The sequence below is a fragment of the Oryx dammah genome, unplaced genomic scaffold, assembly GCF_014754425.2.
Source record: "Oryx dammah isolate SB20612 unplaced genomic scaffold, SCBI_Odam_1.1 HiC_scaffold_28, whole genome shotgun sequence".
Classification (NCBI taxonomy): domain Eukaryota; kingdom Metazoa; phylum Chordata; class Mammalia; order Artiodactyla; family Bovidae; genus Oryx; species Oryx dammah.
In genome coordinates this window covers 62,481,391-62,769,748 of record NW_024070212.1, presented here as the reverse complement: position 1 = coordinate 62,769,748, position 288,358 = coordinate 62,481,391, and the positions used below count along the sequence as shown (strand labels likewise).

General features: G+C 36.3%; 1 non-coding gene across 1 annotated transcript; it reads left to right on the top strand.

The window, feature by feature from the left end:
• Nucleotides 1–129,506: 129,506 nt before the first annotated feature.
• LOC120857097 lies at nt 129,507–129,613 on the top strand. The gene has a single exon (XR_005719579.1). It is a non-coding gene; the product is annotated as a U6 spliceosomal RNA (small nuclear RNA).
• Nucleotides 129,614–288,358: the final 158,745 nt, after the last annotated feature.

Below are 288,358 nucleotides of genomic sequence, written 5' to 3'. Positions count from 1 at the left end.
ATTTATATTTAATTCTTACTATGTTAACAAATAATTTTTTGTGCCTATGCCATGTCTGGAATTGTGCTAAACCAAAAAAAAAAAAAAAAAGACCCATCCTTTTCCTTTGTAAAACTTAATCACAGTTCTATGGAGGCATAATTATAAATTTTGCTAGTTTCTACTATTAAAAAGTATGCAGTATCAACTAAATATATTGCTGGTTGGAATGTAAAATAATGCAACAAGTTTGCAAAAGACTTTGGCAGTTTCTTTTAATATGAAAGATACTCATTAAGACCCATCAGCTCTCATTCTGCCCAGAGAAATGGAAACCTGTGTCTACACAAAGACTTTTGCATGAATATTCCCAGCACCTTTATTAGTAGTATACAGAAATTACAAACAATATAAATGTTCCTCTGTTCATACATGAATGCATAAATTGTAGCATATGAATAAAAGGGATGCTTCTCAGCATTAGTAAGGAACAGATGGCTGATACATACATCAACACCAATACATTACAAAATATATTGAAGAAGCCAGACACAAAATATATTGAAGAAACCAAACACAGAATATGAAATTTTTTCTAATTTATTAAAGATTCTAATGTATGGTAAATTTTAATAATTCTAGCCTACCATAAGGCAAACATATTTTCAGTGGCTCTGACTGAAAAAAAAAAACAATAAAAATTTCTGGGGTGATGGAAATGTTCTATATGTTAGATTCATTAGTGATTATACAGATGTATAGATCTGTCAGAATTCATAGAATTATACCCTTAAACTGAGTAAACATCACTGAAGTTGTTATATTTCAAAAAGTCTATTTTGAAATGTGTACGGTAGTATAAAAGGGAATAATAGGGGATATAGCTTATCTTGGGAAGTCAGGAATGTCCTTTTTTTTTTTTTTTTTTAATAGTTGCCTTACAATGTTGTTAGTTTCTGCTGCACCGTGAAGCGAATTGGCCATATGTATACAAATGTGCCCCTCCTCTTGCACCTCCCTCCCATCTCCACCTTATCCCATCCATCTAGGTCACCACAGGACACTTAGTTGAGCTCCCTGTGCTACACAGCAGGTTCTCACTAGCTATCTATTTTAAACATGGTCGTGTATATGTGTCAATCCCAATCTCCCAGTTTATCCCTCTTCCTTTTCCCTGCATGTACCCTGAGAAAACCATAATTTGAAAAGACATATGCACCCCAATGTTCATTACAGCACTATTTAAAATAGCCAAGACTTGGAGTCAACCTAAATGTCCAAGACAGATGAATGGATAAAGAAGATGCAGCATGTATGATATATACAATGGAGTACTTCTCCCCCATAAAAAGGAACAAAATAAGGATATGGATGAACCTAGAGTCTGTCATAGACAGTGAAGTACGTCAGAAGGAGAAAAGCAGATATACTATATTAATGCATAAGTATGGAATCTAGAAAAATGATACAGATGAACATTTGCAGTGCAGGAATAGACATGCAGGCATAAGGAAGCAGAGAGTACTAATGAAAACTGAATCTGGTGAATTAGAGAGTCAAATAGTATTGAGGGAAGGGGAGGCAGAAAAGGGAGAGGAACAGGTCATATGCCAGTAGTAGGGAGACACTGAAGGAACTGGTAGAAAATTGCAGTTAGAACTCAATGACTGGTGGAGACAAAGAGGTGTGAAAATTTTGGAGAAGTAAGTGTATGACTGAGGATCTGTGTGCCATATTAAGAATTGTGTGGGGTCTGTAAGGAAGCTTGGCTAGAAAGAGTAGAATAAACTGTAGCCCACCAGGCTCCCCTGTCCATGGGATTCTCCAGGCAAGAATACTGGAGTCGGCAGCCGTTTTCTTCTCTAGGGTATCGTCTCAAGACAGGGACTGAAACTGTGTCTCCTGCACTGAAGGTTTTTCTTCACCAACTGAATCGCCAGGGAAGCCCAGATAAACTCAGAATCACTTCCTATTGTTGACTGACTATCTTGTGACAAGTAGGTACCTTCTGCATATTTTTTGTAAAAATCTGATTAAGTTCTTTATTATCATCAGAATTTCAGTGGTTTGAAGATTTATGCCCTATATTTGATGTAGTTTTGTTTTATTTTTAAGATGTGTAAGTATAAGCTCCTTGATATTCATCTTGGCAATGGCTTTTTGGAATTGATAATAAAATTAGAGGCTAAATAAATAAATGAGTGGGACTACCTTAAACTAAAAAGCTTCTGCCCAGCCAAGAAAACCTTCAACAACATGAAAGCAATCTATAGAATGGAAGAAAATATTTGCAAATATATATGTGATAAGGGGTCATATCCAAAATAGATAAATAACTCATACAACTTAATGAAACAAAAACTAATAACCCAATTAAAAATAGGTTGAGGATCAGAATAGACATTTTTCCAAAGAAAACTTAGACATACAAATGGTCAAAAGGTACCAGAAAATGTATTCAGCATCACTAATCATCAGGAAAATGCAAGTCAAAAATCACATGATATCACTTCATATTTGTTAGAATGACTATTTCAAAAAGAGACAAGAGATGACAAATGCTGATGAGGATTTGGAGATAAAGGAATCCTTGTACACTCTTGGTGAGATGTTCCTCGAAATATGAAAAATAAAACTACTATATGATACAGAAATCCCACTTCTGGGTGTATATTCAAAAGAACTGAAAATATGATATTTAAGAGAGTCCCTTGGACTGCAAGGAGATCCAACCAGTCCATTCTGAAGGAGATCAGCCCTGGGATTTCTTTGGAAGGAATGATGCTAAAGCTGAAACTCCAGTACTTTGGCCACCTCATGCAAAGACTCGACTCATTGGAAAAGACTCTGATGCTGGGAGGGATTGGGGGCAGGAGGAGAAGGGGATGACAGAGGATGAGATGGCTGGATGGCATCACCGACTCTATGGACGTGAGTTTGAGTGAACTCCGGGAGTTGGTGATGGACAGGGAGGCCTGGCGTGCTGCGATTCATGGGGTTGCAGAGTCAGACACAACTGAGTGACTGAACTGAACTGAAACTCTCATGTCATTGTGGCATTTTTCAGTACAGCCAAGATATGGAAATACCATATGTGTCTATGTTAGTCAATGGAAAAACAAATAGGGTGTATTGGGTGTGTATGTATATATATAATATTACTCAGCCATGAGAGAGAAGGAAATCTTACTGTTTATAACAACATAGATGAAAAGTGAGGGTGTTATCCTAAATGAAATAAGCTAGATAGGGAAAGACCTACTGTACGGTATCACCTCTATATAGAATATAAAATTCAAATTCATAGGAGTACAGAGTAAAATAATTAACAGGCTGAGGGTGGGGAAAAGAGAAAGATGTTGGTGAAAGGGTGCCCATTTTCAGCTACAAGATGAGTTACAAAATGACTAAGATTTGAGGACCTTTATATATGAGGACCAATGTAAACTTTAAATACCTTACAATTTTTTGTGAATTATACTTCAGCAATTTGAAATTTTCCTTCTACATTTTCATAGAAATTGTTGTGGAACAAAAAGCCTATGCTATATACTACAGAGTTTGTATTCTTTTTAACCTTCTGGGGGCTCTCAGTTGATATTGTTAATTTGAATATAGTTTGAAATGAGGAAAAAATAAGTAAATGAGAGGAAAAAAAAACAAATGCTCTTGTTGTGTTCACTCTATAACAAGCCTTTAGCACACAGAGTATGCTGAACACTGTATTAAGAATAGCCCCTCATCTGAATCCCAACCATTCTATAATTGAGTATTTTGGAATAAGTTATGTAGTTTCAAATTTCCCAAAACTGTAATGAGAGTACTGTCCTCACGAGTTAAATCAAAATCCAAATTTCTTACCAAAGCCAGAAATCATGCTTATGAAGTTACTGAAATATGTCAGGGTGGGATACTATGGTAGGCAGAAATTTAGTGACTCCTTGAAAGAGATCTACACTCTAATCTGTGAATCTGAATATATTACCTTACATAGTGAAAGGGATGCTGGAGATGTGATTAAGGTTAGGGACATTGATATATAGGGAATATCCTGGATTGTTTGGGGTACATACAAGATAAAAACATGATTCCCTTAACGTGGAAAAAGAGTAAATCAGTGAGATTCAAAATATGAGAGAAACTCAAGCTGGACCATGAGCCAAGGAATGTGAGTGGCCTCTATACATTAGAAATATATCTCAGTTCAGTTCAGTTCAGTTGCTCAGTCGTTTCCGACTCTTTGCGACCCCATGAACCGCAGCATGCCAGGCCTCCCTGTCCATCACCGACTCCCGGAGTTCACTCAGACTCACGTCCATCGAGTCCGTGATGCCATCCAGCCATCTCATCCTCTGTCATCCCCTTCTCCTCCAACAAAATACAGGAATCCCAATCCTACAATTGATAAGGATAGAGTAGGATAATTAAATAGTTTAGAAATCCCACTAGGAGATTAAGAGCAGAAGGGAATTTTAAGGGAGTTTGGGAGACAGTTGTGAGCTAATAACCACTCAAGGATATAATAAACTAGCAACAATCTACTCTATTTCTTTTTTAAAAATTTTTAAAATTTTATTTATTTTAATTGGAGGCTAATTACTTTACAATATTGTAGTGGTTTCTGTCATACATTGACATGAATCAGCCATGAGTTTACATGTGTTCCCCATCCAAAACCCCCTCCCACCTCCCTCCCCATCCCATCCCTCTGGGTCATCCCAGTGCACCAGCCCTGAGCACCCTGTCTCATGCATCAAACCTGGACTGGCAATCTGTTTCACATATGATAATATACATGTTTCAATGCTATTCTCTCAGATTATCCCACCCCTGTCCTCTCCCACAGAGTCCAAAAGACTGTTTATAGATCTGTGTCTCTTTTGCTGTCTCGCATATAGGGTTATCATTATCATCTTTCTAAATTCCATATATATGTGTTAGTATACTGTATTGGTGTTTTTCTTTCTGGCTTACTTCACTCTGTGTAATAGGCTCCAGTTTCATCCACCTCATTAGAACTGATTTAAATGTGTTCTTTTTAATGGCTGTGTATTCTACTTGTTGAAGGAAGACTAAGTGCATCCAAGCACCAGCACAAGCAAGACATAAACACTGATAGTCAAAGTGTTAGTTGCTCAATCATATCTGACTCTTTGCCACCCCATGGACTGTGGCCAGCCAGGCTCCTCTGTCCATGGAATTCCCCAGGCAAGAATACTGGAGTGGGTAACCGTTCCATTTTCCAAGGGATCTTCCAGACCCAGGAATCAGAGCCAGGTCTCCTGCATTCCAGACAGATTCCTTACCATCTGAGACACCAGGGAAGCCCAAAACACAGCATGGTAGATAGTGGGATTAGAATCTTACATGAAGTCAGAATTAATTGTCAATTAATTAATTGAAGAGTAGCATTTCTGCATGTAGCCAAGACAGGAATATAGGTGAAATGGGAGAAACTAGATGAAAGGTGTCCTTATATGGAAACCTGGGATAAGTTACCATATTTACCATGTTTCCACCCTTTTGGAGAAAGTAATGACAACCCACTCCAGTTTTCTTGCCTGGAGAATTCCAGGGACAGAGGAATCTGGCGAGTTACAGTCCATGGAGTCCCAAAAAGTCTGACATGACTGAATGAGTAACACACACACACCAACCTTTTAGGGGATGACGGAGATGGTTGGATGGCATCACCAACTCAATGTTGAGTTTGAGCAAACTCTGGGAGATGGTGAAGGAAAGAGGAGCCTGGTATGCTGCAGTCCAGGGGGTCACACAGAGTCTGACATGACTGAGCAGCTGAACTATGACCACCCTTTTGCTAATATGCATGTGATTTGAATAGTGTCATGACTGTCCTGGTTAAATCATAAAGGGCCAAAGGAGGAACTAATGATGTAAGTCTTGATGTCTACTCAAGAATGAGAAAGAACTTCTTCCTTTTTCCTTCTGCTTTTTCTTTGATCATAAAAATGTAGCCCTCTTTATTCTCAAGACTGCTGCATTCCTTTGTTAGCCTGCTTGTCTCTCTCACAAGTGTTCTATGCTAGTAAATTCATTATTTGCCTGATACTTTGCCTCAGACTGAATACTTGCTAAGAGAAATAAAGCACCTGAGCTTCTAAGTCCTAACACCTTAGGTTAGCAGTTTTAATCAAATGATAGTGGGTTGGATTACCCTCCTCATCAGGGATTGTGGGGTCAAGTCCCAACCTGATTTTAGGGTGAGTTTGAGTCCCACCCCAGGTGTGTGGTTTTACAACCATAAGAAATTGAGTTCTGCCCGTAACTTGAATGAGCAAGAAAACAGATTTTCCCTTAGAATCTCCAGAAAGAAACTCAGCTCCACTGACACTAATTTTATCCTTGTGAGACCCACACTAGACTTCAAGCCTGGTCTTCTCTGGTGGCCCAGACAGTGAAGAATCTGCCTGCAATATGGGAGACCTGAGGTTGATTCCTGGGTCTGTAAGATCCCCTGGAGAAGATCCCCTGGAGAAGGGAATGGCTATATAAAATTTTAAAATAATATATCTGTGGATTTTTAAATCAGTGTTTCTTAACTTTGCCAAATTGTAATACTTCCTAGATTTGATTTTCACAAAAAATAACTAATGTATGATGACTGTATTATTCTCCTCTTGTTTTTTTTCTAGTGTTTCTCCTAGTCTTTTTTACAGTAGAACTATCTATGTATATTAAAATTAATATTTTTAATCTCAATTAAACTGCATGACATTAACCCCAAAGTTTTGATAAGCTTCTCTTTCTAATCAGGAAAAGACTACAACCCGGCATTCAGAGATGTTCATATTAAGGTATCAATCTACTCTTTTTCATATTATTTCTCATTATTCCATACAGAAAACCTGGGTTTTCCATTTGTATCTGAATATATTCTGTAATTTCTTTCATCTCTATCTCTTGGAATTCTATACTAATGCTTGCTTTCCTAACATATCTCTTTTCCTATTCCTTCCTACTTTAATTTGTATCCTGAACTATGTCAATTTTAAGGAGCCTTTCAAAGCCATCCATTCCTTCAATGATTCTACAATGTATATCAAAGCTGTATTTTGTTTTTTAAGTTAAATATTCACAATCATGTTAGAAGTTACTTATGTCAGCATAATAAAGATAGCAACACTTGACAGGCAGTAAACACACACAACAATTACATTCATTTACAAACATACAAGCATAATAGTAGCAAATTAATTTTCAAATGTTTTAGAGAAAAGAAAAAAATAACAGTGAAGTTTATTCAGATAACCAATATAAATGTACAACATAAAATCTTGGAAAATAGTTTTATAAATATGAAGCCATAACATTTCTACATATTAAAATGTATTTTGAATCTACTATTTCATATCACTAAAATGAAATTGAGTAGGGAGTTGTAAAAAATCAAAATACATTTATGACATAAGCATAATTTTAATTAATGGGAAAAATTCAGTAGAGTGTTTTTTGAAAGCAGACTACCAAAATGGAGAAAAGACTACACTGAATTTCCCATGTTATGCCCCATATCGACACACACATTTGTTGATATTATGAATATTTTTTTACAAGGGCAGTCACCTTTGGTTCAGTGATGTAGTCCTAGCCCCTTGCAAAGTACCTGCCATGCAAAGAAGCCAATAAGTTTTACATTTATAAAAATAAAATCTAGAGGAAGAATAATAGACTGTATATAAGAAAATGTTTGTAGGGGATAAAGCTTACAAGTATTTAAATGAAAAGCACAGAAAAAAACACAACTCACCAAGAATAAGATTGACAATGAGCTAATTTATTTAATTTACAATGAATTCATATGAAGTAATAGGAAAATCAGGCTGCCAGAGCAACAGATAAGTTGAATAAAAAATAATTGCAAATACTCAGTAAGCATTAGAAAATATTTCCATCTCACTTTTAAGGAATGCAAATAAAAATAAGATATTTTATTTTGTTTTTTAACCAATTAAATACAGAAATATGCAAATGTTTGGTAATATTCAAGCTTATTAAAGAGTGAAGAAATATACAGATTGAAACACTATAGTTGCCAACTATTTGCAATTTTGGCAAAATCTATTAAAATTACAAATGCATATATCAACTGACATAGATCACATTGCTGGAAATTTACTCTGCTGGAATTCACACAAATTATATAAATGTATTTACCATCAAGTGATATTTATTGAACTCCTCATGAAATAGGAATATTCATGGAGCTGGTGTGAAAGACATTAATAAGGAAGATTACATCATTTGAACACAATATATGTAACCAGCCAAGGGGTTCACAGTCTAGTCAAAAGGTAATATGGTATCTGTATAAGTATGATCAGCAAATTACTATTTATAATAACAAAATAAGCATGAACCACATAAATTATCCATCTGTATAGTACCTATTATTAATTTTTACATACCCATCCAACAGAATATTAAGTAACTAGTATAAAGAATTTGGTAGATATATATTTGCTAACATAAGAAGATAGAAATCATATACACTTAAATGAAAAAAAAGTAAGATGTGGAATCATACATCTGATATTATTTCTTTTATGTATATACAAAAATTCCAAAAAAAAAAAAATGAACACAGCTATATTGGTAAGAGTAGTGCCTTTCTTGGAAAATATGGGCTAAGAGGGTAAACTTCTTTTTAAATTTGTTTTATTGAAGTATAGTTGATTTACAATGTTGTGTCAGTTTCTTCTATATAACACAGTGATTATGCTTCATATTTTATTTTTATTATACCTGCCTGTAATGTCTGGATTTTTAAACCATGTCTAAGCAAAGCCAGCTTCCCTGGCTTTAGTAAAGCTTCCCTGGTAAAGAATCCACCAGTCAATGCAGGAGACACAGGTTCAATCCCTGGGTCAGAAAGATACCCTGGAGAAGGAAATGACAACCCACTCAAGTAGTCTTGCCTGGGAAATCCCATGGACAGGGGAGCCTGGTAATCTATAGTCCATGGAGTCACAGAAGAGTTGGACATGGTTTAGCAACTAAACAACAATGACAAAACAATATCAAGAGAGACTTTTGGACAGCAGCTTTATCTCCCAATTTGATTTCGTCTTTACACACATAAAATTGTTTCTAAACATTAATATATTTTGCAAAATAATTAAAATAAAACTATAGAAAAAAATAAGCTTGCATTTTTGAGGCCACAGTTTGAAAGAGGGAGAGAAACTGTTTCTTTTTTGGTCCTAGGAATGATGCATTCTCAAATTTATTGTAAGTAGAGATTACTTCATGTTTTCAATTTCCCAAAAAGCAGGCCACAGAAGTATACTTCATTTGTTTAAGTCTGAGCTGTAATCTGAAATGAAAGTTATAATTCCATCCGTGCAATCAACAGAAGCAGGAGTTGTGAAACTGCTGACACCATACAAACTAGTCTTGTGCTGAGAACGATGCTATAATGAGTTGGGCTCATTGTGTCTTTCTCAGACATATGCTTTTTATTTATTTATATTTTCAATCATTATGTTGATGGCCTGTATAATTTGCACTATGTAAAACCTTATGATAAAATATTTTATCAGTTATTTGAAAAGAGAATCATTTTCTTCAGTTAGCTTTTAGTTTGCCAAAGGTTTTAAAAATGTGCAAATTGATTTTTACAAATAATTGAGAAAAGAAAAAAAAAATCTTTCAGCATTCTCCATCAAGGTGCTAGGTGTTCATTTCATCTTTTTCCTAATGAGATACTTTAGATAGCTCCCTTCTCTGCTCTGTAGCTCATGGAGGGTAGATGTTACCTGCATTATTCATTATTGAAACGGTGGTATATCTTGGTTAGATTCTAAACTCAAAGTAGTTCTTATGACTAACCCTATGTTTCCCATAAAAATCATGAATTATGTAATGTGCAAATCTTTTCACTATAACATCACTGTTTCTGGCAAGATAGTCAGTTATTTTTATTAAATGCTGCTCATTTACCATATGGACCCCCATTTTCAAGGTAATTATGCAACAGAGATAAGGATATATTAAATGTACCAAGTATCTTTCCAATTAAAAATATTTTAGACCACACATATAAAATCATTTCTGCATAACTCCAAACATCAAGATCAAGTGTTCTTTCCCCTAATTATGTCTAAAATGACACAAAATGCTAAAATGTTTTCTTCAGGTGGAAGTTATAAACTATTTAAAAATATACCGTTACTTCAAACTAAAAAAAAAAAAAAAGTTGCATTCTGCACTGTACAGATATATAGAGTCTACAGCACTTTTAATTGTCTATAGTCTTTATAGTGATCATTTAAGTTGTTGTTAAATATTTATAAGCTTGAAAATTTGTCATATCATTGATTAAGACAGCATTGATGCACTACAGTCATTTTAATGTGTTAATAAATTATGATTAGTTCTCCTTGAAATTTCAAACATTGCATTTCTTTCTTCATCTCAAAACTATATTCTTTAGCTGCATACATCCCCTGAACTAAGTATCTTTATTTTAAATAACCTATTTTCCGATTTGTATCTAGAATGCATTTCCTGAACTAAAACTCTTTTTCCCCTATGGATCTTGTTTGAAAGAAGGCTGTTGATCTTTCTAGCCATGTTACTTCCTGAAAATCACCTTCTCTAAATTATCTGACTTTTCTGTGTATGCTTAATTATTCAATTACTTATTATATTGGTGGCTAGTATTATCATACTATTTTTGCTAAGATAAGGGTAAAATCCTGGATCTTTTTCTTTCTTCCTCAGTTTACAGAAGTGTTAAAGAGGGAACAAACTTTATATGCACTCATTCATTTATTCTCCAATTGCTATCCATAAAGAAGGATGAATTAAGCCCCCCAAAAAGGAAAAACCTGAAGTCAGGTAAGGGTTTCTCAGATCAGTTATGAGTTAAGTTGGTAGTTAACTAGAATGGCTACTATTATGATCTGAAATTACTAATAACTTTTCTTTCCAGGAAGTGACATATTTATATTTAAGAAGGAGGAAATGGATATGTGGGCTTCCCTGGTAGATCAGACAGTAAAGAATCTGCCTACAGTGCAGGGGAACCAGGTTTGATCCCTGCATCTGAAGATCCTCTGCAGAGGAGAACGGCTACCTACTCCAGTATTCTTTCCTGGAGAATTTCATGGACAGAGAAGTCTGGTGGATTAAATCCATGGGGTCACAAAGAGTCAGACACGACTAAGCAACTAATAGTTTCACTTTCAAATGAATATATGTTGAGCACTAATAGTTTCTAATTATGTCAAATTATATATTATAATCTTATTAAATCACAGAAAAAGCCTAAATAACTTCTTCATGTCACACAATAATCAACCAAATAAATATATCTGATTCTAAAATCTATGCTGTGCAACCCTTCTGAAATACTGTTTCAAAAGCTGTAATTATCAATATGACTGTTATTTTTTTCTCCTTTCCAGTGTAAAAATTATCTTAAGAACCAGTATGTAATCTATTATTTATAGGATTCAGTGAGGTATGAGACAGGGGCTTCTGTCTCCACTTTACTGACCAGAAAGTTAAAGAGGTAAGAGTTTAAGGAACATGCTAGATTATCATATTATACAAGTGAATAGAACTTTATTTGCTATAGTATGATCCTTAAACATTAGTTATTTAACCCACAAAAGAGGTATTGCTTAGCCAAGCAAGTCCAAATTTCATTTGTTCTTGTATTTGGGAGCTGCTCTATGTAGTCCTTCAATTCTTCACCATGTCGTTTCCAGGATCATCCTGGACATCAACTCCCAAGAAACAAAAGAGAAAGGGTGGTGGATTACACAGAAATTCTTTTTTCTGAGCCAAGTCAGAGGGTACTTTTTACCATCTTGAACACATATTCCATTGGCCAGAACACAATCATATAGCTAGGAGATTGGGAATGGTGTTGTTTGATCTATTCTTGCATAACAAACTACTTCAAATCTTAATGCCTTCAAAGGATTAGTGATTCTGACAGTTGACCGGACTCAGATGGATGGTTTTCATGTAGGGTCTCTTAGGATTATATTTTGATGTTGGCTGGGTCAGTAAACATAAGAAGATAGCTTACTTTCAAGATAGTTCACTCACATAATTGACAGCTGATATTGCCTATGGACTGGTAGCTTGACTGAGGCTGTAAATAAGAATACCCACAGGTAGACTGTTCACATGATGTGGGATTCTTAGAACATGATACCTAGGTTCCTAGAGGAAGCATCCTAAGAACAAGCATTCAAGAAAGCAGGAAAATGAAGCACTGTATAATTTAGAACTATGCTGGTATTGACACAGTGTTGCCTCTGCCATATTCCATCAAGTAGAGGCCCCACCCTGTTTCAAAAGAGGAGAGAAATAAACATCACTCCTTAAGTGGGAGAGTGGCAAAATCACATTGAATGAGCATGGAAGGTGGGAGAAATTATTGCCAACATCCTTATAAAATACAATCTGCCACAGTAATCTAGCTATGTACCCAACAAAAAAACAAATTTGTTTAGAAATAGCCAGCCTTTTTCTGCTACACTGAGTTAATAAGATGTACACCCAGGACATAAAATCAAGTATCTTGAATATTCAAATTAAATACTATATAATCAGGGTGGAATAAACTTTTATGATTATTTTGTTAACTATTAATATGACCAACCCAGACACCCATGTTAAAAAGCAGAGACATTATTTTGTCAACAAAGGTCCATCTAGTCAAGGCTATGGTTTTTCTAGTTGTTATGTATGGATGTGAGAGTTGGACTATAAATAGAGCTGAGCACCGAAGAATTGATGCTTTTGAACTGTGGTGTTGGAGAAGACTCTTGAGAGTCCCTTGCACTCAGGGAGATCCAACCAGTCCATCCTAAAAGAGGTCAGTCCTGGGTGTTCATTGGAAGGACTGATGTTGAAGCTGAAACTCCAATACTCTGGCCACCTGATGTGAAGCACTGACTCATTTGAAAAGACCCTGATGCTGGGAAAGATTAAGGGCAGGGGAAGAAGGGGACTACAGAGGATGAGATGGTTGGATGGCATCACCAACTCAATGTACATGAGTTTGGGTAAACTCAGGGAGTTGTTGATGGACAGGAAGGGCCTGACATGCTGTGGTTCATGGGGTCGCAAAGAGTCAGACATGACTGAGCAACTGAACTGAACTGAACTGAATCTCTACTAAAGTTTGATGAGTAATAACTCATCAAAGTGGCTAATCACCATTTGTAATGGATTAGCTGCTACCTTCTTACTAAATACTAGAACTCTACCAACAAATGGTAAGCAGGTTAATTTAATTTGATCCCTTCCATCATAGAAGGAATTTTTATTCCTCACTAAAAAAACAAAATTACTCTGAATGTATATTTGCCTTTTCTTCCTGCAAAACTTCCCTAAGCACTAACAGTGATAGACTTACTTCATCGTACATCTTACATGAAAAATTCTGCTTCTACTCTAGGAACTAATTTTACAGAAAAAGAAATTAAGCAATTATCTCACCCCATACAATGTATGGTTCTTAATGTTTACTCCATTACCCAGATATAACTAGCCCTAGAGAATATTGAAATAAGCTTGTTGAAGACTCAGTTACTCTCCTAATTGGGAGCAAAACACTGAATCCTTATAAACCATATGCCATTATAAACATGTTTGAATGAGTAACCACAGTATGGTGATCTTTCTCTTATAGCTACACTGTATTTGTCTGATAGTCAAAGAATGAAAGTCAGTTTAGCTATAGACCATAACTCATAATGTTATATATACTGTCCTCAAAATTTTGGACTTCACTGGATTTGAGTTTGTCATAATGATGGTAATTAATTTTAGTTATTCAGTAAGTGATCTCCAATATGTCATTGGCTTAATTCTACAAAGGTTTATTTCTCATTCATGTAAAGTTTGGTAGAGTCACTCTTCTATCCTTGGAGATGGAAATGGCAAACCACTCCAGTATTCTTGCCTGGAAAATCCCATGGAGAGAGAAGAGGAGCCTGGAGGGCTACAATCCACATGACTGCAAAGAATCAGTCAAGTCTGAGCAATGGAGCACACACACACACTCTTCTATCCTGTGATTCAGGAAGACTAAATCCAACTATTTTGTAATTCTTCATTCTCAACGCACTGTTTCCAAAATCTGGCTGATGAATGAAAAGAGAGATGAAGAAAGTATGCCAACTCTAACGTGCCACAGACTAGCTATGATACAACTCCACTTACATTTCCATTGGCTAGAACTCAACCACATGGCCTTAAATCAAGTTTGAGAAATCTCTCTCTCTCTAACCGCTCGGTTGTGTCCGATTCTTGCGGTACCATGGACTATAGCCTGCCAGGTTCCTCTGTCCAAGGGATTCTCCAGGCAAGAATACTGGAGTGGGTTGTCATTTCCTTCTCCATTGAGAAATATAGGGAGTGTGTTGATATTTGTTGGCCCTAAGTTTTTCTGCCACAAAGACCACAGTGACCAACAGACAAATGATTCCACTAGAAGACACATCAATACTTCTACTGAAATTAAGTAAATTGAAACTCTCACCTTCTGGGATCCTCATGCCATTTAATCAACAGGCAAATAAAAATGATTACTGTTGAGGAGATTAAACCTCATTCAGTCAGTTCAGTCAATCGGTTGTGTCTGACTGTTTGAGACCCCATGTGCTGCAACACAGAGGCCTCCCTGTCCATCAACAACTACTGGAGCTTCCTCATATCATGTCCATTTAGTCAGTGATGCCATCCAACCATCTCATCCTTTGACATCCCCTTCTCCTCCTGCCTTCAATCTTTCCTAGCATCAGGGTCTTTATTTTCAAGAGAAAATAATATTGCTACTATACAATGGCAGTAGGAAAATCTCAGCCAGATGTCTAAGGACTTCTAAGGATAGATCCTAGTATTGCCATTCCCAAAGGAAGAACAAGAATAAAGATAGTTACAGACTACTGTAGCCTGGCAATTAAGAAAATAATGTGAGAGTTGGACTGTGAAGAAAGCTGAGCCCCGAAGAATTGATGCTTTTGAACTGTGGTGTTGGAGAAGACTCTTGAGAGTCCCTTGGACTGCAAGGAGATCCAACCAGTCCATTCTGAAGGAGATCAGCCCTGGGATTTCTTTGGAAGGAATGATGCTGAAGCTGAAACTCCAGTACTTTGGCCACCTCGTGAGAAGAGTTGACTCATTGGAAAAGACTCTGATGCTGGGAAGGATTGGGGGCAGGAGGAGAAGGGGACGACTGAGGATGAGATGGTTGGATGGCATCAGTGACTCAATGGACATGAGTCTGAGTGAACTCCGGGAGTTGGTGATGGACAGGGAGGCCTGGCGTGCTGCAATTCATGGGGTCGCAAAGAGTCGGACATGACTGAGCGACTGAACTGAACTGAACTGATATTAGCTTTTGCTACATAACAGTAAAACAACATCAACTACATAAAACCACAGAATTTCAGTAGCTAACAAAACAAATATCACATATACAGGTTTCCTGGCTTGTAAATTAGCAGAAACATTACTTTGCCAACAAAGGTGCATCTAGTCAAAGCTTTGGTTTTCCAGTAGTCATGTATGGGTGTGAGAGTTGGACTATAAAGAAAGATGAGTGCCAAAGAATTGATGCTTTTGAACTGTGGTGTTGGAGAATACTCTTGAGAGTCCCTTGGACTGCAAGGACACCCAACCAGTCCATCCTAAAAGAAACCAGCCCTGAATATTCATTGGAAGGACTGATGCTGAAGCTGAAATGCCAAAATTTTGGCCACCTGATGCAAAGAACTGACTCATTTGATAAGACCCTAATACTGGGAATTATTGAAGATGGGAGAAGAAGGGAATGACAGAGGATGAGATGGTTGGATGGCACCACTGACTCAATGGACATAAGTTTAAGTAAGCTCTGGGAGTTGGTGATGGACAGGGAAGCCTAGCATACTGCAGTCCATGGGGTCACAAAGAGTCAGACTCAACTGAATGACTGGACTGAACTGACTGAAATCAGCTAAAGTTAGGTTTAACTGGGCTAAATTCAGCTGAACAAGTCTGGATCTCATTTGGGGGGTGGTTCAGGTCTTCTCCATTACTTTTCTGAAACTAGGCTTTAGGGATAACATGATCCTTATCTGGAAGATGCCCTTCTGCAGAACACAGACAATAAATCATACTGAAGACTCATACTCACATCACGTCTGCCAAGTTACAGGTCAAAACAAATAATATGGCCAAGTCCAGTATCTAAAGAGCAAGAAATTATACTTTGACTAGTGGGACTTAAAAAGTTACATGGCAAAAGAGGTAAATGCATAGTTCTATAGCAGGATGGAAGTGAAGATTTGGAAATAATACACTTAGGTAATATTACTTGAATAATGATGCTACATTCATTAATGAAAACTTCAATCTGTTGTTGCACCAATAACAAGATTTTGGGTGAGGGTAAAAGGAATGCAGAATTGGAAGCAGAAGAGAACAGTAAAGGCTAATTTGTCCACAACATGAAAAGGGTTGATTTCATGGAAACTAGCTGCCCTCTCTTAATTAACACACTCAATCCTGTTCTGATTAAATACCTGGATTCCAGTTCCCTTAGTTATATCAGGAAGGGCTCTAGTACTCACCCAGCCATGATAAGAACTGAGCAATACCATTCATTCAACAAGTTTTGTAATTGCAATCACAAAATGTGTGCATATCCCCCTGAACCAGAGACATGTCAGTGTTTCCAATCTCATGTATGCTGAATTAAAAGGATGAGACAATACAGCCAAGACTGCAAGCCATCATATTGCTATTGCATTCTTGTCCCTCACTCTGCAACTACTTTCCTTATCAAAGCCTCTACAAATTCCCCAGAACTCAAGGTTCAGAGTCTAATCTTATTTATTTTTTTTAAATATACATTTTAAAATCTAGTGTTTGCCCCTGCTTGGTCTCTGAATACTCTGCCTAGAATTTCAAGGCAAGAAGGGCCTTGACTATCTGCTGCTGCTTTGTCTTTGTGAGGTTTTACTAATAGGCTGCATGTGTATGTGATTAACCACTGCCTTTGTTTGCTTAACAGTCCCCACCTGCAATTTTATGCAACATTGTTGATATGGTTTCAGTTCAGTTCAGTTCAGTTCAGTTCAGTCACTCAGTTGTACCCAACTCTTTGCGACCCCATGAATTACAGCATGCCAGCCTCCCTGTCCATCACCATCTCCCGGAGTTCACTCAAACTCACGTCCATCGAGTCAGTGGTGCAATCCAGCAATCTCGACCTCTGTCACCCACTTCTCCTCCCGCACCCAATCCCTCCCAGCATCAGAGTCTTTTACAGTGAGTCAACTCTTCTCATGAGGTAGCCAAAGGACTGGAGTTTCAGCTTTAGCATCACTCCTTCCAAAGAACACCCAGGACTGATCTCCTTTGGAATGGACTGGTTGGATCTCCTTGCAGTCCAAGGGACTCTCAAGAGTCTTCTCCAACACCACAGTTCAAAAACATCAATTCCTTCAGCGCTCAGCCTTCTTCAAAGTCCAACTCTCACATCCATACATGACCACGGAAAAACCATAGAAAAAACCACAGCCTTGACTAGATGGACCTTTGATGGCAAAGTAATGTCTCTGCTTTTGAATATGCTATCTAGGCTGGTCGTAACTGTCCTTCCAAGGAGTAAGCGTCTTTTAATTTCATGGCTGCAATCACCATCTGCAGTGATTTTGGAGCCCCCAAAAAAGTCTGACACTATTCCACTGTTTCCCCATCTGTTTCCCATGAAATGATGGGACCAGTTGCCATGATCTTCGTTTTCTGAATGTTGAGCTTTAAGCCAACTTTTTCACTCTCCAATTTCACTTTCATCAAGAGGCTTTTTAGTTCCTTTTCACTTTCTACCATAAGTGTGGTGTCATCTGCATATCTGAGGTGATTGATATTTCTCCCATCAATCTTGATTCCAGCTTGTGTTTCTTCCAGTCCAGCATTTCTCATGATGTACTCTGCATAGAAGTTAAATAAGCAGGGTGAGAATATACAGCTTTGATGTACTCCTTTTCCTATTTGGAACCAGTCTATTGTTCCATGTCCAGTTCTAACTGTTGCTTCCTGACCTGCATACAGATTTCTCAAGAGGCAGGTCAGCTGGTCTGGTATTCCCATCTCTTTCAGAATTTTCCACAGTTTATTGTGATTTACACAGTCAAAGGCTTTGGCATAGTCAATAGAGCAGAAGTAGATTTTTTTTTCTGGAACTCTCTTGCTTTTTTGAGGATTCAGAGGATGTTGGCAATTTGCTCTCTGGTTCCTCTGCCTTTTCTATGGTTTAGGTTCTGCTAAATAGGAAATATACTCATGAGACACTTAATAGACAGAAAAAAAGGGGTAGAAACATTTTTTTACTTCCAAAATAGGTGGGAGTCATCTGGACAGAAGAGATTTTTTAGTTTCTGATTTCCCTGAAAGTGATGCATGATTGAGGTATTATGATGTCAGCCCAATTTTCTGTAGTTTTCTGTTAGGGGAAAATTGCAACCTTCAATTTCCTTAAGACTCAGCTGTACCCCCCCTCAGAGACTACTTAGATTTTCAGTTCACCAGTTCTTCCCAAAATGTTTTAGCACATTATTTCCTATAGTACATCCCTTTTCTATCTGTGATATATTTTTCACCCTCTGGTTAACACTTGCATGATACTACAACCCTCCCTTAATACTTTACATTCAATACCAACTTTTAACTAAATGGGTGTTCCTATTTTCAAGGGTCAGAACTAAAGACTTTTCTGAATTAAAAGCATTTGCGATGCTTTAAATAATCGTCTCAATAACCCGCCTTCTATTATTTAGGGTTGGATGCCAGGCAAGTACACCCTGCTGTGCACACAGTTGTCTGTTGAGCTTAAGAGCATGACTTGGCTTGGCTCTCAACGCAGATCAATCATATCAATCAACTTAACCAAAAGAGTTACAGATTCCACCTAGAAATACACACTTGTAAAGCAAACATATAATACAAATTCAGAATGTGTTTGATTACTTAAACTATTCTGTCATCTCTGTTTGTGTCAAAATATTGTATAATGGGAATATTAAATTTATTTGTTAATAAGCTAATTATATGCAAGTACTTGTATTGTATTTCACACACTAGTAAATTAATGCTCAAAATTCTCCAAGCCAGGCTTCAGCAATAAGTGAACTGTGAACTTCCAGATGTTCAAGCTGGTCTTGGAAAAGGCAGAGGAACCAGAGATCAAATTGCCAACATCCACTGGATCATCAAAAAAGCAAGAGAGTTCCAGAAAAATATTTACTTCTGCTTTATTGACTATGCCAAAGCCTTTGACTATGTGGATCACATTAAACTGTGGAAAATTCTGAAAGAGATGGGAATACCAGACCACCTGACCTGCCTCTTGAGAAACCTATATGCAGGTCAGGAAGCAACAGTTAGAACTGGACATGGAACAACAGACTGGTTCCAAGTAGGAAAATGAGTATGTCAAAGCTGTATTTTGTCACCCTGCTTATTTAACTTCTATGCAGAGTACATCATGAGAAACGTTCGACTGGAAGAAACACAAGCTGGAATCAAGATTGATGGGAGAAATATCAATCACCTCAGATATGCAGATGACACCACCCTTATGGCAGAAAGTGAAGAGGAACTAAAAAGCCTCTTGATGAAAGTGAAAGTGGAGAGTGAAATAGTTGGGTTAAAGCTCAACATTCAGAAAATGAAGATCATGGCATCTGGTCCCATCACTTCATGGAAATAGATGGGGAAACAGTGGAAACAGTGTCAGACTTTATTTGGGGGGGCTCCAAAATCACTGCAGATGGTGATTGCAGCCATGAAATTAAAAGGCACGTACTCCTTGGAAGAAAAGTTACGACCAGCCTAGATAGCATATTCAAAAGCAGAGACATTGCTTTGCCGACTAAGCTTCGTCTAGTCAAGGCTATGATTTTTCTTGTGGTCATGTATGGATGTGAGAGTTGGACTGTGAAGAAGGCTGAGCACTGAAGAATTGATGCTTTTGAACTGTGGTGTTGGAGAAGACTCTTGAGAGTCCCTTGGACTGCAAAGAGCCTCAACCAATCCATTCCGAAGTAGATCAGCCCTGGGATTTCTTTGGAAGGAATGATGCTAAAGCTGAAACTCCAGTCCTTTGGCCACCTCATGCAGAATTGACTCACTGTAAAAGACTCTGATGCTGGGAAGGATTGGGGGCAGGAGGAGGAGGGGATGACAGAGGATAAGAAGGCTGGATGGCATCACGGACTCGATGGGTGTGAGTCTGTCTGAACTCCAGGAGTTGATGATGGACAGGGAGGCTGCAATTTTGTGCTGCGATTCATGGGGTCGCAAAGAGTCAGATACGACGAGCGAATGAACTGAACTGAACTGAATGCAGGCACATTCATAGTTATGAATTTCTCTATTCCATTTTGGGGCTCAATATAATTAGATAATACTTGCAAAATCACTTTTTACTTGAAACCAGGGAGATAGATGTCAGTTATCCATTAGAGGCAGATAGAAAAACAAAAAAACAAACAGATAAATGTACCATGCACAAAGGATAGCAGTGAGATGAGAATCAGATGCTGTTGAAAATAAAGGAATTAAATTTTGTGAGTGTACAGTTGAATCATGTAGAAGTAAGACTAATGAGGCAGTATGTCTGAAAGTCTTGAATTATAGTATGAAGAGGCTAAGAGTGTGTTTACATATAAATCTTAAAAAATATTCAGTTCAGTTCAGTTCATTTCAGTCACTCAGTGGTGTCCGACTCTTTGCAACCCCATGAATCGCAGCACGCCAGGCCTCCCTGTCCATCACCATCTCCCGGAGTTCACTCAGACTCACGTCCATCGAGTCAGTGATGCCACCCAGCCATCTCATTCTCGGGCGTCCCCTTCTCCTCCTGCCCCCAATCCCTCCCAGCATCAGAGTCTTTTCCAATGAATCAACTCTTAGACCAAATATTTACAGGTGCTTGAAAGAGAAACAATGGAAATGAGATAGAATTGAAATCCTAATTCTAATGTTTTACATTTATCTCTTATCAATCATAACTTTCTGATATATCTAAATGACTATCCATTATTCAGTTTGCTCTTTTCTTGCCCTCTAAATTTAATTCATTAAACATTTATTAAGGGCTTATGTGGAAATCACCATGTTAGTACTATAAGGAATATAAAATTGAGTTACACAATGTGTTTTAAGTTCTAAAGAACTTGCAATCTAATGTATAAGACAAGTACACCTGTTATTTTATTAAAAGCTAGATCTTCAAGTGATGAGTGGAAAAGAAAGTTCCATTGTATTACCCATGAATTTTAGTGAGGCAAAGATTCTGATTGTGCATATAGAGAAATGTACGTAGAGGATATGAAGTCTTAATTAGGTAGAATTTGGAAGGTGAAAATAAAAACATAATAAATTGTTTTACATAAAACTTTAATATCAGGCAATTTATTCCTCATAATTTTATAATAAATTGAAAGCTATTTAAAAGTGATTTAGTAAGGGAAAACATATTTCGTTCATGTAAATGTGAATACATTATTCTTTTCAAACTACTGTGGCGATCCATTAATGGACTGTGAAATCATCAAGTAGGTACTATCTACATCAAAAATATTAACAAGAAGAGCAAAGATCAGAGTGCATACCTGTATGTAGCATAAAAGCAAACATGAACTATCTCTTTCATTATTGTGTATGTGTGTGCACACATTTATGTGCCTATATAACGAGTTACTGTGTAAACTGTTCTTACTATTGGGTATGTTCAAAATGTCTGATCTATATGTATATTCTGTATATCTATATTGCAATCTGTCTGTATACTGTAATCAGTAGGTAAATCATAAATTTTGGATAATATACAATGCTCCCCGTAAGACATCTCAATAGTGAAGCTCATTATCTTTGCTTTGTAGTTTTGTGTTGCTATGTCCTGTATATGGACTATGGGATAAGATTATTATTTTGGAGCTTTGATGTTATTTCAGGGGCTGAATTTGAGCATAGGGTGAGGTGGCTGAGTGAGTCATTCCATCTCAAGAGCTATTTTTCCTTCCTATTCTTCTGTCTTTAAGTTTCTTCTGTTGTTTTTGTTAAAGTATTTGTTAATGTATTATTTATTCATGAGTAAGATGGATAAAACAGAAAACATGAGAAAGAACAGAGACTGAATACTCCTCAAACTTAGTAAGTGAGAACTGGCATTGATCTTGAAACTTACGGTCCCTAGGTTGATTTATTTTTCTCTCCTGTTGTCACAATTTACTTGATTCACTTATTATAACTTCTGTAGTCAAGAGAAAACATAAGGCTTCGTTAAGAAAACATTAATTTATTGAAGGTGTGAAAGGGAGGAAGAGGTTTCCACTTGCCAAATATGCCTGGTATCAACCTAGCAGTTTTCAAGGTCATAACAATTTTGCAGTATATGATTGTGATAACAGAAACCAAAGAATTCAAGTTCTTCTTCCAGAGAACATTCACATTTTCATCGATTTGTCCTTCTTCAGAGTGTTCCCCTATGAATTTTCTAAAGAATCGAGATAAAAACAGAGAAACCCTTGAAAGTAGAAGTGTTTGTTACTCAGTAGTGTCTGACTCTGTGACCCCATGGACTAGCCCACCAGGCTCCTCTGTCCATGGAATTCTCCAGGCAAGAATTCTGGAGTGGGTAGCCATTCCTTTCTCCAGGGGACAACCCAGGGATTGAAGCTGAGTCTCATACATTTGTAGGGAGACTCTATACCGTCTGAGCCACCAGGGAAGCCAAGAGAAACCCTTGAGAGTTCTGAAATGAAACTGAATCCTCCATCTCCTAATTCATAGGCAAAGGCCTCATTATAGGGGTGGATCTGAGGTCAGAAACATCTACAGTATAATAGGACAGACTGGGGCTCAATCACTGAGAAAATGGCTTGGCCTCCTTCCATAAGCAATGCCATTATATATTCACATGACAGTATATATTTCACTTACACTTATTTGTGCTCTAGAACAATCTCTAACTAGCTTTCTTTGTACAGATTTTTAAATGAAGAAAAACAATATAAAATCCATTTTTAAAAAGTAGAGTATCAAAATGTATAATCTGTAGGATATGCTTTTTTGTAAGGTGATAACATTGAAATAAACAACAATTTCCCATTTTTCCCTTCTCTCATCCCCTGGCAACCACCTTTCTACTTTTCAATCCTATGAGTTTAACTGTTTTAAATATTTTACATAAGTGGAATTATACAGTATTTGTCTTTTTGTGTTGGGCTTATTTCATTTAGAGTAATGTTCTCAAGTTTCATCCATACTGCAGCATGTGTCAGAATCTCCTTCCATTTTTAAGACTGAAAAGTATTCAATTTTTTATGTATGTTTTATTTTGTTTATCCATTCATCTGTCAGTGGACACTTAATGTACCATCATACTTTGGCTTTTGCTACTATGAATATGTGTGTACAAATAGTCCTTTTAGTTTCTGCTTTCATTTCTGTTGAGAATATACCCAGAAGTAGAATTGTTAGAACATATATTAATTATATTTTTAATGTTTTAGGAATTGTCATACTATTTTACATACTGGCTCTGGATAGCACACCTTCTAAAAATTGAATTATCCTCTATTTATTCATCCTTTCACCTTCCCAACTAGTTTATGATATCCATGGTTCATATAGGGGTTGGTTGTGAAACTCTATTACTATTAAAACTATATTGACATAAATAAGCATAGTACACAATGAATAAATACTGATTTGGTCACTAATCTCTCAGTAAACATTTATTGAACATTACTTATGTTTTAGAAATATTTTTAGAGGTTAAACATATTGAAGTAAGCCAGCCAGAAAATCTTTGCCTTTCTTTAGTGTGGGAGACAAATATTAAACAAATAAATATAAAATATATTATCAGCTAAATTATACTGATATTTTAATAAACCACAATAAAGGAATAGAGAGTGAGTGAAGAATTTTGATGGGATAGGCAGGCAAAATCGCTATGACTATGTGATATTTGAGTAGAGAATTAATAAAGTTGATTAGTTGGAGGGGTCACAAATCTCTAGAGATGGGATAAGAAATGGATTTCTGAGTAGCTTATTCTTTCTCAATGATGTATTTGTTTTTATGACTACTTTCTGTTAGATATGAAATTCATTCTAAACACAGTGCAAGAATTGGAATTGGATTAGCAATAAAAGCCTTTAAAATTTGGATTTTACGTTTTTCTTTCATTTTCTATTATGTTGAACATGTAGATATGCAGTAACAATTTGCTCTGAAGAATATTGTGAATTTCATGGTTTTGTATATCTATGATAATGTCAGAAATCTCATTAAATCTCCTAATTTCTTCTTTGACATGTAACTAAACAAAGTTTTACTAACTTTAGTCAGTAGGCCAGAAAACTTGGAAAATTCAGCAGTGGCCATAAGAATGGGAAAGATCAGTTTTCTTTCCAATCTCAAAGAAGGCAATGCCAAAAAATAATCAAATTACATATAATTGCACTCATTTTACATGCTAGCAAGTTTATGCTCAAAATCCTTCAAACTAGGCTTCAGCAGTACGTGAACCAAGAGCTTCCAGATGTACAAGCTGGATTTAAAAGACAGAAGAACCAGAGATCAAACTGCCATCTTCTGCTGTATCTATGCCAAAACCAATACAGAATTGTAAAGTAAAAATTAAAAATAAATAAATAAATTAAAAAAAAAAAAAAAAGAAAAAGCAGAGGGATTAAAAAAAAAAAAAAGCTATTTCTGCTTCATTGACTATGTTAAAGCCTTTGACTACGTGGATCACAACAAACTGTGGAAAATTCTTAAAGAGACGGAAATACCAGACCACCTTACCTGCCTCCTGAGAAATCTGTATGCAGGTCAAGAAGCAACAGTTAGAACCAGACATGGAACAACTGACTGGTTCAAAATTGGGAAAGGAGTAGTTCAAGGTTGTATATTGTCACCCTGCTTATTTAACTTATATGTAGAGTACATCATGTTCCTAAAATGTTCAGATGTGAATTACATATTTTATTACTAATACAGATTCCCAGTATATAATATGAAGTGATCTAAAAATAAAACATTTGCAAAAAGAAGATTAAAATTAAAGAGAAAATAATTATCTTAGTAAACTGCATTTTTTAAATATGAAAGCAAAATTCACTACACTTTTGTAGGACAATTCTGAAATGTTAAAAAAACTTCGTAGTTCTAAAACATAACCTTTAATATTGTTGGTTAAAATTGTATTAGTTTCATCAATTTATGTTCTGTGGTTTTACGTATGGCTGGTTATGATTACTTACGTGTGGGTCATAAAAACTCAGTGTGTTTTCCAAGCAGTCAAATTGCCTGTCAGCTGCTAAAGGGGCAGAATTAATGAGAAACTTACTTTATAGTCTAAAGAATAGCAGCTGGGGTCTGTTTTAACAAGTCTTGAGAAACATACACGGAGGGAAATTCTTTGTGGCTAGACTTATATCCTGCCTGTCTCTACAAAGTTCTACTCATTGAGTTGAACGGTCAGACAAAAATCAAGGACATTGTAATAGTTTTGCACATCACTGATTACTAGTAAAAGAAGACAATTTTCCGTTTATTTTCCACTATGGAAAAGTGTAATATGTTTCACCAAAGTCCTTTTCCTCCTAGTATATAGCTGGACCACATTGCTGAGCCTCCCTTGCATTTAGATGCAGCCATGTAAACTAATTCTTGCCAGTGCATTATGGAAACTAGTCAAATGTGCTACTTTCAGGCCTGAACCTTCTCTATTATGAATGTCTTTTTTTCTTCCCTAATACATCCACTGAGAGTACTCAGAGTAGTTCAGAAGACCTGGAAGAAGACTGAATAATAAGACAAAAGGAGCCTGGATCTTGTAATTATCACATAGCCCATCAGTCAATTGGGCTTCCCTGGTGGCTCAGACAGTAAAGAATCCGCCTGCAATGCAGGAGACCTGGGTTTGATTCCTGGGTTGGGAAGATGCCCAGGAGGACAACCCAGTCCAGTATTCTTGCCTAGAGAATCCCCACCGACAGATGAGCCTGGCGGTCTACCTCCATGGGGTCGCAAACAATCAGACACATTTGAGAGACTAAGCACAGCAAGCACATCCATCAGTCAATCACTATTATTACTATGTAAATTAGAAAAAAAATTGTAGCAAGTGTCAGATATTTTTAGATTTACTATTAATTATAATTAGCTTATTCAGAAAAATGTATCCACTCAAGATGTGAATTAACTTATTAGGAAAGCTACCTGATAATCTAACATAGTGGTCTCCATAGGGATGAAGAAGAATCAATTGAGGAGGTATGAAATTTTTTAAATTTTTCTAAATGTTTTTTAATTTGGAAGGAAGAACTCTTTCCTGTCATTTTACATATACCTTATAGTATGTAACTGTTAAATAGACATATTTTTTGTGATAAAAGTCAAAAAAATTTGTTAGTTAATGCGACATAATTAAAAAGATGTAGATATCTCTGATCAAAGATCCGACTCAAGTGTAAAGTTTCAAAAAATGTTTACTTTTGAAAATTTGAGTAGTGTAGCATATCAAAAATATTATGCCATTTCAAGATGCTTGAAAAATAAAAACATAAGGACATTTGATAGACTTAGTTTATCTAAATCAGCTAGTTTATATCGCTATTAATTGTTTTAATTAATTAATATTAATACAAGAAAGCATCATTGTTTATTATTCACTTCTTGAATCTAAAATGGCCTTATAACTTGCTTTGACCAATAAAAATGTAGTGGAAGTATCACTGTGTGAATTCTGATCCGAGGTCTCAGGGTGACTTGAATTTTTCTGCACTTGTCCGTTTGGTAACTGGCTGCCTGGATCACAAGTCTAGCTTTGACTCCTGAGAATGAGAGACTATAACAGAGAACAATCCTGACTCCATATTGCATCTGTATCTTTAGTTTTAACTTTTGTGGAAATGGCAACCCACTCCAGTGTTCTTGCCTGGAGAATTCCAGGGACAGGGGAGCCTTGGTGGGCTGCTGTTTCTGGGGTCGCACAGAGTCAGACACTACTGAAACGAGTTAGCAGCAGCAGCTCTATTGCCTATGCCTAGTCATGCTGACTCTGCACCTTTGTGAAGGAATGGTGCCTGAATTCTGAAATATACATAGTAGCCCTTTCTCAAGTCTTTGCCCCCTATTTGATCTTTCATTTATATAGAGATAAAGCTGCATAAGGGAAAATATTTGTCTTATTGAAGGTTTATAGAACATCGTGACCAGACCTATCTGAATAGGTGCAAGAACAAAGGAGTTTCATTTCCCCTCTGGGATCTGGCTGGCACCAAGAAGTTTGCCAACAGCCAGCCACATGCCTCCTTTTGTAACATAAAAAGTTTCTACTTCTAACCCAAGTAAGATGATTCTTCAGGACACTAGTATGCCATTGATCTGCTGACTTCCTGAATAAAGTCACTATTTCCTGCCCCAACACCTTGTTTCGATTTACTGGTCTCTCATGATGCAAGCAGTGCAAACTTAGAACTCGGTTACAAGACCATATACAGAAAATGATCCAGCTTTCCTAAAATTCTCAGCCATCCCAGTGACCCTAAGGGGCAAAATATTCTAACTAATCACAGCCCAAACTGTTGACTTGCAAAATAGTAAGCAAATAAAAAACTGTTTTTTAAGCCACTAATTTTGGGATGATTTGCTACGTTGCAAAAATTAACTGATACATTTGTTATTATAGAAGGCATGTATTACAAAGGTAAAAGATGCACTGTAGTAAGAAACTCAAAGTTGATTTTAGTTAAAATTAATATTTTAAATAACTAATTATAACAATTACACATAATGTTAATAAATAATTGAAATAAATATGCTATATCTTATAATACAATACCTTTAAAGAGTAATTTTACTAACCAAAAAGTTGATCATTGGAGTTAATGATCCCTGCTGCTGCTTCTAAGTCGCTTCAGTCGTGTCCTACTCTGTGCTACCCCATAGACAGCAGCCCATCAGGCTACCCCGTCACTGGGATTCTCCAGGCAGGAACACTGGAGTGGGTTGCCATTTCCTTCTCCAATGCATGAAAGTGAAAAGTGAGAGTGAAGTCACTCAGTCGTGTCCGACTCTTCGAGACCCCATGGACTGCAGCCTACCAGGCTTCTCCATCCATGGGATTTTTCAGGCAAAAGTACTGGAGTGGAGTGCCATCACATTCTCTGTAATGATCCCTAGGAGAGTGGTGTATACATCCCCACCTTTGCATTGCATTACTACAGTTGAAGTGAATGTCCCAACTCCATGACTTTGGGCTTGAATGTGTTACTTACATTGGACACTAGGATGTTAGCAGAACTGAAGGGAACAAATACTTATAATGCATTTCTGTGGATGGTTTATCCTTTTATACTTCTTAATTCATTATCTTTCTTATGTTTCATGAGTGGAACATACCTGTGCTTCCAGACTAAATCCTAAAATGAGAGATGTGAAGATTTATCCTAGTTTATCCACCTATCACCATCCTGAAGTAGACATTCCCAGGCTGAGACCATCCTAAGTCACTTGCAACCTATGAACATTAAAATATTGCATTTTGAGATTTTTATTCAATATTATAATGATAGTTGCTGGTAATAGTCTAATAGACATATCTATATTCAAAAATAAATATAATTGCATAAAAGCACAAAAAGATTCTATTTTTCAGAATCTTTTTTGTGTTTTTATCCATTTACATTTATTTTTAAATATAGGTATGTCTATTAGATTTTCTATTACCAGCAACTATCATTATAATACTAAAAAAATTATTACAAGATACAATATATTCTTATGTTTATGGGTTGCAAGTGATTCTTTTTGTTCATTATATATATATATATAAATCTATAACAAGTCTACTGCTACTGAACAATCTGATCTAGAAAATAATCATAAGAAATAAATTAACCCTCTAAACCACTATAATTTTTATTTATTTTTTAAAATCAGTACCTGATTATTTATCAAACAATCATATTTTTATGACACCACTCAATAAAACTGAATGCTCTCCTGGACAGACAAAAGGAAAGTGAAGTCGTTCAGTCGCATCCGACTCTGCGACCACATGGACTGTAGCCTACCAGGCTCCTCCTTCCATGGCATTTTCCGGGCAAGAACACTGGAGTGGCTTGCCATTTCCTTCTCCAGGAGACCTTCCTGACCCAGGGATTGAACCCGGGTCTCCCACATTGCAGGCAGACGCTTTACCCTCTGAGCCACCAGGGAAGTCAGGGAAAATCAAAACTATCTTAAATTCATAAAAACAAAAATGTTTCTAATATGAAGATGCAATCTTTTAGTTTGTTCTCATGCAGAAAGTAGAAATGATATTCTATTTATTTACTAATATAAAATATGGTTAAATTTTCAATCTCCTTCAATTTAATTTTCAGTTGATACTAAACTCTTTGATGGTGTGTGCTCAGTCGCTCAGTCATGTCTAACTCAAAGAAACCTGCCAGGCTACAGTCCATGGGATTTTTCCAGGCAAGAATACTGGACTGGGTTGCTATTTCCTACTCCAGGGGATCTTCTAGACCCAAAGATCACTATCCGCATCTCTAATGTCTCCTGCCTTGGCAGGCAGATTCTTTACCACTAGCACTACCTGTGAAGCCCAGGCATTGATGGTAGTAATCATATCTATATATTTCTATATGTTAAAGGACACTTAATTCATTGTTCTGCAATGAGTTCTCCACAAATCAGTGATTTTCAAATTTGTATGTTAACTGATACCATCAAGATCACCTAAGATGATGCCAGAGACTCATTGCAGGTGTACTGAATCAGGGCCTGTAGGGCTGTACCCTGCATCTGTGTATTTAACAAGATCTTCCTGTAATTTGTAAGCAACGTTTCAGAGACAATGCCCTCAATATTTCTGTGATTCACTTGATACATTTTGCCTCTTTGCCTCTTTGTCATAAATACCGTCTCTTCCTACTCTTCCAGAACACAAGTATTTTGCATATCAATCCTTCAAAATCCATCTTCCACTTTCATACCAGCTCAAGCCTTAAAAATGGATATATGAATATGGCCTCTATTGTTAAACACCAATATTCTTGTAGGGAGAATACAAACATAATTATAATTATTTGATGATTTCAGTTATTCAATATTATATAAAGTAGATGATCCTTACTTTATCATTTTTATTTGAATTTTTTATTGAGGTAACTGTGAATTGACATGCAGCTGTAAAAATAACACATAGAATACAAATTCTATGAAAACTTTACTCAGATTCCCCCAAGTGTAACATTTGAAACTATGGTGGAATATCACAACCAAGAATTGGTGTACATATAAGTCATCACTATTATTTACATTTTCTCAGTTTTATGCATCCTCATGTATGTTTCTGTGTAGTCTATGTTTCCACCATCCCCGCCCAGATACTGACCAGTTCAATCACCATGAATCTCTCATGTTGCTCTTTTGTAACAGCTTTCTCCCTCCCACCCTGTCCATCTTCCCAAGCCCTGGAGAACATCCATTTCTCAAATTTTGGAATGATGTCACTTGAAAATGTTATATAAATAGAACTAATCATATGACTGACTTATGAGATTGGCTGTTTTTACTCAGCATAAATCTCTGTTACACATATCAGTACTCATTTTTTTTTTATCGTTGAGTAGTATTCCACAGTGTTTAGGTACCACAGTTTGTTTAACGATTCATCAGTTGAAAGATGTCTGAACTGTTTTCAATTTCTGGCTATCATTTTAAAAAGCTGCTATAAACATTTGCATATAGGTTTTTGTGTGAACATAGGTTTTCATTTCTCTGGGATAAATGTTCATGAGTGCAACTTCAGGATCAATAAATGTTTACCTTTTAAGCAAACTGCCAAATTAGTTTCCAAAATGCTTGTACCATTTTCATTACCAACAGCAAATAATGAGTGATCCAGTTTCTCTACATCTTCACTGACATTTGGTTTTATCTCTGTATGATATTGTGGCCATTCTGGTGTGTATGATATTTCATTATAGTTTTAATTTGCATTTCCCTGATGAATAAACTTGTTGAATACATTTACATGTGTTTACTTAATATCTGCTTAACATTCTTCAGTGAAGAGTCTGTTCATTTCCTTTGACTATGCTTTTCCCTAACTGTTGAGAGGATGAGATGGTTGGATGGTATCACCAATTCAATGGACATGAGTTTGGGCAAGCTTCAGGAGTTGATGATAGACAGGGAAGCTTGGCGTGCTCCAGTCCATGGGGTTGCAAAGAGGTGGACACAACTGAGTGACTGAAGGCTTTCCTGATAGCTCAGTTGGTAAAGAATCTGCCTGCAATGCAGAAGTCCCTGGTTCGATTCCTGGGTTGGGAAGATCTGCTGGAGAAGGGATAGGCTACCCACTCCACTATTCTTGGACTTCCCTTGTGCTCAACTGGTAAAGAATCCACCTGCAATGGAGGAGACCTGGGTTTGGTCCCTGGGTTAGGAAGAAAACTGAACTGAGAGTCTTTACACATTCTAATATGCAATTTGCAAATATTTTCTAATTTATCATTTTTAAGAAGATGGATATAAAGTATTTTATTTTCTTCTCTATGATTATAATGGAGACAAAGTAAAAATTTTGATGTCAATTTGAAACTAAAATTATGTAATAGAGAAAAGAGAGATCGAGTAAAAATCAAGTAAATATTATTTACATAAAATTGAAAAGAGAATTAGACAAATTTGATAAGCCCCTTCATCTAGTTCTTTCACAATGTTCTATTCCATATTTAATGACAGTGAAGGATATTAAATACCCAGAGTTAGGAGAAAATAAGAGGATTTTGAATTTGATATACAAGATAATTCATGAATAATACACAGAATTTGGAGGATTTTTTTTTAATTTTCATCTTAAAGACTCCTACAAATGTCAAAAAAACCCGTAGAAAATTAGAAAATTTCATCCTAATCACTGCCTTTCTCTTTTTCTAAGACACTATTTTACCAGCAAAAACTCTTAAAATTGAAAAATGTGTTCTTAGAATGCTCCAGGATTTTTTCAAAATATTATTAAATTTATGATTAATTTTAAAATCTATGGTATCTAAGAAACAAGAAAACTTAGTAAATTTGTGGTGCTTTATAAGATGTCCCAAATACTCTTATTTATTTTTATATTAGACTTATCACTAGTTCAAAAATATTTTAATCCAACTAAGACAAGAGATGCATTTACATTTTATTCCATCATTCTGTGTTTATGTCTCAAAAAATGAAAAGAAACAAAAAAAACATATGAAGCAATTCATAAATGGGTATTACTAAAGAAAATAAGGGATTTTTTACATGATAAAAACAACATACTAATAAAGGTGAAATGAGGGAATACCATTTAGGAAGTCAGAAAACTTACTGTAATTTTGAGCAAGGGTTTAATTGAGAGAAAAAATGAAATAAAATGAAACTGATATGAATCTCAGCTCTGTTACTTTGGTCAATCTTAACTCCCTATGTATATCAACTTCTCATTTATAAAGTGGCATAACACTTTAGGTTGAATAAATAGGAGACTTTATTATTATAGGTAATAATATGGGTTATAGACAATGATAAAGAGGGATAGTCAGAGGTGTTTTTAATTAATTAGGACAACGTGAGCTAGGCCTTGAAAAATAAAATTAAGAGAAGATACAGAAAGTAACCATGGAAGTCTTATAGAAAAACTGAAGTAACATGTATCCTAAAAAACTGGGTAAGAATTTTAGAAAAGAAGGGAGTCAATGGAAGTGTTTAGACAAGGAAAACACTAAAGCCAAGTCACAGAGTAACACTGATAGCTAAGAACAGAAGACAGAGGCTCTCTAGTACTAGGCAGTGAGCTTTGGTGTGTTTGGGTAGGCATCGCATTCAGGACATGATATGCTAAAACTGATTCTGTGGCATATTGAATATGTTAAGCCCAAGGAGTTTGAGAAAATGGCAGAAGCAGGAAGGTCATTTAAACCTTCCCACTCCATACCCTTTTCCCCTGAAAAGAGTCATAAAACTCTCATGTGTGAGCTATTCTCCCTTTATCCAAAGGAAGGAAAAAAAAAATCCTTATCTCCAGAGACAGAAAGATGCCAGAAGAATCTGAAGGAACAAACAGGCTTTGTGACTTTTCCCTCATTTACTACATTTACCTCATATTCTTTGACCTCACACTATTTTTTTGACTCTATGCTCTCCATATTACATCATATTTCTCCATGGCAGTGTACTTGTCATCAAAACCAGCAATAAAATACTCCAATTTAACCATTTTATCTGAAGAATATATATAGATATATTCTAATATATTTATAACTGATAGTATATATATATATACACACGTATTCATATCTGTATAACTGAATCACTGTGCTGTAAACCTGAAACTAACACAATATTGTAAATCAACTATACTTTAATAAAAGAAAGACAGAACAAAGCAAAACAAAGTCAGCTTTACTATTTTTCAGGCCTTGATTTCCTTATGAGGGTTCCCATGTTATGAAAAATTTATATAAAATAAATTTATATGTTTTTCTCCTGCTAATTTGTCTCTATCAGCTTAGTTTTCAGATAGCCAGGACCTCTAAGAGGGTTGATGATAACTCCTCCACCTACACCCACAGTAGAAAACCCTCTGAAAGTTTTTGTATGGGTTGGCAAGAAGATAAATACATTGGTTTGGCAGTAGTGCTGAAAAAGTGGTCGAATAAATGAGCCTTTTAAGAAATCATCAGAAAAACCAAAAACGTATGCTTAAATTTCAGGTCAAGTAAAAGAACTTGACTTAACATATTTAATATACCACAGAATCAGTTTTAGCATTTCATGTCCTGAAGGCGATGTCTACCCAAGAGCATCGAAGCCCACTGCCTGGCACTAGAGGGCCTCTGTCTTCTGTCCTTAGCTATCGAGTTTCCCTTGAGTTTCCCTTTGCTAAGGGAAAGTGCTAAAGTACCCTAGTGATCTTAAATAGTCAACATCCATGAGCTCAAAAAGGTGACTGCTTACTTATCTGTACTTTTATCTCAATATTTAGCACTTGATTTAGTTAACAGAGTCCAGGTCTTAATAAATAGTAAAACTAGTCCTACAAGGTGAACTGTATTTCCAGAAAATAGAGTTTCTTGACAAAAAGAAAGAGGTTGCCATTCAGAGAAGCCTCTGCAAGGACGTCCTGTTATACTCTGAGAATTTCAATGGAAAAAGGAAAGGAAATCGTCTGAAATATGTTTATCAGCAAATGGCCTGATCAGCTATGATCCATCACAGGCAGATCACGGCTGTGTAAATCAGAACATCCCAGGAAGTGAGTTTAAATGGATTTGAGATTATTGACACTTTTATTAAAGTTCTCTCATAACTCAGGGAAGGAAAATATAATGCCCCAAATGTTGCACTTTTAAAACTTCATAGGTTATCTTATTTAAAACAGAAAACTTTCTTATTTTAGGCTTCTTTATAAACAGCTTAAGCCAGTAAGGTTTAAAAGTAGAGCTGACAAGTTTTAAAGACTCTTTCTGAGATTGTATGCCATTTTTGGAGCACTGAATGCTTCCTATCGCAGGCTTGATCAGTCCAAAGCAGCTCTCTTGGTAGCTTCCTCAGTTATGAGACAGAATGATATAATACACCATCTGAGGACAAGAAGTAGTCAGTGAGAACAGCAGCCCCAAGTACACTAAAAGTACTTAGGGTCCTCTTACTTTAACACTGAGGAAAACAGACATTTGTTTTTACAGAGTAATCAGCTTGGAAGCCTTTGTCTTTAGGCAAAGCATTTCGAAAATGATCCCTGCTTTGGGAAAAATACCCTGGTGGAGTCAGATTTCCTAATTTGCAAAACTTGGTTGACCCCAGTTCTTTGAATGACCTTAAATGTGAATCTTGAATACATCGTTTCAGTTGTACTAATTAGTTTTACATACTTAAGCACTATATGCAAATTTATGCAAATCAACATTTTTTTTTTTTTACTGTAAAGTCAAATAAATATGCATGCCCTAGATTCTTTCAAAGGAAGTTTCAAATTTGTTTATTTTAGAGGATCTTTCACTTTGGTCTTCTAATAATCCCAATAAGTGGGAAATAATTACTTTTGATATTTTAATGTAACCCTGTAACAATAAATTCTAAGTCTTCTGATTAACTTTCACAGGAGGCATGCTTCAGTCTTTGTTTCCTCAATTTTCAGATAGAATCTGATAGCTCTGTTTTCATTAACTGGCTTTGATAGTCTTCCTTGCTAGATTTCCAACAGACAGAATAAAGATATCAGAAAGTTCAACTAAGATCATGAAATGTTAAGACACTAATATTTCCTTATTATCAGGGACCGGCAGGGTTCTATTTATCTCTTTCCACAGAGTCAGTCAACCTTTATTTGTGTTATAGGCCATTAAACCAAGTCTATTTGAGCAATTAAGACAAAATGAATTCAATAAAAATGTACGATAAAGTACCTCACTAATTCTAATTTAAATATAATATTTGAAAATAGTGGTTTGTCCAAATTATGGTAAAATTTTTATTAACAAATGTGTTACACTTATACTATACATGGCACACCAAGAATAGCATGTTTATTATTTTGCTTATTTGGAATTCACAGTGGTCACCTAAATCTTGTTTGTAATTGGCAACTAGAGTTTATGCAGCCTTATCTGTAACTGGAGAGATTTATAATGTTCTGATTACAGCAGAAAAGTGTAAAGAGCATGCACACAGATACAAACAGCACAGAAAATCCTAAAGAAATTTCCTATACATTCAGTTTCAATATGAAAATATATAAACTAAAATAATGTGTAGGATAAGTTTTAATAACACAACAATCCTTATTATGAATAATCAGTACATATAGCTAAAGGCAATCTCTCTTCTGGTCTTCTTGAAAACTTACATTTTTTGTTTGCATTTGAATGAATATTTTCTAGTTATCAGGGCTTATATACTAACTGCAAAGAATTTTGATTTTTTTTTCTGTAATTAATATTTTTCATATTGTTACATCTTCACTATTTATTTAGATAATTCTATTCCAGTTATTACAGAAATTACTCACATTTCCCCAATATATGATTTAAAACATCTATATCTACTACTGTTGTTAACAGTGAGATATCATCTTTTGCTCTTTTACTTCACTTCATAAAGTTATATGACACTTGAAATAAGCAAAAGGATATGGCATGTACTTTTAATGTCATAATGCTTTATTGTTTTGCAAGTATACCCAAGGATTGTTTAATTTTCCAGGAGAATATCCCTGGGCTTGGTATTGCTATTTAACTAGAGTTATGTGTTAATTTGTAGATTTCTAATCAGTAGAAAACATAAGTTATAGTTTTAATGCCTCGTGGTTTGTTAATCAGTTTGTATGCAATTTAAGAACCTTATTTTTATATCCATATTTAAAAGCATATCCTTTCTGATGGCTATATAATTTTCAATCCTCAAAGTCTTTTGAAACTATCTTTATTACTCTACTGTTTTTTTATTAATTAATGAGTTCAATAAAATATATGACATGAGTCCATTCTCTATTTGTATGAGAGTCATGAAACTATACTTTGACAATTCAAGATTCTATTTCCTTCCAAGCTGTGAATGCCTCACTTATATACAAACAAATTCTCCTTTTAAAGAAACTGAAATATTCTAGATAAACCTAAAGTTTAAATCCTTTCTCCCCTCTTCTCTAAACCTGCCTTATGCTACCAAATTAAGTGACTTCCCAGATGTAACTACTGTTATTAGTTTGGTGTTCATCCACTGTGACATTTTCCATGCATTTACACATATCCATATGTGCTTATGTTAATTTAAATAGTAGTAAACTTGTGGTTCCCAGATGTCTCAGTGGTAAAGAATTTGCCAGCTACTACCAGAGATGCAGGAGACATGGGTTTGATCCCTGGGTTGGGAAGATCCCATGGAGGAGGAAATGACAACCTACTCCAGTATTCGTGCCTGGAAAATCCCACTGATTTTCCCACTGTTTTTTGAGAACTCTGGCAGGTTACAAATGAGCGACTGAACACAAACTTGTGACAGACTTACACAACAGACTGGTTAGACAGGTAACCTCATCATTAAATATTGAAAACAGAATATTTTGCCAAACTATTCAATGGGGTAGTTCAATGGAGAAACATAGTTTTCAAGAGTTAAATTCTAGTCATCAAGGAAGAGGAAAATAGTGTATAGAAAAAAAATTTACCCCTGAAAATATGTTTGGTTTACATGTACAACACTGTAGAAATTTTTAGCAGTTTCTCTAAGTTACATTTAATGTATTTCTTTGAAATATCATTTAACCCTCTCATTTAATTCTTAATGGGAAATCAACAACACATTTTTTTCATAGTTTCATTTTTCTTTCTTAGAATAAAATTTGAAATACTGTCTCTCTTGCCCAAGGCACAAAGCTCATCGAGCTAAGTGGTAGATGTTAAATTTTGCAGCCTCCTATTTTATATAAACAATTCTGAAAAAATTTTGTGGTTTATGGTACTTACTCTCCACTGCAGCATATTGATCTTTTTGAAATGTAAATCGGATCACATTTCTCCAATCTTTTTCTGTGGCATTTTTCATCTCTCATTACATTTAGGATCCCTAAGGAGAGAGAAGTGTTTGGCACATAGAACACACTTGGTAAATACCTGTCAAGTGAATGGATTGTTGTTTACTGAAGGGAATCAACATATGGTTAGTCTATCAATGTTGTATTGATGCATTTTTGAAATTGTGAAATATCTATTGGTTTTGAAAAGACACATATACACTTATTAATATAGACAATTGAATTCTTTCACTGAAATATTTGATATGTTTAATTAGTTTTTAGTCTATTTGCCCTATTGCTTTTTTAAAAAAGTAATAAAATAACTCACTAGAGTTGTGGATTTGTCACGATAGCAGTTGCCACTTCTTGAAACTTAAAGCAATTTAAAATAAAATTTAGGTGCAAGAAGAAGATTTGTGTCTGTTACATTACTTTGACATGTTGCTATTTGCAGGGCTTTCCCAGTGGCTCAGCTGGTAAAGAATCTGCCTACAATGCGGGAGACCTGGGTTTGAGCCCTGGGTTGGGAATATCCCCTGGAGAAGGGAACAGCTACTCACTCCAATATTCTGGCCTGGAGAATTCCATGGACTGTATAGTCCACGGGGTCACAAAAAGTTGACTTTTACTCACTCACTTATTATTGTTATGGGCTATGTCTCTTTATAGCATTTAGGGCATTTTGCTCTGAATTTGATTTTGGAATTTTTGTTTTGTTCTGTTTTTATTTGAGTTTTAGTTTTAAACCATTGAGAACATTAATGAGAACTAATATGTATCTTTATCCCAGCTGGTACCTACTTTGTGTTTTCTATTTGCCATATCTTATTGTATGTATGTGTTCAGTCACTCATCCGTGTCTGATGCTCTGCAACCCCATGGATGGTAGCTTGCCAGACTCCTCTGTCCATGGGATTCTCCTTGATACTGCAGTATCCTCCAGGGGATCTCCCAAACTCAGGGACTGAATCCATGTCTGCAGTGTCTCCTGCATTGGCAGGTGGATTATCTACTACTGAGTCACCTGGGAAACCCATATCTTATCATTACTATTGTACTTTCCTTCCTATTTTTGGATAAGGGTTGAGTGATCTCTGATTTCCCATTCTATTCATTTGAAGGGTATAATCTCTGACTATGTATCCCTAAATGCATGACATGCTTACCTATTATTGCATTTTTCAAATATTAAGTGTTAAGGAATGTCCATAGCTATCTCTTACCAAGACAAGATTTGGAATGCTTTTACTTCATTTCTTTTCCCTACTCAACCCACAAACCATGATGGCTATTACTGAGAAATTGTATTTTATATTGTTAGAATTTATTTTTGTTTGTTTACAATCAATGGTGTTCTACCTCACATTTCTAGGACTGAAATTTCTTATGTCACTTTGTCAGGCCTATTATATCCATAGCTTATGGCATAAATTCACTGAGATAAATCATAGACGTTTATGTTTTCTCTTCTCTACTGATTTTATAGAAATGTATTTCTGTGAATTTGTTTAAAGTTAACTTTGGACTTGATGAGTCCTCAGCTTTTCAAACCTAGAGAAAATAAATGACTTAAGTGACCAAAGCACTTATCTAAAACAAACAGCTAGAGATACAGGACAGAAAACTACTGAATTGCAAGCTCAATTTGCAATTTGAGCATCACAATCTCTATTTAATATAGTTCAAAACTGCATTTTTAGTCCAATTGTTAGGAAAGCTAGAATTTTTTTTTCTCCAACATATGTCCCAACTTGCCAACATGCACGTTTTTGTTTGTTTTTCTCTTTATCATTAACGGTTTTAAGTACTGAAAGAGAAATCTGTTTATTTCAAGCAGAAAGAGAATTGGGGTTTTTACAAAATTGTTGGAAGGAAGAAAAAGGTGGAGTGGCAGTACTCAGATCAGGATGAGTAGGAAGCCAGTAGTACAAGTGCCTACTCTGCATTCCTCTGGGGCTGCCCGTCCACGAGCCTACATTTGGCAGCTAAAGGAACCTACATTTGGCAGCTAAAGGAACCTACATTTGTCTGCTGTTACGGCAGTCCACTGTAGCGACTATTATGGATATGAAGTAAAAAATAAATAAAAGTACTTTCTTCTTGTTACTTGCATGTGAGGGACTCCCATTGATAGAATCTAAACCAGAACTTGGACTTCCCTGGTGGCTCAGTGGTAAAGAATCAACCTACTAATGCAGGAGATGTGGGTTCTATCCCTGGGTCAGGAAGATCCCCTGGAGAAGGAAATGGCAACCCACTCCAGTACTCTTGCCTGGGAAATCCCATGGACAGAGGAACCTAGCAGGCTACAGTCCATGATGTCTCGAAAGAATCAGATATAACTTAGCAACTAAACAGTAACAGCAAAACCAGAACTTTGGTGGCAAAGTGGTCTGAGAATTTAATGTCTCAGAATCTACAGGAGAAATGGAGAAAAGGTCAGAAATGATGTTAAGACACCAAAATAAAATTTAACTTACCTAAGTGATACATAGCTTTTTTCTTATCTATTCCAACTCGTATTTTATTTCTGGTTTTTATCCACATGGAAAGCCACTCCTGCTGTGAAGTTGAATCTCATATCCCTCATACAATGCAGACTCTATAGTCTTTAAAGTCCCTATACCCGTGTACATCTCCTCCTGTACTTAAGATTCTCTCTGTTTTACAATAGTATCTGTAGCAGCTCATCTTTTCTCTCTAGTTTGTAGCTGTCTGGAAGGGAGAGGACTTGCACAAGCCATTAACATGGACTGTACAAGATTTAAAGAGATGTTCTCAATCTTAATGCAGAATCAGCATCACATTTTAGTCACTTTCAGAACTTGTCTTTGTCTTTATTATGATATTGATTTAGTTTATAGTTCTCAATAATCCAGGGCCTGGGTGATTTGGTATGAAAACCTTTAGATTTAATAAATGATCTCAAGTGAAGACAAAAAGTATCCATTCCAACTCTCTTTGCTACTAATTTGGAATCAGCTTATGAGAACTCATTGATGAACAATCAGCTGGAAGAAAATAGCTGTGATATTCTGTTTCCAGACACAACTGAATTTTCTACTGACTAGATACATAAGTGAAATAGATCTACCAGGCTTCAGTGTCTCAAATCATGACATTTCTCTCTGCTATATATTATTGACAAACTCTGTAAATGAGAGATAAACCAGAAGATTTCCTTCAAATGAAATTGATTTAGTAGCACACATTTTTTGGAATAGTTCATGAAATAGAGTATTAAAGAAGAAGGCTATAATGATATAAGTTTTGAACTCAGAGAAATAATCATCAGTTATCAAACTCAGTAGAGTAAGAGATCTTTTTTTCCATCAAAATGTTAAAGGAAAGGAACTAATTGAAAATTAAATGAAATAATATACATAATGGCATTTTTTAAATTGTCTTACAACTCTTTGATGCTATTATTTATAACAGTTATTCATTTCTGTCCATGTGCCAGTCACAGATAGGAGCATTTTACCTTCAACTCATTTAGTTCTTATATCAAAACCTTATAAAGCAAAACTTTTGCAAGGTTACACAGGACCTTGGTGACAAAGCAATGGTATACTAACAACTCTCTTTGGAGCAGGCATGCTTATTCATTATCCCATACATAGGAGTAAAAATGCTTTATCTTATATTAACAAGGAGAGTTAATAGCCAATTAACTGAAACATGGGTTAAAATGGAAAATCATAAAAATATATTTACCATTTTTAAACATAAAAGATATAACTTCATTTTGCCCATCTCTGCATTAGTTATGAATCATTCTGTCTAAAACACAAAGATATTGTTCATCTACAATTTCAGTTTTTATTTCTTTATTTGGAGCAAGGAATTAAATAAATACAGATTCATCCAAGGGTAGAATTTCTCTTTGACTCTGTTCAATAGAATTGGGGTATGACAGAAATGTTCCATATTTGTGCTGTTTAACTTGGTAAACACAAGCTGTATGTGGCTATTGAACACAGAGCAACCAAAGGACTGAATTTTTAATTTTATTATATTATAATTAATTTGTATGTTAATATGAAGAGCATGTGTGGCTAGTGGCTACTATATTGATTTATACGTTCTGAAATAACATCCTCTACCACCAACCCGCAAAGAGTTTACATTATTTTTATTCACACCTAAATTCAATAGCATTTAGGAGAGTTACATAAATATAACCAGGCTATTTCAAAGTTTTTATGGGCAAAAATGTTAAATATTTTTGCACTTTTTTTTGCTTTTTAGTTTATTCAGTAATTAATACTTTTACCTAATTACAATAGAAAGTTCTAAATCATGAAAGGTTGTAGAACAGTGCTTCTGACTCTTGGAAACAAACAAATCAATTGGTAGAAGCCTAAGCATGCAGACACACTAGGGACAGAGCAATGGCTACAGATATTTAGAGTATTGTGAGCATCTGGAAGCATGTGTATGCTTTCCAGGAGGAGAGAACTATTCCTGACACTGGGTTAACAAACTAAGGAGGTTGATAAAACCAGTGCTACTGACCATGAGTTCTTCTGTTGATTACATATCATCAGCAAAAATCAAATAAATAAACAGATAGATGAAATAATATAAAAAAAAAACCCAGGGTAATGGAAAAGTTATTTACTAACACACACACACACACAAACAGCATGCAAATACACAAGACGAAGTGAATTTAAAAAGGTAAAACAAAGTCAAGATAATGCAAAAATAAGTTAAATTTAAAAAAAGAAATTGTTCTACTAGTTATAAATATGTCACTTGAAAAGCATGTTATATAAGGCATTTTCATTCTAAGGGAAGCCATGCTGATAAGAAAGAGAAAAATCCTACTGATTTGCTTCACAAGAAATTCCTCAAAACTGCTTGCTAGTTTGCTGTGGAAAAATAGCTGGCTCAAAATGAATCCCAAGTAGCCCTTCCCTCTATCCTAAAAGTTCCCTCTTTCAGTTACTACACCTGCAGAAACAGGTGTAGCCAGGTTATAAAAGGCAGCTTGATTGGTTATATGCCAGATCAAAGTATGGTATATATTTGAAAATAGAAAAATGTCTGGAAAATAGGAGACTTAAATGAAAGTGGCCCTGGGGGCACAACAGATGTGCTGACAATTTATGAATATTTTACTATAAATACTTCCATTTTCCTATTAAATAAGGAACTGCATAGTGCCAGACACCATGCCATGATGCCTAATGCTTCCTTAGAATAACTTGAAAAAAACTAGGATTCTTTGAAAAATAAGACTCAGAATATGTGCATTTGACTTCTGTTCATCTCAGTAAGTAACACTGATATGTCCACAGGCAGGGTTGTGCACATGCACAGCACAGATATATTTAAACAGGAAGGACTAATACATATCAAGATTGCAGGAAGGAGTATCAATAACTTCAGCTATGTAGGTGACACCACCCTTATGGCAGAAAGTGAAGAAGAACTAAAGAGACTCTTGATGAAAGTGAAAGAGGAGAGTGAAAAAGTTGGCTTAAAACTCAATATTCAGAAAACTAAGATCATGGCATCTGTTCCTATCACTTCATGGCAAACAGATGGGAAAACTGGAAACAATGACAGACTTTATTCTTTTGTGCTCCAAAATCACTGCAGATGGTGATAGTAGCCATGAAATTAAAACACTTGTTTCTTGGAAGAAAAGTTATGACCAACCTAGATGGCATATTAAAAAGCAGAGACATTACTTTGCCAAGAAGGGTCTGTCTAGTCAAAGCTATGGTTTTTCCAGTAGTCATGTATGGATGTGAGAGTCGGAGTACAAAGAAAGCTGAGAGCCGAAGAAATGATGCTTTTGAACTGTGGTGTTGGAGAAGAATCTTGAGAGTCCTTTGGACTGCAAGGAGATCCAACCAGTCCATCCTAAAGGAAATCAGTCCTGAATATTCATTGGAAGGACTGATGCTGAAGCTGAAGCTCCCATACTTTGGCCACCCGAAGTGAAGAGCGGACTCATTTAAAAAGACCCTGATGCTGGGAAAGATGGAGGGCAGGAGGAGAAGGGGACGACAGAGGATGAGATGGTTGGATGAGATGTCCATCACTGACTCGATGGACATGAGTTTAAGTAAGCTCTGGGAGTTGGTGATGAACAGGGAAGCCTGGCACGCTGCAGTCCATGGGGTCTCAAAGAGTCAGAGAGACTGAGCAACTGAACTGAACTGAACTGAACTGAACTAATAAATATCAGCTCATTCACAGTGCATGCACACCCACACGTGGTTGCAGTAGGGAGATTAGTTTTGGCATTCCATTGCCTGTGTTTTTTATTATTTTATGTACTGGTAATTGTGACAACTCTTGAGAGAGGTAGCTAACATTTGCTGGGAGCACAACACAGGGGGTTCATTTTTAAGTTCTCCAAACAGCTGCACTAATTAGGATGAACTTTACATCTAGTGCGTCCTCAGTCACTCAGTCGTGTCTGACTCTTTGTGACCCCATGGACTGTAGCCCACCAGGCTCCTCTGTCCTTGAAAATTTCCAGACCAGAATACTGGAGAGGGTTGCCATTTCCTTCTCCAGGGAATCTTCCTAACCCAGAGATCAAACCCACATCTCCTGTGGCTCCTGAATTGGCAAATGGGTTCTTTACCATTAGTGTCACCTGGGAAGCACTGAGCTTTACATCTGGAACTGCATACAAATAGGTTATAATAGAAGAGAGTCCTGAAGTGCTTCCATATCCAATAGTGGGGTTAATTTATTCTCCCCTTCTCCAATGATACAAATTAAACCTGTATATGAAATCTATATAACTCAGGAATATTATTTTATAAAAATAAGGCTGTAGGATACAGTGTTCAGATTTGTCTAACATCCGTGTCTGCTGGGCTGATTCTAAAGAGAGGAAGATCGAAAAATAGTCTTTCCAAAACACTGGTGCAATGGGCCATAATCAATTTGATGAAACTGTCATAGACTATCACATTCTCAAAAATAGCAGGCTCACCACAGCATGTTAAATGACTACAAGAGTAACTTTGGATATTACATGAGCTCTAATGAGTAGAATGTGATTCAAGCACAAGACTAACATATTGAGTAAAAAGCCTCCAAACCCACAAAATATTTTCATGAAATGCTAACTCATTTGTATTTTTCTTGAAAGAGCAATTATTGAGTTGTTGAGTAATGAGGAGCCAATTCCCCCAAATTGATATATCCAATCAATATTTCATCAAGAATAAGAGCTTTCTGTTTTGACTATTATTGGAGAAATGAGGAAATTCATAAAGGGTAATAATATTAAATAGGGAAATAATGTTAAAGCCAGGGCTAGAATTATGGCACCCCACTCTTGCCTGGAAAATCCCATGGACAGAGGAGCCTGGTGGGCTGCAGTCCATGGGATTGCTAAGAACTGGATACGACTGAGCGACTTTCCTTTCCCTTTTCCCTTTCGTGCATTGGAGAAGGAAATGGCAACCCACTCCAGTGTTCTTACCTGGAGAGCCCCAGGGACTAGGGAGCCTGGTGGGCTTCTGTCTATGGGGTTGTACAGAGTTGGACATGACTGAAGTGACTTAGCAGCAGATGTAGAATTAAAAAACAAAAACAAATCAACAAACCAAGTTTGAAACCCCATACTCACACTGCAGTGACATAATCCAACTTTAAATAGTCTACCATTGTTGATTTAAATCATCTTACAGGAGATTTTTTTTTTTCAAATTGTGATTATTGAGCCAAAAGACAGGATATGCATCAGAGAGGGGAAAAACACTATCAAGAAAATAGTTGGTGAGGCAAACATTAATATATGCTGTAGAAAAATAATTTTTTGAAAATTGTTAGCTATATTTCCTTCCTTGCCAAATCCTATGCCAATCCAGTCTCAGCACTTTGGAGGATTAATTTTAGAGATTTATGAGAAATATTAGTACGTTTAAAGGATTTACCAAAATAAATGTGTGTTCAAAGCCAATATTCCCTACACTTAGTGAAAATATTGCAACTATTTTCATTTATTGCTTTTCAATTATTGGAAAAAATTCTAATTTGTATTCATCAGGTTTATAATTTGTAGCAACAACAATGAAAAAAATACCTAAATTCACATTTTGTTCAAAGGAACTTTCCCACGATTGTCATCATTTTATTCATTTATTTTTGTTTTTTTTTCCTTTATTTTTGTCTTGTTTTGTTTGTAATAGTAGAAGTCTCACAGCTTGATAAACTACATGTCAAAATAAGTCCTGCTTACTGTTCAAGGGCTTAAGGGTTTATTTTAAAAGTATTTTCTTTTTCTTTTTGTAATGGTCACTTGTAAACGCTGACTTAGCCAACACACAGAACTATTTTGGTGTCAATTTATGATAACTGTATCACATCATTATTTAAAAATCTAACAGTGCTTCCTAGATTTGTATATATTACTATACAGTGACACCAAAGAAAAATCTGTTAATCTTTTCTTTTTAAGGACAAAACTGATTTTTCCATTAGAAATAATTTTCATTGCACTACAAATTACAAATATGCATAGTCCAGAAGGTAAATATTATTTAGGTAAACAAACAAGCTTAAAGTGGAACAAAGAAAGATACTCAAAGTCCGCACTCATGTTTACTCTTTATTTTTTTAATCATTTAACTCAATTAAGCATGGTCTATTGCTAACATTTTAAACTTTTTTCAGTACTGACTTTTATGATATAACCAATAAATATATCAAGCTATCATAACTATGTATTTGAGGGTGAGGAGTGCACATTATGTAGGAACTTTGTGCTGACAAACCTCCCATGAACAATGGATTTACTAATTCTTGTAAGTAAACAAATCCAAATAATGCAAAACAACATTTTTTTTTAAAAAGGAAGCTTGTTTGAAAAGAAACATTTCTCTTAGGTAAAATATGTTAATTAGTTATAGGAATGTCTTGAACTTGTCTTGCATAATCATTGTAGAGAAAGACCATCATCATTATCATAATAACTACCACTAAAACAGTGGAAAATATGGATATGAGTGACTTAGTGGGAAACAAATTCATTTATAGCCAAATAGAAATGAAACTAATAAAGTTTTGATGGTTGTTATTGAATTACAGGCCATTTATGAAATTGCAGAAATATGTTTCACAATCTACACAATATATTTCTTGTTCTAGCCACATATACAATGAGCCTACTTTTTCCTCTATAGCTTTTGTTTTGAAGCCCTAGGGGAAAGCGACAGAGTAGGAACCAGATGCCTCATTGATATTATAGAGAAGGCAAATTGCAGCTTGTAGCAATAGTTATGGCTGTGCTTCTGCCGTTGTCATTTTAATTCAACATATAGTAGCTTGTGTTTTTCAAGTCCCCAGAACTATGTGGGACACATTCAATTAGAATGGAAAAAGAAACTTTGTAAGTAACACACATAAATGCTGGACTGTTGTTTGGACACAAAGTTTAATTGCTGTTCGGATTTTTCTCTTCATAAAAGAGATCATTTTGGTCTCTATCCATATTGGTTCACAGTGGTTAAGTTTGAAATAACTAGAAACACTGATTCAGTTTGATTTCAAGGTGCTTTATAGACAGCCTGCCTTTCACAGTTTTGGCTAATGATAGATTGACATTTTTATATTTATGTCTACTATCATTAATTCAAACATCCGTTCCACAGATATTTATCTTGACTGTGTGAAAGGACCACACTGAGCACTGAAGTTGAGTTTTGAATGAGATGGACAAATATACCAGAGAGCTATAGATTTGTGATTTTTGGTATCCACTATTGGAAAGAAGAAGCACTCCTTAGTAATTAAACTTGTATTATTTTAAAATTCCATGTTGGGCCTCCCTGGTAGTTCAGTGGTAAAGAATCTGCCTATCAGTACAGGAGACATGAGTTCAACCTCTGCTCTGGGAAGATGCCACATCTGTGCCACAACTGTTAAGCTGTGCTCTGGAACCCAAGAGATGCAACTACTGAGCCCATGTCCCTCAGCTACTGAAGCCCAAGTGTCCTAGAGACTGTGCTCTGCAATAAGAGAAGTCACAATGAGAAGCCCAAGCACCACTACTAGAGAGAAGATCTCACTTGTCAGAACTAGAGAAAGCCCGTGCACAGCAACAAAGACCCAGCACAGCCAAAAATGGATAACTAAATACCAAAACTTTCAATTTAATGTTCATTTTAAAATATAAGCTATAGGTATGACAGTTTGAGCCAGAAGAATTTTTATTTCTAAGATAATTAAGGTCCAAATTTTATATTATTCAACCCACTGCCTTTGAGCACATTATGCAAGCAATGAATGTATTACATGTTGTGGAGAACACAATAATAAAATAATTCTTCTCAGTTTAAAAAGTTTCATTTAATCCTAGTAACAATTTGAAGATTGTAGATGTAAATATTAAGTCTAACAGCAATTTGAATTGGAACCCTAACTGTCATGTATAAAGGAACTTGTGAAAGTTTGTTTCCCTTTTTTTTTTTTTTTTTTATTGCCAGCCTCCAGTCAAGGCCTCCTTTAGACCTCACTTTCTTTCAATTAGTTCTCAATATTGAGGGAGGAGGAGAAGGGGACAACAGAGGATGAGATGGTTGGATGGCATTACCGACTCAGTGGACATGGATTTGGGTAGACTCGGCAGTTGGTGATGGACAGGGAGGCCCGGCGTGCTGCAGTTCATGGGGTCGCAAAAAGTCAGACACGACTGAGAGACTGAACTGAACTGAACTGAACTGATTGAGGCCCCACATGCTTGGTCCTGTTGGAAGGGAGGAAAGATTGCCCATTAGTCGGTGGCAATATTCAAGCACCTCTTGGCTTATTGTTTTGTGTGTTCCTCTTTAATTGAACATAAATGTTACAATCCTAATGTAAAGTCCTGGGATAAGAACTTATCCCTGTCCTATGAAGGGAAATTGAAAATAGGAAAGAAACAGATTTACCCATATCTCCCCTTTAGTTCTTCTCTGGGTTTTGATACTTCAGGAATATTCATGTTTGTGCTACTGACCCACCCAGGGATAAGAACTGGTCACCAGTCTTCCCAGTAGACATAGTAGTACCTATGTTTGCTAGAGATACAAAGGATGTCTTGTGTGTTCCTTTTGTATTTACACTGATTTTTTTCATTAAAAAATACTTTATACCATGGAGAATATAGATGATACTCTATATTCTCTTTCAAATGGATTACAACATCTGTGTAATCCATTCAATGACTTAGCCAAATAGCCACCCACCCTTCATGTTCACTCTACTTTCTGTTATGCAAACAAAATATATCTGAAAAAGGATTTCTTTCCAGATGAAATCTTTACTGCCAGTGGCATACATTAAAAAAAAAAATAACCATTCCAGTTTTTTAAAATACATGAGATTTAGATTGGTTATCAAGATTTAGAGAAATAAGAAAAGTTGCAAAACAGATATGTTACAAGTGGGAAAACATCTGCTTAGAAAAGATAAACATTGGATGGTAATATTCTGGCAATGTTAAGTAGGTCTCACTGAAATGCTTGAGAAAAAATTCAGTAAGTAGCAAAATGTTCATTTATGACCTTGAAACTTATCTATGCCTTCTATTTGTCAAGAACTAACTATACTTAGTGTTGGTGATACAGAGAGGTACAAATTTGAGTCCCTGTCTTCTGAGAGCTCACAGTCTAGTGTGGGGACATGTTATTATTATATATCTAGTGTTTTATGTTTTATATATACTAGCGTGTAAAGCAGAGAAGGCAATGGCTACCCACTCCAGTACTCTTGCCTGGAAAACCCCATGGGCGGAGGAGCCTGCTGGGCTGCAGTCCATGGGGTCCCAAAGAGTCCGACATGACTGAGCGACTTAACTTTCACTTTTCACTTTCATGCATTGGAGAAGGAAATGGCAAACCCCTCCAGGGTTCTTGCCTGGAGAATCCCAGGGAGGTGGAGCCTGGTGTGCTGCCGTCTATGGGGTCACACAGAGTCGGACACAACTGAAGAGACTAGCAGCAGCAGCAGCAGAAGTAGCAGCAGCATGTAAAGAGGTTCTGGGAGCCCTGATTTGAGTCAGCTCTGTTAGCCTGGAGTCTTTTGGTAGTAAATCATCTTCTTTTGCCCTTTCTTACATAGTATTGTTTTTCTCTCCTTTTAAGAACACTGTATCAACTTTCTATTGAGTGATTCCCTTCACCCACTACTTGTGGTATGTGGAAACCATCTGCCAAATTTAGGTGCTTGTTGTATATATTAGGCAAACATCTGGCAGGATAAAAACAGAAAAGATACATTATACAAATATTCTTTATCAGTAAATAAAGCATCTTTGGAAAGTATTCTAAGTGTTTTCTATCAGTGATTGCTTCACAAGGAGGAAACTAGACTAGAAAACAGTGATGAATGAGGGACTTAATTTTTTCCTATATAGTGTTTTGAACTTTCAAATTTTTTTCTAAAATATGTATGCATAACCTACACAAAAAGAAAGCATTTTAAATAGATATCCAAGCCACAACAAAAAAGTCACAAGATTATGAAAGTTTGGTATTTCAAGCCTCTGTAAGAATTAGATAGAAACATGGAATTTCTTATATTTGACTATTTCCTTTTCAGAAGTTTGGGTTTCATGTGGCTCAACCAAAAACTTTACTTTTATTAAAGTAAATAGTGAATAGGTCCAAGTGAATAGGCAAAGAGAGAGAATATAGGCAAGACAATGATCACTAGTTATTCTTACCTATTACTTGTAGACCACTATTATTTTATTTTGTTTTTGTTTTTTATATTTTATTGAACTCCATCTCTGTTTAACTATCTGGGTTTTCCACTTTCAGTCTGAAAGGAAATGAAGGATTGGTCATGCTAAGTAATACAACTAGTAAGTGGCAGAATCAGATTTGAACTTGAGTATTTCTGGGATTTTTTAAAGCCCATACTTGATCAATTAGGCCACCCTGTCCTGGGACCAAGAGTGGAGTGACAAATGATTGGATTTCAAACCTCATATCCTGATTCTCCCTTACTGATCCCTGACAAATCACTTAATTTGATGTGTGCCTCAGTTTCCCTAGACTTAAAATGTAAATAATATTCCTTACTCTGTCCACCTCATAATAACTATAACACTCAAATAAAAACATGTATATAGGAGAACTTTGTAAATTGTAAGGCTTATCTGAGTGAAAGTGAGTGAAGTCGCTCAGTCATGTCCAACTCTTTGCAATCCGGTGGACGGTAGCCTACCAGGCTCCTGCGTCCATGGGATTTTTCCAGGCAAGAGTACTGGAATGGGGTGTCATTTCTTTCTCCAAGGCTTATCTAAATGCATACAATTATTATGTGTTATCATCAGCACTGTGATACAGGTTGTATGAACAGCAGCAGCCTATGAACAGAAACAGTTGAAGTGAGGATAATGGAAGACTAGGAAAATAAGTTAGAATGTGAATAATGCACTTTGGATTTACAGACAACAATAAATACCAGCGAATGAATACTTAAAAGATGTGCCACTTATTCCCAAATAAACTAGCCAATAATTATTCTGAGATACTTAAATTCAGAATATTTTGTCAACTCAAAACATGCCTTTATTTTATGCAAAGCATTGAATAAAAATGAATGTTCTGAGCATAATCAAAGGTTTCACGAGTTTTGTAAAGTTAATTTGGTAGAAACAGATTCCAGAAAAGACTGTTCACAAAAATCCTTTTCGATTTTTTCCTCCTTACTCAACATTTGAAATGATGAAAGTGAGAATATAAGCACAGCCATTTTAAGATGAAACAAGACGTCTGTCAGCAAAAGAAACATCTAGTCATTATACTTCCTCCTGGGCTCTTTCAGATTCAGTGCCAAAAGGACCAGGGAGCACTAGGCCTGAAGGCATGGGGTCTGGGTGCTGGCCTGGAACAGGAATCGGCCCAGCTGCAGCCATCCCCTCAGCTTGGAAGGCCCAGGAGTTAGCTGAAATGTTTGCAGCTGCAATACTTGAGGCTATAGATTCAGCTACAAAACCCTTGGGAGAAGCTTGCCTCTGTCAAGGGCTCAAAAATAACTTTCTCGATATTAATCAACCAGGAGGATGAGGTAGCAGCAGCAGAAGATAAGGCGGCAGCAGCAAGGAACAGCTACCAGCCCTAAACTATGACTCAAACATGTATTTTTACCAACGACAACCTCTGTGACAACCTCTGTCTCCTGTACCTGACATTGCTGAAATGACATCCAGTGCTAATTAGGATTCCTTCTCTGGAAGAGAGTGGAAGTTTCTCCCAAATTTGGGTGATAACCCCATTTATCCAGTGCTCCATTGAATTTACAAAATAATTAGTAACGATGTGCTGCAGACAAACTTCCTGATTTTACTGACTCTGAGTTTGGGTGTTAGAATGATAATAGCATTCTTGAAGCATTTCTATATACCAGTCCCTAATCTAGACCTTTTGCAAGCATGATTCATTTAACCATAAAGTAGGTATATTTCTATTCCTATTTTTCACATGAAGAAACTGAATGAGACACAGGGAGATTCAGTCAATTTATCCCAAGTCATAGAGCTAATAAACTGAGGAAAAAGTTTTAAATCAGTTTTATCTGCCTATGGACCTTCATAACATTGAACAGGAGGTACTGGTCAAAACCATCCATAAGAATAAGAAATAAAAAAAGGCAAAATGGTTGTCTGAGGAGGCCTTACAAATAGTTGAGAAAGAAGAGAAGTTAAAGGCAAAGAAGAGGAAAAATATGCCCATCTGAATGCAGAGTTGAAAAGAATAGCAAGGTGAGAGAAGACAGCCTTCCTAATCGAACAATACAAACAAACAGAGGAAAACAATAGAATGGGAAAGACTAGAGATCTCATTAAGAAAATTAAAGATAACAAGGGAACATTTCATGCAAAGATGGGCACAATAAAGGACAGGAAAAGTATGGACCTTAAAAAAGAAGATACTAGATACTTGCCACATCTTCCTATGTGGCAAGACTATACAGAAACTATATAAAAGAAATCTTTTTTAAAAAATTTATTATTATTATTTTTTACTTTATTTTACTTTACAATACTGTTATGGTTTTGCCATACATCAGCATGAATCCGCCATGGGAGTACACGTGTTCCCAATCCTGAACCCCCCTCCCTAACCATGATGGTGTGATCACTCACCTAGAGACAGACATCCTGGAGTACAAAGTCAAGTGGGCCTTAGGAAGCACCACTATGAACCATCCTGGAGTGTGAAGTCAAGTGGGCCTTAGAAAGCATCACTATGAACAAAGCTAGTGGAGGTGATGGAATTCTAGCTGAGCTATTTCAAATCCTAAAAGATGATGCTGTCAAAGTCCTGCACCCAATATGCCTGCAAATTTGGAAATCTTAGCAATGGCCACAGGACTGGAAAAGGTCAGCTTACATTCCAATCCCAAAGAAGGGAAATCTCACAGAATGTTAAAACTACTGCACAGTTGTATTCATTGTACACGCAGCAAGGTTATGCTTTTAAACCCTTCAAGCTAGGCTTCAGTAGTATGTGACCCGAGAACTTCCAGATGTACAAGTTGGATCTAGAAAAGGCAGAAGAACCAGAGATCAAATTGCCAACATCTGTTGGATCACAGAGAAAGCACGAGAATTCCAGAAAAACAACTACTTCTGCTTCACTGACTATGCTAAAGCCTTTGATTGTGTGGATCACAATAAACTGTGGAAAATTCTTCAAGAGATAGGAATATCAGACCACCTTACCTGCCTCCTGAGTAACATGTATGCAGGTCAGGAAGCAACAGTTAGAACTGGACATGGAAGAACAGACTGGTTCAAAATTGGGAAAGGGGTACATCAAGGTATATTGTCACCCTGCTTATTTAGCTTATATGCATAATACATCATGCAAAATGCAGGACTGGATGAAGCACAAGCTAGAATGAAGAATGCTGGAAGAAATATCATCAATAACCTCAGATATGCAGATGACCCTTATTACAGAAAATTAAGAGAAACTAAAGAGCTTCTTTATGAAGGTCAAAGAGGAGAGTGAAAAAGCTGGCTTAAAACTCAACATTCAAAAAGCAAAGAGCATGGCATCTGGTCCAATCAGTTCATGGCAAACACATGGGGAAACAATGGAAACCGTGACAAACTTTGTATTCTTGAGCTCCAAAATCACTGCAGACAGTGGCTGCAACCATAAAATTAAAAGACTTTTGCTCCTTGGAAGAGAATCTATGAGAACTTGGACAGCATATTAAAAAGCAGAGATATCACTTTGCCAACAAAGTCCGTATAGTCAAAGTAGTCATGTATGAGTGCTAGAATTGGACTATAAATAAGGGTGAACACTGAAAAATTGATGCTTTCAAACTGTGATGTTGGAGAAGACTGTTGAGAGTCCCTTGGACTGCAAGGAGATCAAACCAGTCAATCCTAATGGAAATCACCCCTGAATATTCACTGGAAGGACTGATGCTGAACCTAAAGCTCCAATACTTTGGCCACCTGATGGGAAGAGCAGACTCACTGGAAAACACTTTGATGCTGGGAAATATAGAAGACAGGAGGAGAAGGGGACAACAGAGGACAAGATGCTGAACAGCATCACTGACTCAATGGACGTGAGCCTGAGCAAGCTCCGGGAGATGATGAAGGACAGGGAAGCATAGTGTGCAGCAGTCCATGGGGTCACAAAGATCAGACATGACTGAAGGACTGAACAACAACAACAAATAGAGCTTGCAGCCCTAACTACTATACCCTGGTGCTACTCTTTATAACTGAAAACTGGCTAGTAGTAATAAAACCACACCTGCACTATTGACAATGAAGGAGTGGCTGCTTAATGACAAAATATTGCATGGGTGTTTGTCCCTGTTTTTCAATCTATACTATCCCTTCATTATTGTTGTTGTTGTGTCGCCAAACCATGTCTGACCGTTTTCCAACCCCATAGACTGTAGCCCAGCAGACCCCTCTGTCCATGAGATTTCCCAGGCAAGAGTACTGGAGTGGGTTGCCATTACCTTCTCCAGGAGATCTTCACAACACAGGGATTGAACCCACACCTTCTGCATTGCAAGCAAATTCTTTACCACTGAGCCACCAGAGAAGCCCATATTATCTCTTATTAAAGGTTTACTAAATAGATTTGCTAAGTATTTGCTGAGGACATATGTAAAAAAAAGGCAACAAGGCATACATTTTTGAAAGAATGTATTTGATATATGTGCTACATATAGATATGTATGTATCAAGTAGTCACCTTGGAAAAACTCAGAAATCTGTTGGACATTTTTCACATATATCTTAATGTGTTAAAATGACAGTCTTTCTATTTTGAATTACATAGGATGTGGTACAATAATTTGTTCAGCATATACTGAGCTTAAATGCCTTAAAATAAGATACAGCCAAGCTGAAATTTCTCTGATTTTTAAGAAGCTTCAGGTATAATTATCTTTTGTTTCTTTTAAATGTTACCATGTCAGCCTCAAAAACAAACTAGGTTCCTTTTCTATGCTTTGGAATTATTAGGAAATAACTTTCTATTGTGTTATCACATTAACTTTCTATTGTGATAGAAAGAAATAACTTTCTATTGTGATAGAAATAACTTTCTATCAGTTGTCAATTTCAAGGGAAATAGTAACATGAAGTGAAAAATTAACTCTACGTATACATTATTATAGTCTTATATAAGTTTGTGATTTTTTTTCCCCTATATGGAGACTGAATTAAGTAAAAACAATAAACATGGAGGGCAATTTTAGGGTTATAATGAATGCTTGAAAAAATTTGAGAGTTTTGCAAAATCTGAGTCCAATAAAGCTATAGCCATCAATAATCCTCAGGAAAAGTCCTTCAGGAAAAAAAAAATGCATGCTTTTGGATTTATTTCAAAATTATAGATTTGTTTTTATTGCTGATGCCATTTTAATTGCTACTGGAGAATATTTGTAGAGAATGAATGTCAAACATATTGGCCAATCACATTGATCAAATTGCCTTCTAAATTCCTTTTGACTTATAGTCACTTACTAGAATTCTTCATTTAAATTCCAAAGGCAGCAAAGAGTAATTAGATGTGCTATTTGTTAACATTCAACTCAAAGAATCTATAATTTTCTGTTGATGAATGGAGCCCATTTAGTTAAATTCTACAGTTCATTGGTATAAAAACCACTGGAAAGAATTTTACTATATATATTTTTTTGTTGTTTCCAATTTGCCCTATTTTAAAAACCTAATATAGATAGTTGAAAATCTGTTGTAAGAACTTAGAAAACTATTTCATATGTCTGTCTTTCTAGAAGTTGTTAAAAATCCTTTAATTTTTTAAAAGATTTTTTAATACTATTTTCTGTTAATCATGAATCAATAGGCTGAAACTTTTTGCTCACTAAAAGCATATCTGATGCTAACAATCATTAGGTTACAGAGCAATGCATAATCTCATTAAGAATCCAACTTATTCTTTAAGGATCATTTGAAATACAAAACCAATACCTGCTCACACTTTCTCTGAGTGTCTCAATATATGTCACTCATGGCTTCATTATTTACATGGCAATTTTCCCATATGCCTAGATTTTTTAAGTTTTGGGGTTGGTATGTATGTTTGTACATACATACCATAAAGTATGCTTGTATATACATACTATAAGGAAATCTGAACACTGAAGAACTGATGCTTTTGAACTGTGGTGTTGGAGAAGACTCTTAAGAGTCCCTTGGACAGCTAGGAAATCCAACCAGTCCATCCTAAAGGAAATCAGTCCTGAATGTTCATTGGAAAGACTGATGATGAAGCTGAAACTCCAATACTTTGGCCACCTGATGCGAAGAACGGACTCATTTGAAAAGACCCTGATGCTGGGAAGGATTGAAGGGGAGGAGAAGGGGACAACAGAAGATGAGATGGTAGATGGCATCACCTATTCAATGGACATGAATTTGAGTAAACTCCAAGAGTTGGTGATGGAGAGGGAGGCCTGGCATGCTGCAGTCCATGGGGACTCAAAGAGTCAGACATGACTGAGCGACTGAACTGATGTATGTTTGTGAAATGAAAGATAACGTTTGAGTTCATTGTTTGTTTACTTGCTTAATATGGACATAGTATATCTTCATTTCTTGTACCAGTATACCTGCAAAATATATATTAAATGAAGTAGCCTTTTTGTTTTCCCATATCTATTGCAAAAAAGAATTTTTTTTTCCTGAAAGCTCTTTATATTTGGGCTAGATTCTTAAATAAGTTGACATATTCTGAAAAATTCTGTTGTATTTTGCCATATCTTCCTCTATCACAATCATCTCAGGTTAAAATAGTATTTCCATGTTTGATGTAACCTCTCAGTTGCTTCTAGAACACGCAGGAAAGACAACCAGGAGACGTTCTTGTCTAAGCCTGCATCAGTCATGGTGAGCATTAATGTACAGACATTGGTGATCCTGTACATCTGGCACCTGTGGAACTAAAATTTTCTACTCAACAGGACCCTGAAATTGTTATGCCTTTGTTGAATTTACAGTTCATCCCTGGAGGAATTGGCATGCACTTAAAAAAAAAGGGGTGAATTTGCCAAACATAGAATGTACCTCTTTAAAATTGTCAGAAACTCATTCAAGACAATCTTCTTAAAAGGAAAAAGTCAAATTTGAATAGAGTGTCTTAGAGAGAGAATGGATTACATGATGGAATGTTTTACATAATTTTAAGAATCCTGACTTGAGAGGCGTTTTAGATAGCTTCATAATACATGCTTTGGGTCTTTTTCCCATAGTAATACTTTTTATGTGTACAGAAAAGGGGTTTAGGGTCAGCTGGGACAATAATAACAACCAGGGAATAAATGAGGAAGAAAACTGAAGTGTGAGGAACAGCTGGAATGTGCATTTTGCTGGACTAGCTCTTTGACGCAATCATTTGGCAAAGACTACAAACTCCCCAAGAGGGAGAAAACAGTTTTAATGTATGTAGAAAATATAGCTCATCTGTCTCCAATCTAGTTATGCTGTTGGCCAAGTCTACCCATATTTGTGACATAGGATTATGTGTATCCAATGGATATGAAGAGATTCAATTATGGTTTGTCTACAAATTAACTTATTTAAAATACATTTTACATAAAGGAAGACTAACTCTATGAATGTATGTAAATTGCATTATACATCTCTTTCAAAATGACATATTTATATTATTTTAAATTTATTTCTACAAACTAAAAAAAGTTATGAAATAATATTTGACATGTAAATAAAAACAAGTCTCATGCAAAAGTTAGTGAATGCAATCTTACTAATGTTATAAAAAATAAGAGATAAAAGAAAAAAAAAGAGGGAGGGAGGAGGTAAAGAAGGAAGCCTCTCATGACAGCACTCCACACTGATTTTTAAACACTGATCTTAATTATTATATCGTTAATCATAAGCAAATTTTAAGCACTCTATGTTGCTTTCTTTTATTAACAATTACCTGGGTATTTGATATCATATTTGCTCTTAGGATTTTGTAATTCATAATGCTATATTCTCTATTTATTTTTTTCAATTACATGACTTTGCATAGAGTTATAGAGAAACCTAGGCATATACCATCTATAGGAATCAATATAGTTAATATCACTAAAGAATAAGTATCTATTTGATTCTTTTGATGAAGATAAGTACATGAATATAATCTATTATATAGCTATAATATATGCCATTCCAAATATCTAATATAAAATAATATAATACCTGGTGTATAGAATATATCTCCAGTATATATATTTTTCCCATAAAAAATTAGTTCAAATGTATCAGATTTATTAATCAGCTTTATTGACTTTACCTCATTACTACTTGAGCTCTGGGCCTCGCATCTCTTTCCATATTTTGAATAGGAAGTTAAAAAAATTACATAGAATATTTTTTGGAGTCATCAAACGAATTTGTAAATGTCAGCATAATAACAAGAAAAGATTTTACTAATGAAAGCTGCTGTCAAAACTTTTTGAGTGATTATCCTTAAGTGTGACCCATCAGCCCTTCAAGCTAATTTTCAAAGGAATGGATATTAAACCTCAGTAGACTTTGCTTTAGCGGTACTGAGTTGCTTTCCTGAATGAAAAGACTTTGTTCTTAATATGAACTCTTTGTCCAGAGTCTTAGTTTATTGAGCTCTATATTAAAGTTGCATCTTTGTTGAGGTGTGATCTTGGTATTTTTTACTTGAGTCAATGGAGATCCCACAATAAAAAGTGTAGTTCTATAAGACTGCACAATTAGAACTCTTCAACAGGTTGGTGTCAGCAACGCAAGCCCCTCTGACAGCTGCCATTCAGGAATCTATTTTCTGCAAATAGCAAATGTGGAACTTAAGAGATAATACAGACTTTATTATTTGCATTTAATTATGCTCTGGTGAGAAATAATGGTTGCAGATTCTTTCCCTTTAAAGGCCAATTTTAAACATTTTGTAGTATACAACCTCCTCAAATATCCTTCCTGACAAAGTCCAATTTTGCTGCCTCAGGGTAAAAGCTCAATTTTCCTAATAATATTTTAGACAGCTGCAGTTTCCCAACTAAATAATTAGTCTCTATATGAAATCTGAGTAATAAACAAAGTTTAAAATAAATAATGAATGAATCTTTTAAATCAGTAAACTTGATCTAGCACTCTCCTAAAATCAAATTGTGAAACGGAAATTTCTTTTGATTGGAATTATAGCATACATCTAGAAAACATGATTGACATTTTATATTTTGGCCAGTTATTGAATATAAAATTAATTTTAGGTCTCTGAGTATTTCCTAGATTTACTTTAAATATATTTAAACACTATATAAAATGTGTATCCATTTACACGTTCCAGCAAATGCACAATGTGGATGAGCAAAACACTATGTAAATATATATCCTTAAACTGCTATAGCTGCATTTTATAAGGATAAAAACTTTAAAATATCCTATTGAAAAATAATGCTTTTCAACTTTCCAAAGACTGAACAATTCCTTAGATTTAGAGGGTGAACATATTTTCTACGGCTAGCATCTATAGTCAAAATATCTTACGATTCCAATTCAAATAACAGAACAAAGGCCATTCTTTTCCTTTTTTGTGTGTGTGTGCCACTTAAAGGGAATATTTTGACTTTTCTATCTTGTAGAACTCTCTTCTGTACAATATGATATTAAAATTGTCTAAGTTTACCTACATAGATCTGATACAGTTCATCCTTTTAGGATCCTGAGTCCTTCTTTTTACAACTCTTCTGAGATTTGTGACAAAGAAGTGTGTTTATTAGCATTAGAATGGAGCTGTATGCCTCTATTACCAAGGCAGCTTCTGAGATTTGGAACTTTGAAGCCATTTTATCTGATATCAGTCCTGATTAATAGATCTCTGAGAATAACCTCCAAGGCAACTTACCCTCAGCTATGATTGGTGGCATATGATGAGTGAAAAACAGTTTGTTGAAGGCCACTCTGCAAAACCTTGTATAATACTATATAGGAAAGCTTAAGGGTAAACATAGGTCACTGTGAGTGTTTGGGTACCGAATCCATCTCTTTTCACAAGTCCTATGAATATGTAAATGGGTACAATCTATCCAGCCCTCCAGAGTTTCTATGTACCCTATGACTATCCACCATCCCAGCCTCCTGGAAGTCATTGTACAAGGTCTTCTATAACTTTTTTGTCTTTTCGCCTTCAGACTGCTCCACTCCTAAGTGGAAATAAATACCTTAATCTTTTTTCCCTCTACTTTAAAAATCTTCTTTTTCCCAATCTGTAAAATCAGGATAAGCCATTTAAAGTACTTAGCCAGTTCTGTAGGCTCATTTTTGTCCTGAAAATATCTATTGGCTTTTATCATCTCTCAGTACTGCCTTGTTCTTTCTATGACTCTTCTGGTTCTTGTTTTCTTTTAAGGTCTCACTTAACCTCTGAGCTCCAATTTACATGCCCATTACGACCCTAGTCACACATGCTCTCTTTCTTCTAAACTCCTAAAGCTGTTATTATTTGTAGTATAAATGGTTCTTATTATTTACTATCTTAAATTATTCATGAACACATCTTATCTTTTTCACAAAATTGAAACATCTCTGAGAGAAGGAAATAAGCCCGATGAATTATCCCTCCTTGTATAACACAGGAAGGGCATAGTGACTCTGTCACAGAGTCAGTGCAACTACTTTTGAAAAGTTGGCTGTTGATTGGACAGTTTTGTTAAAGTTTCCATTCTCTATCTCAGTTACAAGTTCTTGTAGGTGAGGAGCCAAGCTTGACTCTGGCAAAGGTAAAAAATGAGCTTACTTGGCATTAACTACCTCCTCCTCATTTTTACTTTACCTGTGCTCAATATCTTCATGTTTTTTCATGCCAATAAGATATGTTTTCACAGATATTTTTTAGCACTACTATGCATTTCCACTAAAACATTATTTTGACCATTTGTCTTGACTTTTTCAAAATTTTAGATTCAGAAACTTTCTTCTTCTTTTTCTTCTTCTTCTTCTTCTTTTTTTTTTTTTTTTTTTGGAGAAGTACATTAGATTTGCTAAGAATACCAGCTATAAAATCAGAAATTTTGTTAGAATTCAGCCATAGATAACAGTCTAGTCAAGGTCCGTCTAGTCAAGGTCTGTCTAGTCAAGGCTATGGTTTTTCCATAGTCATGTATGGATGTGAGCGTTGGACTATAAAGCAAGCTGAGTGCTGAAGAATTGATGCTTTTGAACTATGGTGTTAGAGAAGACTCTTGAGAGTCCCCTGGACAGCAAGGAGATCCAGCCAGTCCATCCTAAAGGAGATCAGTCCTGAATATTCATTGGAAGGACTGATGTTGAAGCTGAAACTCCAATACTTTGTCTACCTGATGTGAAGAGCTGACTCATTTGAAAAGACCCTGATTCTAGGAAAGATTGAAGGCTGGAGGAGAAGGGGACAACAGAGGATGAGATGGTTGGATGGCATCACTAACTCAATGGACATGAGTTTGAGTAAACTCTGGGAGTTGGTGATGGACAGGAGGCCTGGCGTGCTGCGATTCATGGGGTTGCCAAGAGTCGGACATGACTGAGTGACTGAATTGAACTGATAGATAACAGCACCTGTATGGTATTCGGCAAGTTATTTTACTCATTCATGATATATTTGTATAATTATCATTAAAATGTAGTTAGTGAGAATATTGACTTCATAGGCTGCTATGAATACTAACTGACAAAAGGTGAGTACAGTGTCTAGCTCCGTGTCTGACATACAGTGAGTACTCAATGAAGTTTTGTTGTTGACTATTGATAAATTTTCTAGGTACACATTCTGCAAAGATAATGGTGATAGGATGGTTTCAAGTTTCTCTGAATCTTGCACAAAGCAACTATATAATTAAAGCCATTACCCATAGACAACATTTACAACAAAACTAAGTGACAAGATATCCCACTAGGTTCTAAACTATGAGTGTGGAAAAATAACCAATAGTTTTATGACCTAGTTTTAAGTTGGTTAGGAGGAAAAAAAATAGTTACCACGAGGTGACAACTGACTATTCTGACAACAGGAGAGTCTCAATATAGCTAATATGTATTTACTAGAAATCACAACAGACCTATACAAGAAAAATCAAGATTGGAAGTTTTGCCATGCTAAGTAACAGGAGCATACAAGAGGCACAGAATAAATTATGTGAATGAGCCAGAGCAGTTTCATTTATAAACCCTCAAAAATGATGTCAGGAATTAACTATATGTTAGAGCCCATACTGAGGAGAAACTCAAGAGAAACTGAGGAGAGTGGAATCAAAAATGGATGAATATTGGGACAACAAAGATGAATGTTCTGGAATACAAATTCAATCCAAAAGTTCAAGTGAATAAAAATACAAAGAATAACATCACTATAACAATGAAAGTACCCTCAAAAGCCATTTAAAAAATAGATCAAAACTGTAACCTAGTAGTGCTGCCATAACTCTCATGAACAAATAGCTTAAACCAACACAAATACAGTCTCACAAATTTCTAAGACCAAAGTCCAAAATCAGGGTTACCAGCAGGTTCGTGAGCCCTCTGAAGGATATAGGAAAGAATTCTTCCTTGCCTCTTCCGGGTCCTCATGGTTGTTAGCAATTCTTAGTTTGTACACCTGTTACTACAATCTCTGCTTTGGTCTTCACAGTGACTTTATCCTGTGTTTCTCTGTATGTCTGTGTCTTCATATGGCATTTTCCTTTTTGTGTTTGTGTCTAAATTTGCGTCTTCTTCTATAGACTAGTCATTGGATTAAGATCTACCTCAATCCAATATATCCTTATCATACCTTGATTAGATCTGTAAAGATCTTACTCCCAATTAGGGGAATAAGCATGAGAATAAGGGTTAGAATGTCAAAATATCTTTTAAGAAGACACCATTCAAACAGGTATATAAGCCATGAACATGTGAAGATTCTATCAATCACAATTATAAAAACCAGACACAAGATGGCAATCCCTGACATATGTAGAAATTAGAAAATTATTTTGGAAGACTACATTAGAAGAAAATGGGATTCTGCCTTATGAGACATACTAGGTAAATTTTAAAAATAAAAACAATAGAAAAGGAAAAGAAAGAATTTGGTAGGCTTGAAAATAAGGGGCAAATATTAAAGATAGGTTAAAAAAAAGATCCAAAATATTGAAAAAAATGAGTCTCTGAAAAAAAAAATCAAGGGAGAAAAAGAAATTCCAAAAACTATACTCAAAGGAAACTTTCACAAAAATAAACAAACAAGACTCCTACAAACAGAAAGAACATACCATAAATCTGAGAATATTGACCCAGAATGAAAAAAACCAAGACATATTCTGGTAGTTTTATTGTTGTTTAGTTGATAAGTCATGTCAGACTCTTTTGTGACTCCATGGAATATATCCTGCCAAGTTCCTCTGTCCATGGATTTTTCCAGGCAAGAATACAAGAGAAGTTATCATTTCCTTCTCCAGGGGATTGTTCCCACCAAGGAATCAAACCTGTGTCTCCTGCATTGGCAGGTGGATTCTTTACCACTGAGCCACCAGGGAAGCCTCCGCTAAACCTCAGTTCAGTTCAGTTGCTCAGTCGTGTCTGACTCTTTGCAACCCCATGAATAGCAGCACGTCAGGCCTCCTTGTCCATGACCAACTCCCGGAGTTTACACAGACTCATGTCCACAGAGTTGGTGATGTTATCCAGCCATCTCATCCTCTGTTGTCCCCTTCTCCTCCTGCCCCCAATCCCTCCCAGCATCAGAGTCTTTTCCAATGAGTCAACTCATCACATGGCCAAAGTATTGAAGTTTCAGCTCCAACATCAGTCCTTCCAATGAACACCCAAGACTGATCTCCTTTAGGAGATGGACTGGTTGGACCTCCTTGCAGTCCAAGGGATGCTCAAGAGTCTTCTCCAACACCACACTTCAAAAGCATCAATTCTTCAGCACTCCGCTTTCTTCATAATCCAACTGCCACATCCATACATGACCACTGGAATAACCATAGCCTTGACTAGATGGACTTTTTTGGCAAAGTAATGTCTCTGCTTTTGAATATGCTATCTAGGTTGGTCATAACTTTTCTTCCAAGGAGTAAGCGTCTTTTAATTTCATGGCTGCAATCACCATCTGCAGTGATTTTGGAGCCCCAAAAAATAAAGTCTAACACTGTTTCCACTGTTTCCCCATCTATTTCCCATGAAGTGATGGGACTGGATGCCATGATCTTCGTTTTCTGAATGTTGAGCTTTAAGCCAACTTTTTCACTCTCCTCTTTCACTTTCATCAAGAGGCTTTTTAGTTCCTCTTCACTTTCTGCCATAAGGGTGATGTCATCAATATCTGAGGTTATTGATATTTTTCCCGGCAATCTTGATTCCAGCTTGTGCTTCTTCCAGCCCAGCGTTTTTTATGATGCACTCTGCATATAAGTTAAATAAGCAGGGTGACAATATACAGCCTTGACGTACTCCTTTTCCTATTTGGAACCAGTCTGTTGTTCCATGTCTAGTTCTGACTGTTACTTCTTGACCTGAATATAGGTTTCTCAAGAGGCAGGTCAGGTGGTCTGGTATTCCCATCTCTTTCAGAATTTTCCACAGTTTATTGTGATCCACATAGTCAAAGGCTTTGGCATAGTCAATAAAGCAGAAATAGATGTTTTTCTGGAACTCTCTTGCTTTTTTGATGATCCAGAGGATGTTGGCAATTTGATCTCTGGTTCCTCTGCCTTTTAGAAAACCAGTTTGAACATCTGGAAGTTCACGGTTCACATATTGCTGAAGCCTGGCTTGGAGAATTTTGAGCATTACTTTACTAGTGTGTGAGATGAGTGCAATTGTGCTAAAGTTAGTGTATCTTAAAGAGAGGAAAAAAAAAATCCCATGGTCATCAAAATTAAATTAAAACTAAAACAAACAAAAAACAAACTTATGACTGTAAACAAAGAAGAGATTAAGCAAAACTCTATTGGAAATGGAAATGTAAATATCAGCTCATGATATTCTTTCAAATATCAAAAGACAACTTGAGGCTCTACTGGCCAATGGATAGAATGATTTGAACTGTAATAAATAATAACAATTGCAGTGTACAAAGAACCATCAAATATATTTAAATTCATGAGTTCCTAAAAATTGTCAAAATGAGAGGCTGAGAAGGAAACTGGTTCTTTACCTTGAAAACTACTAATTCCTGCAAAGAATCAGGCTTTATCCCACTTTTCTTTTCTTATATCAGCTATATCCCTTGGTGTCCAGATAGTAAATGAGGGGATTAATCTGCTTATAAAAGATTTCAGTTAATAAATAAAAAAGAAATTATAGGATTAAAATATCTCCATTTTTTAATAAAAAATAAAATCATGGGTCTACATATTAACCAGTACCAGCCATAAATATTGCAAAAAGACAGACAAAAAAATCATTATATGCTTCCTTCCTGTTGAAGCAACACAATGGCATTTAGATTCTTACCAAAGATTTAGAACCTGAATTTGAACAAGTTGCTATATTCAACTGCCAATTTGCAGGAAATGATGTGGGCAGAGGACTAACGTAAGACTATGTAAAACCCAGAAGGTCAAATGGCCTGGATCCATCAACGGATAAATAGATAAATGGTTAGCTTGCTGTTGTATGCAGAAGACGGGGAGAGATAAGGAACTTTTCAACTGAATCAGATCTAAAACCCATTATTATTAATTTTTTTTTAATGAGCAAAACTAACCTTTGTGTGTCAAAAGTAAGAAATGGCGTAATAAAACTGAAAAATAATGAAAGAATTCATTAGTCTAAATGTTGGCATGGTAGTTACTTAGGGAGAGAGGAGATTAAGCAGCCTGTAATTGGAACCAGGTACTTGTAAGGGGCTTCTGGATTGATTGGCAAAGTCTTATTTCTTGATCTGAGTAGTAGATGAAAGGTAAAACAAGAGTTCATTAAGTCATATATTTAAATTTGTGTATTCTTATGTCTATTTTTGCATTTTATTTTGCAGTTTGAAAAGCAGCAAGTAAAAGGGAGGAGGTTTAATTGCCTTTTCCCAAAAATTTCTGCATAAATGATTACACATGTTTCTTAAGCATCAGGTCAGGCAGTGTAATTCATTAACAGTACTGCACCCACATTAAACAGCAAATCAGCCAGAACCAACAGTATCCTGAGACTTCTGAAATACTTTACTCTTCTCCTTTTATAAAATGACTTATTATCCAATATTCAAAATTTTCTCATTCAACTAATGGGAATTGAGTAGTGCAATTTTAGATTATCTAAAACTTTTTCATGAGGATAACCAATTAAAAAAATCTCATCAGTATCAAATGACTTTTAATCAGTACATTTTACATGAACATCTATAACTTTATAGAATAATGATATGTTTAGATTCTGTGAGAAATCCCTTTAAGCTCACATGATGCATTAAATTAACTTAAAAATGAGGAAACACAAGTCTATATGTCCATGGAGACTAATTTCTTGAAACTTTTTGTTAGTTTCCTAGAAAGCTCACTAGAATTAAGATAATTAAAAATGTTTACAATGCATCTTAAGTTGCCTAAGATGTTACTATGAGGCCTAGGAATTTGTATTTGTACACGCACATTGTGTTACTTTAAGGATTATACTCAGTGAATTCTCTCTTCATTATTTCTCAACTAATTATCTCTGCATGCATATTTTGGATATTTCAAATTGTAAGCATTTATTCTTTATTTAAGAAACTCTGAAAAAAAATTGAGAAGCAAAGTACAAGGTATAATACTAGGGGATGTTTATAGCTAAGAATGCACAATGAGATATAAAAGCAAGAGATTTCTGCTTCTTCCCTTCCTGAAACCATATTGTAAACTGGTTTCCTTGAGATATCTTGAATTTTAAAAATCTATTTTCATTTTAGTTTAGCCAGGCTTTGTATAAGATACCTCTCCTCGTTTACTAAAACCGTTTTTGCTCCTGTGTAAAAATGTAGTTTATATTATACTTGTCATACACAGTCTGTTTATTTTATTCTAGCATATTTTACATAATTGAAATATCAGAAATTGGATTTTTAGGGCTTTACTATATTTACCAACTCATTATTTTTGATTTAGATGAATACTATTGAATTCAATTTGTTTTGTAAAAGTAATCTTACTAAAATTATATTTCCATATATGACATTATATATTTAAACGTCCATTATTGATTTGATAACTATTTTCATGAGAAACACTTAAAATAAAAAAAGAAAAAGAAAAACATCTTATTGTATCACAATTATGCATAAATTTTAAAGTGGATTCCAGCTTTGAAGTAATTTGTAATGTTTCCAATTGGAAATATAATATCTAAAAAACTTTGCATGGTGGAATAATGTAATTTCTGTGTAATATAATTGTTTCAAGATGAACTACATGGCTGCTTTCAATTAAAAAATAGTATCATCAGAAAATAATTAATACTTTTTAGTTTACTTTTCAATTTCCTTTGAAAAATGCATTAAGAAATTTCAGAATCACATTAAGTGATCAAATTGACAGTGGTGACCTTGTCCTGTTTCTGAATTTTGTTTAAGATTTTCATCTCAGACTTAATGAAGTTTCTTAACATGTATGTGTATAAATATATATGTATATTAAATATGTGTATATAGCATATATGTTATATAGACTATGTATTATCTACACAGTATATGCTTCTTTATATGTATGTATATTTATATACATAACATGCATATGCATGTATAGATATGTATGTGTGTATATATATACATAATATACATAAATGTGTATATAGACATATATACATATAAAGGTATTATTTGTTCTCAGATTATATATAATAATGTTTGTTTAGTTTTTCCAATTTGACTCTTTTCATGCTATTAATCTCATTAATATGAATGAATCCATTCATTCAAAAATCTTTATTTAGTTACTGAAAAATCATAATGCTTTTTAAGGGATAAGTTGTGATCATTTTCTCATAGAACTGACATATTTATATGGAGAGAAAGATGTTGATCAAATAATCACAACAATGAATCTGAAAACAAACAAGTAGTAATATAAATACATCAAACAGTGTGTTCAGGCACATTTGTGTTTAAAATATGTTATCTTGTTTAATCCCCTAAACAGGGCAAGGAAAATATAGTTACTTTTAATTAATTATTTAAAACATATTATTATTATCTCTATTATATAGCAGAATAAACAGGGAGAAAGAAGTTAAGTAACTTGTTCATGATCATAGAGCAAATCAGGCAAAGAGCCAGGACCCACGCACAATCAGGCAAACAGAAATAATGGCCTTAGGAAAAGGAACACAGTTCTCTGAAATGTTTAGCAAAGAAATTTACTCTAGAATGTGCCATTAGGAAGAGACATCTAAGGATATGGAAAATTTTACCAGGGAAAGAAAATAATGGAGTGCATTCCAAACATACTGAGTGGCATGTATAAAAGCCTTGCAATGAGAAGAAACATGACTCTTCAGGGGACTGACCGATGCTCAGTGAGTTCACAAGTAGTGAAGGGAAGTATGTTTTGAAATGACATTGAAGATGGATATAGGGGCCAAACCAAGTAAGTTTTTGTGGGTTGTTTTAAGCATTTTGGTCTTTATCCCAAGAACATCAGAGAGCAATTGAAAACTTTTAGTGTCCCATGGAGAGGCGAGGATGGTCTGAATACAAAGAATTGACAAAAGTTCAGAGTATTTTTTGGAAAAGTTTACTGTCTAAAATGGGAGAGGGCTGGGCAGACTGGATGTGAGAAGATCACATGGTAGCGCATTCTAGCAGTCCAGATGGGAGATAATGGTAGTGGTTTATTAAGATGCTTATGCTGAAGGTGGGGAGAAAGTGGTCAACTTAGAGATATTCAAGATTTGGTGATGAATTGGAGATGAAGGTGGAGAGAGTGCTAAGTGACAAGATAGTTCATAGATTTCTGAATGAAACAACTGGCTAGATATGGTGCCATTTCCTAAGGTGGAAAATACAAAAGGATGACCAATTTGGGGTAGTGATGATGGTGAAACTAACACAGTTCTTTTTTTGATCTACTGTTTGATTTGCCTTCGAATCTCAAAAATGGAGTAGACAATGAGAGAGTTGGAAAATTAAATGATCTTGGGCAAAGCCTTAAGAAAGCCAGCTCTTTTAGCTGCTGGTAGCAAAGAAAAAAATAGAAAATAAATAGTATTGACTTCCAAAGTAATAGAAGGAAAACCAGGATAAGGTCATGGTATGGAAACCATGGGAAAGTGATGCTTCAGGAAAGAAGGAGTTGTTAGGCTAAGAAAGACGAGAGATGGTAAATATCCATTGGGTTTAGTAACCTAAATGTCGCTGGGAATTTAGGCTGAAGCTGTTCTGATGAAATGCTAAGTGAAACTCAGATAATAGTATCTTGACTTGTAAATGGGGTTGAGGCAATATTTTTATTTTAATGAGTAATGAGAACTCAATTTTGAAGTTTAGCTACAAAAATGAGAAAAAATGGTAACTGAAATGACATCTTCCTCTAGACCCTGCTAAGGCATAATGAAATATCTTTAAATATTAGAATGATTAGAGATGTCATAACTTAATGTGCTACAGTATTACAATGATATAAATCACATTAATAGGCAATTTTAATGATATTGAAATGTAAACAGCTGGAGAATGCGGAATATCTTTTTTTAACTTTTGTATTCCTGTTTTTTTTTTCCCCCAGTACAGCTACTGCCAGTAAAGTAGGCACACAGTAAATATTTTTATGAATGAATGAAGCTTATCATTCTGCTCATGGCTCAGAGTAGACAGAAGATCTTAAAAGTTCCTGCCTTCCAGCAGCTTTGAATGATTTCTAATTAGAAATTATTTTATCACTATCCTATGTTCTTCTCTGAAAGTTCTCAAATATTTCAAATATAAATTATCATCTAGAAAACCTTGTTATTCTTATTTGAAAAGATAATTTCTACATAGTTGAACTTTGCAGTATTTATGATAAATTAAATGTACAATCATTAGTGGCAAAGAAATTTTCGAGAGTTCAGGGCTATGTAACAAAATGAGTATTCATATAATCTATAACATGGTTTAAAACTTCATAAATATATATTTCCCAATAAGCTTGAACTGTCCAAGCAAAAAAATGATTCTTTTAAAAACTTATAAATATGTATAGCCACATAAAAATTTACAAATCTGTGTAATATATAAAAACTGCTTAAATAATCCACAGTATTTACTGGAGAGCTCAGAACAACAAAACAGCAGAATAACTCAGTAACACTACCATACTACTATGAGACAATATACAGGGCCAGTGCTGAACAAATCAAATATTCTAAGACTAGACTAAGAAAATAAAATAGTCCCCAAAATGTGTTAAAGGATAGTAAAGGGAATTAGTGGATCTAAAGGTTGATTGACATACAAACATAGTAGCTAACGCTTTTATGTCATCTTACAAAGATATAAAAACAAAAGACCCAAAGCAGCCCTCCATAGTATAGTTCCTTTGTATTCTCCAGTTTTTAAATGACATATTAATAACTACTTGGATGGAAAGGCATGATATTATCTTGTTCATGTTCAGTAAAATACTGAGAATGGTAATAATAAAAACAATTCCTGAGTTCTTCAAATCAAACACTGATACAGAGTGTCAGGTTTAGTGCAATGTAAGTAAAATACTTCTAAAAATTAACTGAAGTTACATTTGGAAAACTCAGCAGTGGCCATAGGACTGAAAAAGGTCAGTTTTCATTCTAGTCCCAAAGAAAGGAAATGCCAAAGAATGCTCAAACTACCGCATAATTGCACTCATCTCACATGCTAGTAAAGTCATGTTCAAAATTCTCCTAGGCAGGCTTCAGCAATACGTGAACTGTGAATTTCCTGATGTTCAAGCTGGTTTTAGAAAAGGCAAAGGAACCAGAGATCAAATTGCCAACATTTGCTGGATCATCGAAAAAGCAAGAGAGTTCCAGAAAAACATCTATTTCTGCTTTATTAACTATGCCAAAGCCTTTGACTGTGTGGATCACAATAAACTGTGGAAAATTCTAAAGAGATGCGAATACCAGACCACCTGACCTGCCTCTTGAGAAACCTGTATGCAGGTCAGGAAGCAACAGTTAGAACTGGACATGGAACAACAGACTGGTTCCATATACGAAAAGGAGTACATCAAGGCTGTATATTGTCACCCTGCTTATTTAACTTATATGCAGAGTACATCATGAGAAACGCTGGGCTGGAAGAAACACAGCTGGAATCAACGTTGCCAGGAGAAATATCAATAACTCAGATAGGCAGATGATGCCACCTTTATGCCAAAAAGTGAAGAGGAACTAAAGAGCCTCTTGATGAAAGTGAAAGAGGAGAGTGAAAAAGTTGGCTTAAAGCTCAACATTCAGAAAACGGAGATCATGGCATCTCGTCCCATCACTTCATGGGAAATAGATGGGGAAACAGTGGAAACAATGGCTGACTTTACTTTTCTGGGCTCCAAAATCACTGCAGATGGTAACTGCAGCTATGAAATTAAATGACGCTTACTCCTTGGAAGGAAAGTTATGACCAACCTAGATAGCATATTCAAAAGCAGACATTACTTTGCCAACAAATGTCCATCTAGTCAAGGCTATGGTTTTTCCAGTGGCCATGTATGGATATGAGAGTTGGACTATAAAGAAAACTGAGCTGAAGAACTGATGCGTTTGAACTGTGGTGCTGGAGAAGACTCTTGAGAGTCCCTTGAACTGAAAGGAGATTCAACCAGTCCATCTCCTAAAGGAGATCAGTCCTGGGTGTTCATTGGAAAGACTGATGTTGAAGCTGAAACTCCAATACTTTGGCCACCTGATGTGAAGAGCTGACTCATTTGAAAAGACCCTGATGCTGGGAAAGATTGAGGGCAGGAAGAGAATGGGATGACAGAAGATGAGATGGTTGGATGGCATCACCAAATCGATGGACATGAGTTTGGGTGAACTCTGGGAGTTGGTGATGGACAGGGAGGCCTGGCGTGCTGTGATTCATGAGGTCGCAAAGAGTCGGACACAACTGAGCGACTGAACTGAACTGAAGCTACATTTTTAAAAGCACCAAATATGACATTCCTAACAAATATAACTCCAGAGGAAAATGGTTATATTTTTGCTTGCAAATATTAGCCACAATTAAAACTATACTTTTGGATTATACTTAAGAATTTTGCAAACTATTTTAAGCCCATTTGTCTTGAGGTTCTTTCAATGCTACTGCTGCTAAGTCACTTCAGTCGTATCCAACTCTGTGCGACCCCACAGATGGCAGCCCACCAGGCTCTGCTGTCCCTGGGATTCTCCAGGCAAGAACACTGGAGTGGGTTGCCATTTCCTTCTCCAATGCATGAAAGTGAAAAGTAAAAGTGAAGTTGCTCAGTCACGTCTGACTCTTCGCGATCTCATGGATTGAAGCCTACCAGGCTCCTCTGTCCATGGGATTTTCCAGGCAAGAGTACTGGAGTGGGTTGCCATTGCCTTCTCCAACATCTAGTTGATAAATTAATATTAAGCTAATAGATTTCTTCCTGGTATGTTTTGGATAAAGATACTGAAACTTTAGCCATTTGAATTTGCTCAATGTGTTCTTCACTTGATTAAAGTATAAAAAACAACCTGTGTACAATTGTCTTTCTCAAGGTTTGAAAGATTCTTTTGAATAATACAAGTGGCACTTGCCTTAAGAATCATCCAAAGTTTTAGAATAGTGAAGACCTGTATAAAATTGACTAATATAAGTAAGCTATATTATATACTCAGAGGTAATAAAAGAATGATTAATTCTTACCAGTAAATGTCCTGTATAAAAATATACGATTATCCAACATCAACTCTAGGTCAGAAACTAGGCAGTAGATGTTTGGTATCATCACATTAGTCTCATCTGCTAAAAATGGTGCATTAATTACACAGGGGAAGATAAAGCCATACAGTTCATAAAATCACTTTGTGAAATCTTTGGAATAAAATGTCTCAATAAATATTTTATTAATGCATAATATCATGCTGAGTAATAACATTAAATTGATTGTTAATAAAAGTATATTTAATCACAATGTATGTTTCCTACCTTGAGATGCAGATAAAAATATAAAACCTAACAACTAAATACAGTAATGATTACTGTCTTTAGTTAGGCTTATGTATTACATAAAATTTACTTAGGTTAATTGGAATGAGTATAATAAGAAAGTATATTATCAAATAGTTTTCTATCACTATAGATTGTTTTTGATCAGGGTTTAGTTTATCTCCTATTTTATTTTATGTTGAAGAGATGGGTTTGTAGAAATGATTTGTTATAATAAAAGTAGAATTGATGTCAAAGGATGAGATAGTCATATGGTATCACTGACTCAGTGGACATGAATTTGAGCAAACTCCAGGAGATAGTGAAGGACAGGAAATCCTGGAATGCTGCTGTCCATGGAGTTGCAGAGTTGGGCATTACTTTATGACTGAACAACATAATTGTTGTCATCACAGTTAATCATTTCAGGTATATAAAAAGGTAAAAGATCATCAAAAGGGAAGAATCATGGTCTAGGGTATATCCACAGAGTCGACCATTAAAGCAAAAAAAAAATACCCAATTGTGGATGTGACTGGTGAGAGAAGCAAGATCCGATGCTGTAAAGAGCAATAATGCATAGGAACCTGGAATGTCAGGTCCATGAGTCAAGGCAAATTGGAAGTGGTCACACAAGAGATGGCAAGGGTAAACATCGACATTCTAGGAATCAGCGAACTAAAATGGACTGGAATGGGTGAATTTAACTCAGATGACCATTACATCTACTACTGCGGGCAGGAATCCCTCAGAAGAAATGGAATAGCCATCATGGTCAACAAAAGGGTCTGAAATGCAGTACTTGGATGCAATCTCAAAAATGACAGAATGATCTCTGTTCATCTCCAAGGCAAACCATTCAATATCACAGTTATCCAAGTCTATGCCCCAACCAGTAACACTGAAGAAACTGAAGTTGAATGGTTTTATGAAGACCTACAAGATCTTCTAGAACTAACACCCAAAAAAGATGTCCTTTTCATTATAGGGGACTGGAATGCAAAAGTAGGAAGCCAAGAAACACCTGGAGTAACAGGCAAATTTGGCCTTGGAATGTGGAATGAAGCAGGGCAAAGACTAATAGAGTTTTGCCAAGAAAATGCACTGGTCATGGCAAACACCCTCTTCCAACAACACAAGAGAAGACTCTACACATGGACATCACCAGATGGTCAACACTGAAATCAGATTGATTATATTCTTTGCAGCCAAAGATGGAGAAGCTCTATACCGTCAACAAAAACAAGACCAGGAGCTGACTGTGGCTCAGATCATGAACTCCTTATTGCCAAATTCAGACTTAAATTGAAGAAAGTAGGGAAAACCGCTAGACCATTCAAGTATGACCTAAATCAAATCCCTTATGATTATACAGTGGAAGTGAGAAATAGATTTAAGGGTCTAGATCTGATAGATAGAGTGCCTGATGAACTATGGAATGAGGTTCGTGACATTGTACAGGAGACAGGGATCAAGACCATCCCCATGGAAAAGAAATGCAAAAAAAGCAAAATGGCTGTCTGGGGAGGCCTTACAAATAGCTGTGAAAAGAAGAGAGGTGAAAAGCAAAGGAGAAAAGGAAAGATATAAGCATCTGAATGCAGAGTTTCAAAGAATAGCAAGAAGAGATAAGAAAGCCTTCTTCAGCGATCAATGCAAAGAAATAGAAGAAAACAACAGAATGGGAAAGACTAGAGATCTCTTCAAGAAAATTAGAGATACCAAGGGAACATTTCATGCAAAAATGGGCTCAATAAAGGAAAGAAATGGTCTTGACCTAACAGAAGCAGAAGATATTAAGAAGAGGTGGCAAGAATACATGGAAGAACTGTACAAAAAAGATCTTCACGACCAAAATAATCATGATGATGTGATCACCAATCTAGAGCCAGACATCTTGGAATGTGAAGTCAAGTGGGCCTTAGAAAGCATCACTACCAACAAAGCTAGTGGAGGTGATGGAATTCCAGTTGAGCTGTTTCAAATCCCAAAGGATGATGCTATGAAAGTGCTGCACTCAATATGCCAGCAAATTTGGAAATCTCAGCAGTGGCCACAGGACTAGAAAAGGTCAGTTTTCATTCCAATCCCAAAGAAAGGCAATACCAAAGAATGCTCAAACTACCACACAATTGCACTCATCTCACACGCTAGTAAAGTAATGCTCAAAATTCTCCAAGCCAGGCTTCAGCAATACATGAACCGTGAACTCCCTGACGTTCAAGCTAGTTTTAGAAAAGGCAGATGAACCAGAGATCAAATTGCCAACATCAGCTGGATCATGGAAAAAGCAATAGAGTTCCAGAAAAAAACATCTATTTCTGTTTTATTGACTATGCCAAAGCCTTTGACTGTGTGGATCACAATAAACTGTGGAAAATTCTGAAAGAGATGGGAATACCAGACCACCTGACCTGCCTCTTGAGAAATCCATATGCAGGTCAGGAAGCAACAGTTAGAACTAGACATGGAACAACAGACTGGTTCCATATAGGAAAAGGAGTACATCAAGGCTGTATATTGTCACCCTGCTTATTTAACTTATATGCAGAGTACATCATGAGAAACGCTGGACTGGAAGAGACACAATCTGGAATCAAGATTGACAGGAGAAATATCAATCACCTCAGATATGCAGATGACACCACCCTTATGGCAGAAAGTGAAGAGGAACTAAAAAGCCTCTTGATGAAAGTGAAAGAGGAGAGTGAAAAAGTTGGCTTAAAGCTCAACATGCAGAAAATGAAGATCATGGCATCTGGAAATAGATTGGGAAACAGTGGAAACAGTGTCAGACTTTATTTTTTTGGGCTCCAAAATCACTGCAGATGGTGACTGCAGCCATGAAATTAAAAGACACTTACTCCTTGGAAGAAAAGTTTTGACCAACCTAGATAGTATATTCAAAAGCAGAGACATTACTTTGCCGACTAAGGTCCATCTAGTCAAGGCTATGGTTTTTCTTGTGGTCATGTATGGATGTGAGAGTTGGACTGTGAAGAAGGCTGAGTGCCAAAGAATTGATGCGTTTGAAGTGTGGTGTTGGAGAAGACTCTTGAGAGTCCCTTGGACTGCAAGGAGATCCAACCAGTCCATTGTGAAGGAGATTAACCCTGGGATTTCTTTGGAAGGAATGATGCTAAAGCTGAAGCTCCAGTACTTTGGCCACCTCATGCGAAGAGTTGACTCATTGGAAAAGACTCTGATGCTGGGAGGGATTGGGGGCAGGAGGAGAAGGGGATGACCGAGGATGAGATGGCTGGATGGCATCCCTGACTCGATGGACGTGAATCTGTGTGAACTCCGGGAGATGGTGATGGACAGAAAGGCCTGGTGTGCTGCAATTCATGGGATCACAGAGAGTCGGACATGACTGAGTGACTGAACTGAACTCAGCTGAATCTCTCTTCTCTATCCCTCTTCAGGAAGGAGTAATCTTCCAGTTTCTTCTGACCTCTAAAACATTTCACATAATGAAATGAAAATGGTAGTCCAGAAAGTATCAAAGGAATAAGAGGTACAAATTCTGATTGTACTATAGTGGAAATGCACTTCTAGATTTTGTTACACTTCTTTTCACTATCTCACTTTATTTTCAGCAATTATGTTCTCACTGGCTGTATATGAAAGCCAGTCCCCTTGTGTGGTTATATGTATTCCCATTCTTGTTTTAATAAGGACATCTCATGAGGTGGTTCATCACAGAATTTTGCTGGCTAATCATCTCCTTTCTCCATTAACTGCTGTACTTCATATTTCCCTTAATAACTCATCTCACATCCTGATGTCCAGAAGGTGAACTGCTTGCCATTTAAAGGGATCTTAACTGTTTCTGGTCACTAGAAAGAAGCAATATATTAAATGGATTCTGGGTACTTGACATGAGTTAATGCAGTTTGAAAGAAGAGATTTGTTTCTATCTCACTCAAAGGATCAGTGCAAAAAGTCTTTATTCCTTCCATTTCCTACAATTGCTAAAGATATAATTTGGACTCCATTTGAAACTAAATCCTTGGATGGGGAATGATGTGAGTCTGTCCAAACCCAGCTCACACTACACTTGGTGCTTATGTTTTATGAGGCAAAGTTTATAAGATCCTGCTCCTAGGTTAAGCTCTCAAGATAGGGAAAAGCTTTCTCTATCAAAGATCTGAGACTTTATACTCTTTCTCTACTCAGTACACCACATTCTCTATATGAAAGCATTCACAAAGAGATGCAGAAATTATTTTTACACTTAAATACTCTTCAGTCAGACAAAGACTGTAGTCTTTTTTTTGCTTCATTCTTGTTCAAATTTCACATAGTTTAAATTATAAGAAATTTATCTCCTTCCTCCTATGTTTTCTAACTCTATTAGATTTCTGGGTTATGTTTTGTTCTTTGCTAGTTTTTTCTTATTTGTTTGTTTTACTTTTTTAGTGACATTGATACCTATCAATATCTCAAGAAAACATTGAGTTCCTATGAAATTATACTGCTATGCAATTGTAAATTTCATAAGAACCATAAGCTTTTTTTTTCTTGTAAAAGTCTAAATCATTTATATTGGCTACACTGATTTTTTTCTCCAGATCTTTTTATGTGATTAACACCTTTTCTTGGTTTGACCATTAATTAAATTATTTGTCCTCAATTATCTTATATGATATTGTAGTTACTGCCAGAATACTTTACATTTTTGTCTGAGTAGTATGTGGTAAAGCAGGCAAGTTATTCTAGTTCAGCATCACAGGAGTGAGCAAGTGCAGGGTCTGAGGTCCAACAGGGAAGTGAAGCAGAGTTGGGTTAATTGTAATCAGGACAAGCAAAAGAATCGCTAGCAGTTTTAGGAAATGGGTGCTTATGCCAAAACCCTGTAGGAATCTCTGAGGCAGAGCAGAAAGATTCACAGTATCTTGTGTCTCAGTTGTCAGCCCTGCAGCAATGAATTTTGCCAAGTGAGAATTCTTCTCCTTTTGTACCAGACTTACACAGTTGAAACCAAAAATTCAGAGGAATGTAACAGCTGGAGTGTGGGGCAGCATTAAATGTGAAGGAAGATTGGGCATATTATAGGAACAGCTTTAGGAATAGTGCAACTATGCCCAACTTCCTGTTACCAACATCAGGGGCTGCCTGCTGAAGTCAGCTGCTTTCATCTGCACGTAGATCGCCCTCCACCTGAGCCAGGTGTTCTTAATTACCAGCTCTGCCTGGCGGGGCATTCTGGGATTGCTTCTTGTATTCACAGAAACTATGTTAAACGTCTGAGCTTATGGCCAAAGAGAAAAGTCAAGCAAACAGACAAAATCCTGTCTCAGTGGTAAAGGTGCTTCCTTAGTACAAGAACTAGATCTCTGTCCTCCCTACTCAATAGCTTTCCCTCAGTTTCTGCAGGTTTTCTACTTCCTGGCTTGCATGAAAGTTCAGTGAGGGCAAGACCTAGGACTTCAGCAAGATGGTAGGGCTGGGTTTCAGTATCCAGTTGATTGGCTATCTGTAAAGATAATAATAATGATAATAAACCTTCCATAATGCTTATCCTGTGCTAACTTGTTTACTGTTTCTCAGTCTTCACAATAACCTTGGGTAGACTCAATTATATTACCTTTTACATAGAGGAGAAAAAATAAGGTACAGTAAGTTGAAGAATGCAAAAAGCATTTCCTGAATACATGGATGAATACATTCAGTCAATAGAAATATTTACTGAGCACCTTGAAGTAGTTCTTGCCTTTATGGAAATAATGTCTTATAAAAAGAAAAGATGGGAAAGAGTAAAGAAATAAACATCAAGTATTGGAGGTTGTTGCAAAACTCAAAGGCCACCAGGTGCCAATGCCCTAGGCAGACTGAATCATGAAATCTGTTGAGGGATGAAGAAGTGAGACTAAGAGATGGGGAAATCAGAAAGAGGGAAAAGACATTTTTATGCATGAGATAGATGAGCTCTGATTCTCTAGCATGCATGCTTGATCTCTGCCTTTATTTTATAACATTTGCTGCCTCTGGGTGGCCCCTGGGTTAATTGTGGCCAAAAGGGGTCCTGAAGTCTTTGGGCAAATCCTTTCTGGAACAGAAGCCAGCACCAAATATGCTGAAAATAATTCACATGTCTCAGTTTATTTTGTGGAGGGGATTTGTAACCATCGCTCAACATTCAGAAAACGAAGATCATGGCATCTGGTCCCATCACTTCATTGGAAATAGATGGGGAAACAGTGGAAACATTGTCAGACTTTATTTTTGGGGGCTCCAAAATCACTGCAGATGGTGAGTGCAGCCATGAAATTAAAAGACGCTTACTCCTTGGAAGAAAAGTTATGATTAACCTAGATAGCATATTCAAAAGCAGAGACGTTACTTTGCCGACTAAGGTCCATCTAGTCAAGGCTATGGTTTTTCCAGTAGTCATGTATGGATGTGAGAGTTGGAGTATGAAGAAAGCTGAGCACCAAAGAATTGATGCTTTTGAAGTGTGGTGTTGGAAAAGACTCTTAAGAGTCCCTTGGACTGCAAGGAGATCCAACCAGTCCATTCTGAAGGAGATCAACCCTGGGATTTCTTTGGAAGGAATGATGCTAAAGCTGAAGCTCCAGTACTTTGGCCACCTCATGCGAAGAGTTGACTCATTGGAAAAGACTCTGATGCTGGGAGGGATTGGGGGCAGGAGGAGAAGGGGACGACCGAGGATGAGATGGCTGGATGGCATCACGGACTCAATGGACATGAATCTGAGTGAACTCCGGGAGTTGGTGATGGACAGGGAGGCCTGACATGCTGCGAGTCATGGGGTTGTAAAGAGTCACACACGACTGAGCGACTGAATTGAACTGAACTGAACTGATCTTGTGTATACTCTGAAATTTATGTCTTTCTGGTGCTTGCCTGTCTTTTGCTTCTGATCAATTTTGTTTGTTTCCTTTCTCTCTTTTCCTGTGCTAAGAAATGGTTTATAAATTATAACTTAGTTATTTTTCTAGCTGTTAATTATTCTAGTTGCCCCAACTAGTGGTTTAAGTTGGGTTTTTATTAAAAAGCAAAAATCTTTCCACCTCTGCCTTAATGACCAGCCTCTGAGCCCTGCCAATATTTACCAATACTTTCAAAACCACTGGACTGAACAAAATATGCCATTTTCTCTAATTTTAGTTCTGACAATTACATTCTATTATAGAATAATTTCTAGAATAACTTGTAATTTATATTCCATATCTACCTAATCCATTTATATAGTTCAAGTATTTAGTGCTTTTTAACACCTGGCATATGTGAAATGAAAAGAAACCTGTCTTTTGGTAATCTGGACAAAATAAATGATAGAAATGGCTTTCCCAAAACTGCTCAAATCTTTACCTTTCTTGTCTCAGACAGAGTCAGACTTATGGGTCTGCATGGAAGGACATGAATCTAATAAGACAAAGGGAACTAAAGTCACAAAAATGGAGCCCCAATATTAATAGGTTCAGTTTTTTCCTCCTCTCCTCACAGTTCTGTGTTCTATCTACCAAAGTCCTGCTCACACTGCTAGGGCCCCTTCAGCTATCACATCACAGCTAGGGTGGAGATTTCCCCCTGTTTTTCAGTGCCTTAATTTCTTCCCTGGAGAAGGAAATGGCAACCCACTCCAATATTCTTGCCTGGAGAATCCCATGGACAGAGGAGCCTGGTGGGCTACGGTCCACGGGGTCACAAAGAGTCGGACATGACTGAGCGACTTCACTTTCACTTTCACTAATTTCTTCCCAAATTCCAGTAAATAAAGAGAATTTCACTGTTGGCTCTAAATCACAGGGCTTTGAGGGCTTCCCTGGTGGCTCAGTAAGGAATCTGCCTGCCAGTGCAAGAACTAGGGCTGCCATCCCTGGTCTGGAAAGATCCCACATGCTGTGGAGCAACTAAGCCCATGTGCCACAACTACTGAGTCTGTGCTCTAGAGCCCAGGAGCCCCAACAAGAGAAGCCACCACAATGAAAAGCCATGCACCACAACTAGAGAGTAACCCCCACTAGCCATGACTAGAGAAAAACCCACAGAGCAATGAAGACCATGCACATCAAAAAAATTAAAACAATATTTTACCTTACCCAGGAAGACACATTTACAAGGTAACAGTTATTTTACTGGCAATATAGCTATCTTTTGTTACAAGACATATTTCAATGAAATCATTCTCAAACATAAAACCTTTATTATATGATGGCAAAAGTTTGCTCCTGTTTTTGAAGGTTAAAAATCGCTGCTACTTGAGAGTTGACACTTCTCCTTTTTTCAGTTTTCTCATCTTAAAAATGAGGATCATAATGGACCTACTTTAAAAAGCTTTTTGGAGAATTAAATAAGTTTCTGTATGTAAATAACTTAGAAAAATCTTTTTTTTTTTTATATCTGCAGAGTTCATATTTTTCACCTTTATTTCAGAGCAACATAGTTTAAGCATCTGTCATAGATCTTAGGTATTGTTTTCCCCAAAGTTATATAAGAATGAAAAGATCTTTAAGAAATATCCCGAACAGTTCATAAAATTTTCTCTAAATATTTCTGTATAGCTTTTTCCTTAATTGCACATATTTTGGAGTTAGAAGAGTGCAGTGTTTCGCATCCCTTACTGGATGAGTGATCTTCTGTAGACAATAACCAAACTAAACTTCAGGTATTTTATCTATGCAATGAACATATTTATTCTTATTTCATTCAGTGGTAATAAAGAGTGCCTTTAGCATTGAGTACATGTGGTAAACTCAGAATATATGGTATGTGTGCTAAGTTGTTTCGGTTGTGCCTACTCTGCAACCCTATGGACGGTACCACACCAGGCTCCTCTGTCTGTGGGATTCTCCAGGCAAGAACCCTGGAGTGCGTTGCCACTTCCTCCTCCAGGGGATCTTCTTGACCCAGGGATTGAACCCTCATCTCTTACCTCTCCTGCATTGGCAGGCAGGTTCTTTACTACTAGCACCACCTGAGAAGCCCAGAATATATATGGTAGCTATTCAGTTCAGTTCAGTTCAGTCTAGTCGCTCAGTCGTGTCCGACTCTTTGCGACCCCATGAATCGCAGCACGCCAGGCCTCTCTGTCCATCACCATCTCCCAGAGTTCACTCAGAATCATGTCCATCGAGTCCGTGATGCCATCCAGCCATCTCATCCTTGGTCGTCCCCTTCTCCTCATGCCCCCAATCCCTCCCAGCATCAGAGTCTTTTTCAATGAGTCAACTCTTCACATGAGGTGGCCAAAGTACTGGAGCTTCAGTTTTAGCATCATTCCTTCCAAAGAAATCCCAGGACTGATCTCCTTCAGAATGGACTGGTTGGATCTCCTTGCAGTCCAAGGGACTCTCCAGAGTCTTCTCCAACACCACAGTTCAAAAGCCTCAATTGTTCAGTGCTCAGCCTTCTTCCCAGTCCAACTCTCACATCCATACATGACCACAGGAGCTATTACTATACACAAAGATTCTTCAGCCAAAATTAAACTATTCCCTAAGTAATTTGATGATTTGAGCTTAGATAGGTCTAGTTAAATGTACAGATTTCCAGGATTACAATTGAGCAGGCTGTAGGCATAAGTTTGGGCTTGAAATGATTTTTTTTTCTCGTTTAAATGATAGTTGGCAGTTTTCATGATATGTCACCAGTGCTCATCACAATCTCAATTATTTTATTAATCCCCACAGAGTCTGATCATCATAGATTCTGGATGTAAGTATTGATTGACAACAGAAAGACCAACTTATTTCAATGTGGCATTAAAAAAAATTACCTGATACTAAAGTAAATGGCAATAAGGTGTTCATGATCTGAGCCACAGTCAGTTCCCGGTCTTGTTTTGCTGACTATGTAGAGCTTCTCCATCTCTGGCTACAAAGAATATAATCAATCTGATTTCAGTATTGACCATCTGGTGATGTCCATGTGTAGAGTCTTCTCATGTCTTGTTGGAAGAGGGTGTTTGCTATGACCAGTGCAGATGACACCACCGTTATGGCAGAAAGTGAAGAGGAACTAAAAAGCCTCTTGATGAAAGTGAAAGAGGAGAGTGAAAAAGTTGGCTTAAAGCTCAACATTCAGAAAATGAAGATCATGGCATCCGGTCCCATCACTTCATTGCAGATAGATGGGGAAACAGTGGAAACAGTGTCAGACTTTATTTTTTGGGGCTCCAAAATCACTGCAGATGGTGAGTGCAGCCATGAAATTAAAAGACGCTTACTCCTTGGCAGGAAAGTTATGACGAACCTAGACAGCATATTCAAAAGCAGAGACATTACTTTGCTGACTAAGGTCCGTCTAGTCAAGGCTATGGTTTTTCTAGTGGTTATGTATGGATGTGAGAGTTGGATTGTGAAGAAGGCTGAGCGCCAAAGAATTGATGCTTTTGAACTGTGGTGTTGGAGAAGACTCTTGAGAGTTCCTTGGACTGCAAGGAGATCCAACCAGTCCATTCTGAAGGAGATCCACCCTGAGATTTCTTTGGAAGGAATGATACTGAAGCTGAAACTCCAATACTTTGGCCACCTCATGTGAAGAGTTGACTCATTGAAAAAGACCCTGATGCTGGGAGGGATTGGGGGCAGGAGGAGAAGGGGATGACCGAGGATGATATGGCTGGATGGCATCACCAACTCAATGGACATGAGTTTGAGTGAACTCCGGGAGTTGGTGATGGACAGGGAGGCCTGGTGTGCTGTGATTCATGGGGTTGCAAAGTGTCAGACACGACTTAGCGACTGAACTGAACTGAAAGTAAATGGGGGTCCCCTTTGTCTCTGTCTGTCTATATTTCTCTCTTTCTCTCTCACAGACACCCTTTGGTACTCCGTGCTTTTTTCACTGTGATTTTGTAGAAATATGGGATTGCTTTGATTCTTGTCAGCAAAATATGTTAAGTTAATATGAAGAGAGGATTCATTCAAAACAGTGAAATGTCAGTGATTTGCTTAGAATGATAGCAGATCACTGTCTATTTTTGTCTACTTTTTAATAGAGTTGGGAATTATCAGTACTACTTGGAAAAATTCTTTCTGATTATGATATGTATAATGAAAAATTATGTAAATCTTTTGACATTTTAATAAAAAATGCTAATGTTTTGTAAACATTAGGAATAATAGTGACATTTTGCTTTCAATCATATATAGAATAAGGCTAATTCCAATAAATATATGTTTCAGAGTTAATCTATATTACAATTCTAAAAGGGCTTTTTGCTTCCTTTCCTAATAGACCCAGGAAGCATAGTAAGATGACTATTTGTGGATATGCTATAGTGCATGATACATACTCATTTAAAATCTTTGCTTTGAATATTCAGAATGAAATAATAATATAAACACTAATTTTAGTGAATATTTTTTTCTCTCTGTTTCCTCTAAGAAGACTCAGTGTTTCTCCCTGAGTGTTTTCTTAACATTTTCTTTAATTAGAGGTTATAAATGAATATCCACCCTCCTAGGTAAAAAGTGCCAAGAAGAATAACAGAGTAGGCATAGAAGAGGCCTCAAAAACTTAGATTCTCAAAACCCATTTGCAAAGCTTTAGTTAAACTCATTATTCTCACAGAGAAATCAATGCAAGAGATGAATCTACCAAGACACGGATTAGCAAAAAAAATTAACATAGTGGAGAGGGTAAGGGAAGATGGAAAAGGCTTGTTATGTGTTTAATATCTTGATACCCTGTATTCTGGAGCAATTTACTTTAGAAGCAATAGAAAACTAATACATATATATTTTTAATTTAAAGTAATTCAGGCATAGAGAATCCCAGGGATGGGGGAGCCTGGTGGGCTGCCATCTATGGGGTCTCATAGGGTCAGATACAACTAAAGAGACTTAGCAGCAGCAGCAGTGGGCATAGAGAATGTCACTAATCCTGTCACTTAGTCCCAAGTATAATGTTTTTTCACGAAGAATGTGGAAAAACCACTATAACAGTAGAAAGGTAGACTCATCATATAATTTGTGGTTCTCTTGATACCTTTAGAAATGTCTGCATATGCAAACTTCTATTTCCACCAGAACCCAATGAAACAAATGTTTTTTTAAATAGCAAGCATATGTTGGAGCGAGCTTTTAGTACCATTGGTTATCATAAGATTTGTACATTAACATATTCTTTATACCTACTTCATTAGCTTTTCAAATTTTTTCTGTTTCTCTGTACTTTAAGTACAAGAATTTTCAGTCATGTGCAGGGAACAGTTGGAATAAGAAAGACATATAAACCACAGATATGTGGGGAATTTCCTCTAGTGGTTAGAGGAAATTCCTGATTGTATTAAAAAATAAATTTTCTTTTGTTTCCTCAGTGCATTTTGTAGTGAATGTTTATCATGGGTAATGAAGTTTAATTCTGTAAATATGGGTCATTCAATCAAAGTCAATCAAACTAATAAAATGATTATTTTTTCATTGTTGAATTAAACCATTGGTTTTCAGTGTTGGTGATTTTGCCCCCCAGAGAACACTGGGCAGTTCTGGAGACATTTCTGTTTATCACAACTGGCAGGGGCGAAAAGACAGTGCTACTGGTGTCTAGTGGTTAGAGGCTAGGGATGTGGCCACACACCTGAGGAATGAATGGGTTTAAAATGTCAATAGTGCCAAGATTGAGAAATTCTGATCTAGTTAAACAAATTTAATCTGAGTGAGGATGAAGGAGAAAATTAAGTTGGAACTGGGAAAAATAGCTAAAATAGGCCTAACATCACATCTGGGATATTTGGATATAATGTAAAACTGGATCAACATATTGATTTCATTTCCCAGAGCATATATTCTGCTCCTTATTAACTGCAATACAGATTTTAATTATCATATTACATTGAATTTCTTTACAATCTTTAGTTGGCATATCTGTCTCCGCATTAAGCTTTTTCCTTTTCTTGAATCCCTGTACACCAGAAAAATGAATTACCTGTTTTAGGCTTTAAAAAATATCAGGAGGATGTTTATGGCTTTTTAAAAACTAAAGTATAATTGATTTACAGTGTTTCAAGTGTACAGCAAAGTAATTCAGTTACACACATATATATATATGAATATACATATTTTTTAGATTCTTTTCACTTATAGGTTTTTACAAAATATTAAATATAGTTCCTTGTGCTATACAGTAGGTCCTTGGTGGTTGTTTTTTCTTTATGAGTCTATTTCTGTTTTGTAGATAAATTTATTTTCATCATTTAAAATTGCACATACAAGTGATAGCATATGATATTTGCCTATCTCTATGTGACTTACTTCACTCTGTATGATTATCTTAGGTATATCCATGTGGCTACAAATGACATTATTTCCTTCTTTCTTATGGCTGAATAAGAAATATTCCATTGTATGTGGAATATATATTTCTTTTTTTCATTTATCTATAGGTGGATATTTGGGTTGCTTCAATGTCTTAGTTACAATAAATAGTGCTGCTATGAACACTGAGGTACATCTATCTTTTTGAGTGAGAATTTTCATCTTTTCTGGAAATATGCCCAGGAATGGGATCGTAGGATCATATAGTAACTCTATTTTTCATTTTTAAGGAAACTCTATACTATTTTTCATAGCGGGGGCACCAGTTTACTTTCCTATCAACAGTGTGGAAGCTTCCCTTTACTCCCTATCTTCACCAGCATTTATTATTTGTAGACTTTTTGATGGTGGCCATTCACACTAGTGTGAGGTAGTATCTTATTTTAGTTTTGATTTGCATTTCCAGGTCGGTGTTTCTGAAATAGCATGACTTCTTTTGCAGAAAAATAATTCTAGAGGTATTCTCAGATTCTTCAATGCCTTAAAGCAGTGATTAAGAACATTTGCTTTCATGTCAGATAGGGTTCAAACAAAAATTGTCTTTGACACTTATCAGCTTTCTGATTTAGGGGAAGCAAACTTCTTGAATTTTAGTTTTCTTATCTGGAAAATAGAATTGATAATATCTGCTTTATAGGCTCGCATAAGTTAAGGAATATAAAATGTATTACATGTTGTTTAGAACATAAGTACCAAATAGGTGGTATAAAATTTTATCATAGTTACAAGTGTACTCCACACATGTATTTACTTCATTCTTGAATAAATATGGCCATGGCTAAGCTTGGCAGAGGCCAATGGATACTATGGGTGCTGTGTCCTTCTAGCCATATGGGTTTTGACTGCTCCTTCCTCCTTAGTCCTAAAAAGTCTAAGATCAAAGAGTAGCTCACTAACTACTCCACCGACATGGATTCCTACTTCAAGACATCACTGAATTGTACTGTTTTTTCTTTCTCAATCACTTATCTGGTATGAGTCAATAAAATTTTCTGATGTGTTTTAGAATCATATGAGCTTATTTCTGTACATAAACCTAGACTGAGAATGAGTTATCAGTAATAGTAAAGAAACAATATTTCCATTGGAATCTGAAAGACAACTAACTTCATTTTTCCAAATGTACTTTTCTAAAATCAGATATTTACCCTCTAAAATATATTTTAGAGTTAATGGATCAAATTATTTCCTTACTATTTTTCTTCATTTTAATTAGATTCTTGAATGTATCTTAGTGGACATGCATACTAAAAATCAGAAGGAAAATGTATGAGAAAGAAAAGATACTAGCTATTTTTTTAAAGTTACCCCCAAAGTTGGCAATATTTAAATTGGTATTAAATTGCATGTATTCATAAACCTAAATTGAATAATTAAACAATCACATTAAAATAAACCACATTAGATGGATTTTTAAGTGAAAATTTATTTGATCTAAAATGTTTAGATGACTCATTAAATTACAGTCATAGAAAAATCCAAATCAATAATTAATCAGTGATCCCTAGAAATTCTCATTTTAATGAGTTCATCATGTCATTTCACATAAATAGTTTTCTTACTATAAGTAAGAAAGATGAGTTTTTGAGCATCATATTTTAAACCATTCCTGAGCCCTTAATCCAGGGTATAAATACCAGCAAAAAAAAAAAAAAAGGTTTGTTTTTTTTTTAATTATACTTAAGAACCAGGGTGATATTGGAACTTTACCAACTGGTACACACAGACACCAACAAATGAGACAATAGTAATGACCAATGAGAATGGATTATGGTGTGGAACATCCAGTAGAGCACATTAGTGAATACTGGCTGCACAACATCCTTGTGTGTGGACTTAATATAGAGGCATTATTAAGTGTATTCATACTTTGCCTAGACTATTCATTCCTCCAAATTGGCAGGGATACAATAAAGGTCATTAGTTTTTGCTGATACATGTTTTGTAGAGACAGAAGAAAAAAATAGTTAAATGTCAAAGTAGTGAAGTTCATTTTATGTAAGGAATTTAGTAAAATTTCAGAGCTTAACAGATTCTTTCATATCTAATTATCATTATTCTGTTTTAATTGGAAGTTACACAAATGTCAGACATTAAATCTAAGACAAATGTCAAGTGGAATCCCACACCTGTACAGTAACATCCCCGGCATCTACATACATTTCAGCCGATCATTAGCAATTAGTAGCATTTCTCTGTCCATCTAATTGTTCTACAGATCTTTCCCAGGTGATTTTTCAGTTCTCTCAGTGCCCTAGCTTGAAGTTAAAATGTTATTGGCTTTGCATCTTGCAACCATTTCATTAAGGTTTTAGCCTGACTGAGCACATTAAAAGAGCTGCTGCAAACCTGGGCTGTGTTTACCCATGTGAGGTAAAGTGGAGTACAGGGCAACAAGCATTCATAATTCAGATCCAAGAAACTCTGTTGCCTGAAATATTTAAATAGCTGAGACTAAGTGTTTTCTCTGCTTGAGTTGCAAGAATTACTTCACTTCTTCACTTCAATTTAAGTGAATCCCTCCAAGCTCATTTGAACATGTTGAATTATCTATCTTAGCCAGGACCATTTCTTAAAACTTCTGTGGAAAAAGGAAATCAGGTAGTTCTTTCTCAGTTCTTAGCACATTTCTGTATTGAATTCCTCTTGACCAGTCCATCAGATAAGGAAAAGGAGTCTTATATAGTTTCAATGGTGTGGTGGTTTAGTCACTAAATTGTGTCCAATTCTTGAAACTTGATGGGCTGTAGCCAGCCAGGCTCCTCATCCATAGGATTTCCCAGGCAAGAATATTGAAGTGGGTTGTCATTTCCTTCTCCAAAGGATCTTCTGACCCAGGGGTTGAACCTAGGTCTCCTGAATGGCAGATTCTTCACTGACCAAACCAAAAGGAAAGTTGACACAGTTCCAAAGCATCACTCTTTCAGAATGATTGAGAGGAATATATATTCAGCTGAGATTCTAACCAAGGGCTGCCTGATGCCAGAGCTCGGGCTTCTGAGCCATGAATATTCCACATGGCCTATAAGATCAATATATATATTTTTTCATTGTCAACCTTTTTTTTTTTTTAGCTTTCATTCCTTTTTTTTTAATTTTTTTTTTTTTTTTACTTTACAATATTGTATTGGTTTTGCCATGCATTGACATGAATCCACCACGGGTGTACATGCGTTCCCCATCCTGAACCCCCAGGAACAAAAAAGATGAGATAGTTTTGGATCACTGATAACTTACTACTATTGGTCCAACACTGCAACAAAAACACCTTTACTATGGACAGTGTCTTCTAAGCCCACAGCAGAGGACAGAGCTTTTTCTACCATTGCTAGGAAAATAATTGGCCTGAAAATGTCATAATCAGCTACCAGTGACTAGTTCAAAGTGTCACAGCAGCATAATGAAGTGCCAAACAGGGACAAATACCTAGAACAAGATGCAAACCCTTCCAATAAATTGTACTTATAATTAAATTATCAGATAAAAATCAATAATATGATGATGTCTTAAAAACACAATTGCATTACCTTCTATTTGTAATTCTAAAGGGAGTGTAGAGCACACAGCTGTATTCATTAATGCCCATCTCATCATAGTTCTTACTTGCCAACATCTCTTAAATGGATGCTTTGGGAATGTGACAATTTTAGCACAGATAGAATGTAACAGCACTGTGCATGCTTACATGGTAAAATATTAAATTCAGGTTTCTTTTCATTTATGCAAGGTTTTTATATAAAATTAGGAACAGTTTATAGATTGAAGAGTGAATATATATGGTTTATTAAAGCATGCTGAATATAAAGTGATTTTTACCTTGCCACCATATGTCTACCTATGCTCCTGTGTTATTCTCCCAGCAGAGATTTTAACAATAATATATAACTTTAATAAAGCTTCTATTATGTACCATACTTTAGATATGGTAACAAGTTCACTATTATAAAACTCTGTGAGGTAGTAGTATCTACATTTTATGGCTAAGGAAACTAAAGCTGGGAGAGGACAATTAAAGAATCTGAGGTCCTTCAACCAAGAAACGACAGAGTAGGGACGGAAGTTCAAATAATCTGGCTACATATACTGAAAAGATTTTCATATGGAACTGTTACAATGTAGTTAGAGAAACTTAGATTTATCTTTTGAACTTAAACTCCATTACCTCTTTCTAGTGAAATTTTATTCCCCGAGTGAACTATTATGAGAATGAAAAGACAAAAAGACAATTTTTCCTAGTATCTCTTCTTAGTGATTTTTTCAAATCTCTGGACTATATGAGATCCAATAATTTATTAAAATAAAGTGGCTTTTGGGGGCTTCCCAGGTGGCACACTGGTAAACAATCCACCTGCCAATGCAGGAGATGTAACAGATGTGAATTCAATCCCTGTATCTAGAAGACTCCCTAAAGTAGGAAATGGCAGCCGCCCTAGTATTCTTGCTTGGAAAACTCCATAGATGGAGGAATCTGGTGGGATGCAGTCTATGGGGTGGCAAAGAGTCAGACACGACTGAGCAAGCACATATTTATATGTTATGCTATGTTTAAAGACATTTTCATGTAGTATATCAGTTTCAGTTCATAAAATAATGCAAACAATGACTATTTTAGATGTATTAGCCATGTATGCAGTCACAAAAGTAAAAGATGCTTGCCCCTTGGAAGAAAAGCTATGACAAACCTAGACTATGTATTAAAAGCAGAGATATTACTTTGCTGACAAAGGTCTGTACAGTCAAAGGTCTGTACAGTCAAAACTATGGTTTTTCCAGTAATCATGTATGTTGTGAGAGCTGGACCATTAAAAAGGCTGAATGCAGAAGAATTGATTCTTTTGCACTGTAGTGCTGGAGAAGACTCTTGAGAGTCCCTTGGTCAGCAAGGAGATCAGACCACTCAATCCTAAAGGAAATCAACCCTGCATATTCATTGGAAGGACTGATGCTGAAGCTGAAGCTCTAATATTTGGCCTCCTGATGCGAAGAGCTGACTCATTGGAAAAGATTCCAGTGCTGAAAAGATTGAGGGCAGGAGGAGAAGGAGATTACAGAGGATGAGATGGTTGAATGGCATCACTGACTCAGTGGACCTGAGTTTGAGAAAACTCTGAGAGTTAGTGAAGGACAGTGAAGCCTGGTATGCTGCCATGCATGGGGTCATGAAGAGTCAGACATGGCCTAGGAACTGAACAATAACAGCCATGTATGACTTGTGTGCTGGTTCCAGATCTTTCAGGAAGGTACTTGTTTGGAAGTAATGAAAGTTTCTATCAGTCCCATTTTTAAGTCCAAAATCAAGAAAAAAGAACTTTGGGCATCCTGTCTCATCAATAATGAGAGAAAGCATAAGAAGTGTCTAAAGTAGTGCAAAAGTGTTCATGTTAATGAAACTGCTTTAGATCAGTATTACTCTTTCAGCTCCAGAAAGGAACTGGCAAACCACAGTCCAATCCTCAATCAAGTACATAAAAGACTAGATAGTAAATGTGGATGGAAAATCAGAGACAAAAAAGAATGATCCATATTCATTCTACAGATCAAACTTTTATGATATGTGTGTAGATAACCAGATGTGTGCATGCTCAGTTGCTCAGCCATGTCCAACTCTTTGCAACCCCATGGACTATAGCCTGCCAGGCTGCTCTGTCCATGAGACTTTTCAGGCAAGAATAGTGGAGTGGGTTGCCATCTCCTCCTCCAGGGGATTTTCCTGATCCAGGGATTGAACCCTCGTTTCCTACATCTCCTACCTTGGCAGGCAGATTCTTTGCTGCTGAGCAACCTGGGAAGCCTACATACCCAGATATTTAAATCAAAAACATGAAAACTAAGAAACTCATGTAAGTTGCTGAAATCTAAAGAAATGTATTTAGTAATTTAAAATCTTACTTGAAAACTTACCTTTCAATTATTCCATTACTACTCTAATACAGGGAGACATCTAGTCAGGATAAGCCTAGCCAGACAATTCTGTGCAACTGGTTCATAATATTAATGTGTTTCTTGTGGGAGCTATAATTAAGTGTATAAAGCATATTCATCTTTATAATAAGGCATTGATTATAGAGTAGCACATTGTTTGCTGCATGACTGCTGACTACAACTTACTGAGAGTGCAGGTGAAAAGTGGGCATTGTTGATAAGAAGGGATTGGAGAGGTCAGGCTAAAAGGAGAGAATAGGGACTGTGAATTTAGGTGAAATACTATAAAAAGTGTTCATAAATAGTTCATTAGGGTATGGTGAATTTAAAGGCAAAGTAACCAATAAACAGCAACTTAGATATTTAAATGTTAAAGAACACTTTTGCAATTACTGAATATTGATATTACATGCTTCTTTATGGAGAAGGAAATGGCAACCTACTCCAGTATTCTTGCCTGGAGAATCCCATGCACAGAAGAGCTTGGTGAGCTACAGTCCATGGGGTCACAAAAAGTTGGACACGACTGAGTAATTAACATACATACATGTTTATGCATAACGTTATTTGAATTTTGGACTTCCCAGGTGGCGCTAGTGGTAAAGAACCTGCTTCATCATGGAAATGTCAAGCATATAAACATTACATATAATTTTATAATGAATCTCTGTACCTATTAGCCTGCTTTAATAAATTACCAATATTCTGCCAATTTTATCTATGTCCCCCAATACTCCCCACCTTCTCCCTTGATTATTAGGTAATGTGCATCTTTTGAAATACAACATACCAAAAAAACTAATACATCAATGTAACTCACAACATAGATTATGATTGCTTTTAGGGAGATACTTTCAGTGTGAATACTAAGTTACTTCAGTTGTTTCTGACTCTTTGTGACCTTATGGACCACCAGACTCCTCTGTCCATGGGATTCACTAGGCAAGAATACTGGAGTGGGTTGCCATTTCCTTCTCCAGGGATCTTCCCAACCCAGGGATCAAACCCATGTCTCTTGTGTCTCTTGATTGTAGGGAAGATTCTTTACATAGTAGTTAATAAGTTCTAGACTCCCTTGAAATTCCATTTCAACTTCTGTTGATAAATCATGAAACTTATTTGATGCCTGGGCAATAAATTTAATAAAACTTATTGTTTGCAGGCAATTTTGAATGTTGACTGAGACTGTCAGAAGTAACAAATAATCTTCTTTATATAGCTCAGTGCTGAGTAGGCTTAAACAGCCTCTGCCTCTAGAATGGAATGTAATTATAAGACATGATTACAACTGATTATAATCAATCAGCATAGTCTTAAGTGTAATTTATATTGCTGCAGCTGTGGTTAGATTAAATCATCACATAAGATACAATTTCTACTAGATATGTGAAATTATTTGAACAAACCCAAATACAGTAAACTCATAATACCATAAGTGCATAGTAAATTTTGTCAATTGCATAATACTGTAAGACTCTGTTTATCACAAAATAAATTTCCCTCTACAGAGTTTAGTCTTGATTTGAAAGACAAAATTGTTGCTTCACCAAGTTTGGCAGATGTGACTTCTGGGTGTTGGTTCTGCCTGTGCCACTAGTTTATGCATACTGTGTAGTGACATTGCTATTATATTTGAAGAACTATATGAGAGTGCAAAACTTATGATATTAAAGTATTTTTTCTTCTCAACTGAAGATTAAACAGAAGATGATTGCTTTCATTTTCAATTTCTATCATAAGGTCATTTTAACCTTAAAACCTTTAAAGTTTCCAATTATTTTACATTATTATCCAGATCATAATGTAGTAATAATAATGTAAAACTCAGATTCACCAAATATGTATTAATGTAAACTAGAACTGATAAATGAAGCATAATCCTTGCTCTCAATAAACTACAGGTGGAACTTTCAGAAAATAAAAGTATATATGTATAAATTTAGACACATTAAATCCACAATAATTAGAAAGATGGAAGCACTAAGCAAAGAACAGGGTAATACGGGAGCCTGTCTACATGGCTATGTATATCTATTTATTGACATTTGCTTATAAACTTGATTTCTCTGAGGTTTAATCACCTTATAGTTGAAAGAAGGGAAATTTCTGCTCTTTTTCTAGCATAGGACTGCTATGAAGATCAAATGTTATGAGTCATTAAAAAGTCCTTTGAAATCCATTAAAAATTATCACTATTATTCTTAAGTAATATACAGTTCTAATTGATTTTGTTTTATTCCTTGAGTCAAATGGTGATACAAAAATAACAGAGTATATCAAAATCTCAACAAAGATTTTTGTGTAATTCTTTTTCTAAGAATGATATAATTAACATTACTCTATCTACTTTTTAATCACTCTGTGGAAATATTTTTTAGGTATATAGTAATTTAATCAAATAACTTGAAATTGTGCAAAGAATAACTCTCTCAGCCCATAGATGCAGTTCTTTGGCTAGATTCCAGCTCACCACCAAGGAAAAAAACACATTTTAAAGACCTAAAATCTGAAAAATAATTCTGCTTTCAACATTAAAATTCTTTAATATTTTATGTAGATTCACAAAGCATTACTAAATTTCAAATAAATACTTACTGTGGCAAATGGACAGACCATTCTTGACAAGCTACCACCTCCAGGACATTGCACAGATAGGCGGCACACTCACCAGTCTTTATGTGAATGAGTCCTTTTTTGCTTGTCCTTAAGCTTTGGCCTGAGCGGCAGGCTGCAGGTTTGGCACACATCTAGTCACCTAGTGATGTGAAGCTGCTCTCAAGGAATGTCAGCTTTAGGTATCATCTTGGTACTCTCCATCTGCCATGCTCCAGCTCATGGGTATTGCCCAGAAAAAATCTTATGCATTCATCTGGATCCCTGATTTCTGTGACTGCTGCTCAGGGGACACCTCCAGATTGCCTTATGTATTTGGTCTGTATATATTTGCATACTTTAGAAGCTACTGCCTGAGGGTCTGGCTTCTAATCAGCCTGAATCTAGGCTGAAATTATTCCCTTTGAGAAACTGACAGGTCTTGGCACATCTCAACAACTAGAAGCTATTAAAATACAATAGGCAACAAGGACAAACACAGATGTTTAAGAGAAAACTAGAAGGTAAAGACAGGTTGAATGATTAATTTATCACCTACACAAGGCCACTCCTTCAAGACTGGGAGAGGTGATTGTTTCACGTACTATATAAAAATCTACATACAGAGTTCACAAAATAAAGAAACAAAAAATATATTCCTTAAAGAGAATACAATAAAACCTCAGAAAAAATCTTAATGAAATGGAGACCAAAAATTTATCTGATAAAGAGTTTAAAATAATGATAAGACCTTCACCAAACTGTGTAGAAGAATAGATGAACAGAGTAAGAACTTCAACAAAGAGATGGAAAATATAAGAAAGCCCCAAAGATAAGTCATAGGTTGAAAAATACAATAATTGAACTGAAAAATACTTATTTAACAGACTAGGTGAAGCTGGAGAAAAGATTAGTCAACTTAAAGGAAAGGCAGTGGAATTTAATCAAGCAGAGCAGCAAACAGAAAAAAACAAAAGGAAAAAAGAAAAAAATAAAGGTAGATTAAAGAACTTATGGAATGACATCAGATAGACTAATATCATGGAGTTCCCAGAAGGAGAAGAGGAAAGGAAGCCTACTAATAGATTTTTCAGCAGAAACTTTGCAAGCCAGAAGGGCATGATACAATATGTCTAAAACTAAGGTATATATAGAAAACTCTTGAGATGCTATCAAAAATCTATTAGAATTAATAAATTTAGTAAAGTTGCAGGATTCAAAATCAATATACAAAAATCTGCTGCATTTCTATACGCTAATAATGAATTTTCAAAGACATTTTTAAAATACCATTTACAATTGCATCAAAGAGAATAAAATACATAGAAATAAATTTAAAGGTGATAGAAGATTTGTATATTTAAAACTACAAGACTTTAAGAAAATAAATGGAAGAAGACACAAATAAATAAAAAGATATTTCATGCTCATGACTTGGTAGTATTAATATTCTTTAAATGTTAATAGTATACAAAACAATATACAGAATCAATTCAATCCCTATCAAAATTCCAGTGATATTTTTCACAGATATTTACCTATCCTAAAATTTATACAGAACCACACGAGACTCCAAATAGTCAAAGCAATCTTGAGAAAGAATAACACTGCAGGCATTAACTTCCCTGATTTCAAATTATGTTAAAGCTATTAAGACAATATGGTTGGCATAAATACAGACACATAGATCAATGGAATATAATGGAGGTACCAGAATTAAATCCATACATAAGTTGTAAATAAATTTATGCAAAGGAGCCAAGAATATACAAAGAAGGAAGAACAATGGTATTGGAAAAATTGAACTGCCACAAATAAAAGAATGAAAATGGACCACTGTCTTACACCATAGACAAAAATTAAATCAAAATGAATTAAATACTTGAACTTAACAACAGAAATCATAGAAATCCTAGAAGGAAAAAAGACAGTAAGCTCCTTAACATAGGACTTGGCAATAATTTTTTTTTTAATCTGAAACCAAAAACAACAAAAGAAACAACAAACAAATGGCACTATATCTAACAAAAAAAGTCTCTGCAAAGCAAAAGAAACCATTAGCAAAACAAAGAGACAACCTGCAAAATCTGATAAGAGGCTAATATCCAAAATAAGTAAAGAACTCATAAAGTTCAATAGCTAAATAAATTTTAAAAATTCCAATTAAAAATAGGCAGAGGATCTGAGCAGACCTTTTATTTAAAAAAGAAAAAGACATCCAGATGTACAATAGGTACAAAAAAAAGATGATCCACATCGTTAATCTTCAGGGAAATGCAAATAAGACCACAATAAGATATCACCTCACACATGCTAGAAATGTTATTATCAAAGAGACTGGAAATAAGAAGTGCTGGCAAAGATGTGGAGGAAAAGGAGCCCTTAAACACTATTTATGAGAATGTAAATTAGTGCCTTCACTATAAAAAACAGTATGGAGATTCCCCAAATAAATAAAAATATAACTACAATATAACCTAGCAATTCCTTTTCTAAGTGTTTATTTAAAGAAAATTAAAACAGTTTCTAAAATATAGATGCACCCCCATGCTCCTGGCAGCATTGTTTACAATAGCCAAGATATGGAAGCAACCTTAGGATCTATCTAAGGACGAATGGAAAAAAAATGTGAGATATACTTGTCACATATATGGATATGTATGTATATATATGTTGTTGTTTAGTCTCTAAGTCGTGTCCTACTCATTTGTAACCCCAATGGACTGTAGCTCACCAGTCTCCTCCATCCATGGGATTTCCCAGGCAAGGATACTGGAGTGGGTTGCCATTTCCTTCTCCAAATGTGTGTGTGTGTGTGTGTATATATATATAGTGTGTGTTTGTATATATGTATACATATACATATATAGCATACATATATATATAAAGCAACCCACTCCAGTACTCTTGCCTGGAAAATCCCATGGACGGAGGAGCCTGGTAGGCAAAGAGTCAGACACGACTGAGTGACTTCACTTTCACTTTCTAGAGATTATACTATGAGTTGGGCACGACTGAGCGACCTCACTTTCACTTTTCACTTTCATGCACTGAAGAAGGAAATGGCAACCCACTACAGTGTTCTTGCCTGGAGAATCCCAGGGACGGGGGAGCCTGGTGGGCTGCTGGCTATGGGGTCACACAGAGTCGGACACGACTGAAGCGACTTAGCAGCAGCAACAGTAGCAGTGCGTGTTTGTATGAATATATGTTTATATAAATGTATGTGAAGTGAAGTGAAGTGAAAGTCACTCAGTCGTGTCTGACTCTTTGTGACCCCATGGACTGTAGCCCACCAGGCTCCTCTGTCTATGGTATTCTCCAGGCAAAAATACTGAAGTGGATTTCCATTTCCTTCTCCAGGGGATTCCCGAACCAGGGATCGAACCCCACTCTTCTGCATTTCTGGAAGATTCTTTACCGTCTAAGTTACCAGGGAAGCCCCTCTTGTATGTAGAATATAAAACAAACAAGCAAACAAAAACTATGCTCAAGCTCTTAGATGCAGAGAACAGATTGGTGGCTGCCAGAGGTGTGGTTACAGAGTAAGTAGGTGAAATGGATTTACAATTTTTGTTTTTCAGTTTAAATGAACTAAATTTAAAATATTTAGCCATTTGTTCTTTTAAGATTTGTCTTTAAAAAATTAACTTTATCAAAAGAGGTAAAAAGCTGCATTATACAAAAGTTATAGCAGCTAGAGCTTTCTTCAGCTTTAATCATTTCTAAATAGTTTAGAAACAGTTTCTAAAGCATATTTAAGAGATTTGTTTATTTTTTAATGTTTCAAAAGAAACAGCTCTTTTTCTAAACCAATAAAACATCAATCTCCTTAACTAAAACTTAGCCTTTAAAGAGAATAGTGATATTGATTTGGGGTACTGATTATGTTTTAAAAAGAAGAAAATTAAGTCTCCCCATACTACAACACAAGTGATACTTATTTCAAATCAAAATCATGAACTATTCATTATCAGAGAAATCCAAATCAAAACCACAATGAGGTACCATTTCACACCAGTCAGAATGGCTGTGATCCAAAAGTCTACAAGCAATAAATGCTGGAGACGGTGTGGAGAAAAGGGAACCCTCTTACACTGTTGGTGGGAAGGCAAACTAGTACAGCCACTATGGAGAACAGTGTGGAGATTCCTTAAAAATCTGGAAAGAGAACTGCCTTATGACCCAGCAATCCTACTGCTGGGCATACACACCGAGGAAACCAGAATTGAAAGAGACACATGTACCCCAATGTTCATTGCAGCACTGTTTATAATAGCCAGGACATGGAAGCAACCTAGATGTCCATCAGCATATGAATGGATAAGAAAGCTGTGGTACATATACACAATGGAGTATTACTCAGCCATTAGTAAGAATACATTTGAATCAGTTCTAAAGAGGTGGATGAAACTGGAGCCTATTATACAGAGTGAAGTAAGCCAGAAAGAAAAACACCAATACAGTATACTAAAGCATATATATGGAATTTAGAAAGATGGTAATGATAACCCTGTATGCGAGACAGCAAAAGAGACACAGATGTATAGAACAGTCTTTTGGACTCAGTGGGAGAGGGAGAGGGAGAGGGTGGGATGATTTGGGAGAATGGTATTGAAATGTATAATATCATATATGAAACAAATCGCCCGTCCAGGTTCGATGCATGATACTGGATGCTTGGAGCTGGTGCACTGGGAGGATCCAGAGGGATGGTACGGGGAGGGAGGAGGGAAGGGGGTTCAGGATGGGGAACACGTGTATACCTGTGGCGGATTCATGTTGATGTATGGCAAAACCAATACAATATTGAAAAGTGATTAACCTCCAATTAAAATAAATAAATTTATATTAAAAAATAAAATAAAATTTTAAAAAATCAAAGGCAAAATTCTTTACTTTTCTTCAGTTAAGGCAGTGCAGTCTTGATTATTCCTGTAACTCAAGGTGATAAAGCATGGGCATGTTAATCTGAAAAGATCTGGATATAGCAAGATTTTTCATTTATCATTTGCCAGTGGAAATAAAGAAGTTAAGCATTATTATTTAAAAAATCATGAACTATTGATATACCCCTAGGTAAACACAAAGGTCATATGGAATAAAGAAGATTGGTGAGAACAAAGCATAGATAGTAAATATAGAATCTACATAGGCCATCTATCAGTAGATATTAAAACCTTACCTTATTTTCATAAATATTTGATCTTTCCCAACTTCATAGAACTATTATTTTCTTCAAATAAAGAATAAAAAATGATTCCACTCAAAGTCTTAACTATTCTACAAAACTGAACCTATGCATAAATAATTTTTCACAAGCTTCTTGACAAATCTTTTTCTTTGACATGTGGAAGTATAAAATTTCTGGTTTTGGCAACTTTCTTACTGGGTATAGGTGTCTAAGAGAAGTGCTCAGTGTGACTGAATAAGTGGAAGGTGGCAGTCAGACGCAGTAGGGTCAGCCCTCAGCTGCAGTGGGTGCTCTTCTCCAGGCAGGGCTCCTTACATCGCCTGCACATTTGGTCATGGAAGGGACCAAAGTGAAAATGCAGACACAAGTAGAAACAGGTGTCTCAGCTCAAAGCCAGTATGTGGGTGCTCCCCTCCCCCATCAATATCAGCTTCTCATATCCCCTCCAAGCACCATCTCAAGGAGGATGAGGAGGAAGAGGTGGAATCTGAAAGAGTAAACATTTTCTTAAAATAGACAGTCATCCAAAAAGAAATGTTAAGCTAGGAGGAGAAAGTCAGATACCATGAACTGTCAAGCCTCTGTTCCCTATCAGCTGAGGACAAGAGGTTGAGATAAGTTGTATAAAATAATAGACTCATATTTTTATACATCCCTGACTACACAGTTACAATTACATGGAAAATTTTTATTCTTTGCTAACATTTACTTTCCCACTTCCAAAGAAATGGCTGTATCTACCTCTCTTCTTAAATTTCTTTGCTCTATCCTTTCCCACCTTTCCGAATCCTCCTCTGCCCTTTATCTCACCCTGCCCACAATCCTCGTCTGCCTTCTACCAACCAACATTGACTTTACCACTACTGTAATGTTGCCAGATTTAGCAAATAAAAATATTAGATGCTAGTTAAATTTAAATTTTACATCAATCAGAGAATGCATTTTTAGTATTAGTATGTTCAAAATATTGCACAGGACATACTTATAGTTAAGGAAAAAATCATTATTTTTCTGAAAGTTAAATTTAACTGGGTGCCATATTTTACCTGTCAAACATATTATTTCTTCTTTATGCAATTTGAGACTCCCCCCCCTCATTTATCCAAGTAATTAAAAGAAACATTCTCTTTGTGGAATACACATTGTACTTTCTTTTTAAATCGTCCTATTAAGACAATATGAAAAGTCTTTAAAAATGATAACTTATGGATTAAAACACATGAGCCAGGAACTTCTTCAATGCCAACGAAATTAAGATTCATGCTTTGATTTCCTATACAAAAGTCAGGTTAGTAGGCTTCCCCGTGGCTATTTTCCAAAGATAATACTAACTCAACTCCAATTAAGATAAAGATAATTCTTTTGATAGAAATTCAGGCTAAATTTTAAAAGACTCAAAATCCATTATATGCTTCATCACTCTTACTTGAGGTGAACATAAAAGTCACTCTGGTGACAACCTCAATGCCCATTCCATTTCAGTTCTAATGATCATACTTAACATCAAACTCCAAGCTAAATTAATGATACAATGTTTTAGTTATCTATTTCTGAATAACAAGCCACCCTAAAACTTGATGGTTTAAAAAGAAACTTGTCATAAATTTACAGTCTGGGCTCAGTTCACCTGAATGGTTGTTTTGTTGACCAGCTTGCTGGCAGTCTATTGGATGGTCAGATTCTGGTACTAGGTTGGCCTGAGACTGGGCTTAGGTAAGACCCTGAAACACCTGGACTGCTCCCCCTCCAGATGGTTATGAGCTCTCTCTTTTAGCATGACCTCTCTATGTGTGTGCTCTGTGTGATCACCCTGGCAGAAAAGTTGGCCTTCTTGGCTCATCAGGCTTCTCAAGTGTTTAGAATTGGAAGCTACTAGGCCTTAATCCAGAGAAGGTAATGGCACCCCACTCTCCAGTACTCTTGCCTGGAAAATCCCATGGATGGAGGAGCCTGGAAGGCTGAAGTCCATGGGGTCGCTGAGGGTTGGACACGACTGAACGACTTCACTTCACTTTTCACTTTCATGCATTGGAGAAGGAAATGGCAACCCACTCCAGTGTTCTTGCCTGGAGAATCCCAGGGATGGGGAAGCCTGGTGGGCTGCCATCTATGGGGTCGCACAGAGTCGGACACAACTGAAGCGACTTAGCCGCAGCAGCAGCAGGCCGTAATCAGGCATAGGCCAGGAATTTCCACTAAGGCCAAAGTCATTTCTACCACATTCTGTTAGTTAAAATAAGTCACAGTTTCAGCCTAAATCAAAAGGAATTTCTAGAGGATTGTTCACTTGGGACTACCAGTATAAGTCCATAATAGACTATACACCTAGGTAGATGTTGGTCAAAAGATGATGCCTTAAAAATGTATGTGTGTGTGTGGTGTATATGTTATATGAACTATAGATATATATTAATGGCATAGCTTACATTATTTACCATTTCTTTATTTCTTAAGTAGCTATGTAAGAATGGGGGAGAAATGGAGAAACTTTAGGGTCTGGGGCATAAAAGTTCTCAATGTGGCTAGAATCTAGATCAAGATTCTTACTGAATTTTCTATTAGGTACTAGTCATGCTTTTAGTTTTTTATGGTGGTATAAATTACATGCTGAGTTGCTTTAGTCCTTTCTGACTCTTTGTGACCCCATGGACTATATATAGCCTTCCAGGCTCCTCTGTCCATGGGATTCTCCAGGCAAGAATACCAGAGTTGGTTGCCATTTCCTTCTCCATGATAAAATACATACAATCACACAATTTTTTTTGCACAAATCCATGAATTTATACATTTGTGTACTAATGTATAAACACTATCCATAAGAAAACATAGAATATTTTTACCATTCCAGATATTCTTCTGCACCCCTTCCCTCTCAACATTCGTCAAGGCGAAGGACAAGGAACCCATGGTGCAGCAGTTCCTAGAATTTCAAGGAGTCACATATGGCTTAGCATCTGAACAACCATTTTTGTGATTTTTGTCACTAGATTAGTAATTAATTTAACTTTTTTCGCCCTAATGTATGGTCTTTTCCTGTAAATGTCTACAAGAACTTAAAGAAAAATTACATTGTAAAGTTTGGTTGTAGAATCCTGTATAGGTCAATAAGTAAAGGTTAATGGATTGTGTTTTTTAAATCATCAATATTCTTGCTAATTTACTAATTATTTCTGCTTGTTCTACATAGTGTTTAATGAGGTATATTAAAATGTCCAACTATGTCTGCATATTTATCTGTATTTCCTCTTAGCTACATAAGCTTTTACTTTATAAATGTTGAAGCTATATTTTCAGGTAAATGCACAAGGTTTTCAAGGGCTTTTCCTGCTTCTTCACTGAATCTTTATTCTCACTTCCTCTAGCTAATAATTATAGTGCAAAGTGATTTGGAGGAAATGATATTGCATTGGCATAATATACCTATAATCACCTGGAGTATTTCATGCAATAAAATTGTAACTGTGGACATTTCTCTATTCAGTTAGAGTCAGTTCAGTCGCTCAGTCGTGTCCGACTCCTTGAGACCCCATGAATTGCAGCACGCAAGGCCTCCCTGTCCATCAACAACTACCGGCGTTCACTCAGACTCATGTCCATCCAGTCAGTGATGCCATCCAACCATCTCATCCTCTGTCGTCCCCTTCTCCTTCTGCCCCCAATCCCTCCCAGCATCAGGGTCTTTTCCAATGAGTCAACTCTTCACATGAGGTGGCCAAAGTATTGGAGTTTCCGCTGCAGCATCCTTCCAATGAACACCTAGGACTAATCTCCTTTAGGATGGACTAGTTGGATCTCCTTGCAGTCCAAGGGACTCTCAAGAGTCTTCAGAACCACAGTTCAAAAGCATCAATTCTTTGGTGCTCAGCTTTTTTCACAGTCCAACTCTCACATTCATACATGACCACTGGAAAAACCAGAGCCTTGACTAGATGGACTTTTCTTGACAAAGTAATGTCTCTGCTTTTCAATATGCTCTCTAGGTTGGTCATAACTTTCCTTCCAAGGAGTAGGTGAGGTGAGGTGAAGTCGCTCAGTCGTGTCCGACTCTTTGCGACCCCGTGGACTGTAGCCTACCAGGCTCCCCCGTCCAAGGAGTAAGCATCTTTTAATTTCATGGCTGCAATCACCATTTGCAGTGCTTTTGCAGCCCCCCAAAATAAAGTCTGACACTGTTTCCACTGTTTCCCCATCTATTTCCCATTCAGTTAGAGTAGAAGATGACAAATACTGAATATAGTTTTTGAAAGTCCCAAACTAAATAAGTTACAGTACATTTTTTTTTCACTTTGGATGTTTTTTATTTGCACACCTGTGGCTAAACTTCTGCACTGAATACAGGTGTTCCATGTCATCCTTTTTCCAAATGAGTACATAGCAGCCATTTCCAGTTTATTTAAAGGCCATTTTAAACACCTCTGAGGTTCCCTACTTGAGCAGATGCCTCAGTTCCGCTATAGCATTCAGTTCAAGTGGAAGGTATATTCTTAGGCCAAGTAGAAAACTTATACCTAACAGTGTGGTTTGCTTGTAGACTTTTTCTTACAATTTTCTGACCACAGTGATGATAAATCATCTCACCTGATTATCTTCTTTGAAAAATAACACACACTCTGCCGGAGGGATTTGAGGTGGGTTTTTTGTTTGTTTGTTTGTTTGTTTTTTTCCTGACATTTAACTCAGCAAATGCCCTTACATGTTTATCTGTTTAGAAATATACCAACTATTCCCTTCAATAAAAAGTTATAGCTGACAGTTTAATTTTTCTTCATCTTCATTTCTGTTTTCCTTAGATTTTCCTATGAAGACTTTCACAAGAGTGATTGAATAAGAGTATGTGTAAAATGCCAAATTTTTGGGGGGGATGTTAGCCTAAATCAATCAAGGTCAAGGAGGGGATTGGATACATTTTGACAAGACCACTCAATATAATTTTGTCAATTTTTACCTGCTTAATTGTGAACAGAACACACATACACACACATCCTGTGTAATGTTAGCATGGAGTATATTTTTTAGAAGTGTTCAGTAAAATCAATCACATCAAATAATCTAGAATTAAATATGGAGAACACATACTTTTATGTGTCTTGATAACAGCAACTTATATTTTTGAGAGGATTAAAAACATAAGAAACCTCAAAATACAATATGATAAACACATAGCAAATTTTACAAGAAATTATGTGTTAATATTTTAAATGAATGTAACATTTCATGATTTAATTAAAGTATAATTTAGTGATAATTTAGAAACATTTTAATTATAAATTTTATTTAAAAAGAGTTAGGCTATGAAGTCTGATCACATTACCACCATCTTCACCTACATATTTAGTCAACTAACTTGGTGAACATCAGATTATCATTTAAACTCCATGGACATAAATATCTTCTTCTGTCAAATGTGGAAGGGGGAGTTTAGGACTTGCTGGTCTTTTTGGTAATTATAATGATAAAAAAATTTTAGAACAACCACTTAGGAAAAAAAAATATGAATAAGCAGGGTCTAAGGAACTGAAAATGCATTGAACTGAAAACAAATGTTGAATTTTTGTGGAAAACAATTTTTAAAAATGAAAAATTAGAAGAAGCAAAATGTTAAAAAGAAATTGAACATATTTAAAAATATAAATTTGACTATACTTGTATATAATTTAATTTCTTAGTTGTGGTACAAGAACAACAAACCAAACCTCTGGTGAGAGAATCATGAATAAAAATGTACTTAACATGAACGCTCAGCATGATCACTTCAATCACAAATTGGGTTAATTAACTGGTTCTATGGAACTTTGCAAAGGTTACATGTAAGGAAAAGGTACTTAGTAATTTAAAATTCATTTGCTCACTTATACTTTTCTTGTTCTATGAAGTGAAATGATATACAGACAGAAGAAAAAAATAGGCAGTTGAAAAAGGAAAATCCTTTTTCCTATCTCCTCCGTGACAGATTATGAAATTTTTTTTTTTTTTTTTTGCTGGCATTTGGAGAAATAAATTTCTTAAGGAGCACTATTATGTAGGAGAAAGCTGGTCCTAACAATGCAGCGACCACACTAGCATTCTGTGATGACAGATAACAGGGAGTCCAAGGCTTGCTCAGTCCTGTGTTTGCCCCAGTGGCCCTTCTGCAATTCAGATTCTGCCTCTGTCCACAATCCAGATTCAGTGAGGACTAAGGGATGCTTTCTGACTCTTGTAAGGAGAGAGAAACCAACTCAAGTTTGTTTACGTTTACTTGACAAACAACCTGTTCTAATATGTACCAAGTAGATGTAGACGTAGTATTTTTATTTGCTTGTTGAAATAACTAGATTTCAGAAACAACAAAACACATGTGTGTTAGTGAGATTTTAGTTTAGTTCAGTAATCATTCCCTGAACACTTCTTGATATTCTAGATAGGTTCTCTGTGATAGTATAAACAGAAAAAGCTATGACTTCATACTCATCCCCAGGGAAACTGACTTTGAAGGTCAGTGGAATTTGATAACAGAATTTCCCCAGAACTGGGGAAACAGACTCTTAGAGAGTGCAGACTAAATGTTGTGTGCACCAGGACCCAGGAGTGAGGAGCTGTGACCCCATAAGGGACAGAGCCTGACCTGCATGTGTTAGGGAGTCTCTAGAAGCAGGGCAGGTCAACAATGGCCTGCAGTGGGGGTTGGGCACTGACAGCAGCATTTCTGGTAGGTGTGTATTGTTAGCATAAGCTCTCCTGAAGGAGGTTGCCATTAGGTCTACTATAAAAACTATGACTCTTCCATAGAGACTGCAAACTCTAGGACTGGGCTGCCTCGGGCCAAATAACAGGGAGGGAGCACAGCCCTATCCATCATCAGAAAATTGGATTAAATATTTACTGAGGAAGGTCCTGCCCACCAGAGCAACATCCAGTTTTTGGACCATAGAGAAATCTGAGATTCGAAGAATTGATGCTTTTGAACTGTGGTGTTGGAGAAGACTCTTGAGAGCCCCTTGGACTGCAAGCAGATCCAACCAGTCCTTCCTAAAGGAAATCAGTCCTGAATATTCATTGGAAGGATTGATGCTGAAGCTGAAGCTCCAGTAATTTGGCCACCAGATGTGAAAAACTGACTCATTGGAAAAGACCCTGATGCTGGGAAATATTGAAGGTAGGAGAAGTGAGTAACAGAGGATGAGATGGTTGGATGGCATCTTTGACTAGAAGGACATGAGTCTGAGCAAACTCTGGGAGTTGATGATAGACAGGGAAGCCTGGCATGCTGCAATCCCTGGGGTCACAGTGTCGGACTCGACTGAGTGACTGAGCAGAATTGGCTGGTTCTTCCCACCACAGCAAGATCCAGTTTTCCCCATAGCCATTTCCTCCCATCAGGAAGCTTGTACAAGTCTCTTATCCACATCCACAGAGGGCATACAGAATACAGAAAATTAACCAAAAGGATCACATGGATTACAGCCTTGTAAAACTGAATGAAATTAGGAGCCATGCCATGGAGGGCCACCCAAGACCAACACATCATGGTGAAGATTTCTGACAAAACGTGGTCCACTGGAGAAGGGAATGGCAAGCACTTTTGCATTCTTGCCTTGAGAATCCCATGAACAGTATGAAAGGAAAAAAAAATATGACACTGAAACATGGACCCCTCATGTCAGTAGGTGTCCAATATGCTACTGGAGAAGAGCAGAAAATAGCTCCAGGCAGAACGAAGAGGCTGAGCCAAAGCAGACACAATGCCCAGATGTGGAAGTGCCTGGTGGTGAAAGTAAAGTTCAATGCTGTAAAGAACAATATTGCATAGGAACATGGAATGTTAGGTCCATGAATCAAGGTTAAATGGAAGTGGTCAAACAGGAGATGGTAAGAGTAAACATCAGCACTTTAGGAATCAGTGAACAAAAGTGGACAGGAATGGGTGAATTTAATTCAGATGACCACCGTATTGATTGCTATGGGAAAAAATCCCTTAAAAGAAATGGAGTAGTCCTCATAGTCAACAAAACAGTCTGAAATGCAGTACTTGGCTGCAACCTCAAAAATGACAAAATTATCTTGGTTCATTTCTGAGGCAAATCATTCAACATCACAGAGAGCCAAATCTATGCCCCAAACACCAATACTGAAGAAGCTGAAGTTGAATGGTTCTATGAAGCCTGACAAGATATTCTAGAACTAACACCAAAAAAAAAAAAAAAAGAAAGAAAGAAAAAGTCATTTTCATCAGAGGGGACTGGAATGCAAAAGTAAGAAGTCAAGAGATACCTGTAGTAATGGGCAAGTTTGGCCTTGGAGTACAAAATGAAGCAGGGAAAAGGCTTAAAGAGTTTTGCCAAGAGAGTGCACTAGTCCTAGCAAACACTCTTTCAGCAACATGAGAAATGACTCTACAAACGAACATCACCAGATGGTCAATACTGAAATCATATTGATTATATCCTTTGAGCAGAAGATGGAGAAGCTCTATACTGTCAGCAAAACAAGACCAGGAGCTGACTGTGGCTCAGATTATGAACTCCTTAATGCAAAATTCAGGCTTAAATTGAAGAAAGTAAGGAAAATCACTAGACCATACAGGCATGACCTAAATCAAATCCCTTATGATTATATAGTGGAAGTGACAAATGGATTCAAGGTATTAAATCTGATAGAGTGCCCGAAAAACTATGGATTGAGGTTCATAGCATTGTACAGAAGGTGATGACTTAAAACCATCCCCAAGAGAAAGAAATGTATAAAGGCAAAATGGTTGTCTGAGGAGGCCTTACAAATATCTGAGAAAAGAAGGAAGTTAAAGGAAAAGGAGAAAAGGAAAGATTTTTCCATCTGAATACAGAGTTCCAAAGAATAACAAGGAGAGATAAAAGTCTTCCTCAGTGATCAATGCAAAGAAATAGAGGGAAACAGTAGAATAGGAAAGACTAGAAATCTCTCCAAGAAAATTTGAGGTACCAAAGGAACATTTAATGTAAAGATATGCACAATAAAGGACAGAAACTCTATGGACCTAACAGAAGCCAAAAATATTAAGAAAAGGTGGCAAGAATAAAAAGAACTGTGCAAAAAAATACCTTAATGACCCAGATAACCATGATGGTGTGATGACTCACCTAGAGCCAGACATCCTGGAGTGCACAGTAAACTGGGCCTTGGGAAGCATCATTATGAACAAAGATAGTAAAGGTGATGGAATTCCAGCTGAGCTGTTCCAAATCCTAAAAGATGATGCTGTCAAAGTGCTGCACTCAATATTCCAGCAAATTTGGAAAACTCAGCAGTGGATACAGGACTGGAAAAGTCAGTTTTCATTCCAATTCCAAAGAAGGGCAGTGCCAAAGAATGTTCAAACTACTGTAAAATTCCACTCATTGGACATGCTAGCAAGGTCATGCTTAAAAACCCTCCAGCTAGTCTTCAACAATATGTGAACTGAGAACTTCCCGATGTACAAGCTGGATTTAGAAAAGGCAGAGGAGCCAGAGATCAAATTGCCAACTTCTGTTGGATCATAGAAAAAGCAAGATAATTCCAGCAAAGCATCTACTTTTACTTCATTGACTATGCTATAAAGCCTTTGACTGTGTGGATCACAACAAACTGTGGAAAATTCGTCAAGAGATGGGAATACCAGACCACCTGACCTGTCTTCTGAGAAAACTGTATGCAGGTTAAGAAGCAACAGTTAGAATAGGACATGGAACAACAGACTGGTTCAAAATTGGGAAAGCAGTATCACAAGTCTGTATACTATCACTCTGCTTATTTAACTTCCATGTAGAGTACATCATGTGAGATTCAGGGATGGATGTAGCAAAAGCTGGAATCATAATTGTGAAATATCCATAACCTCAGATATGCAGATGATACTACCCTAATGGCAGAAAACAAAAAGGAATTAAATATTCTGTTGATGAAAGTGAAAGAGGAAAGTGAAAAAGCTAGCTTAAAACTCATCATTCAAAAAAAATTAAGTTCATGGCATCAGGTCCCACCACTTCATGCTGAATAAATGGGGAAATAATGGAAACAGTGATAGACTGTACTATCTTGGGCTACCAAATCACTCTGGATGGTGACTGCAGCCACGAGATTAAAAGATACTTGCTCCTTGGGAGGAAAGCTATAACAAACCTAAACAGTGTATTAACAAGCAGAGACATCACTTTGCCAACAAAGCTCCTTATCATCAGAGCTATAGTTTTTCCAGTAGTCATGTATGGATGTGAGAGTTGGTCCATAAAGAAGGCCAAGTGCTGAAGAATCTGTGGCGTTTGAACTGTGGTATTGGAGAAGACTCTTGAGAGTCCCTTGGACAGCAGGGAGATCAGACCAGTCAATCCTAAAAGAAATCAACCCTGAATAATCATTGAAAAAATTGATGCTAAAGCTGCAGCTCCAACCTTTGGCCTCTTGATGTAAAGTGCCAACTCACTGGAAGACCCTGATGATGGGAAAGATTGAGGGCAGGAAGAGAAGAGGATGACAGAGGATGGAAAGATTGAATGGCATCATTGACTCAACAGACATGAGTTTGAGCCAACCTCTGGAGATAATGAAAGAGGGAAGCTTGGTTTGTTGCTATTCATGGGGTTGCAAAGAGTTGGACAAGACTAAGTAACTGAACAACAACAATGGCTTCAATATTCAATTTTTAATAATGTAGCACAGCTTCTAATTGTTTATATTCCTTTCTAAACAGTTGAGTGGCGGTGGTGATTAGCTGTTAAGTGGTGTCTGACTCTTGTGACCCAATAAACAGTAACTCACCAGGCACCTCTGTCATGGGGTTTCCCAGTCAAGAATACTAGAGTGGGTTGCCATTTCCATTTCCAGAGGATCTTCCTGATCAATGGATGGAATCCACATCTCTGCATTGCAGGTGGATTCTTTACTGCTGAGCCACCAGGAAAGCTCAAACAGGTGAGTAATTCCATGCAAATAGTTTAATTTTCTTTGTACAAATGTGTCAATTATTGATTGACACAAATAATCAATGTTAAGTAGCTACTAAGTGGTTGAAACTATTTAGGTTGTTCACATAACAGAAAATCTCATTCATTCATCAAAAGGATCTCTATGTTATATATGAGCAAAGTAACTAAGATGACTTTATTATGATAAAATTGAGCAAGAGGCTTTCTACCCCTTTGTTTGCTGGTTCTATGCTCTTTCACTATACTGTAGTTCTATGCTTTTTCACTGTATTGTAGCTGGGCTGTGAATTATGGCTGACTATGCAATTCTATGGTAGTTTATTAACATAGTAGTCCTGAGTAACTATAACATTAATATTTGAAGCTTGAGTTCAAATTGGACTCCATCACTTTCTTGCTGGATGAACTTGAATAAATCACTCAAACTTTTATGCTTCAGATTCCTCAGTTATGAACAGGGATAGTATTTACCTCATAGTGCTGCTTTGATTGATTATTTAGTATATATACAGCTAATATAAGAAGAGGGCTTACTTATTAGTATATTAAGAATTAGCACTAAATAAATAGCAATATTTGACATATTCAAAATATTACTGTGGAGTGATTTCACAGAATTCTAGTAAAGATTAAAAATGTATTATCTACATAAAGTGCTCTAGACCAGTGCTTGACAATAAATATTAGCTATTAGTATAGTAACTAAATGTGATTAACATCATGGTATTAATCACATACAATGTTTCAAACATTCAAACCAAATCTACTATGTTATTTGTTTTAGACCTATTTCAGAGCATTATATCAATCTGTTCATATGCCAAGATGAAGAAATATAAATGTAAATTTAGTTATTGTTTTCTGCAAAGCTAATTGTGCTAGTTTTATTTAAGGAATTTGTCAAATAAAATTCTAACTTGCAACCAAAGAGAGCATTGAAATATACAAGGGGGTGGGTAAAATAGAAGAGGCAAATTTCCTCATCAGTAAATACAGCTTGTTGAGTGGGATTATTCTAGGTGCACCCAGATTCAGTACCCTCTTTCCTGCTAAGTCACATTTGATTGGCCATTTTCTTCTAAGAAACAACAATTACATGTCCAGACTTTGCACACAGGAGATGCAGTTGGAATGGGTATGTGGTAGGGGGGTGGGAACACTAGGTGACTTGTCTTGCACTGTGTTTACACAGCAAGGAGAGCCTTGGTTTCATACTGACTAAGTAGGACTGATGCTGATGAAAAGCTAAAACCCATGAAAAATCATCTCTAGGCACTGATGCTGTGAAACTAAGCAATTATTTACCTTGCTCTTGTTTATGCTTCTGAATAAAAAGCAAAGGTATATATTTTTATTTTATAATAATCTGTTAATTCTAATTTGTTACTAAAATGAAAAAGAAATAGCAAAATAGCAGAATGAAGTGATTTTCAGCACCAATTTTAGCAATGATTTGTTAGGTGATACTGATAATTCATTTAATACTATTCTCCTTAATGTCAGGAAAATTGATAGGATTTGTCCATATGGACAAATCTCTAAGGCCCATTCAACTCTACCCTTTGAGCTTAATATACACATATTTAAATCATATATGGAATGCATATAAATTACATACGTATTGAGATATATATATATATAACACATACATAGTCTATATATGTATATAGCACACATGTACATATACTACTCACTGATTTTAGTAATGTGTTGATAATTTCATATTTACTAAGGAAATTCTTTAAATATCACAGATTTTATTAAAAGTTATAAAGGATTCAATACAAGATACATTTATTATATTGGTTGTAAAATAATTGATTATTCCTTTAGAGTGATCCTTTGGTACATACTGTATAATATGGTGGCCAAAAATAGGACATTTTCTATTAACCATAATTTTACAGAAATATTTCTGTAAACCACAATCTTACAGATATTTTTCTATAGACAGAAGCTAAATCTTGACTTTTTCCTTTATTGGAACTGTGTAACTCTCTGCCATCTATACCATAGTGGACTAGTGAGTGTTTATTTATAAGAATAAACTTATAATCTAAGTGTATTAGATTATAAAGAATAAAGCTAAGATTTTAGCTATTGATCCCTGGACCATATAATTGAAGAAAATGTGGTTCTGGCTGAAGAGTTACTGCATATCCTAAAGAAATAATGCTCTTTGTCCATAGAGCTTAAACAAGGAGTGAAATATGCTATTTTCAATTGCCCATTTATTTTATTGAACCTGAAAGCATGTAGTACCTTGAAAACAAGGTAAGATAATATCCTGTTTAATCAGAATCAGAGGAAAAAGCTTCCCTTTCACTGTTATATTCTTACAACTCACATGACTGTGGCAGTAATATTTAACTTGTCAGTCAAGATGTTTGACAAAATAACCATATTAATGAGTCTCAGGCAGTAATCAAAAGATGTATCTGGCATATTTGTTTGTCAAATTTTCCAGACTCATTAAAGTCAAAGTTACATTTTATTAGCAATAATCTATGTGTTGTTATAAACACAACAGCTTGACCATTTCTAAAGTAATTACCAGTGATAAACTGGTCCAAATATAGAGCTGTATAAGCTAAGCAATATAATAAAAATGTTTAGGAACACTTTTAGAAAACATTAAAGGAAAACTTTGTCTTCAAAAATCTCCTTAAAAATGGATAAAATGTTCTGCCTCTCAGAATATCTGTATATATGTATAATATATATGTACATACACATAAAATACATACAATAAATATATATTTATGCATATATATATGTACATACATACCCATAAAAACTCTCCTTGTCCATAATTCATAAAAATGCAAAAATGACATTTTTGATGAAACAGTGAATGAGTTTTTGTCTATTAATATAAAGATATTGTTTAGATTATTTTCTATGCTGGCTATTTCAAAAATATTTGTATATTTATTATGATACTTTAAATATGCCTTATGAGCTGTGTGTGAATTGTAAACCTCAGAATCAATTCTTCTTAGTTAGAAATATAGCTGGTTTGGCTCTTGTGTACTGCTATATGAAAACCTTTCCATCCATTATGGGCAGCTGAATTAAAGACTCATTGATTTGGTACAAGTTGTGGGTCAGACACTATTAACATGATAGGCACGCTCTTAGATGTGGTACATGGAGCTCAGGGATGAGTAAATTACTGCTGAATATGGGACAAACCTAGACGATGTGTTGAAAAGCAGTGGCATCACTCTGCCAACAAAGATCCATATAATTTTCCCAGTGGTCACATATGGTTGTGAGAGATGGACCGTAAAGAAGGTAGAGCACCAAAGAATTGATGCCTTCAAAATGTGGTGCTGGAGAAGACTGCTGAGAGTCCCTTGGACAGGAAGGAGATCAAACCAGTCAATCTTAAAGGAAATCAACTCTGAATACTCATTGGAAGAATTGATGTTGAAGCTGAAGCTCCAGTATTCTGGTCACCTGATACGAAGAGCTGGCTAATTGAAAAAGTCCCTGATGCTGGGAAAGATTGAGGGCAGAAAGAGAAGCTGGCATCAGAGAATGAGATGGCTGGATGGCATCACCGATGCAATGGACATGAACCTGGACAAACTCTGGGAGATGATGAGGGACAGGGAGCCTGGCATGCTGCAGTTCATGGGGTTGCAAAGAGTCAGACATGACTGGGTAACTGAACAAAAATAGAGTAAGATACAATAGGTACTCACCTTTAGCAATTCTATCCACACATTTCTTTAAGGAAGCCTTTATAGATCAATCCAGACCATATCAGTGACTCTGTTATACATTGTTGCTATTCTTGGTTAGTTGCTAAGTGGTGTCTGACTCTTTGAGACCCTGTGGACTTGCAGCCCACCAGGCATCCCTGTCCTTCACTATTGCCTGTAGTTTATTAAAAATTCATGTCCATTGAATAGGTGATACTATCTAACCATCTCATCCTTTGCTATCCCCTTCTCCTTTTGCCCTCAATCTTTCCTAGCATTAGGGTTTTTTTTTTTTTTTTTCCATATTAGCAGTCAATCCTCTCTCCTCTCAAACACACACACACACATATAAATAGGTACTTATGACTAAATCATTGTGGTTTAATATCTGTTTTCCAGAGAATAAGATCTTTAAGGACAGAAATCTTTATCTTCATATATGTGCTATATTCATGCACATAAAAAATGATTTGTGTAAAAGTTAATAAACAAGATTCCACTTGATTCTACTAACAATGTCATGATGTTAGCTATTTAAAGCTGGTTAGTATAATCATGCTGGTTTCTTGGTTGATAGTTTTTATTAAAATCCTTAAATACGTCAACTATTTCCTGGCTTCTTGGGTTTTTCTCAAGAAAAAGCAGCCTTTAATCTTTCTTATTTGAATGTTAACTGAAGATATTAATTGAGCTGTAAAATGAGGATCTAAGTCACTTCTCTCTTGAAGCTTTTTGTATGGTCTTTTTGCCTCTCCATAGTTTGATTGTGAAATGTACAGGTGTGGATATCAATCCTAACCAGCCAAGGGACAAGCACCAGAAAACTAAACACATCTCTTTACTGGCCAGACCTGGGTCTATTCATACTACCCTAAGTGTTCCTTATGACAGAAACCACAAGGGTTTTTGTCTACCTTTTGACTCATTCTCTTTCTTTCTGAATTGACCCTGATGCTTCCCCATATGTTCTGGCACTCTTCCTCATAGAACTGATAGTAACAAGTTGTATTTTCAATTGGCAATCATCTCCTGATCTGTTGGTCTTACTCTACATGGATTAAAAAAAATCTACATTTTAATGCAAAGGCTAATACATAATTGGGAAAATGGAAAGAACTGAGAAAATTAGAATGCCATGAAGTTCATTATTACTTTGAAGAGTAACCTGTTTTTCTTAAATAAATACTTTTCAGGTTTTCTCCAATCAGGCAGTCTATTCAGTCACTCAGTCAGTTGTCAGTTCAGTCACTCAGTCGTCTCTGACTCTTTGCAACCCCATGGACTGCAGCATGTCAGGCCTCCCTGTATATCACCAAAGCCTGGAGTTTAATCAAATTCATGTCCATTGAGTCAGTGGTGCCACCCAACCATCTCATCCTCTGTCGTCCCCTTCTCCTCCTGCCTTCAATCTTTCCCAGCATCAGGGTCTTTTCAAATAAGTCAGTACTTCACATCAGGTGGCCAAAGTATTGGAGTTTCAACTTCAGCATCAGTCCTTCCAATGAATATTCAGGATTGATTTCCTTTAGGATGGACTGGTTTGATCTCCTTGCTGTCTAAGAGACTCTCAGGAGCTTTATCCAACACCAGAGTTCAAAAGCATCTATTCTTCAGCACTCAGCTTCCTTTGTACTCCAACTCTCACATCCATACATGACTACTGGAAAAACCGTAGCTTTGACTAGATGGACATTTGTTGGTAAAATAATGTCTCTTTTTAGTAAAGTAATGACAGCTTTTTAATATGCTGCCTAGGTTGGTCATAACTTTTCTTCCAAGAAGTAAGCATCTTTTAATTTCATGGCTGTAGTCACCATCTGCAGTGATTGTGGAGCCCCCCAAAATAAAGTCTGTCACTGTTTCCACTGTTTCCCCATCTGCTTGCCATGAAGTGATGGGACCAGATGCCATGATCTTCGTTTTCTGAATGTTAACTTTTAAGCCAACTTTTCCACTCTGCTCTTTCACTTTCATTAAGATGCTCTTTAGTTATTCTTCACTTTCTTCCATAAGGGTGGTGTCATCTGCATATCCGAGGTTATTGATATTTCTCCCGGCAATCTTGATTCCAGCTTGTGCTTCTTCCAGCCCGGTGTTTCTCATGATGTACTCTGCATATCAGTTAAATAAGCAGGGTGACAATATACAGCCTTGACGTAATCCTTCCTCTAATTGTAACTAGTCTGCTACTTCATGTCCAGTTCTAACTGTTGCTTGTTGAATCCTGGCATGGAGAATTTTGAGCATTACTTTACTAGAGTGTGAGATGAGTTCCATTGTGTGGCAGTTTGAGCATTCTTTGGCATTGCCTTTCTTTGGACTAAAAACTGACCATTTCCAGTTCTGTGGCCACTGCTGAGTTTTCCAAATTTTCTGGCATATTGTATGCAGCACTTTCACAGCATCATCTTTTAGGGTTTGAAATAGCTCAACTGGAATTCCATCACCTCCACTAGCTTTGATTGCAGTTATGCCTCCTAAGGCCCACTTAACTTCCAATTCCATCATTTTGGCTCTAGGTTGGTGATCACACCATCATGATTATCTGGGTCATGAAAAATTTTTTGTATAGTTCTTCTGTGTATTCTTGCCACCTCTTCTTAATATCCTCTGCTTCTGTTAGGTCCATATCTTTTCTGTCCTTTATTGTGCCCATCTTTGCATTAAATGTTAGAATGCTATGAAGTTCATTATTATTTCCAAGAGTAACCTGTTTTTCTTAAATAAATGTTTTTCAGGTTTTGTCCAATCCTTGATTAATTTTCAAAATTCTGGAAAAAAAAAGTTTCTTTTGTTTTATTTGAAAAAGTGATTTTTTAGGTGTTCTTATTCCAATCTTCTAAGGAATTCTTGCCCACAGTAGTAGATGTAATATTCCTTTGAATTAAATTCACCCATTCCCGTCCATTTTAGTTCACTGTTTATTAAAATTTTGATGTTCACTCTTGCCATCTGCTGTTTGGCCACTTCTAATTTACCTTAGAAAGCATCACTATGAACAAAGCTAGTGGAGGTGATGGAATTTCAGTGGAGCTATTTCAAATCCTGAAAGATGATGCTGTGAAAGTGCTACACTTAATATGCCAGGAAATTTGGAAAACTCAACAGGGGCCACAGGACTGGAAAAGGTCAGTTTTCATTCCAATCCCAAAGAAAGGTAATGCCAAAGAATGCTCAAACTACTCACAATTGCACTCATCTCACACACTAGTAAAGTAATGCCCAAAATTCTCCAAGCCAAGCTTCAGCAATACGTGAACCATGAAATTCAGATGTTCAAGCTGGTTTTAGAAAAGGCAGAGGAACCAGAGATCAAATTGCCAACATCCGCTGGATCATGGAAAAGGCAAGAGAGTTCCAAGAAACCATCTATTTCTGCTTTATTGACTATGCCAAAACCTTTGTGTGGATCACAATAAACTGGAAAATTCTGAAAGAGATGGGAATACCAGACCACCTGACCTGCCTCTTGAGAAATCTATATGCAGGTCATGAAGCAACAGTTAGAACTGGACATGGAACAACAGACTGGTTCCATATAGGAAAAGGAGTACATCAAGGCTGTATATTGTCATCCTGCTTATTTAACTTATATGTAGATTACAGTATGAGAAACACTGGTCTGGAAGAAGCACAAGCTGGAATCAAGATTGCCGGGAGAAATATCAGTCACCTCAGATATGCAGATGATACCACCCTTATGGCAGAAAGTAAAGAGGAACTAAAAAGCCTCTTGACGAAAGTGAAAGAGGAGAGTGAAAAAGTTGGCTTAAAGCTCAACATTCAGAAAATGAAGATCATGGCATCTGGTCCCATCACTTCATGGAAAATAGATGGGAAACAGTAGCAACAGTGTCAGACTTTATTTCTTAGGGCTCCAAAATCACTGCAGATGGTGATTGCAGCCATGAAACTAAAAGATGCTTAATCCTTTGAAGGAAAGTTATAACCAACCTAGATAGCATATTAAAGAGGAGAGACATCACTTTGCCAACTAAGGTCCATCTAGTCAAGGCTATGGTTTTTCCAGTGGTCGTGTATGGATGTGAGAGTTGGACTGTGGAGAAAGCAGAGCACCCAAGAATTGATGCTTTTGAACTTTGGTGTTGGAGAATACTCTTGAGAGTCCCTTGGACTGCAAAGAGATCCAACCAGTCCATTCTAAAGGAGATCGGTCCTGGGTGTTCATTCGAAGGACTGATGCTGAAGCCGAAACTCAATACTTTGGCCACCTCATGCGAAGAGTTGACTCATTGGAAAAGACCCTGATGCTGGGAGAGACTGGGGGAAGGAGGAGAAGGGGACGACAGAGGATGAGCTGGCTGGATGGCATCACTGACTCGATGGACATCAGTTTTGGTAAACTCCGGGAGTTGGTGATGGACAGGGAGGTCTGGCGTGCTGCGATTCATGAGGTCGCAGAGTCGGACATGACTGAGCGACTGAACTGAACTGAGACCATTAATTACTGAATAAACCAGTGAATTGGTTAATTTTATATCAAGCCCCAAAGAATACAGTGAGATGAGAAAAAGAAACATATTTTCAAGCATCTTCACAATCGACAGATATCAGAATAGTATGATAAAATGTGAAATATCAAGAATTATAATGCATCTTGCATTCATCATTTTTGATTAATTTGCAGACTTGTGTTACAATCAATGCCATATAAAGAATATTATTTCATTTTGTGATGCCAATTTTTTTGTGTGAACTGATTTTGCTTTTGACATAATTATCTGGTTATTTTGGCATTATAATCAGCATAAGCCCTTTTTTCCTGTCAGCCAAGTTCACTTTCTCTTCCAGGAAATGCACGGGACCCCTTCAAGGGAAGAAATGGGAACATCTGTCCTATCTTGTCCTAGTGCCAACTTGAATCTGTTTAGGCCAGTGATACCCCGGACAACTCAGACCCTAGACCAGAATACTATTGATCTCCATATTAACAATTCCTAAGAAAAATGCATTACATATGTAAGGTCTTCATTTTATTTTTTTATGGTAAGCTTCATAGAAGCCAACTGAAAATTCACAATGAAAGGAGACTACTGTCATAAAAAATGTGTTTTATTATCTATGCCAGACTACCAGAGCTATTTTTCCACAGCAGTTTTCTCTTCTGAAGCTGAACAGTAGCAAGATGAGTCATTATTAGAAGCACAGCAAGTTTCTCGATGCAGCCCGTTTGGTGAAAAGCTTACTCTACAGCATTTGATTACATGTAGAGAGGAAAAAAGATGTTGAAAGTAAGCAGGTATCTTTGAAGAGCTTATACCCCTAAAGTGATCTCAAAGCAAAAATTTAGCTGCTTATATTTCTCTGTGGAATTTACAAGAGGGCTTGCTCCAGATATATGATATTATAGTAGTCATTCATTCAAAGAGAAGGCTACATATAAAGACTTGAATTCCATAGAGAATTAAAACATTTTCCTAGCTATGCATAGAACATTAGGTTGAGCTAGAGCTATAATCAGGTCTTCATTTATGAATTATAGTTAAAGGTAAAATTCATAAGAAAAGCATGCATCATTTACTCAGAACTTTTCTGCACTTTTCTTAAAAAGCATTTACCAATTCATTAAGCTCTCTCTCTTTCTTCCTTTCCTGGACCCAAGGGGCCAGTTCTCAGTTATGCACTGATGGAAAGGCCATCTTAAAAAGAGATGGTTATTAAGAGAATGATTTTGTTTCAGTATACAATATTATACAAAATGACTGGAAAATTAAGGGTGCATAAGGACCAACCTTATTTGCCCTCAAGCATTTAGAATATAAGACTTATTTATTGCAACTATCAACAAGAAGTTAACTGAAAAGGGAGTGCTGCTTTCTGAAATCTAGCTAATTGTGGACAGGGCAATTTATTTACTTTCACTTCATATTTACCTTTCAGATGCTTTAATCACAGGACTGTTTACATTTTTTTCCAGGTCATGAGTTTTAATTGCCATATACACCTTAGCATTAGCACATGATTCTGAACTGCTGTTTTTTTACATTACACATAACTTTCAGGACATAGGTGAATATTTTTGAAGCCACTGAATGTCTGAATAAGATGGACATTTTTTTTGTATATATAACTCAAGGAAATAGTTTGATTGAAGAATATTATTACCAAGATTAAGAAGAGATACAAAACAAATATGATGTTAATTTCCCTTATGATATTAGTCTTTATTTCACAGTTTCATTTTCTAACATATTGCCTCACTGCCCTCTCATGGGAGTAGGGCTGAAAAATCAAAAGATTGATTTGTTTGCACTATAATGTTGAACTTTGTAGGCAAAACTTTTGGGAATTGACTTGGCAGTGAACTGATGATGAGTTATTCACTGGAATATAGAATGTCCTGTGGAGTGGTAGAATAATACAAGCAACACCATTAACTTTTGCCTCAAACTATATTCTAAAATTATCCAGACCAGGGCAGGAAAAATGCACTGTTTATTGAAATTGATGTGGAATGTGAGTTTCTATGTGCATATGTGTGCTCTGGACATTAATTTCTACTAGCACTAAAAATGATACTGAGATTCACTTAACTAACTAATGGATGTCAGTTATAATCCACTGTTAAAAATTTGAAAAAAGATATTAGGAGTACAATATTCCTCACACAAAAAATCATACATTATAAATTTGCATTTATAGAAAGGATTAAATAAAGGCCCATTAAAATAACTTTTATCCAGTTTGCTTCTTTTATTTAGTTTTTAAGTAATTAAATTAGTTTAGTTTAATCCATGCTATGCTCAAAGTATTAACAAGATTTTAAATATTTTATCTTTGGATATTTCAATTCATATATTGAAAAACACTGAAATCAGGTGAGAAAAAATAAAACAATGATTCAAATAATTCAGTTCAGTTCAGTTCAGTCACTCAGTCGTGTCCAACTCTTTGCGACCCCATAAATCGCAGCATGCTAGGCCTCCCTGTCCATCACCAACTCCCAGAGTTCACTCAAACTCATGTCCACTGAGTCAGTGATGCCATCCAGCCAGCTCATCCTCTGTCGTCCCCTTCTCCTCCTGCCCCCAATCCTTCACAGCATCAGGGTCTTTTCTAATGAGTCAACTCTTCACATGAGCTGGCCAAAGTATTGGAGTCTCAGCTGTCATATCATTCCTTCCAAAGAACACCCAGGACTGATCTCCTTTAGAATGGACTGATTGAATCTCCTTGCAGTCCAAGGGACTCTCAAGAGTCTTCTCTAACACCACAGTTCAAAAGCATCAATTCTTTGGTGCTCAGCTTTCTTCACAGTCCAACTCTCACATCCAAACATGACCACTGGAAAAACCATAGCCTTGACTAGATGGACCTTAGTTGGCAAATTAATGTCTCTGCTTTTGAATATGCCATTGAATTTGGTCATGAATTTCCTTCCAAAGAGCAACCGTCTTTTAATTTCATGGCTGCAGTCACCATCTGCAGTGATTTTGGAGCCGCAAAAAATAAAGTCTGACACTGTTTCCACTATTTCCCAATCTATTTCCCATGAAGTTGAAAGGTTGTTGTTGAATCACGACGCCAGTATTCTTGGCCCCCAGAGGAGAAGAATTCAATCTGGGGCCAGAGATGAGGCTTGATTGCTCAGAGCTTTTGTGTAATAAGGTTTTATTAAAGCATAAAGAAGATAGAGAAAGCTTCTGACATAGGCATCAGAAGGGGGCAGAAAGAGAAGAGTGCACCCCAGCTAATCTTCAGTTCAGTTCAGTTCAGTCGCTCAGTCATGTCCGACTCTTGTGACCCCATGAATCAGCACGCCAGGCCTCCCTGTCCATCACCATCTCCCGGAGTTCACTCAGATTCACGTCCATTGAGTCAGTGATGCCATCCAGCCATCTTATCCTCAGTCGTCCCGTTCTCCTCCTGCCCCCAATCCCTCCCAGCATCAAAGTCTTTTCCAATGAGTCAACTCCTCGCATGAGGTGGCCAAAGTACTGGAGCTTCAGCCTTAGCATCATTCCTTCCAAAGAAATCCCAGGGCTGGTCTCCTTCAGAATGGACTGGTTGGATCTCCATGTAGTCCAAGGGACTCTCAAGAGTCTTCTCCAACACCACAGTTCAAAAGCATCAACTCTTCAGTGCTCAGCCTTCTTCACAGTCCAGCTCTCACAGCCATACATGCTAGTCTTCAGCTGGATGTTATATAGTCACTAACAGTCTGTTAATGAAAGAAAGGAATGTTTTAAAACTTACAATGGCACCAGGCCCCTCACCCATAAGATGCATTTTGTGATAATCTTGGCACCAAATGGTTTATCCTGGGCCGTAAAATGATTAACTTGAATCTTGAAGAAGGGCAGATCACCATACAAATAGTTTAATTTACATAGTAGAGGAACAATATCTGAGTATAACATACTGGTTTGTCAAGTAGGTTCTGAGCAAAAAGGCAGAACCTACTTGAAGACAGAGTTTGGGGTAAATGTATAGTACATTAGCATAGCTTAAGATAAACATTTCCATAAGAAAAAGGCATTGGTTAACTTCAGGTGAAACCAGGTGTCATGGCAACACAGAATTTTAAGGGAAACCTTGACCACCTGATCTGCCTCTTGAGAAATCTGTATGCAGGTCAGGAAGCAACAGTTAGACCTATCATGGAACAACAGACTGGTTCCAAATAGGAAAAGGAGTGCGTCAAGGCTGCATATTGTCACCATGCTTATTTAACTTATATACAGAGTACATCTTGAGAAACACCGGACTGGAACAAACACAAGCTGGAATCAAGATTGCTGGGAGAAATATCAATCACCTCAGATATGCAGATGACACCACCCTTATGGCAGAAAGTGAAGAGGAACTAAAAGCCTCCTGATGAAAGTGAAAGAGGAAAGTGAAAAAGTTGGCTTAAAGCTCAACATTCAGAAAATGAAGATCATGGCATCTGGTCCCATCACTTCACTGGAAATAGATGGGGAAACAGTGGAAACAGTGTCACACTTTATTTTGGGGGGCTCCAAAATCACTGCAGATGGTGAGTGCAGCCATGAAATTAAAAGACAATTGCTCCTTGGAAGAAAAGTTATGACCAACCTAGATAGTATATTCAAAAGCAGAGACATTACTTTGCCGACTAAGGTCCATCTAGTCAAGGCTATGGTTTTTTCTGTCATCATGTATGGATGTGAGAGTTGGACTGTGAAGAAGGCAGAGTGCCAAAGAATTGATGCTTTTGAACTGTGGTGTTGGAGAAGACTCTTGAGAGTCCCTTGGACTGCAAGGAGATCCAACCAGTCCATTCTGAAGGAGATCAGCCCTGGGATTTCTTTGGAAGGAATGACGCTAAATCTGAAACTCTAGTACTTTGGCCACCTCATGGGAAGACTTGACTCATTGGAAAAGACTTTGATGCTTGGAGGGATTGGGGGCAGGATGAGAAGGGGACGACAGAGGATGAGATGGCTAGATGGCATCATTGACTCGATGGACGTGAGTCTGGGTGAACTCTGGGAGTTGGTGATGGACAGAGAGGCCTGGAGTGCTGTGATTCATGGGGTCGCAAAGAGTCAGACATGACTGAGTGACTGAACTGATCTGAACTCCTCTTAAATATATATAGAGAAGGAAAAAAATATTGCTAGTTTCTTTCCTCCTGCCGCTTAAGAGGGATAAAAATGTCTGACACTTGCAGGCTATTTTCTCCGTTTGGAGACCCTTGGCCTTTCTGCCTGTTACCCTCTCAAAATGATGGGACCAGATGCCATGATCTTAGTTTTCTGAATGTTGAGCTTTAAGCCAACTTTTTCACTCTCCTCTTTCACTTTCTTCAAGAGGCTTTTTAGTTCCTCTTCATTTTCTGCCATAAGGGTGGTGTCATCTGCATATCTGAGGTGATTGATATCTCTCCCAGCAACCTTGATTCCAGCTTGTGCTTCTTCCAGCTCAGCATTTCTCATGATGTACTCTGCATAGAAGTCAAATAAGCAGGGTGACAATATACAGCCTTGATGGACTCCTTTTCCTATTTGGAATTAGTCTGTTGTTCCATGTCCAGTTCTAACTGTTGCTTCCTGACCTGCATATAGGTTTCTCAAGAGGCAGGTCAGGTGGTTTGGTATTCCCATCTCTTTCAGAATTTTCTGCAGTTTATTGTGATCCACATAGGCAAAGGCCTTGTCATAGTCAATAAAGCAGAAATAGATGTTTTTCTGGAACTCTCTTGCTTTTTCCATGATCCAGCGGATGTTGGCAATTTGATCTCTGGTTCCTCTGCCTTTTCTAAAACCAGCTCGAACATCTGAATTTCACGGTTCACGTATAGCTGAAGCCTGGCTTGGAGAATTTTGAGCATTATTTTACTAGTGTGTGAGATGAGTGCAATTGTGTGGTAGTTCTTTGGCATTGCCTTTCTTTGGGATTGGAATGAAAACTGACCTTTTCCAGTCCTGTGGCCACTGCTGAGTTTTCCAAACTGGCTGGCATATTGAGTGTGGCACTTTCACAGCATCATCCTTCAGGATTTGAAATAACTCAACTGGAATTCCATCACCTCCACTAGCTTTGCTCATAGTGATGCTTCTAAGTCCCATTTGGGTTCACATTCCAGGATGTCTGGCTCTAGCTGAGTGATCACACCATTGTGATTATCTTGGTCATGAAGATCTTTTTTTGTACAGTTCTGTGTATTCTTGCCACCTCTTCTTAATATCTTCTGCTTTTGTTAGGTCCATACCGTTTCTCTCCTTTATTGAGCTCATCTTTGCATGGAATATTCCCTTGGTATCTCTAATTTTCTTGAAGAGATCTCTAGTCTTTCCCATTCTGTTGTTTTCCTCTATTTCTTTGCACTGATAGCTGAGAAAGGCTTTCTTATCTCTCCTTGCTATTCTTTGGAACTCTGCATTCAGATGCTTATATCTTTCCTTTTCTCCTTTGCTTTTCACTTCTCTTCTTTTCACAGCCCTTTGTAAGCCCTCCCCAGACAGCCATTTTGCTTTTTTGCATTTCTTTTCCATGGGGATGGTCTTGATCCCTGTCTCCTCTACAGTGTCATGCACCTCCGCCCATAGTTCCTCAGGCACTGTATCTATCAGACTTACTCTCTTAAATCTATTTCTCACTTCCACTGTATAATCAGAAGGGATTTGATTTAGGTCATACCTGAATGGTCTAGTGGTTTCCCCTATTTTCTTCAATTTCAGTCTGAATTTGGCAATAAGGGGCCACCCAAGATGGGTGGCTCATTGTGAAGAAGTCTGACAGAATGTGGTCTTCTGGAGAAGGGAATGGCAAACCACTTCAGTATTCTTGCCTTGAGAACCCCATGAACAGTATGAAAAGGCAAAAAGATAAGACACTGAAAGAGGAACTCCCCAGGTCGGTAGGTGCCCAATATGCTACTGATGATCAGTGGAGAAATAACTTCCGAAAGAATGAAGGGATGTAGCCAAAGCAAAATCAATACACAATTGTGGATGTTACTGGTGATAGAAGCAAGCACCGATGCTGTAAAGAGCAATATAGCATAGAAACCTGGAATGTTAGGTCCATGAATTAAGGCAAATTGAAAGTGGTCAAACAGGAGATGGCAAGAGTGAACGTCAACATTCTAGGAATCAGAGAACTCAAACAGACTAGAATGGGTGAATTTAACTCAGATAACTATTATATCTACTACTGTGGGCAAGAATCCCTTAGAAGAAATGGAGTAGTCATCATGGTCAGCAAAAGAGTCCAAAATGCAGTACTTGGATGCAATCTCAAAAACAAAAGAATGATCTCTGCTCGTTTCCAAGGCAAACCATTCAATATCACAGTAATCCAAGTCTATGCCCCAACCAGTAACACTGAAGAAGCTGAAGTTGAACAGTTCTTTGAAGACCTACAAGATCTTTTAGAACTAACACACAAACAAGATGTCCTTTTCATTATTGGGAACTGGAATGCAAAAGTAGTAAGTCAAGAAACACCAAGGCAAATTTGGCCTTGGAATATGGAATGAAGCAGGGCAAGGGCTAATAGAGTTTTGTCAAGAGAACGCACAGGTCATAGCAACACAACACAAGAGAAGACTCTACACATGGACATCACAGATGGTCAACACTGAAATCAGATTGATTATATTCTTTGCAGACAAAGATGGAGAAGCTCTATACAGTAAGCAAAAACAAGACTGGGAGCTGACTGTTGCTCAGATCATGAACTCCTTATCGCCAAATTCAAATAATTACCTATCTATAATCTATCATTTATCTATCTGTCTATCTCTGTGTGTATTACTTGCTCATTCATGTCCAACTTTTTTCAGACCCATGGACTGTAGCTCACCATGGTCCTCTGTCCATGGAATTCTCCAGGGAAGAATACTGGGGTGTGTTTCCATTCTTTTCTGTAAGGGATCTTCCCAATCCAGGAATTATATCTGGGTCTCCTGTATTGCAGGCAGATGCTTTACTATCTGAGACACCAGAGAAGCCCATTTATCTATCTATATCTATTTATCATCTGGATACAACATTTCACAGCAATGTTTTCTAATATTTTCAGTTTTATTTATGTATTTATTTTTGGCACAGAGCAGATTAAAATTAGTTTATTTAAAGAAATATCTCAGATATTTCATGGCAACTACCCAAAAGAAAATCTTAATATATATGTGTTTAATTTCTTATAGAAAAATATTTTGCTTTAAATATTAAAGGTAAAAACTCTATTGTAGTGTTTCTCAATCTTTTTTCATTACCTGTTATCTATAAGAAAAAATTATTGCAACACTAAAAGACATATAATGTTGTTTGTTAACCTTTATACAGATTTCTCAGGAGGTAGGTAAAGTGGGCCCATCTCTTTAAGGATTTTCCACAGCTTATTATTATCCACACAGTCAAAGGCTTTAGCATAGTCAATGAAGCAGAAGTAGATGTTTTTCTGGAATTCTCTTGGCTTTGTGTGTGTGTGTGTTCCACTGGATGCTTTCAATTTAATCTCTGGCTCCTCTGCCTTTTCTAAATCCAGCTTAAACATCTGGAAGTTCTCAATTTATGTACTGTTGAAGCCTTGTTTTGAGAATTTTGTGCATTACTTTGCTAGTGTGTGAAATGATTGCAATTGTTTGGTAGTCTGAACATTATTTGGCATTGACTTTCTTTGGATGGGAATGAAAACTGATTTTTTCCATTCCTGTGGCCATGACCACTGCTGAGTTTTCCAAATTTGCTGGCATATTCAGTGCAGCACTTTCACAGCATCATCTTTCAGGATTTGAAATAGCTCAAGTGGAATTCCATTGCCTCCACTAGCTCTGTTAATAGTGATGCTTCCTAAGGCCCACTTGACTTTACTTTCCAGGATGTCTGGCTCCAGGTGAGTTATCACACCATTGTGATTATCTGGGTCATGAAGATCTTTTCTGTGTAGCTCTTCTTCTGTGTATTCTTGCCACCTCTTCTTAATATCTTAAGCTTCTGTTAGATCCATACCATTTCTGTCCTCTATTGTGCCCATCTTTGCATGAAATGTTCCCTTGGTATTTCATATTTTCTTGAAGAAATCTCTAGTCTTTCCCATTCTATTGTTTTCCTCTATTGCTTTGCATCAATCACTTAGAAAGGCTTTCTTGTCTCTTCTTGCTATTCTTTGGAATTCTGCATTCAGATGAATATATCTTTCCTTTTCTCCTTTGCCTTTTGCTTCTCTTCTTTTCTCAGCTATTTCCAATGCCTCCTCAAACAACCATCTGTATTTTTTGCATTTCTTCTTAGGGATGGTTTTGATCACCACCTCCTGTATAATGTCATGAACCTCTGTCCATAGTTCTTCAGGTACTCTATCAGACGTAATCCCTTGAATCTATTTGTTACTTCCATTGTATAATCATAAGGAATTTGATTTAGGTCATAACTGAATTGCCTAGTGGTTTTCCCTACTTTCTTCAATTTAAGTCTGAAGTTTGAAATAAGAAGTTCATGATCTGAGCCACAGTCATCTCCAGGTCTGTTTTTGCTAACTGTATAGAGCTTTGCCTTCTTCGATAATTAATTTGATTTCATTATTGACCATCAAGTGATGTCCATGTGTACAGTCATCTCTTGTGTTGCTGGAAGAGGGTGTTTGCTATGACCCTGGTATTCTCTTGGCAACATTATTTTATCCTTTGCTTTGCTTCATTTTATAATCCAAGGCCAAACTTCCTGTTACTCCAGGTATCTCTTGACTTCCTACTTTTCATTTCAGTCCCCTCTGATGAAGAGGACATCTTTTTTTGGTATTAGTTCTATAAATATTAACTGTAGGTCTGTTAAAATTTTCTTCTAAGATATAGATGCATTTTTTCATAGTTCTTTCTTATTATGAAAATATAAGCTACTAACTCCCCTCTAGTGTCCTGTCAGAAATGTGGTTCTCTTATGCATGTGCTAAGTGGCTTCAGTCATGTCTGACTCTTTGTGACCACATGGACCAAAGCCTGCCAGGTTCCTCTGTCATGGGATTCTCCAGGCATGAATACTGGAGGTGGTTGCCATGCGCTCCTCCAGGGGATCTTCCTGACTGATGAATTGAACCTGTGACTCTTATGTCTTCTTCATTGGAAGATGTGTTCTTTAATACTAGTGCCACCAGGTAAGGCCAAGTGTTCTCATACGACCAATGTATCTAATGTCCTACTACATCAATATTGCAGGTTCATTATAGATCAATTTCTCAAATTGCTTGAGCCTTTGATATAATTTTTTAGATTTTGGCATTTTGATATACTTTAGTGCTCACTTCAGCAACACTTACGCTACAATTGGAATAATACAGAGAATATTAGCATTGTCCCTGCACAAAAATAATGTTCAAATTTATGAAGAATTCTGTATTTTCACATAGCAATTGTAAAGCTAGAGCATAATTCTCACTGCTCTTGACCAGGATATGAGCTTAAATAATAGTCATAATAATATGTAGAAAGCAAGAATACATGGAAGAACTGTACAAAAAAGATCTTCACGACCCAGATAATCATGATGATGTGATCACTTATCTAGAGCCAGACATCCTGGAATGTGAAGTCAAGTTGGCGTTAGAAACCATCACTATGAACAAAGCTAGTGGAGGTGATGGAATTCCAGTTGAGCTGTTTCAAATCCTGAAAGATGATGCTGTGAAAGTGCTGCACTCGATATGCCAGCAAATTTGGAAAACTCGGCAGTGGCCACAGGACTGGAAAAGGTCAGTTTTCATTCCAGTCCCAAAGAAAGGCAATGCCAAAGAATGCTCAAACTACCACACAATTGCACTCATCTCACATGCTAGTAAAGTAATGCTCAAAATTCTCCAAGCCAGGCTTCAGCAATACATGAACTGTGAACTCCTGAATGTTCAAGCTGGCTTTAGAAAAGGCAGAGGAACCAGAGATCAAATTGCCAACATCCGCTGGATCATGGAAAAAGCAAGAGAGTTCCAGAAAAACATCTATTTCTGCTTTATTGACTATGACAAGGCCTTTGACTGTGTGGATCACAAGAAACTGTGGAAAATTCTGAAAGAGATGGGAATACCAGACCACCTAACCTGCCTCTTGAGAAATCTGTACGCAGTCAGGAAGCAACAGTTAAAACTGGACATGGAACAAAAGACTGGTTCCAAATAGGAAAAGGAGTACTTCAAGGCTGCATATTGTCACCCTGCTTATTTAACTTATATGCAGAGTACATCATGAGAAACGCTGGACTGGAAGAAACACAAGCTGGAATCAAGATTGCCGGGAGAAATATCAATCACCTCAGATATGCAGATGACACCACCCTTATGGCAGAAAGTGAAGAGGAACTAAAAAGCCTCTTGATGAAAGTGAAAGAGGAGAGTGAAAAAGTTGGCTTAAAGCTCAACATTCAGAAAACGAAGATCATGACATCTGGTCCCATCACTTCATGGCAAATAGATGGGGAAACAGTGGAAACATTGTCAGACTTTATTTTTTGGGGCTCCAAAATCACTGCAGATGGTGACTGCAGCCATGAAATTAAAAGACGCTTACTCCTTGGAAGAAAAGTTACGACCAACGTAGATAGCATATTCAAAAGCAGAGACATTACTTTGCCGACTAAGGTCCATCTAGTCAAGGCTATGGTTTTTCTTGTGGTCATGTATGCATGTGAGAGTTGGACTGTGAAGAAGGCTGAGCGCCAAAGAATTGATGCTTTTGAACTGTGGTGTTGGAGAAGACTCTTGAGAATCCCTTGGACTGCAAGGAGATCCAACCAGTCCATTCTGAAGGAAATCAACCCTGGGATTTCTTTCGAAGGAATGATGCTAAAGGTGAAGCTCCAGTACTTTGGCCACCTCATGCAAAGAGATGACTCGTTGGAAAAGACTCTGATGCTGGGAGGGATTGGGGGCAGGAGGAGAAGTGGATGACCAAGAATGAGATGGCTGGATGGCATCACGGACTCAATGGACGTGAGTCTGAGTGAACTCTGGAAGATGGTGATGGACAGGGAGGCCTGGCATGCTGCGATTCATGGGGTCACAAAGAGTTGGACACGACTGAGCGACTGAACTGAATAATTTCAAAAATGGTACTATTTTATTTAGTGTATTTAGTTGCATTAACTTTGTTCTACTAATATACATCCATCTACTTATTCTTTACCCTTATCTTCTATGAATTAAAAAGAAAAACACTTGAACTTCTTTAAACTATCTCTTCTACATAATTTAACAAACAAAGTACTCTTTTAACATTTTTTTTCTGTGCCACATTTCTTTTAAAGCACATTGCTTTCTTAGTATGTGAAATCATAATTATGTCTACATCAATTTATTGAATGATTTATAAAATAAAATTATTTTAGGAGCTCTAGCAAAGTCATAAATGAACATAGTTTGACCCATTGGCTTGAGGGGTTTGTAATTCAAAGAATGGAAGGGTGTCTCCCAAAACCAGTTTTCTTAATAATATCAGCTAGTTTAAAAAGTCTTCCTGGGCCTCAGTTACTGAACTACATACTGTTAATGTTGGCATACAAAGGAGGAAAGATCTTAAGACTTTTCTTTACACTTGTCTTTCTACTCCTGAAACAACACAAAAGATTATTATCTGAATGATCATCACCAAGGACAGGATTTAAACGAACACCTAAGATTAACATCCTTCCTTATTTCTCTCCCTTTGAAGAGCAGGGAGCATTATCTATTCCTTCAAGGAAACAGCTCAATAATGTAGAAAATGAGAAGAAGGACATGATCTTTAATTGCAGCTAAATAAAAGTAGAATGCATAATATGTTAGGAAATTTAGATTTTCTTCCTATTTCCCACTAAGTGGGAGAAAAAGTAATCTTGAGAGAAGCTATATACTGGTATTTTGGCCAGTAAAAATAGAAAAGCAGATCTCTTTTAGATCCTTGCCATCATCTCTATGTGAAAGATTTAAAAAGAAGAAAATTAAGTAACAATGTGTTGCTAAGAGTGAACTGGTGGATCCAGACAGTTGGATTTGACCACCAGGTTGAACTTCAGATATAAGTAGACTTGTTTATTCCATCAAGAAGGAAATGGCTAACTACTCCAATATTCTTGCCTGGGAAATCCCATTGACAGAGGAGCCTGGCAAGCTAGTCATTCAAAAGAGTCGAACAAGGCTTAACAACTGAGCACAGGCATAGGTCAATTTCCACCTCTCTTCTCCTTAATCAAAGGCTCATAATCCTTAATAACCTCAAAACCAAAAAACTCTTAGTACCACAGATATTTCCCAGAATTTGTAGAAAATTAATTTGCAGTCAAAACATGATTGGAACTGCTGTGAAAATATTTCTTCATATTGTTAAAAACACACACCCCAAAGATAGCTGCTTCTGTAAGCCATTTGTCACCACACTGACTTAATACAGTTCAGCTCTCTCAGAAACAGAATCTTAAACTACTCAGACAGGAACTGCCTGATCAACGTGAGTGAGATAATCTGTCTGATAGACCTCTGACATCCTGTAAAGGAAAATAACATTGCAAAAAAATTTTTTAAGAAAAGGAAAAGCCTATTTAGGGAGCTAGTATAACTTCCTTATTCCTGAGCTCTTCTGCCTATAAGTCTTTCATCTTGTGCAGTTCCTCAGATCTCCTTTCTATCTGCTTGATTTGATGCTGTCTAGTTCATGAATCATTGAATAAAGCCAGTAAGATCTCTATAATTGACTCAGTTAAATTTTGTTTTTTTTTTAACAGTTTGAATACTCATGTATTATGCAGATATGGTAGTATATTAAATTAAGGGTCCCTGGTCAAACTGTCACATTATTTGCATTATGCTACCTTCGCATTATGGGGATTCTCTGGTGGTTCAGAAGATAAAGAATCTTCCTGCAGTACAGGAGACATGGGCTCAATCCCTGGGCCGGGAAGAGCCCCTGGAGAAGGGAATTGCTACCCACTCCAGTATTTTTGCTTGGAGAATTCCACGGACAAAGGAACCTAGAGGGCTACAGTTCATGTAGTCTCAAAGAGTTGGACACAACTGAGTAACTAACATTTTCATCTTCACATTACACATCTTGTAAAATAAATATCAACAGTTCTGAAATCTGAAAAGCTTTTCTCCCTAAGGGTCTCCTCTAACCTGTGATGTTGACTTGAACTACACTGATGTACCAGGTAAGAACAAGGCAGAGAGATTAAAACTGGATTTTTTCCTCTAAGAGACCTGGTTATGAGTCAACTTAATGTTCATGTTATAGGCATGTGAAGGAAGGAGATACAGAGGGGAAGGAGAGAGGGAGAGAGATTTCTTGAAATACTTACAGCATCAAAACTCCTTTATTCAGTTCAGTTCAGTTCAGTTCAGTTCAGTCGCTCAGTCGTGTCTGACTCTTTGTGACCCCATGAATCGCAGCACGCCAGGCCTCCCTGTCCATCACCATCTCCCGGAGTTCATTCAGACTCACGTCCATCGAGTCAGTGATGCCATCCAACCATCTCATCCTCTGTCATCCCCTTTTCCTCCTGCCCCCAATCCCTCCCAGCATCAGAGTCCTTTCCAATGAGTCAACTCTTCGCATGAGGTGGCCACAGTACTGGAGTTTCAGTTTTAGCATCATTCCTTCCAAAGAAATCCCAGGGCTGATCTCTTTCAGAATGGACTGGTTGGATCTCCTTGCAGTCCAAGGGACTCTCAAGAGTCTTCTTCAACAACACACTTCAAAAGCATCAGTTCTTCGGCGCTTTGCCTTCTTCACAGTCGAACTCTCACATCCATACATGACCACAAGAAAAATCATAGCCTTGACTAGATGGACCTTAGTCGGCAAAGTAATTAATGTCTCTGCTTTTGAATATGCTGTCTAGGTTGGTCATAACTTTTCTTCCAAGGAGTAAGCGTCTTTTAATTTCATGGCTGCAATCACCATCTGCAGTGATTTTGGAGCCCCCCAAAATAAAGTCTGACACTATTTCCACTGTTTCCCCATCTATTTCCCATGAAGTGATGGGACCGGATGCCATGATCCTCCTTTATTACTCACAGTGAAATAGGAAACCAAGTCCTTGTTTGCCAGACTTTGTAAACTTTGTAAACTCGCAAACACTCACACAGGCAAAGTTTATTTTAGATCATAGAGATGCAAAATTCTCAGCATAGACACTGAGAAGGGGTAAACAGCCCCCACAGATGAAATGGGAAACCAAGTCCTTGTTCATAAAGCCTAAAGCTGAACTTTATAAAGTTAAAAAAATTTTACACAGTTTATTTTAGAAGATAGAGATAACAGAGCTCTCAGCATAGACACTGAGAGAGGGTGAAGAGCCCTCAAATGTGAGAATAACAACAGTATATATCTTTGCCAATATTGATTTGTTCATTTTGGGCTGGTTTGGGGCACCTGTTGTATGTAATTTTTGACCAATCATTTTAAAAAACCACCATGTCCAGTTGTCATTTTTATGTCTTTTTTTTTTTTTTTTTTTTTAAATTCCTAGTCCTTGGGGTTTTTTTTAGGCATTGAGCTGGCAGTCTGTGACTCTTTCTCAGGATCTCAGGCTATTGTTTAAGGACCAGGTGTATATTTAAGACTTAATGATCCACCAGGGGTTTTTCCCTTGATAAGTTTGATGGCAATTACTGTTTGTCTTATTATGGGTCTGGATATTTTATGGTCCTCCAGACCACGGTGGCATTCTTCTGAATGCCTGGAAAGTAAACAACAGGTATAGATTAGTAGAACAAGATGCTTATGTGAAATTAAAATTAGAGTTGAAAACTAAAAAAAAAAAAAAAGAATCAAGGCCTCAACCTTATACTGACTGCCTAACAATGTCTACCTCAACAGCAATAGCAATAGCACTGTTTCAGCATTTCTCAAACGGTAAAGAATCTGCCTGCAATTCAGGAGATCCAGATTTGATCCCTTGGTCAAGAAGATCCCCTGGAGGAGGGAATTGCAACCCATCCCAGTATCCTTGCCTAGAGAATTCCATGGACAGAAGAGACTGGTGGGCTACAGTCCATGAGGTTTCAAAGAGCTGTATACAACTGAATGATTAACACAACACACTTTCTGAAATCTAGTTCCCATAGAGTGAGGTAAAGAGGCGATGACACCTATTCTCATAGAGCTTTAGTTTAGTTAGTTTAGGAATCCAGTCTTTTATAATGGGCAGTAAGCCTCCTTAACCTTTGCTCTAGTAGGAGACATTTCCTTTGTTACATTGGATAGTACACTAACCATCCCTCCATTTACTTAAAATGTGAGTGTGGGGAAGGAAGAGACAAGAAGGACTGTTGCTATCTTTCAAGGTTGTTTGCTATACAAACATCTTTGATAATATTGTCCAGAAAAAGTTGATCAGGACACTTTCTCAAAAGATGTGCAGAAATATGAGATCTGCCGAATTAAAAATGTACAACTTGAGATCTGCAAGTTAAATTATATTTGGGGCAAAATGAAAAACTGTAGCCTGGAAGACAACACCTCAGATAGCTCTGAGAAATTGCTCCAAAGAAGCAGAGAGAAGGTCAGTATAAATGTGATTTTGATGAAGGGGTAATATATGCAAACAAGCACATATTTTTCCAGAAGGTTTCTACTAGTCTTATGAAGCTTTCTGGTAGTCACAAGGAACAGTGACTAGCAGAAACATTCACATGTCAGAACATCCACATGATAACAGAACATTCACCATGAATGATTGCAGTGCTTTTTTAGATATGAGGAGATACAAGAATTGGGCTCATGAAACCCTTAACATATCTAATTATCTGAAGACTTTTCCTGCCAGTTTTTCCCTGAGTGTGACAGCCTCATGTCTGCCCTCCACCCTGAACTCCTTTCAGGAGTTGTTGAGATCAGCAGCTGCAATAGCATGATTTAATCCTTGTAGAAGTAGATGGAGAAGGAAATGGCAACCCACTCCAGTGTTCTTGCCTGGAGAATCCCAGGGACAGGGGAGCCTCGTGGGCTTCCGTCTATGGGGTCGCACAGAGTCGGACACGACTGAAGCGACCTAGCAGCAGCAGCAGCAGCAGTGGTAGATGGTGAGTGCATGGCAACTGGCAATTTGTATTTGACAGATCTATGAAAATTATCTCCTAACAATCTCTTCATAAGATCACAAAACTAAACATGAAGACTTCACAGAATACTTGTTTTACTTCATAAAATACTTGCTTCTTTAATCAAGTCTTCCTGTAAGTTACCCATATTTTCACCACCATTATTATATATAATTAAGGATAATAGGGCTTTCCTGATAGCTCAGTTGGTAAAGAATCCTCCTACAATGCAGGAGACCCCAGTTCAATTCCTGGATTTGAAGGATCTGCCAGAGAAGGGATAGGCTAACCACTCTGGTATTCCTGGGCTTCCCTTATGGCACAGTTGGTAAAATATTATGGGGCTTCCTGTGTAGCTCAGAAGGTAAAGCAACTGCCTGCAATACGGGAGACCATCCCCTGGAGAAGGAAATGGCAACCTACTCCAGTATTCTTACCTGGAGAATCCCATGGACAGAGGAGCCTGGTGGGCTAATGTTCATGGGATTGCAAGTGTCAGACAAGACTTAGCACTATCTCTTTCTTTCTAAGGCTGTTTCAATTGTTGTTCCCAGGTGGATAAAATTATAAACAATTTAAGCCACTCTTAGGTATTCAAAGCTGAATATGTTTTTATATAATCTAGTATTCCTTATAAAAAACAGCTAAAACAATAAATTCATGAGTCAGCTGTCATTCCTAATGAAAAGTATTATTGTATCATTCATTGGGATTATATTTTATATGGTATGTCCTAAATAACGATCTTGTTTCATTTTTAAATACTTTCTTCCTTTAAAAATGTCCACACTATTTTAACAATTGGCAATTCTTTAATGATATGAGATAAGAATTGACTTTCTGTTGTCTAGTGTTTGAAGTGTTAAGAACTATTAAGTCTCTCTTATTTTTTTTTAACCTGAAGGCAGTTATAGAAAATTGTTTACTATGAGGTCAGATTCTGTAAGTTGTATCTTTTAAAATTATACTTGCTTTTAAGCCATTTGTATATGTAGCAGTCATTTATTTATTTATTTATTTTACCTAAAACTAGTAATCAAATAAGCGCATTTGGCCTTCAGATACTTTAAAATCAAATCTCCCTGAGGATTTTTGCTTCATTTACAAATGTAACTTGTTTGAAAATATGATAGATTTCTGTATATCACCTTTCTTGAAATGTTTGTCTTAGAAAAAGAAATGCTAATAGGAATAAAGGTGTAGGCTATAGTACTAGGAAAAGCAATCTGAATATATTCATTGACAAGAATATATTATGTATGACTTACACACCACATACTCATATAATTTAAGGAAACAAGGATTTTAGAAAAAGAGCAGGCAATTTAGTAAAGAAAAAGCTTTCTTTTTAAAATGTGTAATGTTTCTACATTTGTATATGGGTCTGTTTTTATTCATGAGTGAATTGTAGTGGCCAAACCAAAATTTATTATGAAAACAGCATGTTGAAGTCACAAAAATAACCATTAGGTAATAATCAATAGCTCATTTTATTTTTTTAATTATTGTACCAGATTAGCCTTTGAAAACAAGAGTAAGAAAAGTAATTTTGTGTTCAATTAATTATTAGTCATTTTTAAACCTAAAAGTAAATTTAAAACTTGAGAAATGAAAGATTATTATTATGAGTCATTGGAAATTTTATGGCCATTGTAGAACATAGATTTTCAATGTTGCTGTTATTGACCCCAAGGGGGGAGAAAATTGGCCTTGGAAGGATGAAAAAATTTAGATCAGTTTTGTTTTTCTAGAGCTCAAATTTACATATAGACTCATATTCCTTATTATTTATTATCAAAACTATGGTTTTTCCAGTAGTCATATATGGATGTGAGAGTTGGACTATAAAGAAAGCTGAGTGCTGAAGAATTGATGCTATTGAACTGTGGTGTTGGAGAAGACTCTTGAGATTCCCTAGGACTGCAAGAAGATCCAACCAGTCAATCTTAAAGGAAATCAATTGTGAATATTCATTTAAAAGACTGATGCTGAAGCTGAATCCACAATACTCTGGCTACCCGATGCAAAGAACTGATTCATTGGAAAAGACCCTGCTGCTGGGAAAGACTGAAGGCAGGAGGAGAAGGGGAAGACAGAGGATGAAATAGTTGGATGGCATCACTGACTTGATGGACATGAGTCTGAACAATCTCCTGCAATTGGTTATGCACAAGGAAGCCTGTCATGATGCATTCATGGGGTCACAAATAGTCAGACATGACTGAGCGACTAAAGTGAACTGAGCATTAATATGAAGAAGGTAATGGCACTCCACCCCTCTATCCTTGCCTGGAAAAGCCAATGGACAGAGGAATCTGGCAGGCTACAATACAATGGGTTGCAAAGAGTCAGACAAGACTGAACACACACACATAAATTTTATAATTCTTTATTAGAATTGATATTCAATAGAGAGTACATTGAAAATTAAAAGTTATTTACCTTAGAGATTACCAAAAAAGGAATAATGGTTTTAAATGTTGACTAAGTGCAGGGCAGCATACTAAATGCTTACATATATTATTTTCATAATAAGACTATAGTTGAGGCTTTTTAAATATTAATTTTATTGATGAAAATCAAATTCAGAGAAATTCAGAAATTTATCCAGCATTATAAAGCTAGTAACTGATGAAATGAGGATTCAAAAATATTACTTAATAGTTTTTAAGTCAAGTCTATACAGTTATCACATAGCATCTGTTCTGGGGTTGAGTCTACTTACTGTGTTCAATCTTTAATGAGGCAGATTTGTGATCCAGGCTTGTGATATCAAGTCAGCCTTTCTAGTCTGAATCTCTCGCCTGCAGTTACTTAATGTGTGATCTTGAGCTAATGTTTCTAAGGCTCGTACTTTTGATCTATAATATGGAAATACTAATAATACTTCCTTACTGTGTCATTTGTGTACTACACTATAAACCAAGGAAGAGTGGGCAGCAGATAGAAAGCAGATTGTTGTAAGGGTAATTGCAATAATAGATCTTGTAAAAAATTAAAAACCAAAATCCCACAATAAAACACACCACTTACCATAGTATCTAATAATAAAGTTTACTTTTACTAGAAATGCTATCAGCTACTGTGCTGTGTGCTTAGTCACTCAGCTGTGTCTGACTTTCCAATCCATTGGACGGTAGCCTGCCAAGCTCCTCTTTCCATGGGATTTTTCAGGCAAGAATACTAGAGCGGTTGTCAGTTCCTTCTCCAGGGGATCTTTCCAACCTAGGGATCGAACCCACATCTCCTGTGTCTCCTACATGGCAGGCAGATTATTCACCGATTGAGCCATCAGAGATACCCGCTATCAACTGCTACAGTATTCCAAATCCTAAGGAAGGGAATACAGAGAGGAAAGTCAAGAGAGCCAGGGTTAAAATCCAGAGACACCTTTTTTGAGCAAGTTGGAGGAGAGAAAAATGCCGGAGAATGAAAAATCAGATAAGGATCACCAGGTTTTGGATATAACTGTGTCACGTTGAAGGGAGCCAAGCAGATGTCAGCAGTGATAAACCATACCTCAGTGGGCTTGAGGGAGGCATAATGTGAAAAGTGACACGGGGGTAAGTGTAAGTGGGGCATGAAAGTGCTTGTGTAAGGTTGACTTTTCAAATACCTGGAAATTTACAGTGTGAATCTGAAGAGTTTTTACCTATTTTGAGTGTAAAGTCTATTCTTCTGTGACTTAATCTAAATATTTTCATAAGAATAGCAGTATGCTAATAGCTAGTGTGTACGACTATCTGACGGAATGGGCTCATGATTATGTTGGTACCCTGATTAAAATGAACTATGGCTCATTTGATTAAAATGGGAGTTTAAAACAAAAACACAAACACAAACAAAGTACTTGTTGCCATTTGTTAATGGCTATGACATTACCACCACCTTCCTCTGGAAGTTTTCCATCTCCTTAGATATTTTTTTTCCCTCTCTGATGTTTCTCATCTTCAGGATCTTTGCATTGACTGCTCCCACTGTTTGGATTTTTTTTTTTTTTCCTACAATCTAGTCATCCTTTCAGTCTTTAAAATTCAACTCAAATGTTACTTCCTTTTAAAATGACACACACAGAAAACAAAGCAACAAAAAGCACACTTTATAATATACCCTTCAGAATACCTCGTGTTTCCCTGATATATATTTATTGCTCCCTATATATCTGTTTGTTGAATGATCAAATTGTAATTAAAAGCAAAAATCTATAATGTTTTGTTGTCTTCGTACTGACTAGAAACAGAGTTCACAAGTATAGGAACAATATCTGTTCTTCAATGACCTTCCAGTTCCTTGAGTATGTTACTATCTATGGAGAAACAGAAAAAGACTTTCCCTTGGACTGAGAGTCTTTTCATCATATTGGCATCTCAAAAATACAGCATAGGGTCAAGCACATAAATTGTTGAATTTATCCATAAATGATGTCTCACTTTCCCCATTCTCATGGAGTAGCGTTGGTTAGGTAGGTGGTACTCTGCAAGATATTATAAGTCCATACTCTTCAGGAGTTCATCATTTAGTTGAGAAAAACATAAAGCCACATGTGGGACAAAACAGATCAAAATAAAAATAAATACAAAGAAAATACATTAAATTTCAGCATTTGTGAGGTTAAAACCTACTACTTATTCTGTCTTTGAGCATATACAGTTTTCCCAAGAAGCTATCAAAATGTCTCTATAGGCAAGTATGCTAACGTATAGAAACATACTGCTTGTGAATCTCTTAGCCTGGAGTCAGGTCAAGAATACCAGCTGTGATAAATTGTAAAGTAAGTATGTACAATTTGACAAGCCAGGCAAGGATTTACTTGTTGGAATGTTCTAAATCTTTTGTTCTTAGCTTCCATCCCTTAAAATGTTCAAAGGTAGCTGAACAGCATGCCAGATCAGGAACAGGGAGTGTAGCAATTGCAGAGTAGATATATTTGTTCACTTTGTGGATGCATTATTTACAGCACTGTTGTTCTAATCATCAATTTGAATTGCATTGTTCTCACTCTTATTTATGAATGTTGTTTTCTCCTCTTGTTGTCATGCCTACCTCCTTAATCACTTCCCACATCAGTAGGTGAATACAATACACAGAGAGGGAAACACATTGGCTGTGTCTACACAGAGACAGTGGAGTGAGCTCTAGGACTGTAACAAGCAATGGATCTTAGATGCTAAGGGAGACCCAGGAGCAAGGTTTAGAGCTAAAAGGGCAGAGTCAAGAAAAAGATTTGAAGATAGGGTCTATGAAGGGACAAATACAAAAGTCAGTGGTCTTTAAAAATTTATTGTCTTGCAAATCAATTCTAAAAACTGGAATTCGTATTTCTAGAAGTATTGCAATAATATGTGAATAAAAGTGTAAGAATTCATCACTGTCTACACTAAAATTCTTTTTTATGTATAAAGAGAATAAGTCATGGTATTTCTATTACTCTAATTTCAGCATATCCAAAAGTAAAGCAGCTTGAAGCACTAGAACTCTTTCTGAGTCACTAACACTTCTCCTTGGAAGAAAAGTTATGACCAACCTAAACAGCATGTTAAAAAGCAGTGACATTATTTTGCCAACAAAGGTCCATCTAGTCAAAGCTATTGTTTTTCCAGTAGTCATGTATGGATGTGAGAGTTGGACTATAAAGAAAGCTGAGCGCTGAAGAATTGATGCTTTTGAACTATGATGTTGGAGAAGACTCTTGAGAGTCCCTTGGACTGCAAGCAGATTCAACCAGTCCATCCTAAAGGAAATCAGTCCTGAATGTTCATTAGAAGGACTGATGCTGAAGCTGAAACTCCAATACTTTGGCTGCCTGATGTGAAGAACTGACTCACTGGAAAAGACCCTGATGCTGGGAAAGATTGAAGGCAGGAGGAGAAGGGGGCAAGAGAGGATGAGATAGTTGGATGGCATCACTGACTCAATGGACATGTGTTTGAGTAGACTCCGGGAGTTGGTGATGGACAGGGAGGCCTGCCATGCTGTAGTTCATGGGGTCGCAAAGAGTCAGACACAACTGAGCAACTGAGCTATCTGAACACTTTTCTCTGCCAACACTCAGAATGTTTCCAAGCATTGTGTGAACCTGTAGTTCCTATAAGGAAAGAATTCTTACCTCATTAATAAAACTTAGGTTTATTGAAAGCCATTTATTGCCTGGCTAAATTTATACCAGCTACTGCTCTTTGGGGGATTCCCTGGTGGCTCAGACGGTTAAGCATCTGCCTGCAGTGCAGGAAACCCGGGTTCGATCTCTGGATCAGGAAGATCCCCTGGAGAAGGAAATGGCAAGAGTACTGCAGTACTCTGGCCTGAAAAATTCCATGGACAGAGGATCCTGGTGGGCCACAGTCCATGGGGTTGCAAAGAGTTGGACATGACTGAGTGACTTCACTTTCACTGCTCTTTGGATCTCATAGTGTCAGCTTTTCCTTTTCACACATGTGCCTTTGATTGTTTTCCTTGAAAAAGGCTTCAGAAGTATTCAATATCTTTGCCTGTTAGCAACACTAGTCTTTATTTACTCTAGTCTGGTGCTTTAATAGAAATAAATTACAGCACTCTAAATTTCAGGCCCTATGCCACAAACTAGACTACATTTCTCTTATAAACAGTAAGATAATGGGAGTTTTTAAAGGGGGAATGAAATGTGTGATTAAATAGTAGGGTTTGAAAGAATAAGGATTAGGGACAATAATAGATAAGAAAAAGAAACGTGAGATTATATAATAATCAAAAGGTGAAAAATGATTAAGCTGTCAAAGCCAGCTTGCCTTTTTTAAAAACTTACTTTGTTTTCCATGATTATGTCATCGGAGTCAGCTCTCCAAAGGAGTTTTCTAAGTTTAGACCTAAACTCAATATATCTGTTCTCTAATGGGCTTTCCTGGTGGGCTCAGAGGTTAAAGCGTCTGCCTCCAATGCGGGAGACCCGGGTTCAATCCCTGGGTCGGGAAGATCCCCTGGAGAAGGAAATGGTAACCCACTCCAGTATTCTTGCCTGGAGAATCCCATGGACGGAGAAGCCTGGTAGGCTACAGTCCATGGGGTCGCAAAGAGTCAGACACAACTGAGCGACTTCACTTTCACTTTCAATTACAACCAACATAGCTAGATAAAAAAGTGACAAATAGTTATCAAACTTAATGTGATCAGCAGTTGGGATTTAGGAAACATAAGTTTTAAATGTTACCTTCTAGGAGGTTAAAATCTCTCTGCGGGCTGGGGGAAGAGGAAAAGGAGAAAGTGAGGAAAAGGAGAAACGCAGGAACGATCTAATGACTAACAAGGAAAGGGAATGGAAACGTAAATCCAATTCATTAAATCAATGGTCGTGTTATCTTAGGTTTAGTTTTTGCCTCCTAGGCTTCTAATTACAAAGCATTCTTAGCTGGCAACACACACAATCTATACAGTTTCAGCTACTACCTATACTCTTATAGCTTTGAGGCAGGAGGCAGATGGGTCCCCTGAAGGTAAAGCAATTGGATATTCATTCTCTATCGACTGAAACACCAAGACAAGAAAGGCAGGGCAATTAAGGGAGGAGGCTGGGTCTTGCTCAGACCACATATTTCTTCTGAAAGTCAGGAGACACCCCCAACCACACAGGCACAGAAAAGGCTTCTTGGAGGTCAAACGGAAGTTATATCAGGAAATGTTCTACCCAGACACCTTTTTGGTAGGATTCATCTTGGCTAAGAGATGTGTGCACACACATGGGAGATATAGTAAATACAGACTGTGAATCAGTCAAATCAAAATGACTAGCCAAAGAAAACCCAGAAAAAATGCCCCATAAAAGTAATTCAAACAGCCATGAGGGTGCTACTCAGCAACTCCATCTCTCTCTGAGTTTGCCCGTGTGTGTGTCTATCTACACATACTCTACTCTTTTTTCCTCCTAATCACCACTTTACTTGCTTCACTACTTTCTGTCTTTGTGGAAATTATTTTCTGCAAAGCCAAAGGGCCAGCACCCTTGTCACTGACCACTGGTCTAGTGGCTAGGATCTGGTCCTTTCACCACTGCAAGCCTCATTCTAAGCCCCACTCCAAGCCCTTGCAGCCAAGGCCACCGGAGATCAGCTTGATGATAATTTAATCTATGTGCATGCATGCTAAGTCACTTCAATCATGTCTGACTGTTTGTGACCCTATGGACTGTAGCCTACAAGACTCCTCCATCTGTGGGATTTTTCCAGGCAAGAATACTGGAGTTGCCATGCCCTCTCCCAGGGGATCTTCTCAACTCAAGGATTAAACCTGAGTCTCCTGCATTGCAGGCAGATTCTTTATTGCCGAGCCACGGGGGAAGACCAGTTGAATCTATATATGTAGACTAAATCTCAAACTTTCCACTTGTGCATATTACTTCCTATGCAAGCACTCCATTTGGATGGATTCTAACAACATGAAAATCAGCATATTCAAATCAAATTTGCCATTCCTCACAAAGTTTCCTAACATTCTTCTTCTCTTACTACATTCTCTCTCTGTTTTGTGTGTGTGTGTGTGTGTGTGTGTGTGTGTGTGTCTGTGTGTGAATAACCAGAGTCACTTAAACTTGGAAACTGTCCCACTTCATTCCATATTGTTATTTTCCTTTTTAGTCTCTTTCAATTTATTTTAATTCAATTCAATCAACATTTATTGAATGGCCATACCATGCCAGACAAAGCTGGAAACAATATGGAAGAACTTATAATGAAGACATATGTTTTACAAGAAATTAGAAATATAAGGACTGCTAGGAAACAGGAAGTAAAAGGTGGTAAAGAAATATGTAGTGAAGATATTTAGTGTAAACTTTGTAGTTTTTACAATAGTCACTCTCTGTATAGTCACTCTGACTTTATAGCATGCATCTCATTTTATCAAAAATTAGAAGCAAAGTCAAGGATTCTATAGTCATACTGACTCCTTACCATCACCTGTGCATATAACTCCTGCCTTCATCTTACTGCTTTGTATGAACCACTTATTCCTGTGTCTAAGGCCAGATCATTCCGGAAAACTATTCAAAGAATCTCTCTGCCAATTCTTCCATCTCTTTTATCATCATCATCATCTTTCTTACTAGTGGATCTTTTTCATCAAGTTATTTCCACCTACAGCCAAGGATGACTCAGAGACTATTTGCAGGCCAGTGGTCATAGACATGTTTGGAGAAAGGTGCTAGACATTTGTTTGCAAGTGTGCCAGTGCTGTCTTAAGGGGATACTATTTCTCCTGTTGGATTCTGGGCAGGCTCCTGGGATTCTAAGAATAGAGGGAGATTAATGAACAGAAAACTTGGTATACTGGACAGCAGGATGACCATAAGTGTGGTTTACCAGAGTCACCTTCCACAGTCTCCAGTGGACCACATTTTGTCAGTGGACAACATTTTTCTCCACTGGAGAAGGAAATGGCAAACCACTTCAGTATTCCTGCCTTGAGAACCTCATGAACAGTATGAAAAGCAAAAAGATAGAACACTGAAAGATGAAGTCCCCAGGTCAGTAGGTGCCCAATATGCTACTGGAGATCAGTGGAGAAATAACTCCAGAAAGAATAAAGAGATGGAGCCAAAGCAAAAACAACACCCAGCTGTGGATGTGACTTGTGATGGAAGCAACATCCCATGCTGTAAAGAGCAATATTGCATAGGAACCTGGAATGTCAGGTCCATGAATCAAGGCAAATTGGAAGTGGTCAAACAGGAGATGACAAGAGTGAATGTCGATATTCTAGGAATCAGCGAACTAAAATGGACTGAATGGGTGATTTTAACTCAGATGACCATTATATCTACTACTGTGGGCAAGAATCCCTTAGAAGAAATACAGAAGCCATCGTAGTCAACAAAAGAGTCCAAGATGCAGTACTTGGATGCAATCTCAAAAATGACAGAATGATCTCTGTTTGTCTCCAACAAACCATTCAATATCACGGTAATTCAAGTCTATGCCCCGACCAGTAATGCTGAAGAAGCTGAAGTTGAACGGTTCTATGAAGACCTACAAGATCTTCTAGAATTAACACCCCCAAAAGATCTCCTTTTCATTATAGGAAACTGGAATGCAAAAGTAGGAAGTTAAGAAACACCTGGAATAACAGGCAAATTTGGCCTTGGAGTACAGAATGAAGCAGGGCAAGACCTAATAGAGTTCTGTCAAGAGAATGCACTGGTCATAGCAAACACCCTCTTCCAACAACACAAAAGAAGGCTCTACACATGGACATCACCAGATGGTCAACACTGAAATCAGATCAGTTATATTCTTTGCAGTCAAAAATAGAGAAGCTGTATACAGTCAGCAAAAATATTACCTGGAGATGACTGTGGCTCAACTCATGAACTCCTTATTGCCAAATTCAGACTTAAATTGAAGAAAGTAGAGAAAACCACTACGCCATTCAGGTATGACCTAAATCAAATCCCTAACGATTATACAGTGGAAGTGAGAAATAGATTTAAGGGACTAGATCAGATAGACACAGTGCCTGATGAACTATGGACAAAGGTTCATGACCTTGTACAGGAGACAGGGAGCAAAACCATTCCCAAGAAAAAGAAATGCAAAAAAGCAAAATGGTTTTCTGAGGAGGCCTTACAAATAGCTGTGAAAAGAGGAAAAGCCAAAAGTAAAGGAGAAAAGGAAAGAAATACCCATTTGAATGCAGAGTTCTAATGAATAGCAAGGAGAGATATGAAAGCCATCCTCAATGATCATGAAACAGAGGAAAACAATAGAATGGGAAAGACTAGAGGTCTCTTCAAGAAAGTTAGAGATACTAAGGGAACATTTCATGCAAAAATGGGCTCAATAAAGGACAGAAATTATATGTACCTAACAGAAGCAGAAGATAAGAAGAGGTGGCAAGAATACACAGAAGAACTGTACAAAAAAGATATTCATGACCAGGTAATGATGATTATGTGATCACTCACCTAGAGCCAGACGTCCTGGAATGTGAAGTCAAGTGGGCCTTAGAAAGCATCACTACGAACAAAGCTAGTGGAGGTGATGGAATTCCCATTGAGCTATTTCAATACTTAAAGATGATGCTATGATAGTGCTACACTCAATATGTTAGCAAATTGGAAATCTCAGCCTTGGCCCAGGACTGGAAAAGGTCAGTTTTCATTCCAATCCCAAAGAAAGGCAATGCCAAAGAATGTTCCAACTACTGCACAATTGCACTCATCTCACACGCTAGCAAAGTCATGCTCAAAATTCTCCAAGCCATGCTTCAACAATACATGAACTGTGAACTTTCAGATGTTCAAGCTGGTTTTAGAAAAGGCAGAGGAACCAGAGATCAAATCTATTTTTTCTTTATCAACTATGCCAAAGCCTTTCACTGTTTGGATCACAATAAACTGTGAAAATTATAAAAGAGTTGGGAATACCAGACCACCTGACCTGCCTCTTGAGAAATCTGTATGCAGGTCAGGAAGCAACAGTTAGAACTGGACATGAAACAACAGACTGGTTCCAAATTGGAAAAGGAGTACGTCAAGGTTGTATATTGTCACTGTGCTTATTTAACTTATATGCACAGTACATCATGACAAACGCTGGGCTGGATGAAGCAGAAGCTGGACTCAAGATTGCTGGGAGAAATATCAATAGCAGATGACACTACCCTTATGGCAGAAAGTGAAGAAGAACTAAAGAGCCTCTTGATGAAACTGAAAGAGGAGAGTGAAAAATTTGGCTTAAAGCTCAACATTCAGAAAATTAAGATCATGGCATCCAGCCCCATCACTTTAGGCAAATAGATGGAGAAATAGTGGAAATAGTGCCAGACTTTATTTTTCTGGGTTTCAAAATCACAGCAGATGGTGACTGCAGCCATGAAATAAAAAGACGCTTATTCCTTGGAATAAACAGTTTGACCAACCTAGACAGCATATTAAAAAGCATTACTTTGCCAACAAAGATCTGTCTAGTCAAGGCTATGGTTCTTCCAGTAGTCGTGTATGGATGTGAGAGTTGGACTATAAAGAAAGCTAAGCGCTGAAGAATTGATGTTTTTGAACTGTGGTGTTGGAGAAGACTCTTGAGAGTCCCTTGGACTGCAAGGAGATCCAACCAGTCCGTCCTAAAGGAGATCAGTCCTGGGTGTTCATTGCAAGGACTGATGCTGAAGCTGAAACTGCAATACTTTGGCCACCTGATGCAAAGAGCTGACTCATTGGGAAAGACCCTGATGCTGGTAAAGATTGCAGGTAGGAGGAGAAGGGGACGACATAGGATGAGATAGTTGGATGGTATCACCCACTCAATGGACTCCAGGAGTTGGTGATGGACAGAGGTGCCTGGCATGCTGGAGTCCATGGGGTCACAAATATTTGGACACTACTAAGTGACAGAACTGAACTGAACCAGAGGCACTGGGCCATGCATGCCAGAAGATAAAGTGCTGCAGAGTCCTTGGGGAATCAATTGGTAGTGCTTGGCAATTGGGACCTCTGAAGGATTGAAAGGTTCTAGTACCAGATAAGCAAAATAAATGCAGGAGGCAGAGGAGGAGAACCCCGGCTTTTTTAGGCATTAACCTTTCTTTACTAGATAGTCTGGGAGCGCTGGAGTGGAGAACTGGGTTAATCTGTTCACACAGGGATGTTTTGAAACTCAGGACAGCAGCTAAACTGTATATCTCAGTAGTCTGACAAACTGAACCACTTTCCAGTGCATAATGAGTGTGTATCATTACTGCCTATCTCTATTATTCTGCAGATTTACTTATTCATATTTGCTTACATTTGCCTTCTCCCACAATAGAAGACAACTTCCTTAAGCTTTGGTAAAATGCTATCCTCCATGATACCTTAAAGTGTGCCTGATACTTAATATATAAATTTTCAAAGAAATGAATCGGTAAATGCCTTCTTGAGGAATGTCATTTAATGCTTGAAAATGAAGAAACATTAGCCAGGAAAAATAAATAGAGATTGAGTGACAATTACTGGAAGTGATAATATGCATGTGAAGTTTTAGAAGTAGAAAAAGTGTTATGTATTTGGGACTCAAAAGAAACTCATGTCTGAAGTTTAATAAATGTAAGAGGTTGGTCATTAACATATCATGGGAATATTGTAAATACTGTAAAAGATATTGGACTTTATTATATAGCTAAGTGGAACTCATAAATGAGCTGTCATCAGGAATTGCAATATTAAATCTCTACTACAAATATTCTTTGTATGGGAAGCACTGAGAAAAATGGACTAACCTGGGGCATAAATGAGTGAAAGAAGAAAAAGAAACCAGATCATGATTTCTTGTCTAGTGTTGTAGTGGTGAAAGTGGAAAGAACTGAATAGTTTTGACAGTTATTTAAGAAATTAAAAGATCACTTGGAAGTGAGTGTGGATGAGAAGTGAGAAAGAAAATATTTGAGCAGCTTCATGAAAAAAACGGTGTCATTAACTGCCATAAAAGACTGGATATTGCACATCAATGAGGAGGAAATTTGACTAAGTTATGAACATTTTGAGGCTGAGATTCCTTTTGAAATCTCAGTAAATTTGGACAGCAAATTAGTAAAGTATGCAGTTAAATATACAGATACAAAATTCAAGAAAGAACAGAGCTGGAAGTTTATATTTGAGTTATCAGCATATAGAAGATGAAATTCTAAGAATGATTAAAAGGAGAAGATAATAAAGCTTAGGCAGAACCATAAAGGATTTTAATTTTATTTTTTAATTTTAAGACTTTTTTGATTATTTAATAATCTTGAAAATTTAGTATTGGCATATTGATGGACAAATAGATCAGTGGTACAGAAGATAATGGCTAAATATGATGAGATTCATAGTCAATTGATTTTTTTTTTTTTTTTACAGTTTGAATATGATACGTCTAGTAGCATGTCTGGGGATGGTTTGTGTGAGTTGAGGGAGACATGTGCATACTTGCATGTATTTATTCTGGTTAGTGATTTTTGACTCTGTGGTTTGGTGTTTGTCATTAATTTGGGAAAAATTTTAGCTGTTGTTTTCTCCAGCTTTATTGAGGTATGATTGACAAATAAAAATTGTTTATATTTAGGGTGTACAATGTGCTATCTTTCTTTAAGAAGAACAGTGTCATGATTTAATACGACACATGTGCTCACTTAGGCATGTTTGACTATAGACCCCATAGACTATAGCCTTCCAGGTGCCTCTGTCCATAGAACTTTCCAGGAAAGAACAGTTGAGTGGGTTGCTGTTTCCTTCTCCAGAGGACCTTTCCAACTCAGGGATCAAACTCAGGTCTTTTGCATCTTTTGTGTTGGCAGGAGGATTCTTTACCAACAGTGCCACCTGGGAAGCCCTGCAAGTTAGTTAATATATCCATCACCTCATACAGTTACCTTGTGTGTGTGTGTGTAGTGAGAACATTTAAGATCTACTCTTTCAGGAAATTTCAAATATACAGTACACTATTATTAACTATAAACATCATGCTGTACTTAGGTCTTCAGAATTTGTTTATCTTATAACTGCAAGTTTGTTTGCTTTGACTAAGATCTCCCCATTTCCCCCACCAGTGGCACTTGCCATTTGACTCTCTGCTTCTACGAGTCTGACCTTTTCAGATTCTATGTAAAAGTGAAATCATAAAGTATTTATCCTTCTAAGTGGCTTATTTCACTTAGCATAATGTACTCCAGGTTCAGCCATGTTGTTGTAAATGACGGGATTTCCTTCTTATTTACAGTTGAGTAATATTCCTGTATCTCCATCTGTATCATTTTTTCTTTATCCATTCATCCATTGATAGATATTTAGTTTGTTTCCATGTTTAAACTACTGTGAATAATGTTAAAATGTATGGAGGTTAAAAAAGTGAACTACTATATGATTCAGCAGTTCCACTTTAGAGTATATATCAGAAAAAAATTAAAACACTAGCTTCAGAAGATATATATGCACACATGTTCATTGAAGCATTATTTACAATAACCAAGATATGGAAATGACCTAAGTGTCCACTGATGGGCAAATACATGGTAAAAGAAACAGTGTGTATACATGTATACCTTTAACTATATACATATATATATACACATAAATACATGTATATGCACATACACGTATATGTGTATATAATAGGATATTATTCAGATTTAATAAAGAATGAAATCTTGCTATTTGCATCAACATACATGGACCCTGAGGGCATTATACTAACTGAAATAAGAACAAGCTCATAGATGTCATGAAACAATTGGTGGTTGCCAGCGATGAGTGGGAGAAATGGATAAACTTATTTTTAGCTTAAATAAATTGAAAAAATTTAGAATAGATAAAAGACCTAAATAAATATTTCTTTGAAGAAGTTATTCTGATGGTAACAGGTACATGAAAATATGCTCAACATCACTATCATCAGAAAAATGCAATCAAAATAATGGTGAGATATCATATCACATCTCTCAGGCTGGCACTGATCAGAAAGATGAGAAATAAGTGTAGAGAAAATGGAACTTTTGTGTACTATAGGAAGAGATATAGATTGGGACAGACATGGGAGAAAAGAGTATGGCATTTCCTGGAAAATTAAAAATAGAATTACAATATGATCCAGTAATTCTACCTCTGAATATATAGCAAAAGAAAGGTGATTACCATCACAAAGAGATATCTGCACCTTCAAAAAAGATAATATTTAAGAGTTAGATATACACAAGTACTTTGATGAATACAGTTTATGAAATAACATCTGAAAGAAGTTGAATAAAGATTAGGTCTATTGATAAATAGAGTTATGATAACTAGATGGCCATATAGCAGAAGAAAAAAATTGGTATTATAGATCACACCAAACACCAGGGTAGAACTCAAATACATCAAAGATATGTGAAATAAAGAGAAAATGACTCAAACAAGTACAAACAAACACTGTTTATCTTAATCTAACACAAGCTGGTCAACATGCTGGATGGCAGATTTTCGGATAGAGGGAGCCTTATTTCCATTATACTAAATGGAAATAATAATAATACGATTGGTCCATCCAAAACCTCCAGCTAACTTTCCCAGATGTCAATAAACACTCTGAAACAGCAATAGGACAATCCCCCATGGGCTTTTGCATAACATAAAGCATTTAAAACATCAACTACCTAATAATTTAATACTTAATGAATTTATTAATTAGTAGCTTTGTGTTCTACATGCAGTGACTTCTATGATGTTCAATACAAATTATGCTTTGTTTCTATACTGCAATGAACATAAGCTGTTATATAAATAAACTCCATTAAATATTTTGTTTCAAACATAAAAAAAATTGGAAAATACTTAGCAAAATAAACAGAAATGACAATTTCAGAAACATGGCATTTGCCACTTGAAATGCTCAAGGGAGATTTCACAACAAGAAAGACATAGAATCTATAGGCACTGTTCAAGTGGTGGTGAGTACAGGTTAGTGAGAGTTCGAACCTGTAAACATTTCAGAAAGGAGGTTGATGCTACAGAGACTGCAGCTAAGACAATATGATAATACAATCTACATTTTCTACCAAATGCTCAGCCGTTACTTTAAAGTTTTTTGCTATGACACATATGTAAATTTATCATAGCAAATTTTCAATTCAGATGGTTTGAGGTAAAAAAATAAAAATATCAAATTTGAAACAGTAAAAGTAAAATATATATATATATATATATAAAAGCTGCACAACAAAAAGAAATACCATAAAGATGAGTGAAAAAGTCAGAGAATGATAAACACTGAGTGATATCACTTATATATGGAATTAAAAAATACAACAAACTATGAGTATATAACAAAACTGAAGCAGACTCACAAATATAGAGGACAAACTAGGGGTTACCAGTGAGGAGAGAGGAAGGGGCAATAAAGGGAAGGGAGAGTAGGAGGTACAAACTATTGGGTATAAGATAAACTCAAGGATGCATTACACATGGAGTAGGAAATGGCAATCCACTAAAATGTCTTGCCTGGAAAATTCCCTGGATAGAGGATCCTGGTGGGCTATAGTCCATGGGGTTGCAGAGTTGGTCATGACTAAGCATGCAGGCACCATTTATTATATAACAAAGGGCTATAGCCAATATTTTGTAATACCTGTAAATAGCAACACAAAACTGCATAAAAATTAAAATTAAGGAAATATTATAAAGAAAATAAAGCATGAAAATAGCTGAGGAAAGATATTTGCCATCCATCATAAAGAGTTAATTTCCTTAATAGAGAAATAACCTTCAAGTAATTGTTAAGAAAAAAGACAAAAAAAGAAAAACGGCAAAAAGACAAATCTTTCATAAGCAAAATTATATATAGTTATAACCACATAAAAAGAAGTCCTGCTGTTGCTGCTAAGTCGCTTCAGTCGTGTCTTACTCTGTGTGACCCCATAGACGGCAGCCCACCAGGCTCTGCTGTCCCTGGGATTCTCCAGGCATGAAAGTGAAAAGTTAAAGTGAAGTCTCTCAGTCGTGTCCGACTCATAGCGACCCCATGGAATGCAGCCCACCAGGCTCCTCCATCCATGGAATTTTCCTGGCAAGAGTACTGGAGTGGAGTGCCATTGCCTTCTCCGAAAAGAAGTCCTACCTCCCTCGTATAAAAAAAAATACAAATTAAAACTATACTGAGATATAACATTCTCCATATACCAAATTGGTTAAAATCCAAATATTTGTTGGCAAAACTGTGAGAATACTCTTCTACATATTATTGTTGTTATAAAACTATGCAGAAGAGTATTGGTTATATTGATCAAAATTACTACTACACATACTCTTTGGCATAGCAACCCTATTTTGAAGAATCTAATTGGGATTCATATATATATATATATATATATATATACACACATATGAAATATGAAATGATATATGTGCTAGGTTATTTATTGTGGCATTATTCATATCAGCAAACATTGAAAGCAACTTACATACCAAGCTGAAGAAACTGGTGGTTTTAGATAGCAGATCTATGCAATCCCCCAAAATAATGTACTAATATAAAGAGAAGTCCAGAATCTATTGCAAACTTAAGAAAGCAAAGTAAAGTACAGAATTGTGCATATCATATACTAACTTTTAGAAAAGTAAGGGGAAAATAATACACATGCTATTATGTTTAAATTAACAAAACACAGGCTTTCATAAGGATTGTCAGTGCTGCTGCTGCTGCTAAGTCGCTTCAGTCGTGTCCGACTCTGTGCGACCCCATAGACGGCAGCCCACCAGGCTTCCCTGTCCCTGGGATTCTCCAGGCAAGAACACTGGAGTGGGTTGCCATTGCCTTCTCCAATGCATGAAAGTGAAAAGTGAAAGGAAAGTCGCTCAGTCGTGTCGGATTCTTAGCGACCCCATGGACTGCAGCCTACCAGGCTCCTCCACCCATGGGATTTTCCAGGCAAGAGTACTGGAGTGGGGTGCCATTGCCTTCTCCGAATAAAAATAAGAGAAAGGAAAAAATGTAGTGGAGGGACAGCAATGAAAATAAGACTTCTCTATGTACATCTTTTGTATAGAGTTTTAACTTTAATTGTGTGTATGCTAAGTCACTTCAGTTGTGTCCAACTCTTTGCTACACTATGGAGCATAGACTGCCAGGTTCTTCTGTCTGTGGTATTCTCCAGGCAAGAATATTGGAGTGGCTTACCGTACCCTCTTCCAGTTAATCCTGTGTGTATACTAATTATTTTTAAATCTTGTAGATGAAAAATAAAAGAAACAGATGAATCTAACCTTATAATAAGTTAGCACTACAAACATAGAAAAAATATCTCCTTAAGGGAAGCTAGAATACAATATATTGAATACAATTAATAGTGGAACACATGTTAATTAAATATATTAACTAAATAAATAAATCCAAACTTTATTTTACAAATAAAGCAAATAAAAAGAGATCAAATGAAAAATCAAGAATTTTAAAGAAAAGCTCTAATATGTTTAAATTGAACTGAAAATATAAATTTATTTAATAAATTGAAAAGCTTTTTGCCACTTTAGTAAAATTGCCTGGAAGTTTTATCATTAGCCATAACAATAAGCATCTCTAGCAGAGTGTCTTATCTAATTACACTCCTTGTTGAAATTTTGACCCTATGTTTCTCAACATTAATGAAAGTTTATTTTTTTTCTATTGCCAAGATCTAAAATACTAAATATGGCTTCATTACTGACTTAATACATGTTTTTTTTTTTTTTTCTGGAAGAAAACACTTTTTAAAAAAATACTAAGGATATACTATGAACATTTTACTCATGGTAATTTTTTGTCCTCAAAACTATAGTTATTAAAAATGATGTGTGGTTTTCAAGCTGTGTTATTGTTTTTCATTTTTAAATTCAATGTGATCTTTATAAAGATATCTATGTCATTTAGTCTTCAGGGGATCTCTACTTTGTTTATTTTTGAGAACAGATGATGAGGCTTTTGTTAACAGGAAGTCAATTCATTTTTCAATAAAAAAAGTGTTCTGACATCTTGAGTAGAAGCAGACTTTTCCAGTTAAATGACAATGATAGAATCATGACCATCTTTATTTAAAACCATCCTTAAATTCATGTAGTCAATCCTCATTTGAAAGGAAAAGAGGAAGTTAGATTGACTTGTGGTTAAGTGACATTGGTACTGTCTATACCTTGGTTAAAAAATCTTATTTGGTGATTCTCTGATACATTGGCAAACAGAGTTCCTAACACTGGGAGGTAAAGTACTGCTTTATGCTGGGTATATGAATAAGATCATGAATACAAAAGTGACTCTGAAGCAACCTAAATGCCCACTGATAGAGGAATTGATAAATAAGATGTAGTACATACATACAATGGAATATTACTCAGCCATAAAAATGAATAAAATAATGTCATTTGCAACAACATGGGATGGACTTAGAGATGGTCATACTAAGTGTAGTAAGTCAGACAGAGAAAGACAAATACAAGGTATTGTTTATATGTGGAATCTAAAAAAAAATGGTACAAAAGAACTTATATACAAAATAGAAATAGAGTCATAGAGGTAGAAAACAAACTTTTGGTTATGGTAAGGAGAGGGATAAATCTGGAAATTGTGGATTGACATATACACACTACTATATATAAAATGGATAACTAATAAGGACCTAGTGTGTAGCATAGGGAATTCTCAGTACTCTATAATGACCTATATGAGAAAATAATCTGAAGAAGAGTAGATATGTGTATAGGTATAACTGCTTCATCTGCTCCACAGCAGAACTAACACAATATTATAAAACAACTTAACTCCAATAATTTTTTTTGAAGTGTCTTTACCAAAATATGTCCTCTCATTCTGCCAAAATTTCAAACTATTAGAATATTAAGAAAAAGCTGTTTACTACTTTATATAATCCTTGATAATGTCAATTTCACAACAAATGAAAGTCAACTTTAGGTATTTAATCTGTTAAAACATCATACATTTTGTAAATTTTGAAAATAAATTAAGGGAAGTAGTCTTATTAGCTATACCAAAGTGTAATGCACCATTCTTTTGTGAATTTATTAAAGAAATATTTATTAACTACTCATTTTTCCCAAGGATTAAAACAAAATACACAAAGTTTCTGTACTTGTGGAACTTAAACTCTTTGGGAGGAGACAATGAATGAACAGATAACCCTGATGCAAAGAACTGACTCAATTAAAAAGACCCTGATGCTGGGAAAGATTGAACGCAGGAGGAGAAGGGGATGACAGAGGATGAGATGGATAGATGGCATCACCGAATCTATGGCCATGAGTTTGAGTAAGCTACGGAAGTTAGTGATGCACAGGGATGCCTGGCATGCTGCAGTCCATGGGGTTGCAAAGAGTCGGACACGATTGAGCAATGAACTGAACTGAAGCAAACCAATTTATATCTAGTGATGGTAAAAATTGGAAAATGATAAGTTCAGGTAAAAAAGCATTTAATGACTGTGTGGTGGGCCACTGAAGTATTTGATAAGGCCTCTCTGCTTAGACCTGCAAAGCGGGAGATCCTGGTTCAGTTCCTGAGTTGGGAAGACCCCCTGGAGAAGGGATAGGCTATCCACTCCAGCATTCTAGGGCTTCCTTGGTGCCTCAGTCGGTAAAGAGTCCACCTGCAATGTGGGAGACCTGGGTTCCATCCCTGGGTAGGGAAGATCCCCTGGTTATCATTTAAATTAAGTAAGGGAGCTCAGGTATGCAGATAAGGAACGGCTGTTTCAGATCTAAGAAAGAGCTTAAGTTAAGGCCCTGAGGCCAGGGTATTCTTAATATCAATATATTTGAAGATCTTCAAGAAGTCAGAGTTGTTAGTCCAGTATGAACTGGAGAGAGTGTGAGAGTTGAGATCAGAAATATCCCTTAGTACCATATTGACCAGTGTCTTCAAGGCCATGGTACCATGTTTGGATTTTGAATTTTTTAATTTCCAGCTTGATAAGTCCAAGATTTCCTTTTGAAACAAATACAGCCTTATAAAACATAAAACATTTTTTTTTTTAATTTCTTCTAGAATCAGATAGAAAAAGCAGAAGATTTTAGAGTCAATTTCTTCTTTGAAACTCACTACTGATGTGAGGACTAACTGTATGGTAAATTCTGACCTAGGCAATTTTAGTACAATAATGTTAGTTAATAAAGAAAATACATCCCAATCCACAATTTGTTTATTGTTTATACAACCATTAGTTCATGTAAACTTGCAAGGGAAAAATGTATCTGTATAGTTCATTCTTACCCAGGGAAGTTCTTAACTATACTAGAATATTGCTTCTAGGATTAGGCTCATTTTACTAATATAGGCAATAGATTTTGAACTCACCAAGAAATCTACAAGTAAAACCTCACAACAGGTACAGCTGCAGGTGGGAGTGAAGCTTTCCAAATAGCCTCTGAATCTGCCAGTGAAGAAGATCTTATGTCATCTAGCAAGTATCTCTAGTGGACAGGAATCACTTTGGGGTAAAAAAATTCTCTTTTATATACAGAGTCAGAAAAAATGCTATTAAGGTTTTGTTGTTGTTGTTTTCAGTTCAGAAAAATGGCAGATCTGTATTTTCCTTTTGAAAGAACTCTAAAGATGTTTCTTTAAAATAAATTCAAATTGTTATCTGATGACTTTTGCTGAAATGGATCTGAAATACATTTGTAATTACTGGATAATGTATATGTCCAATGATTTAACTATTATACATTTAATGGCATGTGTCTGAAATGTGTTATCACCCAGGCTGAGACATTCTCCTAAGATGTAAATCATCATTTTCTGACTACAAGAAAGATTAAGCAAAGCAAATAAATGGAGGAAAGTCCTTCCAAGTTTTCTACAGGTAAAAAAATAAAGAATATTGTGAAGCAGTGCTCCTTGAGAAAAAAAGTTTCTTCCTGACCACTCATTGACTTTAACCAGTGCATGGTGGTGTGTGTCAGACAAGGTAGTAGGATAAAGGTCATGTGTGTGCCAGGATTTTGGCAGATTTAAAAAAAAAATCACACTCCCAAATATGTGCTGTTAACTTTTACCTCTGCCCCTTTTTAGAATCACACATTTGAACTACCATGGTCTATTACAGTTTGAATACTGCTGGCTTTGCTCCATCTTGTTGCTGTTGAACAGCAAAGAAGGTATTATTAATGCAAAAATTTGAGACGAATTGCTTCCCCAGCTCCTGCCCTTCCTTCACGATTCCCTTTGGCTCCTTGGGTCTATGTTAATACAACCTCCCCCCACCCACAGCATCAACATGGGATATTATCACTGTTAATTTATATGTCTATTAAATATATCATCATGGAACTATCTTGAATGGTTATAGAAACACAAATCCTTAATATGCTTATTAAATCTAAGATGTTGGAACACATTTTAAGTAGTTGGCAGTAATAGTGCAAGGCAAAATAGTTAGACAAATATGAATTAGAGTTATGAGAAAAATCTGCCTATACATAAAATCACTTTTTATTTAAAAAAATAGAAAGAAAAAAGGGGAAGTTCTATAGGTGTAGGAGCATAATAAAAATATGTTTAAATAGAAGTGATGAATTCTGGGAACCTCAAGAATCTCTTAGAATCTTAGGTTGAGTTCTCATCTCTTCTGGGCTCTAAGAATCTACCAATTTTGGTCATCTTTCTGGGAACAAACTCTGAAAGGAGAAAACAACTCATATTAATTGTTCACAGAATTTATAAAGACAACCCTGAGTATTTCAATCTCCTCAAAGTGTTTTAAAATTTGAAAACTTGTTAGATTATAGAAGACATTTATCATTCAGATTATAAAATTTTAAAAGGAGTTCAAATTTGGTCCATTAATTTTTATATCTAATAGTGTAGTATCATTCAGCATCACATAAAAATAATGTTGGGAGAGACTTCAGGTATATAGCATGAAGATTAGTAAATAAAATAGAAAATGGAAAAACAGGTCACTGGGGCTTAGTGTAGAACTTAGAGTATAATCGATTTTATTGTGATTAAAGAAGTATGATAGGAATAAGAAAGGTGATAAGGGAGAGAGGACAGTCTCGATATAGAAAAAAATTTCAGCTTATAAACTTGTATTCTCGATGAGCAAAAATAATGCTAGTTGGATGCATACAAAGCCATTTTGAATGTTACTGAAATCCAGGTGCTAGTGATTTTCTTTCTAAAAATTCACTCCATATGTGCAGTGGTTTATGGTACTCAATACCCAAGGACACCTCTCAGAAAAGGAAGAAATAAAACTTCTTACCTAAGTTGAATATACTGATTTTAAATAAACCATTCTTATTTAGCATACAGCATGTTTTAAATGCTTTAATTTTGCTTTCTGGAAAAGACTTGAATTTTATAGTTATTTACTTATAATGATTTCAATATTTGAATCACGTGAATCACATTCACAATGAATATAGACTTGAATTATTTGCACAGCTCAGAGAAGAAGACAATACCTATCTACTATATATGCGGTGAAGCTTCAAGTTAGTAACAGGCAGGTTCTTTACCACTAGTGCCACTGAAGTCCATCTGTCTAACATGAGAAGAACAGTCTTTACTGAGTGTTGCTGGGGATCTTTAGGCCCCTGACAGAGAATTTTTCTGAGAGTCCTCCTTCATAGAAAATGAAAGAATGCCCAACTCATTGTTTGTGATGGCTGCAATATCTCCCTCCATAAAACCAAAAGAAAAGCAAAAAAAGACTTTTAAGGGAATAACACAGGAGAAGCAAGTGATTGCACATTTTGGCAGAGGCTTTATATATTAAAACAAAGAAAAAACATTTTTTAAAAAAATCTGTAGGCTACTTGAATATACAAAGTTTATACTGTATACCATTTTTTTTCCAAGCAGTAAAACATAAAGATTATTTTAATAATTTTCTGGCAAATGACACATATTTTATTGTAATAAAAATCTGTATATTAAAATAATATTATGACAAATCAATGTCTTAAGTGATCTTGGGATTTTTTTTAATTTTCAAAAATATGCCATATGTGGTAGTAGTAGTCCTGTGTATAGACAGTCTTTTGTGTATGTTCGTATGCATTATCTCATTTAATCAATACAGTTATCAGATAAGGGTGGTATTGATGTATTTAATTTTCAAACCAAGTTAAGAGAGGAGTTAAATGATTTACCCAAGATCCCAGAAAAGATAAAGAATATTGTTAATACTAATTTTCAGCAACAGTGTACTGGTATATATTTAACCACAAGGTCTGGCTGTGGGAGGTGGAAGGGATGAGTCAAGAGGGCTGTCAACTGATGACAATTGATAGTTTTCATGGTGTAAGTATGCCTACCATGACTGATTTCAAACTACCTACGTGATGTCACTGAATAAAGAGTTTGGAAGGGCAGTTTACTGTCAAAGCAATATATAGTATTTACATCATAAAGATGCAATAAACACAAATAGTATCAAGAATATAGAAAATGGTACAATATAGTGAAAAATTATTTTCAGGTGTTTGTTAGTTTTTTAATATAATCATTTAATTGTAAGTTTATATAGTTTAATTTTTAACTACGCATGAGTTTAACAATCAGGTAACAAAACTTTTGAAAATTTAATGAAAAAACTCTCAAAAACAAGTATGAGCTGAATTTAGACCATCAGACCAACACAATGTAGAAGTCTCTTTACAGATCCCAATTCCTTTCATGATGTGATAGTTCTTTGATAAAAATGTATTGTGATAGAGTAGAACATAGAGAAAAGACCTTGGCATTAACAGACCTCACTTGAACCTGGCTGCATCATCAACCAACTTGTGATCAAAGGCAAATTATTTCACCTTTCTGGCTCCTAACAGTTTCTATCCATTGAATAAGAACTTTCAAGTTCCTGGCTTCAAAAGTTCGAAGCAATTTAAAATTTATTTGTTTGCTATCCTCAGAACATTTTCTTTGTTTTGTTAAAAGAGAAATACTCTGGTTAAAGTGGAAAGTGGGGCTGGGGAATTTTTAATATGTCTGGTACCCTATGTGCTCCTTAGGACACTCCAAGGAACTCCTAATTTCAAAGATTTCCTGCCATCATATTCTATAATAGAATATGTTTGGTTAAAACAATTATACACTGTGATGGATGTTATACTTAAAGGTCTATTTTAAACCACCTCCAAGGTAATGTACTTATGATTTACTATTCTGTCTTAATTGCCCTTAATATTCTAAACCAAACCCAAACATTCTAAACCAAATGAAAACCCTTAAAGCTAACATTTTTTTTTTTTTCCAACCAGAACACTTGATTTTGACTCCACTCTGCTTCTCTCCTCTGATTTCCATCTCAGTGAAGAGAGTTACCATTCACTGTTTCTATGGATAAAAATATTGGTGTCATCCTTAACTCCTCTATTATTATCACTCTTGACCTCCAATTTGATTAGAGAAAGTTGATTTGATACTATCCTCAGTTTTTCATTCATTTATTTAAAACAAAAAGTTTCCGGCCAGCTATGATATGCCAAGTAGAGGTCCAGGTTTTACCAATAAACAATGCACAAAATAAAAACCTTGCTCTCGGCAAACTTTTATTTCTGGTACAGGAAGACAGAAAACGGCAGAAGGCAAAAGACGTTTCCTAACATCTTACAGAAAAACCCAAACAAACTTTTTGGCCAACCCATTAAATGAAAAGCAAATGGAGGAGGTGCTGCAGTGGTACACAGATCTACCTGCAATGCAGGAAACCTGGGGGAAGTGGTTGGAAACTGATAGGAAGAAGTGGTAGTTTCCTCTCCTGAGATAAAATGAGAGCAGAGATTTGAGTGGGAACTTTGTCCCAAGGCTCAGGGCTAAGGACTGGAGGTGGGGCCATTCTTGGTATTTTTGAGGAGCAGCAAGGAAGCTGGTGCATTTGGGCAAAACTCAATAGGAGAGGTGGAAGTTCAAGCCATGCAGACTATGATAAGAATATAGAAGATAAGAACTTTGTTTATTTCAATTTTTTTTGTTGTTCAGTTGCCAAGTCATATCCAACTCTGTGATTTCATGGACTGTAGCACTCCAGGCTTCCCTGTCCTTCACTATTTCCCGGAGTTTGCTCAAACTCATGTCCATTGAATCAGTGATGCCAACCAACCATCTCATCCTCTGTCATGCCCTTCTCTTTCTGCCTTCAATCATTCCCAGCATCGGGGTCCTTTCCAATGGGTTTGCTCTTCTCATCCGATAGCCAATGGACTGGAGCTTCAGCTTCAACATCAGTCCTTCCAATGAATATTCAGGACTGATTTCCCTTAGGATTGACTGGTTTGATCTCCTTGTAGTCCAAGAGACTCTCAAGAGTCTTCTCCAGCACCATAATTCTAAAGCATCAAATCTTTGGCCCTCAACTTTCTTTATGATCCAATTCTCACGTCTGTAATAACTACTGGAAACACCATAGCTTTGACTATATGGACCTTTGTCGGCAAAATGATGTCTCTGCTTTTTAATGCACTGTCTAGTTTTGTCATAGCTTTTCTTCCAAGGAGCAAGCATCTTTTAATTTCATGGCTGCAGTCACCATCCGCAATGATTTTGGAGCTCAAGAAAATAAAATCTGCTATCATTTCCACTCTTTCCCCATCTATTTGTCATAAGTGATGGGGCAGGATGCCATGATCTTAGTTTTTTTAATGTTGAGTTTTAACCCAGCTTTTTCACTATCTCACACCTTCATCAAGAGGCTCTTCAGTTACAGTTTAGTTTCTACTATTAGTTTGGTATTATCTGAATATCTGAGGTCATTGACATTTCTCCCAGCAATGTTGATACCAGCTTGTGATTTATCTATTCATTCATTCATTCAGCCTGGAATTTTGCATGATATATTCTGCATAGAAGTTAAATAAGCAGAGTGACAGTATAGAGCCTTGATGTACTCCTTTCCCAATTTTGAACTAGTCTGTTGTTCCATGTCCAGTTGCTGTTTGACCTGCATACAAGTTTCTCAGGAGGTAGGTAAGATGGTCTTCTATTCCGTTCTGTTTAAGAATTTTCCAAAGTTTGCTATGATACACACAGTCAAAGGCTTTAGCATTGTCAATGAAGCAGAAGTAGATGCTTTTCTGGAATATCCATGTGTTTTTTCTATGATCCAACAGAGGTTGGTAATTTGATCCCTGGTTCCTCTGCCTTTTCTAAATCCAGTATGTACATCTGGAAGTTCTCAGTTCATGTGCTATTGAAGCCTAGGATGAAGGATTTTGAGCATTACCTTGATAGAATGTGACTTGAGCACAATTGTACAGTAGTTTGAACATTCTTTGGCATTGCCCTTTTTTTAGGACTGGAATGAAAACTCATTTTCCAGTCCTGTGGCCATTGTTGAGTTTTCCAAATTTGCTGGCATAGTGAGTGTAGCACTTTAGCAGCAGCATCTTTTAGGATTTGAAATAGCTCAGCTGGAATTCCATCACCTCCACTAGCTCTGTTCATAGCAATGCTTCTTAAGGCTCACTTGACTTCACACTCCAGTATATCTGGCTCTACCTGAGTGACCATACCATGATGTACAGTTCTTCTGTGTATTCTTGCCACCTCTTCTGCTTCTGTTAGGTCCTTGTCGTTTCTGTTCTTTGTTGTGCTCATCTTTCATGTAATGTTCCCTTGGTATTTCCAATTTTCTTGAAGAGATCTCTAGTCTTTTCCATTCATCGTTTCCTCTATTTCTTTGCATTGTTCACTTAAAAAGTTCTCTTATCTCTTCTTACTCTTCTCTGGAACTCTGCATTCAGTAAGGTATATCTTTATCCTTTGCCTTTCACTTCTCTTCTTTTCTCAGCTATTTGCCAGCCCTACTTAGACAACCACTTTGCCTTCTTGCATTTTTTTTTTTCCTTAGGGATGGTTTTGGTCACCACCTCTTGTACAGTGTTATGAACCTCTTCCACAGTTCTTCAGGTGCTCTGTCTTTCAGATCTAATACCTTGAATCTATTTTTCACCTCCACTATATAATCATAAGGGATTTGATTCAGGTCATACTCAAAAAGACTAGTGGCTTTCCCCACTTCCTTCAATTTGTCTGAAATTTGGAATAAGGAACTCATGATCTGAGCCATAGACAGATCCAGGTCTTGTTTTGCTGACTGTATAGCTCTTCACCTTCTGCTGCAAAGAATATAATTAATCTGATTTTAGTATTGACCATCTGGTGATGTTCACGTGTAGACTCATCTGTTGTTGGAAAGAGATCTTAAACAGTGGTGTTAGCTTGAGTTATTTTTGTAAAGGATTACTCTGGTTGATGAGTAAATACAGATTGACAGGAAGGAGAAAGAAGGCTTTATAGTAGTAAGTTAGAAAAAACTGTGTGGTTGCTGAAATGATTTGGCAAAGCAAGCAAGAGTGGTATCTTTAACCAGTGTGGGAGCAGTGATGATACTGAGAAATGATCAATTTCTAATTTTATATTTAAAAATATACCCTACATGAGCAGGTCTTGACTGGGACCCTAACTTTATTTTGTCATACACTTTTCCTTGCTTCCTTTGATTCATTCACACTGGACTCCTTGCTATTTCACAGACTTTCCCAAGAACTTAGCTGTTTCATGCCCTTTGAACTTGATATTTTCTCTTTATGGAAAGCTGGTTTCCCCAAAATCTAGTAACTTGCTCTCCTTTGCTCCATTTAAGTCCTTTCTCAAATATCTCCCTGATAAAGACCTTTTCTTTCTATCTCATCTAAAATACCAGCCACCATCGTTCATTATTCCTCATTTTACTTTAACTTTTCAACATAGCACTTAATTATATTACTTCAAGTATATTATGTATTTATTTTATGCTATGTGTCTCCCTCATTGCATGACAATTTATTTTGTCCACCACTGTCAAAACCAAATCTAACATTCTAAAACATTGTGTCCTTTCAGCCTTTACAAACTTGAATCCTTCCATATTTCCCAAAATTCTGATGGTCATATGGCATTGATAAATATAGTGATCACACCCTGTAAGTATCACTATCCAATCACTCAATTTCTTCTATCACTCAGTTTTCAGATTTCAAGAAAGGCAGAAAAAAATATTGCATAGATCTGCTTTTTGGCACTGTGAGACCCTGAGTTAATATCCTTCAAGTGTCTGTATTTCAACATGCATTTCCACAGAGCCAACTCCCTGTTCCCAGCCCAATTTGCCTAGATCTCACCTTGCTATTCTAGGCATAATGATGCAAAGAGTGAGGCAGATTGACAAGAACTAAATTATTACAATTGTGCTTGGCGTCTGCATGAAGGAAAGTATTGTATATACTTGAAGAGTCAGTATTAAAAATTCTTTGCTCTTTGAGCTTTTATGCTGAGGGGATTTGAGGTGCACTTAGCTCAGTAGATTTTGTCTGCATAAAGCACTTTTGTTGAAAATCTGCTTTTCTCTTGGTTGTTATTATTAACCAAACAGCCGGCTTTTGTCAAAATTGTAAAGTAGAGGCTGTTTCTCTTTCCTCTCTCAATTCCCATTATACTTCCTGGCTTCTTTTACCTTCCTTCTCTTTCTGTAATTAATATACCTTATTTCTTGACCACCACCAACATCAACTCCCATTTCATTTTATATGCAGCTAGTTTCTGGTGAATTAGGCAGAAAATGATATAATAAATATGTCATTCTAAGCAGTGATAATCTGACAGCATACCTTGGATCGAGGCCTTCATATCCTGAACATTCATTTTTGCCTCGCCAAGGTCACTTTTTGATTCAGCTTTGATTTTAGACAATATGAAGAATTCAAGCTTTGTTTTGTATCCCTTTAATCTAGGTTACACTCTTTAAGGGAGAAGAGATGAAGGTGAATCAAGCCATATTCATGGAGCCATGTTTTCCTTATTAGAGGGAAAAATGAAGGAAGCTGATCTTAGGCTCCTTAGGGATTCTCAGCACCATCCAAAGGAATATTTAGCATGTGAGCAGTGGAAATGCGACTACTGCAAATTAGTAAATTAATGTCTAACCATATTTCAGTTTAATTTGTTTACCTTTAAATGAACACATGTGGCTAGTGTGATTGCATTGGACACTAGCACAGCAAGGGAAAAAAGGGGTGATATAATGGAGTCAAGCAACAGGGATATATGATTTTCAGTTCCTTTATTTCGAGGTGATATAATCGGAAGGAAAAAACCCTATCTTGCTACATTTTGCTAACTTCTTTTTTTTAAAATATATTTTTCACTGGAGAATAATTGCTTTACAATATTGTGTTGACTTCTCCCATACAACAGTGTGGATGAGCCATAAGTATACATACTTCCCCACCCACTTGAACCTCCTCCCCACTCCATCCCACCTTTCTAGGTTATCACAGAGTAATGAGTTGAGCTCCCTGAGTTTTACAGCAATTTTCCATTAGCTGTCTGTCTTACACATGGTAACATATATGCTTCAATGCTACTCTCTTAGTTTTCTCTACCCTCTCCTTACCCCATTGTTCCCAAAGACCATTCTCTGTGTCTGTCTCTATTCCTACCCTACAAATAGGTTCATCAGTACCATTTTTCTAGGTTCTCTATATATGCATTAATAGACAATTAATTTTTCTGTTTTCTGTTAGTGACTTATTTCACTCTGTTTATCAGGCTCTAGGTTCATCTACCTCACTAGCACTCACTCATATGTATTCCTTTTTATGGCTGAGTAATATTCCATTATATATATGTACCACTACTTATTTATCCATCCGTTAGTGGACATCTAGGTTGTGTCCATATCCTAATCACTATAAACAGTGCTGCAATGAACAAAGGGGTACCTGTGTCTTTTTCAGTTATGGTTTTCTCAGGGTATATGCCCAGTAGTGGGATAGACATTTCTCCAGAGAAGACATACAGATGGCTAAGAAACACAAGAAAAGATGTTCAATATCACTCATAATTAGAGAAATGCAAATTTGCTAATTTATTAAGTTTTTTCTAAATATTGCTAAATGCAGGAAAATTTAGGCTAATATTAACCATGTATGCCTGAGAGCTTCTAGATATATCCTGCCATAAAGAAACATGATTTTACTTAGAAAATTCTGATGGTGTTTCCTTTGGCTGTGACAGCTTCCTGTTTTATGCTGTTTCAATTTTCTTTACTTGGCTATCCTGAAAAATGTTTTATTTAAAATGAATAAACACATAACTCATTAATGAGTCAATTACTGTGTAACACAATAGCAATTTTCATTTATGGCTATCATCTACCTATAGTGAAATTATTTTTTTTTCTTGATTGTAATACTGATCCTCCTTCATGGATATTCAGTCTAGAGACTTGACTTGTTTAATATGATAGCAAAAAAGTCAACATGTACTAACACCGTGCATGCTTCTTCTAAGTGCTTTGGATATAAATTTCTTTTCTACTGAAAAGTAGATATTATCATGTGGCTTGGAAAATAATATTATATTTTATCTATAACCTTACAATTTGAGGACAATTTCAACTATATAAGAATGTTTTAAACTCTTTTATATATATTTAAATATAGCTCAGCTGTTGAAGTTGAAGTGAAGTCGCTCAGTTGTGTCCGACTCTTTGCGACCCCACGGACTGTAGCCTATCAGGCTCCTCCGTCCATGGGATTTTCCAGGCAAGAGTGCTGGAATGGATTGCCATTTCCTTCTCCAGGGGATCTTCTCAACCCGGAAACCGAACCCGGGTCTCCTGCATTGCAGGCAGACACTTTACCGTCTGAGCCACCAGGGATGCCCAGCTGTTAGATACTTATTATTTGAGAAGAATTGATAATGTTAATCCAACATTCAATATAAATTAATGGCTAATTAAAATCTATTTTTTAATTATTCGGTATGTAAAGCCATGTGTTATACATTTTTGTTAGCCATATGCTAAGGCAAAACAATTATCAACTACTTTAGAAAATTGAGGGAAAATTATACCTAACAGTTTTCAAGGCAAGTAGAAAAAAAGAAACAGCTCAATACTTTCATCCCAGTTAGTCACACAATTTTTATGAACCACCTATGTTTTACTCTAGTTTCTGAATCTTAATTTTCCTTATTTTTTCCTTAACTTTATTCATTCTTTTTCATTTTCCACAATTTAGTATTTTTGCCCATTATACACTGTGTAAGGCTCTGATAACCTATAGATAACATATCTACAAACCCTGATTTAAGATAGTCTTAATCTAGTAGGAACAATGGACACAGTAGAAACATTTACTTAGAAATATTTTTAGACCCAACTGAAATAATAAGGTTAAAATACATTTTTTTTCCAAAAATTCATAATCACTTTGTGATACTACAGTCAAGTATCTATATATCTATAGATATCTATAGATCTATATATCTATAGAGTATAGTGTGATGTTATAGTCAAACGTTCTGATGGATAATCTCACATATTTAATCTTCTGAGCTAAATCATCTTCTAAACTCACCATACAGAACCCAAGGAGGATGGATATCATAAGCAAGGCTTAAATCTCCTTTGGTACTATTTCTCAAAACTGCTAAATATAAATATGTGTCATCTGGGTTTACACTAGAAGATTATCCATAGAAGTCAAATATCTCCAAGAAACTGGGTGAAACTGCCTTGTGGTTAAGTGTTTTCTAAAATGGCAGAACAGTAGCTGCCTATTTAATTTTTAAATTATAATAAGATTTTGCACCTTGATTCTTTCATCGAATTACCATCAAACGTCTCTTTCCCCTGATATCAGCTTAAAGCCCTGTCATTTTGAGCATTGTCCTTTAAGCGATAAGATATGAATTGAGCTCTCAGCTTTTCCATAACAATATTGTAAAATCACTGACAGAACACAGACCCACACATACACACATACACACACAGAGTATATGGTCAAACACCCTAGTCAGTAATGGTTGTATTTAATTTAAATTAGGCAAGTTTACATGGGTAGGTACCTGGCAGGACTGGTATTCAACTTCAGAGATTTCTCTAAAGTATAAGCTTTTAATCATCAAAAATATTTATCATTCATCTCCCTCTGTCCTTCCCTCTTTTCTTCACCCCTCATTTACACTAAGCACACAGTTCTTCAACAGTCCTAATTCCCTGATGGCTCAGATGGTAAAGCATTTGCCTACAGTGCGGGAGACGAAGGTTTGATACCTGGGTTGGTAAGATCCTCTGGAGAAGGAAATGGCAACCCACTCCAGTACTCTTGCCTGGAAAATCCCATGGACTGAGGAGCCTGGTAAGCTACAGTCCATGGGGTCGCAAAGAGTCGGACATGACTGAGCGACTTCACTTCACTTCACTTCAGCATTTCTATTGGAAGTCCAGTTGGAAAACACATTTCTTCAAAAATAAATAAGCTCATGCACTGGGTAAAGGTTGGGGCATGATAGCAATAAAACATTGCTATCAATGTTTTAATAGAGCAAAACGTGTTGTTAGGTGTACTTATACTGGACCCTATCCAACCAAATTTATGTATTTCATAGCAATAGAAACTCATGAGAGATCTCCCTCACTCGTAAAACTGTCCCTAAAGTTTGCTGCCTGATTTAGCAAATAAAATATAGGACACCTAGTTAAATTTGAAAACCTACCCTAAAAACTCCAATACTTTGGCCACCTCATGCGAAGAGTTGACTCATTGGATAAGACCCTGATGCTGGGAGGGATTGGGGGCAGGAGGAGAAGGGGACAACCGAGGATGAGATGGCTGGATGGCATCACCGACTCGATGGACCTGAGTTTGAGTGAACTCCGGGAGTTGGTGATGGACAAGGAGGCCTGGCGTGCTGTGATTCATGGAGTCGCAAAGAGTCAGACACGACTGAAGTGACTGAACTGAACTGAACTGAACTTTTTAAAAAAAAAATGGTGTCTGTTTGTCTGAAATCCAAATTGAACCAAGACCCTATAGTTTACCTGACAACCTGAGGGAAAACAACCTTTCTCTCATAGGGTTAAGCAGTCATGATTACATATGTTAAAAAAGGAAAAAGATAGTCAATATGACTTTTTATTATCAACCAATGGCAAAACATTATACTGCTTTTCACACATCAGAAGCTGTGTATGAACTGATGAAGTTTAAGACTTGATGACAGTTTTCATGCCGGGGAAGCCTGTGGACACTCTGGCCTCATAAGGATACTGTACTGTGTGCTAAGCGTCAGATTTCATGCTAATAAGGCATATCTAGCAAGTCTTCCTCCAAAAGATCTCAGACAGTACGTAACAGAGGAACACAAGTCTGCAAATTTAGGTCAGCATTTTATGAACTCATGATTAGCATGGTGCCAGGTTTCTACATTATAAAAGCTGTTTTACATAATGCAAACTATTTTTTTAATATTTTTAGATAAATGTTTTCTCAAGTGTGCATTTCCCCATTTCTGACTCACATGTGATTTTTATTATTTGGTTGCCTTATCTAGAGCAGTGACTGAGCAGCCAGGCCAGCTCCCTTTTTTTCTGGATTCTTTGAAGAACTTTGCGTTTTTTTGTTGTTCTTTTAGCGATTGGGTCATTTTTACTGATTGCAAATTTCTAGTGTCTCTTGTCAGTCTGAAAAGTTTCTGCCTCTTTTCCTATCCCCCAGAAGTTTTATCCTGAGGCGGACACAATTTATTCTTCAATGCTTATGCAAGAAGACTTTCCACATCCTTGCCAAAAAGTAGGCCTTTGCCAAATGGAATTCCTTGCGTGGAGTTCTTTTAAAATCATGTCTTCCAACCAGAGGTGCAGCCAAAGAACTATCTGGGCAGCTGTATTAGCTGTCATACTTTTCAAAGTCGCTGGCAGGCAGCCGAAAGCACAGTCTGCCAAAGCCTCCACTTCCATTTTAACCAGAACACAGGTCTTCAAGGACATTCTCTCAACTCTCACAGCCACTTAGAAATAACTCCAGAGGCTCTGCCAGTTTCCTGACTGAATGCAAGTTCCTTCTGCTTTGAAAGTTTGCTAAAAGGAAACATCTGCTTCTCTATGGATTTGATTCAGTTTCCATGAAGGCAACGAGATTTTTTTCATCCCTTATGTAATGTTAGCAATTTCAGCATCCATGTTTTAGCGGCTTCCCATATTTCAGTCTTTAAACATTAGTATGTTTGTATTTTATGGAGTTTCTTGGGAGCATTGGAGATTGAGCTTTTGAGACTTGCATATTAATTAGAGTCTAATCTATAGTATATCCTCTCTTGTTTAGCATCTCCCTTCTTCCCTAGTCCCCATTAGTCTTACACCATAGGTATGATCTATGTGAAAATGATCGATTAACATATATATATATAAAATCATTATTTATTTTAACTAAATATTTACTCTCATTATAACTTACCGTATTTTGGAATGATTCACCCATTAGCATAAATATCTGGTCATTTGCTTTCTCACCGAAAACATGAGACCTCTGAGACCACTATGTGACCTTGAATGTGCATTCTAAAACTCAAAGTCTTATTGTAATATTTGGATACTTGGAATTCTTTTTCCCAATAATTTTGCAAGAATATTTTCTCTACAGCTTGTTTAAGAAGATTTTACTTCATAAAGCATTAAATTGACAAACGACAGTAAGGGAATATCCATAGAAGTTAATTAGAATTGAAAGATGGGCTTTAGAAACAAGCTGTCTTTTACTCTTAGCATTAAGTATTATTTTTAGCAAAATTATTAAACTTGTCATTAGGTGAGTATATTGAAAAACATGTAAGTGTTAAGTCAGTCATACCTAAAATTAATTTTTGGCTAAATCACATAATTTCCTCATTCATTCCCCTTCATTAGTAAATATTAATAAGCCAATAGTTCCCCAAACTACATCTGTATCACTGTTCTCCCCTATGGGTTAGAATACTTATCCACCTATTTATTGGGCATTTCTACTAAAATGTTCCAAAAGCAACTTGAACTTAGTATTTTAAAATACATGCAATATCTCACTCATCATTTCCTTCCTCATATCTCTCTAGTCTCTTTCTTGTCACTAGAAATGGTACTGCCATTTTCTAAGTAATACATACCAGAAATTTCATATCATCCTTGATTTTTCTTTTTCTCTTAGCTTCAACATCTGGATAATCACCAAATCCTATCAAATTCTACATTTAAAATCTTCCATCAATTTGTCTTTTTATTTCTATCCTATCACAGTGCTGATTATACCTGGTGATTTCACTATCAATCCTTCAATGGCTCCTTCAATTTCAAGCCCTCCTCTCTTTATAATCCTGACTCCAGTCAGAAGCCAGGATGTTGCTTCTACAACATAAATATTAGCAGGACACTCCTCTGCTTTAAAATTCTATATCCAAAGTCCTTAATTTAGCTTAAAAAACTCTTCATAATCTGGCTGATGTTTATCTCTTTCACCTTATACATTGCTTTTCTGACTTTTTTTTAATTCCAGATGTATTGAACTACTTACTGGGCTGAGTGCTTTCTTCTTGTGGCTTTTTCACGCACTATTCTCTGGAATATTCTCTTTCTACTTACAGAACTAGTTCACCATCACACTTACCCTCCTTCCTTTTGCTTTGTGCCCCAGGGAGGCTAATTTTGCAAGTTGCATCTATACGTCTCTTACTTTCCACCTTCTAGTACAGTTCAGCTAACAGGGAACACCAATGACAAAAGGCTGGAGGAAAGAGAATGAAGCTGAAATCTGTATTCCCCAATTTCCTTCTCTGCAGAGTTCCTGTGAACTTGGCTGCCTCTCATGCCTTCCTGTGAACCAAAATCCTGGCTTCTACAAAACAGCCCTCTCAGCTGTCTCTCTGAGTTCTAGTAACCTCTCCCTCTGACTTCCCCTCCAATCCTAGCACAGTGCCCAGCACTCTCACTTGTGGTGTCTTTATACCTTATTAAAGCCTTCAGAATTGTCCCTTGATTCAATTTCCCTCAAAGTATCTAATTATGTATAATTCATCTCCTGCAAGAACCTGACCAATACAGGGATCCTGATGTCCATATTTGGACACCCCTTGTCTTGAGTTCAGAGGAAAGATTAGCACTAAAGATATATATTTTTGAATCATTGACAGTATGAAAAGTGAAAATAGATTTAATGTCACAATACTGAATGAGTTTCCTAGGGAGGAAAGTATAGATAAAAATGAATAGCTGCTAAGGCTGAGCCCTATCATTCCAGTATGAGCATATTTAACCGAGGGTAGTTTGAAAGAGAGGAGAAGTGAGGTAAGTGAAAACCAGACAACATCCCATGAGAATCCTCTTGACATCACTCCGTCCCTTCCCAATATATTCAACACCTTTTCAATATCTCCCAAAGTAGCTTATATTGGTCTAGTGTAACTGTTATTTACTCAGTTGTGCCCAACTCTTTGCGACCCCATGGACTAGTGTGCTAAGGGTCCTCTGTCCATAGAATTCTCCAGGCAAGAATACTGGAGTAGGTAGCCATTCCCTTCTCCAGGGAATCTTTCTGACCCAGGGATCGAACCCATGTCTCTTGCACTGCAGGTGTATTCTTTACCATCTGAGCCACCAGGGAAGTCATATATTGGTCTAATACTGCAAATTCCATAAATGATAGGACTATATGAATATCTACGTGTCTGTGTATGCTAATAGACATAAGCTGCTGCTGCTGCTGCTAAGTTGCTTCAGTCATTTCTGACTTTGTGCAACCCCACAGATGGCAGCCCACCAGGCTCCTCTGTCCCTGGGATTCTCCAAGCAAGAACACTGGAATGGGATTCCATTCCCTTCTCCAAAGCATGCATGCATGCTAAGTCGCTTCAGTTGTGTCCGACTCTGTGCGACCATACGGACAGCAGCCCACTAGGCTCTCTGTCCACAGGATTCTCTAGGCAAGAATAATGGATTGGGTTGCCATTTCCTTCTCCAATAGACATAAACACTCATTGGCAACCCTGTGGGTAACTGCTTAGAGAAAAGTATATAATGCAGATATACACTCACACATACATGTCCACACACATTTTGACCAAAGGGAAAAACCAATAATGTGACTGAATGTTCAAACATTTCTTAAAGAAAACATACGTTGTACAGACACCTCACCCACTTTTTTTTTAATACTGCGCAGAGCAGCTCAACTCATTTATTTGGTCCACATTGCCTAAACTTTGTCTTTTACCATAAGATCTTTGCTGTTCTTTTGATGATTACAATATTTCATCCATTAAACTTCAAATATTTCTGTAATCATTTTCAGTAAGGTGACTTCTTCCCTTGCAGCAAAATATTAAAAGACAAAACCCAACAAAGCCCCCTAAAATTGTCAAAATTATTTTTTCTCAGAGTGACAAAGCCATGACCACTTTTTCAGGCCAAGTATCCATTATGTTATTTAGGCTTCTATCTTGTTAAACATTGCTACTAGATTCACACTGCCACACATTTAAAATAGACTGAAGACATGATCATTGGAATGAGGGATATAGAAAATATATGAGGGACCCTCACATATGAGCGGAGAAGGCAATGGCACCCCACTCCAATACTCTTGCCTGGAAAATCCCATGGATGGAGGAGCCTGGTAGGCTGCAGTCCATGCTAAGGGTTGGACACGACTGAGTGACTTCCCTTTCACTTTTCACTTTCATGCATTGGAGAAGGAAATGGCAACCCACTCCAGTGTTCTTGCCTGGAGAATCCCAGGGACAGGGGAGCCTGGTGGGCTGCCATCTATGGGGTTGCACAAAGTCGGACATGACTGAAGTGACTTAGCAGCATACATGAGGGTCTTATAAAGGGACATTTTCTTTATATGACCAACAGCGGGGCTAATGAACTATTCTTTATTATAACTGTCACTGCAACAGCCAAAGGAGAAGAAAGATTCAATAAATTCTTCACCTTTGATTTGTTGGGAAGGATACACTAATGAAAAACTAGCAGGCTAGTTTTCTAGATTGGAAACAAACTAGATAATTGGAAGTTGAAAGATATTTGGAAAATTATCATTTAGACAGTGAGGGATGAAGCAAATAATTTGATACTTAACAGGAAAAACATTTATACCTTAACTTCATTCTTAGGATTTTTGACAATCCATTTGTTTTTTCCTACTGAGCTAGTTGATGTATTTGGGATGCTTGGTTTTCAGGGAAGGAATGAGATGCAGAGATGAAAAGAGAAAACAGAGAAAGTGGGGCCCCCCAAGATATCAGAGGCTTTGTTCCACTTAGAGTAACTTTTTAATTTAAAAAATTTAATAAATCAAACAGATTTTATAAAATTCATATTAGTAGATTAGTATCTTGGTATGTGTATATAATCCTATGAAAGAGAAGGGTTTTACATTCAGTATAAAATAAAGACTTTTAATGACAATTTAGTTGTTGGATACAATGGAAATCATAAAAGCCTAAGCTCCAAGAATTCTTAAAATTCATCATTTTAAATTTCACAAGTGGTGATATTGGCAAGTTAGAATTCAGCGTTTCAGAAAAGTTTGTCTGGATTTCCTAGTAACAAGTAAATCTGAGCAGATAAAGTTATATAAAAAAGAAACAAAAGTTCTTGGGTTATTGAAAATGTTGAGAAAAGATAATACTTTCTCTAAATCTTAAAATGATTGGTAGGTACAATTGGGTTAGCTCAACAGATTTGTGTTAAGCATACTGACAGGTAGCATGGAGTGGCTGAGAACATAAATGCTTGGGTCAAATCCCCACTTTCAAAACTCTGGTCATGTAATTTGAGGCATGTTTTTAAAATCTCCTCTATTTCAATTTTTTACATTTAAAATGGAGTTAATAATGATGTCTACATTCTAGAGCTAATTAAAAGGTTAAAATTGTTATGATAAAGCACCTAAGTGTCAGCATCATAGAAAGCCTATATTATGTATCAACTATTACTGACAGTAATAAAAATGAATGTAAATAGCCCTTCTTCTATATAATGCATACTTTATTTGGAAATAAAATGAGTAAAAATGAGGAAGCACTTTTCAAAAAATAAAACATGCTGATGTAATTTCAATGGATGAAAGTTATAAGAACCCAGATCACATCTTAATAGATGTTTACTGGAATAAAAATTATCCCCAAACTGGAAAATCATGTGCTTCATCTTGGTTAATATCTTGTGGGAAAGCAGTGATTCTCAACCATGATTGCACATTAAAATGATCTAGGGATATTTTTAAATAGGCCTACTAAATGAGATAATCTGGCTATGATGCTGTGCATGTCTACTGTAATGTGCAACTAGGGCTGAGAAGCAGAGTTGCTGAGCTAATTCCTGCACTAACTGGGTTTTTGGACAAGTTTGTAATTAGTTTACTCATTATAGGATAATACAATTCTTGTATTATTCAACATGATGGCATATGATTTTTTCAACATTTAACCTTGCTTTTTCACCTTTTTGCATGGATTTGACTAATTCTAGATCTTTTGATTAAAGATGTGCACAATTATGGCCAAAAAAAAAAAAAAAAACTGTTTTCAGCCATATCCACTTAAAACCAGGGACTTTAAAAGGTTGATTTGTTTTATGAGAATCTTGACTATGAATGAGTTTTGTAGGACATGATGTTTCTCTGAAATAATTACTGCTAGAATAAGTTCCTCCAATTTATTTTTAACTTAAGAAGCTTAGAATCACGGCATTCAGACTATACACCCCAATGGACTTCTGAAATGTGCTATATGCATCATCTAAGATCTAATAAGCATATTATTGAGAAAGATTTTATATATATTTTAAATTTTCATATTTTTTCTGCATTTCAATACCACAGATTGTATTTTTCATTCAATGACTGTCCTATCAAACCTAATACATATTTGTAAATCTTAATTCAAACTCAACGGGTATAGATCCATACAAGCTTAAACTGCAATTTCGCACAACTGTAGTTTTAAATTACAAATCATGAATGCATTTAATGTGCTCTGCTCTCTGAAAAGTGGTTTTAGAGAGCTACATGTATATAAGTTGGCACAAAACACTATAGGGCAAGAAGAAAATATTTACTATTCTTTTGCCAGTCACTAATAATTATCATTAAATATAATTTCCTATATTCCACATCATGACATCGATGATTCTCTCCTAAAGATACAATTTTTCATTTTCTGCAATTTATGTTCCAATCAAAGAATTTTACAAATATTCTAAATATGTGCTGCTCTTAGGGAGCTTGACCTCTGACAAATGCAGTTATAAGATTATATCATTAAAATTTAGCATCATCTTGGTAATAGGATTGCTCAGAACTTATCAGCCCATCAGTATAGGCCATCATTTACTCCAGAAAAGCCACTTAGTATGTAAAATAATTTCCTCTAGTCACCAGTTTGTCCACATTCAACTCTTTATTATCCCTGGTACCAATCCAGTCCTCTAGTCATCTGATTCTTTATTTCATCCTTCATGGCAGTTACCTTTCCAAAACAAAGATTGTATCATTGTATGACTCAAAAAGCTACCAAGACTCCTCATTGCCCAAAAAGGGCAGTGCAACTTCTTAAAATGACCTGTAGAATGTTGCTTGCTCTTCCTTTGAACTTCAGTTCCTCCTACCCACACCAGTCCTCTTCATACTTTCCACACTTTCCTGCCAGGCATGTCTTCAGTTCTCTGACTTTGCTCTTGATTTTCAATCATTCTCAAGTGTATTTTTTTCCTTCTCTATTGTTTTATTAAAATCACTATCAGATACACTGGTTTAGAATTTAAAATACCTTGGTCTCTTTTCTCTGAGGTTTACTTCCTTTACTTCACCTCCACACATGTTGCTTATGCAGCACCTGAATATTCCATTTGTCTTGCCTTCATTTCCTTGACCTCAATGCATTTTAAAGTTCTTGAGAATAGAGATTATGCTCTGTTTATCTTTGTATTCCTAAGACCTAGGACAGTGTCTTGTACCAAAACAATGCTCAAAATATGTGAACTGAAAAAATACAGAATAAGAGGTCATTTCCCATTATGTCCTTTTGGAATGCTACAGTTTGTTTGATACTGACATTCAAGTGAAAGCCTACTTTTAGGTTGGTGCAAAATTAATTGCAGTTTTACATTGTTGAAATTTGCCACTTGATACTGGATACATTCTTAAATAAATGTGGTTATGTTATGCATCATTTTAATGTGCATTTATTACTTTGTGGGTTTTTTTGCAAGTGCCTTATTACTCGCTGTTTATTTTATATTTATTTTAGACTAGGGAAATGATATTAGACAAAAAGCAAATTCGAGCAATTTTTTAATTCAAGTTCAAAATGGTTTGTAAAGCAGCTGAGACCATTTGCAACATCAACAACCCATTTGCCCAGGAATTACTAATAAATGTACAGTGCAGTGGTGGTTCAAGAAGATTTACAAATGAGACGAAAGCCCTGTAGGAGCACAGTAGTTGGCCATCAGAAGTTGACAACTACCAATTGAGAGGGTCATTTATCCTCTTACAACTACATAAGAAGTTGCCAAAGAACTCAGCGTTGACCATTCTACAGTCATTCAGCTTTTGAAGCAAATTGGAAAGGTGAAAAAGCTCAATAAGTGGGTGCCTCATGTGAGGAGCAAAAATTTTAAAAATCGTCTTTTTGTAGCATTGTCTTCTCTAACTCTATGCAACAACAAGGAACAATTTCTTGATCAGATTGTGACATGTGACGAAAAGTGGATTTTACACAACAAACAGCGATAACCAGCTCAGTGGTTGGACCAAAAAGAAGCTACGTGGCACTTCCCCAAACCAAATTTGCCCCCAGAATGGGTCACGGTCACTGTTTGGGGGCCTGCTGCTGATCTGATTGACTACAGCTTTTTGAATCCCGATGAAACCATAACACCTGAGAAGTATACATAGCAAATCATGAGGTGCACTGATACTACAACACCTGCAGCCAGCATGGGTCTACAGAATGGACCCAATTCTTCTAGGCAATGCCCAAGCACACATCACACAACCAATGATTCAAAAATTGAACGAATTGAGTTTTGTCTTATCCAGCATATTCACCTGCCCTCTCACCAACCAACTACCACTTCTTCAAGCATTAAACAACTTTCTGTAGGGAAAACTCTTCCACAACCAGCAGGCAGTAGAAAATCTTTCCAAGCATGCATTTTTATGCTATAAGAATAAACAAACATTTCTTGTTAGCAAAAATGTATTAATTGTAATGGTTCCTATTTTGATTAAGAAAGATATGTTTGATCCTAGTTATAATAATTTAAAATTCACAGTCTGAAATCACAGTTATGTTTGCACCAGCCTAATAGTATCATCTCGGAGAAGACAATGGCACCCCACTCCAGTACTCTTGCCTGGAAAATCCCATGGATGGAAGAGCCTGGTAGGCTGCAGTCCATGGGGTCGCTAAGAGTCGGACACGACTGAGGGACTTCACTTTCACTTTTCACTTTCATGCATTGGAGAAGGAAATGGCAACCCACTCCAGTGTTCTTGCCTGGAGAATCCCAGGGATGGGGGAGCCTGGTGGGCTTCCGTCTATGGGGTCGCACAGAGTCGGACACGACTGAAGCGACTTAGCGGTAGCAATAGTATCATCTATTGATAAGTGTTTGTGTACAAGTGCTGTTATTAAGTCTACTTATATAATTCTGAATATCACTGTATAATCTACCGTTATAATACTCAATTACCTTAGATATGTAAGATATTTCCAGGAAGTATTAGAAAAAGAATTGATTTTTATTTAATACCGTACTTTTCTTAAATGATGCTTGAAATTTTTTAAGCTTAAATGTCTTAATTTCATTTAATTATTTTGATCAAATAAATATGTAATTTAATCATAGTTATGGACAAGTTTGTCAAATTTAGCAAAAAAACATTAAATAGTAAAAGAAAATGCTTTTTAATCTTATTCTTTAGGTTATCAAATTTAAGCAGACACACAGCAGAGGCTTGATTCTATTCTACTTATAAGGAAAATGTTATAACTCTATTCTCCAATATCACAGAAAATTGAAGTAGGAAAGAAGAATCAAGAGAAACATCTGAACTTGCTTTATATGCTTTTTATAATATAAGGTAACTGCTTTTTACAATATATATGAGGATATGTGAATAGTAACCAGATGTTTGAAATGTATTTCTATTATATATAAGCAGTTACAAATCACAGATAAGATTATATTTTTAAGATAAAATATTAAGATATTTTTATCTTAATATAAAATTTATTTTATATTGATATTTCTTAATATAAGCTAGAGAAAAAAATTATCTTTTCATGAGTAACTACTATGTATCAGGTTCTCTTTCTAGAAAAAAACAAAACAAAAACCTGTAACTACTACTATTCTTGCAAGTTTGATATTGTCTTAGATTTTCAGATGGGAAAATAACAGGCTTAATTTCCTCTTTTCAACTTGTGAAATATTTTTAGGCCCATCATGTACTCTATTCCCTACAACCAGCCCAAATACTTCATAGAAATAAGGAAGCCCTGATATGTGAAAGAAAAGCGAAAGAATTAACAGAAAAAAATATAAAACAAGACAAAAAATGATTCAGTCCCATGGAAAATATGAATAGAAGACAGGATATATTTTTTTTCTTTCTCATTCTATGTGTAGTGTGATTACTTCCTATAAGAATATATTGTGTGGATCACAACAAACTGTGGAAGATTCTTAAAGAGATGGGAATACCAAACCATCTTATCTGCCACATGAGAAATCTGTATGCAGGTCAAGAAGCAACAATTAGAACTGTACATGAAATGACAGACTGGTTCCTAATTGGGAAAGGAGTATATCAAGGTTCTATGTTGTCACTTTGCTTATTTAACTGATATGCAGAGTATATAATGTGAAATTTGAGGCTGTATGAAGCACAAGCTGGAAACTTTCAGGGAGGAAAATCAATAACCTCAGATATGTAGATGACACCACACTATGGCAGAAAGTGAAGAGGAACTAAAGAGCCTCTTGATGATAGTGGAAGAGGAGAGTGAAAAAGTTGACTTAAAACTCAGCATTCAAAAAACTAAGACCTAGGCATCCAGTCCCATCAATTCATGGCAAATAGATGGGAAACAATGGAGACAGCTATAGACTTTATTTGGGGGGGCTCCAAAATCACTGCAGATGGTGATTGCAGCCATGAAATTAAAAGACACTTGCTCATTGGAAGAAAAGCTGTGACCAACCTAGACAGCATATTAGAAAGCAGAGACATTATTTTACCAACAAAGGTCTGTATAGTCAAAGCTATAGATGTGAGAGTTGGACCATAAATAAAACTAAGAGCTGAAGAATTGATGTTTTTGAAATGTGGTGCTGGAGAAGACTCTTGAGAGTCCCTTGGACTGGAAGGAGGTCCAACCAGTCCCTCCTAAAGGAAATCAGTCCTGAATATTCATTGGAAGGACTGATGCTGAAGCTGAAGCTCCAATACTTTGGCCACCTGATGTGAAGAACTAACTCATTGGAAAACACCTTGATGCTGGGAAAGATTGAAGGCAGGAGGAGAAAGGGATGACACAGGATGAGATGGTTGGATGTCATCACTGACTCTATGTGCATGATTTTGAGCAAGCTCGGGGAGTTGGTTGGACAGGAAAGCCTGTTGTGTTGCAGTCCATGTGGTCACAAAGAGTAAGACACAATTGAGTAAGTGAAGTGAACTGATAAATATCAAATGATTATGGACTATTTGGGGCTTGTATTTAAGAGCTGCATTCAAGTCTATGAAGTTATATTTCACAAAAATCTATGTATAGTTCTCAAAGTGCAACAATATGAGGAACCCCAAAAGTAAGAACAATGCTGCAATGGCCTACCTATAGGAAATTAACTACATCATTGAATGGATTCCTTAGTATTGAATAACATGAAATTTTCTAAAGATTGTAGATAATTTTTATATTGAATCCTGAACCTGCCTTGTCAAATATAATTTTTTATGGGAAAATTGGACTCTGAAAATAGCCCAGACACAGCATTATCATTTAAATAGAATAATTTTTATAAGGGCAGACTAAAACACAATTTAAAAAAATGGGAAATGCAAATCCTGACTGCAATGAATAGACCATACTATTATATGGGAATCAAAATAAAATACCATTAAAGCTGAAGATGATACAAGTTATTTAAATATATATTATTTGGCATAGGAAAATGCTGAGTTTGCATATATCTTTAGTCCTAACATCAATATGTCTACTTATAGTTTATCTGTTCATAGTGTATTTGATGTAAGAACTTCAATGTAGTTGAGTAAAACATTTGTTTCACTATAAAAGCATTGCTAAGTTGCCATGAAATTATATATTTTAACAATAAATACTCAACACTAGGGAAAATATTGAGACTATTTGCTTCTTATTCTCACTAACTAGAAGTCAACTCAGAGTTCTTAGTTGCAGTAGTAGAATTTAACTTCAGCTGCTCTAAGCTAAAAGTAGTTTTTGAACCAGAGCTCACAAGAAGCAGGAATGCAAGACAATTCACCAGAGGCTCCTGTTCAGCAGATAATCTGGTCTGGATGCTGTGATGGGGCAACACATCCCTTCCACTCCTCTTATCTCTGCTTCACTCACTGAAGATTCAGTGTCCAAGGTGGAAGAATCTGACTGACTAAGCTGGGGTCACAAGCCTGTTCCTCAGTCATCAAAGGATGAGAGCAGGATGGATTTGTTTTTTCTACTTACTCTACCATAGGAGGCATATGACTGCCTTCCATAAAACCAGGCATCGTGCGGGTTCATCAGAGCAGGAATTACATTATGAATGTCAGTCATGAGGGCCTTGAAAGTGAAACTGATTCAGTTGTGTCCAACTCTTTGTGACCCCATGGGCTACACAGACCAAGGAATTCTCTAGGCCAGAATGCTGGAGTGGATAGCTATTCCCTTCTCCAGGGGATCTTCCCATTCCAGGGACTGAACTCGGGTCTCCTGCATTGCAGCAGGATTCTTTACCAACTGAACTATGAAGGAAGTCCATGAGGGCCTTGCTGCTGCTGCTGCTGCTAAGTCGCTTCAGTCGTGTCTGACTCTGTGCGACCCCATAGACAGCAGCCCAACAGGCTTCCCAGTCCCTGGGATTCTCCAGGCAAGAACACTGGAGTGGGTTGCCATTTTCCTTCTCCAGTGCATGAAACTGAAAAGTGAAAGTGAAGTTGCTCAGTAGTGTCCAACTCTTTGCAACCCCATGGACTGCAGCCTATCAGGCTCTTCCATCCATGGGATCTTCCAGGCAAGAGTACTGGAGTGGGATGCCATTACCTTCTCCATGAGGGCCTTAGGGAACATTTAAAAATTGTTGAGAATGTAAAGATAACTCCAATACTGGAGAGAGAAGGGATCCTTGGAGGAAAAGCAGCAGTGACAGGAAAGATAGTTCATTTTAACAAAAACAGACATTAGCTTGGTTTTAAAGAGAAGGTTCCAGTACGTGGGCCAGGAAAGGAAATATTTCTGCTGAGATGTTAATCAAATGGAGGCTGAGTAAAGGATAGATGATTGAGCCTATACTTAAATAAAAGTAAAAATCATGAATTCTTACAGAAAAAGGAAGTTAAAATCAAAGGCACAATATATATGATTGCATATAAATGAGAAAGCAAATGAGAAAGACACAGTGGCACAGGATGATGTTCTGATTGCTTTCATTTTTAATGACAAACAGTGTTGGCGCACTGACAATTTCTAATGCCATCAAATTCTTTGGAAAATTGGCATAGAGAATGATTTGCATGAACATAAAAAATATTATAGAATGATGATTCTTGAGGTTTTAATATTGAGAGAATCTTTAACAGCATTCAACCTTCATTTTTCAATGCTTTTAAAATGCTTTGTTCATTCTGTTACAAACCATTATACTATTTTAGAACTATTGATATACCTCTTCCCTAACTTTTAGATTCCTTGAGGGTGAAGAATTAACCCCACACAATTTAATATCTCAGCATCTAATACAGACCTAGGACTTAGGTGTATAATAGATGTCAGGTGAATTCATAAGATATGTATGAAAAGTGTGTGTATTGTGAGAACAATGTCCTTGAGTCCACGTTTTTACTAGTTCCTAGCCTCGAAAGTTTGACACATTCTAGCTGGGATAGTAAAATTTTCTAGCAGGAAATATTAATAAAATACCTGAAGCTAATTTTTTCAAATTAATTCTCTTAATTCAGCTCAACAAGCAATTATTACATTGTTTATTGTCAGGCATGGTGCCAAGTACCAGGAATACACATATTGATAAAACCTCATCCTTCACTTAAGAAATCTACAGTTTAATCGGTACATCTTTATCAGGTCTCTAAGCTCCAACTAAGGCACTGAATTTCTAAATATGCAGCATAGGACTCTTATTTAAATAAGCCTGTGTGATCCTCAGGTATATTAAAGCTTAAAAATCAGAGTCTCAGTAGAAGGTAGACTATGACTTTGATGAAAACAATCATAAATCTTCAAAGGCAAATGGGGTGAAAAAGAGAAATGTCACTAGAGAAAAAGATCTTACAAAGTGCATCCAAGGGTTTTGTGAGTCTTTGGAGATTCTGGAATGGGCATGAACAAAAATGCTTAAAATGGTATATAATTTTCATGGACAGGTGACCAATGTCAAGCTGATTTCTGTAGAATTTTACAATATATAAACATATATATGTATATATGTCAGCTGGATTAAAGTGTGAAAAAACATAAAAAAGAGAAACTTTTTATAACTTTCTCCATGTCATCTCATATTTGGATAATTCATCACAACTGCCATAATTTGCAATATGTATTCAGAAAATCTCCTATATTAAAATAAGAAAGGAGACCCAGGTCTCTGTCAAGAGGAATTGTCGGCAGGGGAATTAAATGCAGCAAAATCTGGTTTTTGTTTATATGTCAGAGAGAAAAGAATGTTGATACCGAATCAATTGTATTATTTCAAACAAAGAGGAAAATAAGTCTTCACAATGGATGAAGAATGTATGAATAAAATACACTCATATGAAACAGCAGGTTGATGTCCAGAATATTATTGGATATTGGCAATTTCTGCAAAACAGAACCAATTATACAGCTTTGAAAGAATTTACCAATAAATGTCTGGTTGTGAATGTGAAATAGATATGAATCTTATTTCAATTCTCTATGTTTTATGTCTTTTATAATAAGAAATCACTTTTATGATTACAATTAACTGTTGTTTTCAGAATAATTGCATCCTTTTCAAAAAATATTGACCAGAATCTGCATCACTGAGTATATATAAGGTTAATGGATATGTGCTTTTTATGAAGTATGTCCAAGATATTATGAAGCAGTAGAAAAATCAGAAGTAAAAAATGACATGAGATTATGTATGAATCTTGAAAATTTGCTTTCAGATAGACTAGATCTTCTGTTACTTCATAAAAGGTATTTTTAATAAAAAGGATAGTAAGATGAGCAAGGATGGAACAGAGATTAGGATAACCAGGATAGGCAGCAAATGAATATCAAGAAATAAATCTGGGTGGGACCAAGATTGAGATATTTCATATGGATCAAGTTTTTATTAGTTCTATTACAAAGAGGATTTGGAACCTACAAAATTCAGTGTATATTATCTGTGCATTATCTATAACAGTGTATGAAGTAACTTATAGTAATTATTATACATTTTTACTTTGATTACATGTATTTTTATATATTATGTTTATTAAATATATAAGAAGATTTAGTTTAAGAATTCTTAATATATAATAAAATCAAAGTTAAAATATATGCTAGGCATATTCTTAAAATATGAACTTCAAGTTAGTGTTTGGTGAATATATTTGTGTTTAGACTGAGGAGTCCATTAAGAAAATTTGTCTTCACAAATTTCTTTCTGTCAAAGACCTTGTAAACTGGAAATACTGTCAATAAATGTAAAGGATTTTTATAGAATAAGTATGGAATAAGATTCTCTTTACACAAAACAATTCTTTCAAATTATATGTAATTTGTTTATGTCTTGTCCAATGAAAGGTGGTTTTAGTCAGCAAATGTACATACAGATATAATATATGACAAGAGATCAAACCTTGTATATATGAATGAATCTGTGCTCAGTTGTGTCTCTTTGCACCCCCATAGATATAGGTTTCTCTGTCCATGGAATTTTCCAGGCAAGAATACTGGAGTGGTTTGCCATTTCCTCCTCTAGGGGATCTTCCTGACCCAGGGATTGAACTTGCATCTCTTGTGTCTCCTGCATTAGCAGGCAGATTCTTTACAAGTGTGCCAACTTGGAATCCCAATTTTATTTACATCTTGTCCAGTGAAAGATGATTTAAGAGTCAGCAAATGTATAGTATCTTTTCAGATAGTATCTGAAAAGAGATCAGTTTGTAAACTAAGGTAAACTTAACCATGACTGTTGGATTTCAGCTGTGTCAAATTTCCAGACGCTGCACAGAAAACTGATAAATAGTCTCTTCTTTTGGCTCCTGCTCTCATACTTAAAAATTTTTAGTTTATTATAAAGTTCATGTCTGTATGGTTATAATTTATTCAAATATTAAGCTCTTAAAAGGAATAAATGTTGAACTATCCATATGCCATTTAAAGTTTTATTGTATTATTTATACAGTTTAATAAGGAAACCACTGGGACACCATCAGTGATTAAAGAACAAAAAAAGATGGAAGAGCTGCTGAGTCTTCTGCCAAAATGCTTTCTAATATTAAAAATAAAGGTAATTTAAACATGTTATTTTTATAATCGGTATCCTAAGAGATAGAGGCTTACTTTAAAAGACACTCTAAAATTCAAAGATAAAGGAAGATATGTTTTTAATCAGCCAGGACTTTATAAAGACCATCAAATGGAGCAGGAGGAAAAGAAAGAAAAACCGAAGTTTAACCCGTGGCTTTAGCAAGTCCACAAAGTGGATAGAGCCTTCATTTTCCTCTTGACTGTTCTGAGCGCACATTCTGTCAGCACAGGTGCGATGCTAAAGCTCATCTAAATGTGTCTGCATTTTCCTGCACCTGTGGATCGCCATCAGGCCAAGAGAAAAAAAAGCCTTCCCCACAGTTTTACTTGAATACGTTGCAATTTATTCTGGCTTAATGAGGTGTTTTGTTTTTTTTTTTAAATAAGGATAAGCCTCAGGGACAGTCTGCTTCTTAAAGTTGGACTTTTTACCTCAACAGTGAACTTCTGTTATCACTATAAGAGAAAAAGTGACATTTTAGGACTCATGGGTAAACTTAGGTGAGCCACAATAATGTATGAGGTCTCTGAACAGGGTAAATAACAACTAAGTTGAGTGAAGATACACTGCTTCACAATTACAGTGCTATCTCTCTGTTTCTATGGCACTCAGAAGCAAGAACAAAAACATTCTCAGTTGGTGCTATACAGAATGCTTCAGTTACAAAGTGATGAATAAATCTTATCATCATACAAGAGAATTAGAATTCAAGAACTTTGAGATCATGTGTGAGACACTATAACATTAGAATAGTGAGAAAGGTCATGAGAGACTGACAATTCAAGTCTTAAGAAAATATGCCTTGTTAATAGGCTATGGCTCTAAATAATCATTACAAATAACACAGTTATATTGTTTTTTTTAGGAAATGATTAAAAGCGTATATCCATATAATCTTACAAAGAACTGGCAAATATGAATGAGGGTACCAAAATAATATTTACTGGGTCACAGAATGATTTATTTTAGAAATATATTCTCAATATTAGAATTCACTGTAGCAAAATTTGCCTGTAGTAAGTAAAAGCCATGTTTATGCATGGTTAAGCTAGGGGTAATAGCAAAATAATACACGGGCAATATTATTGAAATCATATATTGAAGATGTCATAATTAATCTATTATACCACTTTGTGTGTATAGCAGGAGGTGATTTATAATAACTCTGTTAGTTCAGTCATAGTAAAAGTGCATGTTATATATGTGTATTTTAAAAATACATATGGATACCTTTTATTATACATATACACACAATATAAAACATGTAAGCACTGTAATACTTATATATTGTGAATATATATGTGTGTATATATACATATACTGTGTATGTGTGTATATGTATACTCAGTATGTGTGTATACTTACCCTCAGAAAAGCATACTTATGCGCAGGATATGGAAAATTGTTCTTCATGTTTCAATTCAAAAACAGTTTTTCTAAAATGCCTTTCTTGTCAACCTCTTTCATTTTGCCTTCCCAGAAGACTGAACACTGTCTTCTTAGCAATCTTACTTCCACCAGTTTGTGTTTATAAATGATGGTAAAGATAGAACTCCTGCGTGCTTATTTATTCTCTTGCATGTGTACCTTTACATATTAGATTATAAATATCTCCAGAACACAAATCATATTAATTTATTCTTGTGACAGGGTGTTTAATGTTTGTTTACAGGGTATTTAATGTTTACAGAGTGCTCTGTAGTTATTTTAGCTAATTACATTATTAGCTAACTATTTAATAAGCATTTATGACGTGCCAGACTCTGGAAATACAATGGTGAGCAAAATAGACATGGCTTAAGTGCCACTTAGAGTTTAAGGACCTATGAAAGCAAAATACCTGTCTCTGGAGGTCACTCAGGGAAATCTTCCCTGAGGAAGTGAGTTTTCAGTTACAAAGTCAATATTATGTGAAAATTAATTGAGTAATAAGTTTGGTAATAGGTAATAAGCATTTCCAAAGGCCTTGAGAGGAAAGAGACATGGTTTCCTTAGGAAACATTGACTTGAACATATTTAAAATACTTTTTATTTTAAATTCAGCCTGCAAAATAAGGACTACAGCAGATTAACTCTGCTGAAATCTTCTGTCCTACTATTTTGCAATACTGAAAACTCATATTAGTGGTTACAATGCATGTGAAGAGTTTCTCTTTGGCTTTTTAGTGCTATTGGTTTCCAAGAGATGCATATAGGCCGACTAAGATCATTCCCATCTAAGAGACCTAATTTCTGCTGTTGTTTCTGTCCAGTAGTCAGGATCTATCCTGAAATTTCTCTCATCTGTCTGCTAGCAGCATCCCTTCTACTTGGCTTGCACGGGGCCCTTCCTTTTAAGGTCACCACAGAGCAGCTGCTTTGGGGTCCTGTTGTTATCCTTCTTCCCAGCATGCCCAGCTCAGCACTCTGAGAGGCAGTAGGCAATGTTTAATATTGGTGGACTGGCTGCATTCCAGGAACATATCTTGCCACTTGATAAAATAATAGCAAAAGAGGAGAATCAGATGGTGTAATAAAATAAGATAACCAGAATAAAAAATAATAAACTGATAGAGAAGAGACATTAAAACAAAGCCATGGATTTAGTTATTAATAAAAAAGTGAAATGTCTTATAAATAAAACTGCTCAGAGACTTTCTTGTAATTTCAAAATATACTGATAATATACTGAGTGTACTGAGTGTATTGTTGTTGTTCAGTGACCTGGAAGTGTTCAGCTTTTTGCAACCCTGTGGACTGCAGCATGCCAGGCCTCCTTGTCCTTCACTACCTCCTGGAGTTTGCCCAAATTCATGTTCATTGCATCACTGATGGCATCCAGCCATCTCATCCTCTGACACCCACTTCTCCCTCTGCCCTCAATCTTTACCAATCTCAGGGACTTTTCCAATGAGTCGTGTGTTCAGATTAGATGACCAAAATATTGGAGCTTCAGTTTCAGCATTAATACTTCCACTGAATATTCAAGGTTGATCTCCTTTAAGATTGAGTGGTTTGATCTCCTTGCCGTCTAAGGGCCTTTTAAGAGTCTTCTCCAGCACCACAGTTTGAAGGCATCAATTTTTTGGTGTTCTGACTTCTTCACAGTCCAGCTCTCACAACCATATACCACTTGACTATACAGACCTTTGTTGGCAGTAATATCTCTGAAAAACACTATCTAGGTTTGTCACTGCTTTCCTGCCAAGAAACAATCATCTTCTGCTTTCATGGCTGCAATCACCATCCGCGGTGATTTTGGAGCCCAAGAAGAGGAAATCTGTCACTATTTCCACCTTTTCCCCCTCTACTTGTAATGTTGTATTGGGGCCAAATGCCATGATCTTAGTTTTTTTTTTTTTTTAATTTAGTTTTAAGTTGGTTCTTTCACTCTCCTCCTTCACCCACATCAAAAGGCTTTTTAGTTCCTCTTCCCTTTCTGCCATTAGAGTGGTGTCATCCACATATCTGAGGTTGTTGTTGTTTCTCCCACCTATCTTGATTCCAGCTTGGAACTCATCCAGCCCGGCATTTCTCATGGTGTGCTAAGTGTATAGGTTAAGCAAACAGGGTGAAAGAAGACATCTCTCTGGTATTCCTTTCTCCATCTTGAACCAATCAGTTGTTCCATACAGGGTCCAAACTATTGCTTCTTGATCCACATACAGGTTTCTCAGGAGACAGGTAAGATGGTCTGGTATTCCCATCTCTCTCGGAGCTTTCCACAGTTTGTCATGATCCACACAGTCAAAGGCTTTAGCGTAGTTGATGAAACAGAGATAGTAGTTTTTTTGAAATTCCCTTGCTTTCTCTATAATCCAGCAAATGGTGGCAATTTGATCTCTTGTTTGATCACTGAGTGTATAGCTCCATGAATAAACAAAATATATACTACAACTCTCAAAGATTTTGAATCACATGAATGCATGCACATTCATGAAACGAATGTGCTCAACAAAAATTATCACTAACACTTCACTGTCTACTTTTCTTACGTAACCTTTTATTTTTTTATTTTTTTTTTACTTTACAATTCTGTATTGGTTTTGCCATACATTGACATGAATCCACCACGGGTAAAATTACAATTATTTGTGTATGTTGCTTATATCTGTCTCTTCTTCTAACTTCTAAATGTCATGAAGACAGAGAACTTACACTAGCATTAGCTCAGTGTTGGAAAATAATAAAAATGATGACAATAACTTCTATTTATTGAGTCCTAACTATATTTCAGGCAAAATTCTAAGGAATGTTTATGTATTAACACATTATTCCTTAATACAATATCAGTTTAATACCTGGATCAGAAGATATTAAGAAGAGATTGCAAGAATACACAGAAGAACTAGACAAAATAGACTTAAAATCCTAGATAACCACAGTGGTATTATCTCACTGAGAGCCAGATATCTTGGACTGTGAAGTCAAGTGGGCCTTAGGAAGCACCACTAAGAACAAAGCTAGTGAATGTAATGAAATTCCAGCTGAGCCATTTCAAATCTTAAAAGGTGATTCTATTAAAGTGCTGCCCTCAATATGCCAGAAAATATGGAAAACTCAGCCATGGCCACAGGACTGGAAAAAGTCAATTTTCATTCCAATTCTAAAGAAGGACAATGCCAAAGGATATTAAAACTACTGCATAATTGCACTTATTTCACATGCTAGCAAAGTAATGCTCAAAATACACCAAGCCAGGCTTCAACAGTGCATGGAATGAGAACTTCCAGATGTTCAAACCTGGTTTAGGAAAGGTAGAGGAACCAGAGATCAAATTGCCAACATCTGTTGTATCATAGCAACAGAATTCCAGAAAAAAAAATCTACTTCTGCTTCACTGATTATATTAAAATCTTTGACTGTGTGGATCTCATAACAAACTGGAAAATTCTTCAAGAGATGGGAAGTGATCACTTTACCTGTGGGACAGACCACATTACCTGTCTCCTGAGAAACCTGTATGTAAGTCAAGAAGCAACAGCTAGAACTGGACATGGAACAATGGACTGGTTCCAAATTGGGAAAGGAGTATATCAAGGCTGTATATTGTCATCCTGCTTATTTAACTTATATGCAAAGTACATCATGTGAAATACCAGGCTGGATGAACCACAGACTGCCAGGAGAAATATCAATAACCCCAGATATGCAGATGACACCACCCTTATGGCAAAATATGAGGAACTAAAGAGCCTCCTGATGAAAGTGAAAGAGGACAGTGAAAAAGCAGACTTAAACCTCAGCATTTAAAAAACTAAGATCATGACATCTGGTCCCATCACTTTATAACAAATAGATGGGAGAAACAACAGAAACAGTGACAGACTATTTTCCTGGGCTCCAAAATCACTGCAGATGGTGACTTCAGCCACAAAATTATTCACTTGCTCCTTGAAAGAAATGGTATGAAAAAACTAGATATTGTATTAAAAGCAGAGATGTTACTTTGTCAACAAAGGCTTGTATAGTCAAAGCTATGGTTTTTCCAGTAGTCATGTATGGATGTGAGAGATGGACCATAAAGAAAGCTGAACACTAAAGAATCAATGCTTTTGAACTGCTGTGTTGGAGAAGACTCTTGAGAGTCCCTTGGACTGCAAGGAGATCAAACTGGTCAATCTAAAAGGAAATCAATCCTTAATATTCATTAGAAGGACTGATGCTGATGCTACAATCCTTTGGCCACCTGATGCAAAGACCTGCTTCAATAGAAATGACCCTGATGCTAGGAAAGATTGAAGGCTGGAGTAGGGCAGAGGATGAGATGGTTGGATGGCATCACTGACTTAATGGACATGAGTTTGAGCAAGCTCTGGTACATAGTAAGGACAGGGAAGCCTGGTGTTCTACAGTCCATTCCATGGGGTCACAAACAGTCAGACATGACAGAGCGAATGAATAACAACAACAAAAAAGGTGTAAGCATGCTTCTCTCTGTATCTCCAATAAATGTACCTATGAAACCACCCCCTCATGGATCACAGTTTCGTCTTGGCAAAGGGGCTTGCATAACTCAATGAAGCTACAAACCATACTGTGCAAGGACACCCAAGATGGATGGGTCATAGTGAAGAGTTCTGACAAAATATGGTTCACTGGAGAAGGAAATGGCAATGCACTCTAGTGTTCTTGCCAAGAGCCTCATGAGCTGTATGAAAAGGCAAATAGATATGACACAGGAAGATGAGAAGCTCACCATCCATGTCTGAAAGTGTCCAACATGCTACTAAGGAAGAGCAGAGGACTATTAGCCCAGGAAGGATGAAGTGGCTGGTCAAAGTGGAAATAATGCTCATATGTGAATCTGTCTGGTGGTGAAAGTGAAGTCTGATGTTATAAAGAACAATATTGCATGGGAACCTGGAATTTTAGGTCCATGAACCAAAGTAGATCAGATGTGGTCAAGCAGGAGGTGGCAGGTTGAACATCAACATCTTAGGAAGCAGTGAGCTAAAATAGATGAGAATGGGAAAAATTAATTCAGACGACAATTTTATCTACTACTGTGGGCAAGAATTCCATAGAAGAAATGGAATAGCCCTCATAGAAATTAAGAGTCTGAAATGCAGTATTTGGGTGCAACCTAAAAAGCAACAGACTGCTTCCATTTCATTTCCAAGGCAAACAACTCAACATCACAATAATCCACATCTTTGCTCCAATGAATAATGCCTAAGAGGCTAAAGTAGACCAGTTCTATGATGACATATAACATCTTCTAGAACTAACACCAAAATAAGATATCTTTTTTTTTTTTTAATCATAGCTGATGCAGAAGGAGAAAATCAAGCGGTGCCTTGAGTAACACGCAAGTTTGGCTTTGGAGTACTAAATGAAGCAGGACAAAGGTTAACAGAGTTTTGTCAATAGAACGTGCAAATACTCTTTTCCAACAACACAAGAACTGACTTTACACATGGACATCACCAGACGGTCAATACTGAAATCAGATTGATTATGTTATTTGATAGAGAAGCTCTATACAGCCCGTAAAAAAAAAAAAAAAAAAAACTGGAGCTGAGAATGCTCAAATCATGAGCTCTTTATTGCAACTTATTTGCAAAATTCAGGCTTAAATTGAAGAAAGTAGGGAAAACAACTAGGCCATTCAAGTATGACCTAAATCAATTATTTTATGATGATATAGTGGAGGGAATGAATAGATTCAAGGAATTATATCTGATAGACAGAATGCCTAAGGAACTGTGGATGGAAGTTTGAACATTGTACAGGAAGCAAAGACAAAATCCATACCAAACAAAAAGAAATGCAAGAGGCAAAGTGATTGTCTGAGGAGGCTTTATGAATAGCTGAGGAAAGGAGAGAAATGAAAGGAAAGGGAAAAAGGAAAAAAAAAAATACCTAACTGAATTCAGCATTCTAGAGAATAGCAAGGAGAGATGAGAAGGTCTTCTTCAATGAACCATACAAAGAAATAGAGGAAAATAATAGAATGGGAAAGATCAGAGATCTCTTCAAGAAATTGGAAATATCAGAGGAACATTTCATGCAAGGATGGGCAGAATAAAGGACAGAAACTGTAAAGAACTAGCAGAAGAGATTAAGAAGAGGTGGCAAGAATATACAGAAGAGCTATATATACAAAAAAGATCTTAATGACCTTGATAATCATGATGGTATGCTGCTCACCTAGAGCCAGATGTCTTGGAGTGTGAAGTCAAGTGGGCCTTAGGAAGTATTATAACAAACAAAACAAATAGAGGTGAGGGTATTTCAGCTGAGCTATTTAAAATCCTAAAAGATGATGCTGTTGAAGTGCCACACTCAATATGTTAGCAAATTTGGAAAACTCAGCAGTGGCCATAGGACTGAAAAAGGTCAATTTTCATTCCAATCCCAACTGAACAGGTCAAAGAATGTTCCAACTATAGTACCACAGCTCTCATTTCACATGCTAGCAAGGTTATGATCAAAATCCTTAAAGCTAGGTTTCAGCAGTATGTGAACAAGAAATTCCAGATACATAACCTGAATTTTGAAGAGGCAGATGAACCAGACATCAAATTGCCAACATTCATTGGATCATGCAGAATTGTAGAATCTTCATTCTGAAAAATACTAAAAAATACTGATAAATGATTTTTCTAAAAAAAGACTGAAATAATTTAAGAGTACTATGTTCATGAATTGGAAGATTTAACATCGTAAAGATGTCAGTTAAACCCATTAATATGTAAATATAATACAATTCAAATTTAAGAAAAACTTGCAAGATTTTTGTATATTTGGGTAAGTTTATTCTAAAGTTTATATGAAAAATAAAGGAAAAAGCTAGCCTACCTGCCATTAAAAAAAAAAAGTAAAGTGGAAGGATTACCACCACATGATTTTATAATGTATTCCACAACTGCAGTTAACAAGACAGTCTGGAATTGGTAAAAAGATAGATATATAGGGAAAGAGATTCCATTAATAGATACACAGAAATATGCCCAATTGATTTTTGACAAAATGCAGGTACAATTCAGTAAGTAAAAATAGTTTTTTGACAAATGATGTAAGAATAACTGGAATAGATATTCAAAATAATGAACCTCAACCCAATTCTCACAACGTTTAAAAAATTAAATCTAATGAATTATAAATTTAAATGTAAAATGTAAAATTTTTTAAAAAGGACGAAAATCTACATACGGCACTATAATCATGCTTTACAAAATAAAATATTGATAAATTGGCCTTCATTAAAATTAAAAATTTTACTCTGAGAATGGCACTCTTAAAAGAATGAAAAGACAAGCTTTAGACTGGGAGGAAACATTTACAAATTACACAATCTATAATGAATCTGTTATCTGCATATATAAGGAAATTTCAAAATTCAGCAGTAATTGACAGACTGATTTTAAAGTTATATGGGGAGACAAAAGACCCAGAATGGTTAATTCAATATTGAAGGAGATGAGCAAAATTAGATTGACACCATGCAGTTTTAAGACATAGTACAAAGCAGCAGTGACCAAGAAAGTGTGGCACTGGAGAAAGAACAGGAATGAAAATCAATAAAATACAAAACATATATCTTACATAAATAAAGTTATGACCATCCTAGATAGTATATTCAAAAGCAGAGACATTACTTTGCCGACTAAGGTCCGTCTAGTCAAGGCTGTGGTTTTTCCTGTGGTCATGTATGGATGTGAGAATTGGACTGTGAAGAAGACTGAGCACCGAAGAATTGATGCTTTTGAACTGTGGTGTTGGAGAAGACTCTTGAGAGTCCCTTGGACTGCAAGGAGATCCAACCAGTCCATTCTGAAGGAGATCAACCCTGGGATTTCTTTGGAAGGAATGATGCTAAAGCTGAAGCTCCAGTACTTTGGCCACGTAATGTGAAGTGTTGACTCATTGGAAAAGACTCTGATGCTGGGAGGGATTGGGGGCAGGAGGAGAAGGGGACGACCGAGGATGAGATGGCTGGATGGCATCATGGACTCGATGGACGTGAGTCTGGGTGAACTCCGGGAGATGGTGATAGACAGGGAGGCCTGGCATGCTGCAATTCATGGGGTCGCAAAGAGTCGGACACGACTGAGCAACTGAACTGAACTGAACTGATACTTGACAAAGGACGAAAGACAGTACACTGGAGAAAAAATTGTTTTGTTTTTTTTTTTAACACATGTTGTGGGAACAACTGGACATCTACATGTAAAATAAAATAGAATGACGTTAGAACATAGATTACACCCTTAAAAAGATTAACCCAGAATAATTGCAAATTAAAACAACAATGAAAAGCCTCTGTATACCTATTAAATGAACAGATCCAAACACTAACAACCTCAACTTCTTGTGATAAAGTGAAGGAACAGAAGCTTTTATTCATTGCTAGTGGGAATGTACAATGTACCATCGTACAGCCACTTTGGAAGATAGTTTGGAGGTTCTCACAAATTTAATCACACTGTTACCATACGACCTTTTGGGTAGTTGCCCAAAAGAACTGAAAACTTATATTCACAAAAATGCACATGTCTCTTTATGGCAGCTTTGTTTATAACTGCCAAAACTTGGAAGCAACCATGATTTCCTTCAGTAGGTGAGTGGATAAATAAACTGTGGTTCATCTAGTAACTAAACTATTATTTGGCATTAAAAAAGAAATGAGTTATCAATTACTAAGTAAATGAAGTCAATCTGAAAAGGGTACTTACTGTATGATTCCAACTATGAAATTTTGGAAAAGGCAAAATTATAGGGACAGTAAAAAGATTAGTGTTTATCAGGGAACAGTGGGAAGGGGGAGACAAATAGGCAGAGCAGAGAGAATTTTTAGGACACTAAATATATTCTGTATGACACCACAATGATGAATACATGTCATTATACATTTGTCAAAAACTGTAGAATGTACAACACCAGGAATGAAGCTTAAGGTACATTTGAGACTTTGGGGATTAGGCTGTGTCTATGTAGGTTCACTAAATGTAATAAATGTACCATTATCATAGGGATGAGTGACAGTGAAGAGGCTGGGTATGCGTATGGATGTGTGGTATTTGGGAGCTCTCTGTATTTTCCATTCAAATTTTCTGTGAATCTTAAAAAAAAGGAAAAGTTAGGGAAAGTTAGTTACTTAGTCACGTCCGACTCTTTGTGACCCCGTGGACTGTAGCCCAGCAGGCTCCTCTGTCCACGAAATTCTCCAGGCAAGAATACTGAAGTGGGTTGCCATTTCCTTCTCCAGGGGATCTTCCCAACCCAGGGATCAAACCCACGTCTCCCACATTGCAGGCAGACTCTTTAATGACTGAACCACCAGTGAATCTAAAACTTCTCTCAAAAATAAAGATTATTTATTAAAAACAAATTCACAGTAAAATATTGAATAATTCAACTAAAAATAAGCAAGAGACTTGAACAAACAATTCACAAAAAGGAATATACAGATAATGAACAAATACATGTAAAGATATTCTGCATCATTAGCCACTAAATCAATGTGAACTAAACCATAATAAATTGTCACTATATTTATTAAAATGCCTAAAGAAGATGATGTCACCATCAAGTGGCAAGAAGAATGGAAATCAACTCCCATCCATTCCTGGTGGAAATATAAAATGGGACAGCCCCTCTGGAAGCAGTTTGGGTCATCAATATAATTCATTAATCTCTCTCTTAGATATAGATGGGAATAACAAAAATGTCCTTCAATGAGCTAAAGGATTTTTAAAAAATAGTGGTACATCTAAACAATGGAATACTATTCATCTGTAAAAAAGAAAGAATAATTGATGTACAAAACAGACTATATGGACCTCAAAGATTGTGCTAAGTGCAAAAGCCTGTCTCAAAAATTTATAAGTTGCATCACTTCATTTGGACATTTGTATAATGTTTTCAAAAATATAGGGTTATAAAAAAGAAAGGTGGTTGTCAGGAGTTCATTGTGAGGGTAAGGTATGAATATAAATAGATAACAGGGAGAGGGGAAATTATAGGACTGATCTGTATTCTAGTTTTCACAGTAGTTATAATGTACTAAATTTTCTATAACTATATGCCAAAAGAAATGTAATTTATCATATAATTGCTATAAAATTAAAGCAAAACTCTATGAGTTTATTGTTTTTATCCTCATTTTGTGATGTAGAAACTGAGACCCACTGAAGTTAGGTAATTTTCCCAAGGGTACAGAACTAATAAGCATTTGGGTCAGAAATCAATCTGAGACAGACTCCATGGCTGTACTCATGGAACAGAAAGAAACCTCATGAATTATTGCTGAATGAGTGCATCAGTCAATGAAGGAAACAATTAATCAAATATGCAATTACTTTGGAATCAGTTATGAGCATTCTCATCTAACTGGCAGCAATACTATGAAAGACCTCAGTTAAGTAAGTCAATAGATCCAGGTCAAGCAAGACTTATGGCCATTTCTGAAAACTGAATCCTGACACAATAGTGATAATAGTACTACTAAAAGCAGAGAGAGTTTGGAGGTCCCCAAACTTACCCTGTGACTCCTATAGTTACTTGAAGCTCCCTTAAGGTCTGCCTGGGGGGATGTAGGAAGGTGTCACTAGAGCTCATACCTGTCAATCATTCCCAGTCAGTAGTCAATGAAACATATGAATTAGATTATGGAAACTGCACACAGTTTTATGAGAAATAATTTTCAAATTAAACATAGGTATATACATACATATATATGTGTGTGTGTGTGTGTGTGTGTGTATATCCCATTCTATAGAATTTGCTCCAGATTACAAAAAAGAAAATATTTTCAAAATAGTTTATAAATCCAAGCTCATTTTAACTATCCTTAAAAAAATGATAAAGCAGAAACATAAAGTTTGTTGTTTCTTTTGACTAAATTTTAATGTATGAACAAAATAATAGGGAATCAAATTGAAAAGTATTTTAAAACAAAGAATTTAATATAAAAAATTAATGCCTATTACCATGTTTATCAAGCAAAACTGAAAACAAATAGATGATTGCATTTGATTCAAAATAAAAAAGCTTTATTACATTTATATAAGGAAATAATAATATACATAATAAATACTTATTTAAAATACTCTTTAAGTGTTAAACATAGAAGGATTTCCTATAATATGATTATCTCAAAAATAGTGTACATAATATGTTGTTCTATAAACTCTGGTCTCCATTTTTGTCGTTGAATGCTTCGATCTCATTCCTGCCTTTGTATTTGGCATTCCTCACACTTATTTCTAATCTCTGAAGGGCAGTCTTTTCCTACATCTAGGTTATAGCTCAAATGTCAACAAATTATGAGGTCTTTTGTGTTGTTGTTGTTGTTGGCTGCCTAAATTTGAGCTCTCAATTTGGTAAAATCTTATATTGTTTAAATCTTGATTGGTGACTGGGCTCCAATGCACACAGTAGAAGGAAGTCCAACAATATTCCTTCTCCTTGTCTCCTGGTAGCCAGAGTATGGGCATTAAACTTGCACTGCAAAAATCAGATGCTTTCATCTAAGGCTCGGAGTCTGTAGAAGTTCCAAAGACTTCTACAGAGAATAATTAGAGATTATTTGTGCAGTGGTAGTGGTGTAGAAATGAAATCAAGCATCCAGCATCCAGGTTATCAGCTGTGCCTCCTGGCCACAGAGTCCTGAAACATAGCTTAAGCAATGTCCCCTGTTCTCTAATTTATTATTTTTTAATTTTACCATTCTTCTGGAATGGTTCTTCAGAATTTTCATTAATTCTATTAGCTATCAAAATACATTCCTTTTTCTGATAAGTTCTTCAAAGATGCTTGATATTGCTGAGCTCCTAGGACCCTCAAACTTTCATCCCTGTTTATCCCATTGAAAGAATTCACCTCCCTATAACAATACCTAGGGGATGCTTTCTCCTCCTTTTCCTTCCAGATTTGTCTCTCCAGAATCATTTTATTTATGTAATTGTGTACATTAGTCTCTCCCCAGGTGGCTATGAGCAACACAGTCTCTCCAATTAAATATCAACTTCACAAAACTATTGCTGAAGGAAGGGATACTATTTGAAACTGTCTTTTAAAAATTTTGTGCATTTAAATTGTTAGTAAATTACAGCAGAGTTGATATTATTAAAGAAGAAAGGAAGAAATGAAGAAAATATAAGCTTCCTCAATGGACTTACATTTTCCTTTATCCTCAGGTGAAGTTATAGATTTAATTTCTTTATAATTAAGAAACAGAAAATTTGGAAATAGCAAGTAAATTAATAAAAAATGGAAAGATTTTCCCTTTGTCTATCAGATTATGCTATTAATAGAAATAATTAAAACAATCTACTCCTTGAAAAATAATACATGGATAAAGGAGAAGAAAAGAAAGTTTAGGAATCACATAGATAACAATTTTATTTTTTAATAAGAGAAAAATTTAAAATATGGTGGTACACTACACCAAAACTTTGGAAAAATAAATTTGAAATGTATTAGGCCCAAAATCGTATAAAATTAACGCTGTAAAGAGTAAGAACCGCTACATGGATCACAGCCTAGTTGTGGCAAAGGAGCTTGTGTAACTTAAAGGTGCTATGACCCATGCTGTGCAGGGCCACCCAAGATGAATGGGTCATAGTGAAGAGACCCCGGAACAACAGACTGGTTCAAAATTGGGAAAGTAGTATGACAAGGCTGTATATTGTCACCCTTCTTATTAACATATGCAGAAATTATATGCTGAGTGAATCACAAGCTGGAATCAAGACTGCTGGGAGAATTATCAACAACCTCAAGTCATGCCAATTGTGTGCTGATTAAAATTACCCCAAATTTACGTCAGTTTACAATTTTCACTTATTTTGTCATCACATACTAAAATGTTGACTGTTACTTTGATTCTTTAGGATGTTCTTAAATTTTGTATTCTTAAAAATAATTGTCAATCAGTTAGTAAATATGATGCAGGGATAGTTTTTAAATTGGCAAAAATGTAGAATTAAACCATGCCTATAGTATCTTCGATCTTGTGCTGTCTCCAGAGACTTGGCCCAGTTCAAATTGTGGGGAGGGTGAAACCTGGATCTATTCATAAGGAAATATCACACAAATCCAACTTTAGATCATTCTATAGAATAAATGGTTCATACTGATTTTAAAACGTTAAAGTCAAGGAGAATAAAGTGCTGAGGAATTGCTTAATAAAAAAAGGAACAATATAGTCATGCCTAATCCTAGACTGAACTCAGGAAATAAAAATAATCTGTGAAAATATATTATTAAAACAGCTGATAAATCTTGAATATAGACTGTTGATTTAGATTACTATATTTTATTAATCTTAAATATCCTGACTGTGATCATTGTATGCAAAATAATACAAAATTTATAGCAGCTCTTTTTTACTATTCTTACAACTTTTGTGTAAGTTTGTTATGGACATGAAGTAAAAAATATATCTAAAAATAACATGTTAGTTTTGCTTTTCTAGGGAAAATGATACCTAAACTTTAAGATTACACTTTCCTGTATCAAAAAAAATGTTTTCTTTTAAATTAGGGATATCTTATATTATAGAGATAGTAAATGTTTTAAAACAGCATTTAGCTAAACATGCTTTTTAACTTAATTTTCTTCTATTAATGTGAAAAAATATATAATTTTAGTAAATGAAAAACTTCCAATTTAGGCAGAAGGGTCTAGCACTTTAAGTTCTTTAATTGTATTCAAAAAATAAATATATTCCTAAAAGCAAATGCACAGCATTTCTTACAGTTTATAGCAATTTAATTACAAACTTATTTGTATTGAATGTATTTTTTTTTTGTTAAAGGAAATAAGTTGGATTTCAGGAGATTAAAGTTTTAGAAAGTACTTCTATTTTTTAAATTAAAAAATAATTCTCTTTATTCTTTACCTAGAATAATAAGAAAGTACATTTATACCTTTTGATTCCAAAGTTTGAAGTTAAAAAAAAACATTTTTGTAGGTGATCCTGAGATATAAAAAGCATAGGTTTCTAATTTAAGCACTACAAGGAGTCTCATTTTCCTGGAGGTAGCCAAAATTATTTAAGGCTTTTTCTACTCATCACTGAAGCCAAAGGAATTCCTGCATGTGAAAGAAAATAGATAAGAAAAGGTATCTGCTCCATGAAAGAAAAGGTAAAAATAGATTTAGTCCATAAAGAAAGTGTATGGGCAAAGTCCCAACATTAAATAGAATAAAACAGATTTCCATGGGAGGTTTTGGAAAAGGAAAACTCAAAATCGCAATTTTCTTCTTGTCATTAGCTACCAGAATTAAGGGTTACATATCAACTATTGCATTAACAGTTTTACATAAGGTTTTTGTCCAACTAATCAAAAGAGAAAAATATGATGTTACAAAGTAAAGATCTTAATCAAGCCCAGATTCTGGGGTGTGTGATTTCTGTCATCACATAGAGCACTATACTTAGATGGGCCTCATGTTGGATTTAATACTATAATCTTAGCATATAGAACTTTTCAATATTTTATGAAAAGAGCATTCTTCTAACTTTTCATTTTGTACTATGATGTATGTAGCTGGTCCTAATTTCTATCCTTTTGTCAATTATATCATTAACTGTAACTCATATTTTTAGTCTTACTCCTGTGAAGAGATATTTATCATAAAAAAGCTTGTGTAAATTAAATTGGGATGAGAGTTTTTCACTTTCAGGTTTATAAACTTTACACTAAATATTCTAAAATTGATTTTTTTCCTTAGTTTTGTGTGTGTGTGTGTGTGTTGGCTTGCATGTTTCTTCTAACTTTGTATTTTCTCAGGGCCGGGAAGCAACTTCCTGGAAGAATACATAAAAGAGAGAAAATCAATCTGAGAGCAAAGACATCAAATGTGACCTTGAAAGTGGGGCATTTGCTTTAAAGAAAGTGGGGACCTGTCTGAGAGAGAAAAATAAGAATCAAGGGAAAAAAAAAAAATGAAACTACCCCCAGAACTGGAATCCAATAAAATATCTTTGAATCAACTTGACATTTTGAGCATTTCAGATACTCAGGGTTGAATTGGATTGTGGGGCTGAAGGAAAAATCAGAGATCAAAAAATTATTCCTAACCCAGGAGAAAAGACTTTTTAATTATTGGAAAGTGGTACAGATTCTCAGGTGGAGATACTCATAAACTTTACTCATTGATTCAGTTACTGAGTTAGTTTGACGTACTAGTGACATTGTCAGTCCTTGTCTAATTCTCAGTGACAGATACAAACTAAAAGTGTCCCTTGCTTCTTTCTCTCATCACTGTACGTTTTTAGTAAAAGCTTCCCATATCAGTAGAGACTGCTCTTTTCAAATAGGATATTACATTTCTATGTCACTTAAAAATTATTACTTTGAAGGCAAAATTATCAGAGAAGTGTGTTTCTGTTTATAGTATTCAATTAAAGCAAGGATATTAGTTTCTGCTGTTAATACAAAGCAAAATATACAAACTGGAATAGACATAGGTAATAAAGTTTCAAGATGTACTTTTATGTGTGCTATTGTATGTATATGGTTTGCATATCTGATGGTGCCTATATATGTAATTGCATTTTACATTCAAAAGGCCTTTACTGACTTACCTATGACAGAGTAAAAATGTATTCTAACAATGCAGTTAATTATGGAATATGCACATAAAGTATGCATTTCATTGTAATACATTGACCTTGAAATTTATACTTTGTCAATATATTATTTTATGAAAATACTTATTACAAGAAATTTGCTCAAAAGATTCACACAACTATCAGGATTAAAAGATTTGTATTTCTTAAATTTAATATGAACTCATGTTATGTAAATGGAGAAGTGTATGGCAACCCATTCCAATATTCTTGCCTGGAGAATCCCATGGACAGAGGAGCTCGGTGGGGTTGCACTCCATGGGGTTGCAAAGAGTCAAATACAACTGAATCAAATTAGCAGGACACATTTATGTAAAAGAGTTTTAACAAAGGATTGGCTTTCACCTATTGCACAATCATAATTAGTTTGTATGAAAAGAAGTTCACTTTCTAAACAGACAAGCATTTAGAGTCCTCTTTAATTAATTAAAAGAGTGTACTGCATCCATGGGGTCGCAAAGAGTCGAACACGACTGAGCAACTGAACTGAAGAGATAGTTGAAACAAATAGACCAAAAAGGACAGGGTTATCTTCTTTCCTAGAAGATACTTAACCACCAAGAACTTCGAGTGCTTAAAAATATTTCTTGGGGGACTTCCTTGTTAATCCCATGGTTAAGGCTTTGTGCTCACAATGCAAGGGGCATGGGTTTGATCCCTGGTTGGGGAGCTAAGATCCCACGTGGCAAAAATAAATAAATAAATTTTGTGGTACTGCATTTTGCAATGCTGAATTAGGATTAGCAGTTATTTTTATTTTCCATGTGCTATTTCAGTGTTATGTTGTACCTTCCCCCCCCACCCAATTCAGAAGCTGATATCTTAGGTGTAAGCAGGCAGCAAGGTTAAATCTATTTAAGAAAAACATATTTAATATACAGAAACATTTAATTAATTAAGCATGCAACCATTTTTAACTTAAAAATACAGAATATTTTAGTGATTCCAAGAGGAAATCATGATCATTTTTCAATGTATAGGTCACTAGCATGATAGGTTACTAGTTCAGTTTAGTTCAGTTCAGTCGCTCAGTCGTGTCCAACTCTTTCCAACCCCATGAATCACAGTCACTAGCATGATCCAAAATGATGAAAAATTGTAAATCAACTTCTCCAGTTTAAAAACTTGATTTGTTACATTTCACATAAAAAAAAACAAAACTAAACTAATACCCAATATAACTCACTCATGTCTAGTCCCAGTGGAGGTATCAGTTTTCCAGCATAGCTGTGTAATCTTCCAAGAAAAACAATAAGAGCCTCCCAAAATCATATATATTCTTGGTCACATGATGTAAGTTACTCATTTTGTAATTTACATGATTAGACAGCTTGTAAAAAAAGTGTTAACATACTTGTTGTTTATAATTTGTAGGAAAGCAGAACTCAAGAAAACTTCAGGCCCTCTTTATGATATCAACATTGCCAAAACAATGATGAAGAGGAAGTCTTTCACAGCCAGACATTGTCCCATCAATCAGTTTGCAGTCAGGAGAAAAATTGACTTTGTCATGATATGGTTCTTAAAGGAAAAAGTAATAAATTCCACACAAATGGCAAGATGGCAGTGTGGCTAATTTATTCATTATCCACCCTAGAAAAATAATTAAGTCATACTTTCTTTCCCAGTGCTTCATTACAGTTTAACATGCCCCCTCCCTCACCTTTTTTTTGGATCCTTCAGTAAAAATACTTATTAAAATAAGTTAGCTGCAAAACTTTTAACTCCGTCTTAAAGAAAAACTAATCCACTTTTCTAGTGGAAGCAACATTGATTAAATAAACCCAGGTCCATGCAGAGCAGAATAATTCCTTTGGCCACAGCTTCTAACTGTAAATGGTGCTGTATCTGTATTAGTTTGAACAGTGTGTAGTAAGCTGTAAATTTATAATTGCTATTAACCTCTTTTAGTGTTTTTTTGTCTCTTATGGGTGACATTTTGATTTCCAAAAGAAGAGTACATCTGGATGCTAGAAATGTACATATTTGATATTTTAGTCATGTAAATGAGAATGTTTATTTAATGAACTGATTTTTTTGCACAATCTATGTTGATTAAATATGAAGCTAATAGGCAAAAAATATATTATTTTTACCAAAAAAGAAATTCAGAAATGTATGGCACTCTATGTTGTAAATCATATGTAAACCAACTCTTAGAAAATCTAACAGGTAACATTTGGTAACAAAACTTGTATGAAATGATAAAGCCATTTTCCTGTGAAACTTGAGATTCTTTAGTTATGTATGTTGATTGCATTGATATCTATCAGAAATATTTTTTTTTCATTTTCTCATAATTTTAAAGGGGCAATATGACAGATTATTTCCATATATGGCTGCCTTCAATCTCCTCTATACACATAGGTGGCTTTTGCCATCAAAAGATAAAATTTTATTTCTCCACCCTTTGAATATGAGATTTCTGTGTAATTTTCCTATAACAATGGATTCTGTGGAAGTGACACTACGTAGTTTCTAGGCCAAGGAAACTTCTGTTTTCATCCTCTTGGGAACTAGACTTCATGTAGAGAATTTCAAGGTATATTACTGAGTGAGTGAGTCCCAGTCCCAACCCTGTGGGGAGAAAAGCTTCCACATGGAAGTCTCCAGCCATTCTCTTTGCTACCATCGAGGGTGAAAGCTCACCAATGGGTGAAGCCACCCATCCTGTTCAGCCTCAGCTGAGTTCCCAAGTGAAGGAGGCATGTGTGATCTCAGCCAACATAATGTGGAACAGAAGAACCTAGCTGAGCACAGTCAACCTATAAAATGTCATGTAACATATCTCACTACTAATTTGGGTAACAGTTTGTTATAAAGCTACATAAATAATAATGGAAATTTCTTGTTTAAAATATTAAAAACAAGAGAGAAATGCATTGTTTTGCTATTACTGATAGAGATAAACTATATTAAGACTTCTATCTTCCAGAATTATTAGTTCTCTCTCTCTATCTTTCTCTCTCTCCCCCAGTCTCCTACTTTGGATATTAACCTCTTGGCCATCATCTTTCAATAATTTCACTAATCAGTTTTGTAGTTAATAGCAAGATTTCAGACATTCATAATTTCTAGTCTCAGAATATATATACATTATGGGTTGCAGTTCAAATGCTCACTGAATTAAGCCCAAAGTGATACTTTGAAGAGAAAATGTGTTTTATCCCAAGAAGTAACTGGCAATGGAAAGTTACACGTTCATTTATGAAGAGATAAAAATGGTTCAAAGTTGTACAATGAAAAGATGCACGAAGCCATCCTTTACTCTGACTCCAGAGTGATGCATATAATTTACAATTTTAATTATTGCACCTCAGTGCTTAAAACTTTTTATAACTCACTCTGTCTTTGTGAGAAGACTGCCCTCCACAGTATGGCACATAAAGTCTTCTTAATCTGTCCCCTACAGATTTCTCTAGCATAATCTCTTTCTACTCCGTGCTTTATATTTCATCAGTTCTCTTCTAAGTAGCCCAGACATGTAGGTAAGGCTCTTTTGCTATTGTTTAATTTCTTCCCTCTGAAATGTACTTTTTTTCTTCTTACCTGCCTACCTTCTACTAATGCATTAAGACTCAATCTGTCCTTGCCTCTTCCCTGACACGAATGACTTCAATCTGGCCCTTTTCCTCCTTACAGATAGCATTCAATGCATACCTCTGCCACTGTGTTTACCACAGTGTCAAAATTATGTGCTCACTTACCATTCTCTTCTGTTCATAGAAAAAAATAAATGGCACAACATGTGGGAATTCAGGATAAGGTGGTCCTATAATCAAGTGACAGAAGTCAGGTAATATATTTCCAAAAAGAAGATGTTATCTTAATGGGTAGTAATAACTTTCTCCAAATTTTCTATTATATTTTAAGTAATATAACTACAATGTTGATGACATAAACTTGGCAAATTCCAATTCCTTGTTAATTTATTAATGGTTTGTTGTAAATACCAATCAGTGCTGATATAGTTATTTGGAAAAATAAAAGTGCCTTCCTATTTTTTCAAAATCTTAGGTTGAGATCAGAATAATATTTGACTTCTCAAACATAATGAATATTGTGACTTAGTGACTGGGAATGAGAGGCTATTGAAAAACTGATTCCTAAGGATCTACTTATAATCTTTACAAGTTTAAATAGCTATGCATCTATTGGTGAGATTTGGTTCTACGTTTAAGACTTACTTAGGAGAAAATGAAAGATATGAGCAAATGGGCATCACTTATTCAAGTAGTTTTAATACTACTGTCTGATCAACTGTAGCATACAACTTGCCACCAATGAATCAAAATATTATGTCAGTTGTGCTTTTATCATTTGAGAAATTTCAATTCTGAAGTTCTGGTTTAAGATGACAGATTGAATGTATGTATGTATATATATATATATATATCTTTAGAGGTGATCTGAAATCCGATAAACAGTACTATCAAATGATTGAGTTAAAATTGTGCGTGCGTGTGTGTGTGTGTGTGTGTGTGTGTGTGTGTATCATTAGACACGGGAGAAAAGAAAGCAATATTTTTCATTCTGCAAAACAGACAGTTGAGTAGGGACTGATTTATTACAGCTAAGAAGGTTAAATCCACACCCAGCATAAGAGGACATTTCTACAGAGTAAATATCCACAAAATGATGAGGAATTCACATACTGTGTGCCTCTGGAAATACAAATGGAGTAGATGGAGTTAAAATGAAGACTGGCTGAAAACTGTTTGAGAAATGTTTAAGTCTCCATACTTCTTCCACAGTCATGGCACCAAGTGACTTCCCTCCTTGCTCCTAGTCTAGGCCTTTGTCCCTGAGGCTATAAAATACTCTTTTCTAGGAAACTTTGCATAGAGGTTCTTTCCGGTGCTTGATTTGTCTTTATCATGGGTTGATTAATTGTCTGCTGGTTTGGTTTCTCCTGAGAGTTGAGGATGACTCAGGAGGAGGTTAGAGGGCAGAAAACAGAAGCTAGATAATTCCCATGGACCAGACTCCAACTGGTCATCTAGCCCATAATCCACTCTGTAGTCCTGACACATAGGTCAACTGTGATGAGCACTCTCTCTCAAATAACTCATGGTTTTGCCACTGACATGCAGAAAGGACTCCTATAACCATTTAGGAAACATGGAACTAGCTAGAATAACAAAGACTATATGATTAATTATTCCTAGAAGCCTTGCAGGTGGCACTGGGGGTAAAGAACCTGCCTTCCAATGCATTCTTCTTGCCTGGAGAACCCCACTAACAGTGGAGCCTGGCAGACTGCAGTCCATGGGATTACAAAGAGTCAGACACAAGTGAAGTGACTTAGCACAGAAGCCTCCAACCAATACGGACAATATTAAACTTTCTTTGAATTAGGGAGGTACATGCTTGGTACTTAGTTTTACAAAACTGAACTATGTGTTTTGAGGTATACTTGATGATAGACAGAAATTAAAAGAAAGTCAAAGACAATGATTAACACAAAAGTTAAGACAGTAGAAATTTAATCATAGAAAAAGTTGCAAAGGAGCTAAAAGTTTTCTACTTTTTTAATCTTGAGACTAAGGATGCAGGCACATTTTATGATTATGATTATGATTGTTTATACTATATATAAATGGTATATACTCTTCTGTATGATATATTTCACAATAAAAGAATAACTTCCATTTCTTGTGGAACAAAAGTGCATTTCTCTTAAACATTATATTATTAATAAGTGATATTACAGTTTCATAAATGATTAAAACATTAATGAAACATTAGATTTCTAACACTGGGATCTGAATTGCATAATAAAAATTATAATATCAAAATTTTCCCTTATGCATTTTCTTTGTGGAAGGCTATTGTAAGCTTCGTTAAAGAGTACATTGTTTGTTAGGAGTTACAGAATAAATCATTCTTAATGCTACATGAATGCCACTTTCAAAAGTTGCTGTAGGTAGGAGCTATGTAAATCAAAACTGATTTGCCATTGAAATAGTTCTATGAAAGGATATTGGACTTTTATTTTTATTTTAATGTAGATTTTAAAATAAACTACTAACTTTAGTACAGCTTTTGATTTACAGGAAATCTGGAGAAGATGGTGCAGAGAATTTCCATAAACCAACACACAGCATATCCTGTTACAAACATCATACTTTAGTATGGTACAGTTGTCAGAGTTAATAAACCAATGAACCGATATTGCTAGCTTATTGTAAATTAAAGTACATGATTTCTTCAGTTTTTCATAGTTTTTGCCTATTGTCTTTTCATTCCAGAAAACATTACACAAAGTTATCATGTCTCCTCTTAGCTATAACAGATTTTCAGAATTTCTCAGTTGTTACTGACTTTGACGGTTTTGAGGTGTTTTGGTTAAGCATACTGTGCGATGGTCCTCTATTGGAATTTGTCTGATGTTTTTCTCATGATTAGGCAAGGCTTACAGGATTTTACTTTGAGGGAGGGGAGTGGCCATCCCAGGTGGCGCTAGTAGAAGGACCCCTCTACCAGTGCAGGAGACCTAAGAGACCCAGGTTCAATTCCTGGGTTGGGAAGATCCCCTGGAGGAGGGCATGGCAACCCACTCCAGCATTCTTGCCTAGAGAATCTCATGGACAAAGGGGCCTTGCAGGTTACAGTTCTATAGGATTGCAGAGTCATACATGATTGAAGCAACTTAGCACTCAGGTATGCATGGGTTTTTTTTGAAGGAAGACAGAGATAAAAAGCCATTCCTATCACTTCACATCAAGGATGCATATTGTCAACATATTTTATCACTGTTGGTGTCAACCCTGAACACTTAGATGAGGTTCTGCAGGACAGTTTTCATACTATAAAGTGTTTGGGGGCTCTTTTGTTTGTTATTACCCTTCTCTTTGTAGTGTATTTTTGGAAGGAAGCAACTATAAGAGGCACAGACTTAGGAGTACAGAGTTATTCTTCCTTTCCTTGAGGATGGAGTACCTATACATAATAACTTGGAGTTCTTCTGCACAGATTTGTTTATTCTTCATCATTAAATCAACCATTTATTTATATCAGAATGTCCTTATGGTTACTTATTTTATTCCTTGGATTATAGAACAATATTGTGGTTTTTTATTTTGTCATTCAGATATTTCAAGCTTAGTCTGTTGGGAGTTTTCTCAGTTGAATCTCATGTTTCTTTTATATAACACTATTATATTTTCATTGAGTATTTATTGGCTCTTTTCCCTTGGTACTAAATAATGCTTCAGTCTCATCTTATTTATTTCCTTCCCCAGTCCTAGAATCAACTGTTTGTTCAAGAAGTCTTACTTTCTTATATTAAAGAACGATATTAGAAACCAAGATCTGAGAGCTAGGTGTACTTACTGCTACTGGAGTGTTCTTATTTCTAGGGACTCTCAGCTGGTAGAGCAAAGAAATATATGTGGATATACAAACATATTCATATCTACATGCCTATAAATATTTATATATAGCTTCCATCTGTATCTATATTAGGCTAAACATGAGTTCATACTAAGTTATCCAACTCTAATCTCAAAACAGGTGGAATAGCTTTATCTTCCTCCATGCTTATCTGTAACGTGTCAATTCAACAGTGATGAACCTGGTTCCCATTGCTCACTGTGCATTTATTCATTTGTTTAATTTTATATGCACATATGGCTTTCATATATACATATTTACTGCTTTCAAAATTGTTAATCATTGTCCACATGAAAAATAACTTTAATCAACGAGAATACAGTTCCTATATGCAGTTTCTTTTTGCCATTGGCCTTACAGATTACAGCAATTTCCAAAAATGGTAGATCTTTGACCAAGAAACTAATATACAATTTTAATGGATGTAATCCTTAATGCAAAATCTAAATCAGATATTGAGTCATCTCTAAATGATCAGCATATAGGAAAAAATTTTACAAGTGTATAGCAGGTATACAGAATGCAAAATTTAGTAGGTTTGCCAAACATTTGGAGGTCCCCAGAGAAAGAACTTTCCAGATTAGGGGGAAAAAAAAGCACACAGCTTTGGGAAGAGCAGTGCTGCTTTAGAATGAGTGTTGTATTTTGAAGTAGGTAACGTTTTATGGTGACAAATAAAAAACCCAATAATGTCAGTTGCTCAGTCATGCCCAATTCTTTGAGACCCCATGGACTAAAGCACACCAGGCCTCCCTATCCATCACCAACTCCAGGAGTATATCCAACTGATCTCCATTGAGTCAGTGATGCCATCCAACCATTTCATCCTCTGTTGTCCCCTTCTCCTCCTGCCTTCAATCTTTCCCAGCATCAAGATCTTTTCCAAGTCAGTTCTTTGCATCAAGCGGGCAAAGTTTTGGAGATTCAGCGTCAGCATCACTCATTCCAATGAATATTCAGAACTAAGTTCCTTTAGGATGGACTGCTTGGATCTCCTAGCAGTCCAAGGGACTCATAAGGGTCTTTTCCGACACCACAGTTCAAAAGCATCCATTCTTCTGTGTTCAGCCCTCTTTATAGTGTAACTCTCACATCCATTTATGATCACTGGAAAAAGCATAGCCTTGACTAGACAGACCTTTGTTAGCAAAGTAATGTCTCTGCTTTTTAATATGCTGTCGAGGTTGGCCATAACTTTCCTTCTAACGAGTAAGCATCTTTTAATTTCACGGCTGCAATCACCATCTGCAGTGATTTTGGAGCCCCCCAAAATAAAGTCTGACACTGTTTCCACTGTTTCCCCATCTATTTCCCATGAAGTGATGGGACTGGATGCCATGATCTTAGTTTTATGAATGTTGAGCTTTAAGCCAACTTTTTCACTCTCCTCTTTTACTTTCATCAAGTGGCTCTTTAGTTCTTCAATTTCTGCCATAAGGGTGGTGTCATTTGCATATCTGAGGTTATTGTTATTTCTCCTGCCAATCTTGACACCAGCTTGTGCTTCATCCAGCCCAGCGTTTCTCATGATGTACTCTGCATATAAGTTAAATAAGCAGGGTGACAATATACAGCTTTGATGTACTCCTTTTCCTATTTGGAACCAGTCTGTTGTTCCATGTCCAGTTCTAACTATTGCTTCTTGACCTGCATACAGATTTCTCAGGAGGCAGGTCAGGTGGTCTGGTATTCCCATCTCTTTCAGAATTTCCACAGTTTCTTGTGATCCACACAGTCAAAGGCTTTGGCATAGTCAATAAAACAGAAATAGATGTTTTTCTGGAACTCTGTTGCTTTTTCCATGATCCAGTGTATGTTGACAATTGGATCTCTGGTTCCTCTGCCTTTTCTAAAATCCCAACAGGGGAAGGGATTATTGTGACTTTTTTTTCCCTTCATTCTGCCTCAACCATCCACCCCCAACCCTAATCACTATCACATCAAGTTTATGTAAAGATACCTAATGCTAAAAAAGTAATCTATGGAGAGACTGGTAAGCTGAATGGTAGATAAATTTCCTTTGTTACTATCAGAATATCATGGAATTATATAAAGTAGCAAACCTGATACTATAATATGGTCCCAGAATTTGCTTTTAACATTTGAGGAGAATTCAAAGAGAGGATGTGGAAACGCCTCTAAGCATCAAATTAAAATAAATAAATGAATAAAAATGCCTCATTTAGGTAACATAATTATGAAATTAACTAATCAGAAATAAGCTTCTGAATATTGATACTGATATTTTCAAGGCAAGAAAATCTTTTTGGCTGCTTCTATTCACTGTTGAATATTTCTCTGTTTGAATTCTAAATTTCTATTTTATTATTTTTACTCTCTATATGTCTCCATCTCAATCTTTCTCATATAAATGACATCTAACAACATTTAGATACGAAATACTGCACTTAAAGAATATTTAGTTATATACAAATATAAATAGGAAGACTAGAATGGAACCTGTAGAGCAGAGGTCCATGGAATACCTTTCTTACATGAATCTAAACATTACACTGGGCCCAGAATACAGATGCTAAATAGATCATTATCTAAAAGCAAAAAATACAACAAAATAACATAAAATTTAAGAAACTCCTTAATAGTGTGATTAAATAAGAACTACATGATAATAGGAGAGGATAAAATGGTGGGTATAAGAATGTGGAGTCTGTCCTAAACTGGGTAGTCAGGTAAGGCTGCTATGACAAAGTAACAGTTGAGAGACATGTAAGGAGTTAACTAAGTAAAAGATGGGGAACAAAGAAAAGGGTAACTTCTCCAGGCAGAGAAAATAGTCTATGGAAATGGAAAAAGTAGTCTATAGAAAAGATAAAAAAACACTGTCTATGGAAATGACTGGAGAAGAAATGAGCTTCCTATCTGAAGGAACTAATTTGATGTTAAGCACATTTGCTATGATATATAAAGGGGTTCTCTGATCAAAAACAAGTGGAGTCAAAGAGATTCTTGAAATAAAATTCCATTAATAAGTCAAGACAGAAAGCTAGTAACTCCAAGTTAGTATGACAGACCTAGTGCCATGTGAGAACGTTGGTTGTGACCATTTATGTGACTAGAAAGGCAAATGAATCCTAATATCCTAGCACTCTGGTTATACTTTGAGAAAAGTATTGTTGTGGATTGTAAATAATGTTGGATCTCTAAGTAATTATTTGACAGCAACATCGCATGGCGGGCCGGGACCTAAAACATTTATAATGTCTGCTATAATGTGCAGGACAAATTTCAAAAGAGTATGAAAGTGCAGTGGTTAAATTTTATATGTCTACTGGGCCAGACTAGATGCCCAGTTGTTTGGTTAGGTGTTGGTAGGAGGGTATTGTGTAGATGAGATTTTGGAAGCATACAAGAAAACCTAAATTGACTTGAAAAGATTGTTCTGGACTTGAGAACCCTGTTGCTGATTGCCAAAAGGAAATGAGGAACATTTCATGCAATTACACTGGAATCTATCTAGATTGCACTTTGAATTCATGTTTTAAGTACACATAATTTAATGACATTAAGCATTGATTACCTGGAAAATTATTGGTACACTGAGTTATACAAATCTTTGAAATGCTGATGAATTTCACTTATGATATAAAAAAAATCATAGTTGTTAATGTCATCAGAAAAATTTCATTAATTTCATCAGAAAAATTATTTAAATATCAGGAAGCTGTCAACCTAACAGTGGGAGATATACCTTTTCCAAAATTCAAATTTTTGCTTGAAAGTGAATTTCATTATTGACATCAAGTTTCCTCAATGGTTTTCTTTAAAACCATATGTTCATTTTTTAAAATAAGTTCAAATGACTGGTTAATCATAATTTGTGTGTCAGTAACTGTTGCAAGAAAAAATGATGTTCTGTTAACAAGCATGGCTAGTTCAGCTCACCGATATAAGAACTGAATAATGGCTTTGCATAGTGGAAACAAATGTGCTTTGGAATATAGAAAAGATATTGGACTATGTCACACTTCACTAAACAATATTTTTTTAAAAAAGGGAATGTACCTAAAGACTAAGATTTAACAAAATCAATGTTGTTTTTACTGTTTTATCAAGATGTTCATAAGTGAAACTGGCATTTCATTTACTGCAAAGGTATGGCAGTGAAGAGTACCAATACTATCAGTACAAATTTTGCCCCTGACTCAGTTTGTTCTAAGATGCCAAAAGTTTAGCCCAAGATTGCTTTTGTATTGTCATACAAATGTCAACACAATGAAATGAGCAAATAATGTATTTTGACTTTATGAATCCCTGAGTCTCAGGGATTCCCAGTGACCTGAGGACCACACTTTGAGAACTGCCATTTTATACCACAGATGCAGATTCATGGCCTTTCTGTATACCTCACTAGTTTCATGTCAACTTATGTTGTCAAGAGTAAAGTTCAAGGATGATTAGCTGATGCAGCAGAATCCTACAAAGATAAAAATCCTAAATCAGGTAATTGATATTAAGAGGACAGACAACAAGGGGATGTGTTGTGCTATTTACCCTCTAGACACCTGTCAATGCAGCTAAGTTCAGTGAAACTAAAAGGTAGAAGACATAAGGAAATGCTGAGTGTCTTATTCCAGTTTATGCTATTGGTGGGCTTGCAAGAGGAAAAATTACATGCCCCGTATACAATAATCTCTTAGCTAGTTTTTACATATTTTTATAAAATCAAAATCCCTTCCTCTCTTGCTTTCCATAAGTTCCATAAGTTCTATCCATGGAGGTTTCATCTGCACTTTCATAGTACACCCATCATAGGTATATACATTAATTTCTGGCTGCTATTTGTTTCCATTATCATATCTTTAAAATATTAAATGACTAGATGTTTTATCTCTCTCATATATTGTTGAGAACAATTTGTATTAAGGTAATCTATTTTCCAATGTCCTTTTAAAATGTTGTACTTTTTAATATTTATCTATTATTTAAACACATTAAACCAAGACAAACATTTATATTTTATTTTATTCCCCATACAACAGTAATTTATTTTTCTAGAGTCACTTTTATCTAAGCCATGCCATAGGCAAATAGACCCTTAAATTCCTTGACCTAAATTTTTTTCTTAACAATTCAACCCAGATATTGTCATTTTCTGTGGGTATTTCAATAATACTTAGCAAGCCAAACACACTATGTGCCAGACACAGCAAATTAGAACTAAATGTATCCTTGAGGAATTAAAGCACAGTAGACACAGAAAAACAGAAATGTATAAGGCATATTACATTAAATATTATAATGTTTACAATGTTTAATAATGGGAAATTAGTTAATATTTGAAAACAATAAATTCTTAATTTAATGCTTCTGCATGACTATATTATTAATATTGAGAGATACTTTTGGTATATATTTTAGATAAGGCTTATCTTATCAAAACAAGATGTCAGAAGAGGGAACCTACTTTAGCCCACAGTATGAGATAGGAGTCACTTCATAATGGTAAGAAAATAAGCATTTCTATAAAAAGCAATGAAATTTAAGATTATAACGTTTCTGGCTGTTAAAATAAATTGCATATGTTGATAATCAAGAAACATAAGAGAATGATGACTTTACAAATAGATCTAACAATATACTGACTAAAGGATAGTATTATGTAGTCTGTAACACTGAGCTGGGCTCCAGAACTTGCAATGCCCAATTTGGAAAGGTGGTTCTTTGAAAGAAAAATTAAAGATCTTATACCAGATGGAAAAACAAATACTTATATCAAAAGTAACAAGATGTTATTTACCATACTATTTACTTGTCTATTTATTTTTTTTTTTTAATAGACTGACTGTGATAAAGGAACAGTGATTCCCAGGTGGTGTTTATGGCTTTGGGATTTGACTAGGAGAAAACACTTAGTCCAAGGGACTCTCAAGAGTCTTTTTTAAATGAATCGATCAGATATAGTTTCACATTAAAAGAGTAGATCAGATATAGCTTCACATTAAAAAGTGGTATTGAAGTAGAGACCAATGTGCATATTTGGAGAACATAATTCTAGTCAAAGGGAACATTCTGTGCAGAAGTTCTGAAGTAGAAATAAACTTATCTACTGTAAGTACAATAAAGGAGTCAGTGTTACCAAAAAAAAAAAAGAGTAAACAAAGGGAAGAGTGATAGGAGATGAAGATTCATCTGTATCCCATGTGTGGGATTCTGTATCCTCTCAGGCTACTGAAAGAACTTGGAACTTTTTCCTAAGATGAAAATCTGGTGAAAGTTTTCATCATAGGTGATATCTTTTTCTAATCACAAAAGTGCTATACAGGATAATGGCAACCGTAACTGGATCAAGACAGAAGGAAGAACCCAGTTAGAAAGCTACTGCAGTTCAGTTCAGTCAGTCAGCCATGTCCGACTCTTTGCAACCCCATGGATTGCAGCACACCAGGCTTCCCTGTCCATCAACCAGCTCCTGGAGCCTGCTCAAACTCATGTGCATTCAGTCTGTGATGCCTTCCAACCATCTCATTCGCTATCATCCTCTTCTCCTCCTGCCTTCAATCTTTCCCTCCAGGGGATCTTCCCGACCCAGGGTTCCAATCCACATCTTCTGCATCTGCTGCATTGGTAGGCAGATTCTTTACCACTGCACCAGCTGGGGTTCTCATCTAGATACATGGCAACCCACTTCAGTATTCTTGCCTGGAGAATCCTGTGGACAGAACACAATGGAGTGCTATGGTTTATGTGTCACAAAGAGTCAGACACAATTGAAGCAACTTAGCAGCCACATATCAGTTCAGTGCAGTTCAGTTGCTCAGTCGTGTCCAACTCTTTGCAACCCCATGAATCACAGCACACCAGGCCTCCTTGTTCATCACCAACTCCTGGAGTTCACTCAAACTCATGCCCATCCAGTCGGTGATGCCATCCAGCCATCTCATCCTCGGTCGTCCCCTTCTCCTCCTGCCCCCAATCCTTCCCAGCATCAGAGTCTTTTCCAATGAGTCAACACTTTGCATGAGGTGGCTGAAATACTGGAATTTCAGTTTTAGCATCAGTCTTTGCAATGAACACCCAGGACCGATCTCCTTTAGGATGTTCTGGTTGGATCTCCTTGCAGTCTAAAGGACTCTCAAGAGTCTTCTCCAACACCACAGTTCAAAAGCATCACTTCTTCGGTGCACAGCTTTCTTCACAGTCCAACTCTCACATTCATACATGACCACTAGAAAAATCATAGCCTTGACTAGACGGACCTTTTTTGGCAAAGTAATATCTCTGCTTTTGAATATGCTATCTAGGTTGGTCATAACTTTCCTTCCAAGGAGTAAGCGTCTTTTAATTTCATGGCTGCAATCACCATCTGCAGTGATTTTGGAGCCCAGAAAAATAAAGTCTGACACTGTTTCCACTGTTTCTCCATCTATTTCCAATGAAGTGATGGGGCCGGATGCCATGATCTTCGTTTTCTGAATGTTAAACTGTAAGCCAACTTTTCCACTCTCCTCTTTCACTTTCATCAATAGGATCTTTAATTCCTCTTTGTTTTCTGCCATAAGGGTGGTGTCATCTGCATATCTGAGGTTATTGATGTTTCTCCTGTCAATCTTGATTCCAGCTTGTGTTTCTTCCAACCCAGCGTTTCTTGTGATGCACTCTGCATATAAGTTAAATAAGCAGGGTGACAATATACAGCCTTGATGTACTCCTTTTCCTATTTGGAACCAGTCTGTTGTTCCATGTCTAGTTTTAAGTGTTGCTCTCTGACCTGAATATAGGTTTCTCAGGAGGCAGGTCAGGTGGTCTGGTATTCCCATCTCTTGAAGAATTTTCCACAGTTTATTGTGATCTACACAGTCAAAGGCTTTTGCATAGTCAATAAAGAAGAAATAGATGTTTTTCTGGAACTCTCTTGCTTTGTTGATGATCCAGTGGATGTTGGCAATTTGATCTCTGGTTCCTCTGCCTTTTCTAAAACCAGCTTAAATATCTGGAAGTTCATGGTTCACATATTGCTGAAGCCTGGCTTGGAGAATTTTGAGCATTACTTTACTAGTGTGTGAGATGAGGGCAATTGTGCAGTAGTTTGAGCATTCTTTGGCATTGCCTTTCTTTGGCACTGGAATGAAAACTGACCTTTTCCAGTCCTGTGGTTACTGCTGAGTTTTCCAATTTGCTGGCATATTGAGTGCAACACTTTCACAGCATCATCTTTCAGGATAGCTCAACTCGAATTCCATCACTTTCACTAGCTTTGTTCGTAGTGATGCTTTCTAAGGCCCACTTGACTTCACATTCCAGGATGTCTGGCTCTAGGTGAGTGATCACACCATTGTGATTATCTTGGTCATGAAGATCTTTTTTGTACAGTTCTTCTGTGTATTCTTACCATCTCTTCTTAATATCTTCTGCTCCTATTAGGTCCATCCATTTCTGTCCTTTATCGAGCTCATCTTTGCATGAAATGTTCCCTTGGTGTCTCTAATTTTCTTGAAGCAATCTCTAGTCTTTCCCATTCTGTTGTTATCCTCTATTTTTTGCATTGATTGCAGAGGAAGGCTTCTTCATCTCTTCTTGCTATTCTTTGAAACTCTGCATTCAGATGCTTATATCTTTCCTTCTCTCCTTTGCTTTTCACTACTTTTCTTTTCACAGCTATTTGTTAAGGCCTCTGCAGGCAGCCGTTTTGCTTTTTTGCATTTCTCTTCCATGTGGGTGGTCTTGATTCCTCTCTCCTGTACAATGTCATGAACCTCCATCCATTGTTCATCAGGTACTCTGTCTATCAGATCTAGTCCCTTAAATCTATTTCTCACTTCCACTGTATAATCATAAGGGATTTGACTTAGGTCATACCTGAATGATCTAGTGGTTTTCCCTAGTTTCTTCAATTTAAGTCTGAATTTGCCAATAAGGAGTTCATGATCTGAGCCACAGTCAACTCCTGGTCTTGTTTTTGCTGACTGTATATAGCTTCTCCATCTTTGGCTGCAGAGAATATAATCAATCTGATTTCGGTGTTGACCATCTAGTGATGTGTAGAGTCTTTTCTTGTGTTGTTGGAAGAGGGTGTTTGCTATGACCAGTGCATTCTCTAGGCGAAACTCTATCAGTTTTTGCCCTGCTTCATTCCGTACTCCAAGGCCAAATTTGCTGGTTACTCCAGGTGTTTCCTGACTTCCTACTTTTGCATCCCCTACAGTGAAAAGGACATCTTTTTTCGGTGTTAGTTCTAAAAGGTCTTGTAGATCTTCATAGAACTGTTCAACTTCAGCTTCTTCAGCATTATTGGTTTGGGCATAGGCTTGGATTACTGTGATATTGAATGGTTTGCCTTGGAAACAAACAGAGTTCATTCTGTCGTTTTTGAGATTGCATCCAAGTATTGCATTTCGGACTCTTGTTGACCTTGATGGCTACTCCATTTCTTCTAAGGGATTCCTGCCCACAGTAGTAGATACAATGGTCATCTGAGTTAAATTCACCCATTCCAGGCCATTTTAGTTCACTGATTCCTAGAATGTCGACTTATATAGATATAGATAAAACAGCCACATATAGGTATGGATGAAACAAAAAAGCAGTGAGGGTTTTAATGAAATCATGCTATTGTTTTTAGCATTTTAAATTTTATATAAGTTGGTTTAATATTAAATATGAATACAATGGTATATTTAAGGATGTACATTAAAATCTCTAAAAGGAAGGATCAGTTCAGTTCAGTTCAGTTGCTCAGTTGTGTCTGAGTCTTTGCAACCTCATGGACTGCAGCACATCACACTTTCCTGTCCATCACCAATTCCTGGAGCTTACTCAAACTCATGATATAATGATATAAACATTATAATCACTGTAAATGTACTACCTACTCTAATAAAATGGTAGAGAATTGAACCTGTAGGATGTAACCCACTTAAGAGAAAACTAGGAGATAGAATGATGTTGAAAAGGGACTGAGAAAAGGGGACTAGCAAGATAGTTGTAGTGAGGGCCATGAAGTCATATTAAGTATACATTTCCAAGAAAAAGCTTGTTATCAACTGTCAAATGCTTCAGATCAGTCAATCAGATAAAGACTGAGATATTAACAGTAGGTTTATTTAACTGAAGGGTTACTGGTAACTTTAACAAGAGCTATCTGGGTGGAATGATGTGAATGGAAGTCTGATTGTAATTGTTCCAAGAGACAATCACGGAAGAGGAACTGGGAAAATGAGTATGGGTCACATTTTAAAGCATTTTGCTCTAGAGAAAGATGGAAGAAGAACACTTGACTTCCATAAAATAAAATTTTAAAGTAACAGAAATTAGCTGGAGGAAGTTGATAAAAAAATTCCATATCTCTGTCTCAAGCTCAGATTTCTTTTTAAAATGAGAAACATATCACAGTGCTTAAGTGTACATCAGTGGTTGAAGGAGATAGACTGAGAATAAAATTCCCATTTTCTCTGCATTCTTATATTTTGATGTCTGTCTATTTGTGTCACTGCTAAATGATTTTTTTCTCTTTTTCATTATTTTTTCTCACATTTTTTTTACTATTTTTTCCTTCCCTTTACAAAAATAATTTTCATTATAATTGCATCTATACTACAAACTTTATTTTATACTTTTTGTTCAGAATGTTAAACTGAATTCAATGGAAGTCCTCAAAACAAAATTTTAGTTAGCTAATAAGAATAAAAATATGTACAACAAACATTTTTGAATAGAGAGGGCTCTAAAAATATAAGAAACATTGCAAAATTTAAGTCAAACAAATTTACTAAAAGTAACAAAATATATCAAAAGCTCATGGTCCATTCTCCCAAAATTAGTCTAAATATACACATGAATATATACATGTACATTATTTTTTTAATTATTTAAAATTGGGTGTTATTTAAATGCAAATTTTTGAGAAAAATAATATCATGGGTACTCCAAAGTACCACTGATCATTTTTACAGATATAATTTGCTATTTATGTATCTGTGGTTCCATTTCTCTAAAAACTACTTATGCTCAAACACAAACTTGATGTGTTGTATATGCCATCCCAGCTGCTCCTGCCAATATGAGGCTTGTGGCCTCAGAGGTAAGAAGGAGCAGGTCAATGTGGGTGTCAATGTTTTTCAATTAGCTAAGCTGCCCAACTGAACTTATCTCCCTAGGATTCAGCTATTTACACCCATACAAATTGGGTAAGAGGAGGTTTTCTGAATTTATTCACTGCCTGGATTAAAGTAAAAATAAAACCAAAAGGACATTTTTTAAAAAGTCTAAAGACTTTGCCCTCTACTTCAACTTGTCGACCCCCTAATCTCATGAGTCTAATTTAAAAATTAAAAATATTGTCTAGCGTGTGTGCTTCTCTCACACGACTACCCTCTGCTTGAAAGTTCTATAGCACAGGTTATTTATCACACAATTGATGGGATTTGATTCCCTTTGCTCTTCTTCTGCTAAGGATTACAAACAGCTAAACAGTTTTTCTGCTGACAAAAGTTTATTTTTAACCCAGCTAGTTGCTTAAAGGAAATGACTTCTTGGGAAAGTTTATATTCTAAAGCTTATTTGGACCTACACTCCCAAACAAAGCAATAATGTTTAAATAGACAAAATGTGCAGTTTCCCTATAATAACATTTAACTAGACTGCTTTGCAATCTATTCCTCTATCACTGATGAATTTCTTATCTATAAAAAGTCTCCCACTGTGAAAAATTTGCTAGAGAACACCCAATAATCATGTAAATGATTGCCATCTAAGAAAACAGCTGGTTTTCTCCTCGCTGTGAAAATGATTGGGAAAGTTCACTGAGTTAGGTGCTTTACTTATGAGACATAAACTGAGATCTGCATTTGAGTTCATCTATAACTCTGGCTTGCATATCTCTAACTATAAATACAAGAAGAAGGCATCAGGTGGTTCGGATGTAACACAGAAAAATACCACTCTATGACTATTCATGAACAGTGAGAGAAATATTATCGTAATTGACACGGAATCATTAGTGGTCTGGTTGCCGTGGACATTTTGCATAGCAGTAATAGTGAAATGTCTACAACTTTCATCTTCTGTATGGCAACATTTTCCCATGAGGTTGTGTTTTTTCTAATCATTTGAAAAGTGTTACATTTGTTTTCTTCATTATTTTTACTTATGTATGAAGGTTATAGCGTCCATTCAAAATTGAATTGCAGTTGTTTGACTCAACCATTTGCAATATTTTCCAATAGTGGATGAAGGAGTAGTAGCTTTTTAGATTTTAAAATCCAAAGAATTCCTCCTAATATGCCACAAAGACAGACTACTGTCTTCACACAAGTAGCACTTTATATTTCCTTGTATCTGTCTATCTAAGCCAAATCAGGCCCAGGAGAAATTTCTTCTACAATTCTGTCTCCACTGCTTTATCACCAGTTAGGTTGTGTCTCTGCACTCCAGGATCAGTAGTTTTGTTAATGCTGTCTGAAATTGACCATTTACTTTGATGGTGAATTTTATTTAATATTGACTATTATCTGAAATATGTTTTTTTTTTTTTTGCTTGGGGCTTTTCTCTCCCCTCAATCATAGCAGATCTAGGACTTTATTTTCATTGTTGATTTTGTGTAAAAGTTCCTAGCAAGAGAGAATGATTCTTCTATGGCTCTGCTATAGTTACTCAGCAAGTCAGGGCATTTTTGAAATTGAAACTTTAGGAAGACATAAAACGATGAGTTAAATATGATTGACTTATAAAATTGGCTTGTAAATCTATTATAGCAAAATTACATTTTTATGTAACCTGACAATATTAGAATAATTGCACAGATATGGACAATGACATTGTATTGGTGTTATAGTATGCATTTCCAGTATTTTCTTAATAAGAAAATAATCTGTTTTGTTGAAACTCTGTTTTTCTGTTTCCACTGATGAGAATTATGGTGGTATTCTATGCTAATATTATTTTCTTGCTACAGGGATTTTATTAGTAGTGAAGTTTTTTAAAGTAAATTTTATTGCTCTGCCAAAATATTTCCACCTATATTTATTTATTTTACTGGATATAGTTCTATTTTCCAAAATGGAATGAACCACAATTTAGAGTTGGCAAAAATAGAATTTGAATTTCATATCTTTCACTTTATGCTTAAGTCACTTTACAAAAGACACTCAGTTATTTGCAGCTTGATGAGAAAAACATGGAATTCTTAGAGCTATTTGTTGTTCAGTCACTAAGTTGTATCTGACTCTTGTGATCCATGGACTGCAGTGTGCCAGGCTTCCCTGTCCTTCACTCTCTTTTGGAGTTTACTCAAACTCATGTCCATTGAGTTGGTGATGCCATTCAACCATCTCATCCTGCGTCACCCCTTCTCTTCCCTCAGTCTTTCTCAACATCGGGGCTTTTCCAGGGAGTCAGCTCTTCATGTCAGATGGCCAAAGTTTTGGAGCTTCAGCTTCAGCATCAGTCCTTCCAATGAATATTCAGGGTTGATTTCTTTTAGGACTGACTGGTTTGATCTCCCTGCTGTCCAACAGAGTCACAAGAGGTAGAATTTTTATATAGACAAAACCCATCATGGGATTTAGTGCCAATTTTTGGAATATCAGGTACCTTTAATTGCTACTTTTATCATTAGTATAAATTATTGTTTCAATCATAACCTTAAGCAAAATGCCAATATACAAAACAGATAAAACAAGCTATAAAGGCTGATGTGATAGCCAAGAGTTATGTTGCCCAATTTTGCTCAACCTACAGCATTATGAGAAACCTCTATAGAATCCTAGAAATCCTTGAATAGCTTCTGTAATTTATCAGTAGCTTTAATGGAAGAGGAATTTAATAAACTTTGTAAAAAGTTGGAGTTTAAAATGCATTAAACTTGTACAGAAGTCTTTCACTGTTTCTTAGAAAAGACCTTGAGAATAAATAAATAGAATATTTCAACTGTTCTTCTGAAGGGGTCTACACTTTATATAAATTTACACATCTCAGTATAATATGTAAAGATTTCAGAATACTGTTTGAAATGTATATTTGCAAGGATATCATAATCAGATGAAACAACTGTCTAGTGACTTAATTATCTCACAAAAATTCATAAAAATAAGCCTCCAAAATTAAACACATGCTAAGAAAAGAAACTGAAATATTTTAAGGACATTTTGAAGGTATTTGCCATAGTTGTAGTCAGATCAGAGAAGTAAATATCTTCCTAAATATTAGTATTATTTTCTACTTATTATCTTGATAAACTTCCTCTTCTTGGGGAAAATTATACCAAATATTGCTTTTATTTTAAAAATATATATTATATATTTCTGAGCAATCTTTGCTCAATGGGTATTTACATTCATATAAACTTATATTGAGCAGAATTAAAATTTCCCTCATAAATATAATCAAAGCAAAGGAATAAGTCTAATACACTATAACTATGAAATCATTTCAGATTTCAAAGTAAAATGACCATATTAAATAAAAAATACATTGAGATAGCATGCTTTTGGTTTTCAAGCCATTTTTATAAAATACAAAATTCTAAGTCATCTGATTTTACCAAAATTCTGGTTTCCAAATTTTTTACTTCCTCTGTCCCTGTGATCTCATCTTTCTTGCTAACTTATTAGCATGGCATGACATGTGACCTCATCATTACAGTTTAAGTGCCAATACTCTGTATTTTAAATTTTGATTTCCTAACCATCATGTCCTTGTCTTTTATCTCACTGCCTCTCACATGTTAAGTTTTAAGAAACTTCAGAAGCTTCCATTGTTTTAGCACCCTTTCACTATTACTTTGTTCATATCCTCACATACAACTTAATGTAGATTAAGTTCTATATTTAATCATTAAATTTATTTGCCTATACATATATTCAGTTGTGGGGTTTCCCAGTGACTCAGTAGTAAAGAATCTGCCTATAATGCAGGAGATGTGGGTTAGATTGCTGGGTCAAAAAATTTCTCTGGAGGAGGGCATGGCAACCCACTCCAGGATTCTAGCCTGGAGAATTCCATGGACAGAAGAGCCTGGAAGGCTACAGTCCATCGGGTTGCAAAAAGTCGAACACAACTGAAGTAAATCTCTTTAGATTTAATTATAGGACAGAGATTTAGTTATCTAACCAGTCTCTCACTTTATCTTATTCACTAGGCTAAACAATAAACCGGGTTACATCCACTTTTCTTGCTTCCATACTGGAATAATTAAATATGGTTGGAAAATGTATGCTCACACTGTCACACGTGTGTCTGTACACACATGCACAGTTCAACTTACTTCAAATTCTTGATGGTAAAATCGTATAGTCCTAATATTCTTACAACATTTCCCCAATAAGTTAATCTCCATCTCTCCTAACATTATATTTTTACCTTTTCTCTTATTATATAATCAATATTTCCCCTTTCCTAACTTTAATCTGATTTAATCATGATTCAGATTTCATGTGGAATATAAAAGCGATCAATATACAAATTTGAAAGCTCTCACCACAACAAGAATCCACTTTCATACTTGTACCTGTATCTATGCATTGTCACTTTCTCCAGACACAATGGATGATTTACCCATGCTGCTATCAATGGCCAAACTGTTCTTCTGTACTACTTTCGTCTCCTCTCATCTGTTAAAGGACATTGCTATAATAATGTTTTTTCTCTCTAGTGAAAAATGTATATGTCCATTTTCCCCTCTCTACTGTGGTTTCTTCCAGCATCAGTAGCTGGAAGGAGATATGAGATCAACAGAGATAGCTTACGTAAATTTTGCATTTGAAATATGGCATAAATACAGAAGAGTACACAAATCCTAAGTGTGTAAATTGATGGTTTTTCAAAAAGTGAACACTGTGATATAACCAGTATTTAGTTCAGGAGAAAGAACAGGATCAGCACCTCTGAAGTCATACTTGTGCCACCTGCCAGTCTCAGTCACTATTTTGAATCCTCACACTTTTCAACATATTGTGAGAAAAGCTAGTTTTGGAAGTCTGAGAACAATGTCTATTAGATCTGTGAAATAAGACAATTAATTTAATGTTTATGTACATCAATTCCTCTTCTGTAAAATGATAATAAGAAATATTTTTATTTTATTTAATTGCTAACTAAGCATTTACTTCACAGCAAGTACTATGTTTAGTGAGGGTGGGGTACTATAGTTACAAAATAATTATTATAAACTTGAAAAAAATGATTATATAAGCTAAACATGTGAGAGAGGAGTTCAAATTCTAGAACAAAATGAATATGGTAGCTACTTTTTTCTATTTTTATTTGGAAGTTGAATTATTTTCCTTCCTTGAAGAGGACATTTATGAAATAATACTGAAACTTGAAGCTAAGGTATGATGGTAACATTATTAATTTCATATACAAAAAGGAGCTTTAATGTTTATAGTAAGAGCATTATATTAAAAAGGGGAAAAATACAAGGTTAAAATTTTATAACCATACATTAACACTAGATTACTACATTTTTACTTACCTATTTAATTAATGCTTGTTAGTAGCCATAAAAAGACAGTAGGCTTATAACTATGAAAGACTGAAAGAAGAATAAAATTGAATTATATAATGGTGGCTATCATTTATTAATGGCACAGTGATAAATACTTTCAAGCAGTTATCTCATATAATTTCTCTCAACAGTCCAGTAAGGTTGGCTATCAGTGAATCTATCATAATGGGCATGAATTTTGGAAGAGAAATTTCTAGATTCAGGCTCTGTCATTTGTGCAAGCTAAAAAGGTTATTTAAATGTGGGCATGGTTAATTAACATATATATTAACATATATATATATATATATATATACCTCATTAGTAAATGCAGGAAAATTACAAGTTCCATTTTGTACACATGAGGCAATAGAAATAATGACATTCGCCTACTTACTTTTTGACACAGTGCTAAATAAATGTTATTTTAGTAAGAATTTAATAAATGATGTCTATTACATAAGGTAAGGTTTTCAGCCCCATTTACAGATAAAGAAAAAAGATCCCAGAGAAAGTAAATAAATATGGTCAAGGTCCCCTATTGGACAAGTAACAGAATTTGGATCTGAATCAAAGCACATCTGGCTCTGTTTCTGTGCTACTAACCAGCTCTCCATGTTGCCTTCATTCTTGACTTTAAGAAGTTTTACTGTACTTGGCAAGAAAGATATATTTTCAATACAATATTGAAATGAGATTTTTTTCTCCTGTGAGCTTTGAGCAAAGGCCGAGAACAATACACGTAAAGGAAACTGTCAGATTACTTGAAAGGAACATGCTGAAAGATGATGAACATAGTTCTAACAACATTAGCTCTTCATCTGCCTTTAAGTTTGAAAATAAAGTGGAAATGATTGGAAAACAGTGTTCTTTGGAGAATGTTGTTAGTAGACTATACCTTCCCTCATAAAAGAAAGGGGAGTACTTTTTCTCCAACGTAATTTTGAGGGGCTTCAACACAAATGCTTAGAGAACTTGACTTCAACCTTAGACTTCAGGGGGCCACAAAGATAGGGTCTAATTTTACTGAGACTATTCTTAGGGGAAATTGCAGAGGCTAGATGGCTTGGAGATGGATTAGGTATGATGTAGAGGTTTGCACTGAGAGAACTAACTTGATCAGAACCATGCTGCCTATTGTGTTTCTAAAAAGTAATCTCACACAAGATGATTAATCACATGTAAGGACAAAGATACCCTTCTGTGGCTTTGGGGATAGTGGAGAATCAATAGCAGGCACAGTGAGTAGAGTCACATTATTTATATCAAATCATTTTCTGTTGAAGTTTCCTAGTAGAAGTTTCTATGAGGAGCCTTTAAAAATGCCCTACAAGTTAATGAGCCTGAAATTGTACATCTGTTATCAGAAGCAACCTGAATCATACTGTAACTGTACCAGTCAAGGATAATCATTTTCACTCTCTTCCTTCTATCCCAGGTTCACTTGAAGAGGCCAGAAATTATGCTAGTTTAGTGAGAAAGACATGGATAAGAACTAGTAAAGATATGGACCCTAAACCTCCCTATTCCTAAAATAACCACTTGAGGATTCCAAGCAGGGCTGGAGAAACTTTTCAATGGGAAGAGTTCAGAATTGTGATATAATTTGAGCTGGAGCTTATTAGTAAAACGAGTCTGCTACTATGACTAAAAGTAATCAGAATATGTGGGACCTGTCACAAATACTTTCACTTAAAAGGAAAATGCAACAGGTCAGGAAATATATGAAGATCCATAAAGGCACATAGCTCTGAAAAAGAGTGGTGGCCATACACTTTTGGATATACATGCAGTAAGACATGATAAAACTTATGATACAGGAGATGGAGGAAAAAGAATTCACGATGATTCTCAAATTAAAGATGGACACGCTCTATACAGTCAACAAAAACAAGACCGGAAGCTGACTGTGGCTCAGATCATGAATGGCTTATTACCAAATTCAGACTCAAATTGAAGAAAGTAGAAAAAACCACTAGACCATTCAGGTATGACCTAAAGCAAATCCCTTATGATTATGCAGTGGAAGTGAGAAATAGATTTAAGGGACTAGATCTGATAGAGAGAGTGCCTGATGAACTATGGAATGAGGTTTGTGACATTGTACAAGAGACAGGGATCAAGACCATCCCCAAGGAAAAGAAATGCAAAAAAGCAAAATGGCTGTCTGAGGAGGCCTTACAAAGGGCTGTGAAAAGAAGAGAAGTGAAAAGCAAAGGAGAAAAAGAAAGATATAAGCACCTGAATGCAGAGTTCCAAAGAATAGCAAGAAGAGATAAGAAAGCCTTCTTCAGCGATCAATGCAAAGAAATAGAGGAAAAGAACAGAATGGGAGAGACTAGAGATCTCTTCAAGAAAATTAGAGATACCAAGGGAACATTTCATGCAAAGATGGGCTCGATAAAGGACAGAAATGGTATGGACCTAACAGAAGCAGAAGATATTAAGAAGAGGTGACAAGAATACACAGAAGAACTGTACAAAAAAGATCTTCATGACCTGGATAATTACGATGGTGTGATCACTCTTCTAGAGCCAGACATCCTGGAATGTGAAGTCAAGTGGGCCTTAGAAAGCATCACTACGAATAAAGCCAGTGGAGGTGATGGAATTCCTATTGAGCTATTTCAAATCCTGAAATATGATGCTGTGAAAGTGCTGCACTCAATATGCCAGCAAATTTGGAAAACTCAGCAGTGACCACAAGACTGGAAAAGGTCAGTTTTCATTCCAATCCCAAAGAAAGGCAATGCCAAAGAATGCTCAAACTACTGCACAATTGCACTCATCTCACATGCTAGTAAAGTAATGCTCAAAATTCTCCAAGCCAGGCTATGCAGAGTATATCATGAGAAACGCTGGGCTGGAAGAAACACAAGCTGGAATCACGATTGCCCGGAGAAATATCAATAACCTCAGATAGGCAGATGACACCACCCTTATAGCAGAAAGTGAAGAGGAGCTAAAAAGCCTCTTGATGAAAGTCAAAGAGGAGAGCGAAAAAGTTGGCTTAAAGCTCAACATTCAGAAAATGAAGATCATGGCATCCGGTCCCATCAGTTCATGGGAAATAGATGGGGAAACAGTGACAGACTTTTATTTGTGTTTTGGGCTCCAAAATCACTGCAGATGGTGAGTGCAGCCATGAAATTAAAAGACACTTAGTCCTTGGAAGAAAAGTTATGACCAACCTAGATAGTATATTCAAAAGCAGAGACATTACTTTGCCGACTAAGGTCCATCTAGTCAAGGCTATGGTTTTTCCAGTGGTCATGTATGGATGTGAGAGTTGGACTGTGAAGAAGCTGAACACCAAAGAATTGATGCTTTTGAACTGTGGTGTTGAGAAGACACTTGAGAGTCCCTTGGACTGCAAGGAGACCAACCAGTCCATTCTGAAGGAGGTCAGCCCTGGGATTTCTTTGGAAGGAATGATGCTAAAGCTGAAACTCCAGTACTTTGGCCACCTCATGTGAAGAATTGACTCATTGGAAAAGATTCTGATGCTGGGAGGGATTGGGGGCAGGAGGAGAAGAGTACGACAGAGGATGAGATGGCTGGATGGCATCACTAACTCAGTGCACGTGAATCTGAGTGAACTCCGGGAGTTGGTGATGGACAGGGAGGCCTGGTGTGCTGCGATTCATGGGGTCACAAACTGACACGACTAAGCGACTGAACTGAACTGATGACTAGAATAGAGATATCAATAATATTAAATCATTCACTGTAGCCCGCCAGGCTCATCTGTCCTTGGAATTCTCCAGGCAAAAACACTGGAGTGGATGGCCATTCCCTTCTCCATGGGATCTTCCCTACCCAGGGATTGAACCCAGGTAATTGCAGGCAAATTGTTTACCTTCTGAGGCACCAGGGAAGCCCATTTAAAAAAAAGGAAACAAAAGAAGGAATCATGCTAAAACGTGTCTAATATTCAATAGTAGATAGTTTATTATTCAGTTCAGATATTGCATGTGAAATTCTCTCTCTTGGTCAGATAATACATATTTTAAAAACTTATGTACTTGGTTATTTGAAAGGACAGTCATAACTCCTTTAGCTCGGATAATATTTTTTTTCTCTTACTGACTTCTACAACAGAAAGAATTTGTATTTATATCTACAAATGTACAAATGGAATTTAAGTTTCTTCTCACGAGATCACTGTCATAATTTGCTTGGCATTTTATACCCTCATCTTAACTGTTCCCAAAGCAGTTTGATACTTCATCCCATATGTATAGAGTTACACCCACTTCATATTCAGGGACCATATCTAAATTTAGGATTATTTTTGGAACTTTATCCTGACATTTTAAGATTCAGACAATAAGTTGCTAACCTATCAAGACACATTATATCCCATTCTTATTAACTAAGCTCCTGCCTCATTCTGAAGCTAGTATTTTGTCCTTAAGTTTGGGATATTTAGTACCTTTTTCTCTGCCTGGAATTGCATCCCATTTCTACCTCTGCAGTCTCCACCTCATTTGATGTGTCAGTGCGGTTATTGTCAGTTTCTTGTGTATTACGATAACCTAACATATGCAGAGCTGTTGCCCTCAGTACAGTCTCATGTTGTCAGAATTACTTCTATAACCAGGAGTGATAGTTAAAATATTTACCACTGAGGAGTCGTTGGCATGTACTGCTCAGAAAAGTTGCTGCCTGGGGCTTTGGAACAAAATCTTGGAATTTCCTTGCTGAGTATGATATTAACATTGTGGTTGTTCATTTATCAGCAGGAAGGAGGCCCCAGGAGAAAAAAATGGGATAACAGAGATGTCATGGGTAGAGAGAGGCATTCAAGGACCTAACATGGTAACTACCTACGGTTTCCTGGTCCAGTCATTCTTCTGTGTATATGCTGCATGCTTGGCTGAATAGAAAGTCACACTGTTTGAAAGGTTTGCAAGGGGAATAAGGCAATTCCTGGACTCAATAACTTGATTTGACAGCATCTACTTTTTCAATCAGTGTCTGACAAATGTTCTTAGCCCACTCTCACATCTCATTGCTAGAATAATGAATTCACAAATCTGATACATTACAAATCTGTTTATAAGTCCCCATGGTCCGCTGCTGCTTATGGAACACAATGCAAATTCATGGTATTGCTATGTAATACTGTAAACAAAGATGCAAAATATGTGTATTTTTTCTCTTCCATATTCCAAAAGTATTTCTGAGTGCCTGTGTTTTTGATATGTTTTGACAAAAAAGATTAATAAGAGTCTTTGTCTCACAGTCTGTTGAGTTTGACATGTGATTCAATAATTACAGGGCTATGTGATGAGTGTTGATAGTAATAGTCCCCAAGTTCTGTGGGACCAGATTTGGGAGTGACTCACTAAGCTTGGCAAAGCAGGCAGAAACAATGGAGTCAGGAAAGGCTTTTCTAAAGAGATGACATATGAGTTTAGTCTGGATGAATGAGTAGGAGTTGGGCTTCACTGATTCTTGCAGAAGAGGAGAAAGTAACAGAGCAGGACAGACAGTTTACACAAACACATTAAAACAAGAAAAATAATTCCCTGCATGGGAAAGAATACACAGCTGGGGAAATGTGAATGGGAGATGAGGGAACAGATCATAAATGACAATTACAATATGCTAAGGAGTTTTAAATCTATTTAGTAGGCAATGGGTGCCATGTTCCATAATTATAATCACATCCTTGTAAACATCTTCAAATGCTCCCCATTGCCTTCAAAACTAAGTAGCCTGCTAAGATTTAAATTCAGCAAAGTGTATTCTAAAAATAGTACAGATTAACACATTGTGATTATTGGTTTATTTGCTTTCTGTATAATTCTATGATTCATTGAAAAGAAAGGAACGTGATATTTTTATATTATAGTCTCTGAAACTATGTCATTGCTCAATATTTTGGGTAAGTGAATGATGTCTTAAAATCATCAACCAAAATAAATGTCAAAATAAGAACTTTATGCCTTGTTTCTCCATTCTGTGGCCTTATGCATTTCACAGGAAATGTAAATATAATTCCATGATGAATTAATCCTGACTTAAATGACAAATGTGACTTAAACATTTAAGGAAATAAAATGACTTCAACGTGTTTGCCCTGGTGTTAAGTCCCGGTACTTGACTAGTTTTATTAACTATTTAAAGATTTACTGTAATAAGAGCTCACTCTCAAAATCCAATCTAATCCAATTTAATCCCAAAGGGCACATTTTATGAACGCTTGTTTTATACTTGCAGTAATTGGTTTCAGTTCTATTTGTCAAGTCCTAGCTCTAGGTCCAGTTTTATGCATTTACACAAAAATCTATAGAGTTTGTGGAAGACTATCTTTTGAGTTTCAGAAACTTACCTGTGGGGTAACACAAGAAGAAAATCACAAGACAAATGTAAATAGATTTATTATAATTCTGTTCTAAAGTGAGGTAGAACCACATGGGAAGTAGTTGGGCATTTGTTGGTCATTGGCAGACCATGTCAATGATAAAGAATTTCAGGTGCAAATACTACCAGTTTTATAAATATATCTCTTAAGAAAAGTAATTAAGTCCTTTGCTTTCCTGTTTCAGGCCATAGTTTCTCTTATAACGCCAGAAGAAAAAAAAAAAAAGATTTAAATTTATATTCCACCAAATCCATAGAAGTAGTTATAAGGCAAAGTGTGTGCCTTTTGTTTCTAATTATTAATTTTTTAACAGAAATACAATCGATATGTAACTTTACATTGGTTTCAGGTGTACAACATAATAATTTGATATTGTCATATGTGGCAAAATGATCACATGATAAGTCTACTTTATATCTATCACTGTACATAATTAAATTTCCCTCATAATGAAAGCTTTTAAGATCTATTACTTTAGCAACTTTCAAATATACAATATTGTTAACTATCATCACCATGTAATACATAACATTCCCATGATGTCTTTATTTCATGTACATTTGGATCCTCCTCACTCTTTTCACCCACCTCCAACCTCCTTCCTCTGTTCTCCATATTCCACAACCACCAATCTGTCCTCCATATTTATGAGCTCGTTTTTCTTGATATATCAGTTATCAGTCATATGCTCTTGACTTCCTTGCAACGATCAGTGATGCTTGCTGTCTTAACCACCTCCCTTTCCCCATTTATTGATGCTGCTTCCAGACACACTGTTCTCAGTTCAACCATTGGTTATCTCATCTTCCTCAGACATACTATTTTTAAAGTTGAGCTATAATTCCCATCTGATTAACTGTATCATCCAGTAATTTTAGTATATTCACAAAGTTGTTTCATGTTCCAAATCTTTGTTTTGTTTCACTCGCATCTTCTAAAGTACTTTTATTTCTTACTTAGGCTTTCAACACACACTACAGAGATAGCCTGAATTAGGAAATAGAAGTTTAACCTCTATATCCAAACATGACCAATCACTGTGTATAGGCTACTGCAGGGAGGGGCCAAAAGTTTGGGTGGCCTTCCTCTTTGGAGGGTCCTTCATTGTACATAGGTCAGCATAGAGCCTCCAAAAGAACCCCCATAATATCCTAATCTGTGTGGTCAGGACATATCCTGAGCTGAGCTCAGGAGAGTCAATCAGTGATCCTTACTTTTCAGTAAGATAAAGATCCAAGGAGGCATTGTAATATTTTTGTGCTGACTCTTCTTCAAGTCCAATACAATTTCTGATCTCGAAGCCTCTCTTATTATTTCACACTGATGCCCTACCCTAGACTCTTTCAAAAATCATTTTTCCCTCTCAGGGCAGGACTGATAGCAGGTGAACTATTAGCTTAGTATCCATAACACATGAGGCCTGAGTTGACTTAGATCATCCCCTTTTTTAATCACGTTTCTGATCACTTCCTAATTAGAGCTGGATATTTAACACTGGAAATGTCACTTTCACAGTAGAATCCTGTCCCAGATGCCCACACAGATGAGCAGATAAACTATCCTGGGTAGTTACCTCAAATAATTTAAGAATCTCTGCCAAGGTGAAAGTCCAGAGAAGAGAAAAACACATTTCTGATTATTTTTCTCTCTTCTTGCCTCTTCCTCTATCTCTCTATATTATGTCCTCCTACCATAGAAATGATTTACTTATAAACATACATATGCATCATCTTCTGTATTTTTCAGAAAAATTCACACAGTAATTAATCCAGGTTGGACCATGACATGCTCAGTGTGTATTAAAACAAATTATGCTTTGTCTCTTGATAGAATAAACTGAGGTTCAAGATTATTTTCTAGCATAAAAAATCATATTTTGATGTTCCAGAAGCTGAATGTTAACTTGGCATTGATCTCTGATGATTCCTATATGATAAGCCCTATTTTATGACCATACATCACTATCACAACTACCACCACTATCTCCAAAAGCAGATGCATGCCTTGGTTGAAGAAGAGAAGAAAAAAAAAACTTTCAGACAAAAAAAAGGAAGATAATTTTATATGGATATGAGTATATGAAACTAAAAACTGTATTATGCATATATAAATGCATGAAATGCTCAAAGAAACAAAGTTAAACATATTTTCATAAAATGTTAAAAATAATTATGCAAAATGTATATTTCTACTGGGAAGAACACTAAATAACATTTTTTTATATTCATTTGATCAGATGTGGACCAATGTTATATGTGACATATAATATAAATCTATAAAAGAAATCTTTAAGATTTCTTTCTAGAACACAATGCTAATTACTCTAGCAATCACAGAATATAAACTGTCTTTGTTGTCTGAAAAACACCTTCAGTATTCTTGGTCATATTTATCATCATATTGAATATTTTGATAGAAATGTTTAAAATTGAACTGGTAGCAAAATGGAAACAGCTTAATTTCTAAGACGTAGAATGTTAGATTTCAGTTATATAACTAATGTACATTAACATTTCTTTTTTTGTCATATTTGTTTGACCAAGTATAATTTCGGAAATAATGTGTTCAAAATATTTTAATTTTCTTTTTAAAAATGGCTGTTACCTTGTAAGCCCCATTTGGTTATTTTAAAAAAATAAAAGAGAATTTTCTTTGGATAAGCTAAAATAACAAGAAATGTTATAATTACGAGCTGATTTTCTTTCATAAAGCAATGAGTAATTTGTAACAGGTGAAAAATGTTAATATGATATTTCAGCATTCTAAAGTAAATTAACATCCAAATGTTTTACATGGTCACAGAATGGAAATTATCTTAATAATTATTAAAATTCTGTGTAATTATTTACTAAGTCTAACAGTGATGTTTTATATTCCTTATTGGATATTGTGTACTATGAAGAGCCTTAGTGTAATGGATTAAACAAAATATCATTTTAGACAGGTAATTTTGGAGAATCATGGATTGAATGCCAAATTGTTGATGAACTAGAACTAAAATATTATTATTCATTTGGTATGTTTTATAAAATAAAATCCATATTTAATAAATTTATTATGTGATTGGTATGTACTTGAAAATTAAACAGAAACTGACTACTTGTGGGCAAGATATTAAGATATTCCATCACCTATTTCTAAATTAGAAAATGTTTTCAACTAATCTCTAGAGTAAACTTAAAATTCTTTACTCTTACAGAACCACAAATTTTCCTGAAATGACTGATTGGCTGCAGTGAAAAGAGTTTATGAAGCATTTGTTTTTTGGTAGTTTGATAAAGTGTAAAACAGCTTTTGTAATAATTTTGAAATGCCTTTATTTGGTAGCAGAAATAAATTTGTGATAATTTAAAAATTTGGTCAAACAACATTTCATAAAATTTTCATAAGCTTCTTATTCTGCATCCTTAGGATGTTGTAAATATGTCTTTATCAAAAATAAAATATTTATGATTATGACTTTAGAGTAGTAAACCATTCTCCATATTAAAAAATGATTTATACTAGTTTTATGAGTTTAATATCAGCTAAACATTTCTACTAAGAAGTCATTAGAGAAAGGAAGTTACTTACTATCTCGCTGTTCCTGACTGTGTACACTGTTCCTTGAACCCATTGTAGACAGAGCGTGAGCAGGGAGGCTGGAAGAAAACTCAAGGAGGCATAGGAACTGCAAACGCATTTATTCTCTCGTGTCTGGCACAGCAGCTCTAGTAGCAGACACATTGTATTCTCTTCTTCCATGGCTGACCCAGCGAGCACAGTCAGAATACGGCCTCACCGCCATAACACAACCATAACGTGCGGAACAAAAGTGGCCTGTTGCCAAGTGTACATCGCAATGCATATGCTGAGTGCTGTCAGCGCTCTCAGCTGTTGTATAACCACGTATTTGCAAAACCTGGGTCGAGGGTAAGAGGACGTGGGGTGAGAGAGCCTGACCACACCATCTTGACTAATTTGGTCTTTCCCAGCATTCTACCACTTCGGGGTCTCTTGCCTCACAATCTACGCACAAGCCATCTTCCACAATCTTCCCTTGGTGATTAACGCTGACCCTTGGATTTATGTCTTGCAACAGCAGTTGCTACAGACATTTACATCCCCAATGCGTAACAAAACCTAATGTCAGGTATCAGTTGGAACTCATGTTGCAGTCTTATCCTCATAGAGCAAGAACAGCCACTCACCACATGTGGAGTGACTTTATCTTCCATGGCCAAGTCCAGTCCATTATCACTTGTGAAATTGTAGGAGAGCCTCCACAGGGGCAATTCCACCCCTGCAGGTTTTTATTGCTTGTGTGTTAAGTCATTTCAGTCGTGTCTGCCTCTTTGCAACCCTATGGACTGTAGCCTGCCAGGTTCCTCTGTCCATGGTCTCCAGGCAAAAATACTGGAGTGGATTGCCATGCCCCCAGGGAATCTTCCCAACCCAGGGATGGAACCTTCATCTCTTATGTCTTCTGCATTGGCTGGTAGATTCTTTACCACTAGTGCCACCTGGGAAACCCCGCAAAACCCTTCACAGTTGTCAGGCCCACAGCTTTGAGGAGCGAGTTTTTGCAGCGTTCACAGCCCACCCACAAGATTCCAAATGCTTTCACGATGTTCTAAATCTACAGCATGGGACACAGACTAAATCTACATCATAGGAGCCAAATTTTACAGCACACTGTTCTAAATCTAGGCCACAGCCTAAATCTTAACCATTTGGCCACTGTAGCCAACAATGTATGCACTCAGAGCTGGAAACTGCTACCACCTGCTGTGAACAAGGCTGCATTTGGCACCAGTGTCAACCGGGGCCATTACTCTCTGTGCATTAGCTAGTGACCAGTGAATTTCAAGTTCTACATGGGGTCTCTGGTCCCTGCTTGGGTTCTTCAGATGCGCACCTTAGTCTGAGCCCTATTCAAAGTGGAAAAGTGCTTCTAAAGGAATATCCTGGGGCATCATGTAATCTTCTGGCTGAACTGCCCTTATCTCTTGCTGTGGGTGCTTCACAAACTTGCTAAACTGCTGCTACCATCTCAGTTGCCTCTACAGCTCTAGGAGCAGAGCACTGGGGGGTCTGACTATTTTATTTCTGTCACTCCCACTGCCAGCAAATTAGCCCACATTTACCTTCTCATCACCTGGATGGGGCCTTTCCCAGCCTGGCCCCTGTTGTATCCTCACACTCCTGACAGCTTTTGCCTGCTGCTGCTGCTCTATTTCTCCCAAGTTAGCCAGCATTGAGGTCACTTCATAGAATGGGGCACCCCACATAGAGTGCAAGAATAGCATTCAGGGATCGAGAAGGGGTGGATGGGGCATGGTTCAAAATGACGTAACATGCCACCCATAAAACGCTTGTCATCTGGGCCTCAGGTATTTGGATTAAATATTGACTGTTTCATGCCCAGTTCTCCCACAACCTGGGCCCACTCCTCTCACAACCTGGGCCCACTCAGCATAGGTATGCCATTTACTCACAGTATCCAGGAGCTATCCTACATTCGCCCACATGGTGCAGATGGAAGTGTTAATACATTCCATGGGGGTGTATGTTTGGTTAGGTGTGCCCTCCATGAGTTGCCTAGCATTCTGCAAACTTTGTCTTGATGAGGGGTGAGTGGTTATAGATACCAACTATTCTGTTTCACCACTGGAACAAATGATACCATCCACCCCTGTGTCCCAGAGTCTCAAAAGTCCTGTTGCCAAGGATTCCCTTTGCTTACCCAAGTTGACCAACTCTGCCTGAATATATTGTGAATAATTTGTGAACTCAGTCACATTGGGGGCCCCTTAAGGATGCCACCCCTGGGCCTTAGGCTGCTCTGCTTCCCTTTCTGTTGTATAATGGACCTCGCTGCCCAGCAGGGACCTGGTTTCATAACATCCATCATTCTTATTCTCATAATATTCATCATCATCATCGCTTACCACCTTGCCATCAGAGATGCTGGTTCTTCAAGGCCACAGAGTTCTTGCTCTAACACCAATGTGTGTTGCTCTAGTTCTTCCAAGCATCTCTGCACAGAGCTCACCTGCACCGCATCATGGAGGACACTATCTGTATTCAGCTTCAGAGGAGTCAGGAAAATTCACCCCAGGATGCCAGTGGCAGTCCATGCCACCTTGTTTGGGAAACAGGAACTTCCCACCTGTAACAGCTTTTCATTGCTATCCAGTGACCTGTCCACTGTCTCCCAGTCTTCCATGGGGGCTCACACAGAGAGGACTTGCAGCCACCTGGTACCATATGCTATATGGTGGCCACTGGCTTCCTCCATCCATTGGAGCCTCAGGCTCCTCTGTGCTGTTCTGTGCTATGCTTAGTCAACTAACTCAGTCATGTCTGATGCTTTGTGACCCCATGAACTGCAGCCCTCCAGGTTCCTCTATCCATGGGGATTCTCCAGACAAGAATACTGGAGTGGGTTGCCATGCCCTCCTCCAGGGGACCTTCCCAACCCAAGGATCGAACCCAGGTCTCCCTCATTGCAGGCAGATTCTTTACTGTCTGAGCCACCAGGAAAGCACTCAGGCTCCTCTACCTGCTGGGTATCCTGGTGACTATGCCAGTTGTTTCACTGTTTCTCATTGTGCACACTGTACCTTGAATCCACGGTAGGCAAGGCATGAGCAGGGTGGTTGGAAGAAACCTCAAGGAATCATAGGAACTGAAAACAAGTTTATTCACTCCTGACTGGCACAGCAGCAGACATGCTGTAGCCTCTCCTCTCATGGTTGACCCTGCAGACACAGTCATAACACAGCCTCACAAGCACAATCCAGCTTCATTAGCCATAATGTAGCCTCAAGGGCTTTTTGAGGTGGAGTTTGTATATGCATCCAGAACAGAAGTAGCCCTGTGGCCAAGTGGGTACATCGTGATGTGTATGTACAGTGCTACAGTGCTATAAGCGATCTCAGCTGTTATATAACCATGTATTTACAAAACATGGGGCGAGAGCAAGAGGACGTGGGGTGAGAGAGTCTGACCACACTATCTAGGCTAATTTGCTAGTCCCTTACACTTACAAAGCACATTCCTTTCAACCATAGATCAAACCAAACTTTAAAAAAAAAGTCAATAGAAAAAGCACAAAATAAAAAATTATTTTGAGAGAGCTCTGAGGGGTCCAATTAAGATGTGATGAATCCGTGTGAAAATAGCAGTCATTCTACACATCATATTTTATAAAATTATTATATCCAATTATTTTTAAATATTTTCAATTTTTACAATATGATATAATTTCACTATGAAACAAATGTTTGCTACCTCAAATTCATAGATAATAAAACTGTGATCTTTATATTGGCATAAAGATTATAAAAACATCTTGTCACCATTAACATTTGAAAGTGTGAATCCAGAATTTGTATTTTCTGATGTCAAAATCAGTGTTAATACAGATCTACAGTAATAACTTTTTAAAATACAGAAAATTTAGATGAGCTACTATATAACACAGATGAGCCAAATCAATTTCACAATATTGTAGAGTTTCATTTAATTTTGTGTGTGTATGTGATTTTTTCTTTTTTTGAATGACATCTTGGCAACTCTCAATAAACAAGCAGGGTGAAGCTTTGGCTAATAAGTGGAGACTTAAAAATTCTGAGACACAGAAATAAACTGGGGAACAATGGTAGAATCGCCATCGACTCCTACAGTTCAGAGGCTTAGATCAAATAAATTCCCAGTTATATTTCCTAATATTGTCAATAAAATATTTAACGGAACTTAATAAAAATTAATTAAATAACTGTTGGGATTCTCTGGTGGCTCAGGTGGTAAAGAATCTGCCTGCAATGCAGGAAACCTGGGTTCAGCCCCTGGGTTGGAAAGATCCCTTGGAAAAGGGAGTGGCTACTCATTCCAATATTCTTGCCTGGAGAATTCTGTGGAATTCTCAGAGGAATTCTCAAAGGAATTCTCAGAGTCTATGGGATCACAAACAGACAGACACAACTGAGTGACTTACACTTTCACTTTTTCACAAACAGTTGTTATGTGGCATGGAGTTTGGAGGCATAAAATCTATAAAATATTGCTATTGTATGTATTCCTGCCTTGGTGAGATCTATAACTTGTTTCACAGGAACTTTTTTTTTTTTTTTTTCTGAAGGATAATTGCTTTACAGAATTTTGTTGTTTTCTGTCAAACCTGAATCAGCCATCAGTTCAGTTCAGTCCAGTCGCTCAGTCGTGTCCGACTCTTTGCAACCACATGAATCATAGCATGGCAGGCCTCCCTGTCCATCACCAACTCCTGGAGTTCACTCAAACTCATGTCCATCTTGTCGGTGATGCCATCCAGCCATCTCATTCTCTGTCATCCCCTTCTCCTCCTGCTCCCAATCCCTCCCAGCATCAGAGTCTTTTCGAATGAGTCAAGTCTTCACATGAGGTGGCCAAAGTATTGGAGTTTCAGCTTCAGCATCAGTCCTTCCAATGAACACCCAGATCTGATCTCCTTTAGAATGGACTGGTTAGATGTCCTTTCAGTCCAAGGGACTCTCAAGAGTCTTTTCCAACACCACAGTTCAAAAGCATCAATTCTTCAACGCTCAGCTTTCCTCATAGTCCAACTCTCACATCCATACATGACCACTGGAAAAACCATAGCCTTGACTAGATGGACCTTTGTTGCCAAAGTAATGTCTCTGCTTTTGAATATGCTATCTAGATTGGTCATAACTTCCTTCAAAGGAGTAAGTGTCTTTTAACTTCATGGCTGCAATCACCATCTTCAGTGATTTTGAAGCCCCCAAAATAAAGTCTGACACTGTTTCCACAGTTTCCCCATCTATTTCCATGAAGTGATGGGACCAGATTCCATGATCTTAGTTTTCTGAATCAGCCATAGGTATACATATATCCCCTCCCTTTTGAACCTCCCTCCCATCTGCCTCCATATCCTACCCCTCTAAGTTGATACAGAGCCCCTGTCTGAGTTTCCTGATCTATACACCAAATTCCCATTGGCTATCTATTTTACATATGGTAATGTAAGTTTCCATGTTACTCTTTCCATACATCTCACCCTCTTCTTCCCCTCCCCATGTCCATAAGTCTATTCTCTATGTCTCCTTCTCCATTGCTGCCCTGTAAATAAAATCTTCAGAAATATTTTTCTAGATTCCATATATGTGCATTAGAATATGGTATTTATTTTTCTCTTTCTGTCTCACTTCACTCTGTATAATAGGTTCTAGGTTCATCCACCTCGTCAGAAGTGACTCAAATGCATTCCTTTTTATGGCTGAGTAGTATTCCATTGTGTGTATGTGCCATAACTTCTTTATCCATTCATCTGTCAGTGGACATCTAGGTTGCTTCCATGTTCTAGCTATTGTAAATAGTGCTGCAATAAACAATTGTATACCTGTGTCCTTTTCAATTTTGGTTTCCTCAGGGTATGTGCCTAGGAGTGGGATTGCTGGGTCTTATGGTGGTTTTATTCCAAGCTTTTTAAGGAATCTCCATACCATCTTCCATAGTGGCTGTATCAATTTATATTCCCACCAACAGTGCAAGAGCGTTCCCTTTTCTCCACACCCTCTCCAGAATTTACTGTTTGTAGACTTTTTGACGATGGCCATTCTGACCAATGTGAGGTGATATCTCATTGTGGTTTTGATTTGCATTTCTCTAATAATGAGCAGTGTTGAGCATCTTTTCATGTATTTGTTGGCCATCTGTATGTCTTCTTTGGAGAAATGTCTGTTTAGGTCTTTTTCCCACTTTTTGATTGGGTTGTTTATTTTCCTGTTATTGAGTTGTATGAGCTGCTTGTATATTTTGGAAATTAATCCTTTGTCAGTTGTTTCACTCATTATTATTTTCTCCCATTTTGAAGGTTGTCTTTTCACCTTACTTATAGTGTCCTTTGCTATGCAAAATCTTTTAAGTTTAATCAGGTCCCACTTGTTTATTTTGATTTTATTTCCAATACTCTAGGAGCTGGATCCTCCATTACTCATGGAGAATCTTGCTTTGACTTATGTCATCCAGTGTTCTGCCTATGTTTTCCCTTAATAGTTTTAGTTTCTGGTCTTACATTTAGGTATTTAATCCATTTTGAGTTTATCTTTGTGTGTGGTGTTAGGAAGTGTTCTAATTTCATTCTCTTACATGTAGCTGTCCAGTTTTCTTGGCACCATTTATTGAAGAGGCTGTCTTTGCCCCACTGAATATTTTTATCTCCTTTGTAAAAATTAAGTTATCTACAGGTGCACACGACTTGTGTACTAAGCGCAGGCAGCTGTGACCAGCACACTAAGTGCGGCCGAGAGGAGCTACCTCACGTCCAAGGTCAGGGGCAGAAGCTGGGAGGACCCCATGTCCTAAGGGCGGTGGCCAAGAGGAGTTACCCCATGTCCGAGGTCAGGGGCAGGGGCCGAGAGTGCCAGACTGTGACAGAGCAGGAATGGCCGAGAGGAGCTACCCCACGTCCGAGATCAGGGGCAGTGGCCGGGAGGAGCCACCCCGCACCTGAGGCCAGGGGCGGCGGCCGGGAGGAGCAACCACACGTTCGAGGAGCAGTGACTGCACCAGCACAGGAGGGCCTAGAGGAGCCATCCCACATTGAGGGTCAGGAAGGGTGGTGGTGAAAAGATACACCTCATCCAAGGTAAGGAGCAGCGGCAGCACTTTGCTGGAACAGCCATGAAGAGATACCCCACGCCCAAGGTAAGAGAAACCTAAGTAAGACGGTAGGTGTTGCAAGAGGGCATCAGAGACCAGACAAATTGAAACCATAATCACAGAAAACTAGTCAGTCTAATCACACTAGGAGCACAGCCTTGTCTAACTCAATGAAACTAAACCATGCCCGTGGGGCAACCCAAGACGGGCGGGTCATGGTGGAGAGGTCTGACAGAATGTGGTCCACTGGAGAAGGGAATGGCAAACTACTTCAGTATTCTTGCCTTAAGAACCCCATGAACAGTATGAAAAGGCAAAATGATAGGCTATTGAAAGAGGAACTCCCCAGGTCAGTAGGTGCCCAACACGCAACTGGAGATCAGTGGAGAAATAACTCCAGAAAAAATGAAGGGATGGAACCAAACCAAAAACAATACCCAGCTGTGGATGTGACTGGTGACAGAAGCAAGGTCTGATGCTGTAAAGAGCAATATTGCATAAGAACCTGAATTAACAGGTCCACGAATCAAGGCAAATTGGAAGTGGTCAAACAAGAGATGGCAAGAGTGAACGTCAACATTCTAGGAATCAGTGAACTAAAATGGACTGGAATGGGTGAATTTAACTCAGATGACCAATACATCTACTACTGTGGGCAGAATCCTGCAGAAGAAATGGAGTAGCCATCATGGTCAAAAAAAGAGTCCAAAATGCAATAGTTGGATGCAATCTCAAAAACGACAGAATGATCTCTGTTCGTCTCCAAGGCAAACCATTGAATATCACGGTAATCCAAGTCTATGGCCCAACCAGTAATGCTGAAGAAGCTGAAGTTGAAAGGTTCTATGAAGACCTACAAGACCTTTTAGAACTAACACCCCCCAAAAATGTCCTTTTCATTAGAGGGGACTGGAATGCAAAAGTAGGAAGTCGAGAAACACCTGGAGTAACAGGCAAATTTGGCCTTGGAATGCAGAATGAAGCAAAAAGACTAATAGAGTTTTCCAAGAAAATGCACTGGTCATAGCAAACACCCTCTTCCAACAACACAAGAGAAGACTCTAGACATGGACATCACCAGATGGTCAATCAAAATCAGATTGATTATATTCTTTGTAGCCAAAGATGGAGAAGCTCTACACAGTCAACAAAAACAAGACCAGGAGTTGACTGTGGCTCCAATCATGAACTCCTTATTACCAAATTCAGACTTAAATTGAAGAAAGTAGGGAAAACTGCTAGACCATTCATGTATGACCTCAATCAAATCCCTTATGATTATACAGTGGAAGTGAGAAATAGATTTAAGGGCCTAGATCTGATAGATAGAGTGCCTGATGAACTATGGAATGAGGTTCATGACATTGTACAGGAGACAGGGATCAAGACCATCCCCATGGAAAGGAAATGCAAAAAAGCAAAATGGATGTCTGGGGAGGCCTTACAAATAACTGTGAAGAGAAGAGAAGCAAAAAGCAAAGGAGAAAAGGAAAGATATAAGCATCTGAATTCAGAGTTCTCAAGAATAGCAAGGCGAGATAAGAAAGCCTTCTTCAGTGATCAATGCAAAGAAATAGAGGAAAAGAACAGAATGGGAAAGACTAGAGATCTCTTCAAGAAAATTAGAGATACCAAGGGAACATTTCTTGCAAAGATGGGCTCGATAAAGGACAGAAATGGTCTGGACTTAACAGAAGCAGAAGATATTAAGAAGAGGTGGCAAGAATACACAGAAGAACTGTACAAAAAAGATCTTCACAACCTGGATAATCATGATGGTGGATTACTCACCTAAAGCCAGACATCCTGGAATGTGAAGTCAAACGAGCCTTAGAAAGCATCACTATGAACAAAGCTAGTGGAGGTGATGGAATTCCAGGGGAGCTATTTCAAATCCTGAAAGATGATGTTTTGAAAGTGCTGCATCAATATGCTAGCAAATATGGAAAACTCAGCAGTGGCCACAGGACTGGAAAAGGTCAGTTTTCATTCCAATCCTAAAGAAAGGCAATGCCAAAGAATGCTCAAACTACCACACAATTGCACTCATGTCACATGCTAGTAAAGTAATGCTCAAAATTCTCCAAGCCAGGCTTCAGCAATACATGAACCGTGAAGTTCCTGATGTTCAAGCTGGTTTTAGAAAAGGCAGAGGAACCAGAGATCAAATTGCCAACATCCCCTGGATCATGTAAAAAGCAAGAGATTCCAGAAAAACATCTATTTCTGCTTTATTGACTATGCCAAGCCTTTGACTGTGTGGATCACAATAAACTGTGGAAAATTCTGAAAGAGATGGGCATACCAGACCACCTGACCTGCCTCTTGAGAAATCTGTATGCAGGTAAGGAAGCAACAATTAGAACTGGACATGGAACAACAGACTGGTTCCAAATAGGAAAAGGAGTACGTCAAGGCTGTACATTGTCACCCTGCTTATTTAATGTCTATGCAGAGTACATCATGAGAAACGCTGGACTGGAAGAAATACAAGCTGGAATCAAGATTGCCAGGAGAAATATCAATAACCTCAGATGTGCAGATGACACCACCCTTATGGCAGAAAGTGAAGAGGAACTCAAAAGCCTCTTGATGAAGTGAAAGAAGAGAGTGAAAAAGTTGGCTTAAAGCTCAACATTCAGAGAATGAAAATCATGGCATCCGGTCCCATCACTTCATGGAAAACAGAAGGGGAAACAGTGTCAGACTTTATTTTGGGGGGGCTCCAAAATCACTGCAGATGTTGACTGCAGCCATGAAATTAAAAGACGCTTACTCCTTGGAAGAAAAGTTATGACCAACCTAGATAGCATATTCAAAAGCAGAGACATTACTTTGCCGACTATTGTCCATCTAGTCAAGGCTATGGTTTTTCCAGTGGTCATGTATGGATGTGAGTGTTGGACTGTGAAGAAGGCTGAGCAACGAAGAATTGATGCTTTTGAATTGTGTTGTTGGAGAAGACTCTTGAGAGTCACTTGGACTGCAAGGAGATCCAACCAGTCCATTTTGAAGGAGATCAGCCCTGGGATTTCTTTGGAAGGAATGATGCTAACGCTGAAACTCTAGTACTTTGGCCACCTCATGCGAAGAATTGACTCATTGGAAAAGACTCTGATGCTGGGAGGGATTGGGGGCAGGAGAAGGGGACAACAGAGGATGAGATGGCTGGATGGCATCACTGACTCGATGGACTTGAGTCTGAGTGAACTCTGGGAGATGGTGATGGACAGGGAGGCCTGGCGTTCTGTGATTCATGGCGTCGCAAAGAGTTGGACACGACTGAGTGACTGAACTGAACTGATAGGTGCATAGGTTTATTTCTGGGCTTTCTATCTTTTTCTGTTGGTCTATATTACTGTTTTTGTGCCAGTACCATAGTGTCTTGATGACTGTAGCTTTGTAGTATAATCAGAAGTCAGGAATATTGATTCCTCCAGCTCCATTCCTTTTTTTCAAGACTACTTTGGCTATTTTGGGTCTTTTGTGTTTCCATATGAATTGTGAATATTTTTGTTCTAGTTCTGTGAAAAATGCCATTGGTAATTTGATAGGGATTTCTTTGAATCTGTAGATTGCATTTGGTAGTATAGTCATTTTTACAAGGTTGATTCCATGTTCCTACCCAGGAACATGGAATAAAATCTCTCCTGTTTATGTCATTTTGATTTTTTTTATCAGTGTCTTATGATTTTCTGAGCATAGTTATTTTTTCTCCTTAGGTATGTTTATTTTGAGATATTTAATTCTTTTTGTTGCAAAGGTGAATGGGATTGATTCTGTAATTTCTCTTTCTGATTTTTCATTGTTAGTATATAGAAAAGCAAGTAACTTCTGTGTATTGATTTTGTATCCTGCAACTTTGCTATATTCACTGATTCAATTCAGTCACTCAGTCATGTCTGACTCTTTGCAACCCCACAGACTGTAGCACACCAGGCCTCCTGTCCATCACCAACTCCTAGAGTTTACTCAAACTCATGTCCATTGAGTTAGTGATGCCCTCCAGCCATCTCATCTTCTGTCATCCCCTTTTCCTCCTGTATTCAATCTTTCACAGCATCAGGGTTTTTCAAATGAGTCAGTTCTTCTCATCAGGGGTCCAAAGTATTAGAGTTTCAGTTTCAGCATCAGTCCTTCCAAAGAACCTTCAGGACTGATTTCCTTTAGGATGGACTGGCTGGATTTTCTTGTATTCCAAGGGATGCAAAAGAGTCTTCTCCAACACCGCAGTTCAAAGGCATCAATTCTTCAGCACTCAGCTATCTTTACAGAAAGAAATCTCACATAAATACATGACTACTGGGGAAATCATAGCTTTGAGTAGATGGACTTTTTTTGGCAAAGTAATTAATGTCTGCTTTTTAATGTGCTATCTAAGTAGTTCATAACTTTTTTCCAAGGAGTTCAGTTCAGTTCAGTCACTCAGTCATGTCCAACTCTTTGTGACCAATTGAACCAAGCACGCCAGGGCTCTCTGTCCATCACCAACTCCTGGAGACCCCCCAAACTCCTGTTCATTGAGTTGGTGATGCCATCCAAACATCTCATCCTCTGTCATCCACTTCTCTGCCTGCCCTCAATCATTCCCAGCATCAGGGTCTTTTCAAATGAGTCACTCTTCACATCAGGTGGCCAAAGGATTGGGGTTTCAGCTTCAACATCAGTCCTACAAAAGAACACCCAGGACTGATCTCCTTTAGGATGGACTGGTTGGATCTCCTTGCAGTCCAAGAGAATCTCAAGAATCTTTTCTAACACCATAGTTCAAAAACATCAAGTTTTTGGTGCTCAGCTTTTTTTATAGTCCAAATCTTGCATCCATCCATGATCACTGGAAAAATAGTAACCTTGACTAGATGGACCTTTCTTGACAAAGCAATGTCTCTGCTTTTTAATATGCTGTCTAGATTGGTCATAACTTTCCTTCCAAGGAGCAAGCATCTTTTAATTTCATGGTTGCACTCACCATCTGCAGGGATTTTGGAGCGCAGAAAAATAAAGTCAGCCATTTCCACTGTTTTTCCATCTATTTGCATGAAGTGATGGGACCAGACACATGGACATCAACAGATGGTCAACACTGAAACCAAATTGATTATATTCTTTGCAGTCAAATGGAGAAGCTCTATACAGTCAGCAAAAACAAGACTGGGAGCTAACTGTGGCTTAGATCATGAACTCCTTATTGCCAAATTCAGACTTAAATTGAAGAAAGTAGGGAAAACCACTGGACCATTCAGGTATGACCTAAATTAAATGCATTATGATTATACAGTGGAAGTGAGAAATAGATTTAAGGGACTAGATCTGATAGAGTGCCTGGTGAACTATGGATGGAGGTTCATGACATTGTAGAGGAGACAGGGTTCAAGACCATACCCATGGAAAAGAAATGGAAAAAAGCAAAATGGCTGTCTGGGGAGGCCTTACAAAAAGCTGTGAAAAGAAGAGAAGTGAAAACCAAAGGAGAAAAGAAAAGATATAAGCATCTGAATGCAGAGTTCCAAAGAAAAGCAAAGAGAGATAAGAAAGATTTCCTCAGTGATCAATGCAAAGAAATAGAGAAAAAGAACAGAATGGGAGATCTCCTCAAGAAAATTAGAGATACCAAGGGAACATCTCATGAAAACAGGCTCGATAAAGGACAGAAATGATATGGACCTAACAGAAGCAGAAGATATTAAGAAGAGGTAGCAAGAATACACAGAAGAACTCTACAAAAAAGATCTTCACAACCCAGATAATCACAATGGTGTGATCACTCATCTAGAGCCAGACACCCTGGAATGTGAAGTCAAGTGGGCCTTAGAAAGCATCACTACAAACAAAGCTAGTGGTGGTGATGGAATTCCAGTTGAGCTGTTTCAAATCCTGAAAGATGATGCTGTGAAAGTGCTGCACTCAGTATGCCAGCAAGTTTGGAAAACTCAGCAGTGGCCACAGGACTGGAAAAGGTCAGTTTTCATTCCAATCCCAAAGAAAGGCAATGCCAAAGAATGCTCAAACTACTGCACAATTGCACTCATCTCAAACGCTATTAAAGAAATGCTCACAATTCTCCAAGCCAGGCTTCAGCAATATGTGAACTGTGAACTTCCAGATGTTCAAACTGGTTTTAGAAAAGGCAGAGGAACCAGAGATTAAATTGCCAACATTCGCTGGATCATGGAAAAAGCAAGAAAGTTCCAGAAACACATCCATTTCTGCTTTATTGACTATGCCAAGCCTTTGACTGTGTGGATCACAATAAACTGTGGAAAATTCTGAAAGAGATGGGCATACCAGACCACCTGACCTGCCTCTTGAGAAACCTATATGCAGGTCAGGAAGCAACAGTTAGAACTGGACATGGAACTACAGACTGGTTCCAAATAGGAAAAAAAAATACATCAAGGGTGTATATTGTCACCCTGCTTATTTAACTTCTCTGCAGAGTACATCATGAGAAACGCTGGGCTAGAAGATGTACAAGCTGGAATCAAGATTGCTGTGAGAAATATCAATCACCTCAGATATGCAGATGACACCACTGTTACGGCAGAAAGTGAAGCGGAAGTAAAAAGCCTCTTGATGAAAGTGAAAGAGGAGAGTGAAAAAGTTGGCTTAAAGCTCAACATTCAGAAAACGAAGATCATGGCATGTGTTCCCATCAGTTCATGGCAAATAGATGGGGAAACAGTGGAAACAGTGTCAGACTTTATTTTTCTGGGCTCCAAAATCACTGCAGATGGTGATTGCAGCCATGAAATTAAAAGACTCTTATTCCTTGGAAGGTAAGTTATGACCAACCTAGATAGCATATTCAAATGCAGAGACATTACTTTGGCACAAAGGTCTGTATAGTCAAGGCCTTGGTTTTTCCAGTGGTCATGTATGGATGTGAAAGTTGGACTGTGCAGAAAGCTGAGCGCCGAAGAATTGATGCTTTTGAAGTGTGTTGTTGAAGACTCTTGAGTCCCTTGGACTGCAAGGAGATCCAACCAGTCCATTCTAAAGGAAATCAGCCCTGGGTGTTCTTTGGAAGGACTCATGCTGAAGCTGAAACTTCAATACTTTGGCCATCTCACACGAAGACTTGACTCATTCGAAAAGACCCTGATGCTTGGAGGGATTGGGGGCAGGAAGAGAAGGGGACGACAGAGGATGAGATGGCTGGATGGCATTACCGACTAGATGGACATGAGTTTGAGTGAACTCTGGGAGTTGGTGATGGACAGGGAGGCCTGGTGTGCTGCAATTCATGGGGTCGCAAAGATCAGACATGACTGAGCCACTGAACTGAACTGAACTAGTGGGACCAGATGCCATGATCTTAGTTTTCTGAATGTTGAGCTTTCAGCCAGCTTTTTCACTCTCCTTTTTCACTTTTGTCAAGAGGCTCTTTAGTTCTTCTTCACTGTCTGCCATAAGAGTGGTGTCATCTACGTATCTGAGGTTATTGATATTTCTCACAGCAATCTTGATTCCAGCTTATGCTTCCTCCAGCCCAGCATCTCTCATGATATACCCTGAATATAAATTAAATAAGCAGGGTGACAATATACAGCTTTGACACACTCCTTTTCCTAATTAGAACCAGTCTGTTGTTCCATGTCCAGTTCTAATTGCTGCTTCCTGACCTGCATACAGATTTCTCAAGAGGCAGGTCAGGTGGTCTGGCATTCCTATCTCTTTAAGAATTTCCACAGTTTATTGTGATCCACATGGTCAAAGGCTTTGGCATAGTCAATAAAGCAGAAATAGATGTTTTTCTGAAACTCTCTTGCTTTTTCGTTGATCCAGTAGATGTTGGCAGTTTGATTTCTGGTTCCTCTGCTTTTTCTAAATCCGCCTTGAAAGTTAGATTAGCTCTAGTAATTTTCTGATTGTATCTTTAGGGTTTCCTATATATAGTATCATGTCATCTGCAGTGAGAGCTTTACTTCTTTTCTGATCTGGATTCTTTTTTTGTTGTTTGTTTTTTCTTTTCTGATTGCTATAGCTAGGACTTCCAGAACTATGTCAAATAATAGAGGTGAAAATGGACATCCTTGTCTTGTTCCTGATCTTAGGGGGAATTCTTTCAGTTTCTCACCATTGAGAATAATGTTTGCTGTAGGCTTATCATGTATGGCCTTTACTATGTTGAGACAGATTCCTTCTATGCCCATTGTTTGAAGAGTTTTAATCACAAATGTGTGCTGAATTTTGTCAAAGTCTTTTTCTGCATCTATTGAGATGATCATATGGTTTTTATCTTTCAATTTGTTAATATGGTGTGTTACATTGATTGATTTGCATATATTGAAGAATCCTTGCATTCCTGGAGTAAACCCAACCTGATAATGGTGTATGAGCTTTTTGATGTGCTGCTGAATTCTGTTTGCTAAAATTTTGTTAAGGACTTTTGCATCTATGTTCATCAGTGATATTGACCTGTAATTTCTTTTTTGTGTGTTGCCTTTGTCTGGTTTTGGTATCAGGGAGATGGTGGCCTCATAGAGTGAGTTTAGAAGTGTTCCTTCCTTTGCAAGTTTTGAAAGAGTTTTAGAAGGATAGGCATTAGCTCTTCTCTAAATGTCTGATAGAATTCCCCTGTGAAGCCATCTTGGTCCTGGGTTTTTGTTTTTTGGGGGAGATTTTTGATCACAGCTTAAATTTCAGTGCTTGTCTTTGGGTTGTTCATAATTTCTATTTCTTCCTGGCTCAGTTTTGGAAGATTGAACTTTTCTAAGAACCTGTCCATTTCTTCCAGGTTATCCATTTTATTGCCATATAGTTGTTCATAATAGTCTCATAATCCTTTGTATTTCTGCAATGTCTGTTGTAAACTCTCCTTTTTCATTTATAATTTTGTTGATTTGATTCTTCTATCATTTTTTTCTTGATGAGTCTGGCTAAAGGTTTGTCAATTTTGTTTATCTTCTCAAAGAACCAGATTTTAGTTTTATTCATCTTTACTATTGTTTCTTTCATTTCTTTCTGCTTGGATCTTTATAATTTCTTCTACTAATTTGGTTTTTTGTTATTGTTCTTCTTCTTTTTCCAGTTGTTTTAGATATAAAGTTACACTGTCTATTTGATATTTTTCTTGTTTCTTGAGTTATATATTGCTATAAACTTCCTTCTTAGACCTGCTTTTGCTGGATCCCATAGGCTTTGAATTGTTTTGTTTTCATTGCCATTTGTTTCTAGAAATTTTTTTGACACAGAAATATTTTTAAATGAGTTCAGATCTCTGTACAACTTGAGATAGCAAGATAAAATGAGTTAGAGAAAACTTTTTCCATGCTCTTTTAGTAGGTTTAAAAAAAATAGATCTAGTCTTTTTTCAGTAAAATAAATTTCAAAATGGATAATTTTAAATTAAAAACATCTATACCAAATATAAAAATGAAAATATAGTTTAGTCTTTTCTGCTATATATTTAATATATATTTATTACATAATAAATTGGAGAGTAATACTTCCTAGGAAAGTAATTTTATAACACACCTTCATCATATTATTTCTTAATAGTGAAGCAGTATTTTATTTTTCATGTGTGAATTTTATTCTGAAGTTGGAAAATCACTGAGGATTATGTCATATATTTCTCTTCTTTTCTCCAAAAGAAAGCATGTTTAAAAACGACTGGAATATTATATGTGAAAAGATTCAGTTATAAGTTGGATTCATCTTAAATAACAAGTTCTTGTATATATTTTGCAAATCTCACAAATGCTGTAGAAACAGAATTACAGTATAAATATAAATATTTTCCAAATTTTCTTAAAGGAGACCAATCATCCAAATAAAAATTTGAACACTGAAAATGAGAACTTATCTTATACCAAAAGTATATTACCTTTTCTTTTTCAGAAGTTACTTTGTTTACATAAGTATGGTACTTGGTAATAAGAATGATTAGAATAATGTAAAAAGTGCCAAGAATAAATTGAAATTTGCCCAAATATCATTTATAAATAATTACCATTTACTTTATAATAAATGTATCTGCAGACCTATCCCCCAAGGTATCAGAGTAAATATATATTTTTATATTACTGTGAAATTAATGTAGATACAAGTGCATAAATATATTTTATAAGTAATTATAAGGCAAACAATTGTGTAACCATTATCTAGAAAAAAGAAAAGGAAATTTGATAGTCACATTGAGGCTATACTTATGTGTCCCTCATTGGTCACCAAAACATCCCACTCCATAAGAAATAGTATTTGTTTTGCACTTATATCTGTGTGTGTATATATTTCTTTGATTAAATATTGTTTTTAAGATTTATTCATGCCACTGTAAGGGGATCATTTTTACTGAAATTCAGGATGTACTCCATTGTGTGACCCTACTATGAATTACAAATTACTTCTTCAGTTGCATTGATTACTGAAGAAAAAAATGTATAAAACATCTTATATGTGGACTCTGGTACAAATGTACATGGATGCCTCTCTGGGCTACATTTTGCTCCGTAGATGGTAAATTTACCTTCAAGTTTGCTAGAAAACATTAAGCTCCTTTTAGCTGAGCATATAAATTTACACTCCTAATGGCAGCGAGCAAGCTTACCTGTTTCCTCAGTTATCACCTATACATTTTAGTTCTCGCTAGTTTTATGGGCTTAAACAGTGTATCACAAATTTATACTTCCCTGATTAATAACAATATGAATGATCTTTTATTTCAACTTATTGATCTCTAGGATTTTTCTTTTGTGATGTGCCTGTACAAGTCTTTGACACTTTGATCTGTTAGGCTGTCTTGTTTTGTAGGTGTTACTTTTATATTCTGAATGCTGGGTCTAAAGCAGTTATTAGACATGCAAGACAAATATATTCTCTTGCCCTCTAGCTTCTTTATTCTCTCTCTTCTTGGGTTAAAAGTTCTTATTTTTAATTTAGAAAAAAAATAAAGCTACAATATTTCCTTCAGTGATTTTGTTTTTATTGTCTTAAAGACATACCTCCTTATGTAACATTTACGAATAGATCTTTCTGTCAGTTTGATTCTTAACTCACATGAAACTGATTTTTGCTTTCGATGAGATGTTAAAGGTAAATTTCTGTTTTTGTTTTTGTTGTTTGTTTTTTTTTTTAATGAGAAAACCAATTGTTCCAATGTCATTTATAGAAGTCTTTATGTCCCACTCTTCTAAAGGGCCATCTTTGTCATATATCGAGTTACCATATATTCACACATTTGCTTTAAGACTCTATACATAAGTGGCATTTTATTTTCTGATTAGTTTTGTAGATGTTTAGCAATATAACTCAGAGAAGGCAATGGCAACCCACTCCAGTACTCTTGCCTGGCAAATCCCATGGGAGGAGGAGTCTGGTAGGCTGCAGTCCATGGGTTTGCCAAGAGTCAGACATGACTGAAGCGATATAGCAGTAGCAGCAGCAGTAGCAGCAGCAGCAGCAGCAACAGCAATATAACTTGTTTTTTTACATTGCCCTTCTACCTAGCAACCTTACAGAGTTCACTGATTAATTATAATTATTTACCTATAGAAATGTTAAAATTGCAACATGTATAGTAATATAATCTATAAATAATAAAATTATGATTTTATTTTTCTTTCTAATCACATTGCATTTTTCTTTTGTTAACTCATTTCATTGACGAAGACATTCAATTCAAAGTTGAATAGGTATGGTGAAAGTGACCCATCTTATTTGTACCCAAACCCAGAAAGAAGGGTCAGCATTTTGCTAATAAGTACATAACTCCTCTAGGTATTTGTAATCACTTAAAAATAATCAAATTAAAGAAATTTGATGTCATTATTATTGTTGCTATAAATGTATAATACTTTAATAGTACTTTATTGCATCTGCAGAGATGATAATATATTTTTCTTCTTATTTACTTACATATGAATATGAACACAAATTTATTGTAAATTGACAGCATATGTACATATAGTCATATGTGCATACAGAAACACACACACATATTCCTATTATAAAGTATTTATAAAATCCTCTTTTACTGCTTATTTTTATAATCATAAATGGGTATTGAATATTTTACAAGACTTTTTCAGCATCTATGAAAGTAATAACATGTGCATATATGAGTATTTTTCTTTTCATCTAATGATATGCTGCATGTTGCTGCTGCTGCTGCTATGTCGTGTCAGTCATGTCTGACTCTGTGCGACCCCGTAGATGGCAAACCACCAGGCTCCCCAGTCCCTGGGATTCTGCAGGCAAGAACACTGGAGTGGGTTGCCATTTCCTTCTCCAATGCATGAAAGTGAAAAGTGGAAGTGCAGTTGCTCAGTCGTGTCTGACTCTTAGTGATCCCACGGACTGCAGCCTACCAGGCTCCTCCGTCCAAGGGATTTTCCAGGCAAGAGTACTCGAGTGGGTTGCCATTGCCTTCTCTGATGCTGCATGTTAATGTTATAAATATAAAGCTATACCTGAATTTCTAAACAAATATTCATAAATTAATATTTGCTATTATTTCATTTAGTACTTGAGGGCTTCCCCGATGGCTCTAGAGGTAAAAAAACACCTGCCAGTGCAGGAGACTAAGACACGTGGGTTCAATCCTTGGGTTGAGAAGATCCCATGTAGGAGAGCACAGCAACCCACTCCAGTATTCTTTCCTGGAGACTTCCATGGACAGAGGGGCTTGGCAGCCTATGGTCTATAGAGTCGTAAAGGGCTAGACCTGAATGAAGCAACTTAGCATGCATGCATTTAGTATTTATCTTATTTATATTGGTATGAGCATTTAAGGCTATGAATTAACCTCTGATTATTGTTTTGTCTATTGCTATGTCTCATATTTTACAGTGTGTTATTTTAAAATCATTATTATTATATTTTAGTGACTTTTTTTGCTTTGCATTTCCTCTTTCACTGAGAAATTATTTAACAGAATGCATTAACAAAATCTTTGTGTAGAATTAAGCTGTTTCCAGATTTATTGATTTCTATTTTTATCACATTAGAATCATAGAATGTTATTTGGGTTATTACTATTTTAAGGAAGTTGAGATTTTCTTTATGATGCAATTTGGGATTAATTTTTTTTTTTTTTTTTGGTTTTTTTTTTTTTTTTTTCAAAATCTCTATGTGCACCTGAGGAAAATATACATTCTATAACAATAGGAATTAGACTTTATGTATCAATATATTAATGTATGGATGTGAGAGTTGGACTGTGAAGAAGGCTGAGCAATGAAGAATTGATGCTTTTGAAATGTGGTGTTGGAGAAGACTTTTGAGAGTCCCTTGGACTGCAAGGAGATCCAACCAGTCCATTCTGAAGGAGATCAGCCCTGGGATTTCTTTGGAAGTAATGATGCTAAAGCTGAAACTCCAGTACTTTGGCCATCTCATGTGAAGACTTGACTCATTGGAAAAGACTCTGATCCAGGGAGGGATTGGGGGCAGGAGGAGAAGGGGACAACAGAGGATGAGATGGCTGGATGGCATCACTGACTCAATGGACATGAGTCTGAGTGAACTCCAGGAGTTGGTGATGGACAGGGAGGCCTGGCGTGCTATGATTCATGGGGTCGCAAAGAGTTGGACACGACTGAGCGACTGAACTGAATTGAACTGAAGATCTACCTTATTGATTTTGTTGTTTAGACATACTGTATCTTTATATATTTTTGCCCACTTCATCTGTCTTTGGTTAATAACAAAATGTGTGTATCTCTTACTGTTATTTTTCTATTGTCTGCTTTTATTTTCTTTTTTTTTCAGTCATTTTTTGTCTGCATACTTAATATTTTAGTTAAATGCCATATATTTTGTGGGAAAAAGAAAGTAAATATAATATGAAGGTTAGTCTATTTTTCTCTGTAGAAGATTTACTTCTGGTCCTCAGAGGCAGATCAGTTAACAGACCTAAACAGGGAATGAATTCTTTCTAAAATGGAATTCAGTGTTTGCAAGCACTTGTCTACGTATGAATTGTAAGTTCAGTCACTCAATCATGTCTGACCTTTTGTGACCCCATGTACTACAGCACAACAGGCCTCCCTGTCCATCACCAAGTCCCAGAGTTTACTCAAACTCATGTCCATTGAGTCGGAGATGTCATCCAACCATCTCATCCTCTGTTGTCCCCTTCTCCTCCTGCCTTCAATCTTTCCCAGCATCAGAGGTTTTTCCAGTGAGTCAGTTCTTTGGATCAAGTGGCCAAAGTATTGGAGTTTCAGCTTCAGAATCAGTCCTTCCAAAGAACATTCAGGACTGATTTCTTTTAGGATCTCCTTTCATTCCAAGGGACCCTCAAGTCTTCTCTAACACCACAGTTCAAAACCATCAGTTCTTTGGCGCTCAGCTTTCTTTATAGTGCAACTCTCACATCCACACATAACTACTGGAAAAACCATAGCTTTGACTAGATGGACCTTTGTTGGCAAAGTAATGTCTCTGCTTTTTAATATACTGTCTACACTGTCTATGTTGGTCATAACTTTTCTTCCAAGGAGCAAGTGTCTTTTAATTTCATGGCTGCAATCACCATCTGCAATGATTTTGGAGCCCCTAAAAATAAAGTCTGTCACTATTTCCACTGTTTTGCCATCTATCTGCCATGAAGTGATGGGACCGGATGCCATGATCTTAGTTTTCTGAATATTGAGCTTTAAGCCAACTTTTTCACTCTCTTTTTTCACTTTCACCAAAAGGCTTTTTAGTTCTTCTTCACTTTCTGCCATAAAGGTAATGTCATCTGTGTATCTGAGGTTATTGATATTTCTCCTGGCAATATTGATTCCACCTTGTGCTTCCTCCAGCTCAGCATTTATCATGATGTACCCTGCATATAAGTTAAAAAAGCAGGGTAACAATATACAGCCTTGATGTATTCCTTTCCCTACTTGGAACCGGTTTATTGTTCCATATCCAGTTCTAACTGTTGCTTCCTGGCCTGTATACAGATTTCTCAAGAGGCAGCAGGTCAGGTGGTCTGGCATTCCCATCTCTTTAAGAATTTTCCACAGTTTGTACTGATCCATACAGTCTACGGCTTTGGCATAGTCTATAAAGCAGAAATAGATGTTTTTCTGGAACTCTCTTGCTTTTTTGATGATCCAATGGGTATTGGCAATTTAACAATGTAGGCTTTCCCTTCTCCAGGGGATTTTTCAATTGTTCAGGGGATCATCCCATCCCAGGGATTGAACCCAGGTCTCCTGCATTGCAGGTGGATTCTTTACCAGCTAAGCCACAAGGAAAGTCCTATCTATAATTCTCCCTCATTTGAAGAATGTAGACGAAAGGTGCTAAGAGGAAGCCAGAAATGTTCACAGAATTCTTTCATCTTACTGGCCCTGAACTCCCATTTTTGTCTTCTGAGTGTTTGGGATCTTCTAAGTCTTCTGCCACTGTCCCACTTGTTACACCTTGCTTCTGCTCAGATTCTTAGCTTCTTGGATTTTACCTTTGAATTAGAAATTACCTCAGGAGAAAAGATAGTTTAAAGATTCAGATTCAACACTTTGGTTTTCTGTTTTATTCAGAATGTTGGCCTCATGAATCCTTGGGTCTTTAGTGGATTTCTGATCATTTCAAGCAAGCATATTAAACATTTGTGTATTTTGTTTTTCATTAACTGAGAGTTGGTCTGAAATAAACAGGCCAATCATTGCAACACATTCAGCACCTGTTCCATTTTAAAATAAAGCATTCTGCATTTGAATAAGAATTTTCTTTTTTATCTTTTCACTTAATTTTAGAAATGAAATATTCACTTACAGTGTGTTTTGTATAAACATCAATATGTCGGGAAAGATTGCTGCCTTGACAACTCAATATCTTTACATGAAAATCTTAACTATAAAGAATAGGTAGAGTACCATTTTCATTATCAGTTTCCTTTACCCTCAAATTGTTTTCAACAAAATGCAAAATATTAAATGCATGTTATACTGGTAAGCTTGTTTTCTCAAAATTTCTAATCTAAATAGTGTGGTACTCTACTTACCATTGATAGGTCCTAATCCCTGTGGCTTTAATTATTAATACTATAAACTTGGGAAGAAAAACTTTTCTTTTAAGCTATATCTTATGGAAGATATTTATTACAACTGATCCTGGACAAAAAACAAAACACATAACCAACAAATAATAAGCAAGGAAATATGTAAATAAGATAATATGAATAATTAGAAGGCCAAATGTTTGGTCAAGACCTTAAGCAACTTTTAATACTAAAGATAAATATTACTAGTAATTGAAATAGGATACAAAAAATTTGTGTCATAGATAGAGTGATGTTACTCTAAGGATAAGTAAAATTTTAAGATAATGGGTATAGTTATAATTCAACAGTAAATTTTTATGGCCTTGAAAAATTGCACATTTCTCAGTTCAGGTGGGAGAAATAATTGGGTGCTTATGAAATCATTAATAATAATGATATAAAATTAGAACTATTATAACCAAGAAAACATTTATTCAGCCCTTGCTTACAACAACTGTATTTTTTTGATACTTTATTGTAGAGTTTTATATAATACATAAAGACAATATATTGCACAACAAACTTATATAAACTTATATTGCACAAGATATTGCACATTATTAGCTAAGTGTCTATTATGCATATGGTAAGAACATTACTCATAAAACCTAGCTTAAATTTTATCTGCACTCATTTATATTAGAATAAACATTTCAGATGTAAACTTGATTATGAAGCTAGAGTCTTGATTTAAAAGAGACATAAAGTGGGCATAGATAAAGGGTGAGGCATGATGGAAACACAATATTAGGGCATGATAGCTTATCTATTCTGTTTCATATCCCTATGTGAATATTCACTCAGAATATTACCAAAGGTCTCACAGTACATGAAGACTGATATTAAAAGGAAAAAAAATCAACGAACCAATTCTCCAGAAGTATTACCAAAAAACTCACACACTTTTTAAAAACTGCCTTGTTATTTAAGTTAGTTAATGGTAAACATTCTTTGTCTCAGTTTGATTCTTAAATTTTTGATAGGATATTTTGGAATTTATGAGGCAAAGTCTTGAAGAATGAGGACCACACACACACACACACACACACACAAAATTGTGGAGAGTATCAGATATTTAAGTGACTGCATTCATATTTCTTCTTAGAATGTAGAAGAAATTCAAATAGATCACATCATTTTTCCTTTGCATTACATTTTATTGGTCTACCCATGAATACAGGCAAACACACACACACATACCCACACATACCCTGACACATAACTTTCAGCAAGTAACTCACATAAAAGTATGTTCCTAACAGCTTAAAATGTAAGCATCTGAACTACTATAGGCAAAATTAATGTTTAACATAGTTCCATAAATGTGTAGGTATCATTTTATCTATGTTCTTATTTTCAAGAATATTCTGAAATTTATTCATCTCACTAAGAAAAGATGGTTTAAATTCTCCTTTCATTGCCCTAGCACAAGCAAAATTCTTTCATTCTACTTGGTAGATGGGCAAAACTTCAGGAAACTGCACAGAGAAGACAAAACATTCAACAGAAAGATACACACAAAGAGCAAACTTAGCAAGATGTCAACTCTAGGGAAATGACTATGTCCTATGTATCTTGTAAAGCATGTTGAATCATAAAAAAATGATTTAAATGATATCTGTGCATGCTAAGTTGCTTCAGTTGTGTCTGACTGTTTGTGACCCCATGGATTGTAGCCCACTAGGTTCCTCTGTCTATGGGATTCTCCTTTAAGCAAGCATTATAGAAGAGCGAGAACTTTCTGAAAATATTGATAAGGTAATCCACTTGTAGTGCAAAAGATTCAGGAGACATGGGTTTGATCCCTGGGGCAGGAAGATCCCCTGGAGGAGGAAATGGCTGCCCACTTCAGTATTCTTGCCTGGAAAATCCCATGGACAAAGAAGTCTGAGGGGCTACAGTCCATACAGTTGAAAAGAGTCTGACATGACTGAGCACATTCCTTAATACAAGAAATTGTAGAAAAACAAGCAATGAAAATGGTTTGGCCACATAGAAAACCGTCAGGAAAAATGAGCCACGTGATCAAGAAGAGCTATGGAGGCCTAACCAGAGAAAAGAGGTAGTTCAAAGCCAAAATTATATTTGAGATTTCTCTCATTCCTAGATATGTATTCCTAGCTTTATATATCAAAACATTTAAAATATATTAAAATAATGTGTGTTTGCAGTCCATGGGGTCACAAAGAGTTGAACATGACTGAGCAACTGAACTGAGGACTGACTGTGTATTCAATTGATTATTATTATATACTTATTATAATATTTACATAACATTATTATTAATCATTTGTTCTTCAAACTTACTTGTTGCTTATGAAATAGTTGATGAGATGTCTTACAAGCAGTCTGGGTAAGCATGGATATGGATACTCGTTGGCCCTTTTGACACTACTGCCATAGTGCTCTGCCCCTTAGACGCCAGCACTCCCAGTTCCTAGCAGAAACATTGCTTTCTTAGTAGTCAGGAAGTAAATGATGATGCAGGACATGTTGTCACACCCTAAATCACCCTCAGAGTGTCAGAGGCCAGGCACCTCTCCATACTCTTCCACAAAGAATGACTGTAATCAAAATTCCCTTTTCATCCTGTTGTCTGATCTCCCACTGGATAAAGTTGTAATTCTCTCACTCCTCATACATTCCAAATGCCATCACAGACATAGACCTCAAATTCATCAGTGAGAGTCAAAGATTGATATCAGGCACTTGAAAAGCATTAAACTTAAAAATAGCAAACAGAATACTATCTCTGATCGAATCTTTAAAGACTATTGAGAAATTCTTATAAGCATATGAGCAAAAGTGGATGAGAATCATTGGAGGCTATTACAGTGAGTCAGCCAACCTAGATTTGAATCCTAGTTCTATCTACTTTTTAGTCTCATGACCTTAGGCAATTTACTTTCCCTTTCCAAGCCTTATTTTCCAAGTCTGTAAAATGAAAATATTAATAGTTTAGATGCTTTTAAGTTTACTAAGAGTAGTGAATGGGAAATTCATATAAGAGAGCAGCATGATGGTCTATAGTAGCACATCAATGCAAGAAATTCTTCCAATTATTATTAGTGAGGATTGATGTCGGTGATATATGTGCTGTGTGAAATACAAGAAAGACATAGGATTCTTACATTAGGAGCAGTTTTTGAAAGAACTGATTAGGTGAGAGCAAATATAAGTTCTTGAAATGAAGGAATAGGGGAGGATTAGGGTACCTGATAATATAGAATCTCAGCAGAGCTTTGCATGTTCAAAACATGTTGAAACCTTATAGAACTATCCTTTATGGAGCTGAAAGTAGTTCAGTGTGGCTAAATGTAAAGGTTTAACCTTGGGAAGAGGTGAAATTAAACCTTGAAATGGGGCTTGAAATCTACATTATTTATTTTTGTAAGCCTAATTAAGGAAACCATATAGTTAATTGTAAACAGTTATCACTATATATTGTGTAATTAGTAATTTCCTTGTAATACTTTTCATTGTTTCATGAGATTATGAAAGAACGCTTGGTTTCATGTTGTCATTTGCCCTTTCATTCACAATAGAATATGTCAATACATGCATAGACTCTACCAGCATTCAGTACCATTACAAAAAAAGCAGTTCTCACGAAGTTCAGTTACATGTGCTAAGTTTCTTCAGTCGTGTCCAACTCTTTGTGACCCCGTGGACTCTAGTTCACCAGGCTCCTCTGTCAATGGAATTTTCTAGGCAAGAATACTGGAGTGGGTTGCTATTTCGATCTCCAGTGGATCTTCCCAGGGATCAAACCCACATCTCCTGCATTGGCAGGTGGGTATTTTTATCACTAGTACCACCTGGGAAGCCCTCAGCCACATGTAAGGTATGTTATTAATATTTATCACATTCACATGTTCATGTGTGTAGATACAGTTTGAGAGACAAATTTCACTAGCATCACAATTCCGATTTTAAAAACAAAAAATCTGGAATTCAAGAAGTTCACTTGCCCAAGGTAATTTAGTTCATAAATGATAGATTGAGGATTTTAATCCAGAGTTCTATTACCCAATTAAAAATTCCAGCTGAAAGATATCTACATTTTTCCAATTTATTTTATTTTTTCAGCCAAATTAATATTTGAATAGGCAGTACATGCTATAGGACAAATTTCAAAATACTGAAGATTTTATCTATTGTCTGAAATATATCTCCCTCCTAATTTTGCAATCTACTTCCTTAATTCTCCTTTGTAGCTGCTGCTGCTGCTACTGCTAAGTCGTGTCAGTGGGGTCTGACTCTGTGCGACCCCATAGACAGAAGCCCATCAGGCTCCTCTGTCCTTGGGATTCTCCAGGCAAGAACACTGGAGTGGGTTGCCATTTCCTTCTCCAATGCAAGAAAATGAAAAGTGAAAGTGAAGTCGCTCAGTCGTGTCCGACTCTTAGCAACCCCATGGACTGTAGCCTACCAGGCTCCTCCACCCATGGGATTTCCCAGGCAAGAGTACTGGAGTGGGGTGCCATTGCCTTCTCCGTCTCCTTCCTAGAGCAAATCCATTTTCTGTAGAGATTGCTTCTTGTGTAATTCATCTACTCTGGCTCTATTATCTTAAACAAAACTATTAAAAGAAGTCTACTATTTCCAGTAATTTCTATTTGTGGCTATCAGAAGGTTTTTTCATTCAATATCTTATGTTTCATTTCTGATTGTCTTATCCCTAATACTTTCCTCTACTCTAGATTGCCTTTTACACAACTAACACAAAGCCTGTGACTCAGCAAGCCTGTTCACTAGTCCTGTTTATACAGTAGTTGCAGGAGTCTGGGTCAGTATTTTACCATTAAAAAATACTATAAAACATATCCTGGTTCAGTTCAGTCACTCAGTTGTGTCCAACACTTTGCGACCCCATGGACTACAGCATGCCAGTCTTCCCTGTCCCTCACCAACTCCCAGAGTTTACTCAAACTCATGTCCGTTGAGTTAGTGATGCCATCCAACCATCTCATCCTCTGTTGTCCCCTTCTCCTCCCACCTTCAATAATTCCCAGCAGCAGGGTCTTTTCAAATGAGTTAGTTCTTTGCATCAGGTAGCCAAGTATTGGAGTTTCAGCTTCAGCATCAGTTCTTCCAAAGCACTGATTTCCTTTAGGATGGACTGGTTGGATCTCCTTGCAATCCAAGGGACTCTCAAGAGTCTTCTCCAACACCACAGTTCAAAACCATCAATTCTTTGGTGCTCAGCTTTCTTTGTATAGTCTAACTCTCACATCCATACATGACTACTGGAAAAACCATAGCTTTGACTAGATGGAACTTTGTTGGCAAAGTAAGGTCTCTGCTTTTTAACATGCTGTCTAGGTTGGTCAGAACTTTTCTTTCAAGGAGTAAGCATCTTTTAGTTTCATGGCTGAGTCACCATCTGCAGTGATTTTGGAGCCCAAGAAAATAAAGTCTGTCACTGTTTCTACTGTTTCCCCTTCTATTTGCCATGAAGTGATGGGACTGGATGCCATGATCTTAGTTTTCTGACTGTTGAGTTTTAAGCAAACTTTTTCACTCTCCTCTTTCACTTTCATCAAGAGGCCCTGTAGTTCTTCTTCACTTTCTGCAATAAGGGTGGTATTATCTGCATATCTGAGGTTATTGATATTTTTCCCAGCAACCTTGATTCTAGCTTGTGCTTCATCCAGCCCAGTGTTTCTCATGATGTACTCTGTGTATAACTTAAATAAGCAGGGTAACAATATACAGCCTTGACATTCTCCTTTTCCTATTTGGAGCCAGTCTGTTGTTCCATGTCCAATTCTAACTGTTTCTTCTTGACCTGCATACAGATTTCTCAAGAGGGAGGTCAGGTGGTCTGGTATTCCCATCTCTTTAGAATTTTCCAAGTTTGTTGTGATCCACACAATCAAAGCCTTTGGCATAGTCAATAAAGCAGAAATAGATGTTTTTCTGGAACTCTCTTGCTTTTTTGATATGCAACAAGTGTTGACAATTTGATCTCTGGTTCCTCTGCCTTTTATAATCCAGCTTGAACATCTGGAAGTTCACAGATTGTGTACTGTTGGAGCCTGGTGTGGAGAATTTGGAGCATTACTTAACTAGCATGTGAGATGAGTATGATTGTGTGGTAGTTTGAACATTCTTTGGCATGCCTTCCTTTGGGATTAGAATGAAAACTGACCTTTTCCAGTCCTGTAGCCACTGCTGAGTTTTCCAAATTTGCTGCATACTGAGTACAGCACTTTCCCAGCATCATCTTTTAGGATTTGAAATAGCTCAGCTGGAATTTCATCACCTCCACTAGATTGCTTCATAATGAAGAAATCTAGTGGCCCACTTGACTTCTCACTTCAGGTTGTTTAGTTCTAGCTGAGTGTTCATACCACCGTGGTTATCTGGGTTGTGAAGATCTTTTTTGTATAGTTCTTCTGTGTATTCTTGCCAAGATCACATATATTATAATCCTTCTTGCTCTTGTGTTCCATAATTCTTTCAAAGCATCATCCACAAACAGTTTTTTTAAATTATTTTTATTTCTCATTAATCCCTCTCATATCCCTTTCACTTAAACCAAACAAATTAAGTTCCAATCCACTATCATCTAAGGCCATTTTTATCTCCTATTATGCCCTGCTAGTTTCCCAAAGGTAAACCAATTTCTCTTTGCCAGTACATGTCAGTCATTTTCATGAAAATCAAAAAGTGATTTAGTTTTGCACAGAAAATATATTACTGTTTCCTCACTCAGCATTTACTACAGTACTTTCCCCATCTAAAACAACGCAATATATTTCTTGCATCAGTAAATTGACTAAATTAATTTTTGTTTGCACTTCCAACATTCTAAGTGTGTACAAAGAAATGTATTAGCTAAAATGCAGATTCCATAAGACTAAAGACCATATGGTTCAATTATTTGTTCCAAGTATGTAGAGCAGAGCATGAGAATCAGGATACATTCAGTAAATATTCAATGAATGAATGAAACAGTCTTTTCTGTCTTTCTTTCTTCTCTGCTCTCCTTTTTTCATTGCTTAATGGCATATCATACTATACAGTATTCTATTTAGCATATTGAATTTTTCCACTAAACAAAATCTTGGAGATCTCTCTACACAAATCAATAGAGCATTATCTTAATCCTGTTACAAATACATTCCACTGTTTCAACTGCCATATTACATCATAAATTTTATGTAAATAGCTATTGCAATCAATGTTAATGTCTTATGTAAGTGAACAAATTCTCAAAGTATATTCCTAAGAATGAAGTTCACAGGACCAAGTGTATATATTGGGTTGGTCAAAAAGTTCATTGAGGTTTTTATTGAATGAACTTTTTCGGCCGCCAATATGTTCTAAATGTTGGTGAATATTGATAACTTTGGTAAAAATTTGGTGAATACTCAGTAGAGGTCATTTCAGGTCACACTTTTACCAGCAATGTATAGGAGTTCTGTCTAAAGTCTCTCTTCAGGGTACACTGTTATCAAACTCTTAGACTTTTGCTAATCTGAGTAGTTACAAAAGAAGTTTTTAAATTTTAGTTTTAGGCTTTATTCTTTTATCATCAGTGAAGCTGATATATACCACATGGTTAAAAGCTATTTGTCGTGCCTTTTACGTTCGCTGCTTATTTGAACCATATGTCTATGTTTTCTATCTAATGTATGTTTTATTATTGATTTTAGTTCCTCTTTATGGCTGGATGGCATCACCGACTCGATGGACGTGAGTCTGAGTGAACTCCGGGAGTTGGTGATGGACAGGGAGGCCTGGCGTGCGGCAATTCACGGGGTCGCAAAGAGTCGGACACGACTGAGCGACTGAACGGAACTGAACTGAACTGAGTTCCTCTTTATATACTAAGAAAATTAGTCCTTTGCTTGTGATTTCAGTTATAAGTCATTTTGTTTCTCAGTTTGTTCTTGATGTTTGACATATTTATGTCTTTCTCTCAGGGTATTATTTCATGCAGGTTACGTGACCTTATTTATGTCATCATCATCCATTTCCATTTATTAAAAATGTGTTTTCGTTTTAATGCTTGTAGTCTTTAAAAATTTTAAGTTTGTAGTCTGTAAATTGTTTTTATACTGGGTGTGCTATCCAATTTGGGTCTTCCCAGCTGCTGCTAGCAGTAAAGAACCTGCTTGCCAATGCAGGAGACATAATAGACGTGAGTTTGATCCGCGAATCAGAGATCCCCTGGAGGAGGGCGTGGCAACCCCCTCTAGTATTCTTGCCTGGAGAACCACATTGGCAGAGGAGCCTGGCGGGTTGTAGTCCATAGGGTCACAGAGTCAGACAAGACTGAAGCGACTTTGCACACGTTCATTCACTTTACTTTTGTTCCCAAGAAAGCCATTCAAATGTATCAGCATCATTTATCAGTACTGGTTTAAATGTCACCTGTGTAGTGCCTCTATATTTATTTTTGCCTCCTAATTGATTTTTAAGTTTTTCCATTTGTTTTTAATGCCTATTTATACTTCAAACCCATCAGTTCAGTTCAGTTCAGTTCAGTTGCTCAGTCCTGTCCAACTCTTTGCGACCCCATGAATCACAGCACACCAGGCCTCCCTGTCCATCACCAACTCCCGGAGTTCACTCAGACTCATGTCCATCGAGTCCGTGATGCCATCCAGCCATCTCATCCTCTGTCATCCCCTTCTCCTCCTGCCCCCAATCCCTCCCAGCATCAGAGTCTTTTCCAATAGTCAACTCAAACCCATAGTGCTTCATTAATAAAACTGTACAATATATTTCAATATTGGAGTATTGGGTTTAGTCTATCATATTATTTTCTTTTAATTTAGGCTTATATGGGTATTCTCACTTGCTGCTTCTTCAAGTAAATTTTAGAATACTACTACTGTAGTTTATTAAAAAAAGAAAAAAAAAACAACACTTGTTTTTGTTGAAATCAATCTACTTTTAGAGATTTCTTTTGGGAGAATGCACCTTTATAGCACTGAGTCTTTTTATCCAAAATATGTTAAGCTTTCTAAATCTTTTACATATTTTATTTTTATTGTTGTTGTTGTTACTAATGTTATTTTTAATTTTGTGTCTGATGACATTCCATAGTTTCATCCATGAAACTTTTATATTTATTGATAAGGTTATCCTTAAGCTCTGCATTGATTTTGATATTATAAATGGACTCTTTTTTATCATTTTGCCTACTCAGATATAGTTTGTAAATATGATGAAAATTGCTTTTTATATATTTGCTTTCTACCTGGCAACCTTTCTCAATTTTCTTTTTACTTTGTGTAAATTTAAATTTAAAACAATGAGTTTTTTTGTTTTTTTTTTTCAAGTAAAAAGTCATTTCATTGTTAAATAATTTGTATTTTTACCTTCCTCTAATTTTTATATTTATTTATGTTTCCTCTTAATTATATTGGCTATTATTATCAGGACATTGTTAAATAATAGAATCAATATGGAACTTACTGTTCCTTGTTCATTTGAAAAAATTTCTTAGGTGTGTTTCTGGCAGTTGTGAGTATCAATATATTTTATCTGTTAAATTTGTATACATCTCTTCTTAGTTTTTAAAGATTTATCCTTAAAACATTAAAATGTATTAAATGCAGTTTCAGTGAATATAAAAGAGATAATATGATTTGTATCTTATCATATATTTATAAAATAAATGATATTAAGACATTGGTGCTTATTGAATTAATGCTTTTGAACTGTGGCGTTGGAGAAGGCTCTTGAGTCTCTTGGACTGCAAGAGGATCCAACTAGTCCATCTTAAAGGAAATCAGTCCTGAATATTCGTTGGAAGGACTGATGTTGAAGCTGAAACTCCAATACTTTGGCCACCTGATGTGAAGAACTGACTCATTTGAAAAAATCCTGATGCTGGGAAAGATTGAAGGTGGGAGGAGAAAGGGACGACAGAGGATGAGGTGATTGGATAGCATCACTGACTCAATGGACATGAGTTTGAGTGAGCTCTGGGAGTTGGTGATGGACAGGGAGGGCTGGCATTCTGCAGGCCATGGGGTTGCAAAGAGTTGGACATGACTGAATGACTGAACTGAATTGAACTGAAAGACATTGGTAGTATTAAATATTTGCTGCTGCTACTGCTAAGTGGCTTCAGTCTTGTCCGACTCTGTGCGACCCCACAGACGGCAGCCCACCAGGCTCCCCCGTCCCTGAGGTTCTCCAGGCAAGAACACTGGAGTGGGTTGCCATTTCCTTCTCCAATGCATGAAAGTGAAAAGTGAAAGTGAAAAAAATAGTGAAAGCAAAGTCGCTCAGTCGTGTTCCACTCTTAGCGACCCCATGGACTGCAGCCCACCAGGCCCCTCCGTCCATGGGATTTTCCAGGCAATAGTACTGGAGTGGGTTGCCATTGCCTTCTCCAATTAAATATTTGCTTACCTGAAATAAGTATTATTCAGTCTGATGACTTTTTCTTTTTATACGACAATGCATTTTTATTTGCTGCTTTTCATTTCACATTTTTATATTTATAAGTAATATTTGTCCAAGGTTTTCTTTTTGGGGACATTTTTAGAAAGTTTTGGCAAAATTTGTTTATATTCCATTGCCAAAATCCAGACCAATGGCCAACACTAATATTTTTGGGGAAAAGAAAAGTGCCCACGGAAGCTCTGTACTCATATGGCAACAAAGGAGCTAGTCAGTGAGAAGAGGGACAAAACTAGATGGGAGCAATAATACAGTCATCCATAATTATACTATCTTTACAGTGTTTTTTCCTTCCTTCCATTTGTTCTTCTTTATTCTTTTCTTTCTCCATTTTTTCCCTCCCTTCCTTTGTCCTTATCTCCCTGCCTGCCTTCTCCCTTGGTCTTGTACATTCTATGGATTTGGACAAATATACAAGTGATACGTATCCACCATTATAGTATTGTACAGAGTAGTTTCACTCTGCAAACAATCTTCTATACTCTGTTTATTCATTTCTAACTCCTGGCAACCACTGATCCTTTTACTGTCATGTAGTTTTATCTTCCAGAATGCTATATGGTTGGAATAATATAGTATGTAACCTTTTAATATTGACTTATTTCACTTAGTAATATGCATGTCAGGCTTCCAATGTCATTTCATGCCTTGATAGCTCATTTCTTTTCAGAACTGAGTAATAATCCATTTTCTGAATGAACTACAATCTATTTATCCATTTATTTATGGCAGGCCATCTCAGTTGCTTTCAAGTTTTGGAAACTGGGAATAAGGTTGTTATAAGCACTCATGAACAGGTTTTTGTATGACTATAAGTTTCAACTTTGGGGAAAATACTAAGGAATATGACTGCTGGATTGTATGGTAATAGTATGCTTAGTTTGGCAAGAAACTGCTAAACCATCTTTCAAAGTGGTTGTACCATATTACATTGCCAACAACAATGAATGAGAATTCCTGTTCCTCTACATACTCGTCAGAATTTGATGTTGTCAGTGTTCTGGCTTTTGGCCATTCTGATAGGTAGGTAGTATTATCTCGTTGTTTTAATTTGCATTTTACTCATGACATTGATGTGGTGCACTGTTTCATATGACTATTTGCCATCTGTATATCTTCTTTGGTGGCATGTCTACTAAGGTTTTTGGCCCATTTTCTAATCAGGTAGTTTTTTTTCTTATTGTTAGGTTATAAGATTCTTTATAACAAATGTTTTAAATACTGTATGGGCTTCCCTGGTAGCTCAGATGATAAAGAATCTGCTAGTAATGCAAGAGACCTGAGTTCAATTCCTGGAACAAGAAGATTTCCTGGAAAAGGGAATGGCTACCCACTCCAACATTCTTGCCTGGAGAATACTATGGACAGAGGAGTCTGGTGAACACAGTCCATGGAATTACAAAGAGCTGGTCATGACTGAGTGGCAAACACTTTCACTTAACACTTTAAATATTATATAGACATATTTAAGAAACATTTATTAAACATGTTAAATACTCTGAGGTAGAAAATATAAAAATTCTTAAGACATGATTCCTACTAACAAAAGAGAAGAGTGTGCTCATCTGCTCAGTCATGTCCAACTCTCTGTGACCCCAGGGACTGTAGCTTGCCAGGCTCCTCTATCCATGGGATTTTCCAGGCAAGAATACTGGAGTGGGGTGCCATTTCCTACTCCAGGGGATCTTCCTGACCTAAAGATCCAACTCATGTCTCCTGTATCTCCTGCACTGGTAGATGGATTCTTTATCACTGCACAACTTGAGAAACCCTCTCTAGTGAGGATGAAAAAAAGTAAACCAAAGATTATGATAAAAATTACTAAACATAAAGTTATGTAATGGAACACACACTTTAGGCATCTAATTTAAAATGTACTCATACTGAAGAAGGTATAATCAAATATTGTCATATTATTTTATGTCAAAATTAACATATTATAATTGTATGAATTAAATAAATGAGATTGAGCCTATTCAAGAAAATAAGGAAATCTTAATATTAGCCATGAGAATTAACTATGGCTAAAGAAAAGAGTGAAATATGAATGGTAGAGAAAGATAAATCTTAAACTATTGACAGAGTCCAGATTATAAAGGATTTTGTAGGTTTAGAGTGGTTTTAGAATTTCATTTTGAAAATGATGGGAACTCTTTGCTTGGTTTTTAGGTTTGGGGATGAAATAACGAGAATTGTACTTCTGAGAAGTTTATTTAACCACAGCAGTGCAACAATCAAATAGATATAAATATTCAATTAAAAGTGATTAAAATGGAACCCTAAGAGACCTCAGTTGGAGTGAGCACACCCATTTTTGTTTGGGAGCCTGTGATATTTGGGGAACTGTATTTCCCTTGAGCTATGGTGTCCATGACTGTAGGATGAGTGAACAGCCGTGGATAAGTTACTCAAGTGAATTAAATCCTACTTCTCTTTGCCCTGAAACTTAAGAGATGTCTGCCTTGTACTGATGACTGTCTTAAATAAAAGCTATCAAGCTTGGGATAGTTTACTATTGACCACTTCATGTGCTCTGACAATGTGTACTGAAAAACTAAGAAATCTAGTTATCTATGTGAAAAAGGAGTTAAATAGAAATAAAAAGAGATATGGAGTAACTTAGAAACATGACAAACTAAACTATCCCACTACCAACCCTGTCATACAAATACAGAGATATTTTGAATATCTTATACTATTTTGTAAATATTTAACATTAATATTTAACTTAAACATAATTATGTGACTTTTGATTCCACTTTTTCTAAATGTAAGTGCTATTTTAGAATATTCTGTAGGAAATCAATAAAAATTTTTTCTTTAATTATAACAAAATATTGAGACTTTTTCTATAGAAGTCAGGTCAATGCAGAGCAAAAAAAAAAAAATGCGGTGAATCTAGAATCATCATGAGGAAGTAAGTTATTATTTACCTACAAACAGAGAAATTAAGAAAATGGAGATCTTTTTATTAGTAGAAGGTATTTCCCTAAACAACAACAATAACCAACCAACAAAAAGCATATTATCATTTTAGTATTGAGTAAGGTCTCCAAAATGAAGGCAGAGAAACCATAATATAAAGTCATGTTCAGCTGCTAGTTAAATCCAAATGAAAAAAATTATGTCCATAGGTTTATGGAAGTGGGCAACAAAATGAATACTGAGAGGACAGAATAAAAAATGAATTAAGATCTTCAGAGTCAGAAAGAGAAATAGAAATTTAATAGAAGGAAAAACAGTCAGTAGACAGATGATTTGGATAATCTTTACCAATTAGCTAAATTGCCAAAATTTTGTTTAATGAATTTTCTTTCTTTTGATTCACTTAAAATCAACTCCTTTAACTATATCTAATCAGCTGTATTTTCATTATTAGAACTATCTAAATTTAAGAAGATCATACTGTGAATATTCTGATACTACCATACTTTAAATACGAATGAAATATGATGGCATATTAGAAAAAATATAAACTTATGAATTTAGCATCAACAAATTTGTATTCAAATTCTAGAACCAGTATTTCACAGCTTAAGTGAAACTGTAAAATATGCCATCTGCTCAATCTGCATCACATGTTTAAACGCATCATATGAAATTTTTGCAAATGTATATTGCCTACCATCGACCTATCTAAGTTTGAGAGAACAAAGAGAGTTACTACAGCAATAATGATGCCATAAGAAAATTTACAAAAGAATTATCATGAAGTGTGAATATAAGCTATATTATTTTTCTCTAGGGACACTGGGAATATAGCAGGTGAACAGAGTTAAGACTTTCTGCATCCCAAGAGTTACTGTTAAATTTGCTCTTGGCATTTAAAAATATATATATATACTATCCTCAGGACAGAAAATTGTAGAAAGTTGTCAGTGTTCAAGTTAGAGCTAGGGAGTTCATATTTTCAAGATCTAATCAACATATATCAAATTTACTTACATCTGAAAATCGTTTCAAATTTTGAAATATTTTAAGTATTTTATTTGTCTAAGATAAACATTATATTCTATAAATTAGAATGGCATTGATTTTTTTCCTGTTTTACTCCAAACAAATATACAATAAAATAATACCTTCAGAAACAATAAGCTATTCTTTTATTAATTCAACAAATGTTTGTTAAGCATCTACCATTTGCCAGCCACTATGACACATAATAATTATAGCACAAGTGTACAATTAAGATCTTTGCTTTTATTTATAGTTGGGGTAGGAAAAGGCTTAGCAAACATTCCATATCAGGTAGGTGATATGTACAGTGAAGTAAAATAAAACAAAAGATATAGGATAATGAAGTTCAATTCAGTTCAGTTGCTCAGTCATGTCCTACGCTTTGCGAGTCCATGGACCCCAGCATGCCAGGCCACCCTGTCCATCACCAACTCCTGGAGTTTATCTAAACTCATGTCCATCGAGTTGGTGATACCATCCAACCATCTCAACCTCTGTCGTTCCGTTCCGCCCCTGCCATCAGGCTTTCCCAGGATCAGGGTCTTTTCTTTTTTTTTTTTTAATCCTTTTTTAAAATTAATTAATTACTTTATTTTACTTTACAATATTGCATGTGTACACCAATGGTGGATTCAGTGTCTTTTCAAATTAGTTAGCTCTTTGCATCAGGTGACCAAAGTATTAGAGCTTCGGCTACAACATCAGTCCTTCCAATGAACACCCAGGACTGATCTCCTTTAGGATGGACTGGTTGGATCTCCTTGGGAAGTACCATTTTAGATAGTCTTGTGTTGAAAGCCTCTTCTGATTAGGTGATGCTTTGGCAGAAACCTAAATAAAGGGAAAAATGAGGCAAAATAGATACCTAGGGGAAAAGAAATCTGGATAGAGAGAATCTTCCACAGACATTTACTGAGGCTCAAATAAGTGTCCTTTCACAGTGTTATGAAAGCAGTGTTTGTGATCTTGTCATCAGTCAGGATATGCCATAAAAAGATATTTGCTATTATAAATGGCTGGATAAACTCAGTGAAAAAAAATTCACAGACTATGGCATGTCTATAGGATAGAGAAGTCTTTTCTACATTACATATTGCAGAGAAAGTTCTGAACCTTTGAATAGTTACTATTGAAAGGAAAGTCTTGTTCATTGTCATTTAGTGGATGACAAGCATCTGTCATTTAGTGGATATTCAAAAATTGGATGGATGGGTGAGAAAAATGTGGCCATATCTTTAAGAAAGCATTGTGTAAGTGGCAAGGAGGTAATCAAGTATTTCAGGTAAAGAAACAACATCAAAGGAGTGGAGGGCATATAGCAGGTAGAATTGATGTTATTTGTGTCAGAAGCAGAGAGATAAATTAACAAAAGATTTACTTTAGAACCCAATGATATCCATGATCTAATTTTTAAGTAGTATTAGTAAATGTAGGAATATAATTAAGATCAAAATAAATCTACACAGTTTGAATATTAAGAGTTTTATTGACACAGAATGCAATAACACTAGGGTAAGTACATTGCTAATTAGTCTAATATTTTGTTAAATAAAGATCATATATGACCTAAGTTGGATGAGATGGTTGGATGGCACACTGACATGGTGGTTATGAATTTGAGTAGGCTCCAGGAGTTGGTGATGGACAGGGAAGCCTGGCGTGTGCAGTCCATGGCGTCTCAAAGAGTCAGACACGACTGACCGACTGAACAGATGACCTAAGTGGTTATTTTTCAGTTCTATTAATCCAATACATTCCCTATATATTCATTTTAATTTGAGTTAAAAATAGTAATGAAGATGAAGAATCCAACCACTCTGCTTGCATTATCATGAACTATTTTAACTACTCCTAACTAAACTCAAATTATTTTGTAAACAATTCATTTTAATTTATAATAAGTTAGAAGTTTTACTTACAGATTATAATACATATTTATAATAGAACTTCAGTCTATGAAGTTCACCTTTCACTAAACTCGTTATCATTGTTTTAGCTTGTACTGTACACAGGAATCATTGCAAAATGTATTTCCTTAATTAAGCAAATATCATTTTATTTGCTTTCAGTAAAAACTAATAATTACAAGCAAACAATATTATTTACTGCTGATTTTATGAAATTAATTTTATTTCAAATAAAATATTTTTGAATGATACAAACATCTTACTATAATGTTTGAAATCAGATTTCTTAACATACTGGCAAAAAGAAAATAAAGCTTATGACGTGCTTTATGTTTTTATTTATGTATGTTTTATGTTTACTTGCTTTATGTATCACTTATGTTCAGAGCTTGAAAATTTTACCAGCTGTGCTGATGCTCAAAATGTATTCAGTGAACTCATTGTGATTACAATGTTTTAAATTGTTTCTTAAACACTAGATAATAATAATATTAAAGGAAACATTAGCTACTTAGAGTGTTCCTTTACTTAGACATGGGAAATCATCACTGTCCAAATGTCATGTAACAGTTTAGAGGTGAGTTCATGTTTGTGAAATTCCCTGGTCACTGTTGTATAACCAAATAGTTGAGTATTCTAGCTGATTCTAGTTCTGCCTTGCAAACAAGTGCACAACTGGGAATTGCAGTATATATGGTATTTTGGGGAAATTTCAAGGAAAGTTCTTCCCTATATTTTAACTGACAATAGAAGATAAAGACTGTCATAGGAATGTCAGGCTGAATTGGAAGCATCTATTGTTCCAAGCACAGACAAGACAAGCTAGTCCTGGTGTTAAAGACACTTCATCTCAGCAGGGAACTCTGTTCTTTTACTTCACATTATATATTCTTTTACATTTTCATATACAGATCCTGGCATCCATCAGCTCTGAAATGAGCATCATAAAGAGTACATTATTTTTAGCTAGGACAATCATCAGAGCTTAAGAACTTTGAATAAATGCATACACTGCTGCTACTGTTAAGTCACTTCAGTCGTGTCCGACTCTAGGTGACCCCATAGACGGCAGCCCACCAGGCTCCCCCGTCCCTGGGAGTCTCCAGGCAAGAACACTGGGGTGGGTTGCCATTTCCTTCTCCAATGCATGAAAGTGAAAAGTGAAAGGGAAGTAGCGCAGTAGTGTACGGCTCTTTGCGATCCCATAGACTGCAGCAGACCAGGCTCCTCCATCCATGGGATTTTCCAGGCAAGAGTACTGGAGTGGGGTGCCATTGCCTTCTCCAGATAAATGCATATAGTTTCATGCAATTTTGAAAAAGTGTGATTTTAATATAAAATATTTATTTATAAGTAATTTTGACAAGAAACTCTTAAAGTCAGAAATGTTAATCATGGCTTTAAATAAAATTTCTTAGAATATGGTAGTCAAATGACATACATTAATCCTGTTATAATCAGTTTAGTAATATTACGGAAGAGTGATCTAGCAAGTTTATTTGCCAGGAGCAAGCAAGGAGCAAACTAAAAAAGGAGCAAAATCTAAATGCTGTGTTGCAATCATGGTTTAAAATGAGATATTTTATTTATTTGAGTCGTGCACAATGTAACATATAAGAGCATAAATTATTTTTTAAGGAAAATACAATAAAAGTGCTTACTTCAAAAAAGGTATGATTGAAGGACAGTACATATGCCAAGACATTGACTCTGTATAGGGTTGAAACTGTAAGTCAGATAGACTTTCTTTAAAAACCTACTCAATATATAAAATTAGTATACATAGCACACCCAAAATATAGCTATTAACAGAGAAAAAGTGTTTACTAACCTTGGAAAATAATATCTATTAATTTTATTTGACCTACGATTATATTAGAATTTGAATTTCAAAAAGTCTTTGAATATGAATGATTTAAAATTTGAAAAGGTATAAGATCATGTTGCTTTATTCTGAATATTTAAATGTACCTGAATATCTCATATTTTATATTAATCAATTATAAAATGACACAATGCCAAAAATAATAGCAAGAATTGAAATGAAATTGAAACAAGGTATTATTTTTTAATGAATTGAATTAAGTGATTATATTTCCTTTATTGAATATAAAAAAGATTAATTCAGAAACAATATATAAATGCTTGTGATTACAGAAAAGATAAGTCAAAATATCACAGGTGCTGAGAAGGTAATGACAGAAGGTTGAAAAAAAGGAACAAATCTCAGTTTTGTTGCTTTACTTGAAAATTGAAATCCTGAAAGTTTTTGTTGAACATGAACCTGTCTCTCACAATTTTGAAAGTATTTGACATTTTCTGTGACTAGAAGTGCATCAACATTTAAAAAAAATATTGCTCCTCAAGCAAATCACATGCATAATGCTTCAAACAACAATAGTTTTGTGGAAGACCTAAACACGGTGCTACATAAACTTGTGACTAATTAAATACAGAATTAAATGTACAAATTTAATTATAATTAAATTTAATTATACAGAGTTAAATTCTATGATGAAGAAGGTGTAGACAATCAAAGTCCACTTTTACAATATCTAATGTCAAATATTTTTCCTTTATTTTAGAAAGGAGTTCTCTAAATTTTGTAGTTGAAAACTAAGTGATCTAAACTTTACATGTGGCAAACAATAAAGGTGTATTAAGACAGGATGTATTGAATAATGAGGAGTATTTATCTTAGAAATGTTATGTTTGTAGTAGCATTATCTAATTTCTAATAGTAATCTCTAATGTCAGCCATTAACAAACACACAAAAAAGCAGGAAAAAAAAAGACCATCTTTTTCTATTTAGCAAATGTGTTTCATGCAACCATTCTGTTTTCACAAAATCATTTATATGCATAGAATTTAGATGTTTGACTTTTTCTTTGCAGTCTTTTCTTTGATGAAACTGCAAAGCCTTGAAGACATTTGTGAAAAAACAATTCAATATTCTAGTAGAGATACAAACATCTACATTCTTTAAATTTGGTATATTCAGAAGTTAAAGTGAAAATAAGAAGTTTATTTAGTTTGAATCTTTATTTTGTATTGATACTGTTCAGTCACTCAGTTGTGTCCAACTCTTTGAGGTCCCATATACTGCTGCACGCCAGGCTTCCCTGTCTATCACCAACTCCCGGAGCTTGCTCAAACTCATGTCCATTGAGTTCGTGATGCCATCCAACCATCTCATCCTCTCTTGTTCCCTACTCCTCCTGCCTTCAATCTTTCCAGGATCAGGGTCTTTTCCAATGAAGCAGTTCTTTGCATCAAGTGTTCAGCATCAGTCCTTCCAGTGAATATTCAGAACTGATTTCCTTTAGGTTTGACTGATTTTATCTCTTGCAGTCCAAGGGACTCTCAAGAGTCTTCTGCAACACCACAGTTCAAAGGCATCAATTCTTTGGCATTCAGCTTTCTTTATGTTCCAAACTGTCACATCCATACATGACCACTGGAAAAACTGTTAACTTTGACTAGATGGAACTTTGTCGGCAAAATAACATCTATGCTTTTTAATATGATGGTCATAGCTTTTTTTCCAAGGAGCAAGCTTCTTTTCATTTCATGGCTGCAGTCACTTTCTGCAGTGATTTTTGGAACCCCCAAAAATAAAATCTGTCACTGTTTCCATTGTTTCCCCATCTACTTTCCATGAAGTGATAGGACCAGATGCCATGATCTTAGTTTTTGAATGTTTTATACTATATTAATCCGAATACAAATATGAACAAATTAGAATAGTGGGAAAACTCTTAATTGCCAAGAAAATAATTCACCTTAACCTGTGGAATAATACCACCTAAATGGAAACATTTATCATAAGAAAAATTACTGCTTATTTCCAGACTAATACTAGCAATAGCAAAACAGACTCTGCTTTATTGAGCTCATTATAGTTTAAGTAACACACAGTACAGAGTAACTTTTCCCAGTCTCTATAGAAGCAGAGAAAAGAAATGGAAACTTACTTTTTACATTCTGTAGTTAGAAGAACCAGATAACTTTTTATAAGGAAATAAATATTTAAGCTAGTTTCAGGTTAAGGAAAGATATCTACCATATAATCTCTCAGAGACAAACTTTCATTCAATCAGCATAGATTTACTGATCACTTGATATGTTAAAGGCACTGTCCTGTTTCTCAGGATATATCAAGAAACAGAAACAGAATGAATATCCTTGCCACTGTAGTCTGAAGATTATATTCTAGTTAGCTTGTATTACAGACAAGAGAGTATGGCTGACCATGTTCAAAATGACAAATTTTGTCTATTATTAAATATTCTAAAATTATGTTAGAGACTTGGGACAGAAAAAAATACACTGGCATAATGTCTTTTTTTCATAACAATCACTTATGTTTGCTAAGTTTCCCATAATCTTGAAATAACTGCTAAATTGCATGAAATCAATTACCACTTCAGTAATTTCATACAGAGAAAAATCATTTTAAAGCTCTGAGGGCACAATTCTCTGAGTTTCATCCCACAAATACCTGCCCTCAACCCTTTTAAACGAGCTTTTATTTAGCCCATCAACTTATCAGCAATGTTAGTCAATGTGACTCCACATTTGTAACCTCTTTGTTTCTACTTAGTGGTTGAGTCATCACCCTAAGACATAAAGAGCTTCCTATTCTGAGCAAATAGAACTAGTGTGGTTGTATTAGATGCCCAGTTATGTAAGAAGATGTATGTGCTTACATAGCTAAGTAGGTGACCAGATTTTGATAACTGAACAGAGATATGGTTCATGTACTAGAGGTTAAAACTAAACTACTGCTCTTAGAAACCTAGATTTTTTTTTTTTAATTGCACTATGAAAGTCCAAAGAACTCATGAGAGCTTCTTTAACTCTGGGCTTTCTTTTCAGAAACAAGGTATGCAAACTGCAGGTTACCCTCTAATAGGTTACCCTCCTAATTTTTCTACTCTTAGAGCCCTAAGGTGACAATTATTTCTGAATTCATTAGTAAACGGAAATATAGTATGATGACAAAACCAGAAGAGCTCTATGTGTGTGTTTTTCCTGGCTGCCTAAAGAATCCCTTGTGGCTGATAATAATATATCACCTCTAATCTTATTTCCTATTTCTAAGATATATTTTCATTAGCACTCATTGTATATGGCATTTTTCATTCCAAAATATGATTTATTTTGTTTTTACAGTAATTTTGAGTGACTTCATCGAAGGCTAAAGTGATGGAATAAATTATCGTGTGTGCAAAAATAGAGGGGAAAAAAGACCCTCAATCAAGACCGTTTAACTGAAAAAAAAAGTCATACTCAACTTTAAGTAAGTAAATTTTCTCCAAAATTTACAAAGATACCAGTAAATGTTAGAGGATAAATGACCATGATGTCATGTGATACAGCAATAATTTTATCTAACAAATAAGAAAACCAATGAAGGATGTGTCCAAGTGTTACTTTCTCCATAGAATGCAAGATTTCAGATAGGTCCTAGGAAAAAAAGAAACTGTATAATCTGAAATATATAGTCTTCCCAGGTGTTGCAGTGGTAAAGAATCCACCTACCAATGCAGGGGCACAGAGATGTGGGTTTTATCCCTGAGTCCAGAACATCCCCTAGAGTAGGAAACGGCAACCCACTGCAGTATTCTTGCCTGGAAAATTCCATGGACTGAGGAGCCTGGTGGGCTAAAGTCCATGGGGTTGCAAAGAGTCAGACATGACTGAGCACAGCATAACAATAATGAAAACATATATATACAAGTAAAGGAAACATAACTAAAGCCTAGTGGCTGTTATTTAATCACATGCGTATGCAAGGAAGTGTTGTCAGAAGCAGCACCCACCACAGGAAGAAGTCTTAGTGGGGAAGGAAGGTATGTGCCAAACAAGCCAATTTAAATTCAGCCAGTTTAGGAGAACCTGTCAGTTTGCAAAGGGATATTTTGCATTCCTTGGACAAATAATGCTCTTCTTCTGTTAAAAATGACATTACTTGGCTTGACATAACAAGATGTTTTAAACATGGAACTTCGAGGAAGAAGCATTTCTTTGATTAACTTGAAGACATTGAAACAAGGTAAGATGGTTGAAAAGAGGAAAAAAAAAAAAACTTAGACTAGCTCATTGAAGTGAGCAGCAGATTGACATACATAGGAAACACTGTAATGGAGAAGAGGAGAAATGCTGCTTGTGACTAATAACCTAGTTTAACCTACTGCAGAACCAAGTAAAACCATTTATCGTAAAAATAAAATGAAAATAAAAATTGTGGTTGACTAAACCTGACTTATTTAACAGTACTATCTAAAAAAACAGAATTATCACATATTCTAAATAATAATGGTTTCATACATCTCATATTTCAAGTTTATTATTTATTGATATCAATAATACCAATAAGTGAAGTGAAGTCACTCAGTCGTGTCCGACTCTTTGCGATCCCATGGACTGTAGCCCACCAGGCTCCTGCATCCGTGGAATTTTCTAGGCAAGAGCAATGGACTGGGTTGCCATTTCTTTCTCCAGGGAATCTTCCCAACCCAGGGATCGAACCCGGGTCTCCCGCATTGCGGGCAGACACTTTACCATCTGAGCCACCAGGGAATTGTGGCAATAATACCAATAGTGAACATTTATGAAGTTTTGAGCATTGTGCTTAACATGTATAATTCTCTCAAAACTCATAAAATGGGCACTGAACTCATCTTCATTTTAGAGGTAAGAAATTTAATGCTTACAGAGATTGTCAATTGCCAAAATCACAGAGCTAACAACTTGGTAGGGAAATTGGTGTCAAGACTTCTCACTTTTAACCATCTTCCTGGCAAAAATGATTGAAACTGTTGGGATACTTCTCCTCTTTTGTCCTCAACATCATCTAACATATGCAAAATATTAATATTAATGATCATTTTCTTGAAAACTTAATGTTTTAGCCTGATGTAAGCTTTCCCTCAGAGGTTTTCTTGTTTTTGTTTGTTTGTTTCTTTCTTTCTTTTTTAATGTGTCAGTAGACACTTCACATTTTCAAGAAAGAATGGATAGCAATTCACATCTGGGAGATAGCTATGAAAGCCTTTGTCTTCAATGAGGGAAGCTCATGGTGATTCACAATCAGTGGACTTTATTTGCTGCTAAATTATGGTGGAATTCCTATGGCATCACATATTATATTCACATTAGAGTCAAATGAGCTCATCATGATTAATGTAACTACAGTGAATGCCAAAGAAATTAATAGTGATTATCTGCTCATTGTAAAGGGTGGCTGATAATTAGTGCTATTACACAAAAAGGTGTATTTTAAGCAGTCATCACCATGCAGTCACTTAGTACCATTACAATTCTGATCAGAATGAGTTCATTTGATAATCTTGCAGCCCAAACTCAGAAGCTCTCCGAGGAAATAGCCTCAGGTTTGAATAAAGACCAATTCCATCAAGTTTTTTGAATTTTATTTAAATATACAAAACACAGTTTTCTTTTCTGAATATATCACTTTGTGATGTATGACTGCAAATGATATATATACTTTGGTCTTTTTTTTTTCAAATGCAAGACACTGATACAACTACAAGGCTATAGTCACACATTAAGACTTATGAGCTCAACATATACTCTAAACACTAAGATAATCAAGTGTTTTATTATTAATTGTGCTATGTATTCATTCATAGTTCTGTGTCATCTTAAACAGCAGTATCTGCTTTAAGGATGATAAAATGTGAGGAGAAATGGGCATTCATGTATAACTCTGGGTACTTTTTAAACAGTGTAGGGAGATAGGTTTGTAATGTTAGGAAGATGTACTCTCTTTCTTTTTTCTTTTTTTGATCAAGATTGTAAATTGAGTATTTGATTTACTTCTCTGATGCAGTGACCCTTTGGACAGACTAATATGATGGTTTTATCCAGCAACCAAAATGTCTCATAAGTAAAGTGATTGTCATCATTCCCTCCAAAATAAAAACTTGCAAGGATCATAAATAAGGCCATCATCTTTTTTTTTTCAATTCAGTGAATTCTTTCTTTAAAATTATGTTAAAGAATACATAAAATGAAATCGATACCTCAACATATTTTTTAAGTGTGCACTACAGTGTTGTGAACATACACATATTGTTTACAGCAGATGTCTAGAACTAAAGTAAATTCTAATTTGACAAAAATTGTATATGTTTTTGGTTGCATAAATTATGGCCTTTTCCATTAGGAATTCTGATGTTAGAGAAGCCAGCTAGACTGCAGCTTTTTAATTAATTCAGTCACCTACAAATCATAGTCAAGAAGTGAAGCATGGACATCGTTTAAAGAAGACATACAGATGGCTAATAAACACATGAAAAGCTGCTCAACATCACTCATTATCAGAGAAATGCAAATCAAGACCACAATGAGGTATCATTTCACACCAGTCAGAATGGCTGCTATCCAAAAGTCTATAAGCAATAAATGCTGGAGAGGGTGTGGAGAAAAGGGAACCTCTTACACTATTGGTGGGAAGGCAAACTAGTACAGCCACTATGGAGAACTGTGTGGAGATTCCTTAAAAAACTGGAAATAGAACTGACATACGACCCAGCAATCCCACTGCTGGGCATACACACCGAGGAAACCAGAATTGAAAGAGACACATGTACCCCAATGTTCATCGCAACACTGTTTATAATAGCCAGGACATGGAAGCAACCTAGATGTCCATCAGCAGATGAATGGATAAGAAAGCCATGGTACATATACACAATGGAGTATTACTCAGCCATCGAAAAGAATACATTTGAATCAGTTCTAATGAGGTTGATGAAACTGGAGTTGATTATACAGAGTGAAGTAAGCCAGAAAGAAAAACACCAGTACAGTATACTAACACATATATATATGGAATTTAGAAAGATGGTAATGATAACCCTGTATGCGAGACAGCAAAAGAGACGCAGATGTACAGAACAGACTTTTTGACTCTGTGGGAGAGGGAGAGGGCAGGATGATTTGGGAGAATGGCATTGAAACATGTATAATATCGTATAAGAAACGAATCATCAGTCTAGGTTTGATGCAGAATACAGGATGCTTGGGGTTGGTGCACTGGGATAACCCAGAGGGATGGTATGGGGAAGGAGGTGGGAGGGGGGTTCAGGAGTGGGAACTTATGTACACACGTGGCAGATTCATGTCAATGTATGGCAAAACCAATACAGTATTGTAAAGTAAAAAGAAAATAAAAAAAGATAATATCCTAAGGCTTTCAGAATTTAGCATCCATCCAAAAGTCTATTTCCATGAGCCTTCTTCACAAGTGAAATTCATGTGTTTCCTTTTGATTTCCTCGAGTCATTATTGGCAAAGGAAACTACGCAGTGGCACCACACAGACCTGTATTTGCTGAGTAAACTGACTCTTCAGGCAGGGTGTTCTGAATGTGACATGATCTTCACTACCTCAGTTTGAAAACTTCTGTCTTTTAAGTGAGAATATTCCTAAGAGAATTCTGTACTTGACTGAAATGTTCTATTTGCCCTCATTTTAAATGAATTTTTTCTCGCTCAAGCAGAAGGAAAAAGGTTAATAGTTATATTACTCATTTCCCTGAAAACGTCATTTGATTAGAAAAAAAGTGAAATAAAATAGCCCACAGGAAAATCAAATTTTATGTGTTTATGTATTGCAACATCTGCTGCAGAACACGCAGTTAACCCTGCAAAGTTTTTAGCAAATTTGGGAGGAGGGAAGAGTATAGACTTAAAAAAGTTAAATAAATGTACAAATTAATTGTATTTTAAAGTTTCTATTTGAGGGAGTTGAAGGCAGCTTATTAGAACTACATCTTATCTGTCTTCCATTTTAAGAAACATTTAATGGCATATGCAATATGAAGTTCTGCAGAATTTCAGTTGGAAAATGGGCCCTGGAATCAGGCTGACCAATTCTGAAAACTGATTCTTCCTCTTTTTATAGGACCTGTGGGAAGATACTTAATTACTCTAGCTCTCAGTTTTCTCACTTGCATAAGAGGATATTTTGCATGCTGAAATGCAAAGTTCATGGAACAAATCCTAGCATAGACCACTTGGAAAACACGAATGTTAAGCTTATTACTGTATAGTTGTCTAAACCTGAGGTCAGCAAACTATAACCCTTTGACTAAATCCAGCTCACAGCTTCTTTTATTTTTTTTTCTTAAAGTTTTTCTAGACTTCATGTAAAAGGAGATCATGTAGTATTTGTCTTTCTCTGTCTGGCTTATTTCACGCATTTTGCCTTGAGGGCATAATGCTCTTAAGGGTTCATCTATGTTGTCACAAATGATAAGATTTCATTCTTTTATATGGCTGAATTATATATGTATATATGGGCTTCCCTGGTGGCTCAGTGGTAAAGAATCTGCCTGCAAGGCAGGAGATCCAGCTTTGATCCCTGGGTCAGGAAGATCCCCTGGAGGACGGCATGGCAATCCACTCTAGTATTCTTCCCTGAAGAATCCCATGGACAGAGGAACCTGGCAGGCTACAGTCTATAGGGTCGCAAAGAGTGGGACACAACTGAAGTGACTGAGCACACGTGCATGCATATACATACTTTTATACCATATATTCTTTATCAATGGACACTTAGGTTGTTTCCATATCTTGGCTATTATAAATTATGCTTCAATAAATATAAGGGTGCATATATTTTTTAAAGATAGTAGTGTGTTTTTTTTGGAGAAATACCCAAAAGTAGAATGCTGGATCATATGGTGTTTTTATTTTTAATTTTATGAGCAAACCTCATGTTTTCCATAGTGGCTGCACCAAGTTGCATTCTCACAAACAGTGCACAAGTGTTTTTTGTTTTTTTTTTTCCCACATCC